Source organism: Heterodontus francisci, chromosome 3 (assembly GCF_036365525.1).
Source record: "Heterodontus francisci isolate sHetFra1 chromosome 3, sHetFra1.hap1, whole genome shotgun sequence".
Classification (NCBI taxonomy): Eukaryota; Metazoa; Chordata; class Chondrichthyes; order Heterodontiformes; family Heterodontidae; genus Heterodontus; species Heterodontus francisci.
Window position 1 is genome coordinate 173,784,915 of NC_090373.1, and position 288,358 is coordinate 174,073,272.

Here is a 288,358-nt window from a genome sequence, read left to right on the forward strand (position 1 = left end):
GATTCATTCTCCAACAATACCCAGTTTGAGACAACACAAATCCCGAAATTTGTCAACTGGCAAATTAACTAAACTGTCACACAGGTAGAAAACAGCGTCCGTCTCAGTGCCGCACCCAGAGCACAAACCTAAGCGAAGGAAGATGGGCTTTGCCCCTTCATTCTGGGTAAATCTTGTACAAAGAAGTTATTTCCTCTCTAGTTAACCCCATACAGAACAATAGGGACTGATACAGGAATTACAATGTGCTGTGGGAAAACAGATGGATATCCATGTTTCTCTCTTATCCTTTGCACTGCGGAAGATAGTCTATTGTGCTAGCTCCAAGTGCGAATCTTCTCCCTGTAGGAGGCAAAGAAAATTACTTATATTTTTATTTGATTTAACTGACTAAAATGTTGAGAAAGCGTGGCTAAAATGAGAATTACGGAAAAATCCTAATCGTGCTTTGTGTACTCATAACAAACGTGTTACAAACTTTGCACAGAATTAATTCTGGTCCCGTTGTAATAAAGGTGCTGACCCATTTATTGTAGTTGGCCTTCTTTAAACCAGAAGTGGAGGAATTTCAGAAAACGTGCATTTGTTACTGATGTCACAGAGCATAGAGGGAAGATTTCCACTATTAACTAGGCATTCGGAAATCAGAACCTCATTAATAAAGATAGGATTGTGGTTTTGTTACACTAGTACACAGGAAATGTCATCTTCTTTTCCCCTCCTCCAGCATTTTTAACTGGAAGCACAAACTTCAATCTTATATGAAGAACTGTAGAAATTTGTTTCATTATTTTTAGATTTGTTTTCGGATAAGGCTTGAAGGCCAAAATTTATTGCAATTCTCCAGTTGCCCTCAGGGTTTCATTTTAACAACATTGGCTTACTTCAGAGGGCATCTAAGAATCAACTGCATGGCGTGGGCTAGAGTGTCCCTAGGGGAGACAGGTTCATTAGTGAACTCATTGGAACAATGTGTGAGAGGTTTCCACCCCTATTTCATTTCTTAAGGAGGCTGCTCCTCGGTTTCTGGCTACATTTTAGCCCAATACTTCTGACCTTTGGCCTCCTGCTACAGAAGTGGACATGTGCAAGTCATGGACAGGCCAAGATGGCCATTCAAAGGTCCAGGGTGAGCACAGCTGTGGGGAGATTCCCTCTGGCTGCCTGCCTCTCCTCCACAGTGTAGTCTGTAACAGCATGGACTTGAAGAGACAACGTGTGCTGTCCACATGTACTGGCTTGTTCAAAACACCATGGTGCCGATTTGGCCTTTATAGACATCCAACTTTGGCCTTTCAGTCTATTCTTCTAAAGCCTTCATCTGCTTTGAACATCTCAATCCGTTCCACCTTCTCACCTCTTCTTTAAAGTTCTCATTGTCTGCGTCACCCCTACCCCCACCTCGTCCACCGACCCCCCCATTCCCACCCCCACCACCACCTCCACCTCGCCCACCGACCCCCCCCAACCCCACCTCCACCTCCAAACCAACAGCTGATTTTTCCCCTCCACCTCTGCATTGAGCGACTCTTCGTCTTAGTTGATTTCAGTCTCTATCTTAGTTCCAAATTCACTGTCCTCCTGTCCTCTCTAAATCTCTCCCTCCATACAAACTCGCTAACCAAGATTCATGGCCAACTCCTCAATCTCAACTTTTCCTCTGGTCACTCCACTCCCATCGTCACCAACTCATTCCCAAATATTGCCTTGTATTTTTCCCCACTTGTATCCTCTTACTGCACCCCGTCCCCAGTCCCCCACATTTCCTTCCCGACTTAGGCCAATGAAACCTTCACCATCTCCCATCCCAGTCAGTCTCTTTGGTACAGCTTCTATCTTCACTCCCTCAACGTCACGGGGTGCAGAGTTGAGCATATTTGGTCACAACTGGTTCAGTCATTCATTGCCAGACCTGGCTGGACCACATCAAACTCTACCCGGTCTCACTCTCTTCTGCCAAAACCGCCCTCAACTCTGGAATCATCCTGGAGAGTAAAGATAACTTGCATTTCTTTCTCCATTATCAACCATCTTCTTAAACTCCTCTCCCTGCCCCCTCCATCTTCATCTCTAACAGCAAACATGAGCAGCTCATGGGTTTCCTTGTCTCCAACTGCCTTTTCTCTCACCTCCCCTGATGTCCTCTTCAAATTCATCTGGAGCACAAGATCTATGTCCTTTCCCCTTAACCCTCATTTCCACAGAGCCAACCACTCAATTTCCCTTCCTGGCCCTGCAAGCTACCTGGGATTGTAAATGGTTGCCTCTTATCAAACATTGAGCATGTCCCTTTCAAACTCCTCTCCTCAAAAAACATACTATTGTCCATGCTCTGTCTTGACCAAACCTTGACCTTGACCATACCTTGACCTTGACCATACCTTGACCCTCATCCAACCTCTTTTTCCTCTCCAAAGTTGTTGAATGTGTTCCCCCTCCACGATCCAAGTCCATTTCTCCCACAGCTCCAAACAGGTTTCCATCTCAGCCACACCATTAAAATCACCCGAACTAAAGCTATGAATGACATTCTCTGTGACTCTGATGATGATCCATTATCTCTCTGCAACCTCATTGAACCCTTTGGAGTCTTTGACACGGTGAAACACACTCTCCTCCTTCAATTCTTTCAGAACATTCTTGGCTTTGAGGAAAGATCAGGGAAGTTGGATTAATTGGGCAGCACAATGGGCTGATGGTCTCCTTTTGTGCTGTAAGGTTCTATGATTTTCCTCTTGTGGGGTTTCCTTTATTTGATTCCACTTGTATTAGCTATTTGCAGCTTGAAGTCAATGGAGAGTAAAATTGGGCGGAGTATAAAGCAAGTATCTGATCCAGACTGTCTCATTCACATTAGGCAGTTCCCACTGTTTTCTGTACATCTGTTTCCTGTTTCTCGCATTCTCCTCAATTTTCCGCCCTCTTCTCTCTCGAAGGCACTGAGTCTTTCTGGTTCTATAGGTGGCACTTCCCACCGGTACTTTGCCGTAGGGGCCATTCTTCACATCTGAGCTAAGGCAATGCGTTTGACTCAGCTATTCAGCCACTGAAGACGTCACAGCTGAGTTCAATCTTCTCGTCAAGCAACATCAGCACAGCAATTACGAGCCCAGATAATTTAAGACTAAGTGGAGTGGTCTAGGCCGACCCACCTCACTAGCTCAGTCTTTCTGAGGCCAAGCGTAGCAACCGACTGTTAGTTGAGGTCAGATAACTCAAGCTAGCCAGGGGATTGAACCAACGTCTTACACGATCTCAATGGCCAAGTTCCATAGGGCATCTACTCTCTCTGATATTGGAATACATTTCCTATTGGTTCACTCAGCTTCACTCAATTAGCAGCACTGTCATCTAAGTCTGAAGGATAAAGCTTCAAGCCCCTCCACAGGAACTGAGCACACAACCATAGGCTGATACCTCAGTGGAGTACTGATGGAGTGCTGCCTTATTGCCAGAAATGCTATTCATTCAAACACTATGTTAAACCAAGTCACTGTCTACCTGTTCAGGTGGATAAGATAGATTCCACGGCACCATTCTAAGTAAACCAGGGGAATTCTCTCCCTGTCCCAGCTGACATCAATCCCTTAACCATAACCACCAAAAAAAAACTCTCACTGCTGTTTGTGGGACCTTGCTCCTGTACTGGCTTGCATCGCAACAGCAACAATAGTTCAGAAGCATCACATTGGCTGTGCTTTGGATGTCTTGAGGGCATGGAAGACGATATATAAATGCAAGTTCTTTCTTTCTAACTAGTGCTGAATGAAATTGATTTATACAGTGAGAGAAAACCATACGGTTCAGAAACTCAGAAAGTACAATCGTGCAGACTGTGTAGCACCTGTTGTCTTCCCCTGGCACTTCAAGTTTCAAGGTCAGAGTTCCTGAAGGAAGATTTATTGGGTTTAGCAAGGCTTTGGTGTTAAATACTATTGAATCAAAGCCCCTGTGAATATTTACCTTGCACTAACTCGACTGGTTTTTTAAACTGATCCTGATATCTGTTTATTTAAAAAAATATATTTTTTAATTAGTACTTTTCATTAACGTTCGACAGGATGCAAAGGAAAACTGACTAGCCAGGCCTGATTAACCTGATAAGCTTAAAATCTTATTCTTAGAAGCGAGGCAGGTAATGCGCTTAATCCACATTCTCTGAATCGTGAAGGTGGAGAGCAAGGGAACAGGGAATGTGCAGCACTTCAAAAGAAAAAGATACCCAAGAACCTGCCTGGTTACTGGAATGTTTTTATTATGTTCTAAAGAATGGCTGTCCAAGTCTCAAACGTCAGACCTGTCAAACTGTGAGGTTTCAGAGGACAATTGAAGCCACGTTGAACGAGAGCATCTGGAGATGACAGGAGGAGCCGTTGGGTAGTGTTGATCGTTCTTTGTCCTGATTACTTTGTGGTTTTTGCTTCAAAAGGAAAAGCAGCAATGGGGTGTGCACCGTCTCACAGCGAAATAATCCAGCACCTCGCAAAAAATACCTTGAGGCCTCTGAAGAAAGCCACGGCCCTGGCATCTGCAGACAAGACACAGGCTGAGAGCCGAACCCACTCGATCAGTGGAGGCTCAGGCAACTCCGACAGTGACTCTAACATATCTGAGGAGGGTCAGGAGAACACCAGCTGGCCAGGGAGTAAAGAGGACTGGCGCCAAGCGGAGAGGGGCCGTTGCCAGACTCTGCCTCCATCTACAGTGCCTGCTCGCATGCCCAAGCTTTACAATGAAGAGAAAAAAAGAGAAAAACTGGCGGCCGGTGTCAAGGTGGCAGTGTCAGAGGTCATCGTTTCACAGAAGTATGTGCCTCAGGAGATGCCTGTTCAGAAACAGCATACATACAGTGACAGCAACACAGCTCAGCAGCCCAAGAGAACCAGGAAACAAAAAGGTCGTCAAGCCAGCAAGCAGACAAAGAGCGCCAAGCTGAGGGCAAAGAGCCATTCCAGAGCTGAAGACGAAGAGAAAGTAGATTTTCCCACATCGCTGGTTAAAGCCCACCAGGCAGCTTATGCTTACCTTAACCCCAGCCTTTCCAAGTATGATGCAGTTCTGAGTCTAACTGAGCAGGCTGCACAGACTCAGCTAATGCTTCAACAGATGGTGAGTTTCTTGACCCTTCGCTTCGAGGAAGTCAACCAGATCCTGGAGGAAATAGCTAGCGAAGGCGAGAGGCTGGTGAAGGATGTCGGACCTCATCTCGCATGGCCTGTTGAGAAAGGAGGCCCGAAAGACCAGCCGGACCTCCTGCAACAGTTGCTGCAGTACACAGTCAACAAGATGCAGGCGACGAATGGCACAGTGATCTCACTGACAGCCACAACCCTGCAGGAAGCCTGTGGCTATCTGCAGTCCGCTGCAGACACTTTCCAAAAGAGACTAGCAGTGAAACAGCAAGTGGACGGGCGACTGCAAAGAATGATTGCTCAGTTGGAGAGCTGTGCTTGGCAGCAATCTCACCCCAAACCAGGAGACACGGCCCTTTATTCAGAGGACAGTGGTATTGGAGCAGATACTGATTCCATGAAAGAGTACTGCAACCCTGATAAATGTGCAAGGCGCTTAAGTTATGATTCTAATGCGTATCTTTTATGCAGAGATTCTCTTCCACATACTTTCCACAGGCAAACAGGCCTTTCACATGCGGCAGTTTGTACTTCAAAGTCGCATGACTGTACTCTTGATCGTCAGCTCAAAGGCATATTTCACTCGTCCCACGGGGAGAAAGCATTGTCCTCCCAGTCCTCGGTATCAGTAAGTACATTTCAATCTTCACTAATGCAGAACAGATCATTCGATTCCTTTGAGTCAGTTACGAGCACTGACTGCGAGGCCCTGGTTTGGGCCGAGTCGATGGATTTTTACTCACTGGGCGAAGAGGACGATGAGGAAAGTGACTCAGAAATAACCGCCGAGGGAATGCCGCAAAGGCCGAGGTCATCCCCTCCAGAAACCAAAGCCGTGCGTCCCGCCCCGAAAAGGATTGACGTCCCTGAGAATGAAGAAATGACCATCAAAATAAAAGATGCCATCAGCGACAAAATCCAGTTTGTCCCAATTACCTCGGGGTCTAATGTTTGGTCAGACGAAGAGAGCAAACTGTGCCCCGTGAGGCCTAGTAGCGCCAAGGGCTGCAAAACCCGAGTCCGCAAAAAGCGGCGATCGAGGTCCGCCGAGTCACTGAAGAGCAAGGCCGAGGCAGAGGACCCGACTCTTCTGGAACTTCAGAGGACGCAAAAGGATTTGAGCAGGCGGCTGGAGAAAATGCTCCAGCCCAAAGATGACAACAAGGGTGTCTCGGGGCAGCGAGAGACGGTGATGCCGAAGCTGCCGGCCAACCTACCCAGCGCAGAGCAGGCAGCGCCCACAAGCAAGCTGAAAGCCTCCCTCCACAGCAACTTCAGCATCCTGCCCAGTCAGGAGAAGGTGCTGCTCAAGAGAAACACCCCTGGGACAGGCAGCCAGGCCAAGACGAAGGCCGCCCCTTCGATAAAACATGACCCAGCCAATGCCAAGGAAAACCAGGGGCCACCCGAGCCTTGCGCTGGGAAAGGCAGCGCTGCTCAGCCGCAGCGGAACTGTGCGCAGGGACCGATGGACAACCTCAGCTGGAGAGACGACGACGCTACAGCTGGGGACCCAGGAGGGACACGGCGGATCAGCGCTCCAACATTCCCCCTGCTCCCTCCGGCGGAGACCGGGCCAGGCCCAGAGGAATTCCCACCTCCGCCGCTCGAAGTCGCGATAGATGGTGTAACAACGGAGTCTGTGCCGAGACACACGTGCGCGGAGATGGGAACGGGGGTGGCGGACGCAGGTGCATTGGTGACAGTGGGGGCCTACACCTGTGCGGGAGAAGGCACAGGAGAAGTGGCAGCAGAGGATGCTTGCGCAGTGAAGGAGGCCGCCGTTTCCAGAGTGACGGTGACACAGCGGCTCCTGGCATCACTCGACACGGCGGCCCTGCTGCCGAGTAAACACCCAGGAGGCAGAATCAACCTCAGCCTCAGGGCTGCCAGGAGCTCCCGGAGGCCAGCGGTACCTGAAGCGCAGGGGAGGAGCAGCCAGGATCACATTCACAGTGCTGAGTCCCAGCGCAGACTGAAGGCCACAGGCTGGGGTGGCCAAAACTGGCCACCATACAAAATCATCAATCTGCGCTATGCCGGCGCATCCTGCAGCTCGCCCGAAAATGGAGCAGCCCAACAGCTGCCCGAGCATGGCAGGCTGGCCTCCTCACCCAGGAGGCAGGCAGAGACCGAGGCCGAGACTGAGGCCAAGGCCGAGGCAGAGGCTGCCTCTCCTTCTACTGTTGTCAGACAGCATCGGCTATCGGCCGCTTCACCACCCAGCAGCCCCGCCACCCTCAGCAAACTAACTCCCGCCAAACTCACACCTCACTCACCCCCAAGGGAGAGGAAACATTCCGCCGGCGCCCCCTCTCCACTCAGCCACCTCCTGCAGGCAACAGGAGGCCCAGCTCCTGCTCCCACTCCCTCACCTCCTGCCGAGAGGAAGAGCTTCTCCAGCCCACCTTTGCCACCCAGAAACCTTTACCGACCGGCTGGTTACACCTCACTCTCGCCCTCTGCGGCCAGGCGATGTCCAAACCCAGTCTGGGGTCCGCAGCAGCCAAGCCCACCGGCCACTCAGGTGCAGCTGAGGCCCCTGGTCAGTCCCAGGAGGTCTGGCGCCCCCGTGCCAAGGAAAGTGCCCAGCCCCCCGGCCCACTGTCAGCTGCACAGCCCCCCTGCTCACCACCAGCCGCCCAGCCTCCCTGCTCACCGCCAGCCCCCCAGCCCCCCTGCTCACCGCCAGCTGCCAAGCTCCCCTGCTCACCGCCAGCTGCCCAGCCCCCCTGCTCACCGCCAGCCCCCCAGCCCCCCTGCTCACCGCCAGCCCCTCAGTCCCCCTGCTCACTGCCAGCCGCCCAGCCCCCCTGCTCACCGCCAGCCGCCCAGCCCCCCTGTTCACCGCCAGCTGCCCAGTCCCCCTGCTCACCGCCAGCCCCCCAGCCCCCCTGCTCACCGCCAGCTGCCCAGCCCCCCTGCTCACCGCCAGCTGCCCAGTCCCCCTACTCACCGCCAGCCCCTCAGCCCCCCAGTGCCCAGCCCCCTGCTGGTTGCTAACGCCGTTTCTCCGCCAGTAGTTCAGCGGAAAAGACCTCCCGACCATCCTGAGGTTGCCCGGGAGTCTCAGTGCCCTGGGAAATTTGGATCCAACGCTTCATCCATCTTCTGCCCGCTCTCCAACTCCATATTTGAATCCCAGCCGCCTTCTCCTCCAGTAGGCACAGTGAATGCAGCAGCTCCATTGCAAAACATCATCCTGGGAGACAACAGCCCAATGATGTCCAGGGCAGTGTGGAGGAACAGCTTCATGCTCAGGCAGCCGGGCGACAGGCAGAGAAGGTTGACCTTGAGTGGTGTCCACCCACAGCCTTTTGTTAAGAAGAATTACCTTCCGGACTTTAAAACTGGGGCTCAGAGTCTCCTGCCCACATCTGGTTCAGGTGGAAGTGAACCCACACTAAACAGCGTTGGGTAAGCATTGTATTGGCTTCAATCGGGATTGCAGTGGGCATCCTTATGGTTCAGTTTAAGCTGTGATTGCCTTCAGGACGGGCAATCATCAGCAGGTGCTAAAGAAAGAAGTTTCATTTATATAGCACCTACCATGATCTCAAGATACCCCAAAGAGCATAAGAACATAAGAAATAGGAGCAGGAGGAGACCATATGGCTGCTCAAGCCTGTTCTGCTATTCAATAAGATCATGGCTGATCTTCCACGTCAAGGCAATGATCACACTACTAGGAGTATTATATAGGCCACCAAGTAGTGAGAGAGAGAGATAGAGGAGCAAATCTGCAGGGAAATCACAGAGATGTGCAGGAACTATAGAGAGATGATATTGGGGAACTTTAATTACCCAAATATTGATTCAGATAAGTTTAGAGTTAAGGGAAAGGAAGGGGAGGAATTTCTGGATTGTGTTCAGGAGAACTTCCTTGATCAGTATGTTCTCGGCCCAACTAGAAAGGAGGCATTGCTGGATTTGGTGCTGGGAAATGAGGTGATCCAAGTGGATCAATTGTCTTTTGGGGATCACTTGGGTAAGAGTGATCATCGTATCATAAGGTTTAGATTTGTAATGCAGAAAAGCAAAAAACAATATAAGGTCGAATGGCTAGATCGGAAGACGGTTAATTTCAAAGTGATGAGAAAGGAGCTAGCCAGGGTAGAACAGAACCAAAGACTGACAGGAAGAGCTGTATCAGAACAATGGGTTATCTTTAAGGAAGAGATGCTTCAGGTACAGGCGAGGCCGAAAGGTAGGGGAACCAAAAACAGAGCTCCTTGGATGACGAGGGAGATGGAGATTATGATGAAACCAAAAAAGAGGGTGTATGATGCATGTCAGGTGAATTCTTCAAGTGAGAACCCAGACAAATACAATAATTTAAGAGGCGAGGTGAAGAGGAAAATAAGACTGGCAAAGAGAATATGATAATAGAATGGTAATGGGAACGCAAAAATCTGCTACCAGCATGTAAATAGTAAGTGGGTAGCAAGAGGTGGAGTGGGGCCTATTAGGGACAAAGAGGGTAATGTATGCTAAGAGGAACAGGACAAGGCTAGAATGCTTAATGAGTAGTTTGTATCGGTGTTTACTAAGGAAGAGGATTCTGACAAAAGATTAGTATAAGTGGAGAGTAGAGGCAATGGATAGGGTAAAAACTGAGAGGGAGGAGGTACTGGAAAGGGTGGCAATGCTTAGGGTAGATAAGTCACCTGGTCCAGATGGCGTGCATCCCAGGTTGCTAAAGGAAGTGGGGGTGGAGATAGTGGAAGGGCTTACCGTAATCTTCCAATCTTCCCTGGATACGGGAAGGTGCCAGAGGATTGAAGTGCGGCAAATGTGACACCCTTATTCAAGAAATGGTGTAAGGACAGTCCTAGCAACTATAGGTCAAGTTAGTTTAACATCAGTGGTGGGTAAGGTCTCAGAAACAATAATCAGGGAAATCAGGGGGAAAAAATCAACAGGTACTTGGAGAGGTTTGAGTTAATTAAGAAGAGCCAGCATGGATTTGTAAAAGACAGATCATGCTTGACCAATTGAATTTTTTGATGAAGTAACAGAGAATGTTGATGAAGGGAATGCGGTGAATGTTGTCTATATGGATTTTAAGAAAGCGTTTGATAAGGTACCACATAAAAGGCTGGTTAACAAAGTTGAGGCTCATGGAATAGGAGGGTCAGTGTCCAGTTGAATAAAAAAATTGGCTTAAGGGCAGAAAACAGCGAGTCGTGGTAAATAGTTGTTTTTCAAACTGGAGGATGAAAGGTCAGAGCTACGACCACTAATTTTTTGCTGTATGTAAATGACTTGGATCTCGGAATAGAGAAGAATTTCAAAATTTGCCGATGATACCAAACTTGGAGGAGTGACAAACAGTGGGGATGATACAAACTGCCTGCAACAGGACATAGATAGACTAGCAGAATGGGCAGACAAGTGGCAGATGGAATTTAATACAGACAAGGGTGAGGTGATGCATTTTGGCAGAAGGGATCGGATGAGACAATATCAACTTCATGGCGCAGTTCTAGAGAGTGTGCAGGAACAGAGGGACCTGGGGGTGCATGTGCATCGTTATTTGAACGTGGTAGGACATTTTAAGAGTGTGGTTAGTAAAGCATATGGGATCTTGGGCTTCATAAATAGAGGCATAGAATACAAAAGCAGGGAAGTGATGCTGAACCTTTTTAAATCTCTGGTTAGGCCCCAACTGGAGCATTGCATCCAGTTCTGGTCACTGCACTTTAGGAAAGATGTGAGGATCCTTGAGAGGGTGCAGAGGAGATTCACCAGAATGGTTCCAGAGATGAGGGATTTTAGCTACAAGGTTAGGTTGGAAAAGCTGGGGTTTGTTAGACATTGGACTCTTGAAGGACTACGGGGATCGAGCAGAGAAGTGGGATTGCTCCACGGAGAGCCGAGATGGACTTGATGGGTCTAACTATGACTCTAACTCCACTTTCCAGCCCAATCCCCATATCCCTCAATTCCCTATGTGACCAAATTTTCTTTACAGCCAATGAAATACTTTTTGAAGTATAGTCACCATTGTAACCAATCTGTGCACAGCAAGATCTCAGAAAGAGCAATGTGATGATGACCAAATAATCTCTGTTAGTGTTGAATTTTAGCCAGGATAGCAGGGGAAAAGTCCTGCTCTTCTGCAAAATACTGCCATGGGATCCTTTACATCCACCAGAGAGTGTAGACAGGGCATTGGTTTAATGTCATATCTGACTCCTTCAGCACTGCACTGGAGTGTCTGACTCCAAGGCGAGACAGTGATTACTGACACTCATAGGCCTCAGTGAGAAGGAATTTAAAAAAATTGGAAATCACCATGAAATATTAAAAATAATTTTTGGGTCCCACTATGTCTAGAATTTTGGGAGTAAATTCACAACCTGTTCAGAACTGGCTGCAAGAAATTCACATTCTCTGGTCTTGTTGAATGGGGCAGAGCTTTGTTAATGAGCAGCAGAGTATTGTGGTGGAGATTCCAACGATTTGGTGCAAAAGATCAAGGAAATTTGATGTCATGTAAAAAATGGTGTTTCAGGCAAATTTCCACAATCGCGTGCACTGAAAATATGCATTACACCATATTTACGGAGTTGTTTCAGCAGAATTTTTCAGAAAATTCTGAGCCCAGCCACCAGCGGAATTCTTAACCCATTACAACCCTCTACATGGTCATTTCCTTCTCCCATTTCACATGCTGCCAGTTCACTTCAATGCCAGCTTGTGGGGGTGGGGGGGGGGGGGAAACAATGGCATAGTGGTAATGTTACTGAATTAGTAATCCATAGGCCCCGACTAATGCTCCAGAGACATGAGCAGCTGGGGGAATTTAAATTTAATTGATTAATAAATCTGGAATACAAAAATAAAAGAGCTAGTCTCAGTAATAATGATCACAAAACTATTGAATTGTTGTAAAAACCTATCTGGTTCACTAATGTCCTTTAGGGAAGGAAATCTGCCGTCCTTACCTGGTCTGGCCTACATGTGACTCCAGACCCACAGCAACATGGTCGACTCTTAACCGCCCTCTGAAATGGCCTAGCAAGCCACTCAATTGTATCAAAATGCTACAGAAAAGTCCGGGAATAGAACCGCACAGATGACCTGACATTGACCTAGGCACTGGAAAAGAAAACAACACTCCTTGCAAAGTCCTCCTTACTAACATCTGGGGACTTGCACCAAAATTGGGAGAGCTGTCCCACAGTTTAGTCAACTGGATCATACCTTACAACCAGACTCTTCCATCACCCGGGTATATCCTGCCAGTGGCAGCATAGAGGTATACAGTTGGGAAGGAGTGACCCTGGGAGTCCTCAACATTGCCTTAAACCTCCTACTGATTACCACCTATCACCACTGAGCTGATGAATCAGTACTTCTCCATGCAAAACACTACTTGGAAGAAGAACTGAGAATAGCAATGGTACAGAATGTACTCTGGGTAGGGGAGTTTAATATCAATCACCAAGAGTAGCTTGGTAGCACCATTACTGGCTGAGCTGGCTGAGTTCTGAATGGCATATCTACCAGACTGGGCCTGTGGTAGATGGTGTGAGAACCAACAAGAGGGAGAAACCTTCTTGACCTCAACCTCGCCTTCACCAATCTACCTGTTGCAGATGCATTGGTCCATTACAATATTGGTAGGTGGCCACCACACAGTCCCTGTGGAGACAAAGACCCATATTTATATTGGCGATACCCTCCATCGTGTTGTTTGGCACTACCACCATGCTAAATGGGTTAGATTCAGAACAGATCTAGCAGCTCAAAACTGGGCATGAAACACTGTGAGCCATCAGCAGCAGCGGATTTCTATTCAACCACAATCTGTAACCTCATGGCCTGGCATACGCCATCCACAAAAAAAGGTCAAATCCAATCCAGCCAATTACAACCCCATCAGTCTGCTCTCAATCATCAGCAAAATGGTGGAAGGTGTCATCTACAGTGCTATCATGCGGCATTTACTCAGCAATAACCTGCTCACCAATGCTCAGTTCGGCTCCAGACCTCATTGCAGCCTTGGTCCAAACATGGACAAAAGAGCTAAATTCCAGAGGTTAGGTGAGAGTGACTGTCCTTGACATCAAAGCAGCATTTGACCAAGTGTGACATCAAGGAGCCTTAGCAAAATTGAAGTCAATGGGAATCAGGGGGATAGCTCTCCACTCGTTGTAGTCATAGTTAGCACAAAGGAAGATGGCTGTGGTTGTTGGAGGTCAATCATCTCAGTCCCAGGACATCACTGCAGGTCGTGTCCTAGGCCCAACCATCCTCTGCTACTTCATCAATGGCCTTCCTTCAATCATAAGGTCAGAAGTGGGGATGTTCGCTGATGATTGCACAATCTTCAGCACCATTCGCAACTCCTTAGATACTAAAACAGCCCGCGTCCGCATACAGCAAGACCTGGACAACATTCAAGCTTGGGATGATAAGTGGCAAGTCACAGTCGCGCCACACAAGTGCCAGGCAATGATCATCTCAAACAAGAGATAATCTAACCATCTCCGCTTGATGTTCAATGGCATTACCATTGCTGAATCTGTCACTATCAACATCCTGTGGGGTTACCATTGACCATAAACTGAACTGGACCAGCCATATAAATATTGTGACTACAGAGCAGGTTAGAGGCTAGGAATTTTGCAGCAAGTAACTCACCTCCTGACTCCCCAAAGCCTGTCCATCATCTACAAGGCACAAGTCAGGAGTGTGATGGAATACTCTCCACTTGCCTGGATGAGTGCAGCTCCAACAACATTTAAGAAACTCGGCAACATCCAGGACAAAGCAGCCTGCTTGATTGGCACCCCATCTACCACCTTCAACATTCACTCCCTGCACCACCGCACACAGCGGCAGCAGCGTGTACCGTCAACAAGATGCACTGCACCTTCCAAACCCACAACCTCTACCAACTAGAAGGACAAGGGCAGCAGATGCATGGGAACATTACCACCTGCAAGTTCCCCTCCAAGTCACACACCATCCTGACTTGGAACTATATCGCCGTTCCTTCACTGTCACTGGGTCAAAATCCTAGAACTCCCTTCCCAACAGCATTGTGCATGTAGCTACACTACATGGACTGCAGTGGGTCAAGAAGACAGCTCACCACACCTTCTCAAGGGAAATTAGGGATGGGAATAAATGCTGGGCTAACCAGCGACGCCCACATCCAATGAATGAATTTTTAAAAATTACCTTGCCATGGTTTAACATCGTAGTCCACATTATTGGTCCTTTCTAAATTGCAGTGTGTTGTATGTTGTAATTCCTTTTGATGGTTTTTATTGCATTAGCTCTCACACACTTCTAATTGGACTGAATGATTTTACCTCCAGTTTAGGCGAAGTAACAGACATGACAGTAACTGCCACTTTTGTGGTTCCATGGGCAGTCAGAGAAATGGACCAGGCTGCTCGAAAGGGAACCTTGGGGCGGGGGTTGGGGCAGTGGTGGGGGTTGGGGAGAGGCAGAAGAGGCGACAATGCGTAGATGCTAGAAATAATCATAAAAATTACTTCAAATTAGATTGGTTTTAATTGGTAGCAGTAGAACTTCAACATTGTCAAATCTTCCACAAATTTAAGTAGAGATCAGAAGGCCATTCAGCCCATTTAGTTCACCCTTTCAGTTTTCACCTGTTACAGTTCTCCAACTGCTTAGAAACAAAGAAAGACTTACAGTACTGAAGGAGGCCATTCAGCCCATCGTGTCCATGGTGACTGCCCTGTCTAATCCCACCTTCCAGCTCTTGGTCTGTAGTCTTGTGGGTCACAGCACCTCACGTGTATATCCAAGTGGTTTTTTAACATGCAGTGAGGATTTCTGCCTCTAACACCCTTTCAGGAAGTGAGTTCCAGACTCTAACCACCCACCTGGTGAAAAAACGTACTCCTCTACTCCTCTCTAATCCTTCCACCTTCCCCTTTGTTATTGACTTCTCTGCTAATAGAAGTAGGGTCATCCTATAAATTCTGTCTAGGCCCCTCATAAAAATGTTGTACACCTCAATTAAATCTTTCCTCAGTGTTCTCCTGGCCTCTAAATACTTGGGGGCTATCCCTTCCTCTCTTTTTAAACAACAGTGAACATTAGCAGTCCTCCAGCACCATGCCTGTAGCCAGAGAGGGTTGGAAAATGATGGTCAGAGCCTCTTCAACGACTGCAGAGTTTTTTCTTCTATTACTCTCAACCTATTCAGAAGATGTTTTCCAGATATCGATCATTCATTATGTGAAGAAGTGGTCCCTGATAACAGTCCAGAACTTGCCCTTTACAGGAATAGAAGTAGGCCTCCTGTGTAAAGAATCTTGGTCAGACCCCAACTGGAGTAGTGCATGCAATTTTGGGCACCACGCTTCAGGCAGGATATATTTATATAAGGATATATATAGTGATAGGGGACTCTATCGTAAGGGGTGCAGATAGGCGTTTCTGTGGCCGCAAACAAGACTCCAGGATGGTATGTTGCCTCCCTGGTGCTAGGGTCAAGGATGTCTCAGAGCGGCTGCAGGACATTCTGAAAGGGGAGGGTGAACAGCCAGAGGTCGTGGTCCATATTAGTACTAACGACATAGGCAGGAAGAGAGATGAGGTCCTGCAAAGTGAATATAGGGAGTTTGGCAGCAGGTTAAAAAGCAGGACCTCTAGGGTTGTAATCTCAGAATTACTCCCTGTGCCACGTGCTAGTGAAGGTAGGAATAGGAGGAAAAGGCAAATGAATGCGTGGCTGAAGAGCTGGTGTAGGCGGGAGGGCTTCAGCTACTTGGATCATTGAGATCTCTTCTGGTGCAGAGGTGACCTGTACAAGAGGGACGGGTTGCATCTGAACTGGAAGGGGACCAATATTCTTGTGGGGAGGTTTGCTAGTACTACTCGGGAGGGTTTAAACTAGTCTGGCAGAGGGGTGGGACCCAAAGTAGTAGTCTCTCCAATGAGATAGTTGAGGTAAATGTAGAGGTTAAAGCAAGCAAGTCCAGTAGGCAGGCCGGGCAGGGGCAGGACAGGGAGTGTGGAAGGTCTGGTAAGCTAAACTGCATTTACTTTAATGCAAGAAGCCTTAAAGATAAGGCAGATGAACTCAGAGCATGGATCGGTACATGGGATTGTGATATTATAGCTATTACGGAAACGTGGTTGAGGGATGGGCAGGACTGGCAGCTCAATGTTCCGGGGTACTGATGCTTCCGGCGTGACAGAGGTGGAGGTAGGAGAGGAGGGGGAGTTGCACTATTGATTAGGGAGGACATCACGGCAGTACTTAGAGAGGATATTCCGGGGGGAATGCCCAGCGAGGCCATATGGGTAGAACTTAGAAATAAGAAAGGGGTGATCACTTTGATGGGATTATACTATAGGCCCCCCAATAGTCAGAGGGAATTGGAGGAGCATATATGAAGGGAAATCACAGATAGGTGTAGGAATTATAGGGTTGCAATAGCAGGTGATTTTACCTTCCCTAATATTGACTGGGACTGCCTTAGTGCTAAGGGATCAGATGGGGAAGAATTTGTTAAGTGTGTCCAGGATAGTTTTCTGAAGCAGTGTGTGGATGGCCCTACTAGAGAAGATGCTACACTCGACCTCATCTTAGGAAATGAGGATGGGCAGGTGGTTTATGTGTCAGTGGGGGAGCACTTTGGGACCAGTGACCATAACTCTATTAGCTTCAAGATAGTTACAGAAAAGGATAGGACTGGTCCTCAAGTTGAAGTCCTAAATTGGGGGAAGGTTAATTTCGATGGCGTCAAACAGGAACTCTCAAAAGTTGAATGGGAGAGACTGTTTACAGGTAAAGGGACGTCTGGCAAGTGGGAGGCTTTTAAAAGTGAGATAGGAAGAGTTCAGGACCGGCATGTTCCTGTTAGATTGAAGGACAAGGCTGGCATGTTTAGGGAGCCTTGGTGGATGAGGGATAGTGAGGGTCTGGTCAGGACAAAGAAGGAGGCATATGTCAGGTATAGGCAGCTGGGATCAAGCGAGTCCCTCGAGGAGGATAAGAGATGTAGGTGTACACTTAAGAAGGAAATTAGGAGGGCGAAAAGGGGCCATGAGATTTCCCTGGCAGAAAAGATAAAGGAGAATCCTAAAAGATTCAAAAGTATATTAAGAGTAAAAGGGTAGCTAGGGAGAGAGTAGGTCCCCTTAAGGATCAGTGTTCTAATCTATGTGTACAGCCACAGGAAATGGGCAAGGTCTTAAATGAATACTTCTCATCTGTATTTACCATGGAGAAGGTCATGGAAGCTAGTGAGTTCAAGGGAGGGAACAGCGATATCCTGGAGCATACCAACATTACAAAGCAGGAGGTGTTGGAGGTTTTGAAGCGCATTAAGGTGGATAAATCACCAGGGCTTGACCAGGTGCATCCTAGGATGCTATGGGAAGCAAGGGAGGAGATTGCTGGGGCCCTGGCAGAGATTTTTGTATCATCGTTAGCCACGGGTGAGGTACCGGAGGACTGGAGGATAGCTAATGTTGTGCCTTTATTTAAGAAGGGCAGCGGGGATAAGCCAGGGAAGTACAGGCCGGTGAGCCTTACATCAGTGGTGGGAAAGTTATTGGAAGGGATTCTGAGAGATAGGATTTATATGCATTTGGAAAGGCATGGTCTGATTAGGGATAGTCAGCATGGCTTTGTGTGTGGGAAATCATGTCTCACGAATTTGATTGAGTTTTTTGAGGAGGTGGAAGTTGTCTACATCGACTTTAGCAAGGCCTTTGACAAGGTCCCACATGGTAGGCTGGTCCGGAAGATTCGAACACATAGGATCCAGGGTGAGCTAGCAAATTGGATACAAAATTGGCTTGGCGATAGGAGGCAGAGGATGGTAGTGGAGGGTTATTTTTCAGTTTGGAGGCCGGTGACCAGTGGTGTGCCACAGGGATTGGTGCTGGGCCCTCTGTTGTTTGTCATATATGTTAATGATTTGGATGTGAATGTAGGGGGCATGATTAGTAAGTTTGCAGATGACACCAAAATTGGTGGTATAGTGGACAGTGAAGAAGGTTGTCTAAGGTTACAACAGGATATAGATCAACTGGGAAAGTGGGCAAGGGATTGGCAAATGAAATTTAATGCAGACAAGTGTGAAGTGATGCATTTTGGGAAGTTAAACCAGGGCAGGACATATACAGTGAATGGCAGGGCCCTGGGGAGTGTTGTTGAGCAGAGGGACCTTGGGGGGGCAAGTACATAGTTCCCTGAAAGTGGCAACACAGGTAGACAGGGTGGTGAAGAAGATGTATGGCATGCTTGCCTTCATCGGCCGAGGCAATGAGTACAAGAGTTGGGACATCATGTTACAGTTGTACATAACGTTAGTTAGGCCGCATTTGGAGTACTGTGTGCAGTTCTGACCGCCGCACTACAGGAAAGATGTGATTAAGCTAGAGAGGGTGCAGAAAAGATTCACAAGGATGTTGTCTGGTTCAGAGGGTTTGAGTTATAAAGAGAGATTGGATATGTTGGGTTTGTTTTCCCTGGAGCGAAGGAGGCTGAGACGGGACATGATAGAGGTATATAAAATTCTGAGAGGCATAGATAGGGTAGATAGCCAGAGACCATTTCCCATGGTAGGGGTGACTAGAGGGCATAGATTTAAGGTGAGAGGGAGGAGGTTTAAAGGGGATCAATGGGGTAAATGTTTCACACAAAGAAGAGTGAGTATCTGGAATGAGCTGCCTGAGGAGGTGGTGGAGGCAGGAACACTAGCAACATTTAAGAGGCTTCTGGACAGGTACTCGAATGAGCAAGGCATAGAGGGATATGGAATTAATGCAGGCAGGTGGGAATAGTATAGATAGGCATTATGGTCGGCATGAACGCGGTGGGCCGAAAGGCCTGTTTCTATTCTGTATGACTCTATGACTCTATATTGCAGTGTAGTTTCACCAGAAGGATACCAGGGCTTTAAAGATTAAACAATAAGCTCAGTTTTACATAAACTTGCTTCATATTCCCTTGAGTTAATTCAGGTTACAAGTAAGAATTAGCTAACTCCTTATCATTCAGTCAAGGTCACTAATTGTGCCAGTTAATGTGCATCATTAAAGCAACTGTGCAGCTGAGATGCGGACAGCAATATACTGAGCCCTTTAGTGAAACTATCACTGACTGCAGGTAATTCATCTTTCTTTGGATAGTTACATAACAGCAATGGACAGCTGGGAACAACTGCAACAAGGAGCAAAGACTCAGGAGAGTTAGCCCTGCTGGTTGTTGGGTGCACAAAGAATGTGTGAAAACAGAAAAATCTGGTCTGCCAGCATCTGTGGAGAGAGAAACAGTTAATGGCTGTAAATTTGCACTCCCCCCAGAGCAGGCTGAGAGGTGGGGGGGGGAGGTGTAAACTCGGGTGGGATGGCGAGGGGCAGTGCCGTGCCCATCACCTACACACCTCTGCTAGTATTTGACCAGTGTCCGGGAGGTAGCAGGTGGTCCGCCCACCTTTAGGCCAACTGAGGCCCTTAAGTGGCTAATTAATCAGGCTGCCCATCAAAATCTGCTGGCCTCCCTGTGGCCTCGGTGGGGTGCCTTTCCGAATTGGAGAGTAACCCCAGCAGCAAGTGCCACCCCCACTGTAAGAACCCCACCCCCAACCTTGTGATCGACCAATCCCCTCCCTCTAGTTGGGGCCTTCCTGATTGGCTCCAGCGATTCCCCAACCCCACTTACCTGCACTCCAGGCCTCCTCAATGGCTGCTGCTGCTCTGGGTACTGCTGCAGTTTCAGGTCAATGACCTTTCACCAGAACGGGAATGTGTACTGAACTGGGACCAGCCACACCAGAGTTTTTCCACAGCTCAGTGCATGTTCTAAAAGGCCTGGCTCAGCCAGTGATGGATCATTCTGGGTTTGAAACTCTGTGGCAAAGTTCAGAGAGTGCCACTATCAGGGTCAGGTGCCAGAGAGAAATATAACCCTGTCATGTATGAATGCCTAAAGAAATGAAAGAGTGAAGGGCAGGAAAGAGGTAAAAAAAACTCTATACAATTGATGGCATTGAAATTGTGTAATTTTGGTAATGAAGAGTGACCCATTTGTGAAATTTCTGTTTGTTTTTTTAATAAAGGCAAAACCCCATTTATAAGATACAGCTTAATGGCCTCATTAAATGACTAATATAACTTAAAGAGACATCAGCTTCCATGATTTTGTGATACTATTTAAGTCCGATTACATTCCGATTAGTTTGATCAATAACATACGTCATTACAACTGTATTGACTGTAAAGTGCTTTGAGACATCCTGAGGTTGTGAAGGATGCTATATAAATGCAACTTCTTTCTTTATGCCAGGTCCTCTCATAACACTTTTCAATTTCTGTTAACATAATATCTGCTATTTTCTATGGGTTAAGCTCTCAACTTCTGTAAGGAATACCAAAGAAAAGTCCTGGACTGGAAAAATCTCCATATGGCCAGTCCCGAAAACCTAATCACCCAATCCCGCAAATATCTTCCCAAATCTTCCCATTATTTTTCCACACCATTTACCTCCACTGGATATCCATCCCACATCTGCATCCACCCTGTGTCTCAGGTAATTAAATCTAAACCATCCATACACCTTCCCTCTTCCACCTTCCCTGTTATTCCCCTTTCCCCTGTTCTAGAGTTTTATGGAAATCCGAACACATTTTTACAGGATGTGGTTTTGTTGGGCTCGGGTCGGGTTTCATTTGCAGACCTGAGCCGGCCTTTAGCTTAGAGGCCTCGATTTCATAAACAGAGGCATTCAGTACAAAAGCAGGGAAGCTATGCTGAACCTTTATAAAGCTCTGGTTAAGCCGCAACGAGAGTATTGCGTCCAATTCTGGTCACCACACTTTAGAAAGGATGTGAGGGTCCTTGAGAGGGTGCAGAAGAGATTTACCAGAATGGTTCCAGGGATGAGGGACTTTAGCTACAAGGTTAGTTGGAGAAGCTGGGGTTGCTCTCCTTGGAGCAAAGGAGGTTGAGGGGAGATTTGATAGACGTGTACACAATTATGACCGGTTTAGATAGGGTAGACAAAGAAAAGCTGTTCCCATTAACCGATGACACAAGGACTAGGGGACACAGATGGAAGGTTTAGGGCAAGAGATGCAGGGGGATGTGAGGAAGAACCTTTTTACACAGCGAGTGATTATGACCTGGAACTTGCTGCCTATGAGGGTGGTGAAAGCAGAGACAATGAACGATTTCAAAGGGAAATTGAATGCAAACTTGACAGAACTAAACTTGCAGGGCTACGGGGATAGAGCAGGAGAGTGGGACTGACTGGATTGCCCTACAAAGAGGTGGCATGGATTTGATGGGCTGAATGGCCTCCCTCTGTGTCGCAATTATGCTAACTCGAAGCTTGAAATGATGGATTTATCACTTCTCAAAGTAGTTGACAATGATGAACTCCTTTTGAAATATGATGACTACCATTATGTGGCTGAAGTGTTACAGAGATGAAACTTTGTGAAACCTGGGGCATGTACAGTTATATAACACACAAAAGCACTGCAGTCAATGGTGAAATATTTAAATTCAGTCTAATGGGATTGGTATTGTCATTAGCTTCTTATACTAATCCCAGTGAACTATTTTTCTTCCCTCAACAGTTTAGGTGGGAATTTTGAGAATGAAGACAATCCATGGACAAGGAATTACGTGTCCGAGCTGAGAGGGTCCAGCCGATCTATCTCCCACCCAGAACTGTGCATCATTGGTCAGGGGCTACAGTGAGCCTTACAGACTCTGTTAATAACACTGTGAGATTTCCAATGCTCCCCATCCAGGACGAACTCAGATTATCTGGTATTACAATAGCGTGACAAAGTAATCCTATCTGGTCGGTACTTAATGAGGTTGACCTATTTAAAATGATATGCACGGCATATTGGAGAAATATTCGCATTATTTATTTATTTTTCTAAATTGGTATTGGATGACTGTGTGATTTTGAGACATTGTCCTTTCACCTGTAGGAGAACTGCATTGGGAAAGAATTGAGCCCTGACAAATGGGACTAAAATCTCCTGTCTAAGATTGAAGTGATTTTCATTAGCCCCAGTCCAGCTCTGAATGATCATATGCACTCAAACGATCCTCAGCATTGTCACTGAGCGATAAATAAGCATGAGTAATGTTTGAAAGATAACGAAACATTTGTCGTGGAATTTTCCTGGCTGTTGAACGAGTCGTTAACCTTTAGTTTGTGGAAGGTTCAAATGAAATGCGATAACTTATCAGCAAGGGCAAATCCTCAATGAGAGTCACGATCCAATGTTCTTTGCAATACATCCAATTGACTTTCTCTTCAACCTGTTGTATTATTTATTAATTGAACAACGAAGGAGAATAACTAGTTCAATTGGAGAACTAGACTGATATGTTGAGCCAACCAGTCTCTCTGGTGCAGAACATGTGAAAGTTTCTCATTAATGGCCAATTAGAGTTGAAGGATCATGTGATTTTTTTTTTTGATGTTGGGGAATTCTCTATTGTGAACTTCTTTGGTTTTCACATGGTTACCAGGCTATATCTTGGAACAGTTCCACTGAAGGTGACAAAACATTGATGGGGAAAGACGCAAAATCATATTGCATGCCCAGTATCTTATGAGGGTAAATTTAAGCATGGCCTTCAGAATTTAAAAGCACTGTATTAGTTAGCTCAAGACTTCTAAATTGGCAGCACACATTTAATAGATCTGTAGGATCCTATATCAAAATTTACTTTAACAGAGCGCATGCACATTCTGCTGGATGGGAAAAACTGGAACAAATGAATGTTTTTCACCTCCAATCCACAACACAAAGTCAGTGTAAGTGAAGGCCAAGGCCCATCACACAAGATACCACTAAAAGGGTAAAGGCTAGAAATATATGACCATCAGTGATAAAATCAGATGAACATTTAACCTGCCCCCATCACACTCTGTCTTCTTTTTTAACGAAGATCTCCCTGGCATTAGATTATATACATGAAAAGGAAGAATTTGTATGGCTATCAGGAAACAGGGAGCAATGGAACTAATTGGAGAGCTCCTTCAAAGAGCTGGCTCAGGCAGAAAGGGCCAAATAGCCTCCTGCGCTGTATGATTCGATGATTGTTCCCTTTCCAAAAACAGTCAATAAAGATCAGGAATTTTGAAATTGATGGAAAACAGAAGTGGTGTCTAGATGCCCCAGTCCAGTAAGTAGCCTGAATGACTGCAGAGAAATGATGGTCACCCATTGGTCAGTACCTCAAGCGATCAATACGATTGACTCCAGAAGAGGTTGGGTAGCTAACTGTGGATTAAAGCTGGGATCTGATTCACTTCACCATGATCCTGTTTGTCCACCAGAATACGTGGAGCTGCAGAACTGGGTGGGAATATTGGAAAGACAAGCAACATGTCCAAATAATGATTAATCCTTAAAACTGCATTAAAGACTGCCTGAGAGAATTAGAAACCCAAATGTGGGATGTTCTGAATACGCAAAGCCTTTTTTTTCCCCATACCTATTTGGAAAACCATTCACGGGCGTTGTTTTATACAAAATAATTATTCCAGGTAATTTCTCTTTATCAAATGCCCTGTTTCAGGTCAAAAGGAAAGGCTTTGCTTGACTTTCAGGAATTGCCTGTAATATGCAATATGTCAAAGCCAACCAAGAAATACTGGGTACAGATTTTAAGGTGCTAAAGTGTCAGATGTGCTACTGAAATGGCCCTTAACTGCTAACTAAGCACTCAGCTGTCTTGAGAGGAGAGTATCCCAGAATGAAATGTAAAAATATCTTTTAATGTTTAAAAATAGGAATTCTCAAAATAAAATAAAGTATGAGTTGATACCAGATTAAGTACTGTACTGTGCAACAATCATTCGAAAAGAAAAATGTAGATTGTTACACACAAACAAAACAAATGATTCCCATTTGCAGTTGTCTGATGAACTTCCTTTAGTACAAATGCAACACATGGGGCTAGTTGTAACTGCGATTGTGTAAAATGGGTGAGAACGAATCGGCAGCCTGCTTTACAGCTCACAGGATTTTTTATTTCTATTGAAGTCAGCTTAGCTGAAGTTCTCCTTGTACTATTTTAATCCATTAAATAGGCCGACCAAGTCATTCAAATATCAAACAGAACACATTTCATCCAGAACTTGTTAACCAATATTCACACAGAAGAATCTCACCCCTCTGTCTTTTATGAACTCACTCCCAATCTACACAGCTTTATCTGGGTTCCTTGGGTTAAACTCAGTGCCTGCAGGCATTAGGTGAAAATTGGATGGAGTAATGAAAGACCACAGTCTTTACAGTGAGCACTGTCAGTGACCCTTCCTGAGTTCTAATAATGTGGGTATGTGACTGTGGATTTGCTCATCCAGGTGCCATATGGGGAAGAGTTTAATGATCAGATCATAGGAACACTTGTAGGGAATAAACATTATCTGATCATTATCTCATTGTTGTTTGTGGGAGCTTGTTCTGCACAAATTGCCTGCTGTGTTTCCTACATTACAACTTTGACTACACTTCAAAAGTACTTCATTGGCTGTAAAGTGCTTTGTGACATTGTGAATGGCGCTATATAAATGAAAGTCTGTCTTTCACATGATGCGCACGCAACCCAATTGCAAGGATAAGATTGAATTGAGTTTGAGATTCACAGAAGTTACAAGAAAACAAGCTATTTGGCCTCACCTGGGAAATAGATCTCATCACAGTTACCCACTCTGTTTTCACATCCCCCTTCACCCCCTGTACCTTCATCTACCTCTACAATCTCATCCAATGTACGATACGTTCTGCCTCAACCATTAATCCTGGAAGTGCCTTACAACTTTCCTGCCCTCAGTCCTATATATAATCTTGTATTTATAGTTCCTCATTCTAAACTCCTCAACTACTAGAAGCAGTCTGCTTCTATCTTCCCTGTCCCATTACTTCAGAATTTTAAACACTTTTCATATTAATCCTTAATCTGTGTTGGTCTAACAAAAAATGCCCAAACAATATTTAAAAGATTACACCTCAAACATAGATGTTTATTTACAATAACATAAGATAGCAGTGCACATAATTTTAGTCCAGAAAGCTCCAATAAATTACAACTTATTCCATAATGTCTCTCGAACAAACATGGCAGATATTACTTACATTAAACACATTTCTTTATCATTAACAATAAGTCCTGCAATGCCAGTGAAACAACCTAAGTGAAGCCAACTAGGAGGGTAAACTTTATTTCTGCAAATGTAGTAAAATCTTCTTTATGGACAGGTTTATGATTTTGTTACACACAATTTAACAGAGGACGTTTTCCTCCTTTGTGTTAGGGTGGAGAAAATAGGCCAATGTTCCTGTTCTTGATTACATAACAGAAAGTATTAAGGTAGGTTGGAATGAAGAAGGACCTTTGATCTCTTTGGGCAATCGCATAGTGTCAACCTTGTTGGTTGCATTCTCACACCCGAGTTAGAAGGTTGCCAGTTGAAGCCTCACTCTAGAGACATAATCTGAGTTGACACTTCTTGTAGTACTGAGGGACACCGCAATGTCGGAAGCATCACATCTTTCAGATGAGACATTAAACCAAGTTCCTGACCACCCACCCAGGCAGATGGAGAAGATCCTATGGTACTTCTTGAAGAAGAGCAGGGGAGTTCTCTTGGTGTCCTGGAAAAAAATTATCCCTGAAATAACACTTTCAGCAAGAGATTATCGGGTTATTCGTGGGATCTTGCTCTTTGCCTGCACTTCAATGCACGTGAGTTTTTTGGCACATCCTGAGGTTGAGAGGTGCAATATAGATGCAGTTTCTTTCTTTCTATTTGATCTCATTCTTCCAGAACATCAAACCGTCTCTGCATTACAACACCTTGTTGCAGAAGAAGACAAGCTAACAGCTCGAGTTTGGGGGATCTGGCAAAGGCACTGATAATAATGTCAATTTTATTTTGGTTTATGATAAATGCTCTTCCCAAATTTAGGTACCATATGACGTGCAAGCTCCTCTTGGCTAAGGAAACTGCATTAATAAAGTGTGTCAATGATAAAGTATTAGAAAAAATAGATATATTAAACTTTAATGAACAGCAAAATTCTGGAGCAGTCTGAAAGTTAGATTATTTTTCTACAGTTTCTATATATATATTTATACAGAAAAACTAAATCGTGATAAATATTGACAGAGATTCACAGCAGATCAGTCAGTGCCTGAAAGCAAAAGATTAGCTTTTTTTTAATTCATTGTTGAGATGTGAGCATCCCTGGCTAGTCCTGCATTTATTGCCCATCCCTAATTGCCCTTGAGAAGGTGGTGGTGAGCTGCCTTCTTGAACCGCTGCAGTCCATGTGAGGTAGGTACACCCACAGTGCTGTTAGGAAGGGGGTTCCAGGATTTTGACCCAGCGACAGTGAAGGAACGGCGATATAGTTCCAAGTCAGGATGGTGTGTGATTTGGAGGGGAACCTGCAGGTGGTGGTGTTCCCATGTGTCCGCTGCCCTTGTCCTTCTAAGTCAGGGGTTGGCAACCTTTTTACCTGAAGAGCCTTTTTAAAAACATTTGCCGGAAATAAAAACTATTGTAAAGTCTGTGAAAGGCACTATATCAAGATCTGGATCACAGTTGAACCAGATCTTGGATTAATTAATGCCACAGAATCACAGATTCTGACATGACAATGACATGAACCAGTGGAAAGTTTTCCTTTAGCTTCTAGGGTGGATTGAATTGTACATGTAGGTAAAAAAGAACAAGCCCTCTAAACTACTGTTCATTTTTCTGCTTCAAAACACATTTGTAAAATAGTCCTATAGCAGCAGAAGCATTGCTCACTAAATGTTACTGCACTGTTACAAGTTGGTAATTCTAAACGCCCAGACACAGGGCGGCACAGTGGCGCAGTGGTTAGCACCGCAGCCTCACAGCTCCAGCGACCCAGGTTTGGTTCTGGGTATTGCCTCTGCGGAGTTTGCAAATTCTCCCTGTGACTGTGTGGGTTTTCTCTGGATGCTCTGGTTTCCTCCCACATGCCCAAGACTTGTGGGTTGATAGGTAAATTGGCCATTGTTAAAAAAAAAAGTTGCCCCTAGTGTAGATAGGAGAATTGAGGGAAGGTGAGGATGTGAGAGGGAAAATGGGATTAATGTAGGATTAGTATAAATGGGTGGAAGATGGTCAGCATAGACTCAGTGGGTCAAAGGGCCTGTTTCAGTGCTGTATCTATGACTCTATAAACAGGGTCCACAAATGAGGTGTTAAAGAGCCACATGGGGCTGTGGGTTGCCAACCTCCGTTCTAGGTGGTAGAGGTCACGGGTTTGGAAAGTGCTGTTGAAGGGGGCTTGGTGAGTTACTGCAGTGCATCTTCAAGTTGACTTTGGGGTCACCAAAACCCACTTAACCTAAAACATGAACCTGTCTTTCTTTTTCATACATCAACTGACCTGTGTTTTCCTTTCTTTCTTTCATTTCTGATTTTCAGCAGTTGTGGATATTTCCTCCTCGTCCCAAAAGCATCTTTTATGGTTCTTTTGTCTGTATGTGGCTTATAGAGTTCCCCAGTGGTTCAGTAGGGTTGCCAACTCTGATTGGATGTATTCCTGGAGGTTTATCATATGAATGCCCACTTCCAACCTCCCCACCCCAACGCTCCCATCATTGGTCCCCCAACATTCTCAAGGTGGACCTCCTTCTCACACCAATTGGAAAGCAAACTGACTTTTATTCAACGATTGGATGACTCTTGACTGTCAGTTAAACAGCTTTTGTTACCCTCCCCTACCTCCACCCCCTCTCCAACTAATAAATAAAACAGTCTTCAAAGAAAATGTTTTAAAAATGGTAGTTTTTTTTTTAGAGGATCCTATCATTTTTCTCCGATTAATCGTTAATTCTGGTAGACACCAGGACAATCCTGGAGAGTTGGCAACCCCAACTTCGAGACTATCCTGATGTGATGGGCCATGTGATTAAAGCTCTTTCTCTGTAAGCTCCCGTAGCGTTTTGATAACGTGAGCCGGCTGACTCGACGCGTACTCCTGCAGGCCAGCGCCCATCTGTTGGTGCAGGCTGGTGGCCAGCTTGGCAGTCACTGCCCGCACATTCCCACTTCCGCCCTTGATCACGCCGCTTCCGGTCATGTTGCTGAGCAGGTACCAGAGCACAGGCAAAACGTACCGCTCCACAGCTTGAGGCTTCCGACGATACACCGGCAGCACGAGGACTGCAGTCAAGAGAGAAATGAGAGGGTCATCAGAGAGGGCCTTAACTGCATCACAGCCTGCAACAACTTAACTTGGAAACGGGCCTAAGAGAACTGGGCTTGTCATCAATCAGAGTGAGCAACTCAGATTTGAATATCCAGTAATGTAAGGCAAAAGCACAAGTTCAATCAGATTGGTCATTTTGGCTCTGAATATTCATGGGAGTGAGAGGAATGTCTCCCAAACTCCCACTGTAACATGGACTGGAGATTGACCACTGGAGGAACAGCTTAAACGGCTATTTTTAGCCAGGGCCCTAAGCTCTGCAAATCTGTCCTCAAATCTCTCCGCTTCTCTACCTCTCCTCCTTTAAAATGCTACTTAAAGCGTATCTTTGTTCAGTTAGTTTTGGAGTTGATCCAGTAATTCTCGTTTGCACTCCATTCAATGACTAAAAATCCATTTTAAAATAGGAAGAACATGTGATACATCAGAAATAGTGACATGAAAGCCAGATCTAAGCTTAGAGCTACCACTTAGGTTTTAATAAGTCTCACCCCTGACTCTACATCCCAAGATAATGCATCATAATCGCCTCCTGATCCACAATCTCACCTGCGAGTCGTTCAGTGATGTCCTGCATCGCCCGGCCACTGATGAACTGCACTCTGCTGGCCAAGGGCTGAAGTAGCAGCAAGTTGTCTTTACAGAGAGAGCAAAATGATGGCAATCAGTGACACAAGACACATAGATTACTGATCAATAAGTAGACAGAAAACTAGCAAAGTTAATCAGATCACCTCCATATTAGCGAGATATTGTGTGCCCAGCGTTATGGAGGAATGACTTTTTTTTTAATTCATTCGTGGGATGTGGGCATCCCTGGCCAGGCCAGCATTTATTGCCCATCCCTAATTGCCCTTGAGAAGATGGCGGTGAGCTGCCTTCTTGAACTGCTGCAGTCCATGTGGGGTAGGTACACCCACAGTGCTGTTAGGAAGGGAGTTACAGAATTTCTCGAACTCTGCATCTTCAGATGCCAGTTAAATATGTAAAGTACTGTTTGATGGGACTCCCTTCACACCTATTTGTCAAAGCTGCCCTTTCCAGCTAAATTTGTCAGGAGTGGAAGATATATCTGAGGCACAATCCATCACTGATATTTCACCTAATTAATTTTTATTTTAAAATCATATCTGCTCACCTCCTGCAGTTCTTGTATCCTTGAAGACAAAATCCCTCCAGTGGCTGACAATAGTGAGGATTGAGCGGACAGTACTTATTGGAGACAATATTAATCCAATTGGTACTAGTAACACTGTGCCTTCCACATAGCTAATGTCTAATGCACAGTTAATGTTGCTTTAAAGCTGGGATTGTTGCATCCTGGCTTGCTGTTAGATCAGTAATCTACAAACTTTTTTGAAATACATAACCAGAGAGGACAGACACAAGTTGGTTATATAGTACATAAAGGATAACGCAGAGTAAAGAATCCAAACTACACAACTTGCCGCCTCTATGTGATTTCTATATTCATTTAAGTTTCCCAGAGTGCGCGCACACACGCACAACACAACACAAATAGACAGTGGCATTCACAATTTGGGATAAATGTTTAATGAGCATCCAAATGAAGCTCGTGTCTGTACCATGCGTTTAAAATATTAAGTTCCCTATTCAAGTGTTTTACATAACATAGGGAGGCCCCGATAAATACATGGACTGATTTGACGATCGTTTACACTTGGATCGGGTGACCTCTTGATTTTGATCTGGGATCACAGACATTTTTTTCAATGGATTCATGAGTTTACATGCTGTGACGACATACACCAATGGTGCATCTGTTAACAACAGTGCTCATGGAGCCTGAGGCCTACCTATATGATCGATCAACGTATCGAGGACATGCACGGCTGCAGTATAAATGCCTGTGTTCTTCGAATTCAAGTTCTCAGTAACAACAGTGACTGTTGAATGTAGGACCCGGTGCAAGTCATCCTTCAGCACTGGGATCATGGTTGCCATAGACCGCAGTGCAAACTGATTCACTTTTTTATTGGAGTCCTGGAGCCGTGGGATGAAGGCATCAAATATCTGAAACATTAAGATGACATAAGACTGGGAATCAGAGACTACAGGACACTCTATCCAAGGCCTAATCACTAAAGAGTAATGTATTCCACATACCAATTATTCTATTAAATGCTAGTATCATCTTATCCCTAACAACCTCCTATGTGGCACTTTATCGTATTCAATAAACAAGATTAGGGCTCATGGGATTGGGAGAATATATTGGCATGGATTGAGAATTGGTTAACAGACAGAAAATGGAGAATAGGAATTTAAATGTAGGAATAAATAATTTTCGGCATGACAGGGTTTAACTAATGGAGTGCTGCAAAGATAGTGCTTGGGCCTCAGTTACTTACAATCTATATCAATGACTCAGATGAGGGGACCGAGTGTAATATATCCAAGTTTCCTAATGATACAGAGTGAGTTGTGAGAAGGAGGCAAAGAGGCTGCAAAGGGATATCGATGGGTTAAGTGATTGGACAAGAAGGTGGCAGATGGAGTATAATGTGGGGAAATGTCAAATGATCCACTTTGGTAGGAAAAATGGAAAAGTCGAATAATTTTTTAAATGAGAGACTGGGAAATATTAGTATTCAGAGGATTCAGTGTGCAGGTTCACTAATCATAGCAAGATGACTTGCAGGTAGAGAAGGCAAATGGTATGTTAGCCTTTATTGCAAGGGGGTTGCAGTATAAGAGTAAGGAAGTCTTGCTGCAATTGTACAAAGCTATGGTGAGATTACACCTGGAGTGCTATGTACAGTTTTGATCTCCTTACCTGAGAAAGGATATACTTGCCTTCGAGGGGGTGTAATGAAGATACACTAGATTGATTCCTGGGATGAGAGGATTGTCCTATGAGGAGAGATTGAGTGGAATGGGCTTATATTCTCTGGAGTTCAGAAGAATGAGAGGTGATCTTATTGAAACATAAAATTCTTGAAAGGGTAGATTCTGAGAGGCTGTTTTCCCAGCTGGAGAATCTAGAACTAAGGATCATAGTCAGAGGCCATTTAGGACTGAGATGAAGAGAAGTCTCTTATCTCAGAGGGTTGTGAATCTTTGGAATTTTCTACCCCCAGAAAGCTGTCGATAGTCATTGAGTACATTCAAGACTGAGATAGATAGAATTTAGGGCATGAAGGAAATCAAGGGATTTGAGGATAGGATGGGAAAGTGGAGTTGATGTAGAAGTTGAGCCATGATATTATTGGATGGCGGAGCAAGCTTGATGGGCCACATGGCCGACTCCTTCTCCTATTTCTTATGTTGTTATTCCTTATGCTTTCATATTCTTATTTTCTCTGAAGCAGATTAGTGAACATGTTGGGTGCTTTGATCATCATTGGCACCTCTTCACCTTCCCAGGGTGCGAGTTGCAAACTCAAAGCCTATAGGTTACTAGTCCAGTATCATAACCATTAAATGACCATGCCCTAGGACTGTTAGTATTGTGCACTTTCTGTGGGAGGAATGGGCTGCACAGGCTGAGTCAGATAGAAATGTAAGGTTGATTGAATGCACCTCCTCCCCTCCAGGTAGAAAGCATATGGGAAGAAGGGAATGGGGGACAATTATAGTGGAGCAAGGGATTTAACCTATGCCTTTCCTGCAAGAACTGAAATGTTAAACAGTGATGGCTTCTCTGCCAGGCTAAACCTGTCAGGAACAGCTACTGAGTTCCTAGGAGGAGGCTAGGCCAGCAAGATATGTTTACAACATTCTTTCTTTTTGTTTTGCCAGGAGGAGGAGTAGGAGTGCTTTTTCAGGCCCTAAAATGAAGCCTTGTGCCTCACCTGCCCCAGAGTTCATCCTCGCTGTCTCCCCTGGATGGGATACTCAGAGTTTTTACTGTGCACCAGGGACTCTCCTTCAAGGAACCCCCCCAGTGATTTCCTGCTGCCTGACTGTAAACAGCCCAGGCCAAAAATGGGCTAACCCTCCCCCGCTACCACAACCAGGAGGGACATGGAAACATAGAAACATAGAAAATAGGAGCAGGAGTAGGCCATTCGGCCCTTTGGGCCTGCTCCGCCATTCAAAAAAGATCATGGCTGATTGTCTAATTCAGTACCCTGTTCCCGCTTTCTCCCCACATCCCTTGATCCCTTGGCCACTTGTATCTCCTGCCTTCCTGCCTGGGAGTTAAAAAAAAACAAGCCTTGAGATTCTGTGCTCATCAGACCTCAGAATTCCATTTTAGCAAAGTGATCGGGTGGAAAGATTGAAGACTTGAACGTGTGCTGAATCCAAATTTCTACCCCTTTTCCTGTTTTACACTTTCTCATGTCCTTATGCTTAGAGCTTACATTCACCACGTTGGAGGTTACAAATCCCGGGTTGGTCTCACAGTGCCGCAGCAACAGTGAAATGCCGTGCGTTCTCTCCTGGAACTCTTTAGCAGACAGCAACTTGTTAAGTTGCTTCACCTGTTCCACCGATTCCATGCTGCGTATGATCGGTCGGTGGGTCATCAACCTCTGTTGCTGTGGTGTGACCAACTCCCCCCTAACAAAGAGAAAGTACAATGCACTATTACATATTTCACTCCACACTATACAATAGGACACTTTCTCCAAACCTGTGATTCACCTACTGTGAATAACAGCGTGCATTTATATAGTGCCTTTAATTTAGTAAAACGTTCTACAGCATTTCAAAGGAGCATTATTAGACAAAAATTGACACTGAGTTACATGAAGGGATATTAGGGCAGACGACCAAAAGCTTGGTCAAAGAGGAGGATTTTAAAGAGCATCTTAAAGAAGGAGAGAGAGAGACCGCGAGTCAGAGAAGTTTAGGGAGGGAATTCCAGAGCTTAGGGCCTAGGCTGTTGAAGGCATGGCCGTCAGTGGTGGGATGAAAGAAGTTGTGGATGCGCAAGAGGCCGGAATTGGAAGAATTGCAGAGTTCCAGGAGGATTGTAGGACTGGAGGAGGTCAAAGAGATAGGGAAGGGAGAGACCAGAGAGGGATTTGAGCACAAGCACCAGAATTGTAAATTTGTGGACTTGCTGGACCGAGAGCCAATGTATGTCAGTGAGCACTGGGGTGATGTGTGAACACAATTTGGCGTGTGTAAGGATAGGACAGCAGCGGAACATACAATTGGGAATTCAGGTCCAGAGATTAGCAGGCCTTGCAGGTATTCCCATGGGTTATGGACAGGATATGCTGCAGGACTCATGAATCACTGGACCCTAGTTCCTGTTCATGCATACTATTAGGTGAAGCTCCATGTTTGAATCACAAATTCATACCATGTACATTATAACTGGACTGCATTTCGCTGTACCTATGGAAGTCAGTTACTGTTCAGTGAATAACGTTTGAGTTTCCTGCCATTCATTTGGGAACCAAGGGAATGGAAGTTCGGATTAGCAGCATGTATTGCTGTGTGGGGGGTCGGGGTGGTGAATGTACTTCTGTAATCTTTGACGTTATAATTTAGGAGAAGGGAATGTGGGCCTGAATTTCTGGCAATTCATCGCATAGATAAGGGGTAGGATATACGGCATCAATTTTCAACTTGCCCCGTCGGAATTACAGATTGCTCACTGTCTAATTCTCATTTCTGTCAAGATTGGAAGCAGTCATTTATGCAGCTGACCAAACCCAGACCACTTAGAGATTTCATTTGAATCAATGGGGGTAAAATTCTGACTGTGTGATACTGTAAAATGTGTGACAGTGAGTCAGCATCTAGATTTACATCTTTCCCAATTTTATTTCCATTGACATCAATATAAATTCAAATTGGGAGAGCTGTAAGACAGGCTGCTGAATCACTATTGCCTGTTTTACATTATCGCACAAAGTCAGAATTACTCCCATTGGAAATGGCAATTGGGCAGTTTCTAGACAGGCAGGCAAACCACAAGGTCAGTTTTACACCGAGTGTGTAGATTAGCAGAACATTCTCCCCCCAATCTGATCGTGATGCATCCAAACAGTCATAGGGTAAAGATTGAGAATTCGTATGCATGAATGTGCCCCACTGTTCATTTACATACTCAAGTGAAAACTTTGGTGAAGGGGAAAAGGTCCACATAGTGCAAAGCACTTCCAAAATTGAACGCAGTAGGAGAAAAGATAAAGTCAATCAAGAAGTATTGGTCAGCTGATGTCTGCGGCTATGCGGGTTCACACTAACCATGAAAGGTCAGTCATCCAAGTCTTGAGGGTCTGGGACATGTTGTTTGGCCACTGCTTATAGTAATAAAGTGATTGAAGAGCATATGTGGACCATATAACCATGGTTACAATCTTTATTTTATATTCGTTCATGGGATGTGGGCATCGCTGGCTAGGACAGCATTTATTGCCCATTCCTAATTGCTCTTGAGAAGGTGGTGGTGAGCTGCTTTTTTAAACTGCTGCAGTCCATGTGGGATAGGTATACCCACAGTGCTGCTAGGAAGGGAGGTCCAGGATTTTGACCCAGCGACAGTGACAGAGCAGCGATATAATTCCAAATCAGGATGGTGTGTGACTTGGAGGAGAACTTGCAGGTGGTGGTGTTCCCATGCATTTGCTGCCCTTGTCCTTCCAGGTGGTAGGGCTCGTGGGTTTGGAAGGTGCTGTCTGAGGAGCCTTGGTGCGTTACTGCAGTGCATCTTTTAGATGGTACATACTGCTGTCACTGTGCGTCGGTGGTGAAGGGAATGAATGTTGAGGGTGGTGGATAGGCTGACAATCATGTGGGCTGCCTGGTCCTGGATGGTGTTGAGCTTCTTGAGTGTTGTTGGAGCTGTACCCATCCAGGCAAATGGAGAGTATTCAATCACACTCCTGACTTGTGCCTTGTAGATGGTGGATAGGATTTGGGGAGTCAGGAGATTAGTTACTCGCTGCAGGATTCTCAGCCTCTGACCTGCTGTTGTAGCCACGGTATTTATTTCAGATTTCCAGCATCCGCAGTATTTTGCTTTTATTTTAGTATTTATATGGCTACTCCAGTTCAGTTTCTGGTCAATGGTTATCCCCAGGGTGTTGATAGTGGGGGATTCAGTGATGGTAAAGCCATTGGGAGGGGAGATGGTTAGATTCTCTCTTGTTGGAGATGGTCATTGCCTGACACTTGTGTAGCGCGAATGTTACTTTCCACTTATCAGCCAAAGCCTGGATTTTTTTTTTGTGTTTATTTTATTTTATTCCATCTTAGTTTGTTCAGTTTGCCTACCCACTTTTTTTTCATGTTTGTACTTGCGGCTGTTCAATTTTCAGTCTGTTAACACCATATCTGTATTAATGCTTTGTCTTTCAACACACCATTAACATATTGTTTCCCTTTGCTCCACGACCTTCTGGTCAGCTATTCTGTGACCTTGTCCTATCTACACCTTTCCCTTTGTTATCTCTTGCCCCAACCCCGCTTTACTTGCTTATAACCTTTTACATTTCGAATATTTGCTAGTTCTGAAGAAGGGTCACTGACCTGAAACTTTAACTCTGCTTCTCTCTCCACAGATGCTGCCAGACCTGCTGAGTATTTCCAGCATTTCTTGTTTTTATTTCAGATTTCCAGCATCCGCAGTATTTTGCTTTTATTTTATTGTCCAGGTCTTGCTGCATTTCTACATGAATCGCTTCAGTATCTGAGGAGTCGTGAATGGTGCTGAACATTATGCAATCATCAGCGAACACCCCCACTTCTGACCTTATGATTGAAGGAAGGTCATTGATGAAGTAGCTGAAGATGTTTAGGCCTAGGACACTACCCTGAGGAACTCCTGCAGTGATGTCCTGGAGATCAGCTGATTGACCTCCAACGACCACAACCATCTTCCTTTGTGCTAAATATGACTCCAACCAGCAGAGAGTTTTCCCCCGATTCCCATTGACTCTAGTTTTTCTCGGGCTCCTTGATGCCATACTCAAATGCTGCCTTGATGTCAAGGGCAGTCACTCTCACCTCACCTCCGGAGTTCAGTTCTTTTGTCCATGTTTGGACCAAGGCTGTAATGAGGTCAGGAGCTGAGTGGCCTGGCGGAACCCAAACTGAGTGTCAGTGAGCAGATTATTGCTAAGCAAGTGCCGCTTGATAGCACTGTTGACGACCCCTTCCATCACTTTACTGATGATCGGGAGTAGACTGATTGGGCAGTAATTGGCCAGGTTGGATTTGTCCTGCTTTTTGTACACAGGACATACCTGGACAACTTTCTACATTGCCAGGTAGAAGCCAGTGTTGTAGCTGTACTGGAACAGCTTGGCTAGGGGCACGGCAAGATCTGGAATGTTGTCAGGGCTCATAGCCTTTGCAGTATCCAATGCCTTCAGCCGTTTCTTGATATCAGGCAAAGTGAATCAAATTGGCTGAAGACTGGCATCTGTGATGCTGGGGACTTCAGGGGGAGGCCGAGATGGATCATCCACTCGGCACTTCTGGCTGAAGATTGTTGCAAATGCAGGCTCGCAGGGCAGAATGGCCTACTCCTGCTCCTATTTTCTATGTTTCCCCAGAACCGGTCCCAATGCCCCAGAAATCTGAAGCGCTCCCTCCTGCACCATCCCTCCAGCCACACATTCATCTGGTGTATTTTCCTATTTCTACATTCACTAGCACGTGGCCTTGGAAGTAATCTGGAGATTACTACCTTTGAGGTCCTGCTTGCTAATCTCGTTCCTAACTCCCTAAATCCAGCCTGCAGGATCTCATCGCTCTTTCTTCCTACATCGTTGGTACCAATGTGGACGACGACCTATGGCTGTGCACCCTCGCCCTGCAGAATGCATTGTAGCCGCTCGGTGATATCCATAACCCTTGCACCAGGGAGACAACATACCATCCTGGAATCAGTTCTGCGATCACAGAAATGCTTATCTGTTCCCCTAACTATAGAATCTCCTATCACTATTGCTCTCTTGCCCTTTCTCCTCCCTCCCTGCATAGCTGAGCCACCCATGGTGCTCTGGTCATGACTCTCACTGTACTCTCCAGTGGAACCCTCTCTCCCATCGGTACTCAGAACAGAATACCGGTTAGAAAGTGGGATGCCCTCTGGGGATTCCTGCACTACCTGCCTTGACCTTCTTGTCTGTCTGACAGCCACCCAGTCCCTCTCTGCCTGTGCTCTCTTGAGCTCCGGCGTGACTACTCCCTGAAACATACTATCCACGTAGTTCTCTGTCTCGCGGATACGCCAGTGACTCCAGCCGCCACTCGAATCCCGAAACCCTGTTTCAATGAAGAGTGCAGGAGGCCATGCCAGGAGCAGCACCAGGCATACCTCAAAATGAGGTGTCAACCTGGTTAAGCTACAACCCAGGTCTACTTGAATGCCAAACAGTGTAAGCAACACGAGATAGACAGAGCTAAGCGATCCCGCAGCCAACGGATCAGATCTAAGCTCGGCAGTCCTGCCACATCCAGTTGTGAATGGTGGTGGGCAAATAAACAACTAACCAGAGGAGGTAGCTCTACAAATATCCCCATCCTCAATGATGGGGGAGCTCAGCACATCAGTGCAAAAGATAGAAACATAGAAAATAGGAGCAGGAGTAGGCCATTCGACCCTTCGAGCCTGCTCCGCCAATCATTACGATCATGGCTGATCATCCAACTCAGTAACCCGTTCCCACTTTCGCCCCATACCCTTTGATCCCTTTAGACCCAAGAGCTATATCTAACTCCTTCTTGAAAACATACAATATTTCGGCCTCAACTGCTTTCTGTGGTAGTGAATTCCACAGGCTCACCACTCTCTGGGTGAAGAAATTTCTCCTCATCTCAGTCCTGAAAGGTTTACCCCGTATCCTTAGACTATGACCCCCGGTTCTGGACTCTCCCACCATCGGGAACATCCTTCCTACATCTACCCTGTCAAGTCCTGTTAGAATTTTATAGGTTTCTATGAGATTCCCCCTCACTCTTCTGAACTCCAGCAAATATAATCCTAACCGACTCAATCTCTCCTCATATTCAGTCCTGCCATCCCAGAAATCAGTCTGGGAATGTGGGACCTGTACAAGCCGGATGGTCTACACCTGAACAGGACTGGGACAAATATCCTTGCAGGAAGGTTTGCTAATGCTGTTGGGGATGGTTTAAACTAGCTTGGCAGGGGGATGGGAACCTGAGCACAGTTTCAGATAGGACAATTTCAGGGCAGGGAATAGGAGGCAGAAAATTAGCGAGTGACTCTGAAAGACAGAAGAAGCAAAGGTTAAAAAGTGTGCAGCACAGGAATTTGGCAGTGTTAAAAGGTATTTATTTAAATGCAAGGAGTATAGTAAATAAAGCCGATGAGCTGAGAGCACAGATAGACATATGGCAACAAAATATCGTTGCGATAATAGAAACTTGGCTTAAGGAGGGGCAAGAATGGCAACTCAACATCCCTGGATATAGAGTTTTCAGGCGGGATAGAGAGGGAGATTAAAAAAAGGAGGAGGTGTAGCATTATTAGTTAAGGAATCAATGACAGCTTTGAGGAGGATGATATGCTAAATGAATCATCAAATAAGGCCATATGGGTGGAGCTCAGAAATAAAAAAGGGGCAGCCACACTTCTAGGCGTGTGCTATAGACCCCCAAATAGTGAGAGGGAGGTAGAAGAACAAATATGTAGACAAATTTCTGAGTGAAAAAACTATAGGGCAATAATAGTTGGGGATTTCAATTACCCTAATATCAACTGGGATACAAACAGTGTGAAGGGCACAGAGGGGACACAGTTCTTCAACTGTGTTCAAGAGAACCTTTTTAACCAGCACGTAACAAGCCCAATGAGTGGGGGCGAAATTCTAGATTTAGTCTTCAGTAATGAAGCTGGATGAAGTAACAGTGGGAAGCATTTTGGAGATAGTGACCACAATACAGTAAGTTTTAGCATAATCATGGAAAAGGACAAAGATAAAACAGGAGTAAAAATACTAAATTGGGGGAAGGCAAATTTTAAGAAACTGAGAGGTGATCTGGCAAAAGTGGACTGGATACAGCTACTTGAAGGAAAATCAGTGGCAAACCAGTGGGATGCATTCGAAAGCAAGATACTACAAGCACAGTGTAGGCATGTCCCCACAAAGATAAAGGGTGGTACTGCCAAATTTAGATTAGATTTTTTAGATTAGAGATACAGCACTGAAACAGGCCCTTCGGCCCACCGAGTCTGTGCCGAACATCAAACACCCATTTATACTAATCCTACACTAATCCCATATTCCTACCAAATATCCCCACCTATCCCTATATTTCCCTACTACCTACCTATACTAGTGACAATTTATAATGGCCAATTTACCTATTAACCTGCAAGTCTTTTGGCTTGTGGGAGGAAACCGGAGCACCCGGAGAAAACCCACGCAGACACAGGGAGAACTTGCAAACTCCACACAGGCAGTCTAGGGCTCCCTGGTTATCTAGAGGCTTACAGGGTAAGTTGAAGCAGAAAAAGAAAGCTTATGATGATCACAAAAATCTTAATACTTTAGAAAGCATAGAGGAGTTTAGAAAGTGGAGGGGTGAAGTAAAAAAGGAAATTAGAAAAGCAAAGAGAGGACATGAAAAATTATTGGCAGGTAAAATCAAGGAAAACCCAAAGATGTTTTATCAGTGCATTAAAAGCAAGAGGATAACTTAGGAAAGGGTAGGTCCTATCAGAGTTGTACATGGGAACTTATGCGTGGATGCAGAAGATGAAGGCAGGGTTCTTAATGAGTTTTTTGTCTCTGCCTTCACAAAGGAGAGGGTTGATGTAGACATTGTAGTAAAAGAGGAGTGTAAAATATTACTTTTTTTATATTTACAGATACAGCACTGAAACAGGCCCTTAGGCCCACCGAGTTTGTGCCAACCAACAACCACCCATTTTATACTAACCCTACAGTAATCCCATATTCCCTACCACCTACCTACACTAGGGGCAATTTACAATGGCCAATTTACCTATCACCTGTAAGTCTTTGGCGGTGGGAGGAAACCGGAGCACCCGGCAAAAACCCACGCGGTCACAGGGAGAACTTGCAAACTCTGCACAGACAGTACCCAGAATTGAACCCAGTTTCCTAGAGCTGTGAGGCTGTGGTGCTAACCACTGCACCGCAACAGAACTTTGGTTCTGTCTTCACAAAGGAGGACACAAATATCATACCAGAAATGTTGGGGAACACAGGGTTTAGTGAGAGAGAGGAACTGAAGGAAATCAGCATGAGTAGAGAAATGGTGTTGGGGAAATTGATGGGATTGAAGGCCGATAACTCCCCAGGGCCTGATGGTATGTTAGTCAGTTAGAGATACAGCACTGAAGCAGGCCCTTCGGCCCACTAAGTCTGTGCCGACCATCAACCACCCATTTATACTAATCCTACACTAATTCCATATTCCTACCACATCCCCACCTGTCCCTATATTTCCCGACCACCTAACTAGACTAGGGGCAATTTATAATGGCCAATTTACCCATCAACCTGCAAGTCTTTTGGCATGTGGGAGGAAACCGGAGCACCCGGAGGAAACCCACGCAGACACAGGGAGAACTTGCAAACTCCATACAGGCAGTACCCAGAATTGAATCCGGGTCGCTGGAGCTGTGAGGCTGCAGTGCTAACCACTGCGCCACTGTGCCGCCATGTACGTATCCCAGAGTACTTAAGGAAGTATTGGGCGGCTTAAAATCAATTTCTTTTAGTTTTGGTTGCAGCAGCTTTGACAGAAGCGGAGGGATGGAGCGAACTTGCAGCTGGGAGGTCAATTTCAGTGTAAGTTAAAAGTTAATTCCCTTTTGTTTTCGGAGGACCAGGGGACTGCTGGGTAAGTAAAAACTATATATTTGGGCGGTTTAAAATCAATTTCTTTTAGTTTTGGTTGCAGCAGCTTTGACAGAAGCGGAGGTACGGAGCGAACTTGCAGCTGGGAGGTCAATTTCAGTGTAAGTTAAAAGTTAATTCCCTTTTGTTTTCGGAGGACCAGGGGACTGCTGGGTAAGTAAAAACTATATATTTGGGCGGTGGCTCTACCTGAGACACAACACGTGTAGTGTCTCCCACCCACCCTCCTCCTCCTCTAACCAAAAAAAAGGACTCTGGTGTGTTGATAAGGTAAGCTTTTTATTTAAAAAGTTCTGTCCGTCGGATTGCTAAGCTAACAAGTTCTGACTTTTTTTTTTGGTTTTTCAGTAGATTTGTTGGGAATTTAGAACAGTGGGAATGGAGGTTAAGGCAGTTGTATGTTCCTCCTGCAGAATGTGGGAGGTAAGGGTCGCCAAGAGTGTCCCTGCTGACTGCATCTGCGGGAAGTGGACCCAACTCCAGCTCCTCGAGAACTGCATTAGGGAACTGGAGCTGGAGCTGGATGAACTTCAGATCATTCGGGAGGCGGAGGGGGTTATTGAGAGGAGTTATGGGGAGGTAGTCACACCTCAGGTAAAAGAAGTAGGTAGATGGGTTACTGTCAGGGGAAGGAGAGGGAACCAGCAGGCATTGCAGGGATCCCCTGTGGCCGTTTCCCTCAACAACAGGTATACTGTTTTGGATACTGTTGCGGGGGACGACTTACCAGGCGTAAGCAATGGGTTACAGGTATCTGGCACAGAGTCTGTCCCTGTTGCTCAGAAGGGAAGGGGGAAGAGGAGCAGAGCATTAGTCATTGGGGACTCCATAGTTAGGGAACAGATAGGAGGTTCTGTGGGAACGAGAGAGACTCATGGTTGGTGTGTTGCCTCCCAGGTGCCAGGGTTCGTGATGTCTCAGATCGTGTTTTTGGGATCCTTAAGGGGGAGAGGGAGCAGCCCCAAGTCGTGGTCCACATAGGCACCAACGACATAGGTAGGAAGAGAGATGGGGATTTAAGGCAGAATTTCAGGGAGCTAGGGTGGAAGCTCAGAGCGAGAACAAACAGAGTTGTTATCTCTGGGTTGTTGCCCATGCCACGTGATAGCGAAGCGAGGAATAGGGAGAGAGAGGAGTTGAACACGTGGCTGCAGGGATGGTGCAGGAGGGAGGGTTTTGGTTTCCTAGATAATTGGGGCTCTTTCTGGGGTAGGTGGGACCTCTACAAACAAGATGGTATTCACCTGAACCAGAGGGGTACCAATATCCTGGGGGGGAGATTTGCTAGTGCTCTTCGGGGGGGGGTTTAAACTAATTCAGCAGGGAAATGGGAACCTAAATTGTAGATCCAGTGTACAGGATGTTGAGAGTAGTGAGGTCAGGGATAAGGTTACAAGGACGCAAGAGGGCACTGGCAAGCAAGAACTTCGTTTAAAGTGTGTCTACTTCAACGCCAGGAGCATCCGGAATAAGGTGGGTGAGCTTGCAGCATGGGTTGGTACCTGGGATCTCGATGTAGTGGCCATTTCGGAGACATGGGTAGAGCAGGGGCAGGAATGGATGTTGCAGGTTCCGGGATTTAGATGCTTCAGTAAGAACAGAGAAGATGGTAAAATAGGAGGGGGGTGTGGCATTGTTAATCAAGGAGAGTATTACAGCGGCAGAAAGGACGTTTGAGGACTCGTCTACTGAGGTAGTATGGGCCGAGGTTAGAAACAGGAGAGGTGAGGTCACCCTGTTGGGAGTTTTCTATAGACCTCCGAATAGTTCCAGAGAAGTAGAGGAAAGGATAGCGAAGATGATTCTCGACAGGGGTGAGAGTAACAGGGTAGTTGTTATGGGGGACTTAACTTTCCAAATATTGACTGGAAATACTATAGTTCGAGTACTTTAGATGGGTCAGTTTTTGTCCAGTGTGTGCAGGAGGGTTTTCTGACACAGGATGTAGACAGGCCAACCAGGGGCGATGCCACATTGGATTTGGTACTGGGTAATGAACCCGGCCAGGTGTTAGATTTAGATGTAGGTGAGCACTTTGGTGATAGTGATAACAATTCGGTTAGGTTTACCTTAGCGATGGGCAGGGACAGGTATATACCGCAGGGCAAGAATTATAGCTGGGGGAAAGGAAATGATGATGTGATTAGGCAAGATTTAGGATGCGTAGGATGGGGAAGGAAACTGCAGGGGATGGGCACAATCGAAATGTGGAGCTTATTCAAGGAGCAGCTACTATAAGTATGTACCTGTCAGGCAGGGAGGAAGTTGTCGAGCGAGGGAGCCGTGGTTTACTAAAGAAGTTGAAGCGCTTGTCAAGAGGAAGAAGAAGGCTTATGTTAGGATGAGACGTGAAGGCTCAGTTAGGGCGCTTGAGAGTTACAAGCTAGCCAGGAAGGATCTAAAGGGAGAGCTAAGAAGAGCAAGGAGAGGACACGAGAAGTCATTGGCGGATAGGATCAAGGAGGCTTTCTATAGGTATATCAGGAATAAAAGAATGACTAGAGTTAGATTAGGGCCAATCAAGGATAGTAGTGGGAAGTTGTGTGTGGAATCAGGAGAGATAGGGGAAGCGTCAAATGAATATTTTTCGTCAGTATTTACAGCAGAGAAAGAAAATGTTGTCGAGAAGAATACTGAGATTCAGACTACTAGGCTAGATGGGATTGAGGTTCACAAGGAGGAGGTGTTAGCAATTTTGGAAAGTGTGAAAATAGATAAGTCCCCTGGGCCAGATGGGATTTATCCTAGGATTCTCTGGGAAGCCAGGGAAGAGATTGCAGAGCCTTTGTCCTTGATCTTTATGTCGTCATTGTCAACAGGAATAGTGCCGGAAGACTGGAGGATAGCAAATGTTGTCCCCTTGTTCAAGAAGGGGAGTAGAGACAGCCCTGGTAATTATAGACCTGTGAGCCTTACTTCGGTTGTGGGTAAAATGTTGGAAAAGGTTATAAGAGATATGATTTATAATCATCTTGAAAAGAATAAGTTCATTAGCGATAGTCAGCACAATTTTGTGAAGGGTAGGTCGTGCCTCACAAACCTTATTGAGTTTTTTGAGAAGGTGACCAAACAGGTGGATGAGGGTAAAGCAGTGGATGTGGTGTATATGGATTTCAGTAAGGCGTTTGATAAGGTTCCCCACGGTAGGCTATTGCAGAAAATACGGAAGTATGGGGTTGAAGGTGATTTAGAGCTTTGGATCAGAAATTGGCTAGCTGAAAGAAGACAGAGGGTGGTGGTTGATGGCAAATGTTCATCCTGGAGTTTAGTTACTAGTGGTGTACCGCAAGGATCTGTTTTGGGGCCACTGCTGTTTGTCATTTTTATAAATGACCTGGAAGAGGGTGTAGAAGGGTGGGTTAGTAAATTTGCGGATGACACGAAGGTCGGTGGAGTTGTGGATAGTGCCGAAGGATGTTGTAGGGTACAGAGGGACATAGACAGGCTGCAGAGCTGGGCTGAGAGATGGCAAATGGAGTTTAATGCGGAAAAGTGTGAGGTGATTCACTTTGGAAGGAGTAACAGGAATGCAGAGTACTGGGCTAATGGGAAGATTCTTGGTAGTGTAGATGAACAGAGAGATCTTGGTGTCCAGGTGCATAAATCCCTGAAAGTTGCTACCCAGGTTAATAGGGCTGTTAAGAAGGCATATGGTGTGTTAGCTTTTATTAGTAGGGGGATCGAGTTTCGGAGCCACGAGGTCATGCTGCAGCTGTACAAAACTCTGGTGAGACCGCACCTGGAGTATTGCGTGCAGTTCTGGTCACCTCATTATAGGAAGGATGTGGAAGCTATGGAAAGGGTGCAGAGGAGATTTACTAGGATGTTGCCTGGTATGGAGGGAAGGTCTTACGAGGAAAGGCTGAGGGACTTGAGGTTGTTTTCGTTGGAGAGGAGGAGGAGGAGAGGTGACTTAATAGAGACATATAAGATAATCAGAGGGTTAGATAGGGTGGATAGTGAGGGTCTTTTTCCTCAGATGGTGATGGCAAACACGAGGGGACATAGCTTTAAGTTGAGGGGTGATAGATATAGGACAGATGTTAGAGGTAGTTTCTTTACTCAGAGAGTAGTAGGGGTGTGGAACGCCCTGCCTGCAACAGTAGTAGACTCGCCAACTTTAAGGGCATTTAAGTGGTCATTGGATAGACATATGGATGAAAATGGAATAGTGTAGGTCAGATGGTTCGGCGCAACATCGAGGGCCGAAGGGCCTGTACTGCGCTGTAATGTTCTAATTCTAATTCTAAGTGGCCCTAGAAATGGTGGATGCATTGATGGTCATCTTCCAAGATTCTATAGACTCTGGAACAGTTCCTATAGATTGGAGGGTAGCTAATGTAACCCCATTATTTAAAAACGGAGGTAGAGAGAAAACAGGAAACTATCAGCCTGACGTCGGTAGTGGGGAAAATTCGAGAGTCCATTATCAAAGATTTTATAGCACTGCACTTAGAGAACAGTGGTAGAATTGGGCAGAGCCAGCATGGATTTACGAAAGGGAAATCATGCTGGACAAATCTACAGGAATTCTTTGAGGATGTAACTAGCCGAGTTGATGAGGGGAAGCCAGTGGATGTGGTTTATTTGGACTTCCAGAAGGCTTTCGACAAAGTCCCACATAAGAGATTAGCATATAAAATTAAAGCACATGGGATTGGGGGTAGTGTATTGTGATGGATAGAAAATTGGTTGGCAGACAGGAAACAAAGAGTAGGGATAAATGGGTCTTTTTCCGAATGGCAGGCAGTGACTAGTGGGGTACCGCAGGGATAAGTGCTAGGACCCCAGCTATTTATAATATATATTAATGATTTAGATGAGGGAACTAAATGTAATATCTCCAAATTTGCAGATGACACAAAACTGGGTAGGAGGGTGAGTTGTGAGGAGGATGCAGAGAGGCTTCAGAGTGATTTGGACAAGTTGAGTGAGTGGGCAAATGCATGGCAGATGCCGTATAATGGAGATAAATGTGAGGTTATCCTTATTGGTAGCAAAAACAGGAAGGCAGATTATTATCTGAACAGCTTTAAACTGAGAGAGGGGAATATGCAGTGAGATCTGGGTGTTTTTGTACACAAGTCGCTGAAGGTAAGCATGCAGGTGCAACAGGCAGTAAAAAAGGCAAATGGTATGTTGGCCTTCATAGTGAAAGGATTTGAGTACAGGAGCAGGGATGTCTTGCTGCAATTATACAGGGTCTTGGTGAGGCCACACCTGGAATATTGTGTGCAATTTTGGTCTCCTTATCTGAGGAAGGATGTTCTTGCTACAGAGGGAGTGCAGCAAAGGTTTACCAGACTGATTCCTGGGATGGCAGGACTGATGTATGAGGAGAGATTGAGTCGGTTAAGATTATATTCGCTGGAGTTCAGAAGAGTGAGGGGGGATCTCATAGAAATCTGTAACATTCTAACAGGACTTGACAGGGTAGATGCAGGAAGGATGTTCCCGATGGTGGGGGAGTCCAGAACCAGGGGTCATAGTCTAAGGATACAGGGTAAACCTTTCAGGACTGAGATGAGGAGAAATTTCTTCACCCAGAGAGTGGTGAGCCTGTGGAATTCGCTACCACAGAAAGCAGTTGAGGCCAAAACACTATGTTTTCAAGAAGGAGTTAGATATAGCTCTTGGGTCTAAAGGGATCAGAGGGTATGGGGTGAAAGCGGGAACAAGTTACTGAGTTGGATGATTAGCCATGATCGTAGTAATGAATGGCGTAGTAAGCTCAAGGGGCCAAATGGCCTACTCCTGCTCCTATTTTCTATGTTTCTGTGTTAGATGTGTTAAGCATAATGAGAGAGGAAGTACTAGAGGATCTGACCTTCTTGAAAGTGGATAAATCCCCAGGGCCGGATGGATTGCATCCCAGATCATTAAAGGAAGCCAGGGAGGAAATAACGGATGCGCTGAGGATCATCTTCGAATCCTCACTAGATACAGGTGAGGTACCAGATGATTGGAGGTCTGCAAACGTTGTACCATTGTTTAAAAAGAATGTGAGTGATAGGCCAAATAATTTTCGGCTGGTCAGTCTGACCTCGGTGGTGGGTAAATTGTTAGAATCTATTCTGAGGGACAGGATAAACTGCCACTTAACAAGGCATGGATTAATCAGGGACAGTCAGCATGGATTTGTTAAAGAAAGGTCCTGTCTTACTAACTTAATTGAGTTTTTTGAGGAAGTAACATGGATTGTTGAGGGTAGTGCAGTGGATGTGGTCTATATAGATTTTAGTAAGGCTTTTGCAAGGTCCCACATGGCAAACTGGTCAGTAAAATGAAAGCCCATGGGATACAGAGGAGTGTGGTGGGTTGGATCCAGAATTGGCTCAGGAACAGGAAACAAAGGGTAGTAGTCGACGGATACTTTTGCGAATGGAAAGCTGTTTCCAATGGCTTTCCACAGGGCTCACTGTTGGGTCCCTTGCTGTTTGTGGTATATATTAATGGTTTGGACTTAAATGTGGGAGGTATGATTGGGAAATTTGCTGATGACACAAAAATTGGCCGTGTAGTTGATAATGAAGAGGATAGCCACAGACTCCAGAAAGATATCAATGGTTTGGTTGAATGGGCGGAAAAGCGGCAAATGGAATTCAATCCAGAGAAGTGTGAGGTAATGCATTTGAGGAGGGCAAATAAAGCGAGGGAATACACAATAAATGGGAGGATATCGAGAGGGGTAAAAGAAGTGAGAGACCTTGGAGTGCATGTCCACAGGTCCCCGAAGGAGGCAGGACAGGTAGATAGAGTGGTGAAGAATGCTTTCCTTTATTGGCCGAGGTATAGAATATAAAAGGAGGGATGTGATACTGGAACTGTATAAAATGCTTGTTAGGCCACAGTTGGAGTATTGAATAAAGTTCTGATCACCACATCACAGAAAGGACATAATTGCTCTGGAGAGAGTGCAGAGGAGATTTACAAGAATGTTGTTAGGGCTCAAAAGTTGCAGCTATGAGGAAAGATTGTATAGGCTAGGGTTGTTTTCCTTAGAACAGAGGAGGCTGAGGGGTGACTTAATTGAGGTGTACAAAATTATGAGGGGCTTAGATAGAGTAGACAGGAAGGACCTGTTACTCCTTGCACAGGTCAATTACCAGGGGACACAGATTTAAGGTGATTGGTAGAAGGATTAGAGGGGACATGAGGAAAAGCTTTTTCACCCAGAGGGTGGTGGGTGTCTGGAATTCGCTGCCAGGAATGGTGGTGGAGGCAGAAACCCTCAATTCTTTTAAAAGGTACCTGGACATGCACCTGAAGTGCTGTAACCGGCAAGGCTCTGGACCAGGTGCTGGAAGGTGGGATTAGATTGGACGGCTAGTTTTTTGGTCAGCTGGGACACAACGGGCTGAATGGCCTCCTTCTGTGCCGTAATTTTTCCCTGGTTCTATGGTTGATCCCCCAGATTGATGGTAATAGTAGAGTGGGGGATATGCCGTGCCATTAGATTACAGATTGTGGTTGAATACAATTCTGCTGATGGCCCACAGCTCCTCATGGATGCCCACTTTGAGTTGCTAGATCTGTTCGAAATCTATCCCATTTAACATGGTGGTCATGCCACACAACACGATGGAGGGTATCCTCAATGTGAAGACATCTCCACAAGGATTGTGCGGTGGTCACTGCTGCCATGGACAGATGCATCAGCAGCAGGCAGATTGGTAAGGATGAGGTCAAGTATGTTTTTCCGTCACCACCTGCCGCAGACCCAGTCGAGTAGCTATGTCCTTGAGGACTCAGCCAGCAGCGGTGCTACCAAGCCACGCTTGGTGATGGATATTGAAGTCCCCCACTCAGAGTACATTCTGTGCCCTTGCCAACCTCAGTGCTTCTTCCAAGTGGTGTTCAACATGGAGGAGTACTGACTCATCAGATGGGGGGAGGGCAGGGTGGATGGTAGATACTAATTAGCAGGAGGTTTCCTTGCCCACATTGGACCTGATGCCATGAGACTCCATGGGGTCCAGAGTCAATGTTGAAGACTCCCAGGGCAACTCCCTCCCAACTCTGGTGGGAACTCTGCCACCAGCTCTGGTGGGTCTGTCCTGCCAGTGGGACAGGACATACTGGGGGATGGTGATGTCTGAGACATTGCAAGGTAATATTCTGTGAGCATGACTATGTCAGGCTGTGGGACAGTTCTCTAAATTTGGCACAAGCCCCCAGATGTTGGTGAGGAGGACTTTGCAGGGTTGGGTTTGCCGTTGTAGTTTCTGGTTTCTAGGTCAATGCCAGGTGGTGCGTCCGATATCATTCGTTATTTACTTTGCAGTGTTTGATACAACTTGCTCGGGCCATTTCAGAATCAACCACATTGCTGTGGGTTTGGAGTCACATGTAGGCCAGACCAGGTAAGGACAGCAGATTTCCTTCCCTAAAAGGACATTAGCAAACCAGATGGGTTTTAACAACAATTAATGAAAATTTCATGGCACTATTACTGAGGCTAGCTTTCAATTCCACATTTTTTTACTTCTGAAATTTAAATTCCATCAGCTGCTGTGGTGGGATTTGAATCCATGTCTCCAGGGCATTAGCCTAGACCTCCAGACTACCAGCTCAGTGATATTACCACTACGCACCCTGGCGCAGTGGTTAGCACTGCAGCCTCACAACTCCAGCGACTCGGGTTCAGTTCTGGGTACTGCCTGTGCGGAGTTTGCAAGTTCTCCCTGTGATCGCGTGGGTTTCCGTTGGGTGCTCCGGTTTCCTCCCACAGCCAAAGACTTGCAGGTTGATAGGTAAATTGGCCATTGTAAATTGCCCCTAGTGTAGGTAGGTGGTAGGAGAATGGTGGGGATGTGGTAGGGAATATGGGATTAATGTAGGATTAGTATCAATGGTGGTTGTTGGTCGGCACAGACTTGGTGGGCTGAAGGGCCTGTTTCAGTGTTCTATGACTCTATACGCCACTGTCTCCCACTTACGTACTCCACATTGGATTATGTAACATGAGCTTGTTAAATATCTGATTCTGCAGTTGTTACAACTGGTATGTGTTTAAAGTAATGAAAGAAATAGAACAGAAAAGCAGTCCAAAAATGCCAAGATTGGGGTTTGGAATAGCAAAGGCACATTTAAATCAATAGAAAAGAAAATGGAGTAAATATGATTTTATTATAGCAATATTTGGTCTAGGCGAAAGTTATAATTCACCTTGCAGTATTAGGTTTATTTTCCTGACAGTTTGAGGAACTGTTGACCCTTGAGCTTCTACCCTTTGGCAAGTAAGGATCTGAAGAAGCATCTCCAAGTCCCTGAATAACAGGAAAAAAAACACTCATTATATACTCAACATTTTACCATTTTTCAATTACCAAGTTAAATCATGTCTGCTGGAGATTGGAAACTATCCCTTACTGATTATACAGCTGACCAAACTTGGAATGCTGTGGGCTTTTAAATTGACTTGACGCTCACAGCTAAGAGCTGCTGACTCGAGATGCCGGAGGAAAACACACGATAGCAGTGTTTTCAGAATCATCCTTGGAGTTTAGCAGAATTGAAAACCTCTTCACATCGAGGTGTACGTTTGGTCCAAGGCAATCTTGACCATCACTCAGGTTTTTTGTCATTTCTTCACTGGGACGCTAAATGTTCTTGGATCACTCTGACAGAAAATTTGGCGTTGGGGTTGTTCTGAGAGGAAGCAAGAAACTTTCTATGCGACGAATGAGAAAATCAAGAGAGAAAATTAACCCGAGCTGCTTATACCTCAAGACAAGGATGATAGATCCTAGGAACTGATCCCCACTCTGCCTTCCCTCATTGCTGGGGAGATGCCTAATAAAGGAGATGCCTTGCTCACAAATTCCCAAACAGCAAGTTAGCAATCGTAGGAATACACAGATCAGAGAGGCTTCATTACTCAGGCTTCTTTCACACTCCTACCAAAGTCTAGATCAACATTAATGGGAACAAGGGAGTAAGCCATCTGCCTTTGCTTTACTTTCACTGCTGTAAACCAATGACCATTTACAACATCTGCTCAGTAACTATTTATTAAGATGGTAACCTGTATACTGACCATTTGTCTGGGCACTGACTGGTATTTAAATAATTCTCGAGATATGGGCACCACTGGCAAGGCCAGCATTTATTGCCCATTCCTGGTTGTTCTGAGAAGGTGGTAGTGGGTTTGCTCGAGCATTTAAGAGGGAAGGTATGAGTTAACTACATTGATGTGGCACTGGAGTCACATATAGGACAGACTAGTTAAGCACGGCAAGCTTACTTCCCTGGAAGGACATGAGTGAACCAGTTGGGTTTTTAATGACAATGCAACATCTTTATGGACACTTTTACTGATACCAGAATTTTTATTCACAGATATTTAAAAACACTAAATCCAGGCCTCTAGATTACCAATGTGAAACATAACTACTACACTGCCATATCACAGATCACAGAATAATACAGCGCAAAAGAGGCCCTTCGGCCCATCGAGTCTGCACCGATGCATTAAAACACCTGACCTGTCTACCTAATCCCATTTGCCAGCACTTGGGCCATAGCCTTGAATGTTATGACATGCCAAGTGCTCATCCAGGTACTTATTAAAGGATGTGAGGCAACCCGCCTCTACCACCCTCCCAGGCAGTGCATTCCAGACTGTCACCACACTCTGGGTAAAAAAAGTTCTTCCTCAAATCCCCCTTAAACCTCCTGTCCCTCACCTTAAACTTGTGACCGCTCGTAACTGACCCTTCAACTAAGGGGAACAGCTGCTCCCTATCCACCCTGTCCATGCCCTTCATAATCTTGTACACCTCGATCAGGTCACCCCTCAGTCTTCTCTGCTCCAGTGAAAACAACCCAAGCCTATCCAACCTCTCTTCATAGTTTAAATGTTCCATCCCAAGCAACATCCTGGTGAATCGCCTCTGCACCCCCTCCAATGCAATCACATGGCGACCAGAGTTGCACACAGTACCAGCAGTGGCCTTTGCAAAGTTCTATACAACTCCAACATAACCTCCCTGCTTCTGTAATCTATGCCTCGATTGATAGAGGCAAGTGTCCCATATGCCTTTTTCACCACCCCATTAACCTGCCCTTCTGCCTTCAGAGATCTATGGACAAACACGCCAAGGTCCCTTTGTTCCTCGGAACTTCCCAGTGTCAGGCCATTCATTGAATACTTCCGTGTCACATTACTCCTTCCAAAGTGTATCACCTCACACTTTTCAGTGTTAAATTCCATCTGCCGCTTTTCTGCCCATTTGACCATCCCGTCTATATCTTCCTGTAACCTAAGACACTCCACCTCACTGTTAACCACTCGGCCAATCTTTGTGTCATCTGTGAACTTACTGATCCTACCCCCCACATTGTCATTTATATAAACGACATAGATGACTAACAATAGGGGACCCAGCACAGATCCCTGTGGTACGCCACTGGACACTGGCTTCCAGCCATTAAAACAGCCGTCTGTCATCACTCTCTGTCTCCTACAGCTAAGCCAATTTTGAATCCACCTTATCAAGTTACCTTGTATCCCATGTGCATTTGCTTTCTTGATAAGTCTCCCATGCGGGACCTTGTTAAAGGCTTTGCTGAAATCCATGTAAACTACATCAACTACATATTCTCACTCTTGATGGCATCGACCGTCCCAGTGGCCATTCATTAAGACAATGACCTGTACAAGATCGATTGTTAAGAGGCTGACCAGTACAGTGACCATTTGTTAAGGAGCTTATGTCAAAAATCTATATTAATGCCGAAAACTGAGTTATTTGGGAACATCAATATCGTTAAGTGGATCAGAAACTGCAAAGCCATCTCCTTCTTACTCTAATCTACTACTCCCTGAGGTAGATCTTTAAGGAGGCCTTGAGATGTTAACTTAGACTGACAGACATTTTTCTTATTACCAATTTTAATCCTGATCTCAAAACACCAAAGTGAAAGTGAAGCTCAAAGTTATTGGATCAAACACAATGGGACAACACTCACCCTCTGTTTTATGGCTGTGATGATATGGTGCAGATCCTGAGATAGAAGTGAGCGTTCCATGTATCTCTCAAACTCTGGGTAGGACACCAAAATGTTCAGTGCTTTCCGACCATAAGACCTATCAGACAACAAAAAATGGACTTGACCGTTGCATGCATTGGCTGTCACCAATGGTCCCACTCAGCTGCACAACTGCACAGCAACCCAAACGTTTCCACGCAGGCCTGCACAAGTTGGCCCTGTTATATTACTGCACGTGCATGGCTGTGCAAAAAAATTTAAAGGGCCCATGCACTTGAACAAATTGCCTGCACACAACAACATTTATTTTTGATATTCGTTCATGGGATATGGGTGTCGCAGGCTAGGCCAGCATTTATTGCCCATCCCTAATTGCCCTTCAGAAGGTGGTGGTGAGCTACCTTTCTGAACTGCTGCAGTCCATGTGGGGTAGGTACACCCACAGTGCTGCTAGGAAGGGAGTTCCAGGATTTTGACCCAGCGACAGTGAAGGAACGGCGATATAGTTCCAGGTCAGGATGGTGTGTGGCTTGGAGGAGAACTTGCAGGTGGTGGTGTTCCCATGTATCTGCTGCCCTTGTCTTTCTACATGGTAGATGTCAAGGGTTTGGAAGGTGCTGTCGAAGGAGCCTTGGTGCATTGCTGCGGTGCATCTTGTAAATGGTACACACTGCTGCCACTGTGCATCAGTGGTGAAGGGAGTGAATGTTTGTGGATGGGCTGCTTTGTCCTGGATGGTGTTGAGCTTCTTCAGTGTTCTTGGAGCTGCACCCGCCAAGGCAAGTGGAGAGTATTCCATCACATTCCTGACTTGTGCCTTGTAGATGGTGGATAGGATTTGGGGTGTCAGGAGGTGAGTTACTTGTCGCAGGATTCCTAGCCTGTGACCTGCTCTTGTAGCCACGGTATTTATATGACTTCTCCAGTTCAGTTTCTGGTCAATGGTAACCCCCAGGATGTTGATAGTGGGGGATTCAGTGATCGTAATGCCATTGAATGTCAAGGGGAGATGGTTAGATTCTCTCTTGTTGGAGATGGTCATTACCTGGCACTTGTGTAGCACGAATGTTACTTGCCACTTATCAGCCCAAGCCTGGATATTGTCCAGGTCTTGCTGCATTTCTACACAGACTGCTTCAGTATCTGAGGAATCATGAATGGTGCTGAACATTGTGCAATCATCAGCGAACATCCCCACTTCTGACCTTATGATTGAAGGAAGGTCATTGATGACGTAGCTGAAAATAGTTGGGCCTAGGACACCACCCTGAGGAACTCCTGCAGTGATGTCCTGGAGCTCAGATGGTTGACCTCCAACCACCACAATCAGCTTCCTTTGCACTAGGTATGACTCCAACCAGGGAAAAGTTTTCCCCCTGATTCCCATTGAGTCCAGTTTTGCTAGGGCTCCTTGATGCCATACTCGGTCAAATGCTGCCTTGATGTCAAGGGCAGTCACTCTCACCTCACCTCTTGAGTTCAGCTCTTTTGTCCATGTTTGAACCAAGGCTGTAATGAAGTCAGGAGCTCAGTGGCTCTGACAGAGCCCAAACTGATCGTCAGTGAGCAGGTGATTGCTAAGCAAGTGCAATGCTTGATAGCACTGTCGACGATACCTTCCATCATTTTACTGATGATTGAGAGTAGGCTGATGGGGCAGTAATTGGCCAGGTTGGACTGGTCCTGCTTTTTGTGTACCGGACATACTTGAGCAATTTTCTACATTGCTGGGTAGATGCCTGTGTTGTAGCTGTACTGGAACAGCTTTGCTAGGGGCCCGGCAAGTTCTGGAGCACAGGTCTTCAGCGCTATTGCCAGAATGTTGACAGGGCATGTAGCCATTGCAGTATCCAGTGCCTTCAGTCGTTTCTTGATATCACGCGGAGTGAATCGAATTGGCTGAAGTCTGGCATCTGTGATGCTGGGGACATCAGGAGGAGGCCGAGATGGATCATCAACTTGGCACTTCTGGCTGAAGATTGTTGCAAATGCTTCAGCCTTATCTTTTGCACTGATGTGCTGGGCTCCCCCATCATTGAGGATGAGGATATTTGTGGAGCTACCTCCTCCTGTTCGTTGTTTAATTGTCCACCACCATTCACAGTTGAATGTGGCAGGACTGCAGAGTTTAGATCTGATCTGTTGGTTATGGGATCGCTTAGCTCTGTCTATCACATGCTGCTTATGCTGTTTGGCACGCAGATAGACCTGTGTTGTAGTTTCACCAGGTTGACACCTCATTTTGAGGTATGCCTGGTGCTGCTGCTGGCATGCCCTCCTGCACTCTTCATTGAAAAATATATTAGATGTTACATTAAATGACACCTCTACAAATCTAATAAAATTCACAGGAAGGGATGAGCATCTGGACCAATGCAGGTTTTGAAACATCCATCAACCCACAATCTGATTCTACCTCCCACTTTAACAGCTGCTGAAGCTCTGAGGCTCAGAGAGTCAAATCCGTCACTGTCACTGAAACTGAGCGAGATCAGACACACCCCAGGACACTGACTCTACTGTCTGGCACATCACTGCCACTGATGCTTACAGCATTGGGGGAAATTTTATTCTTCGGAGGCAGAGAGAGCACATAATCAGGTGAGATGGTGGCGGAGAGGGGCGACCCCACCACCTTCCCTCCTCCGCCAAAGTTAAGTCTCGGGCGAGAACGCCTGAGGGCAGTCTTCCCGCCAGACTGCCAATTGAGGCCCATAACTGGGTAATTAATGCCCAAGGGCCTCATCCCGCCGCAATTAGCCATGCAGCGAGCAGCCCTGTCGCCATACAGGGAGCATAACAAAAAAAAACATGCGGGTTGTTTGCCAGCTCCAGTAGGGGGAGCGGGGTCCCTCGTTAAAAGGCACAGTGCCTGAACGAGGGACCTGGCAGCAGGAAAGGGGGGCCCACTGAGAGCCACCCGCCTGACCTTGCTCCCAACCTCATTCCACCCACTCCTCTATGACCCCCAACCCATGAGACCTCTCCCACCCTGACCTACCTGTGGCCTCGGTCCAGCACCGCTCCTGGGCTTTGGGTGGGTGCTTCACTGGCAGCAGCCTCCGCCTCCGCAGTGGCGCTGCTCAGTTAAAGAGCTGCTGGCCTCTAATTGGCTGGTAGCTCGCATAGGGTAAGACTTCTATCATTGGGGTTCTGCATCCCATGGAAGGCCCACTGTCCACTTAAATGCCTAATTGGCACTGGATGCGGCGGGCCTCCCACAGGGGAGGCGACACGGGGCTCTAGGCATCGCTTTTTCCAGACGTTGAGACCCCCGTCACCCAGATAAAATTCTGGCCCATATGTCCGACAACACTGTAGTCTAGTGATTACTCTTGGCAACATTTGCAGATGAATGCTCAGGTGATATTTTTCTGTGTATTAGTCTAAAGTAACAGTAGCATATGCTGTAAATGGGTAAGGACCCTTGTTAAAATAGCAGATGGAGGAATGACACATGAGTGGTTAAGCATTAATATCATCAACAGTAATTTCTCGGATTGTGTTTTACTGGGTCACACAGTCACCTCCTGAAACTGGCCACATTCTGAGAACCGCCTTCAAAGTGGTCTTGACAATTGTTGATGAAAGAACTGGTAATAGGACAATAGCAGCATGGCTATTAAATCAATAACAAGATGTATTCGTTTGAGCAGAAACCTTAGGGAAAACTGTAAAGAGAAGATAGAAATCAGTCCATGCAGTGTGGTCTCCGTTACAGACGCAATGTTTGGATGCGATACCTGGTTCTGTGCCAAACAGCCAGGAGTCTATGAGAAAACGGGGAGGGTGGCACAGTGGTGTAGTGGTTAGCACCTCAGCCTCACAGCTCCAGTGACCCAGGTTCGGTTCTGGGCACTGCCTGTGCAGAGTTTGCAAGTTCTCCCTGTGACCGCATGGGTTTCCACCGGGTGCTCCGGTTTCCTCCCACAGCCAAAGACTTGCAGGTTGTTAGGTAAATTGGCCATTGCAAATTGCCCCTAGTGTAGGTAGGTGGTAGGAGAATGGTGGGGATGTGGTAGGGAATATGGGATTAATGTAGGATTAGTATAAATGGGTGGTTGTTGGTCAGCACAGACTCGGTGGGCCGAAGGGCCTGTTTCAGTGCTGTATCTCTAAATAAATAAAATAAGACAGGTTCTACCAAAACTGATCCTCAAAGACAATCGAGGCAATTATTTGAATCTTGGATCCTCCTTCTACCCTACAGCTGCCCCTCCCATACCCCCCCCCCCCACTTACATTACAATCCCATCTACCATCCTGGATACTCCAACATCTGCTCATACCTCGTTTCCTGATTCCCATCCTGTGAAAATTTCACCATGGTTTGCACGATCTGGTCAGTATTGTCCTTGGTCCCCGACAGCAATCTCTCAGCTCCAAGATGTTCAACAATACACAGCAGGTTTTCAGCAGTACACCTCCGGACAATGGCGTTACGGTGGCTGGATAATGAGAGACAAACAAAATAAGCAAAGCATTCGGTAAATGTGTCTTTAAATCTGAGAACAGAAGGGACGTTTGAACAGAAAATGGAAAGTGCACATCTTTCCTGATCTAACCATTGCCACTGATGGAGATTGGTTTAAAGAAATTAGGAATTTGAAATGTGAAGAAGTAATTAAAAAGTCAGCCATGTTGCTTTTGGTAAACGGTCGACTGTAAGGTGACCGAAATGGAGTGCTTACAATAGTTGAGAAATATTGATACCAGCAACTTGTTTGCTACAGTGAACAATTCAAACACAAGGTTTAGGGACCTTGTGAAGCTATAACACCAAAAACAGCTAGATGTGGGCAGTACTGTGATCCCACAACCTCAGAATCAGAGCAAAACTCTGAAGCCCCAGCACTTTCATTCTAAAATGGTGGTAGGCAATCAGATAAGTAAAGGAGGAGGAGGCTCCCTGAACATCCCCAAACTCAACCATGGTGGAAGACAACATGTGACCGCAAGAGACAAGGCTGAAATATTTGCAAGTGCCTTCAGCCAAAAGTGCCAAAGAAAGAGTTTGATTTATACAATGCCCCTCTGGCTGTGAGGTTTGCTAGCGTCACTCGGGAGGGCTTAAACAAGTGTGGCGGGGGGGTGGGAAACAGAGCAGTAGGACAGCAAGTGAAATAAATGAGGGGGAACTAGTAAATAAGGCCAGTAAGACTAAGAAGAAGAGCAGGCAGGGAGATGTTGTGGAGCACAGCGGGACTGGTGGTCTGAAGTGCATTTGTTTCAATGCGAGAAGTATAACAGGTAAGGCAGATGAACTTAGAGCTTGGATTAGTACTTGGAAATATGATGTTGTTGCTATTACAGAGACTTGGTTGAGGGAAGAACAGGATTGGCAGCTAAATGTTCCAGGATTTAGAAGCTTCAGGCGGGATAGAGGGGGATGTAAAAGGGATGGGGGAGTTGCATTACTGGTTAAGGAGAATATCACAGCTGTACTGCGGGAGGACACCTCAGAGGGGTCATGCAGCGAGGCAATATGGGTGGAGCTCAGGAATAGGAAGGGTGCAGTCACAATTTTGGGGGTTTACTACAGGCCTCCCAACAGCCAGCGGGAGGTAGAGGAGCAGATATGTAGACAGATTTTGGGAAGATGTAAAGGTAACAGGGTTGTAGTGGTGGGTGATTTTAACTTCCCCTATATTGACTGGGACTCACTTAGTGCTAGGGGCTTGGATGGGGCAGAATTTGTAAGGAGCATCCAGGAGGACTTCTTGAAACAATATGCAGATAGTCCAACTAGGGATGGGGTCATACTGGGTCTGGTATTGGGAAATGAGCCCAGCCAGGTAGTCAAAGTTTCAGCAGGGGAGCATTTCGGGAACAGTGACCATAATTCCATAAGTTTTAAGGTACTTGTGGTTAAGGATAAGAGTAGTCCTCGGGCGAAGGTGCTAAATTGGGGGAAGGCTAATTATAACAATATTAGGCAGGAACTGAAGAATTTAGATTGGGGGCGGCTGTTTGAGGGTAAATCAACATCTGACATGTGGGAGTCTTTCAAACATCAGTTGATTAGAATCCACGACCGGCATGTTCCTGTGAGGAAGAAGGATAAGTTTGGCAAGTTTCGGGAACCTTGGATAATCTAGCCAGCGGAAAAGCCCCTGGGAAGGACAGCATTACCCCTGAAATAATCAAGAGTGCCAAGCCTGCTATACTCTCAGCACTACATGAACTGCTATGCCTGTGATGGGATGAGAGAGCAGTACCCCAGGACATGCACGATGCCAATATCATCACCCTCTATAAAAACAAAGGTGACCGCGGTGACTGCAACAACTATCGTGGAATCTCCCTGCTCAGCATAGTGGGAAAAGTCTTTGCTCGAGTCGCTCTAAACAGGCTCCAGAAGCTGGCCGAGCTCGTCTACCCTGAGGCACAGTGTGGCTTTCGTGCAGAGATCGACCGTTGACATGCTGTTCTCCCTTCGTCAGATACAGGAGAAATGCCGTGAACAACAGATGCCCCTCTACATTGCTTTCATTGATCTCACCAAAGCCTTTGACCTCGTCAGCAGACGTGGTCTCTTCAGACGACTAGAAAATATTGGATGCCCACCAAAGCTACTAAGTATCATCACCTCATTCCATGAAAATATGAAAGGCCCATCCCCAATTGCCCTTCAGAAGGTGGTAGTATGAGCTGCCTTCTTGAACCACTGCAGTCCATTTGGTGCGGGTGGACCCACAGTGCTGTTAGGGGGGGATGTTCCAGGATTTTGACCCAGCAACAGTGAAGGAATGGCAATATAGTTCCAAATCAGGATGGTGTGTGGCTTGGAGGGGAACTTGCAGGTGGTGGTGTTCCCATGTGGAGCCAAGCAAATCCACTGGACATTGGCTTCTAGAACGATGAAAGAGGTTGGGTGAGATTATGCACTCTTGCCTGTGAGCCAGAAGGCTGTTGGATCCCCCACCCCAAACCCCTATTATGAATAGGGTTACTTGACAGAAGAGGATGCAGAAGAAAATCTCTGGAGGGATTGACTCTGAGATGCCTTACCCTAGAGGGACACTTCTGACCAGCCGGCCATGTAGAGGTCTTGAAGACAGACAAAGGGAAATCCACAAGTCAGGCCTATTTCTATCTTGCTGGACAAAGTAGTGTGGTAGTGAAAGGCCCACAGCAAAGAGGAATTCCCCTCACCAAATCATGCTGGCACTGAAATCAGCACAAAGAATCAGTTCATGATGCGAGTATCTGAGACCCTGCCTAAACTCCCTGCAAATGTTAACACGTTTCTAAATGCTGCTTACATACTTGCTTACTTTAAACCGCCTGCGATGAGGGCAGTCAGTGCCCGCATCGAGCTCACATTCTCCACCACAACGGCCAGTGCCTTGACTGCCTCCTCTCGGATGAACTCGTTGGAGTCGCCCGTCTTGTGAAGCAGGATTCTGGTCACCTCGTCCACCTCCTGGTCCATGTTCCTCTTCAGCTGAGAGAACAGTTCACTGACAGACAATATCGCAGAGCGGGCAACCTTGGAACGCAGGTTATTAACCTGTGGAAATCAAAATGTTTTACCGGCATACGACAAAGTTCTGCCACAACTCATTCGGCAGTTTGCCAAGACCATACTTTAAGCACTATAGAGCTACTGCAATTAAACGAACGATAAATTCACACTGTAAAGACTTACCATTGGTGAAGTTCCAATACTGCCATTTTACCACAAGTCGAATTTGGGAGCGGAGGTCCCAAAACATATGTTAGGATTCTGATTAGCATTGTCAAGGAACTAATTGCTTGCTTCAGCGGGGCGACCTGATTGGTTGGAAATTGTCAGTGCAACTCCGGGGTAGATCGGGCTCCACAAATCACAACCAGAAATTAGTCCCCTTTACTGTTTTTCATAAAGAAAACAGGTGAAATGGGTACCAATTTTGCCCCTCTATCTCAATAGATGTGGGCCTAGCATAGAAAAATGCATCTCAATCCTGGATCCATATCTATTAGAGTCACACTAGCATTTCCATCATTGACCACCTTACATTCCATGTTTGGCAGACCATTCACCACCTTAAAACATTCACTCCCTTCACCACCAATGCACTGTGGCAGTACCATGTACTACTTCCAGGATGCACTGCAGCAACTCTTCAAGGCTTCTTCGACAGCACCTCCCCAAACTTACAATTTTTTTTCCATTCGTTCTTAGAACAGAATCATAGAACGTTTACGGCACAGAAAGAGGCCACTTGATCCATAGTATCTGCGCCGGTTGATAAAAAGGAGCCACCCAGCCCAATCCCACTTTCCAGCATTTGGTCCGTAGCCCTGCAGGTTACGGCACTTCAGGTGCATATCCAGGCACCTTTTAAATCAGATGAGGTTTTCTGCCTCTACCACCCTTTCAGGCAGTGAGTTCCAAACCCCCACCACCCTCTGGGTGAAACATTTTTCATCTCCCCTCTCGTCCTTCTACCAATCACTTTAAATCTATGCCCCCTAGACACTGACCTCTCTGATAGGATAAATAGGCCCTTCACCTCCACTCTATCCAGGCCCCTCACAATTCTGTACATTTCAATCAAATGTCCCCTCAGCCTCCTCTGTTCCAAGGAGAATAAGCCCAGCCTATCCAATATTTCCTCTTGTGCAATTACATCCTTTCTGTAATGAGGTGACCAGAACTGCACACGGTACTCAAGTTGTGGCCTATCTAATGAGTTATACAGTTCCAGATTAACCTCCCCGCTCTTATATTCTATACCTCAGTTAATAAAGGAAAGAATGCCTTCTTAACCACCTTATCGACCTACCCTGCTACCTTTAGATCTGTAGACGTATACTCCAAGGTCCATCATGTCCTCTACACCTCAGTATCCTCCCAGTTATTGTGTATTCCTCTGCCTTGTTTGACCTTCACCAAATGCATCACCTCACACTTCTCCAAGTTGAATTCCAATTGCCACTTCTCTGCCCATCTGACCAGACCATCAATATCTTCCTGCAGCCTACAGCTATCCTCCTCACGGCCAATTTTTGCATCGTCTGCAAATTTCTTGATCATTCCCCTGACATTAACGTCCAAATTGTTATATATACCACAAAAAGCAGGGGACCCAGTAGTGAGCCCTGTGGAATGCCAATGTAAACAGCCTCCCAGCTGCAAAAACACCCATCAACAACTACCCTTTGTTTCCTGCCACTGAGCCAATTTTGTATCCACCTTGCCTCATTCCCTTGGATCCCATGGGATTTTATTCTTTTAACCAGTCTGGCATGTGGGACCTTGTCAAAAACCTTGCCAAAATCCATGCAGACCACATCAACTGCACTACCCTCATCTAGCTACCTTGTTACTTCCTCAAAAAATTCAATCAAGCTAATCAGACACGACCTTCCCTTAACAAATCCATGCTGACTATCCTTGATTAATCCATGCCTTTCTAAGTGGCAGTTTATCTTGTCTCAGAATTGAATCCAATAATTTTCCCACTACTGACTGACTGATATGTAATTATTTGGTCTATCGTTCACTCCCTTTTTAAACATTAGCAGTCCTCCAATCCTCCAGAACCACACCTGTATCCAATTAGGACTAGAATATGAGGGATATTGCTTCTGTTGTTTCCTCCCTGGCTTCTTTTAACAGTCTGGGGTACTTAGCATCTGGCCCTGGTGATTAATCCACTTTCAAGGATACTAATCCCTTTAAACTTCCTCTCTTCCTATATTTATCACATCTAATACTTCACACACCTCCTCCTTAACTACAATATCTGCATTGTCCCCCTCTTTTGTGAAGACAGATGAAGACAGTATTCATGAAGAACCATACCCACATTTTCTGCCTCCACACACAAGTTACCTTTTCGATCTTTTATGGGCCCTACTCTTTCCTCAGCTATCCACTTACTCCGAATCTATTGATAAAACATCTTTGGGTTCTCCTTGATTTTATTTGCCAATATTGTTTCATGCCCTCTCTTTGCTTTCCTAATTCCCTTTTTGCTTTCACCCCTCCATTTTCTGTACTCCACTCGGCTTTCTATAGTATTGAGTTCTTGGTGTCGGACATAAACTTTTTTTTTCTGCCTTATCTGAGCTGTAAGCTCCTTGACATCCATGGTGCTCTAGATTTCTCTTTTTGGGAACATGTTTACTCTGAACCCCCTGAATCTGCCCTTTGAATGCCTCCTACTGCTCTGACACTGATTTCCAGTCCACTTTTGCAAAATCACTTCTCAGTTTAGTAAAATTGGCCTTACTCCAATTGAGAACTCTAACTCCTGTTCTATCTCTGTCCTTTTCCATAATTATGTTAAAACTAACTGAATTCTTGGGATGTGAACATTTTTTTTATTTGTTCGTGGGATGTGGGCGTCGCTGGCTAAGACAGCATTTATTGCCCATCCCTAATTGCCCTTGAGAAGGTGGTGGTGAGCTGCCTTCTTGAATCGCTGCAGTCCATGTGGGGTAGGTGCACCCACAGTGCTGTTAGGAAGGGAGTTCCAGGATTTTGACCTAATGACAGTGAAGGAACAGTGGTATAGTTCCAAGTCAGGATGGTGTGTGACTTGGAGGGGAACTTGCAGGTGGTGGTGTTCCCATGCATCTGCTGCCCTTGTTCTTCTACATGATAGAGTTTGCGGGTTTGGAAGGTGCTGTCTAAGGAGCCTTGGTGCGTTGCTACAGTGCATCTTGTAGATGGAACATACTGCTGCCACAAAGCGGGCTGCTTTGTCCTGGATGGTGTCGAGCTTCCTGAGTGTTGTTGGAGCTGCACCCATCCAGGCAAGTGGAGAGTATTCCATCACACTCCTGACTTGTGCCCTGTTGATGGTGGACAGGCTTTGGGGAGTCAGGAGGTGAGTTACTCACTGCATTGCTGGAAAGGCCAGCATTTATTGCCCATCCCTAATTGCGCTGGAATTGAGCAGCTTGCTAGGCCATTGCAGCGGACAGTTAAGAATCAATCACATTGATGTGGGTCTGGAATCACATGTAGGGCAGACTGGATAAGAATGGCAGATTTACTCCCTTGAAGGACATTAGTGAGCCAGATGGGTTTTTACAACAATCTGGTAGTTTCATGATCATTATTAATGACACTAGAATTTTTTTTTTAATTCCAGATTTATTAATTAATTTTAAATTCACCCAGCTGTCATGGTGGGATTTGATCACATGTCTCCATAACATTAGTCTGGGTCTCTAGATTACTAGTCCAATAGCATTATCACTGTGCACCACCTGGAAGGGCAGCAGGTACAAGGGAACTCCAAGTTCCCCAAATCTCATACCTTTCCACCTTAGATAAAAATCAGCATTTTTTCATTATCACTGAAATCAAAATCTTGGAACTCCCCACCTAACATCACCTTTACCAGATGGACTGGAATGGTTCAAGAGGAAGGCTCACCACCAAGGACTAGGGATGGGCAATAAATGCAAGCCTTGCCAGCAGCACCCATTTCTCAAGAACAAATTTTTAAAACACAGCTCCAATAGCTATTGCAAATTTCAGGAACAAGTATCTGCTCTTCCTCATGCAATCCAACCCCCAGCTTGAGCACTGATTTCATAGATTACAAGCTAGATATGGATGAGGACAGTTTTTGGCACATCCCTGCTCATACATCCAGAGAACACTTACAGGCAGCACCACCACCACCCCACACCACTCCCATTACCACCCCCAAACCATGCATTAAATTATTCAGGGCTTTCAGCTCCACTTTCCAATCAGAAATCCATTTCATATGTTGATCCCTTTTTCTATGAAGAACTTCCTGCTTTTGTCTAGTTCGACGAATGCACCTTGCTGTCCGATTGCCATGGTTTTATTTGAAGTAAAGTTTCAGATTTACCTTTTTCTTCGTTAATAATGTGCATTTAGATAGTGCCTTTAATGTGAGGAACATCCAAAGGTGCTTCACAGCTAGCTGTAAGGAAGCCTATTCATCATCTTATCACTCTATGCTGTGACCCCTCAATCACCTCCTCTCAAGGCTACAACAAGATCAGGTCTTAGCTGCCCCCATTCCTCTGACAGATTCTCCTATTTACGTTGCACTCCATTCCTGTCCATTTCAGACCTGTTTTTACTCCCCTGTTGTCTTTCTAATGCCTTTTCACGGGTCAGAAATGTCTTTCTACATAGAACTATACAGCAGAGACAGAGGACATTCAGCCCATCATACGTGTGCCAGCTCTTTGAAAGAGCTAACCAATTAGTCCCTTGCACTTTCTCCAAGCTCTGTAATGTTTCCCCCTTCAAGTCTATATCCAATTCCTTTAGAAAGCTACTAGGGAGTCTGCGTGCACAACCCTTTCAGGAAGTGCATTCCAGATCATCACAAGGAAGAGAAATCCAATTAGTCACGTTGCCTGCTTCTTTCCTCATAACCCTACACATTTCTCCTTTTCAAATATTTAATATAGACTTGTTTCCATCAAATTAAAATCTGTCCACAGGCCATTGACAACCTCTTTGTAAAAGTAATCAGCATATTTGTACTCTTTACCTTTACCACTTGCTGTCCTCTTGTGTAAAGGGACTCTCTCACCTGCCCATACTAACACTGAGGAAAGACTGGCCTAAAAATTAATCTGCTTTTGTTTTTGCTTTCTGAGATGCTTACTGACCCATAACACTTGCATTCTTACTGTTTTAAATCGAGAAAAAATGCCTTCCTTGGCTGGGGTCTCAGAGACTAGGGACCCAGAAGTGGAGCTAGTTTCTGGGCACATCACCCACCTCCTTCGTCACTGCCAAGCAGACGGTATGAAGCCTCGTTAGAAGTAGTTCCTGGTGGGATCGAGCCAACCGGCGAACACTGGACAACCCTTTCCTCTTCATCTCCCTGAAAGGGCGAAACCCAAAATAAAAACTATAGCATTGGCCTCATCAGACCAAAGGCAATCTTTCAAATCTCACACAGTAACATGGATACAAAAACTCCATTAAGTTGAACCTTTCATCACATTACGGATATGGACTCGATGTATAAGGGTAAGCTTTGCAAGGCCCAGCCTCACACATAACCAGTGGTTTTTGGAATATTTTCTCTCCATTGATTTCAGTGGATGGAAAATTGTGGGAACCGTACTGAGAATAGTCAGAAGCTTTTTCCCAGGGTGGAAGAGTCAGTTACTAGGGGACATAGGTTTAAGGTGAGAGGGGCAAAGTTTAGAGGGGATGTGCGAGGCAAGTTCTTTACACAGAGGGTGGTGAGTGCCTGGAACTTGCTGCCGGGGGAGTGGTGGAAGCAGGTACGATAGCGACGTTTAAGAGGCATCTTGACAATTACATGAATAGGATGGGAATAGAGGGATACAGTCCCCGGAAGTGCGGAAGGTTTTAGTTTAGAAAGGCATCAAGATCGGCGCAGGCTTGGAGGGCCGAATGGCCTGTTCCTTTGCTGTACTGTTCTTTGTTCTTTGTTCTTTGGTGCTAAGTACAGAGATTCACCGTGACATAGGTCCTTAATAAACTTACTCTATTGTGTTGTTATTGACATTCCTAAGTGAAGACCAAAGTCCATAGCGCAGGACACTGCCCAGGGTTCGACAGAAGAGGGGATAAATCAAATAGCAATTTAGATAATGCCAAGCTTGGGCTTTAAAAGCATGTAGATTGTAGGAGGAATGGGGAAACTCATTAGCATTAAGGTTCTGGGAAAGATTGAGTTAGCTGAAATAAGGATGTAGGCTTTTGTAAGAGAGCTTCACACACCAAGTGGCTTAGAGCAGAAACTCTGGGATGAAGGTCAATAAATCCCGAGGATTTTTCATCCATTCATTTTAACGCCTGGAAAATCTTGTGAGTTCACAATACACATCCCTGGATGCAAAACCCTGAGGCAATAGTGCTAACTTAGAAACACTATCCCATGTCTATATGTATGGGGAATCTGCAGTCCAACACCTCCAAACTTCAAATGTGCTGCCCAGGAATTTTGGTGCTTTAATTTTAATGACTATAGAAATACAGGCGGTGTGCTCAGAATTCCAGGAGGTGAAATCCCAACTGGGAGTCGGATCACAGAATCACACCAAATAGCCATCGATTACAACTATACATTTCAAAAACTACAGTCCATTCCTCTTAACAAAGTCACCCAAACACTGAAATCAGCAGATGAACGAGAGGAGTATAGAAAGTGTAGAGTGGCACTTAAAAAGGTAATTAGAAGAGTGAAGAGGGGACATGGAAAAACACTGGCAGGCAAGATAAACGAAAATCCTAAGGCGTTTGGTAATGTATATTAAGGGCAAGAGGATAACCAGGGAAAGAGTAGGGCCCATTAAGGACCAAAGTGGCAATCTTTGTGTGGAGCCGGAGGACATAGGTGAGGTTTTAAATGATTACTTTTCATCTGTGTTCACTATGGAAAAGGACGATGTAGGTGTAGAGATCAGGGAGGGGGATTGTGATATACTTGAACATAATAGCAGTGAAAGGGAGGAAGTATTCGCTGTTTTAGTGGGCTTAAAAGTGGATAAATCCCCAGGCCCAGATGAGATGTATCCCAGGCTGTTATGTGAGGCTAGGAAAGAGATAGCAGGGGCTCTGACACAAATTTTCAAATCCTCTCTGGCCATAGGAGAGGTACCAGAGGACTGGAGGACAGTGAATGTGGTACCATTTTTCAAGAAGGGTAGCAGGGATAAACCAGGTAATTACAGGCGGGTGAGTCTAACATCAGTGATTGGGAAAATATTGGAAAAAATTCTGAGGGACAGGATTAATCTCCACTTGGAGAGGCAGGGATTAATCAGGGATAGTCAGCACGGCTTTGGCAGGGGGAGATCGTGTTTAACTAACTAGATTGAATTTTTCGAGGAGGTGACTAGATGTTTAGATGAGGATAAAGCAGTTGATGTATTATACATGGATTTCAGTAAGGCTTTTTATAAGGTCCCGCATGGGAGATTGGTTAAGAAGGTAAGAGCCCATGGGATCCAGGGTAATTTGGCAAATTGGATCCAAAATTGGCTTAGTGGTAGGAGGCAGAGAGTGATGGTAGAGGGCTGTTTTTGCGATTGGAAGCCTGTGACCACTGGTGTACCACAGGGATCGGTGCTGGGACCTTTCCTGTTTGTAGTGTACATTAATGATTTAGACATGAATATAGGAGGTATGATCAGTAAGTCCGCAGATGACACGAAAATTGATGGTGTTGTAAATAGTGAGGAGGAAAGCCTTAGATTCCAGGGAGATACAGATGGGTTGGTTTTTGTTTTATTCATTCACAGGATGTGGGCGTCGCTGGCCAGGCCAGCATTTATTGCCCATCCCTAATTGCCCTTGAGAAGGTGGTGGTGAGCTGCCTTCTTGAACCGCTGCAGACCATGTGGGGTAGGTACACCCACAGTGCTGTTAGGAAGGGAGTTCCAGGATTTTGACCCAGCGACAGTGAAGGAACGGCGATATAGTTCCAAGTCAGGATGGTGTGTGACTTGGAGGGGAACTTGCAGGTGGTGGTGTTCCCATTTATTTGCTGCCCTTGTCCTTCTAGTTGGTGCAGGCCGCGGGTTTGGAAGGTGCTGTCGAAGGAGCCTTGGTGCATTGCTGCAGTGCATCTTGTAGATGGTACACACTGCTGCTACTGTGCGTTGGTGGTGGAGGGAGTGAATGTTTGTAGATGGGCTGCCAATCAAGCGGGCTGCTTTGTCCTGGATGGTGTCGAGCTTCTTGAGTGTTGTTGGAGCTGCACCCATCCAGGCAAGTGGAGAGTATTCCATCACACTCCTGACTTGTGCCTTGTAGATTGTGGACAGGCTTTGGGGAGTCAGGAGGTGAGTTACTCGCCTCAGGATTCCTAGCCTGTGACCTGCTCTTGTAGCCACGGTATTTATATGGCTACTCCAGTTCAGTTTTCGGTCAATGGTAGCCCCTAGGATGTTGATAGTGAGGGATTCAGCGATGGTAATGCCGTTGAATTAGATTAGATTAGATTAGAGATACAGCACTGAAACAGGCCCTTCGGCCCACCGAGTCTGCGCCGAACATCAACCACCCATTTATACTAATCCTACACTAATCCCATATTCCTACCAAACATCCCCACCTATTCCTACCAAACATCCCCACCTATTCCTATATTTCCCTACCACCTACCTATACTAGTGACAATTTATAATGGCCAATTTACCTATCAACCTGCAAGTCTTTTTGGCTTGTGGGAGGAAACCGGAGCACCCGGAGAAAACCCACGCAGACACAGGGAGAACTTGCAAACTCCACACAGGCAGTACCCGGAATCGAACCCGGGTCCCTGGAGCTGTGAGGCTGCGGTGCTAACCACTGCGCCACTGTCAAGGGGAGATGATTAGATTCTCTCTTGTTGGAGATGGTCATTGCCTGGCACTTGTGTGGCACGAATGTTACTTGCCACTTATCAGCCCAAGCCTGGATATTGTCCAGGTCTTGCTGCATTTCTACACAGACTGCTTCATTATCTGAGGAGTTGCGAATGGTGCTGAACATTGTGCAATCATCAGCGAACATCTCCACTTCTGACCTTATGATTGAAGGAAGGTCATTGATGAAGCAGCTGAAGATGGTTGGTCCTAGGACACTACCCTGAGGTACTCCTGCAGTGATGTCCTGGAGCTCAGAGGATTGACCTCCAACAACCACAACCATCTTCCTTTGCACTAGGTATGACTCCAGCCAGCGGAGGGTTTTCCCCCTGATTCCCATTGACCTCAGTTTTGCTAGGGCTCCTTGATGCGATACTCGGTCAAATGCTGCCTTGATGTCAAGGGCAGTTACTCAGACCTCACCTCTTGAGTTCAGCTCTTTTGTCCATGTTTGAACCAAGGCTGTAATGAGGTCAGGAGCTGAGTGGCCCTGGCGGAACCCAAACTGAGCATCACTGAGCAGGTTGTTGCTAAACAAGTGCCGCTTGATGGCACTGTTGATGACACCTTCCATCACTTTACTGATGATTGAGAGTAGGCTAATGCGGCGGTAGTTGGCCGGGTTGGATTTGTCCTCCTTTTTGTGTACAGGACATACCTGGGCAATTTTCCACATTGCAGGTTAGATGCCAGTGTTGTAGCTGTACTGGAACAGCTTGGCTAGGGGTGCGGCAAGTTCTGGAGCACAGGTCTTCAGTACTATTGTCGGAATATTGTCAGGGCCCATAGCTTTTGCAGTATCCAGTGCCTTCAGTCGTTTCTTGATATCACGTGGAGTGAATCGAATTGGCTGAAGTTTGGCATCTGTGATGCTGGGGACTTCAGGAGGAGGCCGAGATGGATCATCAACTCGGCACTTCTGGCTGAAGATTGTTGCAAATGCTTCAGCCTTATCTTTCACACTGATGTGCTGGGCTCCCCCATCATTGAGGATGGGGATATTTGTGGAGACACCTCCTCCAGTTAGTTGTTTAATTGTCCACCACCATTCACGACTGGATGTGGCAGGACTGCAGAGCTTCGATCTGATATGTTGGTTATGGGATGCAAGTAGTCCTGGGTTGTAGCTTCACCAGGTTGACACCTCATTTTGAGGTATGCCTGGTGCTGCTCCTGGCATGCCCTCCTGCACTCTTCATTGAACCAGGGTTGGTCTCCTGGCTTGATGGTAATGGTAGAGTGGGGGATATGCCGGGCCATGAGGTTACAGATTGTGGTTGAGTACAATTCTGCTGCTGCTGATGGCCCACAGCGCCTCATGGATGCCCAGTTTTGCATTGCTAGATCCGTTCGAAATCTATCCCGTTCAGCACGGTGATAGTGCCACACAACACGATGGGCGGTATCCTCAATGTGAAGGCGGGACTTCGTCTCCACAAGGACTGTGCGGTGGTCATCCTACCAATACTGTCATGGACAGAAGCATCCGCGGCAGGCAGATTGGTGAGGACGAGGTCGAGTATGTTCTTCTCTCGTGTTGGTTCCCCATCACCTGCCGCAGACCCGGTCTAGCAGCTATGTCCTTTAGGACTCGGCCAGCTCAGTCAGTAGTGGTGCTACCGAGCCACTCATGGTGATGGACATTGAAGTCCCCCACCCAGAGTACATTTTGTGCCCTTGCCACCCTCAGTGCTTCCTCCAAGTGGTGTTCAACATGGAGGAGTACTGAGTCATCAGCTGAGGGAGGGCGGTAGGTGGTAATCAGTAGGAGGTTACCTTGCCCATATTTAACCTGATGCCATGAGACTTCATGAGGTCCGGAGTCGATGTTGAGGACTCCCAGGGCAACCCCCTCCCTACTGTATACCACTGTGCCACCACCTCTGCTGTTCGATGGGCAGAGCAGTGGCAAATGGAATTTAATCCTGAAAAGTGTAAGGTAATGCATTTTGTGAGGGCTAACAAGGCAAGGGAATATACAATGGATGCTAGGACCCTAGGAAGTACAGAGTGTCAGAGGGACCTTGGTGTACTTGTCCATAGATCAGTGAAGGCAGCAGCACAGGTAGATAAGGTGGTTAGGAAGGCATATGGGATACTTGCCTTTATTAGTCGAGGCATAGAATATAAGAGCAGAGAGGTTATGATGGAGCTGTATAAAACGCTAGCTAAGTCACAGCTGGAGTACTGTATACACTTCTGAGCACCACACTATAGGAAGGATGTGATTGCACTGGAGAGGGTGCAGAGGCGATTCACCAGGATGTTGCCTGGGCTGGAGCATTTCAGCTATGAAGAGAGACTGGATAGGCGAGGGTTGTTTTCCTTGCAGTAGAGAAGGCTGAGGGGAGATATGATTGAGGTGTACAAGATTACGAGGGGCATTGATAGGTCAGATAGGAGGAAACTTTTTCCCTTAGCGGAAGGGTCAAGAATCAGATGGCATAGATTTAAGGTAAGGGGCAGGAGGTTTCGAGGGGATTTGAGAAAATGATTTTCACCCAGTGGGTGCTTGGAATCTGGAATACACTGCCTGACGAGGTGGTGGAGGCAGGAAGCCTCACAACATTTAAGATGTATTTAGAGGAAAACGTGAAACGCCATAGCATACAGGGCTACGGGCCAAGTACAGGAATTTGGGATTAGAATAGTTAGGTGCTGGATGGCCAGCACAGACACAATGGGCCGAAGGGCCTGTTTCTGTGCTGTATAACTCTATGACTCAATTCCAATTATTTGATAATTCATATCTGTAAATATTAAATTCCCACCCTGCTGTGTTATCTATGCTGCTTAATTCAAATGACTGAACATTTCACAATTTTTGAATGCAAAAATCTATTTTGAATCAACAAGAATAGAGTGTATTTTACAACAACACAAGAAATAGGAGCAGAAGTAGACCATATGGCCCATCGAGCCTGCTCCACCATTCAATGTGATCATGGCTGATCTTAGGCCTCAACTCCACTTTCCCACCCACTCTCCATATCCCTCAATTCCCTGAGAGACCAAAAATCTATCTCTCCCAGCCTTAAATATATTCAACGATGGAGCATTCACAACCCTCTAGGGTAGAGAATTCCAAAGATCCCCAACCCTTTGAGCAAAGTAATTTCTCCTCATTTCAGTCTTAAGCTAGAGTATTGCGTCCAGTTCTAGGTGCCGCACTTTAAGAAAGATGTCAGGGCATTGGAGAGAGTACAGAAAAGATCACGAGGATAGTTCCAAGGATGGGGGACTTCAGTTATGAAAATAGATTTGAGAAGTTAGGGCTGTTTTCCTTGGAGAAGAAAATGCTGAATGATGATTTGGTAGAGGTATTCAAAATCATGAGGGAACTGGACAGAGTAGATAGAGAGAAACTGTTCCCACTTGTGAAAAGACTGAGAACGAGGGGCACAGTAAGAGAAGCAAAAGTGATTTGAGGGAAAATGTTTTCACGCAGAGAGTGGTTAAGGTCTGGAATGCACTACCTGAGACTGTGGTGGAGGCAGGTTCAACTGAAGCATTCAAAAGGGAATTCGACTGTTATATGAGAAGGAAGAATGTGCAGGGTTACGGGGAGAAAACAGGGGAATGGAACTGAGTAAATTGCTCTTTCGGAGAGCCGGTGCAGACACAATGGCCGAATGACCTCCTTCTGCACTGTAACAATTCTGTGATTCTTTGATTCTAAATCATCAGCCCCTTATCCTGAGACTGTGCCCCCATGTTTTAGATTCCCCAACAGCAGAAACAATCTCTAAGTGTCCACCCTATCCAGCCCCTTCAGAATCTTGAACGTTTCATTGAGATCGCCTCTCAATCTTCTAAACTCCAGAGAATATAGGCTTAATTTACTCAGCCTCTCATCTTAGTACAACCCCCTCATCCCAGGGACCAATTTAATGAACCTTTGCTGTACAACCTCCAATACAGGTATATCCTTTCTTAAATGTGGAGACCAAAACTGCACACAATACTCCAGATGTGGTCTCACCAAAACCCTGCACAATTGTAGCAAGACTTCCTTATTCCTGTACTCAATCCCCTTGCAATAAAGGCTAACATGCCATTTGCCTTCCTAATTGCCGTACCTGCATGCTAACTTTCTGCAATCCTTGTACAAGCACGCCCAAGTCTCTCTGAACAGCAACACAGGTTTCACACCTTTTAAAAAATATTCTGCTTTACTATTCTTATGAACAAAGTGAATAACTTCACACTTCCCTACATTATATTCCATCTACCATCTTGTTGTCCACTCACTTAACCTGCCTATAGTCCTTTGCAGCCTGTCACTCCAGAATTGGCCTTTATAGCCACTCCAGGCGCTGCTTCACAAACCACTGACCACCTCCAGGCGCGTATCCATTGTCTCTCGAGATAAGGAGGCCCAAAAAAAAAAGAAGCCCTTTGCAGCCTCTGTGTCCTTCCCACAGCTTACCTTTCCACCTACGTCTGTATCATCAAACTTAGATACATTACTCTCTGTCTCTTCATCTAAGTCATTGATATATATTGTAAATAGCTGAGGCGCCAGCATTGATCCTTGCAGCATTCCACTATACACTGCCTGCCAACTTGAAAATGTACCATTTATGCCTACCCTTTGCTTCCTGTCTGTTAACCAGTTCTTTTCTCCATGCTAATATATTACCCCCAACTCCATGAGCCCTTACCTTGCCTATTAATCTTTTATGTGGCACCTTATTGAATGCCTTTTGGAAATCCAGGTTAATTACATCTACTGGTTCCCTTTTATCTACCCTACAAGTTACATCCTCAAAAAACTCTAATAAATTTGTCAAACAGGATTTCCCTTTAGTAAAACCATGTTGAGTTGTTCTAATCATACTGTGCTTTTCTAAGTGCATTGTTAAGACTTCCTTAATAATAGATTCCAGCATTTTCCCAATGACTGATGTTAGGCTAACTGGCCTGTAGTTCCCTGTTTTCTCTCTCCCTCCTTTCTTGAAAAGCAGTGTAACATTTGCCAACTTCCAATCTGATGGGACCATTCCTGAATCTAAGGAATTTTGAAAAATCATAGCTAGCGCATCCACTATCTCTGCAGCTGTCTCTTTTAGAACCTTAGGGTGTCAGCCATCAGGTCCCAGGGATTTGTCAGATTTTAGTCACTAGAGTTTCTTCAATACTTCTTCTCTGTTGATATTAATTTCCTCACTCTTTTTAGCCTCTAGGTTACCATCTATTTCTGGTATGAAACTTGCGTCTTCTACTGTGAAGACAGACACAAAACATTTGTTCAATGCCTCTGCCATTTCTTCATTTCGCATGATAATTTCTCCTGTCTCTGCTTCTAAGCTACTCTTCCTTTGATATACCTATAAAAACTCTTACAATCAGTTTTTATGTTACTTGCTAGTTTACTCTCATATTCTATCTTTTCCTTTTTTAATCAACTTTTTGGTGGCCCTTTGCTGGTTTCTAAAACACTCCCAATCCTCAGACTTGCTACTCTTTTTTGCAACATTGTAAGCCTCATCTTTTAATATAATACTATCCTTAATTTCTTGAGTGAGTCACGGATGGGTCTTCTTTGCTGAGTTTTTGTTTTTCAGTGGAATGTATTTTTGTTGAACATTTTGAATTGTTTCTTTAAAGGTTTTCCACTGTTCATTTACCGCCATACCTTTCAGTCTATTTACCCAATTTACCTCAGCCATTCTCCCCTCATACCGACATAATTGGCTTTGTTTAAGTTTAAGATTCTTGGTTGTGATTGGAGTATGTCACTTTCAAACTTAACATGGAATTCAATAGTATTATGATCACTACTTCCCAGTGCATCTTTTACCACAACATTACTAATTAACCCTACTTTGTTACACAATCTACGATACCTTTATTCCTAGTCAATTTCACAACATATTGCTCCAAGAAACTGTCACAAAAACATTCTACATGCTCATCTTCCAGACCACTCCTGCCAATTTCATTCTCCCAGTCTATATGAAGATTATAGTCACACGTCAATTCCTCTTTCCCCCTCTGCACTGAATTCCCACTTGAACCAAATTCCCACCTTTACACTGTGACTATGTCTCACTCAGGCAAAGTCTCCTCTCCATGCACCCCTCATCCAGGCAGTGTGAAAACCTGATTGCTTTTATAGAGCCTCTGATGAGTCACTAGCTAGCTGCTACAGTAATTAACACCTATTGAACAAAATACTTGTAGCTGATTGACAGGTAACTGCTACTACCAATTAACAAGGCAATTTAACTAACTTGAAGTTTGAAATTTTTATGTTAAAGCCTGACGCTTAATCTAAATTGAACTTGAGAAAAACTTATCAGAACATACCATGTAAACCAAATTCCACCTTCACACTCCGACTACATTGCATTCCGGTGAAGTCTCCACTCTGTGCACCCCTCACTCCATGCACCCTCTGTGCATCCCTCACTCCGTGTTCACTCCATGCACCCCTCACTCCGTGCAATCTCTAAAATGTACAGGTTCTTCCTTAAGACAACTATTGGTTTGGTATCATTTGTCAGTTCAATCAGTAAAGCTCAATGGGCTGGAGATATCTGCAGTCAGCATCTGGTGGCCATTGCAGGAATGTTGGGATTGGAATAGAGTGTTAGGCTGACCTGTAGTATCAATCCTCACCTATTTGTCCTGCTTAATCTTCTACTGTGGGTGGATATGAACAACAGCGTTCCAGGAAGCATTAACCAATAATGGCATTCATCTACGTTTAGAATTTTTTTTATTCTTTCATGGAAAGTGGGTGTTATTGGCAAAGTTTCTTGACCATCCCTAATTGCCATTAACAACTGAGCAGCTTGCTAGGCCCTTTCAGAGGGCAGTTAAAAGTCAACCACATTGCTATGTGTCTAAAGTCACATGCAGGCCAGACCAGATAAAGACAGCAGATTTCCTTCCGTAAAGAACATTAGTGAACCAGATGGGTTTTTAAGACTATTGATGATCATTTCATGGCACCATTACTGAGACTAGCTTTCTATTCGAGAAGTTTTAATTAATTAACTGAATTTAAATTCCACCAGCTGCCATGGTGGGATTGGAACTCGTGTCCCCAGGGCATTAGCCTGGTCCTCTGGATTATTAGCTCAGTGGCTTTACCACGACATGACGTCACCGGGCTGGTCAGCATTTAGTTCAAACTCAGGTAGCCGTATTGACAAAAGAGCTAACTACAATAACACTTTCACCTTTTTGGGCCTTCAGATGAAAACAGATTAATGCTTTTGGTTAAATAATGAGCAAAACGACATTATACAAATGCATTATGTGTTCAGATGATATTATCACACAGCTTAATTTCAAGAACATAGGATCTACTCCGGATGTCAGCACCAGAGGTATAGATATAGTGGCCAACTGCTTGAAAATAGGTCACTGCCATAGCCAAAATTGGCATCAGAAATATGGCCCAACATTGCTTTATCTGCACTATTTATCCTCAGATGGCAAAATACAATTGCTCAGAGCTTAAGATAAGGATGCAGATCTGTAAATGATCCAAAGGGATCCCACACAAGGATTCTGAGCTCTACTGCTAGAACTAAGTCACTAAAGATATCAAATACTGACTGAATAACTGGACAATCACCAGTACAGAAAAGCTACACATGGTTATGTTCCTTTGCTTCTTTCCATCATATACCCGAGGGAGGCTCAGATGGAGCATAAACATTGGAAAGACCATTTGGGACGAATGTCCTGATTCTGTGCTGCAGACTGTAAGGGCAGGGCTTTCAAGCCCCACCAAGGTCGGAAACAGAGGTGGACGGGGCCCAAAAGTACCGGAATCGGCCAGCGTGCCAGTTTCCCAACCCCGTTCCTAACGTCAGCCACAAGGTGGGCAGCCATTTAGGCTCACTAAGAGCCTTTTAAAGGTAAGTTAAGGAGGCTGACTGGGAATCCAGTTCTCTGACTTGACGGGGAGGGGCAGTTTATCTGCCTGGAGGAGGGCACTCAGCAGCAGGCCAGGATGTCAGTTCTCCAAGCAGGCCTACAGGTGCTCCCTGCCTGCCTGAGTGGGACTTCCACACCACACCCCCCCACCCCTCCCCACCCCTCCCCACCCCTCACACAGTGGTGTCTGGCTGCTTTCTCAATTTGTTATTTAACTTTTGAAGAAGTGTTTGAAAGGATGCCTTCATGTTGACGCACTTACTTACCCTTCACTGCAACCTGGTGCTCCTCTCAAGCTGGAAAGCCTCTGACTGGCATGCCATCCTTAATTGGGCAGGGAACCTATCTCCATGCCAATTAAAGGGGCTCCTCCATAACAATCCCAATGAGTGACTGTTTTCCCCAGGGGGTGGGTTTGGGACCCGGAAACGCTCCCAACTCCTGTTTCCCACCTCAAAAGCAAAAACTTCAGTCCCATGTAACTCCGTGGAGCCAGGATTTCCTGTGTTGACAGAATCTCACCACAATTCTGGTGGAGCCCCGACCCACATTCTGCCCCATCTATTGCAGGTATACAAAGGGGAAAATCCTGCCTGGGATCTCTGATTCACTTTTGCTCATTCAACATGGAGTTCTCAGCCGTGAAATAAGAAAAATTTTAAAATTCAGGAGTGTTTCTGACCAGTCGTTGTCAGCCAGGAGTTTCAGTGCCTCGGTCAGTCCTTGCTCCTGATGGGAGAACGAGTTCATCTCCAGGAATTCCTCCACGTCCGTTTCCTCCTCTCCTTCTGGAGAATCCAGGGGGAAGCCAGGCAGCGAGTGAGCTAAGTAACAGCAGGCGGGTTAGGTAGTGTCACACCAGCCAATCTCAAAATAAATTACTTTCTATGCATAGGAAGATAGGAATTGCTAGAGAAAAAAACAGACTAATGTTCATGTAGAATAACTTCTACTGTACTGGGAGTCACATCATTAAACATTAATGGATATGCAAAATAATCATAGCAATCAATTTCTATCAATTAGATTAGAACAGACCCAGAAATGACATGAGGAAAAGAGGTTTGGAGAGAACAAAGAACAAAGAACAAAGAACAGTACAGCACAGGAACAGGCCATTCGGCCCTCCAAGCCTGCGCCGAACTTGATGCCTGCCGAAACTAAAACCTTCCGCACTTCCGGGGACCGTATCCCTCTATTCCCTTCCTATTCATGTATTTGTCAAGATGCCTCTTAAACGTCGCTATCGTACCTGCTTCCACCACCTCCCCCGGCAGCAAGTTCCAGGCACTCACCACCCTCTGTGTAAAGAACTTGCCTCGCACATCCCCACTAAACTTTGCCCCTCTCACCTTAAACCTATGTCCCCTAGTAACTGACTCTTCCACCCTGGGAAAAAGCTTCTGACTATCCACTCTGTCCATGCCGCTCATAACTTTGTAAACTTCTATCATGTCGCCCCACCACCTCCGCCGTTCCAGTGAAAACAATCCGAGTTTATCCAACCTCTCCTCATAGCTAATGCCCTCCAGACCACGCAACATCCTGGTAAACATCTTCTGTACCCTCTCCAAAGCCTCCACATCCTTCTGGTAGTGTGGCGACCAGAATTGCATGCAATATTCTAAGTGTGGCCTAACTAAAGTTCTGTACAGTTGCAGCATGACTTGCCAATTTTTATACTCTATGCCCCGACCGATGAAGGTAAGCATGCTGTATGCCTTCTTGACTACCTTATCCACATGCATTGCCACTTTCAGTGACCTGTGGACCTGTACGCCCAGATCTCTCCAACTGTCAATACACGTAAGGGTTCTGCCATTTACTGTATACTTCCCACCTGCATTAGACCTTCCAAAATGCATTACCTCACATTTGTCCGGATTAAACTCCATTTGCCATTTCTCCGCCCAAGTCTCCAACTGATCTATATCCTGCTGTATCCTCTAATATCCCCATCACTATCCGCAATTCCACCAACCTTTGTGTCGTCCGCAAACTTACTAATCAGACCAGCTACATTTTCCTCCAAATCATTTATATATACTACAAACAGCAAAAGTCCCAGCACTGATCCCTGCAGAACACCACTAGTCACATCCCTCCATTCAGAAAAGCATCCTTCCACTGCTACCCTCTGTCTTCTATGACTGAGCCAGTTCTGTATCCATCTTGCCAGCTCACCTCCGATCCCGTGTGACTTTACCTTTTGTTCCAGTCTGCCATGAGGAACCTTGTCAAAGGCTTTACTGAAGTCCATATAGATAACATCCACTGCCCTTCCTTCATCAATCATCTTCGTCACTTCCTCAAAAAACTCAATCAAATTAGTGAGACACGACCTCCCCTTCACAGAACCATGCTGCCTCTTGCTAATAAGTTTGTTTGTTTCCAAATGGGAGTAAATCCTGTCCCGAAGAATCCTCTCTAATAATTTCCCTACCACTGACGTAAGGCTCACCGGCCTATAATTTCCTGGATTATCCTTGCTACCCTTCTTAAACAAAGGAACAACATTGGCTATTCCCCAGTCCTCTGGGACCTCAGCTGTAGCCAATGAGGATGCAAAGATTTCTGTCAAGGCCCCAGCAATTTCTTCCCTTGCCTCCCTCAGTATTCTGGGGTAGATCCTATCAGGCCCTGGGGACTTATCTACCTTAATGCTTTGCAAGAAACCCAACACCTCCTCCTTTTTGATAATGAGATGACTGAGACTGTCTGCACTCCCTTCCCTAGGCTAATCATCCACCAAGTCCTTCTCTTTGGTGAATACTGATGCAAAGTACTCATTTAGTACCTCACCCATTTCCTCTGGCTCCACACATAGATTCCCTTCTCTGTCCTTGAGTGGGCCAACCCTTTCCCTGGTTACCCTCTTGGAAAGTATAGGTAAAAAGTATCACGTATTTGTCCCAAGAATGCTATACGTACCACATAGAACCACAGAATGGTTACAGCACAGGGGCTGTCTGCAAGAGCAATTTAGTGAGTCCCACTCTCCCACCCTTTCCCTGTAATCCTGCAAATTATTTTATCTTCAGGTGCTTATCTAATTCCCTTTGAAAGCCACAATTGAATCTGCCTTCACCACACTTACAGGCAGTGCATTCCAGATCAGAATCACTCACTGGCAACTTGATTGAAACATATAAGATCCTGAGGGGTCTTGACAGGGTGGATGTGGAAAGGATGTTTCCCCTTGTGGAAGAATCTAGAACTAGAGGTCAGTGTTTAAAAATAAGACTTCTAAGACAGAGATGAGGAGAAATTCTTTCTCTCAGAGGGTCGAGTGCCTTTGGAATTCTCTTCTTCAAAAGGCAGTGGAAGCAGAGTCTTTGAATATTTTTAAGGCAGAGGTAGATAGATTCTTGATGAGCAAGGGGATAGGTGGAAATGTGGAGTAATCAGTTCAGCCATGGACTTATTGAATGGTGGGACAGACTCGAAGGGTCAAGTGGCCTACTCCTGCTCCTTATTCACATGCTCGCTGTGTAAAAAAGATTTTCCTCATGTTACCTTTGGTTCTTTTGCCAATCATCTTAAATTTGTGTCCTCTGATACTCGACCCTGCCGCCAATGGAAACAGTTTAGCTCTGTCTACACTGTGCAGACCTCTCATGATTTTTAACAACTCTATCAAAATCATAGAATCATAGATTCATAGAAAGTTTAAGGCACAGAAAAAGGCCACTTGGCCCATCATGTTTGTGCTGGCCGAGAAACGATCCACCTATTCTAATCCCACCTTCCAGTATCTGGCCTGTAGCCCTGCAGATTACGGCACTTGAGGTGCATATCCAGACTCCTTTTGAATGGGTTGAGGGTTTCTGCCTCAACTACCCTATCAGGCAGTGAATTCCAGACCCCCACCACCCTCTGGGTGAAGAAGTTTTTCCTCATCTCCCCTCTAATTTTTCTACCAATCACTTTAAATCTATATCCCTAGTCACTGACCTCTCTGCTGAGGTGAATAGACCCTTCACCTCCACTCTACCCAAGCCCCTCAAAATTTTGTACATCTCAATCAGATCTCCTCTCAGCCTTCTCTGTTCCAAGGAGAACAACCCCAGCCTATCCAATCTTTTCTCATAGCTGCATTTTTCCAGTCCCTGCAACATCCTCGTAAATCTCCTCTGTACCCTCCCTCGTGCAATGACATCCTTTCTGTAATGAGGGGACCAGAACTGCACACAGTACTCAAGTTGTGGCCTAACCAATGAGTTAAACAGTTCCAGCATAACCTCCCTGCTCTTGTATTCTATACCTCGGCTAATAAAGGAAAGGATTCCATATGCCTTCTTAACTACCTTATCAACCTGTCCTGCTATCTTCAGGGATCTGTGGACATTCACTCCAAGGTTCCTCTTCACTTCCTCTATACTTCTCAGTATTTTCCCATTAATTGTGTATTCCTTTGCCTTGTTTGATCCTCCCCAAATACATCACCTCACACTTCTCCAAGTTGAAATCCATTTGCCACTTTTCTGCCCATCTGACCAGACCATCAATATCTTCCTGCAGCCTACAACTATCCTCCTCACTATCTACCACACGGCCAATCTTTGTGTCGTCTGCAAACTTCTTGATCATGCCCCCTACACTTACTTCCAAATCGTTAACATATACCACAAAAAACAGGGGACCCAGTACAGAGCCCTGCGGAACGCCACTGGAAACAGTCCTCCAGTCACTAAAACAGCCGTCAATAATTACCCTTTCAGTGGCTTCCTGCCACTGAGCCAATTTTGTATCCACCTTGCTGCATTTTCCTGGATCCCATGGGATTTTTTTTTAATCAGTCTGCCATGTGGGGCCCTGTCAAAAGCCTTGCTATAATTCATGTAGACCACATCAACTGTACTACCCTCATCTATCTTCCTTGTTACTTCTTCAAAAAATTCAATCAAGTTGGTCAAACACGATGTTCCCTTAACAAATCCATGATGACTATCCTTGATTAACCTGTCTTACGTCTCATCCGACGCATTAACAAAAAACTTTTTTTCTTCCTTTCAGGTGTTAAGGAACGCAAGCTCCAGCAGCTGATGGGGACTAATGCCCCTCCAGATCCTCCTTCCGCTTCACTTCCCTCTGACCCCACCCCTTCTGATCTGACCCCTTGCCGTGTATTCACTATACCCTCTGACCTCCCCCTCTCTGATGCTGAGCGTTCTGCACTCAGCAAAGGTCTCAGTTTTATCCCCTTACGCCCCCACCTCAATGAATTTCGCGCTCGGCATGACGTTGAGCTCTTCTTCCGTCACCTCCGCCTCCGGGCTCACTTCTTCGACCTCCCCCCGACCAGCAGACCCATTCACCCGCCTCCAGCATTCTCCCTCTACCTGGACCCCTCCCCCTGGCCTCTTACCCGCTCTTGATCTCTTCATTGAAAACTGTCGGCGAGACATTGGTCGTCTCAATTTCTCTGCCCCCCTCACTCACTCTAACCTGTCCCCCTCTGAACTTGAGGCACTCCGTTCTCTCAGGTCTAACCCCGACATGGTCATCAAACCTGCAGACAAGGGTGGTGCTGTTGTTGTATGGCGTACCGACCTCTACCTTGCAGAAGCTCAACGCCAACTCACGGACACTTCTTCCTACCTCCCTCTGGACCATGACCCCACCACCGAACATCAAGCCACCGTCCAAAGGACTGTCACTGACCTCATCTCCTCTGGAGATCTTCCCTCTACAGCTTCCAACCTCATAGTCCCGCAACCCCGGACAGCACGCTTCTACCTCCTTCCCAAAATCCACAAACGGGACTGTCCCGGCAGACCCATTGTGTCAGCCTGCTCCTGCCCCACTGAACTTATTTCTTCCTATCTAGACTCTATCTTTTCTCCGCTGGTCCAGTCTCTTCCCACCTACATCCGTGACTCTTCTGACGCCCTACGTCATTTTGACAATTTCCAGTTTCCTGGTCCCAACCGCCTCCTCTTCACTATGGACGTCCAATCGCTCTACACCTCCATCCCCCACCAGGATGGTTTGAGGACTCTCCGCTTCTTCCTGGAACAGAGGCCCAACCAGTCCCCATCCACCAACACCCTCCTCCGCCTGGCTGAACTTGTTCTCACATTGAACAACTTCTCCTTCAACTCCATGCATTTCCTTCAAGTAAAAGGTGTCGCTATGGGTACCCGCATGGGTCCTAGTTATGCCTGTCTTTTTGTGGGATATGTCGAGCATTCTTTGTTCCAGTCCTACTCAGGCCCCCTCCCCCAACCCTTTTTCTGGTACATTGATGACTGTATCGGTGCCGTTTCCTGCTCCCGCCCCGAACTAGAAAACTTTATCAACTTTGCTTCCAATTTCCACCCTTCTCTCACCTTTACATGGTCCATCTCTGACACTTCCCTTCCCTTCCTCGACTTCTCTGTCTCCATCTCTGGGGATAGGTTGTCTACCAATATCCATTATAAGCCCACTGACTCCCACAGCTACCTCGACTACACTTCTTCACACCCTACCTCCTGTAAGGACTCTATTCCATTCTCCCAGTTTCTCCGTCTCCGACGCATCTGCTCTGATGATGCTACCTTCCACGACGGTGCTTCTGATATGACCTCCTTTTTCCTCAACCGAGGATTTCCCCCCACTGTGGTTGACAGGGCCCTCAACCGTGTCCGACCCATTCCCCGCACCTCTACCCTCACCCCTTCCCCTCCCTCCCAGAACCGTGACAGGGTTCCCCTTGTCCTCACTTTTCATCCCACCAGCCTCCATATCCAAAGGATCATCCTCCGCCATTTTCGCCACCTCCAGCGTGATGCCACTACCAGTCGCATCTTCCCCTCCCTTCCCCTGTCAGCATTCCGAAGGGATCGTTCCCTCCGCGACACCCTGGTCCACTCCTCCATTACCCCCACCACCTCGTCCCCGTCCCAGGGCACCTTCCCTTGCAATCGCAGGAGGTGTAATACCTGCCCATTTACCTCCTCTCTCCTCACTATCCCAGGCCCCAAACACTCCTTTCAGGTGAAGCAGCGATTTACTTGTCCTTCTTTCAATGTAGTATACTGTATTCGCTGCTCACAGTGTGGTCTCCTCTACATTGGGGAGACCAAGCGCAGACTGGGTGACCACTTTGCGGAACATCTCCGCTCAGTCCGCAAGCAGGACCCTGAGCTTCCGGTTGCTTGCCATTTCAACACTCCCCCCTGCTCTCATGCTCACATCTCTGTCCTGGGATTGCTGCAGTGTTCCAGTGAACATCAACGCAAGCTCGAGGAACAGCATCTCATCTACCGATTAGGCACACTACAGCCTGCCGGACTGAACATTGAGTTCAATAATTTCAGAGCATGACAGCCCCCCACTTTACTTTCATTTTTAGTCATTTTTAGTTATTTTTTCTTCCTTTTTTTTTTACATTCCTTTTTACATCTTTTTTTGCATTTATTTCATTTCATCTTAGTTTGTTCAGTTTGCTTACCCACTGTTTTTTTCAGGTTGTTTTTCTTCAGGTTTGCACTTGCTGCTGTTCAATATTCAGTATATTCACACCTGATCTGTACTAATGCTTTGTCTTTCAACACATCATTAACATATTGTTTGCCTTTTCTCCGTGACCTTTTGGTCAGCTATGTGGCCTGGTCCAATCTGCCCCTTCTCCTTTGTTATCTCTTGCCCAACCCCCACCTCACGTTTATAATCTGTGACTTTTCTAATATTTGTCAGTTCCGAAGAAGGGTCACTGACCCGAAACATTAACTCTGCTTCTCTTTCCACAGATGCTGCCAGACCTGCTGAGTGAATCCAGCATTTCTTGTTTTTGTTTCTTGATTAACCTGTGCCTTTCTAAGTGATAGTTTATTGTCTCTCAGAATAGATTCCAATAATTTGCCCACCACTGAGGTCAGACTGACTGACCTGTAATTATTCAGTCTATCCTTCGCTCCCTTTTTAAACAGAGGTACAACATTAGCAGTTCTCCAATCCTCCGGCACCACACCTGTATCCAGTGAGGACTGGAAAATGATGGTCAGACCTTCTCCTATTTCCTCTCTTGCTTCTTTTAACAGCCTAGGATGCATTTCATCTGGCCCTGGTGATTTATCAACTTTCAAGGATGCTAATCCCATTAATACTTCTCTCTCTATGTTCATCACATCCAATACTTCACACTCCTCCTCCTTAACTACAATATCTTCATCGTTCCTTCCTTTGTGAAGAACAGACACGAAGTATTCATGAAGAACCACACCAATATCTTCCGCCCCTAAACATAAGTTACCTTTTTGGTCTTTTATAGGGCCTACTCTCTCCTTAGTTATCCTCTTACTCTTAATGTATTGATAAAACATCTTTGGGTTCACCTTGATTTTGTTTGCCAATATACTTTCATGCTCTCTCTTTGCTTTCCTAATTTCCCTTTTGATTTCACCCCTCCACTTTCTCTACTCCTCTCGGCTTTCTGTCGTATTGAGTTCTCGGTATCGGACATTTTTTTATAATAGTAGTCTTCTAAAGTTTTAAATTTAAAGGGTTTAGTCATGGCAGGAGAGCTTAAAGCCGTGGTTTGCTCCTCTTGCTGCATGTGGGAATCCGGGAACATTTCCAGTCCCCGGGACCAGCATGTGTGCAGGAAGTGTGTCCTGCTGCAGCTCCTGGAAGCTCGGGTTTCAGAGCTGGAATGGCGGCTGGAAACACTGTGGAGCATCTGCGAGTCTGAGAGCATTGTGGATAGCACGTATAGAGAGGTGGTCACACCGCAGCTGAAGGGACTTGAGGAAGGAAGGGAATGGGTGACCACCAGGCAGTCCAAGAGAATCAGGCAGGTAGTTCAGGAGTCCCCTGGGGTCCCGCTTGCAAATTGGTATTCCATTTTGGAGGCTGATGAGGCTGGTTCCTCCAGGGAGTGTGGACAGAGCCAAGATTCACCACAAGCAGCCTGTCTGCACAGGAACGGGGAAAGAGAGGAAGAGCAATAGTAATTGGGGATTCTATAGTCAGGGGAACAGATAGGCGCTACTGTGGCCATCAACGTGACTCCAGGATGGTGTGTTGCCTTCCTAGTGCCAGGGTCCAGGATGTCACTGAACGGCTGCAGGGCATCCTGAAGGAGGAGGGTGATAAGGCAGAGGTCATGGTACATGTTGGTACCAATGACATAGGTAGAAAGAGGGATGAGGTCTTGCATCAAGAATTCAGGGAGTTAGGCAGCAGACTAAAAGCAGGACCCCTCGGGTTGTAATCTCTGGATTACTCCCAGTGTCACGTGCTAGCGAGTATAGAAATAGGAGAATAGCACAGATGATAGCAAAATAGCATTAAATGTCATCAGCCATGCATCTGCCTCTCCCACTATGTCCTCTTGCAGTCTATTATTATCCTCTTCCAGTTCACAATACATTCAAATTTTCTGTCATCTGTAAATTTTGAAACTGTACAGGCAAGTCTAGGTCATTAATATATAAAGTAAAGCAGCGGTCCTCATACTGACCCCTGGGGAATCCACTCTATACATTCCTCCAGTCCGAAAGACAACCATTCACCATTACTCTCTGTTTCCTGTCTCAAAATACTCATACGCTGTATCCCAAATTATTATTTTCTGAATTAAATCTAACAAATTTGAATGAATCAATACTAACTGCTTCGCTATTGCTCTGGAGAGTCTGTTCCACAAATTGACCACTCACTCACTAAAATATTGTTTCCACGGATTAATTTGAATTTACACCCCTTCAAACTCAGGCCGTGTCCTCTGGTTCTACTGCTGTTGCTGCAGTGAGCCACCTTGTCATGGTTCCCATTATCTGATCTTTTTAGAATCCTAAAAATTTAATCATATCACCTCTCAACCTTCTTTTTGCTAGTGAGAACATGCCCAATCTGTGCCTTGCATACGAACAAAAGAAATATGAGCAGGAGTAGGCCATTCGGCCCCTCGAGCCTGCTGCACAATTTAATAAGATCAAGGCTGATCTGATTGTGGCCTTAACTCCACTTTCCTGCCTGTCCCCCCATAACCCTTGACTCCCTTATAGATCAAAAATCTGTCAAACTCTGCCTTGAATATATTCAATGACCCAGCTTCCACTGTTCTCTGGAAAAAAGAATTCCAAAGATTAACGACCATCAGAGAGAAGAAATTCCTCCACGTTAAAAGGGAGACCCCTTATTTTGAAATTGCACCCCTAGTTCTAGATTCCCCCATAAGGGGAAACATCCTCTCAGCATCTTCCCTGTCAAGCCCCCTCAGAATCTTATATGTTTTAAAAAGAACACCTCTCATTCTTCACAACTCCGATGAATACAGACCCAACCTGCTTAATCTTTCCCCCTAAGACAACCCCTCATCCCGGGAATCAGTCTAGTGAACCTTCTCTGAACTGCTTCCAATGCAAGTATGTCCCTCCTTAAATAAGGAGATCAAAATGGTATGCAGTATTCTAGGTGCAGTCTCACCAATGCCCTGTACAGTTGTAGCAAGACTTCCCTACTTTTAAACTCCATCCCCCTTGCAATAAATGCCAACTCTCCATTTGCCTTCCTAATTAATTCCTGTACCTGCATGCTGACCTTTTGTGATTCATGTACAAGGACAGCCAGATCCCTCTCTGCAGCATTCTGCAGTCTATCTCCATGTAAATAATATTCTGCTTTTCTCTTCTTCCTGCCAAAGTGGACAACCTCATATTTTCCAACATTATATTCCATCTGCCAAATTTTTGTCCATTCACATAACCTAGTTTACAGCAACTATATATTCCTTCAAAGCACAAAAACCCCAAAAGTAAAGGCAGTCAACCATGGTTAAAAAAGAAAGTTAAGGATTGTATTAAAAGAAAAGGCCTATAAATGTACCAGAAATACCAGTAAACTTGAGGATTGGGAGGATTTTAGAATAAGCAAAGGAGGATGAAGAAACTGATAAAGAAAGGAAGAATAGAATACAAATGTAAGCTAGCAAAAAACATAAAAACGGACTGTAAAAGCTTCTATCGGTATGTAAAAAGGAAACATTTGGCTAAAACAAATGTGGGTCCATTACAGGCAGAGTCAGGAGAATTTATAATGGGGAATAGAGAAATGGCAGAGAAGCTAAATGATTACTTTGTGTCTGTCTTCACTGAGGAAGATACAAGAAATCCCCCAGAATTAGAATTCCAAGGGATTAGGGAGAATGAGGAATTGAGGAAATTAGTATTAGTAAGAAGGTTGTATTGGAGAATTAATGGGGCTGAAGGTTGACAAGTCCCCAGGACCTGCTATTCTACATCCCAGAGTGTTGAAAGTGGTAGCAATGGAGATAGTGGATGCATTGGTGATCATCTTCCAAAATTCTATAGATTCTGGAATGGTTCCTGCAGATTGGAAATGTCACCCCACTATTTAAGAAGGGAAGGAGAGAGAAAAACAGGGAATTACAGACCTGTTAGCCTTACATCAGTATTTGGGAAAAAGCTAGAATCTATTCTAAAGGAATGTGATAAATGGACACTTGGATAATAATGATCAGATTGGGCATAGTCAACATGGAGTTATGAATGGGAAATCATGTTTGACGAACCTGTTGGAGTTTTTTGAGGATGTTACTAACAGAATTGTTAACGGGAAGTCAGTGGACATAGTATACTTGGATTTTCAGAAGGTTTTGATAAAGTCCCCCACAGGAGGTTGGTAAACAAAATTAAAGCACGTGGGATAGGGGGTAATATACTGGCATGGATTAAAGACTGGTTAACAGGTAGAAAGCAGAGAGTAGGAATAAACGGGTCATTCTCACATTGGCAGGCTGTGACTAGTGAGGTACCGCAGGGATCAGTACTTGGGCCCCAGCTGTTCACAATATATATCAATAATTTGGATGTGCGGACTAAATGTAATATTTCCAAATTCGTGGATGACACAAAACTAGGTGTGAATGTGTGTGTGAGGAAGATGCAAAGCAGCTTCAAAGGGATTTGGACAGACTTAGTGAGTGGGCAAAAACATGGCAAATGGAATATAATGTGGAAAAATGTGAGGTTATCCACTTTGGTAGGAAGAACAGATGTGCAGAGTATTTCTTAAATGGTAAAAAATTAGAAAGTGTGGATGTACAAAGGCACCTGGGTGTCCACGACAATAAGTCACTGAAAGCTAACATGCAGGTGCAGCAAGCAATTAGGAAGGCTAATGGTATGTTAGCCTTTATCGCAAGAGGATTTGAGTATAGGAGTAGTGAAGTCTTGCTTCAATTGTGTAGAACCTTGGTTAGACCGCACCTGGAGTGCTGTGTGTAGTTTTGGTCCCTTTACCTTAGGAAGGATATTATTACCAGAGAGGGAGCGCAACGAAGGTTCACCAGACTTGTTCCCGGGATAGCAGGACTGTTCTATAAAGGGAGATTGGGGAAACCGGGCCAGTATTCTCTAGAGTTCGAAGAATGAGAGGTGATCTCATTTAAATCTACATAATACTTAAAGGGATACACAGGGTCGATGCAGGTAAGATGTTTCCCCTGGTTGGAGAGTCTAGAACCAGGGGGCACAATTTCAAAATAAGGGGGAAGCCACTTAGGACTGAGATGAGGAGAAATTTATTTACTCAGACGGGTGTGAATCTTTGGAATTTTCTACCCCAGAGGGCTGTGGAAATTCAGTCATTGAGTATGTTTAAAGCAAAGGTTGACATATTTCGAAATACCAATAATATAACAGTGGCGCAGTGGTTAGCACCGCAGCCTCACAGCTCCAGCGACCTTGGTTCAATTCTGGGTACTGCCTGTGTGGAGTTTGCAAGTTCTCCCTGTGTCTGCGTGGGTTTTCTCCGGGTGCTCCGGTTTCCTCCCACAAGCCAAAAGACTTGCAGGTTGGTAGGTAAATTGGCCATTATAAATTGCCCCTAGTATAGGTTGGTGGTAGGGGAATATAGAGACAGGTGAGGATGTGGTAGGAATATGGGATTAGTGTAGGATTAGTATAAATGGGTGGTTGATGGTCGGCACAGACTCGGTGGGCCGAAGGGCCTGTTTCAGTGCTGTATCTCTAAACTAAACATATGAGGATAGTGTGGGAAAAAGGCATTGAACTGGATAAGCCATGATCTTATTGAAAGGTGGGGCAGGCTCGATGGGCTGAATGGCCTACTCCTCCTCCTACATTACTCTGTTACGATCTTTGTATCATCTGCAAATTTGGCTGCAATACCCTTGGTACCTTCATCCAAGTCATCAACATAGATCGTAAATAATTGAGGCCCAGCACTGATCCCTGGGACACTCCACTAGTTACAGTTTGCCAACCTGAAATTTCCCCCACTTATCCTGACTCTCTGTTTCCTGTTAGTTAGCCAGTCCTCTATCCATGTCAATATATTACCCCCAACACCATGAGCTCTTGCGTTTAATGTGTGAATAAATACCTTACATCAAGTGAGGGATTTTAGCTTACAGGAATGGATCATTTACGATTTTGGGGTGGGTTCTACAATGCTCGAGTGATCTACTCCACTGGTTTATCACCCAGGCAGCGGGGACAAAAATTCACACCGTCGTCCCCATCCCCACCCCTACCCCATCCCCACCCCTACCCCATAGTCTTATTAGAAGAGGAGCTGGGAGTTATCCTCCAGTCCTGCCTAAAATTATCCCTCAATCCTCACTAAAAAAGATCCACTGGTTGCTTATCTCGTTGACGTTTGTGGGAGCTTGCTGTGCACAAATTGGCTGCTGCATTTCTTAGAACACAACAGTGACTACACTTCCAAAAAGTACTTCATCAGCTGTGAAGCACTTTTGGATGTCCTGCAAGATGCAGCAAAAATGCAATCTCTTTCTTCTTTCTTTGAAAATTAGTGAAGAGGCACAAGTCAGGAGTGGGCTGGATGGGTGCAGTTCCAACAGCACTCAAGAAGCTCGACACCAACCAGGACAAAGCAGCTTGATTGGCACCCCATCCACCACCTTCAACATTCACTCCCTTCACCACCGACGCACAGTGGCAGCAACTCACCAAGGCTCCTTAGACAGCCACTTGCAAACCCGACATCTGCCGCCTAGAAAAACAAAGGACAGCAGACACATGCAAGTTCCCCTCCAAGTCACACACCATCCTGACTTGGAAATATATTGGTGTTCCTTTATCATCACTGGGTAAAATTCCTGGAACTCCCTACCTACAGTACTGTGAGTGTACCTACACCACATAAACTGCAGCGGTTTAAGAACATGGCTCACCACCACCTTCTCGAGGGCAATTAGGGATGGCCAATAAATGCTGACCTTGCCAGAGGTGCCCACATCCCATGAAATAATAAAAAAATTTGATCAGAGTGCAGCCTAATCTATTGTTTCCTCACGTATAACCCCCCCCCCCGAGGTCCCTTACCCCTCCCCCGACCTCCACATCAACTAAAACTATGAACAAAGCCAGCTGTGGTCAGACACTGCTGGTTATATTAGACCATTATCTTACCAGAGAAATGTCGAGGTACGTTGTACGTTTGAGTAATATTTGGGATGCTTGGCAGCGATGGACGATTAACACGTTTACGTAGTGAGCTGCCATCATTGAGACCAGAAGTGCTGCGGCTGATTTTGCTGAATTCCCTGCTGTTCAGCAACTCTGGAACTGCGCAAAAAACACATTGACACGGCACGTTACGGATTGTTTCAGTGCATTTCTGTAATAGCCCAACAACAACTTCCATTTATATAGCACCTTTGATGCAGTAAAACATAAAATAAAAGGTGCTTCACAGGAGTATAAATCAGAACAAATTGACACCAAACCACTCAAAGTGATCTTAGTACAGGCTACCAAACGCTTGTTCAAAGACATGGGTTTTAAGGAGTATGTTTAAGGATATGAGAGGGGCAGAGAGGTTTAGGGAGGAAATTCCAGAGCTTAGGGCCTTGACGACTGAAGTCATCATCACCAATAGGTAAGAGAAAGAAGTGGGGAATGCACAAGTGGCATTTACACAGTTAAACCACTTACAATTAATCAATACGTCAAGTGCAACTAGAATAGAGAACAAAGGTAACCATTTCCATCCCTAGACTGGGGACACTGAGGCCAACTACAACAGCCCTGTCACTGATCTCAATCTCAACTCCATTAATCCGCCTTGCTTCAGTAACCATCAATACCCTTGCTTAACAAAAATCTACTGATCTCAGTTTTGAAACTGATTTCCCTATTCTCCGTCACATTAAATTGAAAATTGTAGCCCTCGCCCTCACCTTCAGTTACTTCCAATGGGCTCACCCCATGTTGCCTCTACAACATCCTCAGTCTTACATCTCCTCCCATAGGCCGGAATTTTACAGTGGATGATGGAAGCCAGACTCCGACGTGAAAGTCGGTGGTGAACCCGCTTCCGCCTAGCCCAGGGATCCATCCCGAATTTTACGGATCCCCGGGCTTTAAGTGGCCGGAGGCGGGACTTCTACCCACTTGAGGGAGGAAGTCCCGCCTCAGTGAGCAGCTGGCCAATCAGCGGGCCAGCAGCTCTTAGTCCTAGCAGTGCCACTAGGAGCGGTGGCCACTGCTGGTACTGCAGCCCAGCCAACGCCATGGATCGAGGAAGGATGGTAAGTAGGGGCATGCCTCACCAGGGAGTTCGGTCCTTCCCTGGTGAGGCTGGAGTGGTTGTTTGGGGGGAGGGGGGTGTCTTGTGTCCTGGGGATGGGTTGGGAGGCGGGAGCGGCCCTGAATCGGGCACCCTGTGCCCGACTGCCATGCACCCCCCCACCCCCAGGGCATGGAACGGCCGGTAGCTACCACTGGGTGGCCTTTCACATCCCCAGCACACCCGCTTGCCACAGGTAAAATACCCGTGGAGGCGGGCGAGAGCCCTTAAGTGGCCATTAAGTAACCACTTAAGCGTCTCGATTGGCCTCAGGCGGATGAGCCGTTTCCCACCACCCCCACCCCCTGGCCTGACCTCCATAAACTTGTCCGGAGGCGGAAGCGGGGCAGGTAGGCCTCCTGAAGCCTGCCGCTCAATTTTACCCCACCCCCACGCCACCATCCGCCCCGCTGGGGCGGCGTAAAATTCCAGCCATACCCTCTGAACCCCTGACTCTGGCATCACTTTCTCCTTGCCCCCAAGTAGCTGTTGCATTTTGGGACTTTTGATTTGTCTGGTTTCCTGGTCTAAGTTTTTGCAGGTATACTTGCCAATCCTTCAGGACTGTCATGGAATATACAGGAATAAAAGGTTAATGTCTTGGACCCTGCTACAAGAAACCTGGGAGAAAAACCATTGAGGCATTAGAAACAATTGTAATTTCATTTTCTTGGGACACTTTTATCTATTAATTATATAAATATTCAGCATGGCAACAGAAAGCCTCTTTGACTGGACTGGAGGAGGGAGATCATGCGATGAAACCTCCAGGAATATGTCTGACTAGAGCTGGCAACCCTATTTGCAAGATCACCATATTCTGGTGTCAGAAGTCAGAAAAAGCACCTCTCTGAGCAGTCACGGGCAATGGAGATTAGCAAAGAAAGAAACACTCAGGGTGGGAGATTGGCAAACATTCACACTTTAGGAATTGAAATTTCTCATCCTGTTAGAGCTTTGTTGGAGGTAGGTTCAACAGTCCCATATCTCGGGTCGATAGCAGTTCTAATAGTAAACTCTGGACGGTGGGGGAGTCGCGACCAAACGACCGAACTTCCTTTCCCAGGAAGCCACATAAAGAATAGCGAAACATATTCTGTCAGGACAAACTACTGTGAGACGCAAGTCAGGATCTAGGCAGGAGCTTAACAATAGAGTTGGTCAGAATTCAACTAGGAGCTGATGGGAAAGAAAAATATGATTATTTAGCACGCTAACTGGGATAATGTAACATGTTATCCCTGGAATTTAGAAGATTAAGGGATGATTTGATCGCAGTTTTCAAGATATTAAGGGTAGATGGAGAGAAACTTTCCACAGGTTGGGGAGTCTAGGACTAGAGGGCATAGTCTAAAAAATTAGAGCCAGACCTTTCAGGAGTGAAATTAAGAAATATTGCTACAGGTAAAGGGCGGTAGAAGTTTGGAACTCCCTTCTGAACAGGGCAATTGATGTGTTACGACCGAGGTGGGAGGAGTGCACTGTCTTTTCTAGTTCCACTTCTCCACAGATCACAATATATAATTTTTTAAATATTTACCCAGTTACCAATCATATACTCTACTCTTCATCCCAGAATAAAATACACCAACCAGGTTTCTTTAATAAACAACAAAATTATCAGTTTATTATCAAACAAGAATTAGCCAGTGAAGAAGCAAAGCATTAACACACAGATTGAAATATGTAAGTTCCCTTTTTAAATATCCCACACACAAACACACACATTGAAAAAATACCAAAATACTCTTTGCAGATATTGTTTACAAAAGCAGGCAAGAAAAGAATACTTTAGCCAAATACTTGCTAATTATTGAAGAAAAAGGAGACAATATGGAAAGATATCAGCTGCCCCTTTTTTTGGTCTGGCATCCCAAATACATGTGGACAGCTGTCATTGGGATCTTTCTAGAGCAATTCTTTTCAGGCAACATTGAAAATCAGTTTGCCAGTTTTCAGGAGAAATGCAACATCAGTTTCTCTATTTCTTACATTCTCAGGAAGTTCTCAAAGAGATAGAATAGGGTGAACTGATGGTGGCTGCTGTTTTGGCTGGTTTTCTCCATCTGTCTTCAGAACAGTTCACACCCCCAACACACTGTCCAAAGCGAAAGCAAAAACAATATCTCAAGAGTCAAGCCTCCTGACCCCTATAAATCTTGACCGGTCACTTCTCTGTAAACATCTTTCCCAGGTCACCAAGGTTTCTGTTGTTTATTGCTTAAAGCACATGACTTCCAGCAAGGCTGTTTTTAAATAACATCTGTGTCCTTTCAATGAACTATCAACAACAAAGCAAAGTCCAGCTTCTATGAAATCTTCAGCCTTCCAATGAATCCACCTTCACAATTTAAATATAAGTCCCAAAAAACATATACTTAACAAAAAAATATAAAAGCACTTTCGTAACAGATGCTAGATCAATTGCTAACTTTAAAACTGCAATTGATAGCTCTTTCTTAACCAAAATTCTTGGGGGATATGGGGCAAAGCTGAGTATAAGGAGATAGGTCGCAGATCAGCCATGATGTCACTGAATGTTGGAATAGGCTCGAGGGGCTAAATGGCCTCATTCTGTTTCTACGTTCCTGTGTTTTAAACTTTATGGGAACCTCTATAAGAAAAGTAAATTAAATCTGGAATTTATATTCAGTTCCCTCAAGTATACCTGTAAAGGAAACCAGTTTTTCATTGACTTGACCTTACAAGTTCCACCTTCTCAAAGATTGGGGAAACACACAGAGCATCATGATATCCAGTTCATATAAGAAGGAGCTCTCATTGTTACATCCTCCAGAAATGTTATTATAATATTAGGTATTGGACAGAAGAATGGACTCCTCAATGTGAGAGACACGGGAACAGCTTACAGGAGGGAGATACGCTGAAAACTCAAAAGAATATCGAAGGTAGGCCTGAGATTTGTGAAAGCAGCAGAACCTTCAGTTACCTCGATCTTACTCTCCAAATCTTTCTCCCTAAACCCCTCCACCTCTCCCTCTGTCTGTCTCTTTCTTTCTACCTGTAAAGATCATAACAAATCAATTTTTTCAACCTCGTGAAATTTCTCCCTCATGGTGCAGTTCCTTTCATTGGTTCATTTCTAGCTTTGTTCCCATTCCTCCATTCCCTTGAAACACTTTGGAGTATTTTCCACATTGAATGCAGCATAGAAAACAACAACAACTTGTGTTTATATAGGACCTTGAATATGATGAAACATTCCAATACAATTCACAAGGACAATATCAAATAAAATTTAACACTGAGCCACAAAAGTAGATATTAGCGTACATGACCAAAAGTTTTTTTTTATTCGTTCGGGGGATGTGGGCGTCACTGGCCAGGACAGCATTTATTGCCCATCCCTAATTACCCTTGAGAAGGTGGTGGTGAGCTGCCTTCTTGGACCGCTGCAGTTCATGTGGGGTAAGTTCAACCACAGTGCTGTTAGGAAGGGAGTTCCAGGATTTTGACCCAGCGACAGTGAAGAAACGGCAATATAGTTCCAAGTCGGGATGGTGTATGACTTGGAGGGGAACATGCAGATGTTGGCGTTCCCATACATCTGCTGCCCTTGTCCTTCCAGGTGATAGAGGTCTTGGGTTTTGAAGGTGCTGCCGAAGGAGCCTCGGTGAGTTGCTGCAGTGCATCTTGTAGGTGGTAGATACTGCTGCCATTGTGTGTTGGTGGTGGAGGGAATGAATGTTGAAGGTGTTGGATGGGGTGCCAATCAAGCAGGCTGCTTTGTCCTGGATGGTGTCAAGCTTCTTGAGTGTTACTGGAGCTGCACTCATCCAGGCAAGTGGAGAATATTCCATCACACTCCTAACTACTGCCTTGTAGAAAATTGGATAGGCATTCGGGAGACAGGAGGTGAGTTACCCACTGCAGAATTCCCAGGCTCTGACCTTCCCTTGTAGCCACAGCCTTTATGTGGCTGGTCCAGTTCAGTTTCTGGTCAATGGTGACCCTCAAGATGTTGATAGTGGGGTATTCAGCAATGGTAATGCCATTGAACATCAAGGAGAGATGGTTAGGTCCTCTCTTGTTTGAGATGGTCATTGCCTGGCACTTGTGTGGTGCGAATGTTACTTGCCACGTATGAGCCCAAGTCTGGATATTGTCCAGGTCTTGCTGAATATGAACATGGGCTGCTTCAGTATCAGAGGAGTCAGGAACAGTGCTGAACATTGTGCAATCATCAGTGAACATGACCACTTCTGACCTTATGATGGAGGGAAGGTCATTGATGAAGCAGCTGAAAATGGTTGGGCCTAGGACACCACCCTGAGGAACACCTGCAGTGATGTCCTGGGACTGAGATGATTGACCTCCAACAACCATAACCATCTTCCTTTGTGCTAGATATGACTCCAACCAGCAGATTCCCATTGACTCCAGTTTTGCTTGGGCTCCTTGATGCCATATTCAGTCAAATGCTGCCTTGATGTCAAGGGCAGTCGCTCTCACCTCACCTCAAAGAGGTAGGTCAAGGAGGTAGTTTTTAAGAAGCGTCTTAAAGGAGGAAAGAAAAGTAGAAAGGCTTAGGGAGGCAATTCCAGAGCTTAGCGTCTAGACAGTTGAAGACATGGCCACCAATGATGGAGCTATGAAAATTGGGATGAGCAAGACGCCAGCGTTGGAGGACGACAGAATCTCAAATGCTTATGAGGTTGGAGGAGTTTACAGAGTTAGTGAGGGATTTGCAAGCAAGGATGCAAATTTTAAAATTGAGGCATTGGCACACCAGGAACCAATGTAATTCAGCAAGGGCAGGATAGATTATTGAATGAGACTAGGTGCGAGTTAAGATACGAGCAGCAGATGTTTGAATGAGCGCTAGTTTATGCAGGTTGCAAACTGGGAGGCCAGCCAGGAGAGCATTGGAATAGTCAATTCAAAAGATAACAAGGGCATGGAGATAGTTTCGGCAACAGATGAGCAGAGTTTAGGTTTCAGTTTAGATTCACAATATATAGCTCATATTCCCAATCCCCAATCTCCCTCTTCTCCAAACCGTATAAAATCACCCTCCAACCCCCAAATCTCTCCTCCCCTTAATCTCCATTTCCTCCCCTAACCTCTCTCCCAAATCTCCCCTTCCTACCCTAATCTCTCCCCCGCAAACTACCCCCCGCCCCATTCAATTTCCTCCCAGCCTCCGTCTGGTTACCAGGGAGAGAGCCACTGCGAGGGTTGATATCCTGCAGTCGGTCCCTTAGCTGCTGTGTCAGTTCTCTTTCTTTACGTTGCTGTCGCTGCTCCATCTCCTCCCTTCGTTTCTGTCGCATCTTCTCCTGCGCTGACTTTGAGATCATCATGTGACATACCTGTGGAAAATTAGGGGGAGAGAAAAAAATTTAATATCGAGTTACTTAGGCCAGGAGTTTCAATTCCCATGTATAAACAGGGATTTCACTGCACTTCAGTTGAAGTTACAAAGTGAGAACTCCATACCATCAACACCCATAGACAGGGTGACCAATGGAGAGAGCAGCACTGTCTTACCTGAGAGTTTAATTACATATTCAAGTGTACCTTTAAATCAGGGAAATTACAGCACATTTAGAACAGGTCTCAGGAAAAATGTTTTCATTCAGAGTAAACTGCTATGGAATAATCTGGCAATGAAGACAGAAACCATTAAAGATGTTGAAAATAGGTGGATAGGTGTCTGATTAGCAAGTTTGCAGATGACACTAAGATTGGTGGAGTAGCAGATAGTGAAGGGGACTGTCAGAGAATACAGCAGAATATAGATAGATTGGAGAGTTGGGCAGAGAAATGGCAGATGGAGTTCAATCAGGGCAAATGCGAGGTGATGCATTTTGGAAGATCCAATTCAAGAGAGAACTATACAGTAAATGGAAAAGTCCTGGGGAAAATTGATGTACAGAGAGATTTGGGTGTTCAGGTCCATTGTTTCCTGAAGGTGGCAACGCAGGTCAATGGAGTGGTCAAGAAGGCATACGGCATGCTTTCCTTCATCGGACGGGGTATTCAGTACAAGGGTTGGCAGGTCATGTTACAGTTGTATAGGACTTTGGTTCTGCCACATTTGGAATACTGCGTGCAGTTCTGGTCGCCACATTACCAAAAGGATGTGGATGCTTTGGAGAGGGTGCAGAGGAGGTTCACCAGGATGTTGCCTGGTATGGAGGGCACTAGCTATGAAGAGAGGTTGAGTAGATTAGGATTATTTTCATTAGAAAGACGGAGGTTGAGGGGGGACCTGATTGAGGTGTACAAAATCATGAGAGGTATAGACAGGTTGGATAGCAAGAAGCTTTTTCCCAGAGTGGGGGATTCAATTACTAGGGGTCACGAGTTCAAAGTGAGAGGGGAAAAGTTTAGGGGGGATATGCGTGGAAAGTTCTTTACGCAGAGGGTGGTGGGTGCATGGAACGCATTACCAGCGGAAGTGGTAGACACGGGCACGATAGCGTCTTTTAAGATGTATCTAGACAGATACATGAATGGGCAGGAAGTAAAGAGATACAGACCCTTAGAAAATAGGCATCATGTTTAGATAGAGGATCTGTATCGGCGCAGGCTTGGAGGGCCGAAGGGCCTGTTCCTGTGCTGTAATTTTCTTTGTTCTTTGTTCTTTCTTTGAAAACCCAACTTCAGCTAGAATACTGGAGGCATCAGGCTCTGTGGACCAAATAGCCTTTTGCTTTTATTTTTGATCATCTGTTTTAAAACTTCCCAACAGCAGAAACTGAATAGAATTACATAGAATATACAGCATAGAAATAGGCCATCCAGTCCAACTAACCTGTGCTGGTGTTTATACTCCTCACCAGTCTCCTCTTCAACTTCATCTCAGCCTTTCAACATATTTTCCCATTCACTTTTCTCTCATGTACTTGTCTGGTTTCCTTTTGAAAGCATCGAAGCTATTTGCCTCAACCACTTCCTATGGTAGTGAGTTCCACATTCTAACCACTCTCTGAGTAAAGACATTTCTCCTTATTTCCCTACTGAATTTATCAGAAATGATCCTGTATTCCTGGCCCCTAGTTTTGGATTCACCCACAAGTGGAGACATTCTCTCCACATCTACCCTGTTCAATCCATTCAAAATTTTAAGGAACTCGAATCAACTTTCCCCCAACTCTTCTCTTTTCTAAAGATGAAAGTCCCAACCAGTTCAATCTCTCCCAATATCTGTAATCTCTCAGTTGTGGTACTATCACTGTGAATCTAGGGCGGCACAGTAGCACAGTGGTTAGCACCGTAGCCTCACAACTCCAGCGACCTGGGTTCAATTCTGGATACTGCCTGTGTGGAGTTTGCAAGTTCCCCCTGTGTCTGTGTGGGTTTCCTCCACGTGCTCCGGTTTCCTCCCATGTGCCAAAGACTTGCAGGTTGATAGGTAAATGGGCCATTTTAAATTGCCCATGGTATAGGTGGTAGGGATGTGGTAGGAATATGGAATTAGTGTAGGGTTAGTATAAATGGGTGGTTGATGATCGGCACAGACTCGGTGGGCCGAAGGGCCTGTTTCAGTGCTGTCTCGCTAAATAAATAAAAAATAGAATCTATTCTGCAATTTCTCTTGTGCTTCTATGTCCTCTATATTGTATAGAGACCAGAATTGTACACGGTTCTCTAAGTGCGGTCTGACCAGGATCCTGTATAAGTTTGACATAACTTCACTACTTTTGAATTCTATACTGCTACAAATAATTCCCAGTGCTTTATTAGCATTGTTAATTGCTTTGCTGACCTGCAATGCTGATTTGAATGATTTGTTCACCTTTGATCTCCTACCCCGTTCAGTTCCTTATTTTCTAAGACATGACTAATGTTTCAGTTTATCTGATCCAAAATGCACTGCCTGAAATGGCGGAGGAAGCTGATTCAAAAGTAACTTTCAAAATTGGATAAATACTTGAGAAGGAAAAATTTGCAGGGCTATGGGGAAAGAGCAAGGGAGTGGAACGAATTGGATCATGTCCTTAAGAGAGCTGGCACAAGAACGATGGGCTGAATAGCCTCCTTCTGTGCTATGAGTCTAGTTTGAAGTAACAATGCCACCTTCATTCTGATTGCCAACCTACTCACCCTCTCTTCATTCTCTGTTTCCTCGTCCTCCACTGGCTCCTGTCTGCTCACATCTGGACCCAGCTCCGTACTCAGTCTGAATGAGATGACCATGGTCTGACTCTGGAGTGACCCTTCACCTTTGTCCTTCTCAGCTACTGATGGTGCGCTCTGAACTGGGCAGCGCCCTGCTGGAGTGATGGCAGAAAGAAGCAGCGGAAGGTTTAGGTTAGCTATGGAAAAGGACGAGGAACAAACCAGAGTAAAAGTATTTAATTGGAGGAGGACTATTTTCAGTGGGGTGAGAACAGATCTGTCCCGGGTAAATTGGAATCAAAGATTGTTAAGCAGAACTGTAATGGATCAACGGTCTGCCTTTAAAGAGGAGATAGTTTGGGTGCAGTTGAGGTACATTACCATGAGGGGGGAAGGTAGGGCAAACAAAGCCAGAGTTCCCTGGATGACAAAAGAGTTAAACAGTAAGATGAAGCAGAAAAAGGGTGAGTATGACAGATGTCAGGTTGATGATACAAGTGAGAACCCAGCTGAATAAGAAAGTTCAAAGGGAACTGAAAAGGAAATAAGAGAGGCAAAGAAAGAGTATGAGGAGAGAGTGGCAGCTAATATAAAAAGGAGTCCGAAAGTGTTCTGCAGGCATATAAATAGTAAAGGGGTATTAAGAGGAGAAATTGAGCCGATTAGGGACCAAAAAGGGGATTGGTGCATGGAGGCAGTGGGCATGGCTGAGGTACTAAATGAATACTTGGCCAGTTGGGAGACCAAGGTGATTGCCCAGTCTATCCAGAACAATGGGGGTGCTCCCTGATTCAATTAACTAGAATGGTTTTGTCAACATCATCAACAGCCATCGACACCTATTGACTTTGAAAGAGCCAAACCATGTCCCCCACCAAGTATGTTTCCACAGCATGAGAGAAGAACTTTGAATTTCAAAAAACCTTCCAGAAAAGTCTGTTTCAAGCAGAGGTGGTCACATGACATGACCACCTGTGTAACTCTGAGGTTTTGTGAATTGTGCTTTTGAAAGTAGACAGTAACTGAACTCTAAGGAAGGAACATCTCTCTCTACTGTCTCCTTCTCCAGCCAAGTCGCAGGGGAGCCTCAGTGGCAGTTGCTAAGCCTCAAGACTGCAGATCCTTACAGGCAACAAGGAAGATGGATAAAGCCTCTCTCCTGTATTCCAGAACCAGAAGAGTAAGCCCAAATTGTGCATGTGGCCCAGCGAGGACTTCAAGACTTTAACTTCAACTAAGGACACTGAAACTCAGTATTTGAATTCCATTTATGACAGACTTTATTTCAACTTCACAACTCTCTTTTCCCTTCTATCTATTTATGTGTGTGTGTGCACCTCTCGTATGAATGTGAGCATGGATGTCGCGTATTTTAGTAATTTTAACCAGTTTAGAGTGATAAGGTTAATAAACTTACATCTTGTTTAAACTCAAGAAAACCTGTCTGATTGGTTCATTTACAATTATAATTAGAGGAACAGTGAGCAAGTGCTCACTGAGGTGGTAAGCTCAATCACTGTGTGAAAAGAATAAACTCTGTTGCGGTAAAACCAGGGGTGAAAGGGGAGCCTGAGACCCCTTCCTCACCTGGTCGTAACATCTAACTTAATGGAATTTTTTGATGAGGTTGATGAGAGGGTAATGCGGTTGATGTGGTGTACAGGGACTTTCAAAATGCGGTTGATAAAGCGCCACATAAAAGGCTTGTTAGCAAAGTTGAAACCCATGGTCTAAAAGGGGCAGTAGCAGCATGGATACAAAATTGGCTGAGTGACAGGAAATGAAGAGTAGTGGAGAATGGTTGTTTTTCAGTCTGGAGGAAGGTATACAGTGGGGCTCCCCAGGGGCTGGTACTAGGACCATTACTTTTCTTTAAATATATTAATAACCTAGATTTGGGTGTACAGGACACAATATCTAAATTTGCAGATGACACAAAACTTGGAAGCATTGTGATCTGTCAGAAGGTTAGTGATAGACTTCAAGAGGACATAGACAGGATGGTGGAATGGGTGGACACTTGGCAGATGAAATTAAATGCAGAGAAGTGTGAATTGAAATATTTTGGTAGGAGGAATGAGGAGAGGCAATATTAAATACAGGGTACAATTCTAAAGTGGGATAGAGGGGCCTGGGGTATATGTGCACAAATCATTGAAAGTGGCAGGACAAGTTGAGAAAGCGGTTAAAAAGGCATACGGGATCCTGGACTTTATAAATAGATGCGTACATACAAAGGCAAGGAAGTTATGATGAGCCTTTATAAAACATTGGTTCGGTCTCAACTGGAGTATTGTGTCCAATTCCGGGCACCACACTTTAGGAAGAATATGAAGGCTTTAGAGAAGGTGCAGCAAAGATTTACAAGAATGGTTCCAGGGGTGAGACTTCAGTTACTTGGATAGATTGGAGAAGCTGGTGTTGTTCTCCTTCGAGCAGGGGTCGGCAACGTGTCCGTACACAGACACCAGTGTCCGTGAACAAACGTTTTGGGGTCCGTGACTGGTAATTTCAGGAATGAGAAAGTTCCCATTGACTTCTCCTTTCCAGACAAGTCTGACTTTAAAAAAATTCACAGTTGACAGTTATTGCAGATGACAGGAGCAGGAACAGTGGCTTCTGAACTCAGGACAAGTCCGGCGGGTTCCAATTTTGTTTTAAAAAGCCCACCAAAAACCCCAAACTTGTCCTGAATTCGGAAGCTGCTGTTCCCACTCCTGTCAGCTGTGAAACTGTCAGTTGTGATTTTTTTTTTTAACTGCCAGTCACAAACCAACTCTGGGGAGAGTTCCCACTCTCTGTAACTGTCACAGAGAGAGTGAGGGAGGGAGAGGGAGAGGGAGGGAGGGGGAGAGAGGGTAGAGAGAGGGAGGGGAAAGAGAGAGAGGGGAGAGGGGTAGAGGGATGGACACAGGGGAGAGAGAGGAAAGAGAAAGAGAGGGATTAGAGATAGACAAAGGGAGAGCGAGAGCAAGAGGGGAGAGAAAGAGAGCAGGATTACTCCTGACAGATGACATCAATCCGGATTCTCTGCATCAAGTGTGTGAACAGACAGTGACTACTTGTGCAAGCCAAAACAATGCCAGGTATTCACTAAATAGGGAGAAATGTGTTTTAAATCGGACTGTTTTTTGATGGCATTAGGTTGGCTGTACACTTTATATACAGACTAATTACCCCCATGTCCATGGCTGAGTCACCTTAGACAGTCCATCTGTAGGGTGATAGGGGAGGGGGGGTGGCAAAGAACAGAATTTAGCTTATCAATGAGGAGTGCTCTTTAACCCTATCAATCCTGGAATGGCCACAAACAAACAATTTGGATAATTCTACAAGTAGAGTTCTTCTTTGAAACTTGTTAACACATTAAATGCAAAGCAATTATTTTCATTAAAAAGAAAATTAAATCGCATTCATTATCACAGCAACTGTTCATCTTTAGATTCCTGACCGGAGCAGTCTGCCTTAAATTGGTTGGGCTATTGACATGTTATCAGGTACTGATTGTTCAGGGAACATCTCATCTCAAATTGGTATGAAACGTTGGCATTTAGTAATGACAAAATGCTCAAATCCTATCATTATAAATTTTGAGTGTGTGGCAGCAGCTTTGACCCCACTGCCTCATGCTGTAATGAGTCTCAGATACAGCACTCCATACCTCAAGTTCCAAGGCCAGGATTTTAAGATTGGGGTGAACCATCAGCATTGACTTAATTATCATAATTTAGTAAGGATTTAATAAGTATTTATTTATTTTATATTAATTAACTCATTAGTGCTAGAAATGTCAGTTAGAGGGGTGAAGTGCTTCACCTGTGAGATGTGGGAAGTCCGTGACGCTTCCAGCGTTCCGGGCGACTACATCTGCAGGAAGTGTACCCAGTTGCAGCTCCTCACAGACCGCATAGATCGGTTGGAGCGGCAACTGGATGCACTTAGGAGCATGCAGGTGGCGGAAAGCGTCATAGACAGGAGTTTTAGAGAAGTGGTTACACCCAAGGTGCAGGCAGATAGATGGGTGACCGCTAGAAGGGGCAGGCAGTCAGTGCAGGAATCTCCTGTGGCTATCCCCCTCTCCAACAAGTATACCGTTTTGGATACTGTTGGGGGGGATGGCCTATCAGGGGAAAACAGCAGCAGCCAGAGCAGTGGCACCACGGCTGGCACTGTTGTTCAGCAGGGAGATACAAAGCGCAGAAGAGCAATAGTTATAGGGGACTCTATAGTCAGGGGCACAGATAGGCACTTCTGTGGACGTGAAAGAGACTCCAGGAAGGTATGTTGCCTCCCTGGTGCCAGGGTCAAGAATGTCTCTGAACGGACAGGGGCATTCTGAAGGGGGAGGGTGAACAGCCAGAGGTTGTGGTACACATCGGTACCAATGACATAGGCAGGAAGAGTGATGAGGTCCTGCAGGGGGAGTTTAGGGAGTTAGGTAGTAAGTTAAAAAACAGGACCTCGAGGGTTGTGATCTCTGGATTACTCCCTGTGCCACGTGCCAGTGAGGCTAGAAATAGGAAGATAGTGCAGCTAAACACGTGGCTGAGCAGCTGGTGTAGAAGGGAGGGTTTCAGATATCTGGACCATTGGGCTGTCTTCAGGGACAGATGGGACCTGTACAAGAAGGACGGGTTGCATCTAAACTGGAAGGGCACTAATATCCTGTCTGCAAGGTTTGCTAGCGTCACTCAGGAGGGTTTAAACCAGTGTGGGAGGAGGGTGGGAACCAGAGCAGTAGGACAGCTAGTGAAATAAATGAGGAGGACATAGCAAATAAGGCCAGTAGGACTAAGAGGAAGAGGAGGCAGGGAGATGTTGCTGAGCACAGCGGGACTGGGGGTCTGAAGTGCATTTGTTTCAATGCGAGAAGTATAACAGGTAAGGCAGATGAACTTAGAGCTTCGATTAGTACTTGGAAATATGATGTTGTTGCTATTACAGAGACTTGGTTGAGGGAAGGGCAGGATTGGCAGCTAAATGTTCCAGGCTTTAGAAGCTTCAGGCGGGATAGAGGGGGATGCAAAAGGGGTGGGGGAATTGCATTACTGGTTAAGGAGAATATCACAGCTGTACTGCGGGAGGACACCTCGGAGGGGTCATGCAGTGAGGCGATATGGGTGGAGCTCAAGAATAGGAAGTGTGCAGTCACGATGTTGGGGGTTTACTACAGGCCTCCCAACAGCCAGTGGGAGGTAGAGGAGCAGATATGTAGACAGATTTTGGAAAGATGTAAAGGTAATAGGGTTGTAGTGGTGGGTGATTTTAATTTCCCCAATATTGACTGGGGCTCACTTAGTGCTAGGGGCTTGGATGGGGCAGAATTTGTGAGGAACATCCAGGAGGGCTTCTTGAAACAGTATGTAGATAGTCCAACTAGGGATGGGGCCATTCTGGACCTGGTATTGGGGAATGAGCCCGGCCAGGTGGTCCAAGTTTCAGTGGGGGAGCATTTCGGGAGCAGTGACCATAATTCCATAAGTTTTAAGGTACTTGTGGATAAGGATAAGAGTAATCCTCGGGTGAAGGTGCTAAATTGGGGGAAGGCTAATTATAACAATATTAGGCAGGAACTGAAGAATTTAGATTGGGGGCGGCTGTTTGAGGGTAAATCGATATCTGACATGTGGGAGTCTTTCAAACATCAGCTGATTAGAATCCAGGACCAGCATGTTCCTGTGTGGAAGAAAGACAAGTTTGGCAAGTTTCGGGAAGCTTGGATAAGACGGGATATTGTGAGCCTAGTCAAAAAGAAAAAGGAAGCATTTGTAAGGGCTGGAAGGCGAGGAACAGATGAAGCACTTGAGGAATATAAAGACAGTAGGAAGGAACTTAAGCAAGGAGTTAGGAGGGCTAAAAGCAGTCATGAAAAGTCATTGGCAAACAGGATTAAGGAAAATCCCAAGGCTTTTTATACATATATAAAGAGCAAGAGGGTAACTAGGGAAAGAGTTGGCCCTCTCAATGACAGAGAAGGGAATCTATGTGTGGAGCCGGAGGAAATGGGCGAGGTGCTAAATGAGTACTTTGCATCAGTATTCACCAAAGAGAAGGACTTGGTGGATGATGAGCCTAGGGAAGGGAGTGCAGATAGTCTCAGTCATCTCATTATCAAAAAGGAGGAGGTGTTGGGTGTCTTGCAAAGCATTAAGGTAGATAAGTCCCCAGGGCCTGATGGGATCTACCCCAGAATACTGAGGGAGGCAAGGGAAGAAATTGCTGGGGCCTTGACAGAAATCTTTGCATCCTCATTGGCTTCAGGTGAGGTCCCAGAGGACTGGAGAATAGCCAATGTTGTGCCTTTGTTTAAGAAGGGTGGCAAGGATAATCCAGGAAATTATAGGCCGGTGAGCCTTACGTCAGTGGTAGGGAAACTATTAGAGAGGATTCTTCGGGACAGGATTTACTCCCATTTGGAAACAAACAAAGTTATTAGCAAGAGACAGCATGGTTTTGTGAAGGGGAGGTCGTGTCTTACAAATTTGATTGAGTTTTTTGAGGAAGTGACGAAGATGATTGATGAAGGAAGGGCAGTGGATGTGGTCTATATGGACTTTAGTAAAGCCTTTGACAAGGTCCCTATGGCAGACTGGTACAAAAGGTGAAGTCACACGGGATCAGAGGTGAGCTGGCAAGATGGATACAGAACTGGCTGGGTCATAGAAGACAGAGGGTATCAGGGGATGGGTGTTTTTCTGAATGGAGGGATGTGAATAGTGGTGTTCCGCAGGGATCAGTGCTGGGACCTTTGCTGTTTGTAGTATATGTAAATGATTTGGAGGAAAATGTAGCTGGTCTGATTAGTAAGTTTGCGGACGACACAAAGGTTGGTGGAGTTGCGGATAATGATGAGGATTGTCAGAGGATACAGCAGGATATAGATCGGCTGGAGACTTGGGCGGAGAAATGGCAGATGGAGTTTAATCCGGACAAATGTGAGGTAATGCATTTTGGAAGGTCTAATGTAGGTGGGAGGTATACAGTAAATGGCAGAACCCTTAGGAGTATTGACAGGCAGAGAGATCTGGGCGTACAGGTCCACAGGTCACTGAAAGTGGCAACGCAGGTGGATAAGGTAGTCAAGAAGGCATACGGCATGCTTGCCTTCATCGGTCGGGGCATAGAGTATAAAAATTGGCAAGTCATGCTGCAGCTGTACAGAATTTTAGTTAGGCCACACTTAGAATATTGCGTGCAATTCTGGTCGCCACACTACCAGAAGGATGTGGAGGCTTTGGAGAGGGTACAGAAGAGGTTTACCAGGATGTTGCCTGGTCTGGAGGGCACTAGCTATGAGGAGAGGTTGGATAAACTCGGATTGTTTTCACTGGAACGACGGAGGTGGAGGGGCGACATGATAGAGGTTTACAAAGTTATAAACGGCATGGACAGAGTGGATAGTCAGAAGCTTTTTCCCAGGGTGGAAGAGTCAGTTACTAGGGGACATAGGTTTAAGGTGCGAGGGGCAAAGTTTAGAGGGGATGTGCGAGGCAAGTTTTTACACAGAGGGTGGTGAGTGCCTGGAACTTGCTGCCAGGGGAGGTGGTGGAAGCAGATACGATAGCGACATTTAAGAGGCATCTTGACAAATACATGAATAGGAAGGGAATAGAGGGATACGGTCCCCGGAAGTGCAGAAGGTGTTAGTTTAGGCAGGCATCAAGATCGGCGCAGGCTTGGAGGGCCGAATGGCTTGTTCCTGTGCTGTACTGTTCTTTGTTATTTGTTCTTTGTTCTTTGTTCTTTGACTGTCATTTCCACTCTAAAATTGATCACAACTTCAGGATGTCAGCCATGTGCAGATTAGTGCAGAAATGCTGATGGTGCAGCCTGTTATTGAGATCTCCAATGCAGACTGCACTGTGAACAACCCCACACCCAGAGCTGGCAATCACTGAAATCAGTGAGGATTTCAACTTTCACCCGCCTACGTTACTAATTGAAACCCCTTAAAAAGTTACAGCTTGTTCAATCAGGGTTTTTAACAGCGATACGATTATTAAAATTTGCTGAACAACTGAACTGGCCCTAAAAAAAAATTTTTATAAATGTGGAGTAGTGTTAAATGAATAATCAGTAGGTTTTTTCATAATTTTTTTAAAAAGTTTTTTCAGGATATTTTACCTTCTACCTTCACCCCATCTTTAATTTGCTCTATATAAAACATTTTTAATGTGATTTTATTTTGGTGCTTTTTGTTTCCCGTTTGTGTGTCTGTGAAAATCCTTTAATGTGATTGGCTGCTTGGACAGCCTGATGACATCACTGCTGCTCCACACTGGGAATTCCCAGTAAAGAACACCGCAATCAGTTGCAGTACCACCGCACGGCGATAGAGGTGAAATTCCTGCCACAGAGATCGCTAGATCTCTCAGCGAGACTTACTTCATGGTCAGCAGCAAGCGTCCTGGTTTCACCGCTGACCACAAACTCCAGGCCACTGTTATCAGTGGTTTCTCCCTCTGAGCAAGTTGGGATTTCACATCAATTTTCAAGGAGCCATCACAAACACAAGGGTTACATATTCCACAACTGGGTTACTAAAACCTTGCACTGGTTTTACACCACTGACCACCTCCAGGCGCTTACCCATTGTCTCTCGAGATAAGGAGGCCAAAGAGAGGGTTATACCAATCCAAGCGACTTGACAAGCATGAAAGGAGCATTCTGACACACAGTCTTCTGATGTGATTGGCAGGTCTACTGCCATTATTGCTAAGGTTTGCCCCATGGAAATATCGAGCCCTGCCGCCATTTTGATTGGTGGCCATGAAAGGGTGGAAAAACATTGTGTTAAGAAGAAAATATTTCCGCTGGTTTGGTATGATTTCCTCCTGGGTGTTAAGCATCGTCTTGGTGCAGCTCGGAAAAGAAAGCCCAATAGGGAAATTCACCCAGCTTTTCAATGGAAGGACTATCTGCCAGATTTATTCCCAGCATTCCAACTTTCCTGCCAGTTGTTCCTTTCATGTCCCGCTCAAACAACGTGTAATGCCCAGACAGTAAAGATGGAGATCTACCCTGATCCATTCTCCCACAGCCTGGTTGCCCATATGTACAGCTCACCTGTGCTCTGGTGGGTTTTAGTTTGAGGAGAGCTTGTGTCCTCTCGCGATGCCTTTCTTTCAGTTATAGGGGCAGATTTCACTCGGTTCCTGCTATTCTTAGTCTCTTTCAGTTCTGTGGCGCAGTCATCTTTAATGGCAGCTGTAATTAAAACAATACTTCTCTTCCTAAACCATTATCTTGAAGGGATCAATTCTGACAAGTTTATTAAGCTGCAATATTTGAGCATTGTGCGTCATAATAATAGGACGGGACAGGTCGGGGGTACTCTGATATCTCAGCAGAAATGTGCAATGGTATGGAACTTGATACACAAAACCCTTCATGCAGCCAGTCTTCTGTCTCAACTGTGTCATCATAACTTACTACAGACTAGCTGATCATCTGTGGCATTGCTCATGGTGATAGAGGTCTGGTTGGGATGTTTAGCTGTAAGGTGGCAGGCTATTTAAGCTGGCTTGTCCATTGAAAACCATTGTCACGAAAGTGTTCTCAATGCTGCCATTCGGGCATAATTGTAAATCTTTGGACTGCTGCCCTCGGGAGGTTATCAACATCTAAAAATCAGGATGCATGTGTGCTAGACATAAGTCTTTGCGATGCATAGATTGATTGATTGGTTATGCTTGAGTGATAGACAGCACTCCTTTGATTGGTTATGCCTCAGTTGAGAAATAGCCCACTTCTCATTCCCGATGATATAGGGCTGTTTCCGCAATGAGCAGCAGATCCAGAAAGCCGGATATCCATCCTAGTGGCAAATCACAATTCTATCCCATGGTGGCTGGGAAGACATGGAGGAGCCGATAACGTATGTTTGCCTACTTTCCTTCTTAGAGTCTTCACTGAGGCAGCAGTCCCAGGGGGAGTGAAACAAGAGTAAATGTATCTTTGGAATTCAGTCGATGAATATATTCAAGGCTGAAATTGATAGATTTTGGAAAATATTAGAATGAAGGGATATGGGGATAGGGTGAGAAGTGGAGTTGAGGTGGAAGATTCGTCATGATTTTATTGAATGGGAGCGTAGACTCAAGAGGGCGTATGACATCATCCTGTTCCTATTCCTCATGTTCTTGTGTGGAAGTGTAATGAAGAAAGGGAATCCTACCTGGAGGCTGTGGCTCCTGCTCTTCAGGACTTGAGCTTGGACCCTGAGTGAATGGGTCCCTCTCCAAAGGGGTCCTAACAGGAAGGAAAGACAAGAGTTTTACTCTAATGCATGTGTAAGTGTAAAAGTGCAAAAGAGGTGCAAGTATGCTCACTCTCAAAATGAACAGAATAAAAATTTATGTAAAACGAAAAAGGGATATTTAGCAAAAAACAAAACAAAATGATGAGGAAGTAAGGAAAGAGAGATAGGGAGAGGGAGAGTGAGAGTGAGAAGACATTGCTGGACCCGGAGTGATTAATACTGACATTGGGGCAGTGGGGGAGGGGGGGGATGCAGTGGGGGAGGGTGGTGACTTCAACCTGCAACAGCTTTCAGGTGGATGCATGGGTCGAGGTGAGTGTCAACCCCAGTCTCCTCTCTCCCAATCCCCCCACTCCCACGCCGCCTGCTTAACCTGGGAGAGAAACTGTTTCCCTTGGCAGAAGGGTCGAGATCCAGAGGACACAGATTTAAAAGATTAGCATCAAAATCAAAGGCTACATGAGGAGAACCTTTTTTTTCACATGGCGAATGGTTATGATCTGGAATGAGAGTGTGATGGAGGCCGATTCAACCGTGGCTTTCAAAAGGGAACTGGATAAGTCCCTGAAGCGAAACAATTTGCTGGGCTACAGGGAAAGGACAGGGGGAGTAGGACGCGCTGAGTTGCTCTTCCCTTGGGCCGTAAATCAACACTCGCTCCGGCCCCTCCCACCCCTGCTGCTTTGACTGATCAGAGCAGCTGCAACCATGTGCCCATTAAAATTACATCTGGGTCCAAATGTCATCAAGTTTCCATTGTCTGATGCTATAAAGTACAGGATTAATGAAACAACATCAACTGTAATTCCAGGCAGTCTCACTCAGAGAGGCCATGTCACTGCCTGGAGTGTGCAGTGGGAATATTTGAATTGTGGCTGTGAAGAGTCAGAGGAGCGGGTGCTGTACATTGTATCTGGTCCTGCTATGCCCAATCCTAGAACGATGGCTGGCTGCGAATTGTAGCAAAGTGTTCCTTTTCCCAATACGTGATTGGAAAAGGGTCAATGAGAGAAATGATTCTGGTCTGTTTGAAGTCAGCACATTGGGATTACAGCTGAACTTTAGAGTGGGGGAAGGATTACCTCACAGAATAGATGGAGGAACAGGAAACCCTGAATAAATGAGTATATAGACAGGTGGTCCTCAGTCCCTTACATTGTGATGTGGAGCGTTTGCTGCACAGGTCTGGAAGGCAGTGGCTGGATGCTGCTCCCGACTGAACTTGGCAACTTAAAAGACGACTGAGATAAACTGGCGCACAGTAATTTCCGCTTCTTCTCAGCGCTGCTACGCAGTTGTTGAAGGGAGATCTGAATCTAGAAAATAAACAGAGAACAATGGATCCCCAAACCACTGGAATGAAATCTAATCGAGGGGTTCAGATGGTTTATATATAGAATAATGGATACCCGGGAGTGATTACAGACTGGAATCTAATCGAGGGGTTCAGATGGTTTATATGTAGAATAATGGATACCCGGGAGTGATTACAGACAAGAATCTAATCAAGGGGTTCAGATGGTTTATATATAAAATAACGGATACCCGGGAGTGATTACAGACTGGAATCTAATCGAGGGGTTCAGATGGTTTATATATAGAATAATGGATACCCGGGAGTGATTACAGACTGGAATCTAATCAAGGGCTTCAGATGGTTTATAAATAGAATAATGGATACCCGGGAGTGATTACAGACTGGAATCTAATCGAGGGGTTCAGATGGTTTATATGTAGAATAACGGATACCCGGGAGTGATTACAGACTGGACTCTAATCGAGGGGTTCAGATGGTTTATATGTAGAATAACGGATACCCGGGAGTGATTACAGACTGGAATCTGATCGAGGGGTTCAGATGATATATATTTATAGAATAATGGATACCCGGGAGTGATTAGAGACAGGAATCTGATCGAGGGGTTCAGATGGTTTAGATATAGAATAATGGATACCTGGGAGTGATTACAGACTGGAATCTGATCGAGGGGTTCTGATGGTTTATATATAGAATAACGGATACCCGGGAGTGATTACAGACTGGAATCTGATCGAGGGGTTCAGATGATATATATTTATAGAATAATGGATACCCGGGAGTGATTAGAGACAGGAATCTGATCGAGGGGTTCAGATGGTTTATAGATAGAATAACGGATACCCGGGAGTGATTACAGACTGGAATCTAATCGAGGGATTCAGATGGTTTATATATAGAATAACGGATACCCGGGAGTGATTACAGACTGGAATCTAATCGAGGGGTTCAGATGGTTTATATATAGAATAACGGATACCCGGGAGTGATCACAGACTGGAATCTAATTGACGGGTTCAGATGGTTTATATATAGAATAACGGATACCCGGGAGGGATCACACACTGGAATCTAATCGAGGGGTTCAGGTGGTTTATATATAGAATAACGGATACCCGGGAGTGATCACAGACTGGAATCTAATCGAGGCGTTCAGATGGTTTATATATTGAGTAATGGATACCCGGGAGGGATCACAGACTGGAATCTAATCGAGGGGTTCTGGTGGTTTATATATAGAATAACGGATACCCAGGAGTGATTGCAGACTGGAATCTAATCGAGGGGTTCAGATGGTTTATATATAGAATAATGGAATCCCGGGAGTGATTACAGACTGGAATCTAATCGAGGGGTTCAGGTGGTTTATATATAGAATAACGGATACCCGGGAGTGATTACAGACTGGAATCTGATCGAGGGGTTCAGATGGTTTATATATAGAATAACGGATACCCGGGAGTGATTACAGACTGGAATCTAATCGAGGGGTTCAGGTGGTTTATACATAGAATAATGGATACCCGGGAGTGATTACAGACTGGAATCTAATCGAGGGGTTCAGATGGTTTATATATAGAATAATGGATCCCCGGGAGTGATTACAGACTGGAATCTAATCGAGGGGTTCAGATGGTTTATATATAGAATAACGGATACCCGGGAGTGATTACAGACTGGAATCTGATCGAGGGGTTCAGATGGTTTATATATAGAATAACGGATACCCGGGAGTGATTACAGACTGGAATCTAATCGAGGGGTTCAGGTGGTTTATACATAGAATAATGGATACCCGGGAGTGATTACAGACTGGAATCTAATCGAGGGGTTCAGATGGTTTATATATAGAATAATGGATCCCCGGGAGTGATTACAGACTGGAATCTGATCGAGGGGTTCAGATGGTTTATATATAGAATAACGGATACCCGGGAGTGATTGCAGACTGGAATCTAATCGAGGGGTTCAGATGGTTTATATATAGAATAATGGATCCCCGGGAGTGATTACAGACTGGAATCTGATCGAGGGGTTCAGATGGTTTATATATAGAATAACGGATACCCGGGAGTGATTACAGACTGGAATCTAATCGAGGGGTTCAGATGGTTTATATATAGAATAACGGATACCCGGGAGTGATTACAGACTGGAATCTAATCGAGGGGTTCAGATGGTTTATATATAGAATAATGGATACCCGGGAGTGATTACAGACTGGAATCTAATCGAGGGGTTCAGATGGTTTATATATAGAATAATGGATACCCGGGAGTGATTGCAGACTGGAATCTAATCGAGGGGTTCAGATGGTTTATATATAGAATAATGGATACCCGGGAGTGATTACAGACTGGAATCTAATCGAGGGGTTCAGATGGTTTATATATAGAATAATGGATACCCGGGAGTGATTACAGACTGGAATCTAATTGACGGGTTCAGGTGGTTTATATATAGAATAATGGATACCTGGGAGTGATTACAGACTGGAATCTAATCGAGGGGTTCAGATGGTTTATATATAGAATAATGGATACCCGGGAGTGATTACAGACTGGAATCTAATTGACGGGTTCAGGTGGTTTATATATAGAATAACGGATACCCGGGAGTGATCAAAGACTGGAATCTAATTGACGGGTTCAGATGGTTTATATATAGAATAACGGATACCCGGGAGTGATTACAGACTGGAATCTTATCAAGAGACTCAGATGGTTTATATATAGAATAACGGATACCCGGGAGTGATTACAGACTGGAATCTAATCGAGGGGTTCAGATGGTTTATATATAGAATAACGGATACCCGGGAGTGATCACAGACTGGAATCTAATTGACGGGTTCAGATGGTTTATATATAGAATAACGGATACCCGGGAGGGATCACACACTGGAATCTAATCGAGGGGTTCAGATGGTTTATATATAGAATAACGGATACCCGGGAGGGATCACACACTGGAATCTAATCGAGGGGTTCAGGTGGTTTATATATAGAATAACGGATACCCGGGAGTGATGCAGACTGGAATCTAATCGAGGGGTTCAGATGGTTTATATATAGAATAATGGATACCCGGGAGTGATGCAGACTGGAATCTAATCGAGGGGTTCAGATGGTTTATATATAGAATAATGGATACCCGGGAGTGATTACAGACTGGAATCTAATCGAGGGGTTCAGGTGGTTTATATATAGAATAACGGATACCCAGGAGTGATTACAGACTGGAATCTAATCGAGGGGTTCAGATGGTTTATATATAGAATAACAGATACACGGGAATGATTACAGACTGGAATCTGATCGAGGGGTTCCGATGGTTTATATATAGAATAATGGATACCCCGGAGTGATCACAGACTGGAATCTAATCGAGGAGTTCAGCTGATTCATATTTATAGAATAATGGATACCCGGGAGTGATTAGAGACACGAATCTGATCGAGCGGTTCAGATGGTTTAGATATAGAATAATGGATACCTGGGAGTGATTGAAGACTGGAATCTAATCAAGGGGTTCAGATGGTTTATATATAGAATAACGGATACCCGGGAGTGATTACAGACTGGAATCTAATCGAGGGGTTCAGATGATATATATTTATAGAATAATGGATACCCGGGAGTGATTCGAGACAGGAATCTGATCGAGGGGTTCAGATGGTTTATATATAGAATAACGGATACCCGGGAGTGATTACAGACTGGAATCTGATCGAGGGGTTCAGATGATATATATTTATAGAATAATGGATACCCGGGAGTGATTAGAGACAGGAATCTGATCGAGGGGTTCAGATGGTTTATATATAGAATAACGGATACCCGGGAATGATTACAGACTGGAATCTAATCGAGGGGTTCAGATGATATATATTTATAGAATAATGGATACCCGGGAGTGATTAGAGACAGGAATCTGATCGAGGGGTTCAGATGGTTTATATATAGAATAACGGATACCCGGGAGTGATTACAGACTGGAATCTGATCGAGGGGTTCTGATGGTTTATATATAGAATAACGGATACCCGGGAGTGATTACAGACTGGAATCTGATCGAGGGGTTCAGATGATATATATTTATAGAATAATGGATACCCGGGAGTGATTAGAGACAGGAATCTGATCGAGGGGTTCAGATGGTTTATATATAGAATAACGGATACCCGGGAGTGATTACAGACTGGAATCTAATTGACGGGTTCAGATGGTTTATATTTAGAATAACGTATACCTGGGAGTGATTACAGACTGGAATCTAATCGAGGGGTTCAGATGGTTTATATATAGAATAACGGATACCCGGGAGTGATTACAGACTGGAATCTAATTGACGGGTTCAGATGGTTTATATATAGAATAACGGACACCCGGGAGTGATTACAGACTGGAATCTAATCGAGGGGTTCAGATGGTTTATATATAGAATAACGGATACCCGGGAGTGATCACAGACTGGAATCTAATCGAGGGGTTCAGATGGTTTATATATAGAATAACGGATACCCGGGAGTGATTACAGACTGGAATCTAATCGAGGGGTTCAGATGGTTTATATATAGAATAACGGATACCCGGGAGTGATTACAGATGGAATCTAATCGAGGGGTTCAGATGGTTTATATATAGAATAACGGATACCCGGGAGTGATTACAGACTGGAATCTAATAGAGGGGTTCAGATGGTTTATATATAGAATAACGGATACCCGGGAGTGATTACAGACTGGAATCTAATTGACGGGTTCAGATGGTTTATATATAGAATAACGGATACCCGGGAGGGATCACACACTGGAATCTAATCGAGGGGTTCAGATGGTTTATATATAGAATAATGGATACCCGGGAGTGATTACAGACTGGAATCTAATCGAGGGGTTCAGATGGTTTATATATAGAATAATGGAATCCCGGGAGTGATTACAGACTGGAATCTAATCGAGGGGTTCAGATGGTTTATATATAGAATAATGGATACCCGGGAGTGATTACAGACTGGAATCTAATCGAGGGGTTCAGATGGTTTATATATAGAATAATGGAATCCCGGGAGTGATTACAGACTGGAATCTAATCGAGGGGTTCAGATGGTTTATATATAGAATAACGGATACCCGGGAGGGATCACACACTGGAATCTAATCGAGGGGTTCAGGTGGTTTATATATAGAATAACGGATACCCAGGAGGGATCACACACTGGAATCTAATCGAGTGGTTCAGATGGTTTATATATAGAATAACGGATACCCGGGAGTGATTACAGACTGGAATCTAATCGAGGGGTTCAGATGGTTTATATATAGAATAATGGATACCCGGGAGTGATTACAGACTGGAATCTAATCGAGGGGTTCAGATGGTTTATATATAGAATAATGGAATCCCGGGAGTGATTACAGACTGGAATCTAATCGAGGGGTTCAGATGATATATATTTATAGAATAATGGATACCCGGGAGTGATTCGAGACAGGAATCTGATCGAGGGGTTCAGATGGTTTATATATAGAATAACGGATACCCGGGAGTGATTACAGACTGGAATCTGATCGAGGGGTTCAGATGATATATATTTATAGAATAATGGATACCCGGGAGTGATTAGAGACAGGAATCTGATCGAGGGGTTCAGATGGTTTATATATAGAATAACGGATACCCGGGAGTGATTACAGACTGGAATCTGATCGAGGGGTTCAGATGATATATATTTATAGAATAATGGATACCCGGGAGTGATTAGAGACAGGAATCTGATCGAGGGGTTCAGATGGTTTATATATAGAATAACGGATACCCGGGAGTGATTACAGACTGGAATCTGATCGAGGGGTTCTGATGGTTTATATATAGAATAACGGATACCCGGGAGTGATTACAGACTGGAATCTGATCGAGGGGTTCAGATGATATATATTTATAGAATAATGGATACCCGGGAGTGATTAGAGACAGGAATCTGATCGAGGGGTTCAGATGGTTTATATATAGAATAACGGATACCCGGGAGTGATTACAGACTGGAATCTAATTGACGGGTTCAGATGGTTTATATTTAGAATAACGTATACCTGGGAGTGATTACAGACTGGAATCTAATCGAGGGGTTCAGATGGTTTATATATAGAATAACGGATACCCGGGAGTGATTACAGACTGGAATCTAATTGACGGGTTCAGATGGTTTATATATAGAATAACGGACACCCGGGAGTGATTACAGACTGGAATCTAATCGAGGGGTTCAGATGGTTTATATATAGAATAACGGATACCCGGGAGTGATCACAGACTGGAATCTAATCGAGGGGTTCAGATGGTTTATATATAGAATAACGGATACCCGGGAGTGATTACAGACTGGAATCTAATCGAGGGGTTCAGATGGTTTATATATAGAATAACGGATACCCGGGAGTGATTACAGATGGAATCTAATCGAGGGGTTCAGATGGTTTATATATAGAATAACGGATACCCGGGAGTGATTACAGACTGGAATCTAATAGAGGGGTTCAGATGGTTTATATATAGAATAACGGATACCCGGGAGTGATTACAGACTGGAATCTAATTGACGGGTTCAGATGGTTTATATATAGAATAACGGATACCCGGGAGGGATCACACACTGGAATCTAATCGAGGGGTTCAGATGGTTTATATATAGAATAATGGATACCCGGGAGTGATTACAGACTGGAATCTAATCGAGGGGTTCAGATGGTTTATATATAGAATAATGGAATCCCGGGAGTGATTACAGACTGGAATCTAATCGAGGGGTTCAGATGGTTTATATATAGAATAATGGATACCCGGGAGTGATTACAGACTGGAATCTAATCGAGGGGTTCAGATGGTTTATATATAGAATAATGGAATCCCGGGAGTGATTACAGACTGGAATCTAATCGAGGGGTTCAGATGGTTTATATATAGAATAACGGATACCCGGGAGGGATCACACACTGGAATCTAATCGAGGGGTTCAGGTGGTTTATATATAGAATAACGGATACCCGGGAGGGATCACACACTGGAATCTAATCGAGTGGTTCAGATGGTTTATATATAGAATAACGGATACCCGGGAGTGATTACAGACTGGAATCTAATCGAGGGGTTCAGATGGTTTATATATAGAATAATGGATACCCGGGAGTGATTACAGACTGGAATCTAATCGAGGGGTTCAGATGGTTTATATATAGAATAATGGAATCCCGGGAGTGATTACAGACTGGAATCTAATCGAGGGGTTCAGATGGTTTATATATAGAATAATGGAATCCCGGGAGTGATTACAGACTGGAATCTAATCGAGGGGTTCAGATGGTTTATATATAGAATAATGGAATCCCGGGAGTGATTACAGACTGGAATCTAATCGAGGGGTTCAGATGGTTTATATATAGAATAATGGAATCCCGGGAGTGATTACAGACTGGAATCTAATCGAGGGGTTCAGATGGTTTATATATAGAATAATGGAATCCCGGGAGTGATTACAGACTGGAATCTAATCGAGGGGTTCAGATGGTTTATATATAGAATAATGGAATCCCGGGAGTGATTACAGACTGGAATCTAATCGAGGGGTTCAGATGGTTTATATATAGAATAATGGAATCCCGGGAGTGATTACAGACTGGAATCTAATCGAGGGGTTCAGATGGATTATATATAGAATAATGGAATCCCGGGAGTGATTACAGACTGGAATCTGATCGAGCGGTTCAGATGGTTTAGATATAGAATAATGGATACCTGGGAGTGATTGAAGACTGGAATCTAATCGAGGGGTTCAGATGGTTTATATATAGAATAATGGATACCTGGGAGTGATTACAGACTGGAATCTGATCGAGGGGTTCAGATGGTTTATATATAGAATAACGGATACCCGGGAGTGATTACAGACTGGACTCTAATCGAGGGGTTCTGATGGTTTATATATAGAATAACGGATACCCGGGAGTGATTACAGACTGGAATCTGATCGAGGGGTTCAGATGATATATATTTATAGAATAATGGATACCCGGGAGTGATTAGAGACAGGAATCTGATCGAGGGGTTCAGATGGTTTATATATAGAATAACGGATACCCGGGAGTGATTACAGACTGGAATCTAATTGACGGGTTCAGATGGTTTATATTTAGAATAACGTATACCTGGGAGTGATTACAGACTGGAATCTAATCGAGGGGTTCAGATGGTTTATATATAGAATAACGGATACCCGGGAGTGATTACAGACTGGAATCTAATTGACGGGTTCAGATGGTTTATATTTAGAATAACGTATAACCGGGAGTGATTACAGACTGGAATCTAATCGAGGCGTTCAGATGGTTTATATATAGAATAACGGACACCCGGGAGTGATTACAGACTGGAATCTAATCGAGGGGTTCAGATGGTTTATATATAGAGTAACGGATACCCGGGAGTGATCACAGACTGGAATCTAATCGAGGGGTTCAGATGGTTTATATATAGAATAACGGATACCCGGGAGTGATTACAGACTGGAATCTAATCGAGGGGTTCAGATGGTTTATATATAGAATAACGGATACCCGGGAGTGATTACAGATGGAATCTAATCGAGGGGTTCAGATGGTTTATATATAGAATAACGGATACCCGGGAGTGATTACAGACTGGAATCTAATAGAGGGGTTCAGATGGTTTATATATAGAATAACGGATACCCGGGAGTGATTACAGACTGGAATCTAATTGACGGGTTCAGATGGTTTATATATAGAATAACGGATACCCGGGAGGGATCACACACTGGAATCTAATCGAGGGGTTCAGATGGTTTATATATAGAATAATGGATACCCGGGAGTGATTACAGACTGGAATCTAATCGAGGGGTTCAGATGGTTTATATATAGAATAATGGAATCCCGGGAGTGATTACAGACTGGAATCTAATCGAGGGGTTCAGATGGTTTATATATAGAATAATGGATACCCGGGAGTGATTACAGACTGGAATCTAATCGAGGGGTTCAGATGGTTTATATATAGAATAATGGAATCCCGGGAGTGATTACAGACTGGAATCTAATCGAGGGGTTCAGATGGTTTATATATAGAATAACGGATACCCGGGAGGGATCACACACTGGAATCTAATCGAGGGGTTCAGGTGGTTTATATATAGAATAACGGATACCCGGGAGGGATCACACACTGGAATCTAATCGAGTGGTTCAGATGGTTTATATATAGAATAACGGATACCCGGGAGTGATTACAGACTGGAATCTAATCGAGGGGTTCAGATGGTTTATATATAGAATAATGGATACCCGGGAGTGATTACAGACTGGAATCTAATCGAGGGGTTCAGATGGTTTATATATAGAATAATGGAATCCCGGGAGTGATTACAGACTGGAATCTAATCGAGGGGTTCAGATGGTTTATATATAGAATAATGGAATCCCGGGAGTGATTACAGACTGGAATCTAATCGAGGGGTTCAGATGGTTTATATATAGAATAATGGATACCCGGGAGTGATTACAGACTGGAATCTAATCGAGGGGTTCAGATGGTTTATATATAGAATAACGGATACCCGGGAGTGATTACAGACTGGAATCTAATCGAGGGGTTCAGATGGTTTATATATAGAATAATGGATACCCGGGAGTGATTACAGACTGGAATCTAATCGAGGGGTTCAGATGGTTTATATATAGAATAATGGAATCCCGGGAGTGATTACAGACTGGAATCTAATCGAGGGGTTCAGATGGTTTATATATAGAATAATGGAATCCCGGGAGTGATTACAGACTGGAATCTAATCGAGGGGTTCAGATGGTTTATATATAGAATAATGGATACCCGGGAGTGATTACAGACTGGAATCTAATCGAGGGGTTCAGATGGTTTATATATAGAATAATGGAATCCCGGGAGTGATTACAGACTGGAATCTAATCGAGGGGTTCAGATGGTTTATATATAGAATAATGGAATCCCGGGAGTGATTACAGACTGGAATCTAATCGAGGGGTTCAGATGGTTTATATATAGAATAATGGAATCCCGGGAGTGATTACAGACTGGAATCTAATCGAGGGGTTCAGATGGTTTATATATAGAATAATGGATACCCAGGAGGAATTACAGACTGGAATCTAATCGAGGGGTTCAGATGGTTTATATATAGATTAATGGATACCCGGGAGTGATTACAGACTGGAATCTAATCGAGGGGTTCAGATGGTTTATATATAGAATAATGGAGACCCGGGAGTGATTACAGACTGGAATCTAATCGAGGGGTTCAGATGGTTTATATATAGAATAATGGAATCCCGGGAGTGATTACAGACTGGAATCTAATCGAGGGGTTCAGATGGTTTATATATAGAATAATGGAATCCCGGGAGTGATTACAGACTGGAATCTAATTGACGGGTTCAGATGGTTTATATATAGAATAATGGAATCCCGGGAGTGATTACAGACTGGAATCTTATCAAGAGACTCAGATGGTTTATATATAGAATAATGGATACCCGGGAGGGATCACACACTGGAATCTAATCGAGGGGTTCAGGTGGTTTATATATAGAATAACGGATACCCAGGAGGAATTACAGACTGGAATCTAATCGAGGGGTTCAGATGGTTTATATATAGAATAATGGAATCCCGGGAGTGATTACAGACTGGAATCTAATCGAGGGGTTCAGATGGTTTATATATAGAATAATGGAATCCCGGGAGTGATTACAGACTGGAATCTAATCGAGGGGTTCAGATGGTTTATATATAGAATAATGGAATCCCGGGAGTGATTACAGACTGGAATCTAATCGAGGGGTTCAGATGGTTTATATATAGAATAATGGAATCCCGGGAGTGATTACAGACTGGAATCTAATCGAGGGGTTCAGATGGTTTATATATAGAATAATGGAATCCCGGGAGTGATTACAGACTGGAATCTTATCAAGAGACTCAGATGGTTTATATATAGAATAATGGATACCCAGGAGTGATTAGACTGGAATCTAATCGAGGGCTTCTGGTGGTTTATATATAGAATAATGGATACCCGGGAGTGAACACAGACTGGAATCTAATCGAGGAGTTCAGCTGATTCATATTTATAGAATAACGGATACCCGGCAGTGATTACAGACAAGAATCTAATCAAGGGCTTCAGATGGTTTATAAATAGAATAATGGATACCCGGGAGTGATTACAGACTGGAATCTAATCGAGGAGTTCAGCTGATTCATATTTATAGAATAACGGATACCCGGCAGTGATTACAGACAAGAATCTAATCAAGGGCTTCAGATGGTTTATAAATAGAATAATGGATACCCGGGAGTGATTACAGACAAGAATCTAATCAAGGGCTTCAGATGGTTTATATGTAGAATAATGGATACCCGGGAGTGATTACAGACTGGAATCTAATCGAGGGGTTCAGATGGTTTATATGTAGAATAACGGATACCCGGGAGTGATTACAGACTGGAATCTAATCGAGGGGTTCAGGTGGTTTATATATAGAATAACAGATACCCGGGAGTGATTACAGACTGGAATCTAATCGAGGGGTTCAGATGGTTTATATATAGAATAATGGATACCCGGGAGTGATTACAGACTGGAATCTAATCGAGGGGTTCAGATGGTTTATATATAGAATAATGGATACCCGGGAGTGATTACAGACTGGAATCTAATCGAGGGGTTCAGATGGTTTATATATAGAATAACGGATACCCGGGAGTGATTACAGACTGGAATCTAATCGAGGGGTTCAGATGGTTTATATATAGAATAATGGAATCCCGGGAGTGATTACAGACTGGAATCTAATCGAGGGGTTCAGATGGTTTATATATAGAATAATGGATACCCGGGAGTGATTACAGACTGGAATCTAATCGAGGGGTTCAGATGGTTTATATATAGAATAATGGAATCCCGGGAGTGATTACAGACTGGAATCTAATCGAGGGGTTCAGATGGTTTATATATAGAATAATGGAATCCCGGGAGTGATTACAGACTGGAATCTAATCGAGGGGTTCAGATGGTTTATATATAGAATAATGGAATCCCGGGAGTGATTACAGACTGGAATCTAATCGAGGGGTTCAGATGGTTTATATATAGAATAATGGATACCCAGGAGGAATTACAGACTGGAATCTAATCGAGGGGTTCAGATGGTTTATATATAGATTAATGGATACCCGGGAGTGATTACAGACTGGAATCTAATCGAGGGGTTCAGATGGTTTATATATAGAATAATGGAGACCCGGGAGTGATTACAGACTGGAATCTAATCGAGGGGTTCAGATGGTTTATATATAGAATAATGGAATCCCGGGAGTGATTACAGACTGGAATCTAATCGAGGGGTTCAGATGGTTTATATATAGAATAATGGAATCCCGGGAGTGATTACAGACTGGAATCTAATTGACGGGTTCAGATGGTTTATATATAGAATAATGGAATCCCGGGAGTGATTACAGACTGGAATCTTATCAAGAGACTCAGATGGTTTATATATAGAATAATGGATACCCGGGAGGGATCACACACTGGAATCTAATCGAGGGGTTCAGGTGGTTTATATATAGAATAACGGATACCCAGGAGGAATTACAGACTGGAATCTAATCGAGGGGTTCAGATGGTTTATATATAGAATAATGGAATCCCGGGAGTGATTACAGACTGGAATCTAATCGAGGGGTTCAGATGGTTTATATATAGAATAATGGAATCCCGGGAGTGATTACAGACTGGAATCTAATCGAGGGGTTCAGATGGTTTATATATAGAATAATGGAATCCCGGGAGTGATTACAGACTGGAATCTAATCGAGGGGTTCAGATGGTTTATATATAGAATAATGGAATCCCGGGAGTGATTACAGACTGGAATCTAATCGAGGGGTTCAGATGGTTTATATATAGAATAATGGAATCCCGGGAGTGATTACAGACTGGAATCTTATCAAGAGACTCAGATGGTTTATATATAGAATAATGGATACCCAGGAGTGATTAGACTGGAATCTAATCGAGGGCTTCTGGTGGTTTATATATAGAATAATGGATACCCGGGAGTGAACACAGACTGGAATCTAATCGAGGAGTTCAGCTGATTCATATTTATAGAATAACGGATACCCGGCAGTGATTACAGACAAGAATCTAATCAAGGGCTTCAGATGGTTTATAAATAGAATAATGGATACCCGGGAGTGATTACAGACTGGAATCTAATCGAGGAGTTCAGCTGATTCATATTTATAGAATAACGGATACCCGGCAGTGATTACAGACAAGAATCTAATCAAGGGCTTCAGATGGTTTATAAATAGAATAATGGATACCCGGGAGTGATTACAGACAAGAATCTAATCAAGGGCTTCAGATGGTTTATATGTAGAATAATGGATACCCGGGAGTGATTACAGACTGGAATCTAATCGAGGGGTTCAGATGGTTTATATGTAGAATAACGGATACCCGGGAGTGATTACAGACTGGAATCTAATCGAGGGGTTCAGGTGGTTTATATATAGAATAACAGATACCCGGGAGTGATTACAGACTGGAATCTAATCGAGGGGTTCAGATGGTTTATATATAGAATAATGGATACCCGGGAGTGATTACAGACTGGAATCTAATCGAGGGGTTCAGATGGTTTATATATAGAATAATGGATACCCGGGAGTGATTACAGACTGGAATCTAATCGAGGGGTTCAGATGGTTTATATATAGAATAACGGATACCCGGGAGTGATTACAGACTGGAATCTAATCGAGGGGTTCAGATGGTTTATATATAGAATAATGGAATCCCGGGAGTGATTACAGACTGGAATCTAATCGAGGGGTTCAGTTCGTTTATATATAGAATAACGGATACCCGGGAGTCAACACAGACTGGAATCTAATCGAGGAGTTCAAATGATTCATATTTATAGAATAATGGATACCCGGGAGTGATTACAGACTGGAATCTGATCGAGGGGTTCAGATGATATATATTTATAGAATAATGGATACCCGGGAGTGATTAGAGACAGGAATCTGATCGAGGGGTTCAGATGGTTTATATATAGAATAACGGATACCCGGGAGTGATTACAGACTGGAATCTAATTGACGGGTTCAGATGGTTTATATTTAGAATAACGTATACCTGGGAGTGATTACAGACTGGAATCTAATCGAGGGGTTCAGATGGTTTATATATAGAATAACGGATACCCGGGAGTGATTACAGACTGGAATCTAATTGACGGGTTCAGATGGTTTATATTTAGAATAACGTATACCCGGGAGTGATTACAGACTGGAATCTAATCGAGGCGTTCAGATGGTTTATATATAGAATAACGGACACCCGGGAATGATTACAGACTGGAATCTAATCGAGGGGTTCAGATGGTTTATATATAGAATAACGGATACCCGGGAGGGATCACACACTGGAATCTAATCGAGTGGTTCAGATGGTTTATATATAGAATAACGGATACCCGGGAGTGATTACAGACTGGAATCTAATCGAGGGGTTCAGATGGTTTATATATAGAATAATGGATACCCGGGAGTGATTACAGACTGGAATCTAATCGAGGGGTTCAGATGGTTTATATATAGAATAATGGAATCCCGGGAGTGATTACAGACTGGAATCTAATCGAGGGGTTCAGATGGTTTATATATAGAATAATGGAATCCCGGGAGTGATTACAGACTGGAATCTAATCGAGGGGTTCAGATGGTTTATATATAGAATAATGGATACCCGGGAGTGATTACAGACTGGAATCTAATCGACGGGTTCAGATGGTTTATATATAGAATAACGGATACCCGGGAGTGATTACAGACTGGAATCTAATCGAGGGGTTCAGATGGTTTATATATAGAATAATGGATACCCGGGAGTGATTACAGACTGGAATCTAATCGAGGGGTTCAGATGGTTTATATATAGAATAATGGAATCCCGGGAGTGATTACAGACTGGAATCTAATCGAGGGGTTCAGATGGTTTATATATAGAATAATGGAATCCCGGGAGTGATTACAGACTGGAATCTAATCGAGGGGTTCAGATGGTTTATATATAGAATAATGGATACCCGGGAGTGATTACAGACTGGAATCTAATCGAGGGGTTCAGATGGTTTATATATAGAATAATGGAATCCCGGGAGTGATTACAGACTGGAATCTAATCGAGGGGTTCAGATGGTTTATATATAGAATAATGGAATCCCGGGAGTGATTACAGACTGGAATCTAATCGAGGGGTTCAGATGGTTTATATATAGAATAATGGAATCCCGGGAGTGATTACAGACTGGAATCTAATCGAGGGGTTCAGATGGTTTATATATAGAATAATGGATACCCAGGAGGAATTACAGACTGGAATCTAATCGAGGGGTTCAGATGGTTTATATATAGATTAATGGATACCCGGGAGTGATTACAGACTGGAATCTAATCGAGGGGTTCAGATGGTTTATATATAGAATAATGGAGACCCGGGAGTGATTACAGACTGGAATCTAATCGAGGGGTTCAGATGGTTTATATATAGAATAATGGAATCCCGGGAGTGATTACAGACTGGAATCTAATCGAGGGGTTCAGATGGTTTATATATAGAATAATGGAATCCCGGGAGTGATTACAGACTGGAATCTAATTGACGGGTTCAGATGGTTTATATATAGAATAATGGAATCCCGGGAGTGATTACAGACTGGAATCTTATCAAGAGACTCAGATGGTTTATATATAGAATAATGGATACCCGGGAGGGATCACACACTGGAATCTAATCGAGGGGTTCAGGTGGTTTATATATAGAATAACGGATACCCAGGAGGAATTACAGACTGGAATCTAATCGAGGGGTTCAGATGGTTTATATATAGAATAATGGAATCCCGGGAGTGATTACAGACTGGAATCTAATCGAGGGGTTCAGATGGTTTATATATAGAATAATGGAATCCCGGGAGTGATTACAGACTGGAATCTAATCGAGGGGTTCAGATGGTTTATATATAGAATAATGGAATCCCGGGAGTGATTACAGACTGGAATCTAATCGAGGGGTTCAGATGGTTTATATATAGAATAATGGAATCCCGGGAGTGATTACAGACTGGAATCTAATCGAGGGGTTCAGATGGTTTATATATAGAATAATGGAATCCCGGGAGTGATTACAGACTGGAATCTTATCAAGAGACTCAGATGGTTTATATATAGAATAATGGATACCCAGGAGTGATTAGACTGGAATCTAATCGAGGGCTTCTGGTGGTTTATATATAGAATAATGGATACCCGGGAGTGAACACAGACTGGAATCTAATCGAGGAGTTCAGCTGATTCATATTTATAGAATAACGGATACCCGGCAGTGATTACAGACAAGAATCTAATCAAGGGCTTCAGATGGTTTATAAATAGAATAATGGATACCCGGGAGTGATTACAGACTGGAATCTAATCGAGGAGTTCAGCTGATTCATATTTATAGAATAACGGATACCCGGCAGTGATTACAGACAAGAATCTAATCAAGGGCTTCAGATGGTTTATAAATAGAATAATGGATACCCGGGAGTGATTACAGACAAGAATCTAATCAAGGGCTTCAGATGGTTTATATGTAGAATAATGGATACCCGGGAGTGATTACAGACTGGAATCTAATCGAGGGGTTCAGATGGTTTATATGTAGAATAACGGATACCCGGGAGTGATTACAGACTGGAATCTAATCGAGGGGTTCAGGTGGTTTATATATAGAATAACAGATACCCGGGAGTGATTACAGACTGGAATCTAATCGAGGGGTTCAGATGGTTTATATATAGAATAATGGATACCCGGGAGTGATTACAGACTGGAATCTAATCGAGGGGTTCAGATGGTTTATATATAGAATAATGGATACCCGGGAGTGATTACAGACTGGAATCTAATCGAGGGGTTCAGATGGTTTATATATAGAATAACGGATACCCGGGAGTGATTACAGACTGGAATCTAATCGAGGGGTTCAGATGGTTTATATATAGAATAATGGAATCCCGGGAGTGATTACAGACTGGAATCTAATCGAGGGGTTCAGTTCGTTTATATATAGAATAACGGATACCCGGGAGTCAACACAGACTGGAATCTAATCGAGGAGTTCAAATGATTCATATTTATAGAATAATGGATACCCGGGAGTGATTACAGACTGGAATCTGATCGAGGGGTTCAGATGATATATATTTATAGAATAATGGATACCCGGGAGTGATTAGAGACAGGAATCTGATCGAGGGGTTCAGATGGTTTATATATAGAATAACGGATACCCGGGAGTGATTACAGACTGGAATCTAATTGACGGGTTCAGATGGTTTATATTTAGAATAACGTATACCTGGGAGTGATTACAGACTGGAATCTAATCGAGGGGTTCAGATGGTTTATATATAGAATAACGGATACCCGGGAGTGATTACAGACTGGAATCTAATTGACGGGTTCAGATGGTTTATATTTAGAATAACGTATACCCAGGAGTGATTACAGACTGGAATCTAATCGAGGCGTTCAGATGGTTTATATATAGAATAACGGACACCCGGGAATGATTACAGACTGGAATCTAATCGAGGGGTTCAGATGGTTTATATATAGAATAACGGATACCCGGGAGTGATCACAGACTGGAATCTAATCGAGGGGTTCAGATGGTTTATATATAGAATAACGGATACCCGGGAGTGATTACAGACTGGAATCTAATCGAGGGGTTCAGATGGTTTATATATAGAATAACGGATACCCGGGAGTGATTACAGATGGAATCTAATCGAGGGGTTCAGATGGTTTATATATAGAATAACGGATACCCGGGAGTGATTACAGACTGGAATCTTATCAAGAGACTCAGATGGTTTATATATAGAATAACGGATACCCGGGAGTGATTACAGACTGGAATCTAATAGAGGGGTTCAGATGGTTTATATATAGAATAACGGATACCCGGGAGTGATCACAGACTGGAATCTAATAGAGGGGTTCAGATGGTTTATATATAGAATAACGGATACCCGGGAGTGATCACAGACTGGAATCTAATAGAGGGGTTCAGATGGTTTATATATAGAATAATGGATACCCGGGAGTGATTACAGACTGGAATCTTATCAAGAGACTCAGATGGTTTATATATAGAATAACGGATACCCGGGAGTGATTACAGACTGGAATCTAATAGAGGGGTTCAGATGGTTTATATATAGAATAACGGATACCCGGGAGTGATCACAGACTGGAATCTAATAGAGGGGTTCAGATGGTTTATATATAGAATAATGGATACCCGGGAGTGATTACAGACTGGAATCTAATCGAGGGGTTCAGATGGTTTATATATAGAATAACGGATACCCGGGAGTGATTACAGACTGGAATCTAATAGAGGGGTTCAGATGGTTTATATATAGAATAACGGATACCCGGGAGTGATCACAGACTGGAATCTAATAGAGGGGTTCAGATGGTTTATATATAGAATAATGGATACCCGGGAGTGATTACAGACTGGAATCTAATCGAGGGGTTCAGATGGTTTATATATAGAATAACGGATACCCGGGAGTGATTACAGATGGAATCTAATCGAGGGGTTCAGATGGTTTATATATAGAATAACGGATACCCAGGAGGAATTACAGACTGGAATCTTATCAAGAGACTCAGATGGTTTATATATAGAATAACGGATACCCGGGAGTGATCACAGACTGGAATCTAATAGAGGGGTTCAGATGGTTTATATATAGAATAATGGATACCCGGGAGTGATTACAGACTGGAATCTAATCGAGGGGTTCAGATGGTTTATATATAGAATAACGGATACCCGGGAGGAATTACAGACTGGAATCTTATCAAGAGACTCAGATGGTTTATATATAGAATAACGGATACCCGGGAGTGATTACAGACTGGAATCTAATAGAGGGGTTCAGATGGTTTATATATAGAATAACGGATACCCGGGAGTGATCACAGACTGGAATCTAATTGACGGGTTCAGATGGTTTATATATAGAATAACGGATACCCGGGAGGGATCACACACTGGAATCTAATCGAGGGGTTCAGGTGGTTTATATATAGAATAACGGATACCCGGGAGGAATTACAGACTGGAATCTTATCAAGAGACTCAGATGGTTTATATATAGAATAATGGATACCCGGGAGTGATTACAGACTGGAATCTAATCGAGGGGTTCAGATGGTTTATATATAGAATAATGGAATCCCGGGAGTGATTACAGACTGGAATCTAATCGAGGGGTTCAGGTGGTTTATATATAGAATAATGGATACCCGGGAGTGAACACAGACTGGAATCTAATCGAGGAGTTCAGCTGATTCATATTTATAGAATAATGGATACCCGGCAGTGATTACAGACACGAATCTAATCAAGGGCTTCAGATGGTTTATAAATAGAATAATGGATACCCGGGAGTGATTACAGACTGGAATCTAATCGAGGAGTTCAGCTGATTCATATTTATAGAATAACGGATACCCGGCAGTGATTACAGACAAGAATCTAATCAAGGGCTTCAGATGGTTTATAAATAGAATAATGGATACCCGGGAGTGATTACAGACAAGAATCTAATCAAGGGCTTCAGATGGTTTATATGTAGAATAATGGATACCCGGGAGTGATTACAGACTGGAATCTAATCGAGGGGTTCAGATGGTTTATATGTAGAATAACGGATACCCGGGAGTGATTACAGACTGGAATCTAATCGAGGGGTTCAGGTGGTTTATATATAGAATAACAGATACCCGGGAGTGATTACAGACTGGAATCTAATCGAGGGGTTCAGATGGTTTATATATAGAATAATGGATACCCGGGAGTGATTACAGACTGGAATCTAATCGAGGGGTTCAGATGGTTTATATATAGAATAATGGATACCCGGGAGTGATTACAGACTGGAATCTAATCAAGGGGTTCAGATGGTTTATATATAGAATAACGGATACCCGGGAGTGATTACAGACTGGAATCTAATCGAGGGGTTCAGATGGTTTATATATAGAATAATGGAATCCCGGGAGTGATTACAGACTGGAATCTAATCGAGGGGTTCAGTTCGTTTATATATAGAATAACGGATACCCGGGAGTCAACACAGACTGGAATCTAATCGAGGAGTTCAAATGATTCATATTTATAGAATAATGGATACCCGGGAGTGAACACAGACTGGAATCTAATCGAGGGGTTCAGATGATTTATATATAGAATAATGGATACCCGGGAGTGATTGCAGACTGGAATCTAATCGAGGGGTTCAGATGGTTTATATATAGAATAACGGATACCCGGGAGTGATTACAGACTGGAATCTAATCGCGGGGTTCAGATGTAGAATACTGAATACCTGAGGTTTTCATACACAGAAGATTGGCGCAAACAGAAAAATTAGTGCACTAGTCCTTTTATTTGTTTAATTTTAGTGTATGTCAAAGTATTTAACAAGTGCTGCTATCCAGTGTTAAACTTGTTGATCTTCCACACTAGTGTCAGGGTAGGATCACTAAATTCTGTGCATCAACATCAATTAATGGCTTTACTTCAGGCTGAATAGCTGACACTACAGACAGCATAATAGTTCTCTCAGGCTTTGGGACTGCCCTTGGGCCTGAGGTTGCAGTCAGCAGTGATAAATATTACCAATTTCTTCTGATAAACTGCAGAGAAAAACATTGAGCAAACATTTCTCTGGGGTTCACCATTGAGCAGAAACTTAACTAGACCAGCCACATAAATACTGGGGCTACAAGAGCAGGTATTCAGCAGTGTGTGACTCAACCCCTGACCTTCCCAAAGCCTGTCCACTTTCTACAAGGCACAATTCAGGAGTGTGATGGAATACTCTCCACTTGCCTGGATGGATGCAGCTCCAACAACACTCAAGATGCTCGACACCATCCAGGACAAAACAACCAACTCCACGACCTTAAACATTCACTTCCTCCACCACCGATGCACAGTGGCAGCTGTGTGTGCATATACAAGATGCATTGCAGTAACTCACCACGCCTCCTTCAACAGCACCTTCCAAACCCACCACCTCTAACACTGAGAACAAGGGCAGCAGACATATGGGAACACCACCACCTACATGTTCCCCTCCAAGCCACACACGATCCTGACTTGGAACTATATCGCCGTTCTTTCACTGTCGCTGGGTCAAAATCCTGGAACTTCCTTCCTAACAGCACTGTGGGTGTACTCCACAAGGACTGCAGCGGGTCAAGAAGGCAGCTCCCCACCACCTTCTCAAGGGCAATTAGGGATGGGCAATAAATCCTGGCCTTGCCAGTGATGCCCACATCCCATGAACAAAAAAAAATATACTTAATATTGCCCATTTCACCCATCTAATTTGGTCATCAATGGTGTGTTGGATGGCATCAAAAGAGACATCCTGAGGCATTTCTGAATAGAAATTATTGCAGCCCTTGACACAGATGGCACCGTGTTGGGGCTCTGCCCGCCATGAACAATGGGCTCATCAGTGGACTTCAGTGGTAGATACCCATTTGTTCAGTATCATGGTTTTGCTCAAGAGCAGGTATTGACTGGAAAATACAGGCAGCACCTTTCCTGCTTGGTACCAGGAGTCCTGCTGGATGCCAGCATCTGCCTGGATGTAGTCCTTCAGGACCACACTGAAGGTCTAAAGGGACTTCCTCATCTATCTTCATTGATCACAGAGTCCCAACGTACTTTAAGCTTGTGACATATATGATGTGTTCAACTATTTGTCCTTTGTGGGTCAAAACGTCTGAGCATGTAACTGAAGGACATATAACGGCCCATGTGTAAAATCCAGGGCTAAGTTTTAAAGTGGGATTGTGGCAACATATGGAAAACCATTGCAAAAGGGACAGTTGCAGGCTATACCCACCTGTTACTGTATACCTGGAAAGGGAACTGCCCTCACCGTGCACACATTCCTATGGTAATTGTTAAGCCTGGTAGACAGCAATGGATACTTAGAACATCAAACAGCTGGCACGTTGCGAGTTGTCCAGTGCAGATCCTTCCACCTGAGACTTGGGACGACAGCTGACGGAAGGAGTCAGGTATATGGGAGCACCAGCTCATATATCCCAGGGTTCAGTACCTACCAGTATTCCAGTGAGGCAAACAGCTGCTGCCAAAGCTTCATACTTTCAACCGGCTGAATCATCGTTCAATGAGCTAGCTATGCAAGTCCATGCTATGGTCAGGAGGATGGTGACAACGCACTCACATGGTGAGTTGTGGTGTCACTGTACCAATCATAGGGAGTTTCCCTTAATTCATTCTCGGGATGTGGGTGTCTCTGGCAAAGCTGGTATCCTTATTTGCCCTGAGAATGTGGTGGTGGGCCGCCTTCGTTAACCTCCGTGTGAAGCAGTTGATCCAACTGAGAGGCTCCTCAGTTATTTACTGACCAACTAGTGACTATTCAAGGTAAGCAGTGTCCTTTTAGAATCTTAACAGCTTCAAGGTGACAGGCCTGATGAAGGAATATTGGAACCAACTGAACCCTCTGTGGTAAATTTGAAATCTGATACCAGAGACAGGTAGTCCCACAATCTTCCAGGGCACTGTTAAGTGATTGACCAACGAGTCTTCCTTAATAATGGATCAGGAGAGGTTAGACCAGCCGCTGGGGATTGGGATTCTTTCCACCCGGCTCCAGATATTCCAGCAGGTAAGAGGGCTACTGCCTTAGGATGGCCCTGTTGGACGTGCAACTGATCTCTAAACAAACCGTTCCTATAAAATATAAACTAGAAATACACAGCAATTCAGTGAACATCCGTAATGAGAAAAGACCGGTTATTGATAAGACGTAACTAAAGACTGGCTCATCAGACTTTTTAGTAAGGCTGAAAAATTAGAAAAAAAGAGGGGGAAGGGAGTGGGGACAGAATCAACTGATACTCCGATCATGGAAAGGGAGTTCATGAGCTGAAGTCCTGAAAAATGCATAATAGAATCATGTTAGGTGATAGATTGTCAGTGAGGTCACGGAAAGACAGTGAAAGGCTAAAAGAATGTGCAAATAGTGGAGGGAGAAAAAACACAGGAGAGTCTCACACAAAGAAAAATGAGGAAAAATAAAGAAAGAGATGGGAAAATGGGAAATAGACTCAAGCTGCAAGTGTGGCAGTTCTGGAACGACTTCAGAAAATGCTAGAAAAACATGGCGGGTTGAGAAGAGGATAAAACTGTTCAACATCATCGGATGAATTTTTGGGCTCTGTCAAGGGCGTGAACAGAGGAAGACAGGGTATGAAAATACTGGCACCAGCTGGCACACCAGTTTCCCAACCCCATTCCTGGCGCAGGGGGGTTCAGGGCTGGCAGAGCTACCGAGCCAATGAGGTGGGTAGCCAATTAGGCTCATTGAGAGGAGGCCGACTGGATTTTCCAGTCGGTCTGCAGTTTCTCAAAGTAACGGGGGAGGGGGGGGTGCTGGTAGTTTAACTGCCTAGAGACGGGTACCCAGTGGTAGGCCAAGGTGCCAACACTCCAGGTAGGCCTCCAGGCCCTCCCTGCCTGCCTGAGTGTGGGTGCAGACAAAGGCTGCTCTATAGAGGAATTTCCCACCACCCCACAGTGGTGGCCTGGCTGCTGGATCTGGTTTCAATTTAAGGTTTTAAAAAAGTTAGTGCAACGGGGCCTTCATTGGCCCTCAGCTTCGAGAGCCAACCCACTGCCCTTAATTGAACAGGGACCCTGTTTCCATGCCAATTAAAGGGCGCCTGCGTCAAAATCCCAAAACGTGACCATTGCCCCCAGGGGTGGGTTCAGGACCCAGAAACAGTTCTGACTCCTATTTTCCACCCCCAGAGGGAAAGTCCAGCCTTGTGCTCAGAACATGTGTGCTGACAAACAGTTTCCACTTAATCCTATCAACTTCACCTCATGAACTTTCCTTGGATTACTAAACAGTGGCCTATCTGTGGTTCTTGCACAAAACTGGGGCTGGGTTTAATTTCCATTACCTCCTCAGGAACTGTGGCAGGTTCAGCATATCCCTCTCCAGCTTCTGAGCGTGGACATCCTGGCAACTCGTCAGCAGAAGCCTCTTTGTTCTTGTCGTTAGGGAGCAGATCCTGATCATGGGCACCATTGGTTTGCGAACTGGCCCTCCTCTCGATGGGTGGGATGGGCCTGGTGGCTTTCAGGAGTCGCTGTGAGGCAGATCGAGCGAGAGTCGGCTTCAACGGAAGTACGGCCTCAAATGGGCCTAGCAGAGAGAATTGCATGTCAAGACTTGTCATTCTAAATTATGTTCATTAGCAGCTTCCAATGGAAGGATGTAGGTCTCACACCTGTGCAGTTCTGGACTAGATAGTCCAGTTTTTTAAATGGTCCCTTTTGGAAATTTCTAACATGTAAACCAGATGAAAACAAAATTTATTTTTAAAATTTGAAGTTCATTTTACCCTCTGTCTCTCCTAAGGTGAAGCCATTAATTATTAAGATTTTCAATGGGCTGAAGTTAGCTGGGATGATGATGTCCTGTTGACATCGCACACCATTATTAATGTTGAAAGCGGCCAGCAAATTTATGGTGGCTCCTGGTTAACCAATGCCTCGATTGTAAAATCCTCATCTTTGTTTTCAAATGCCTCCATGGCCTCGCTCCTTCCTATCTCTGTAATCCCCTTCAGCCTCAAAGCCCTATGATTTTTCTGTGCTGCTCTAATTCTGGCCATTTTTTTAATTCTTTCATGGGATGTGGACATCACTGTCAAGGCCAGCATTTGTTGCCAATCCCTAATTGCCCTTGACAACTGAGTGACTTGCCAGGCCATTCCAGAGGGCAGTTAAGAGTCAACCACATTGCTGTGGGTCTGGAGTCACATGTAGGCCAGACCAGGTAAGGACAGCAGATTTCCTTCCTTAAAGGACATTCGTGAACCAGATGGGTTTTTACAACAATTGATGATAGTTTCATGGCACCATTACTGAAACTAGCTTTCAATTCCAGACTTCTAGTAATGAATTGAATTTAAATTCCACCAGTTGCCATGATGGAATTTGATCCCGTGTCCCCAGGGCATTAGCCTTGGCCTCTGGATTACCAGCTCACTGATATTACCACTACGCTATCGTCTCCCCTAATGTGAGCATCGCCAATTTAAATCGCTCCACCATTGATGACTGTGCCTTCAGTTTCCTGGAACCTCAGCTCTGGAATTCCCTCCCTGAGCCCCTCTACATCTCTTTTGTCCTTTAAGACACTCATTAAAATCTACCTCTCTGACCAAACTTTTGGTCATGTGCCCTAATATCGTCTAATGTGGTTCAGTGTCAAATTTTGTTTGTTAACAGTCTTGTGAAGTGTTTTGGGATGTTTTATTATGGTAAAGACACAATAGAAATGCAAGTTGTTGATTAAGAGATACAATGTGAACAGAGAACCTCCAGAACTTTCCACATAGCCCTACAAATCTTTCCTTTTCAAGTAGACATTCAATTCACTTTTGCAAGTAATTAATGAATCTGCTTCCACCATCGTTTCAGGCAGTGAATGCCAGATCACAAAAACTCACTGCGTAAAAACAATCCTCCTCATCTCCCTTCTAATTCTTTTACTGATTTATTTTTAAAAAGGCACTGAGACAATAATGGGAGGGAGGAGGGGAGTGGGACTAGTTTGACAGCTCCTTCAAAGAACTGGTACAGGCATGATGGGCTGAATGGCCTCTTTCCATGCTGTAAGTCTATGATTCTAAGCTGAGAGCAACACAGGCAAGGTCACATTTACTGCCCATCCCTAATTCCCTTGAGAAGGTGAGATTGGGCCTTTTCATTTTCATTGAATATATCCAACTCAATAGCTTGTTAGGTCCATTCACGAGGCATTGAGGCAGACATTTAATGTGGACTAGAGTCATATGTGAACAGACCGTGTAGGGGTGATAGGTGGGTACTTCCATGAGGGACATGAGTGAACTAGTTGAGTTTTTAAAACAATCTAGTCGCTTTCATTAGTTTTTTTTTTCTGGCTCTGACCTCCAAATTACCTTATTTATTAAACTCAATCTTCATAATGTACCATGGTGGAAATTAAAGTCACAGCATCCAGTGCAGGATCCTGGAACTTCCTCATTAAATTTCTCTCTTCCACGTGATTCAGTACGTTAATTGGCTCCCCCTATTTAGCTCCTGCTGTAACAGCCCAGGTTCTGCCACAGATTGACCCCCCACCCCCACAGGGCACGTCACCGACTTCTGACCAGGAATGCATCACACAGGACACCAGGGAGAGCTCCCTTGCTCTTTGAAAAAGTCCGAGCTTTTACATCCACCTGTGAGGGCAGGCAAGACATCAGTTTAATGTCTCACCCAAAAGACAGCACCTCTGAGAGTGCAGCACCCCCTCAGAACTGCACGCAGTGTCAGCTGAGATTCAGCACTTGAGTATCTGGATTGGGACTTGAACCCACAACCTTCAAACATCAAAAAGCAAGAGATACTACACACTGAGCTACAATTACACTAACCTGCAGCCACCCGATATGTAGTCCCATACACCAGCACTGGAATATGAAATGTTTGACTGGAAACCATCTCCGATGACTTCAGCCACCCACAGTTGCCAATGTGGCCTCGGGCCAGGGCTGACAGTTGCTGGAGCGTTACAGTCCTGAGATGAATTAGCGTCACGCTTTACTGAGGTGATTGTGTTGCTTTTCCATAAAGGTTATTGTGTAGCGAACAAAGGAAATCAAAAGAAAACCGAGCGCCAGCTTTATGACCCAATTGTATTCGGGGGGCCTGCCCTGGAAAGTAGTGTTTGGAAGCTGAAGGTTCAGAATTTTCCACCCATTGAATGAACAGGGAAGCAAAATGATCACTCTCTGTTGGAACTAACTGCTTTATACAGCTAAGCAGGGAGGGAGGGAGGCCAGCATGGCTGTTACCAGGCCTCCTGCCCCTCTCCCAACCTCCCCTCACTTAGCTTCAGCAGGACATACCTCAGGACCGATCTACATGGCACGGTTCGGATAAGGAACTCTTCCTTTTAAGTCTGTATATCCACAAACATGCTACATAGTTACATGGCACACACAGAGGTTAGTTGGTGAAGAAAGATAGAGATGAGCAGCTGGTGATAGATTCGGAGCTCCAGCTCAGAAAATGAAAGAAAAAGGTAATCTGCATTGATAGAAATCTTCTCAGGGCATCAAAAAAGCACTTTACAACCAAAGAAGTAGTTTTGTAGGAAACACAACAGCCAACTTTCATACGGTAAACTCCTGCAAACAGCAGTGATTGTCCTCCTCCCTTTTAAAAACAAAAAGATTACTTTTTATTCTGTTAATTTGCACTACCTGAAGTGTAGCAATGGATCGTTTTTTCATTCGTTCATGAGATGTGAGTATCGCTGGCAAGGCCAGCATTTGTTGCCCGTCCCTAATTGCCTAAGAAGATGCTTGTTGGGTTTAGTTATATTTGTATTAGTAATGTTGTAGGGCATTCTAGATAAAGTCTTAGACTCGGGTTAACTAACAACTCTTTATTATTTACAGTTACTATATACACTCTCCGCAAGCCACCTAAGCTAGCATCCTTCGTGCTGCTATGCCTTCTTCTTCTCAAGCCTATCTCATGTGATTGTTACATCATTACTCAAACAGTGGTTGGGGGGGGGCGGCGATGGTCTCTCACTGTCTTTGGTATTAACCCTTTACATCCTTAAACTACATCTCCCCCCCAAGTCTTTATCCAACATTTTTTCTATTATGACTTCTCTTCTACTCTCTCTCCTCCCAAGTCTCTCATTTTACAAATTCAGTCTCATGGGAGGTTTGACAACTCTCCCTGATCTGGTTGTAATCTGTCTGGGGCGATCAGTAGTCTTTGTAGGAAGTCTGAATTGCTGACTTGGTTTGTCGTTTCTACGGGCTGTAGCATTCCGTACAGTTTGGGTTTGTTCCTCTTCATCCGGATCTTGCAGATGGATTACTGGCTGTTGCTTTTGTGGAATAGGAATGATATTCCTTCGATTCCTTTGTATGCTCGTATAACATACAATCGCTGATAGTCCTCATATTTATAGATTACTGTACCTTCTCATTCCAGGTCACGTATCCAGACTTTTTGACCATTGTTTAATTTGGATAAGCTTCTCACTCAAAATCTTTTATTATAATTCCGGGTTTGTTTCCGTCTGTAGGAGTTTTCTCTTTCTTGAACTTTCTCGTGGTCTTGATTCTTCAATCCAGGAATTAATTGTTGAGGCAATACTGGAAGCTGTGTTCTTAACTTTTTTCCCCTTAGTAATTCTGCAGGTAATCATCCGCACAAATTAGAGGTCAGATAGGAAGATCTTCATTATTCTTGAGTAAAGATTTTATGGTTCTCACACCTCGTTCTGCCCCGTCATTGGACTGTGGATACCTCAGTGAGCTCACGGCAAACTAGGTAAAACATTCATTCATGAACTGTGGTCCGTTGTCTGATATTAGTTCATCCGAATCCCATGTTTCACAAAGATGTCCATAAGGATTTTGATAACTACCTCGGTGGTCATAGAATGTAATCGTTGGACTTCTATCCACCTGGAAAAGTAGTCGATACTGATGATATATGACTTCCCACCAAACATGAATAAATCCATGTCTAGGCTTTGTCGAGGTCTAGATGGAAATTGGGTAGTTAGCAATGGTTTGTGCTGTTCTGGCCTCTGTATCACGCATGTCTGACAGTTGTTGATCATGGTCCGATATCCATAGATATCCCAGGCCACCATACTGAAGCTCTGCACTTGGTTATACCCAAATGGCCTTGGTGTAATCGATCTAAGATATCAGATCTCATTGAAGTAGGAATAACAATTCTGTTGTTGTAAACTAATAAGTCATCAATTACGGTAAAGTATTTCCTATACTCATGGAACGTCTTCATTGTTCTCCTGGACATTCTTGTAGCCACCCATGTATAATATTGTCTAATGAAAATACACTCTTCCTCATTCTTCTGTGCTTGTTGTATTTCTCACAACTTCTCTGTACTTGCTGGTCAACTTTGTATTGTGTGTTGCCAGTATGACTCTATGTCACCTACAAAATTCACGTCTTCCTGTGATGGATGATCTACAGTTGCCCTTGATAACACATCGGCTGAAGATTGGAAGGAATTGTTTACCTTTGTGAGCTCGACTTCAGCTACCTTCTCAATCAACTGCAGTTCCAAGCATGCGTTCCTGCTCAGTAAAGAAAATTCTTGATTGTGTAAGACATATAAGGTCTCTACCAGTTATCTTCCTTTATGCTGAAGAGTTGCTTGGAGTTTACCTTTTACTCGCTGTTGTGTCCCGCCTGGACCATGCAACTGTATATCCGTCGGTTGCAGGTAATGTCTCTTCACCTAAGGAAGGCTCTTGGTCCGACAATACCTTGATGCTGGACCCTGTATCAAGCTTAAAATTCGTGAGGTGTCCATTCACGTAGATGTCTACTGCCCAGAAATCTTGGTTTGGATCACTGGTTTTTCCTAAGAAATCTCCTGTTTCTTTCTCTTGTGGGTACTGCTGTACTTGATTCACTGCTTTTTGCATGAAGGTCATCTGCTTTGTACCTTTAAGTGAAGAAATTCTGCTGTGGCACATCTTTCCATAGTGTCCAGTTTTTTTCACAATTAAAACACTCTGCTTTACTTGTTGGGCACTGCTCTCGTCTGTGGGCTTGCTTGGCTCCACAACGTTGTCAAAGTTTTCCTATTTCATGTCTCTCCTCACCTGTATATTTTTTCTGTTCCTCAAAGTGTTCCCCTGGCTTTGGCTTAACCAGTTGGATGGGCATTGGACTCTTACTCATCCATGGCTTGCCTTCAGCTCGTAGGATGCCCCTACTCTGTTTGCGAACTTCAGCCTGTCTAACAATTTGAATGGCCTTTTCCAGTGAAAAGTCTTCCTTGGATTCCTTGCAACAGGTCTGACAAGGGATTCATCTGCTATGCTGATGACCAGACGGTCTGTGATTAGTTCTTTCTTTAATTCGCTGTATTCGCTGCCTTCTGCCAATCTATACAGGCCATTAATAAAAGAGTCGACAGATTCGCCAATCATCTGCGCCCGCTTATCAAATTTGCCACTTTCCAAGATTTTATTGGTAGAGATTTATCAAAGGCTTAGACTACCTCTTCAAATTTATCAGTAGCCTCGTTGATCCCGTATTGGACAATTATGTTGTCCGCAATCGCACCTACTGAATATAGGAGGGTGTTCACTTGCATGGAGTTGCGAAGCTATTCTAAACCTTAGGAACCTTTTTCTCCATAATAGCCAAGTTTGAATCTCATTGGGTCCTTCTTGATTCTGGAAACTCTCAGACTTTTCAGGGTGTTTCACTTTCTTTAAGAAATTCACTGTTTTTTTCAGGCTTGTTTACCCTAATGGAGATGTCCCAGCTGTTTTTGAGAGTTCCCTGCTGTTTTAATAGGCTTTTGAGAAATGCAGTTTGTTTGCTTTCTTTTCAGGCGTGCTTGCCTTAATGGAGGTATGGAGGTGTTCCTGCTGTTTTTTTTTTGGGGGGGGGGGGTCCCGTGCTTCTCAGGAGTTCCCGCACTTTTTAGTGGATTCCCACTCTCCGCCTTCGCATTCAGCCGAGTGAAGGATTGGGTTTTTCCCTGTTTTTTTAAATTTTCTGAGCACAATGCCTTTAGAAAGGTACTATAAGCTTTTCAAAGGCTTTTAATGCGATCCTCAACCATCAGCATCGCAACTAACCCAATCACTAGATTCTACTTGCAGGCCACCATGCTTCTGTTCTGTGGTGCAGCCTGTATTTCCGTGCTCTGAGCTTTGCAGAGCTCTTCACAGCCTCTCCTGCAGGTAAGTAGCTTTCTTACTGTACCGGGCCATTATTTATCTTTAAATTTTCCTTTGTTCACCTGGTGCTTCTTCTGAAGGTAAGAAGATCTTCAAATTATCCTGGTCACTTTCACCACTGTTTTACCGTTGCTTTACCATTGTTTCACTGTTGTCACCATGTTGAGTTTAGTTGTATTTGTATTAGTAGCATTGTAGGGTGTTCTAGAGAAAGTCTTAGACTCCGATTAAGGTCAACTAACCTTATTTATTTACAGTTACTATATAGCCTCTCCACAAGCCATCCTTCGTGCTGCTATACATTCTTCTTCTCAAGCCTATCTCAAGTGACTGTTACACTGTCGCTTGTACAGTGGGAGGGGTCTCTCTCACTGTCTTCGGTATTAAGCCTTTACATCTTTATACTTAGGTGCTGCCTTCTTGAACCACTACAGTCCATATGATGTAAGTACACCCACAGAGCTGCTAGCGAGGAAGTTCCAGAATTTTGACCCTGTGACAGTGAAGGAATGGCGATATAGTTCCAAGTCAGAATGGTCTGTGACTTGGAGGGGAATCTGCAGGTGGTAGTGTTCCCATATGTCTGTTGCCCTTGTCCTTCTAGGTTGTACAGGTCACGGGTTTGGAAGGTGCTGTCGAAGGAGCATGGGCAAGTTGCTGCAGTGCATCTTGTAGATGGTACACACTGCTGCCACTGTGCGTCGGTGGTGCAAGGTGTGAAAGTTTTAGGTGGGTGGACGGGGTGCCAATCAAGCAGGCTGCATTGTCCTGGATGGTGTCGAGCTTCTTGAGTGTTGCAGGAGCTGCACCCATCCAGGCAAGTGAAGAGTATTCCATCACACTCCTGACTTGTGCCTTGCAGATGGTGGACAGACTTTGGGGAGTCAGGAGGTGAGTTACTCACTGCAGAATTCCCAGCCTCTGACCTAGAAACAAGACTTCAATATCGATAGATATATTCTGGGGATAAGTTGAGCTGGACTGATGAAACTGAGAATTGGTGTAGTGGTATTGTCACTGGACTAATAACCACAGGCCCAGGCTAATGTCCTGGGGGCATGGGTTCAAATCCCACTGTGGTAGTGGGTGGAATTTAAATTTAATTAATAAACTCAATTAATTAAAAAAATATGGAATTGAACACTAATCTCAGTAACAGTGCCATGAAACTATCATTGATTGTTGTAAAAAACCCATCTGGTTCACTATTAGGGAAGGAAATCTGTTGTCCTTGCCTGGTCTGGCCTACCTGTGATTCCAGATACACAGCAATGTGGTTGACTCTTAACTGCCCTCTGAAATAGTCTAGCAAGCCACTCAGTTGTCAAGGGCAATTAGGGATGGGCAACAAATGCTGGTCTTGCCAGCGACATCCACATCCCATGAAAGAATAAAAAAATGTTGGACGTTCTGTGGAAAGGGAGCTTGTGCTGCACAGGGCCTAAGCTAACAGCAGTAAACAGGGAGATCCAAAATGGATGTTGAAGACAAAATGTCTCCCTACTGTTGTTTATTTTTCTCTCCCTCATTAAACAAAAGTAACTTTGGAAGCCCGAGAAGTTGGAGGATAATTCATACAATAGAGCCACTTCTTGCAGTGAAACACAGGCTCCATTGTTTAACAGGATGTGATGCTCCAGCAAGTACTAACAGTTGGCCATGAGCCAAACTGAAGTGCATTGTGAGCTTTTACAATTATAAGGCAACTATTTTGCGCCTTGCGTTGATGTTGTGAGGGTGCAATCAAAGGGATGGAGGGAAAGACGATAAGGTACAGAGATGGAACGGGGAAGAAGAGGAGAGATAAAATGAGAGCGACAAAAAGGAAAGAGAGATAGGAAAGAGAATGAGAGAGGAGGAGGAAAGAGAGGATGTGGGAAAGTAAGACAACAAAGGAGAGGGAAAAGAGAGTGAGGGAAATTGAGAGAGGAAATGAGGAGAAAGGAGGAGGAAAGAGAAAAGAAATGAGGAAAAAGAGAGAGAGAAAAATGAGAAAGGGGAAGTGAGGAAAGAGAGGGTTAAAAACAGCCGCTGAGAAAGAGGAAGATTGAAGCAAGAGATCGAATGTGGCAGTGAGCAAAGAGGGAAAGAAAAACAGAGAGGACAGAGAGTGAGCAAGAAAAACAAGAGCCAGTGACAGTGAGGAAAGAGAGAATAAAGAGTCAGGACAGAGAGAATGTGAGGAAATAGAGAGAGAGTGCCAGTGAGAAAAAAAGAGAGGAAATGAAAGAGGGTGAGAATAGAAAGCATAAAGAAAGAGAGACAGAGTGATGGAGTAGAGAAAGAAAAACAGAGTGGGTGAGGAGAGGGTGATATTGAGCAAAGAGAGGGAGAGAGCAAAACAGAGGAGGAAGGAGAGACAGTGAGCAGAGAGAGAGAGGGAGACAGAAAACCAAAGGGAGCGCGACAGAGAAAGAGCAAGGAAGGATAGAAAGAGTAAGGAAAAAGAATGTAGGAAAAAAGATAGATTGAGGGAAGAGAGAAGCAGACCAGGGGAGTGAGGAAAGACAGAAAGAGGAAGCAGACAGATAGAGAGAGCACATAGAGGAAAGAGAGAACTGAAACTTTTCCAGATGCTATTGAACTTACTCTTTTGTGGCAGGATTTCCGACATTCGTCGTTTGAGTTTGTTTTTAAGTTGAAGTGTGTCGAGGGAAGGATGACCACTCTCTGTTTCTGTCTCAGCCCAGTCCAGCTTCACACTGTAGCCATGAATATGAGATGCAGCCTGCGATCTACTGCCATCAAACAAGTGGTAGAAATGATTACTGTCCAAAACCCAGCCACCTGTAGACTGCTGACTTCCCTTGGTGCTCTTTATAAAACAGGTTTTCTTCAGGGGCAAGTTCAGACTGGACTGAAGAATGGCTGCAGAAAACAAGAGGGTTAGTGGAGTTCTCAGCACGCCCTGCTCTTAAAGAGCAAAAGTCCCATCAGTAAACATTCAAAACAATTCCAATCAGATTTCATAAGGAAAGCAACATGCTGGAAACGCTTGGCAGGTCAGGCAGCGTCTGTGGATAGAGGAAAACGTCATCAACCTGAAACATTAACTCTGTCTTTCTCTCTCTCAGAGGAATTCAAAATCTTGAAGGGTTTTGATAGATTAAAAAAAGGAGCAATTGTTTCCACTGGTGAGATGGGTAGCAACCAGAGGACTAAAGTTTATGGTAATTGCCAAACAACCAGAAGCAGTGATAAGAAGAAAAATGTTACACTGCCTGAAAGGATGGTGGAAGCAGATTCAATAGTATCTTTCAAAAAGAAATTGGATAAATCGTTGAAGGGGAGAAAATGATAGGACTAAAGGGAAAGAGCAGGGGGCAGTGAGACTAATTGGATTGCTCTTTCAAAGAGCCAGCACAGGCACGATGGCCAAAAAGCCTTCTTCAGTGCGGTATGATGTAATGAGGAAAACTGCCTTGGAGAGGTTACTGGTCCTTTACAGCTTCTAGGAAATGATTTAATTTGTGCGACGCGAGCCTATCACCATAAATGAAGCTAAATGCACTCCATGTCCCCACTGATTGTGTCAAACTCACTGGCCTAGAAATTGAACTGCGTAGCGCCCGTTTTTCAAATGCTACACGGCAACCTAAGGACCCAAAATGGTGTCTATAATGGGCATGCCATCTTGGTGCACGATGTAGTGCTCGCGAGCAGAACGCACGCTGGCAGAACGTAAATGAGGCAGAAAGTTAATTAGATGGAGGTTCTGCCTCTTTGAAAGCACTATTCATGTCATCCCACACCCCAGCTTTATCCCCACACCTTGAAAGTTAGTCCTCTCCGAGTACATGTCCAAATGCCTTTTGAAATTTCCTGTGGAATCTGCTTCCACAGAGGGTCGTGAGGCAGCACTCATCCTATTTCAACTTCACTGAGTAGTAATGTATGTGGCACCTTCATTCCAGTGACCAAGCTGAGATATGTCAGCTGCTGCAGCCTCAAACCAGGGTATGGACAGTACTGCCAAGATCACCATCACCCTCAATCTTTAACCCACAGACTCCTTTCAGCCCGATGCTTATGCTCTCATTGCCATTCTCATTCTGAGTGATGTGCTATAAAAATGCGACCTAATTCGATTGAGGCTATTCTTATAAATAAGCACTGCTCCTTGTATTTTAAGGGGCTTCCAGGCCGTGCCACTTCCACGGATCCTAAATCTCCTTTCTGGCATTTCCCGCATCGATCTTGATAGCTATTCAACAGGTGCAGCAGCGCAGCAGTGGGGCCTACCCACAGGTGAAGGCCTGCTTCCGTAGTTTAACTGGAATGTTAATAGGGTTGCCAACTCTCCAGGATTCTCCTGGAGTCTCCAGAAATTAAAAATTAGTCTTCTGGAAACTGCGATGAGCAAACCTTTTGTCTTTTAATGATAAAAAAAATATTGTAAATGGGGTAAAAGAGCTGTTTGACTTGGTGGGGTGTGATGGTTGGAGGCCAGAGGTCATGTGACAAAACCTCCAGGAATATGGCCAATTCGAGATGGCAACCCTAAATGTAGGCCATGGGCAGCTCCAGCAGTGATTTGGTTGGCTGGGGTGAAGCATCAGACTCTGCAAGGCAACTTATGACCATAGAAGCTGTTGAGGTGGAACCCCCAGTTGAGATGGCAACTGGATTGGTGTTGTCAAGGTAACAAGCTTTGGGGTCAAAAATCCTTATTTCCTCCAGCAAACTCCCACCTGAACTCCAAAGGGGACCAATGAGCAGCTAACACTATCATCCCCGTCCTCTGAAATGCAGTAAATTTCACCGAGGTTCCCGACCTCCTGGAACAGGCGGGTGCGCTACATTAGCCTGTAGCCCACAGTGACATGCAAAGTGAGGACCCTCCCCACTCTGTGAGCTCCCTGGCAGGGTCAGTGCCTGAGGCCCTGAAGGGTCACACCCAGCCCAGTGGGCTGTATCCCTGCAGATTGTGACGCCCTTTCATTTTTGCTGCCATGCCACAGAGCTTCAACAGGCCATTCTGCCCCTTCAGCCTGTTCTGCCATTCAATGAGATCAGAGTTAACCAGCGACCTATCTTCATCCACCCACCTTGGTTTCATATCCCTAAATACCCTCACCAAACAAAACCTATCACAGGAACATTGGAAATAGGAGCAGGAGTAGACCATTTGGCCCCTCGACCTTGCTCCACCATTCAACTAGAATATGGCTGATCTGCTTCCTTAGTGCCATTTTCCTGCACTATCCCTATATCCCTTGATTTCTTTAATATCTAGAAATCTATCAATTTCTGTCTTGAATATACTCAATGACTGAGCCTCTACCGTCTTCTGGGGTAGAGAATACCACAGATTCACCACCCTCTGAGTGAAGAAATTCCTCCTCACCTCAGTCCTAAATGGCCTACCTCATATTCAGAGATTGTGTCCCCTGGTTCTAGAGCCCCCAGCCATCTACCCTGTCGAGCCCTCAAAGAATTTGGTATGTTTGAATGAGATCACCTCTAATTCTTCTAAACTCTAGAAAATACAGGCCCAACCTCCTTAATCTTTCCTCATAGGACAATCCTGCCATCCCAGGAATTTGTCTGGTGAACCTTCATTGCAGTCCCTCTATGGCAAGTATATCCTTCCTTAGGTAAGGAGAGCAAAACTGTACACAATACTCCAGGTGTGTTCTCACCAAGGCTTTATACAATTGCAGCAAGACTTCTTTTCTCCTGTACTCAAATCCTCTTGCAATAAAGGCCAACATACCATTTGCCTTCCCAATTGTTTGTTCCTGTACCTGTATGTTAGCTTTCAGTGACTCATGAACAAGGACAACCAGGTCCCTTTGGAGATCAACACTTCCCAATCTCTCACCATTTAAGAAATACTCTGCATTTCTGTTTTTCCTACCAAAGTGGATCACTTCATATTTTTCCACATTATATTCCATTTGCCATGTAGTAGGGGAAGCGGTGGTGTAGTGGTATTGTCACTGGACTAGTAACCCAGAGACCCAGGGTATTTCTCTGGGGACATGGGTTCAAATCCCACCACAGCAGAAGATGGGATTTGAATTCAATTAATAAATCTGGAATTAAAAAGCTAGTCTAATGATGGCCATGAAACCATTGTCGATTGTTGTAAAAACTAATGCCCTTTAGGGAAGGAAATCTGCTGTCCTTACCTGGTCTGGCCTACATGTGACTCCAGATCCACAGCAATGTGGTTAACTCTTACATGCCCTCTGAAATGGCCTAGCAAGCCACTCAGTTGTACCTAACCGCTACAAAGTCAATAGCAATGTGGGTGTACCTACCCCACATGGACTGCGGTGGTTCAAGAAGACAGCTCAGAACCTTCTCAAAGGCAATTAGGGATGGGCAATAAATGCTGGCCTGGCCAGTGACACCCACATCCCATGAATGAATAAAAAAAAAATGTTCTTGCCCACTCACTTAGCCTGTCTAAACCTTCTTGAAGCATTTTACTTACAACTCACATTGCCACCTAGTTTTGTGTCGTCAGCAAACTTGGAAATATTACATTTGGTCCCCACATCCAAATCATTGTTATAGATTGTGAATAGCTGGGGCCCAAGCACTGATCCTTGAGGTACTCCACTAGTCACAGCCTGCCAATCTGAGAATGACCCATTTATTCCTACTCTCCATTTTCTGTTCATTAACCAATTCTCAATCCATGCCAATATATTCCCCCCATTCCCATGTGCTCTAATTTTGTTTACTAACCTGTTGTATGGGACCTTATTGAAAGCCTTCTGAAACTCCAAATACACCACACACTGGTTCCCCTTTATCTATTCTGCTACTCAAAAAACTCCAACAGGTTTGCCAAACATGATTTCCCTTTCATAAATCTATGTTGGTTCTGCCCAATCCTAACCATTATTTTCTAAGTGTCCATTTATCACATCCTTTAGAATAGAGACTAGCATTTTCTCTACTACTGATGTCAGGCTAACAGGTCTGTAGTTCCCGTTTTCTCTTTTCCCCCTTTTCTTAAATAGTGGGATTACATTTGAGCCATAGAGTCACAGAGTCATAGAGTATTACAGCACAGAAACAGGCCCTTCAGCCCATCATGTCTATGCTGGCCAACAAGCACCTATCTATTCTAATTCCATTTTCCAGCACTTGGCCCGTAGCCTTGTCTGCTATGGCATTTCAAGTGCTCATCTAAATACTTCTTAAATGTTGTGAGGGTTCCTGCCTCTACCACCCCTTCAAGCAGTATATTCCAGATTCCAACCACCCTCTGGGTGAAAACATATTTCCTCAAATCCCCTCTAAACCTCCTGCCCCTTACCGTAAATCGATGCCCCCTGGTTATTGACACCTCCGCTAAGGGAAAATGTTTCTTCCTATCTACCCTATCTATGCCCTTCATAATTTTGTATACCTCAATCATGTCCCCTCTCAGCCTTCTCGGCTCTAAGGAAAACAACCCTAGCCTATTCAGTCTCTCTTCATAGCTGAAAGGCTCCAGCCCAGGCAACATCCTGGTGAATCTCCTCTGCACCCTCTCCAGTGCAATCACATCCTTCCTATAGTGTGGTGCCCAGAACTGTACACAGTACTCCAGCTGTGGTCTAAATAGCATTTTATACAGCCCTATCATAACCTCCCTGCTCTTATATTCTATGCCTTGGCTAATAGAGACAAGTATCCCATATGCCTTCCTAACCACCTTATCTACCTGTGCTGCTGCCTTCAATGATCTATGGACAAGTACACCAAGGTCACTCTGACCCTCTGTACTTCCTAGGATCCTACCATCCATTGTATATTCGCTTGCCTTGTTAGTCCTCCCAAAATATATCACCTCACACTTCTCAGGATTAAATACCATTTGCTACTGCTCTGCCCATCTTACCAGCCCATCTATATCATCCTGTAATCTAAGGCTTTCCTCCTCACTATTTATGACACCACCAATTTACGTTTCATCTGTGAACCTACTGATCGTACCTCTTAGATTCACGTCTAAATCATTAATGTACACTATAAACAGAAAGGGCCCCAGTACTAATCCCTGTGGTACACCACTGGTCACTGGCTTCCAATTGCAAAAGCAACCCTCGACCAACACTCTCTGCCTCCTGCCACTAAGAGAATTTTGGATCCAATTTGCCAAATTGCCCTGGATCCCATGGGCTCTTACCTTCTTCACCAATCTCCCATGCAGGACCTTATCTAAAGCCTTACTGAAGTCCATGTAGACTACATCAACTCCTTTATCCTCATCTGCACATCTAGTTACCTCCTCGAAAAATTCAATCAAATTTGTTCGACATGATCTCCCCCTGACAAAGCCATGCTGACTATCCCTGATTAATCCCTGCCTCTCCAAGTGGAGATTAATCCTGTCCCTCAGAATTTTTTCCAATAGTTTCCCTACCACTGATGTTAGATTCACTGGCCTGTAATTACCTGGTTTATCCCTACGACCCTTGTTGAATAATGGTACCACATTCACTGTCCTCTAGTCCTCTGGTACCTCTCGTGTGGCCAGAGCGGATTTGAAAATTTTTGTCAGAGCCCCTGAAATCTCCTCCCTTGCCTCACATAGCAGCCTGGGATGCATCTCATCTGGGCCAGTGGATTTATCCACTTTTAAGACCGCAAAAACCGCTAATACCTCCTCCCTTTCAATGCTACTTTGTTCAAGTATATCACAATCCTCCTTCCTGATCTCTACATCTACATCGTCCTTCTCCATAGTGAACACAGATGAAAAGTAATCATTTAAAACCTCACCTACGTCCTCCGGCTCCTCACTCAGATTGCCACTTTGGTCTCTAATGGGCCCTACTCCTTCCCTGGTTATCCTCTTGCCCTTAATATACTTATAATATGCCTTGGGATTTTCCTTTATCTTGCCCGCCAGTGTTTTTTTCATGCCCCTCTTTGCTCTCCTAATTACTTTTTCAAGTACCCCCCTACACTTTCTATACTCCTCTAGGGCCTCTGCTGTTTTCAGCACTCTGAATCTGCCATAAGCCTCATTTTGTTTCCTTATCCAATCCTCTATATCCATTGACATCCAGGGTTCCCTGGACCTGTTGGTCCTACCCTTCACCTTTATGGGAACATGTTGGCCCTCAACTCTCACTATTTCCTTTTTGAATGACTCCCACTGGTCTGATGTAAACTTTCCTACAAGTAGCTGCTCCCAGTCCACTTTGGCCAGATCCTGTTTTATCATATGTGCTACCTTCCAATCTGCAGGAACCGATCCAGAATCTGTAGAATTTTAGAAAATGAGTACCAATGCATCCAATATCTCTACAGCCACCTCTTTCAACATTCCGGGATGTAGATCATCAGTCCCAGGTGATTTACCGGCTTTCAATCCCCTCATTTCTCCAGTACTATTTTTTAACTAATACTAATTTCTTTCAGTTCCCCATTCTCACTGGTCCCTTGGTTTCCTTGTATTTCTGGGAGATTTTTCGTATCTTTCTCCATGAAGACAGACACAAAGTATTTGATTAGTTTCTCTGCCATTTCCGTACTCCACATTATAAATTCTCCTGTCTCTGCCTGTAATGGGCCCACATTTGTCTTTGCTAATGTTTTCCTTTTTACATACCTATAGAAGCTTTTACAATCTATTTTTATGTCTCTTGCTAGTTTACTTTCGTATTCTATTTTCTCTTTCTTAGTCAGTTTCTTGGTCCTCCTCTGCTGAATTCTGAAATGCTCCCAATTCTCAGGCTCACTACTTTTTTGGCAACTTTATAAGCCTCTTCCTTTGATCTAATACAATCTTTGACTTTTTTTGTTAGCCACAGTTGGATCACTTTTTTTGTTGAGTTTTGTGTCTCAAAGGAATGTATATTTGTTGTAAACCATGTATCAATTCTTTAAATGCTAGCCATTGACTGTCTACCATCATACCTTTTAATGCAGTTCCCAATTTACCACAGCCAAGTTGCCCTTCATATCTTTGTAGTTTCCTTTGTTTAGATTTAAGACCCTAGTTTCAGATTGAACGACGTTACTTTCAAACTTAATGTAAAATTATATCATATTATGGTCACTCTTCCCTAAAGGCTCCATTACAATGAGATTATTAATTAGCCCTTTCTCACTGCACAGTACTAGATCTATAATAGCCCATTCTCAATGTCAGATTTTAAATTATTTCTTGATCAAGCTATCATATGCCCTGAGAGCTAGTAACTCATCAAAATAGCATGAAATGGGGCTCAGAAATGTTTATGCTCACCAAGATGGGGGTCAAAACTACTAGCCAACTGCGACACTTTCCTATTTCAGGCACCCAGAGTCACCACTGAGCACTCATGGGTCAGGTTTACTTCAGCTTAGATGCAGAGTAAAGCTCCCTTTACCCGGCCCCCATAATATGCATTGACCTCAGCCCTGGTAGTTTCAACCTGCTGCGCCAGGTTGATATTTTCCAATTATCAGACAAGCCCATTCCTGCAGTCAATCTCTGCCGACACTTGCTTTGCACAGGACTCTTACAGCCAGTAGAGTGTATTGCAAATCTGGAACTTAAACGGTAGTGGAAATCTGGAACTCTGTCCCTCAAAAAGGCTATAATTGCAGGGACTATCAGAGCTTTCAAGACTGTGATCGACTGACTTTTGTAAGGTGAAGGTATCAAGAGATAAGGAGCAAAGGTAGGTTAAGTGCAGATCAGCTCATGGTCTAACTGAATGGTGGAACAGACTTGAAGGGCTAATGGCTGACTCCTCTTCCTAATGTTCCTGCGTTCCAGACAGAGGAGACCATTGCCCCAAAGGCCGATTTAAACCCGGGTGACAAGGTGAAGGAGAGTTTCTAACCCACAGCACTAAACAGTCCCACACACATACAGATCTTTACCTTTCCCCTTGGACATCCAGCCTCCTGTCCGTAAATGGAGATCGGAATCCACACTGTTGCTGCGAATGGGTTTGAATGCTGCCTTGTTATTCCGTATGGTCCCACAGTACACAGCCATTGGTGGCCTGTACTTGCCTGATTTGTGGTGAGAATATAATAGTGAAATTTAGTCATTGCAAATGATAAAAGCAACATCTTATACACGTTATTATGGAAAGTCGATGCTGTAATATGACCAGGATATGGCGCGATACGTCTGTCAGGTTCTTTTTATTCATTCTCGGGATATGGGTGCCGCTGGCAAGGCCCATCCTTAACTACCCCTAAGAAGGTGGTGGTGGGTCTTGCCCTTGCACTGCTACAGTCTGTACAGTGCTGGCGTTAGATAGGGAGTTCCAGGAAATTGAGCCGGTGACTATGATAAACAGTGATGTATGTCCTAGCCAGGGTGGTGTGTGACTTGGAGAGGAAAATGAAGGTGATGGTGCTCCCATAACATTGAAAAGAAAGACAGACTTGCATTTGTAAAGCACTTTTCACAATTGCAGGACATCCCAAAGCGCTTTACAGCTAATTAAGTACTTTTGAAGTGTAGTCACTGTTGTAATGTAGAAAATACAGCAGCCAATTTACGCACAGCAAGATCCCACAATCAGCAATGTGAGAAAGGCCAGATAATCTGTTTTTTGTGATATTGGTTGAGGCATCACTATTGGCCAGGACACCAGGGATCACTCCCCTGCTCTTCTTCAAAATAGTGGCATGGGATCGTTTATATCCACCCGAGAGACAGACAGGGTCTTGGTTTAATGTCTCATCTGAAAGACAGCACCTCCGACAGTGCAGCACTCCCTCAGTACTGCACTGGAGATTTTTTTTGTGCTCAAGTCTCTGGAGTGGGTCTTGAACTCATAACTTTCTGACTCAGCTACTGTTGTGGTGGAGGTTTCAAGAGAGTGAAGTGTAACTTGTCTCCTAACCTGTTTAATGTATATAATCTGTCCTCTTTATCATTTCAAAAACCTCAATCAAATCGTTCCAAATCCTGTCTTCTTCTACAATAAAAAGACACAACTCTCTAAGCCGACCTGATAGCTAAGGTCATTTCAGCTAGTTTTCAACTTAGGGGCTTCTCTTTACCTTTTGCAGGGCCTTTATATCATGATTCTCTGAGGCATTGCCAAGATCTTGTACAAGGACACTGTTATACCGAATCATCCTAACAATATATCTTAATACTCTATTTATTGTTGGTTTAGCCTTTCAACACTCGGTGTGGACCTTTACAGACCCATATGCTCTAGCACCTAGGTCTCTCTACCCTCCTCCAACAGACTTCAATTCAGAGCCCAGCTTGGTATACACATGCTTGGCATTAGCTCAACCCAGAGGATTAATCTCCACTTGGAGAGGCAGGGATTAATCTGGGATCGTCAGCATGGCTTTGTCAGGGAGAGATCGTGTCTGACTAATTTGATTGAATTTTTTGAGGCGGTGACGAAATGTGTAGATGAGGGTAAAGCAGTTGATGTAGTCTATATGGACTTCAGTAAGGCTTTAGATAAGGTCCCGTATGGGAGATTGGTTAAGAAGGTAAAAGCCCATGGGATCCAGGGCAATTTGGCAAATTGGATCCAAAATTGGCTTAGTGGCAGGAGGTAGAGGGTGATGGTCGAGGGTTGTTTTTGTGATTGGAAGCCTGTGAGCAGAGGTGTACCGCAGGGATCAGTGCTGGGACACTTGCTGTTTGTAGTGTACATTAATGATTTAGACGTGAATATAGGAGGTATGATCAGTAAGTTCGCAGATGACATGAAAATTGATGGGGTCGTAAATAGTGAGGAGGAAAGCCTTAGATTACAGGACGATATAGATGGGCTGACACGATGGGCGGAGCAGTGGCAAATGGAATTTAATCCTGAGAAGTGTGAGGTGATGCATTTTGGGAGGACTAACAAGGCAAGGGATTATACAATGGATGGTAGGACCCTAGGAAGTACAGAGGGTCAGAGGGACCTTGGTGCACTTGTCCATAGATCATTGAAGGCAGCAGCACAGGTAGATAAGGTGGTTAGGAAAGCGTATGGGATACTTGCCTTTATTAGCCGAGGCATAGAATATAAGAGCAGGGAGGTTATGATGGAGCTGTATAAAACGCTAGTTAGGCCACAGCTGGAGTACTGTGTACAGTTCTGGGCACCATACAATAGGAAGGATGTGATTGCACTGGAGAGGGTGCTCGATGGCTGGCACAGACACGATGGGCCGAAGTGCCTGTTTCTGTGCTGTATAACTCTATGACTCTATGACATGTATTTATCTACAGTAAAGGTCATCTTCCAGATGAAAACCCATCTCCTCTTCACATCTGGATTGAATTGTTGTTCCCTTTTCTCGTCCAATATTCTAACACCTGCATAAATCTTTGTGTCATCTGTGAAGTTGCAGACAGTACCCCAATGCTTTCATCCGGATCATAGAGTCATAGAGTTATACAGCACAGAAACAGCTCCTTTGGCCTATCATGTCTGTGCCAGCCATCAAGCACTTAACTATTCTAATCCCATTTTCCAGCACTTGGCCTGTAGCTTTGTATGCTATGGCATTTCAAATGTTCATCGAAATACTTCTTAAATGTTGTGAGGGTTCCTGCCTCTACCACCCCTTCAGGCAGTGTGTTCCAGATTCCAACCACCCTCTGGGTGGAAAAAATTTTCCTCAAATCCCCTCTAAATCTCCTGCCCCTTACCTTAAATCTATGCCCCCTGGTTATTCACCCCTCCGCTAAGGGAAAAAGTTTCTTCCTATCTACCCTATCTATGCCCCTCAATTTTGTATACCTCAATCTGGTCCCCCCTCAGCCTTCTCTGCTCTAAGGAAAACAACCCTAGCCTACGCTCTCTCTGCATAGCTGAAATGCTCCAGCCCAGGCAACATCCTGGCGAATCTCCTTTGCACCCTCTCCAGTGCAATCACATCCTTCCTATAGTGTGGCGATCAGAACTGTAGAGGTAATGAAGAGTGAGTCACCCAGCTGTTTCCTCCTGTAGTACCCAGCCTCCCAACCCCCCTCGGTGAGTTCCTACTCCTAGTGGTGGAGGTGTTGGAGAGGCCACTGGCCAGAAGGCAGACACTGCCTCACAAAGCAACAGAGTCTGGATGATTTGCATGTCCCAGGCCACCCCCGGCAGCCTGGTTCCAGAGTGCTAATGGTGGAGGCTTAGGAATGGATGATCTATACTCCTGGGATTTATAACCACCCTCTTAAGATGGGTAATCTACCCTCTTGGGAGCAGTCAGCCTACCCTCTTGGCATGCAGATGGCGAGGAGTGTAGGCAAACAAGGAACTGTCAGAATAAATTAACAGCCAGTTTGATAATGTGGGGCACACATGAACAGGGTTGCTGTACTCCTGCCTGCTGACAGCTCTTACCTTCTGCAAAGTCTTCGCTCATGTCTGTGACCCGTTTGATGCCACCTTTCTCAAAAGGCTGGTGGGTGTTCTTAATCCAACTGTGCCACTGGTCTGGGCTCGAGCTGTCCACAATATTTTCAGAAGGCTAGGGACAAAAGAGTGGCATACAATGAGAAGTTGCTTTACAAACGTATGGAAATGATGGAGAGGAGAAGACCAACTCAGAGCCGTGATATCTTCTGGGAGAGGCAAACAATAGAAGTCAATGAAGGGATGGGCAGTGGGGGGAATTAATATTACTAAATTAATAGTACTAGCTGGAGACCAGGTTGGCCCTGCTCCATGTTGCCGGATTCCTGGCTCTTGCATGAGGTGATCTCCACCCCGTCCTGAAACATGTCCAACTCTCCCTCAGAAACATAGTGAAGAACAACATCGTCCTTAATCTTACTCCTTTTCTTTCTGTGGGGCCCCCTCCCCTGTTGCGACAATACAGATCTATAGGTACCAGTCCCTAGTGGCCATTCCTCATGTGTGAGTCTACTTTGTGAGAGGGGGCAGGCTAATATGACCCCATTGATCAGCATGGCACAGCCCTATCCAGCCTTCACCCTTCCACTTATTCTGAGGAGTTTTAGGGATAAGGCAGCGAAAATAAGCAAAGGTTCCCTTGCAGAAAGGGATGGAGTGGCAGGGAAGTTACTGATCGTGACCAGAGCCTGAATTTTACCGCAGACACCAGAACCGCCTCAGCAATTTTATCACAGGCAACCTCCTAATAAATTCACAGGCCCCAGAGTCAGAGGGGAGACTCCTCTGGGGAGATTGTTGGAACTGCGGGGTCTGCCTTCCCTCCCCACAGCCCCATCATTGTGCCATCGATCCTCGCCCCTGGACTGCCACAGGGAGACTGCCTCCATATAACTGGCAGCCTTCCCACACAGCGGGGGATGATGACCCAACTGTCAACAAAATGCCAATGGCACTGTAAAATGGCCGCTAAAAGGGTCTTTAATTATGGTAATTGGCTGCCGCCTCCTCTGAGCAGATTACCTCTCCACTTCCGGTCCCGCCACTTGGAAAATATCCCGGCAGCGGGACCATGTTGGAGAGCCAATCGGACCCCGCACCCCCTCCTTCTTCTCGCCTGCCTCCCCGGGACTGGTAAAATCCTGCCCCAGAAATGCGCATCTTCGCTCAATTTCTCTTCCGTAACCTTAAGGCTTCTGAACCAATTGCAGTTGTCTGTTGGCTGTGGTTCAGTGACTAAGCTCTCACTTTTTAACCCAAAGATTGTGGGTTCAAATCCCACTCCAGAGGCTTACGAATAATATAATCCCAAAGTTCAGTGCAGTGTTGAGGGAGATGTTAACCCAAGACCCTGTCTACTCTCTCAGGTAATTATAGAAGATCTAATGTCACTATTCAGAGTAAAGCAGTGGTGTCCTGACCAATGTTCACCCCTCAACCAACATTATTAAAAACAGATTATCTGATTGTCATTACATTGCTGACTGTGGGGACTTGCTGTATGCAAATTGGCTGCTGTATTTCCTACATTATAACAGTGACTGCACTTCAAAGGTATTTAATTGATTGTAATGTGTGTTGGTGCTTCCTGAGGTTGAGGAGTTTATTTTAACTGTAGGGCTCAAGACTACATAATATATTGCCACATATATCCAACAGAGGGAGATATTCAGCTCTCTAGATAAAGTGGGGAGAAATTGTACCCAGAGTCAGCCTCATTCTGATGGTCATCTTTGTTGGCGTCTGCACCAAGCTGTGTGTAGACCCCCGGTACACAAACACCAAGTGTCACTATGTGCTGCAGTTCTATCTGTTGCAAAGGATTGGTATGGCCACATTGCCGTGGAACGCTCCATTCATTTGGACCGTGCCATACCACTTGTCCCTCGTGGAAAAATTTGTACAGAAAAGCACGTTTGACCACAAGTCCATCAGGCAGTGGTCTGCATTTAACATCCTCAAGGCCCTGCAGGAAAAGGTGGTGGATTCCCTCAGATGGTTCTCCGAGCAGACTGTCAAACTCATTTGGCAGAATGCCTCATCGCCAGAATTTTCAAACAAGCACCAAGACATAGCTTGGCTGGCAGTGAGAAGGCCCCTTCCCATTAAATCCCTGCTGCACGCCCGGAGTCTCACACCTTCGCACGCTGCCCTTGAGGTGGCTGCAAGGGGGACAAAACCATCAGCCACCTCCTTCTGGAATGTGCCTTCACAAAGCATGTCTGCAAACAGGTGCAGTGGCCTTTGTCGACGTTCGTCCCAAGCGGCTCTGTAACGCAGGAATCAATGCTCTATAGTTTACTCCCAGGGTCACACACCGACATAAACATCAACTGTTGCTGGAGGACCATCAACTCAGTGAAAGGAGCACTTTGGCCTGCCTGAAACTTGCTGGTCTTCCAGTACAAAGAGCTGTTGATGACTGAGTTGCAGACTGGCACATTCAGAGATCCAGGACTACGTGCTGAGGGACGCACTAAAGCTTGGGACAGTTGCCGCAAAGGCTCAATGGTCAAAGGCTACTGTGTAAGGTCCTCCCGCCATAGTAGACCGAGAGGCTGCAACCCGTCTAAAACCCCTCGGGCAGAATGCACCAGAAAATGTCAAACATCAATGTAAATGTACATTGCAAATATAACCAGAAATGGCAAGTGTAGTGAGGCACCTCATGTACTGTATTGAAAGAAACTGATCTGAATTGCACTTTATGTCATGTCAAATTTGAACTGTTATGTAGCCATGGTAGGCTGATGGAGAAAGTGAAGTCGCATGGGGTCCAGGGTGTACTAGCTAGATGGATAAAGAACTGGCTGGGCAACAGGAGACAGAGAGTAGTAGTAGAAGGGAGTTACTCAAAATGGAGACGTGTGACCAGTGGTGTTCCACAGGGATCCGTGCTGGGACCACTGTTGTTTGTGATATACATAAATGATTTGGAGGAAAGTATAGGTGGTCTGATTAGCAAGTTTGCAGACGACACTAAGATTGGTGGAGTAGCAGATAGTGAAGGGGACTGTCAGAGAATACAGCAGAATATAGATAGATTGGAGAGTTGGGCAGAGAAATGGCAGATGGAGTTCAATCTGGGCAAATGCGAGGTGATGCATTTTGGAAGATCCAATTCAAGAGTGAACTATACAATAAATGGAAAAGTCCTGGGGAAAATTGATGTACAGAGAGATTTGGGTGTTCAGGTCCATTGTTCCCTGAAGGTGGCAATGCAGGTCAATAGAGTGGTCAAGAAGGCATACGGCATGCTTTCCTTCATCGGACGGGGTGTTGAGTACAAGAGTTGACAGGTCATGTTACAGTTGTATAGGACTTTGGTTCGGCCACATTTGGAATACTGTGTGCAGTTCTGGTCGCCACATTACCAAAAGGATGTAGATGCTTTGGAGAGGGTGCAGAGGAGGTTCACCAGGATGTTGCCTGGTATGGAGGGCGCTAGCTATGAAGAGAGGTTGAGTAGATTAGGATTATTTTCATTAGAAAGACGGAGGTTGAGGGGGGACCTGATTGAGGTGTACAAAATCATGAGAGGTATAGACAGGGTGGATAGCAAGAAACTTTTTCCCCAGAGTGGGGGATTCAATTACTAGGGGTCACGAGTTCAAAGTGAGAGGGGAAAAGTTTAGGGGGGATATGCGTGGAAAGTTCTTTACGCAGAGGGTGGTGGGTGCCTGGAATGCGTTGCCAGCGGAGGTGGTAGACGCGGGCACGATAGCGTCTTTTAAGATGTATCTAGACAGATACATGAATGGGCAGGAAGCAAGGAGATACAGACCCTCAGAAAATAGGCGACAGGTTTAGATAGAGGATCTGGATCAGTGCAGGCTTGGAGGGCCGAAGGGCCTGTTCCTATGCTGTAATTTTCTTTGTTCTTTGTTCTTCTTTGTTGTATTTTTACAATGAATAAAATATATTTTTGGGAAAAAAAACAGAGGGAAAGTGTCATCATTTGTCTAGTTCCTAGCTGTGATACATGGTCAGAAAGTACAGAAATGAAATTAAGCCACTTTCTGATAGAGACAGTTCAATTTATTTTTTTATTTATTTAGAGATACAGCACTGAAACAGGCCCTTCAGCCCACCGAGTCTGTGCCAACCATCAGCCACCCATTTATACTAACCCTACATTCATCCCATATTCTTACCACATTCCCACAGTTCCCCTACCAATACGAGGGACAATTTATAATGGCCAATTTACCTATCAACCTGCAAGTCTTCGGCTGTGGGAGGAAACCGGAGCACCCGGTAGAAACCCACGCTGTCACAGGGAGAACTTGCAAACTCCTCACAGGCAGTACCCAGAACCAAACCCGGGTCGCTGGAGCTGTGAGACTGCGGTGCTAACCACTGCACCACTGTGCTGCCCAATATAATGTTGTTTTAAAGGTGTAAAGTATGAGGCTCTTGTGTCCATTAAAGAGATACAGACCCTTAGAAAATAGGCGACATGTTTAGATAGAGGATCTGGATCGGCGTAGGCTTGGAGGGCCGAAGGGCCTGTTCCTGTGCTGTAATTTTCTTTGTTCTTTGTTCTTTGTTCTATCTCCCACCTGAATTCCTAAATTCAATTAGATTGTATTCTATATCAACTATGTAGAGCTAAACTATCCCTCCTCGTCCTTCTCGACCTAAGGCACACATTTAGAGGAGTTGTTCGAGGTGAAGGACTATTGGAAGTCCAGTGAGTTGGGATTTCCAGCTGCCACAGTGCCCTGGGGTTGACCCTGCCCCAAGTCATGTAGATAGGCTCACTTCCACAGTACAGGCGGATAGGCCCAAACCTGTAGAAACTCAATAGAACTCTAACAGGCACGGCCCGAGATCTAGGAATGGATAAAGATAAAAAGGCAAGCTATTTATTCTGCTCAATGTTTCTGAAGGAACAAAGGGCCATGAGTTCAAAAGGACATCAATTTATGCAAAGAACGATTTATTTTGTTTCGGGGCAGATTTGGAGCCCTCTCAGTGTCCAGTATGGGACTCAGCAAGCAGGAGTTCTGCTGGTCTATCGGAGAGTACGACAATCAGGATTTCCAGGGTAGCCAGGAAACACATCACCCTCCACCCCTTCCAACATGCCCACCAAGATGGCTGCAGCAGACTCAGTCACATGAGTTCCCCTCCTCCCACAGCCGATTGAAATTTCAGGTGGAATCAACTTGGGACAGAGATCCAGCAGAGCCAGGTTCCATCCCAAATTTATGCTTCCACCCTAGGGGTGATTCACTTTCTTTGTGTATTCCTACTCAGGAATTTTGGTTCCCCGCTGGTGAAAAACATTCAAGATCATGGGGCAAAACTGCAGGACTAGAGAGTAGGTGGCTTTGATGTGGAGCCAGCAGCAATGCAGGCAGATTGAGACAAAACAGTCCTTCAATGTACTTGATTTATTATTGATTCCTGTAATTTGCTGCATGGTGTTGCTGCTGGTCGGGATCAGGTGAATCACTCAGGTGTAGTTTATGTAAAAGCAATACTCCAGAGCTGTGCATGTTCTCCCCTTCCAAACAGTCATTCTGCAACAGTTTCAAGGCCCATAAACACAGCCTGGTCAGGACAAGTCATCAGCTGTTGTTGAAGGGGAGAAATGGGTGTCGGCACGAGCACTGTCACATGTGCTGCTGTTGTGGTGCAGCCAAGTTTCAGGCCCTGAAAGCAGCAATCAGCAGCTCAGCTGCACCCACTTTTGACCACAAATGAAAAAATAAAGAACTATGCAGAACAAACTTGGCAGCTCACTGATCTCCAAGGGCCGAGTCACCAGATCACTGTTACTGTAAACCATGAAAAGTGTCCAGTACTTTTACTGAAATGGAAAAATAGCCATTTGATAACTCATTGCTGCTGCGTGGGTGACTGTGTGTGTATAGATAATACTTGCAAGTGTGCACATGGATATATGTCTTTGTGTTTGAATGACTGTACTTGAGTGTGTCTCTCTGTATTGGTGCATGTGTGCGCAAGTTTGTGAGTGATTGTTACAAAAGTCCACAACAAAAAGTGTACGCACAAGTGTGCACATGTCTGTGTGAATGCAAGGGTGTGCAACCCTGTGAACCTGTGCACATGTACAAAAGTGTATATTTGCGTATGACTGTGGACAAGTATGGTGTGCATGCAATGAATGCCACTATGTGTGCATCTGTGTATATGGGTTCAAACTTATCTGTATCTCTGTGAGGGTGTTTATGTGTCTATCTGTGTGGTTCTGTATCAATCCGACATTATCATAGAGACTACATTCCTTAATTGGCTGTAAAGTGTTTTGGGGAATCCTGAAAATGTGAAAGGCACTATATAAATGCAAGCTCTTTTTTTCTTTTTCTTTATGCACATGTATCTGACCTCTGCATATGTTCACCTGTGTGTGCAAATCTGTGAGTGTGCGTGCACCAGTGTGAATTTGAATATGTATTTATGTGTGAATATGTATGAGTACCTGTCTGGATGTGTGCAAGTGTTTATATATGTCTGCACATTGGTGCATCTGTGCATTTCTGTGTTTGTGCGTTTCTGTGTTTGCCCTGCTCTTTCGAACCTTCTACCTCAACCCACCTCGCGCCCCTTTCTTGAACAGCCTCGAAAACACCTCCTCAACAATTAGATCATCTCCTCCACTGTAACCTTCCTGGACTCAGTATGCTCTGCTCCACAACATTTTCTGTACATGAGGCACACCTTATAAATGTGAGTTATTGTAGTTTGTGCGTGTTCGTGTATCGTGTGTACGGTAGGATTTACATCGGTATCAGTTGTGGCTCAGTTGGTAGCATTCTCACCTCTGAGTCAGAAGGTTGTGGGTTTCATGTCCTACTCTAGGCTGTCGTTCTAGTGCAGCACTGAAGGAGTGCTGTATGGTTGGAGTTGGTGTCTTTCAGATGAGATGTTAAAGCAAGACCCCATCTGCTTATTTAAGTGGATGTAAAAGATCCCATGGCACTATTTCAAGGAAGAGAGTTGTCCTGGTCAATATTCCTCAATTGACATCACTAAAAATAAACTATGTTATCTGGTCATTACTGCATTGATGTTTGTGAGAGTTTGCTGTGTGTAAATTGGCTACTAGGTTTCCTACATTATAAATTACATTCCTACATTCCAAAAATACTTCATTGGTTGTAAAGCATTTTGGAACATCCTGAGCTCATGAAAGGAGTTATATAAATGCAAGTTTTCCTTTCATACCTGTACATTTGTGTAAGTGTGTGTGTATTTGTACAGGTCTTTCATGATAGTTAAACATTTTAATCAGGCTTCAGGTAATAACTTGGTAGCACCTAGCATACAGACTGTAATCATTACCTTTCACTAGTGTTTGCTTCTGCCCTGTGGTGTAATAATTCCTTTAGCTGAGTTAATGAGGCATAAATCTTGTGGAAGTGCACTTTCGGGAAATACTGACTGAATGCTTGAATTTTGACCTGTGCTGCCGGCAGGAAAAGCTTTGTTCCAACAGGGGGATTGTAAAATTTACCCCATAGTATAGGAAGTCACATGGCCTCCTATCCCACCATCAGCATGGGAACAAGGCACCTGTGGGGCATTTGTCAATCAGAGCACATGGGCGGCACAGTGGCGCAGTGGTTAGCACCGCAGCCTCACAGCTCCAGGGACCCGGGTTCGATTCTGGGTACTGCCTGTGCGGAGTTTGCAAGTTCTCCCGGTGTCTGCGTGGGTTTTCGCCCACATCCAAAGACTTACAGGTTGATAGGTAAATTGGCCATTGTAAATTGCCCCTAGTGTAGGGAGGTGATAGGGAATATGGGATTACTGTAGGGTTAGTATAAATGGGCGGTTGATGGTCGGCACAGACTCGGTGGGCCGAAGGGCCTGTTTCAGTGCTGTATCTCTAAATAAATAAATAAAGCATAGGCCTCCCATAGAGCCAGCAGGCCTTTGAAAGGCCCACTGTACTCCTCAGCCCCAGACAGCCAATCCTCATGGACACCTGGAGAAGGCTTTTGGCCCTAGATCTACCCCCCTGACAGCTTTGGCATGATGGGGAAGCCACCACTATGCTGCCACTCAGGCCTCGGGTAAAAATAGCAGTCAGGCCCTGATGACATCATCGAAGCCTGATTTCATATTTAAAGAAGGAGCCCACCAGCTCCAAGCAGGCGTCCTTGCCACTTGCAATTTAAAAATGCTGACCAGATTGGGGCATGAAAGCCCGTGGGTAATTCCTCCACTTCATTTTAACCACCCCCATACTCCTTTTCTGCTGGACAAGGTGGGTTAATAATCTGAACCCACAATAAGACAGTTAAGATTTTGGGAGCAAAGGCTGCAGTGAAGGCTGTCTACCTGAACTATTAATCTGTCTTAAAATAAAAACAAAATACTGCAGATGCTGGAAATACAAAGTTAGTTTCACTTCTTTTTTTATTTTTTATTTAGAGATACAGCACTGAAACAGGCCCTTCGGCCCACCGAGTCTGTGCTGACCATCAACCACCCATTTATACTAATCCTACACTAATCCCATATTCCTACCACATCCCCACCTGTCCCTATATTCCCCTACCACCTACCTATACTAGGGGCAATTTATAATGGCCAATTTACCTACCAACCTGCAAGTCTTTGGCATGTGGGAGGAAACCGGAGCACCCGGAGAAAACCCACGCAGACACAGGGAGAACTTGCAAACTCCACACAGGCAGCACCCAGAATTGAACCCGGGTCGCTGGAGCTGTGAGGCTGCGATGCTAACCACTGCGCCACTGTGCCGCCCTTCACTTTGTATTTTTTATTTTTATTTCATTTTATTTTAGTTTGTTTCATCATTACACTTTTTTTACTATGTGCCTGTCCACTTTTTTCATGTTTTGCTTTTGGCTAGGGCTTTCATTATTCTGTTATTTAACACCCGCTCTGCACTAACACTTTGTTTTGCACCACAGCATTAACACAAACTTTGTCTTTGCCCCATGACCTCCTTGTCAGTTATTCTCTGCGACCCTCTGTCCTATCAACACCTTCCCATTTGTTCTCTTTTGCCCCACCCCATTTTATTTGCTTAAAACCGATTACATTTCTAACCTTTGCCAGTTCTGACAAAAGGTCACTGACCTGAAACGTTAACTCTGCTTCTCTCTCCACAGATGCTGCCAGACCTGCTGAGTATTTCCAGCACTTTTTGGTATTAATCTGTCTTTTTCCTCTCAGATGCTGACTGACCTCCTGTGTATTTTCTGTTTGCCTTCAAATTGTGATGGTTTGGGATGTGGTCTTGCTGCACTTGTACAGTTGTTAGGCTCCTACTGGGACTGGGGTTTTCAGACCAGCGTATGTCACACCCTTAGCTTTCACTTTCCATATTCAAACTCTTCAGTTTTGAGAGTAGGTGAGTGGGAGGTGACCTTTTCCTACATTACAACAGTGACTACTCTTCAAAAGTACTTCATTAGTTGTAAAGTGCTTTCGAACATTCTGGGAGCATGGAAGACACAATATAACACAGAGGGTCATAGAATAGAATTACAATACAGAAGGAGGCCATTCGGCCCATCATGTCTGTGCTGGCTCTCTGAAGGAACAATTCACCTAGTGCCATTCCCCTGCCTTTTCCCTGTAGCCCTGCACATTCTTCCTTTTCAGATAATAATCTAATTCCCACTTGTAATGCGGTTGATGTGATGTACATGGACATCCAAAAGGCATTTGATAAAGTGCCACATAATAGGCTCCAGCAAAGTTGAAGCCCATGGAATAAAAGGGAAAGTGGCAGCATGGTTACTAAGTTGGCTGAGTGACAGGAAACAGAGAGTAGTGTTGAACGGTTGTTTTTGGACTGGAGGAATGTATATCGTGGGGTTCCCCAGGAGCTGGTACTAGGGTCACTGTTTTGCTTGATAGAGATTATCGACCTACACTTGGGTGTGCAGGACACAATTTCAAAATTTGCAAATGACACAAAACTTGGAAGCATTGTGAACTGGGAGGAGGATAGCAATAAATTTCAAGAGGACATAGGTTGGTGGAATGGGCGGATACGTGGCAGATGAACATTAATGCAGAGAAATGTGAAGTGATGCATTTGATAGGAAGTACGAGGAAAGACAATACAAAATAAAGGCTGCAATTCCAAAGGGGCTGCAGGAGCAGAGGGACCTGGGGGTATATGTTATCAAATCGTTGAAGGTGGGATGGCAGGTTGAGAAAGTGGTTAGAAAGGCATATGGCTTGATAAAGAGTCACAGAGTAAAAAGTAAGGAAGTTATGGTGAACCATTATAAAACATTGGTTTAGCCTCAGTAGGAGTATTGTGCACAATTCTGGGCACCACACTTTCAGAAAAATGTTAAGGCATCACAGAGGGTCCAGAAAAGATTCACAAGAATGGTTCCCGGATGAGCGACTTCAGTTACGTCGATCAATTGGAGAAGCTGGGGTTATTCTCCTTAGAGGACTGTAAGTTGAGAAGAGATTTAATAGAGGTGTTCAAAATCATGAGGGGTCCAGACAGAGTAGATAGAGAGAAACTTTTCTCATTGGCAGAAGGATCAAAGACCAGGGGACACTGATTTAAGGTGACTGGCAAAAGAACCAAAGGTGACATGAGGGAAAACTTTTTTTACGCAGCAAATGGTTAGGATCTGGAATGCTCTGCCTGAGAGTGTGGTGGAGGCAGGTTCAAACATGGATGTCAAAAGGAATTGGATAAGCACTTGAAGAGAAAAAATTTGCAGGGCTACAGGGAAAGGGTGGGGAAGTGGGACTAGCTGAGTTGCTTTTGCAGAGAACCGACACAGACACAATGGGCTAAATGGCCTCCTTCTGTGCTATAACCATTCTGTAATTCTATTCTGTAAACGCAAATCTACATTTTTTTCATAAGGTATCAGTGGAATAGAAAGGTTAATCCAGAGCACTATTTGAAGTTAAACTATGACTATGGGGAATAAAAACAAAAAGTGCTGGAAAGACTCAGCAGGTCAGGCAGCATTTGTAGAGAGAGAAATAGAGTTAACGTTTCAGGTCTGTGACTATGGGGACACTGGTACAAACCAGTAAAAGAAAGGTACTGGACTGTCGTTAGAAAGTACTTGTTCACACTAAGTGATCAATACTGGAATGGCCTCCTGCAAAGGTAGAAGACAAGATCTCTGCAGTCATTTAAGAGGTATGTGAATACTGTAATGGAGACATTAGAACATTACAGCGCAGTACAGGCCCTTCGGCCCTCGATGTTGCGCCGACCTGTGAAACCATCTGACCTACACTATTCCATTTTCATCCATATGTCTATCCAATGACCACTTAAATGCCCTTAAAGTTGGCGAGTCTACTACTGTTGCAGGCAGGACGTTCCACGCCCCTACTACTCTCTGAGTAAAGAAACTACCTCTAACATCTGTCCTATATCTATCACCCCTCAACTTAAAGCTATGTCCCCTCGTGTTTGCCATCACCATCTGAGGAAAAAGACTCTCACTATCCACCCTATCTAACCCTCTGATTATCTTATATGTCTCTATTAAGTCACCTCTCCTCCTCCTTCTCTCCAACGAAAACAACCTCAAGTCCCTCAGCCTTTCCTCGTAAGACCTTCCCTCCATACCAGGCAACATCCTAGTAAATCTCCTCTGCACCCTTTCCATAGTTTCCACATCCTTCCTATAATGCGGTGACCAGAACTGCACGCAATACTCCAGGTGCAGTCTCACCAGAGCTTTGTACAGCTGCAGCATGACCTCGTGGCTCCGAAACTCGATCCCCCTACTAATAAAAGCTAACACACCATATGCCTTCTTAACAGCCCTATTATGAGAGGATGAGCTCAAACTGTATGATGAGCTGTAACGATGTGAATAAGCTGGAATAATGACCCGGGTGGCCTTACCTCCCAAGGTTGGACAAAGTGCCGGATAGGTTTGCAGGAGAGGCAGTTTATTTCTTTCCAGAATGCATCACAGGTCACTTCACGCTTACACAACCCGTTGAATAAGTGACGCATCAGTCAGTACGATACTCCCAGCAGCAGATTGGCTAGTCTAGGAGTTAACATGATACTTCCACATCTAGGGATGAATGTCTCCTCCCTCTCTGCTGACAGTAAAGGCTGGATTTTGACCTTAGCTGGCCAACCCAATGATGAAGAGGTGGGCGTGATTTTGAGGCCCCAGCCTGGACCGATGAGCTGAGAGGTGACCAGCAGGCATTTTGCAGGATTAAGTCTGGCCAATATAAAGTCCCTCCGCAGCTGACAGCAAGGTAAGTGCATGGGAGGGGGAGTCCTGATCGCAGAGGGGCTGGTCTCCCAGGATGGCAGGGGTCCAGATTGCTCTTGTGGGTCCTACAAAAGTACACCTGCCCCTACTGGCCTCACAAAAATAACTTCAAACCTGAGCCCTGAGCCTCTGTGGATCTACTGCTGGTGGAATGTATCAGAGAGGACACAGCACATGCTGCTACCTGTTCTCTCCGAAAATGGCAATCCAGGTTCTATACAAATGCGAAATACTGTGGATGCTGAAATAAAAATAGAAAATGCTGGAAATACTCAGCAAGTCAGGGAGCATCTGCGGAGAGAAAAACAGAGTTAACGTTTCAGGTCATCGACACAAAACTGGTTCTGACGAAGGGTCATCGACCTGAAACATTAACCCTGTTTCTCTCTCCACAGTTGCTGCTAGGCCTGCTGAGTATTTCCAGGACTTTCTGTTTTTAACCAAGGTCCTATGCTCGACTCTGATTTGCATATTAAAAGGGGCCTACCGCCTGAAACAGACAGGCACTTGATCACCCAGCACAAAGGTGCCTTTCAAAATGACTACACCACCATTTTAATCATGTAATCACCATATTTACACCAGTCAGGCCAGGTTAATATTGGCCGCTAAGGGTAGAGTTATTTCCAAATGGCAGATACAGGGAACAAGCTGAAGGTGGTAATATAATCATCATAATAATACCTACAAGGCACAAGTCAGGAGTGTGATGGAATACTCTCCACTTGCCTGGATGGGTGCAGCTCCAACAACACTCAAGGAGCTCGACACCATCCAGGACAAAGTAGCCCGCTTGATTGGCACCCCATCCACCACCTTCAACAGTCACTCCCTTCACCACCGACGCACAGGGGCAGCAGTGTATACCGTCTACAAGATGCACTGCAGCAACTCACCAAGGTTCCTTCGACAGCACCTCCCAAACCTGTGACCTCTACCACCTAGAAGGACAAGGGCAGCAGATGCATGGGAACAGCACCACCTGCAAGTTCCCCTCCAGGCCACACACCATCCTGACTTGGAACTATAATCGCCGTTCCTTCACTGTCACGAGGTCAAAATCCTGGAACTCCCTTCCTAACAGCACTGTGGGTGTACTTACACTCCAAGGACTGTAACGGTTCAAGAAGTCAGCTCACCACCACCTTCACAAGAGCAATTAGGGATGGGTAATAAATGCTGTCCTAGCCAGTGACACCCACATCCCATGTACAAATACATAATCTTCAGGTTCACATTTATAGCTCTAACCTGTCATATGTTAGGAGATTTGTATCATGCACTCTCAGGTTTCCATTTACCTTGGTGTACAATACTGTTTGAATGTAACTAGAAATGGATTGTGCACTGGAATGCAGACCTCCTGCTGAACAGATTAGAGTTCTGGAATTTGTCTCATTGCTCCCTGTGGCGCACAATAGGGAAACTGTTCACTACTCGACTGAACCTGATGTTTACAGACATTTCAGTGTTTCTTTGATGATCAAATGCTGATAAGGTTCATAATCAGACCAAATACACTCCCAGGCTGCTCTGTGCCACCACCTCTTCACTCAGAGATAAGATGCACGAGCTCAGGTGGGCCGACTGGCCTTTCCCATCCATATGCATCTTGGGATCTTCCTAGGACCAGATCCTAGCTTGAGAAATCCGTCAGCAAAATGGAGGCGGCAGCTGTCAGCTCCAGAAGGCAAGTGCTTTTTTACAGCACTCCTTGTGGGCCAGGGGGTTGCAGGGGTCCTCACCCACCCCGCCCAGACCATCACAGAGCCTTCGGCCACCACTCTGCCAATCGTGGCCTCTCTCTCTACCTGATCAGCAAACTTCCTCCCCACCGCCCTCGAACCCTGATCTCTTGCTCCCTCCCAATTGCCAGGGGGCGTGCCCAGTGGTCCCTGGTTGCAGCCTCCTCCCATTGGTTTTCCCGTCATCAGCCAGCCAGCCTGTCCATTTGGCCGGTTCATGGGCCAGAAAACAGTAGAAAGCGATTCGAATGAGTTCCTGCTATTCAATTCAGCAGGACCTCTGTGTCCCCAGCTTTCCTGCAGCTTACCAAAAGCAAAATACTGCAGATGCAGAAAATCTGAAAAAAAAAACAGAAAATGCTGGAAATACTCAGCAGGTCTGGCAACATCTGTGGAGAGAGAAATAGAGTTAATGTTTCAGATCTGTGACCTTTCATCAAAACTGGCAAAAGTTAGAAATGCTACAGGTTTTGAGCAAGTGAAAGTTGAAGAAGAATAAAAGGGAAGGGCTGTAATAGGGTGGAGAGATTGAAAGACACAAATGGTACAAAGCCAAAGGGAGTGGTAATGGGACAAGTAAAGAAACAAAAGATGTGTCTCGACGAGGTATAAATGACAGGAGAGCAGCCATCCGAACACAAAGTAAAGGGAGTAAGAAAGAAAAACGGGGTGAGGGAAAAAAACGAACCAGCAAAAGAAAACATTAAAAAAGAAAAAGATTAGGGCAGAGGTTATGACCTAAAATTATTGAACTCAATGTTGAGTCCAAAAGGCTGTAAAGTGCCCAGTTGAAATATGAGGTGCTGTTCCTCAAGCTTGCATTGAGCTTCATTGCAACACTGTAGCACTAGTTAGAACTATATATCTGAACCTGAAGATTATGTATTCATTCATGGGATGTGGGCGTCACTGGCCAGGCCAGCATTTATTACCCATCCCTAACTGCCCTTGAGAAGGTGGCGGTGATCTGCCTTCTTGAACCGCTGCAGAAAGGTCAGAGTGGGAGCAAGGTGGAGAATTGAAATGACAAGCTACAGGAAGCTCATGGTCGTGGTTGTGCACAGAATGGAGGTGTTCTGCAAAGCGGTCACCCAGTCTGCATTTAGTCTCCCCAGTGTAGAGGAGACCACATTGCGACCAGCAAATACAGTATTCTAAATTGAAAGACATCCAAGTAAATCGCTGTTTCACTCGGAAGGAGTATTTGGGGCCCCATACGGTGAGAAGGGAGGAGGTAAAAGGGCAGGTGTTACATCTCCTGCGCTTGCATGGAAAGGTGCGATAGGAAAGGGAGGAGGTGTTGGGGGGTGACAAGAGGAGTGGACCAGGGTGTCACAGAGGGAACAGTGTCTTCGGAATACTGAAAGGGGAGGGGAAGATGTGTTTGGTGGTGGCATCACGATGGAGGTGGTAGAAATGACAGAGGATGATCCGTTGAATATGGAGGCTGGTGGGGTGGAAGGTGAGGACAAGGGGAACTTGATCATTGTTCTGGAAGGGAGGGGAAGTGATGGGAGCAGAAGGGCCCTCCTCAACCATGAATCTTGGGAGGGAATCCTTGGTTGAGGAAATAGGAAGTCATATTGGAAGGGCTAGTATGGAAGGTTGTATCGGCTGAACAGATATGGTGGAGCTGGAGAAGCTGGGAGAATGGAATCGAATCCTTGCAGAAAGTGGGATGTGAGGAAGTGTAGTCCAGGTAGCTGTGGGAGTCCATGGGCTTATAGTGAATATTGTTGATAGTCTATCACCAGAAATGGAGACAGGGAAGTCGAGGAAAGGAAGGGAGGAGACAGGGGTAGATCACATGAACAAGGTTTGAGAAGGGTGGAAATTAATCTTTTCCAGTTCAGGGCAAGAGCAGGAAGCGGCACCGATACAGTCATCAATATACCAGAAGAAGAGGTGAGGGAGAGGGCCTGAGTAGGACTGGAATGTGCCACATATTCCACGAAAACGCATGCATAGCTAGGACCCAGGCAAGCACCTATGGCAAAACATTTTATTTGGAGGAAGTGACTGGGGTTGAAGAACAAGTTGTTTAAGGTGTGAACAGGTTCAGCCAGGAGGAGGAGGAGGGTGGTGGTGGATGGGGACTGGTTGGGTTCTGTTCAAGGAAGAAGCAGAGAGCCCGCAAACCATCCTGGTGGGGGATGGAGGTGTAGAGGAATTGGACACCATGGTGAATAGGAGAAGGTGAATCCAGGAAACTGGAAACTGTTGAAGTGACAGAAGGCATCGGAAGAGTCACGAATGTAGGTATCAGACAAAAGGCTGATCACAGCGGAGTGATCAGACAAAAGGCAGATCACAGCGGAGTTATCAGACAAAAGGCAGATCACAGCGGAGTGATCAGACAAAAGGCAGATCACAGCGGAGTTATCAGACAAAAGGCAGATCACAGCGGAGTGATCAGACAAAAGGCAGATCACAGCGGAGTTATCAGACAAAAGGCTGATCACAGCGGAGTTATCAGACAAAAGGCAGATCACAGCGGAGTTATCAGACACAAGACAGATCACAGCAGAGTTATCACACAAAAGGCTGATCACAGCGGAGTTATCAGACACAAGACAGATCACAGCAGAGTTATCAGACAAAAGGCAGATCACAGCAGAGTTATCAGACAAAAGACAGATCACAGCAGAGTTATCAGACAAAAGAGGGATCACAGCAGAGTTATCAGACAAAAGGCTGATCACAGCGGAGTTATCAGACACAAGACAGATCACAGCAGAGTTATCAGACAAAAGGCAGATCACAGCAGAGGTATCAGACAAAAGACAGATCACAGCGGAGATATCGGACAAAAGACAGATCACAGCGGAGTTATCAGACACAAGACAGATCACAGCAGAGTTATCAGACAAAAGACAGATCACAGCAGAGTTATCAGACAAAAGGTAGATCACAGCAGAGTTATCAGACAAAAGGCAGATCACAGCGGAGTTATCAGACAAAAGGTAGAGCACAGCAGAGTTATCAGACAAAAGGCTGATCACAGCGGAGTTATCAGACAAAAGGCAGATCACAGCGGAGTTATCAGACACAAGACAGATCACAGCAGAGTTATCAGACAAAAGGCTGATCACAGCGGAGTTATCAGACACAAGACAGATCACAGCAGAGTTATCAGACAAAAGGTAGATCAAAGCAGAGTTATCAGACAAAAGGTAGATCACAGCAGAGTTATCAGACACAAGAAAGATCACAGCGGAGTTATCAGACAAAAGACAGATCACAGCAGAGTTATCAGACACAAGACACATCACAGCAGAGTTATCAGACACAAGGCAGATCACAGCGGAGTTATCAAACACAAGACAGATCACAGCAGAGTTATCAGACAAAAGACAGATCACAGCAGAGTTATCAGACAAAAGGTAGATCACAGCAGAGTTATCAGACACAAGACAGATCACAGCGGAGTTATCAGACAAAAGGTAGATCACAGCAGAGTTATCAGACACAAGACAGATCACAGCAGAGTTATCAGACAAAAGATAGATCACAGCAGAGTTATCAGACACAAGACAGATCACAGCAGAGTTATCAGACAAAAGGTAGATCACAGCAGAGTTATCAGACAAAAGGTAGATCACAGCAGAGTTATCAGACAAAAGGTAGATCACAGCAGAGTTACCAGACACAAGACAGATCACAGCAGAGTTATCAGACAAAAGGTAGATCACAGCAGAGTTATCAGACAAAAGGTAGATCACAGCAGAGTTATCAGACACAAGACAGATCGCAGCGGAGTTATCAGACAAAAGACAGATCACAGCAGAGTTATCAGACACAAGACAGATCACAGCAGAGTTATCAGACACAAGACAGATCACAGCAGAGTTATCAGACACAAGACAGAGCACAGCGGAGTTATCAAACACAAGACAGATCACAGCAGATTTATCAGACAAAAGACAGATCACAGCGGAGATATCAGACACAAGACAGATCACAGCAGAGTTATCAGACAAAAGACAGATCAAAGCGGAGTTATCAGACAAAAGGTAGATCACAGCAGAGTTATCAGACAAAAGGTAGATCACAGCGGAGTTATCAGACAAAAGGTAGATCACAGCAGAGTTATCAGACACAAGACAGATCACAGCGGAGTTATCAGACAAAAGACAGATCACAGCACAGTTATCAGACACAAGGCACAACACAGTGGAGTTATCAGACAAAAGGCAGATCACAGCGGAGTTATCAGACACAAGACAGATCACAGCGGAGTTATCAGACACAAGGCACAACACAGTGGAGTTATCAGACACAAGGCACAACACAGCGGAGTTATCAGACACAAGACAGAACACAGCAGAGTTATCAGACACAAGACAGATCACAGCAGAGTTATCAGACACAAGACAGATCACAGCAGAGTTAGCAGACACAAGACAGATCACAGCAGAGTTATCAGACACAAGGCAGATCACAGTGGAGTTATCAGACAAAAGACAGATCACAGCAGAGTTATCAGACAAAAGACAGATCACAGCAGAGTTATCAGACACAAGGCACAACACAGTGGAGTTATCAGACACAAGACAGATCACAGCAGAGTTATCAGACACAAGGCACAACACAGCGGAGTTATCAGACAAAAGACAGATCACAGCAGAGTTATCAGACACAAGGCACAACACAGTGGAGTTATCAGACACAAGACAGATCACAGCAGAGTTATCAGACAAAAGACAGATCACAGCAGAGTTATCAGACAAAAGACAGATCACAGCAGAGTTATCAGACACAAGGCACAACACAGTGGAGTTATCAGACACAAGACAGATCACAGCAGAGTTATCAGACACAAGGCACAACACAGCGGAGTTATCAGACAAAAGACAGATCACAGCAGAGTTATCAGACACAAGGCACAACACAGTGGAGTTATCAGACACAAGACAGATCACAGCAGAGTTATCAGACACAAGGCACAACACAGTGGAGTTATCAGACAAAAGGTAGATCACAGCAGAGTTATCAGACAAAAGACAGATCACAGCAGAGTTATCAGACACAAGGCACAACACAGCGGAGTTATCAGACAAAAGACAGATCACAGCAGAGTTATCAGACACAAGGCACAACACAGTGGAGTTATCAGACACAAGACAGATCACAGCAGAGTTATCAGACACAAGGCACAACACAGTGGAGTTATCAGACAAAAGGTAGATCACAGCAGAGTTATCAGACAAAAGACAGATCACAGCAGAGTTATCAGACACAAGGCAGATCAAAGCAGAGTTATCAGACAAAAGACAGATCACAGCAGAGTTATCAGACACAAGGCACAACACAGCGGAGTTATCAGACACAAGGCAGATCACAGCAGAGTTATCAGACAAAAGACAGATCACAGCAGAGTTATCAGACACAAGGCACAACACAGTGGAGTTATCAGACACAAGGCAGATCACAGCAGAGTTATCAGACACAAGGCACAACACAGCGGAGTTATCAGACAAAAGACAGATCACAGCAGAGTTATCAGACACAAGACACATCACAGCAGAGTTATCAGACACAAGGCAGATCACAGCAGAGTTATCAGACAAAAGACAGATCACAGCAGAGTTATCAGACACAAGACACATCACAGCAGAGTTATCAGACACAAGGCAGATCACAGCAGAGTTATCAGACAAAAGACAGATCACAGCAGAGTTATCAGACACAAGGCACAACACAGTGGAGTTATCAGACACAAGACAGATCACAGCAGAGTTATCAGACACAAGGCACAACACAGCGGAGTTATCAGACACAAGACAGATCACAGCAGAGTTATCAGACACAAGGCACAACACAGTGGAGTTATTAGACAAAAGGTAGATCACAGCAGAGTTATCAGACAAAAGACAGATCACAGCAGAGTTATCAGACACAAGGCACAACACAGCGGAGTTATCAGACAAAACACAGATCACAGCAGAGTTATCAGACACAAGGCACAACACAGTGGAGTTATCAGACACAAGACAGATCACAGCAGAGTTATCAGACACAAGGCACAACACAGTGGAGTTATCAGACAAAAGGTAGATCACAGCAGAGTTATCAGACAAAAGACAGATCAAAGCAGAGTTATCAGACAAAAGACAGATCACAGCAGAGTTATCAGACACAAGGCACAACACAGCGGAGTTATCAGACACAAGGCAGATCACAGCAGAGTTATCAGACAAAAGACAGATCACAGCAGAGTTATCAGACACAAGGCACAACACAGCGGAGTTATCAGACACAAGGCAGATCACAGCAGAGTTATCAGACAAAAGACAGATCACAGCAGAGTTATCAGACACAAGGCACAACACAGCGGAGTTATCAGACACAAGACAGATCACAGCAGAGTTATCAGACACAAGGCACAAAACAGTGGAGTTATCAGACACAAGGCAGATCACAGCAGAGTTATCAGACACAAGACAGATCACAGCAGAGTTATCAGACACAAGGCACAACACAGCGGAGTTATCAGACACAAGGCAGATCACAGCAGAGTTATCAGACAAAAGACAGATCACAGCAGAGTTATCAGACACAAGGCAGATCAAAGCAGAGTTATCAGACAAAAGACAGATCACAGCAGAGTTATCAGACACAAGGCACAACACAGCGGAGTTATCAGACACAAGGCAGATCACATCAGAGTTATCAGACAAAAGACAGATCACAGCAGAGTTATCAGAGACAAGGCACAACACAGCGGAGTTATCAGACACAAGGCAGATCACAGCAGAGTTATCAGACAAAAGACAGATCACAGCAGAGTTATCAGACACAAGGCACAACACAGCGGAGTTATCAGACACAAGACAGATCACAGCAGAGTTATCAGACACAAGGCACAAAACAGTGGAGTTATCAGACACAAGGCAGATCACAGCAGAGTTATCAGACACAAGACAGATCACAGCAGAGTTATCAGACACAAGGCACAACACAGCGGAGTTATCAGACAAAAGACAGATCACAGCAGAGTTATCAGACACAAGACACATCACAGCAGAGTTATCAGGCACAAGACAGATCACAGCGGAGTTATCAGACACAAGACAGATCACAGCAGAGTAATCGGACAAAAGGTAGATCACAGCAGAGTTATCAGACACAACACAGATCACAGCAGAGTTATCAGACAAAAGGTAGATCACAGCAGAGTTATCAGACACAACACAGATCACAGCAGAGTTATCAGACAAAAGGTAGATCACAGCAGAGTTATCAGACAAAAGACAGATCACAGCAGAGTTATCAGACACAAGACAGATCACAGCAGAGTTATCAGACAAAAGGTAGATCACAGCAGAGTTATCAGACACAAGACAGATCACAGCAGAGTTATCAGACAAAAGGTAGATCAAAGCAGAGTTATCAGACAAAAGGTAGATCACAGCAGAGTTACCAGACACAAGACAGATCACAGCAGAGTTATCAGACAAAAGGTAGATCACAGCAGAGTTATCAGACAAAAGGTAGATCACAGCAGAGTTATCAGACACAAGACAGATCGCAGCGGAGTTATCAGACAAAAGACAGATCACAGCAGAGTTATCAGACACAAGACAGATCACAGCAGAGTTATCAGACACAAGACAGATCACAGCAGAGTTATCAGACACAAGACAGAGCACAGCGGAGTTATCAAACACAAGACAGATCACAGCAGATTTATCAGACAAAAGACAGATCACAGCGGAGATATCAGACACAAGACAGATCACAGCAGAGTTATCAGACAAAAGACAGATCAAAGCGGAGTTATCAGACAAAAGGTAGATCACAGCAGAGTTATCAGACAAAAGGTAGATCACAGCGGAGTTATCAGACAAAAGGTAGATCACAGCAGAGTTATCAGACACAAGACAGATCACAGCGGAGTTATCAGACAAAAGACAGATCACAGCACAGTTATCAGACACAAGGCACAACACAGTGGAGTTATCAGACAAAAGGCAGATCACAGCGGAGTTATCAGACACAAGACAGATCACAGCGGAGTTATCAGACACAAGGCACAACACAGTGGAGTTATCAGACACAAGGCACAACACAGCGGAGTTATCAGACACAAGACAGATCACAGCAGAGTTATCAGACACAAGACAGATCACAGCAGAGTTATCAGACACAAGGCAGATCACAGTGGAGTTATCAGACAAAAGACAGATCACAGCAGAGTTATCAGACAAAAGACAGATCACAGCAGAGTTATCAGACACAAGGCACAACACAGTGGAGTTATCAGACAAAAGGTAGATCACAGCAGAGTTATCAGACACAAGACAGATCACAGCAGAGTTATCAGACAAAAGGTAGATCAAAGCAGAGTTATCAGACAAAAGGTAGATCACAGCAGAGTTACCAGACACAAGACAGATCACAGCAGAGTTATCAGACAAAAGGTAGATCACAGCAGAGTTATCAGACAAAAGGTAGATCACAGCAGAGTTATCAGACACAAGACAGATCGCAGCGGAGTTATCAGACAAAAGACAGATCACAGCAGAGTTATCAGACACAAGACAGATCACAGCAGAGTTATCAGACACAAGACAGATCACAGCAGAGTTATCAGACACAAGACAGAGCACAGCGGAGTTATCAAACACAAGACAGATCACAGCAGATTTATCAGACAAAAGACAGATCACAGCGGAGATATCAGACACAAGACAGATCACAGCAGAGTTATCAGACAAAAGACAGATCAAAGCGGAGTTATCAGACAAAAGGTAGATCACAGCAGAGTTATCAGACAAAAGGTAGATCACAGCGGAGTTATCAGACAAAAGGTAGATCACAGCAGAGTTATCAGACACAAGACAGATCACAGCGGAGTTATCAGACAAAAGACAGATCACAGCACAGTTATCAGACACAAGGCACAACACAGTGGAGTTATCAGACAAAAGGCAGATCACAGCGGAGTTATCAGACACAAGACAGATCACAGCGGAGTTATCAGACACAAGGCACAACACAGTGGAGTTATCAGACACAAGGCACAACACAGCGGAGTTATCAGACACAAGACAGATCACAGCAGAGTTATCAGACACAAGACAGATCACAGCAGAGTTATCAGACACAAGGCAGATCACAGTGGAGTTATCAGACAAAAGACAGATCACAGCAGAGTTATCAGACAAAAGACAGATCACAGCAGAGTTATCAGACACAAGGCACAACACAGTGGAGTTATCAGACACAAGACAGATCACAGCAGAGTTATCAGACAAAAGACAGATCACAGCAGAGTTATCAGACAAAAGACAGATCACAGCAGAGTTATCAGACACAAGGCACAACACAGTGGAGTTATCAGACACAAGACAGATCACAGCAGAGTTATCAGACACAAGGCACAACACAGCGGAGTTATCAGACAAAAGACAGATCACAGCAGAGTTATCAGACACAAGGCACAACACAGTGGAGTTATCAGACACAAGACAGATCACAGCAGAGTTATCAGACACAAGGCACAACACAGTGGAGTTATCAGACAAAAGGTAGATCACAGCAGAGTTATCAGACAAAAGACAGATCACAGCAGAGTTATCAGACACAAGGCACAACACAGCGGAGTTATCAGACAAAAGACAGATCACAGCAGAGTTATCAGACACAAGGCACAACACAGTGGAGTTATCAGACACAAGACAGATCACAGCAGAGTTATCAGACACAAGGCACAACACAGTGGAGTTATCAGACACAAGACAGATCACAGCAGAGTTATCAGACACAGGGCACAACACAGTGGAGTTATCAGACAAAAGGTAGATCACAGCAGAGTTATCAGACAAAAGACAGATCACAGCAGAGTTATCAGACACAAGGCAGATCAAAGCAGAGTTATCAGACAAAAGACAGATCACAGCAGAGTTATCAGACACAAGGCAGATCACAGCAGAGATATCAGACAAAAGACAGATCACAGCAGAGTTATCAGACACAAGGCACAACACAGTGGAGTTATCAGACACAAGGCAGATCACAGCAGAGTTATCAGACACAAGACAGATCACAGCAGAGTTATCAGACACAAGGCACAACACAGCGGAGTTATCAGACAAAAGACAGATCACAGCAGAGTTATCAGACACAAGACACATCACAGCAGAGTTATCAGACACAAGGCTGATCACAGCAGAGTTATCAGACAAAAGACAGATCACAGCAGAGTTATCAGACACAAGGCAGATCACAGCAGAGTTATCAGACAAAAGACAGATCACAGCAGAGTTATCAGACACAAGGCACAACACAGCGGAGTTATCAGACACAAGGCAGATCACAGCAGAGTTATCAGACACAAGGCACAACACAGTGGAGTTATCAGACACAAGGCAGATCACAGCAGAGTTATCAGACAAAAGATAGATCACAGCAGAGTTATCAGACACAAGGCACAACACAGCGGAGTTATCAGACACAAGGCAGATCACAGCAGAGTTATCAGACACAAGACAGATCACAGCAGAGTTATCAGACACAAGGCACAACACAGCGGAGTTATCAGACAAAAGACAGATCACAGCAGAGTTATCAGACAAAAGACAGATCACAGCAGAGTTATCAGACACAAGACACATCACAGCAGAGTTATCAGACACAAGGCTGATCACAGCAGCGTTATCAGACAAAAGACAGATCACAGCAGAGTTATCAGACACAAGGCAGATCACAGCAGAGTTATCAGACAAAAGACAGATCACAGCAGAGTTATCAGACACAAGGCACAACACAGCGGAGTTATCAGACACAAGGCAGATCACAGCAGAGTTATCAGACACAAGGCAGATCACAGCAGAGTTATCAGACAAAAGACAGATCACAGCAGAGTTATCAGACACAAGGCACAACACAGCGGAGTTATCAGACACAAGGCACAACACAGTGGAGTTATCAGACACAAGGCAGATCACAGCAGAGTTATCAGATAAAAGACAGATCACAGCAGAGTTATCAGACACAAGGCACAACACAGCGGAGTTAACAGTAAAAAGACAGATCACAGCAGAGTTATCAGACAAAAGACAGATCACAGCAGAGTTATCAGACACAAGGCACAACACAGCGGAGTTATCAGACACAAGGCAGATCACAGCAGAGTTATCAGACACAAGGCACAACACAGTGGAGTTATCAGACAAAAGGTAGATCACAGCAGAGTTATCAGACACAACACAGATCACAGCAGAGTTATCAGACACAAGGCAGATCACAGCGGAGTTATCAAACACAAGACAGATCACAGCAGAGTTATCAGACAAAAGACAGATCACAGCAGAGTTATCAGACACAAGACAGATCACAGCAGAGTTATCAGACACAAGACAGATCACAGCGGAGTTATCAGACAAAAGACAGATCACAGCAGAGTTATCAGACAAAAGGTAGATCACAGCAGAGTTATCAGACACAAGACAGATCACAGCAGAGTTATCAGACAAAAGGTAGATCACAGCAGAGTTATCAGACACAAGACAGATCACAGCAGAGTTATCAGACAAAAGGTAGATCACAGCAGAGTTATCAGACACAAGACAGATCACAGCAGAGTTATCAGACAAAAGGTAGATCACAGCAGAGTTATCAGACAAAAGGTAGATCACAGCAGAGTTATCAGACACAAGACAGATCACAGCAGAGTTATCAGACAAAAGGTAGATCACAGCAGAGTTATCAGACAAAAGGTAGATCACAGCAGAGTTACCAGACACAAGACAGATCACAGCAGAGTTATCAGACAAAAGGTAGATCACAGCAGAGTTATCAGACAAAAGGTAGATCACAGCAGAGTTATCAGACACAAGACAGATCACAGCGGAGTTATCAGACAAAAGACAGATCACAGCAGAGTTATCAGACACAAGACAGATCACAGCAGAGTTATCAGACACAAGACAGAACACAGCGGAGTTATCAAACACTAGACAGATCACAGCAGATTTATCAGACAAAAGACAGATCACAGTGGAGTTATCAGACAAAAGGTAGATCACAGCAGAGTTATCAGACACAAGACAGATCACAGCGGAGTTATCAGACAAAAGACAGATCACAGCAGAGTTATCAGACACAAGACAGATCACAGCAGAGTTATCAGACACAAGACAGAACACAGCGGAGTTATCAAACAGTAGACAGATCACAGCAGATTTATCAGACAAAAGACAGATCACAGTGGAGTTATCAGACACAAGACAGATCACAGCAGAGTTATCAGAGAAAAGACAGATCACAGCGGAGTTATCAGACAAAAGGTAGATCACAGCAGAGTTATCAGACAAAAGGTAGATCACAGCGGAGTTATCAGACAAAAGGTAGATCACAGCAGAGTTATCAGACACAAGGCACAACACAGTGGAGTTATCAGACAAAAGGCAGATCACAGCGGAGTTATCAGACACAAGACAGATCACAGCGGAGTTATCAGACACAAGGCACAACACAGTGGAGTTATCAGACACAAGGCACAACACAGCGGAGTTATCAGACAAAAGACAGATCACAGCAGAGTTATCAGACACAAGGCACAACACAGTGGAGTTATCAGACACAAGACAGATCACAGCAGAGTTATCAGACACAAGGCACAACACAGTGGAGTTATCAGACAAAAGGTAGATCACAGCAGAGTTATCAGACAAAAGACAGATCACAGCAGAGTTATCAGACACAAGGCACAACACAGCGGAGTTATCAGACAAAAGACAGATCACAGCAGAGTTATCAGACACAAGGCACAACACAGTGGAGTTATCAGACACAAGACAGATCACAGCAGAGTTATCAGACACAAGGCACAACACAGTGGAGTTATCAGACAAAAGGTAGATCACAGCAGAGTTATCAGACAAAAGACAGATCACAGCAGAGTTATCAGACACAAGGCAGATCAAAGCAGAGTTATCAGACAAAAGACAGATCACAGCAGAGTTATCAGACACAAAGCACAACACAGCGGAGTTATCAGACACAAGGCAGATCACAGCAGAGTTATCAGACAAAAGACAGATCACAGCAGAGTTATCAGACACAAGGCACAACACAGTGGAGTTATCAGACACAAGGCAGATCACAGCAGAGTTATCAGACACAAGACAGATCACAGCAGAGTTATCAGACACAAGGCACAACACAGCGGAGTTATCAGACAAAAGACAGATCACAGCAGTGTTATCAGACACAAGACACATCACAGCAGAGTTATCAGACACAAGGCTGATCACAGCAGAGTTATCAGACAAAAGACAGATCACAGCAGAGTTATCAGACACAAGGCAGATCACAGCAGAGTTATCAGACAAAAGACAGATCACAGCAGAGTTATCAGACAGAAGGCACAACACAGCGGAGTTATCAGACACAAGGCAGATCACAGCAGAGTTATCAGACACAAGGCACAACACAGTGGAGTTATCAGACACAAGGCACAACACAGTGGAGTTATCAGACACAAGGCAGATCACAGCAGAGTTATCAGACACAAGGCACATCACAGTGGAGTTATCAGACACAAGGCAGATCACAGCAGAGTTATCAGACAAAAGACAGATCACAGCAGAGTTATCAGTCACAAGGCACAACACAGTGGAGTTATCAGACACAAGGCAGATCACAGCAGAGTTATCAGACACAAGGCAGATCACAGCAGAGTTATCAGACACAAGGCACAACACAGTGGAGTTATCAGACACAAGGCAGATCACAGCAGAGTTATCAGACAAAAGACAGATCACAGCAGAGTTATCAGTCACAAGGCACAACACAGCGGAGTTATCAGACACAAGGCAGATCACAGCAGAGTTATCAGACACAAGACAGATCACAGCAGAGTTATCAGACAAAAGACAGATCACAGCAGAGTTATCAGACACAAGGCACTACACAGTGGAGTTATCAGACACAAGACAGATCACAGCAGAGTTATCAGACACAAGGCACAACACAGTGGAGTTATCAGACAAAAGGTAGATCACAGCAGAGTTATCAGACAAAAGACAGATCACAGCAGAGTTATCAGACACAAGGCAGATCAAAGCAGAGTTATCAGACAAAAGACAGATCACAGCAGAGTTATCAGACACAAGGCACAACACAGCGGAGTTATCAGACACAAGGCAGATCACAGCAGAGTTATCAGACAAAAGACAAATCACAGCAGAGTTATCAGACACAAGGCACAACACAGTGGAGTTATCAGACACAAGGCAGATCACAGCAGAGTTATCAGACACAAGGCACAACACAGCGGAGTTATCAGACAAAAGACAGATCACAGCAGAGTTATCAGACACAAGACACATCACAGCAGAGTTATCAGACACAAGGCTGATCACAGCAGAGTTATCAGACAAAAGACAGATCACAGCAGAGTTATCAGACACAAGGCAGATCACAGCAGAGTTATCAGACAAAAGACAGATCACAGAAGAGTTATCAGACACAAGGCACAACACAGCGGAGTTATCAGACACAAGGCACAACACAGTGGAGTTATCAGACACAAGGCAGATCACAGCAGAGTTATCAGACAAAAGATAGATCACAGCAGAGTTATCAGACACAAGGCACAACACAGCGGAGTTATCAGACACAAGGCAGATCACAGCAGAGTTATCAGACACAAGACAGATCACAGCAGAGTTATCAGACACAAGGCACAACACAGCGGAGTTATCAGACACAAGGCAGATCACAGCAGAGTTATCAGACACAAGACAGATCACAGCAGAGTTATCAGACACAAGGCAGATCAAAGCAGAGTTATCAGACACAAGGCACAACACAGCGGAGTTATCAGACACAAGGCAGATCACAGCAGAGTTATCAGACACAAGACAGATCACAGCAGAGTTATCAGACACAAGGCACAACACAGCGGAGTTATCAGACAAAAGACAGATCACAGCAGAGTTATCAGACAAAAGACAGATCACAGCAGAGTTATCAGACACAAGACAGATCACAGTGGAGTTATCAGACACAAGGCACAACACAGCGGAGTTATCAGACAAAAGACAGATCACAGCAGAGTTATCAGACAAAAGACAGATCACAGCAGAGTTATCAGACACAAGACACATCACAGCAGAGTTATCAGACACAAGGCTGATCACAGCAGAGTTATCAGACAAAAGACAGATCACAGCAGAGTTATCAGACACAAGGCAGATCACAGCAGAGTTATCAGACAAAAGACAGATCACAGCAGAGTTATCAGACACAAGGCACAACACAGCGGAGTTATCAGACACAAGGCAGATCACAGCAGAGTTATCAGACACAAGGCACAACACAGTGGAGTTATCAGACACAAGGCAGATCACAGCAGAGTTATCAGATAAAAGACAGATCACAGCAGAGTTATCAGACACAAGGCACAACACAGCGGAGTTATCAGACAAAAGACAGATCACAGCAGAGTTATCAGACAAAAGACAGATCACAGCAGAGTTATCAGACACAAGGCACAACACAGCGGAGTTATCAGACACAAGGCAGATCACAGCAGAGTTATCAGACACAAGGCACAACACAGTGGAGTTATCAGACAAAAGGTAGATCACAGCAGAGTTATCAGACACAACACAGATCACAGCAGAGTTATCAGACACAAGGCAGATCACAGCGGAGTTATCAAACACAAGACAGATCACAGCAGAGTTATCAGACAAAAGACAGATCACAGCAGAGTTATCAGACACAAGACAGATCACAGCAGAGTTATCAGACACAAGACAGATCACAGCGGAGTTATCAGACAAAAGACAGATCACAGCAGAGTTATCAGACAAAAGGTAGATCACAGCAGAGTTATCAGACACAAGACAGATCACAGCAGAGTTATCAGACAAAAGGTAGATCACAGCAGAGTTATCAGACACAAGACAGATCACAGCAGAGTTATCAGACAAAAGGTAGATCACAGCAGAGTTATCAGACACAAGACAGATCACAGCAGAGTTATCAGACAAAAGGTAGATCACAGCAGAGTTATCAGACAAAAGGTAGATCACAGCAGAGTTATCAGACACAAGACAGATCACAGCAGAGTTATCAGACAAAAGGTAGATCACAGCAGAGTTATCAGACAAAAGGTAGATCACAGCAGAGTTATCAGACACAAGACAGATCACAGCGGAGTTATCAGACACAAGGCACAACACAGCGGAGTTATCAGACACAAGGCAGATCACAGCAGAGTTATCAGACACAAGGCACAACACAGTGGAGTTATCAGACACAAGGCAGATCACAGCAGAGTTATCAGATAAAAGACAGATCACAGCAGAGTTATCAGACACAAGGCACAACACAGCGGAGTTATCAGACAAAAGACAGATCACAGCAGAGTTATCAGACAAAAGACAGATCACAGCAGAGTTATCAGACACAAGGCACAACACAGCGGAGTTATCAGACACAAGGCAGATCACAGCAGAGTTATCAGACACAAGGCACAACACAGTGGAGTTATCAGACAAAAGGTAGATCACAGCAGAGTTATCAGACACAACACAGATCACAGCAGAGTTATCAGACACAAGGCAGATCACAGCGGAGTTATCAAACACAAGACAGATCACAGCAGAGTTATCAGACAAAAGACAGATCACAGCAGAGTTATCAGACACAAGACAGATCACAGCAGAGTTATCAGACACAAGACAGATCACAGCGGAGTTATCAGACAAAAGACAGATCACAGCAGAGTTATCAGACAAAAGGTAGATCACAGCAGAGTTATCAGACACAAGACAGATCACAGCAGAGTTATCAGACAAAAGGTAGATCACAGCAGAGTTATCAGACACAAGACAGATCACAGCAGAGTTATCAGACAAAAGGTAGATCACAGCAGAGTTATCAGACACAAGACAGATCACAGCAGAGTTATCAGACAAAAGGTAGATCACAGCAGAGTTATCAGACAAAAGGTAGATCACAGCAGAGTTATCAGACACAAGACAGATCACAGCAGAGTTATCAGACAAAAGGTAGATCACAGCAGAGTTATCAGACAAAAGGTAGATCACAGCAGAGTTATCAGACACAAGACAGATCACAGCGGAGTTATCAGACAAAAGACAGATCACAGCAGAGTTATCAGACACAAGACAGATCACAGCAGAGTTATCAGACACAAGACAGATCACAGCAGAGTTATCAGACACAAGACAGAACACAGCGGAGTTATCAAACACTAGACAGATCACAGCAGATTTATCAGACAAAAGACAGATCACAGCGGAGTTATCAGACACAAGACAGATCACAGCAGAGTTATCAGACAAAAGACAGATCACAGCGGAGTTATCAGACAAAAGGTAAATCACAGCAGAGTTATCAGACAAAAGGTAGATCACAGCGGAGTTATCAGACAAAAGGTAGATCACAGCAGAGTTATCAGACACAAGGCACAACACAGTGGAGTTATCAGACAAAAGGCAGATCACAGCGGAGTTATCAGACACAAGACAGATCACAGCGGAGTTATCAGACACAAGGCACAACACAGTGGAGTTATCAGACACAAGGCACAACACAGCGGTGTTATCAGACAAAAGACAGATCACAGCAGAGTTATCAGACACAAGGCACAACACAGTGGAGTTATCAGACACAAGACAGATCACAGCAGAGTTATCAGACACAAGGCACAACACAGTAGAGTTATCAGACAAAAGGTAGATCACAGCAGAGTTATCAGACAAAAGACAGATCACAGCAGAGTTATCAGACACAAGGCACAACACAGCGGAGTTATCAGACAAAAGACAGATCACAGCAGAGTTATCAGACACAAGGCACAACACAGTGGAGTTATCAGACACAAGACAGATCACAGCAGAGTTATCAGACACAAGGCACAACACAGTGGAGTTATCAGACAAAAGGTAGATCACAGCAGAGTTATCAGACAAAAGACAGATCACAGCAGAGTTATCAGACACAAGGCACAACACAGTAGAGTTATCAGACAAAAGGTAGATCACAGCAGAGTTATCAGACAAAAGACAGATCACAGCAGAGTTATCAGACACAAGGCACAACACAGCGGAGTTATCAGACAAAAGACAGATCACAGCAGAGTTATCAGACACAAGGCACAACACAGTGGAGTTATCAGACACAAGACAGATCACAGCAGAGTTATCAGACACAAGGCACAACACAGTGGAGTTATCAGACAAAAGGTAGATCACAGCAGAGTTATCAGACAAAAGACAGATCACAGCAGAGTTATCAGACACAAGGCAGATCAAAGCAGAGTTATCAGACAAAAGACAGATCACAGCAGAGTTATCAGACACAAGGCACAACACAGCGGAGTTATCAGACACAAGGCAGATCACAGCAGAGTTATCAGACAAAAGACAGATCGCAGCAGAGTTATCAGACACAAGGCAGAACACAGTGGAGTTATCAGACACAAGGCAGATCACAGCAGAGTTATCAGACACAAGACAGATCACAGCAGAGTTATCAGACACAAGGCACAACACAGCGGAGTTATCAGACAAAAGACAGATCACAGCAGTGTTATCAGACACAAGACACATCACAGCAGAGTTATCAGACACAAGGCTGATCACAGCAGAGTTATCAGACAAAAGACAGATCACAGCAGAGTTATCAGACACAAGGCAGATCACAGCAGAGTTATCAGACAAAAGACAGATCACAGCAGAGTTATCAGACACAAGGCACAACACAGCGGAGTTATCAGACACAAGGCAGATCACAGCAGAGTTATCAGACACAAGGCACAACACAGTGGAGTTATCAGACACAAGGCAGATCACAGCAGAGTTATCAGACAAAAGACAGATCACAGCAGAGTTATCAGACACAAGGCACAACACAGCGGAGTTATCAGACACAAGGCAGATCACAGCAGAGTTATCAGACACAAGACAGATCACAGCAGAGTTATCAGACACAAGGCACAACACAGCGGAGTTATCAGACAAAAGACAGATCACAGCAGAGTTATCAGACAAAAGACAGATCACAGCAGAGTTATCAGACACAAGACACATCACAGCAGAGTTATCAGACACAAGGCTGATCACAGCAGAGTTATCAGACAAAAGACAGATCACAGCAGAGTTATCAGACACAAGGCAGATCACAGCAGAGTTATCAGACAAAAGACAGATCACAGCAGAGTTATCAGACACAAGGCACAACACAGCGGAGTTATCAGACACAAGGCAGATCACAGCAGAGTTATCAGACACAAGGCACAACACAGTGGAGTTATCAGACACAAGGCAGATCACAGCAGAGTTATCAGACACAAGGCACAACACAGTGGAGTTATCAGACACAAGGCAGATCACAGCAGAGTTATCAGACACAAGGCATAACACAGCGGAGTTATCAGACACAAGGCAGATCACAGCAGAGTTATCAGACACAAGACAGATCACAGCAGAGTTATCAGACACAAGGCACAACACAGCGGAGTTATCAGACAAAAGACAGATCACAGCAGAGTTATCAGACAAAAGACAGATCACAGCAGAGTTATCAGACACAAGGCACAACACAGCGGAGTTATCAGACACAAGGCAGATCACAGCAGAGTTATCAGACACAAGGCACAACACAGTGGAGTTATCAGACAAAAGGTAGATCACAGCAGAGTTATCAGACACAACACAGATCACAGCAGAGTTATCAGACACAAGGCAGATCACAGCGGAGTTATCAAACACAAGACAGATCACAGCAGAGTTATCAGACAAAAGACAGATCACAGCAGAGTTATCAGACACAAGACAGATCACAGCAGAGTTATCAGACACAAGACAGATCACAGCGGAGTTCTCAGACAAAAGACAGATCACAGCAGAGTTATCAGACAAAAGGTAGATCACAGCAGAGTTATCAGACACAAGACAGATCACAGCAGAGTTATCAGACAAAAGGTAGATCACAGCAGAGTTATCAGACACAAGACAGATCACAGCAGAGTTATCAGACAAAAGGTAGATCACAGCAGAGTTATCAGACACAAGACAGATCACAGCAGAGTTATCAGACAAAAGGTAGATCACAGCAGAGTTATCAGACAAAAGGTAGATCACAGCAGAGTTATCAGACACAAGACAGATCACAGCAGAGTTATCAGACAAAAGGTAGATCACAGCAGAGTTATCAGACAAAAGGTAGATCACAGCAGAGTTACCAGACACAAGACAGATCACAGCAGAGTTATCAGACAAAAGGTAGATCACAGCAGAGTTATCAGACAAAAGGTAGATCACAGCAGAGTTATCAGACACAAGACAGATCACAGCGGAGTTATCAGACAAAAGACAGATCACAGCAGAGTTATCAGACACAAGACAGATCACAGCAGAGTTATCAGACCCAAGACAGATCACAGCAGAGTTATCAAACACTAGACAGATCACAGCAGATTTATCAGAAAAAAGACAGATCACAGCGGAGTTATCAGACACAAGACAGATCACAGCAGAGTTATCAGACAAAAGACAGATCACAGCGGAGTTATCAGACAAAAGGTAGATCACAGCAGAGTTATCAGACAAAAGGTAGATCACAGCGGAGTTATCAGACAAAAGGTAGATCACAGCAGAGTTATCAGACACAAGGCACAACACAGTGGAGTTATCAGACAAAAGGCAGATCACAGCGGAGTTATCAGACACAAGACAGATCACAGCGGAGTTATCAGACACAAGGCACAACACAGTGGAGTTATCAGACACAAGGCACAACACAGCGGAGTTATCAGACACAAGACAGATCACAGCAGAGTTATCAGACACAAGGCAGATCACAGCGGAGTTGTCAGACAAAAGACAGATCACAGCAGAGTTATCAGACAAAAGGTAGATCACAGTGGAGTTATCAGACAAAAGACAGATCACAGCGGAGTTATCAGACACAAGGCAGATCACAGCGGAGTTATCAGACAAAAGACAGATCACAGCAGAGTTATCAGACACAAGGCACAACACAGCGGAGTTATCAGACAAAAGACAGATCACAGCAGAGTTATCAGACACAAGGCACAACACAGTGGAGTTATCAGACACAAGGCAGATCACAGCAGAGTTATCAGACACAAGACAGATCACAGCAGAGTTATCAGACACAAGGCACAACACAGCGGAGTTATCAGAGAAAAGACAGATCACAGCAGAGTTATCAGACACAAGACACATCACAGCAGAGTTATCAGACACAAGGCTGATCACAGCAGAGTTATCAGACAAAAGACAGATCACAGCAGAGTTATCAGACACAAGGCAGATCACAGCAGAGTTATCAGACAAAAGACAGATCACAGCAGAGTTATCAGACACAAGGCACAACACAGCGGAGTTATCAGACACAAGGCAGATCACAGCAGAGTTATCAGACAAAAGACAGATCACAGCAGAGTTATCAGACACAAGGCACAACACAGCGGAGTTATCAGACACAAGGCAGATCACAGCAGAGTTATCAGACACAAGACGGATCACAGCAGAGTTATCAGACACAAGGCACAACACAGCGGAGTTATCAGACAAAAGACAGATCACAGCAGAGTTATCAGACAAAAGACAGATCACAGCAGAGTTATCAGACACAAGGCACAACACAGTGGAGTTATCAGACACAAGGCAGATCACAGCAGAGTTATCAGACAAAAGACAGATCACAGCAGAGTTATCAGACACAAGGCACAACACAGCGGAGTTATCAGACACAAGGCAGATCACAGCAGAGTTATCAGACACAAGACGGATCACAGCAGAGTTATCAGACACAAGGCACAACACAGCGGAGTTATCAGACAAAAGACAGATCACAGCAGAGTTATCAGACAAAAGACAGATCACAGCAGAGTTATCAGACACAAGGCACAACACAGCGGAGTTATCAGACACAAGGCAGATCACAGCAGAGTTATCAGACACAAGACAGATCACAGCAGAGTTATCAGACACAAGGCACAACACAGTGGAGTTATCAGACACAAGGCAGATCACAGCAGAGTTATCAGACAAAAGACGGATCACAGCGGAGTTATCAGACACAAGCAGATCACAGCAGAGTTATCAGACAAAAGACAGATCACAGCGGAGTTATCAGACAAAAGGTAGATCACAGCAGAGTTATCAGACAAAAGGTAGATCACAGCGGAGTTATCAGACAAAAGGTAGATCACAGCAGAGTTATCAGACACAAGACAGATCACAGCAGAGTTATAAGACAAAAGACAGATCACAGCAGAGTTATCAGACACAAGGCACAACACAGTGGAGTTATCAGACAAAAGGCAGATCACAGCGGAGTTATCAGACACAAGAGAGATCACAGCGGAGTTATCAGACACAAGGCACAACACAGTGGAGTTATCAGACACAAGGCACAACACAGCGGAGTTATCAGACACAAGACAGATCACAGCAGAGTTATCAGACAAAAGACAGATCACAGCAGAGTTATCAGACAAAAGGCAGATCACAGCAGAGTTATCAGACACAAGGCACAACACAGCGGAGTTATCAGACACAAGACAGATCACAGCAGAGTTATCAGACAAAAGACAGATCACAGCAGAGTTATCAGACAAAAGATAGATCACAGCGGAGTTATCAGACAAAAGGCAGATCACAGCGGAGTTATCAGACAAAAGGCAGATCACAGCGGAGTTATCAGACACAAGGCAGATCACAGCAGAGTTATCAGACAAAAGATAGATCACAGCGGAGATATCAGACACAAAGCACAACACAGCAGAGTTATCAGACAGAAGGCAGATCACAGCAGAGTTATCAGACAAAAGATAGATCACAGCGGAGATATCAGACACAAAGCACAACACAGCGGAGTTATCAGACAAATGATAGATCACAGCGGAGTTATCAGACAAAAGATAGATCACAGCGGAGTTATCAGACAAAAGGCAGATCACAGCGGAGTTATCAGACAAAAGGTAGATCACAGCAGAGTTATCAGACAAAAGGTAGATCACAGCAGAGTTATCAGACAAAAGGTATTTCACAGCAGAGTTATCAGACACAAGACAGATCACAGCAGAGTTATCAGACAAAAGGTAGATCACAGCAGAGTTATCAGACACAAGACAGATCACAGCGGAGTTATCAGACAAAAGACAGATCACAGCAGAGTTATCAGACACAAGACAGATCACAGCAGAGTGATCAGACAAAAGGTAGATCACAGCAGAGTTATCAGACACAAGACAGATCACAGCAGAGTTATCAGACACAAGACAGATCACAGCAGAGTTATTAAACACAAGACAGATCACAGCAGATTTATCAGACAAAAGACAGATCACAGCGGAGTTATCAGACAAAAGACAGATCACAGCGGAGTTATCAGACAAAAGGTATATCACAGCAGAGTTATCAGACAAAAGGTAGATCACAGCAGAGTTATCAGACACAAGACAGATCACAGCGGAGTTATCAGACAAAAGACAGATCACAGCAGAGTTATCAGACACAAGGCACAACACAGTGGAGTTATCAGACAAAAGACAGATCACAGCGGAGTTATCAGACAAAAGGTAGATCACAGCAGAGTTATCAGACAAAAGGTAGATCACAGCGGAGTTATCAGACAAAAGGTAGATCACAGCAGAGTTATCAGACACAAGACAGATCACAGCGGAGTTATCAGACAAAAGACAGATCACAGCAGAGTTATCAGACACAAGGCACAACACAGTGGAGTTATCAGACAAAAGGCAGATCACACTGGAGTTATCAGACAAAAGACAGATCACAGCGGAGTTATCAGACACAAGGCAGATCACAGCGGAGTTATCAGACAAAAGACAGATCACAGCAGAGTTATCAGACACAAGACAGATCACAGCAGAGTTATCAGACACAAGGCACAACACAGTGGAGTTATCAGACAAAAGGCAGATCACAGCAGAGTTATTAGACACAAGACAGATCACAGCGGAGTTATCAGACACAAGGCACAACACAGTGGAGTTATCAGACAAAAGGCAGATCACAGCGGAGTTATCAGACACAAGACAGATCACAGCAGAGTTATCAGACACAAGACAGATCACAGCAGAGTTATCAGACAAAAGACAGATCACAGCAGAGTTATCAGACACAAGGCAGATCACAGCGGAGTTATCAGACAAAAGGCAGATCACAGCAGAGTTATCAGACACAAGGCACAACACAGTGGAGTTATCAGACACAAGACAGATCACAGCAGAGTTATCAGAAAAAAGACAGATCACAGCAGAGTTATCAGACACAAGGCACTACACAGCGGAGTTATCAGACAAAAGACAGATCACAGCAGAGTTATCAGACACAAGGCACAACACAGTGGAGTTATCAGACACAAGACAGATCACAGCAGAGTTATCAGACACAAGGCACAACACAGTGGAGTTATCAGACAAAAGGTAGATCACAGCAGAGTTATCAGACAAAAGACAGATCACAGCAGAGTTATCAGACACAAGGCAGATCACAGCAGAGTTATCAGACAAAAGACAGATCACAGCAGAGTTATCAGACACAAGGCACAACACAGCGGAGTTATCAGACACAAGGCAGATCACAGCAGAGTTATCAGACAAAAGACAGATCACAGCAGAGTTATCAGACACAAGGCACAACACAGCGGAGATTTCAGACACAAGGCAGATCACAGCAGAGTTATCAGACAAAAGACAGATCACAGCAGAGTTATCAGACACAAGGCACAACACAGTGGAGTTATCAGACACAAGACAGATCACAGCAGAGTTATCAGACACAAGGCACAACACAGCGGAGTTATCAGACAAAAGACAGATCACAGCAGAGTTATCAGACACAAGACACATCACAGCAGAGTTATCAGACACAAGGCACAACACAGCAGAGTTATCAGACAAAAGGTAGATCACAGCAGAGTTATCAGACACAAGACAGATCACAGCAGAGTTATCAGACAAAAGGTAGATCACAGCAGAGTTATCAGACACAAGACAGATCACAGCAGAGTTATCAGACAAAAGGTAGATCACAGCAGAGTTATCAGACACAAGACAGATCACAGCAGAGTTATCAGACACAAGGCACAACACAGCGGAGTTATCAGACAAAAGACAGATCACAGCAGAGTTATCAGACACAAGACACATCACAGCAGAGTTATCAGACACAAGGCTGATCACAGCAGAGTTATCAGACAAAAGACAGATCACAGCAGAGTTATCAGACACAAGGCAGATCACAGCAGAGTTATCAGACAAAAGACAGATCACAGCAGAGTTATCAGACACAAGGCACAACACAGCGGAGTTATCAGACACAAGGCAGATCACAGCAGAGTTATCAGACACAAGGCACAACACAGTGGAGTTATCAGACACAAGGCAGATCACAGCAGAGTTATCAGACAAAAGACAGATCACAGCAGAGTTATCAGACACAAGGCACAACACAGCGGAGTTATCAGACACAAGGCAGATCACAGCAGAGTTATCAGACACAAGACGGATCACAGCAGAGTTATCAGACACAAGGCACAACACAGCGGAGTTATCAGACAAAAGACAGATCACAGCAGAGTTATCAGACAAAAGACAGATCACAGCAGAGTTATCAGACACAAGGCACAACACAGCGGAGTTATCAGACACAAGGCAGATCACAGCAGAGTTATCAGACACAAGACAGATCACAGCAGAGTTATCAGACACAAGGCACAACACAGTGGAGTTATCAGACACAAGGCAGATCACAGCAGAGTTATCAGACAAAAGACGGATCACAGCGGAGTTATCAGACACAAGCAGATCACAGCAGAGTTATCAGACAAAAGACAGATCACAGCGGAGTTATCAGACAAAAGGTAGATCACAGCAGAGTTATCAGACAAAAGGTAGATCACAGCGGAGTTATCAGACAAAAGGTAGATCACAGCAGAGTTATCAGACACAAGACAGATCACAGCAGAGTTATAAGACAAAAGACAGATCACAGCAGAGTTATCAGACACAAGGCACAACACAGTGGAGTTATCAGACAAAAGGCAGATCACAGCGGAGTTATCAGACACAAGAGAGATCACAGCGGAGTTATCAGACACAAGGCACAACACAGTGGAGTTATCAGACACAAGGCACAACACAGCGGAGTTATCAGACACAAGACAGATCACAGCAGAGTTATCAGACAAAAGACAGATCACAGCAGAGTTATCAGACAAAAGGCAGATCACAGCAGAGTTATCAGACACAAGGCACAACACAGCGGAGTTATCAGACACAAGACAGATCACAGCAGAGTTATCAGACAAAAGACAGATCACAGCAGAGTTATCAGACAAAAGATAGATCACAGCGGAGTTATCAGACAAAAGGCAGATCACAGCGGAGTTATCAGACAAAAGGCAGATCACAGCGGAGTTATCAGACACAAGGCAGATCACAGCAGAGTTATCAGACAAAAGATAGATCACAGCGGAGATATCAGACACAAAGCACAACACAGCAGAGTTATCAGACAGAAGGCAGATCACAGCAGAGTTATCAGACAAAAGATAGATCACAGCGGAGATATCAGACACAAAGCACAACACAGCGGAGTTATCAGACAAATGATAGATCACAGCGGAGTTATCAGACAAAAGATAGATCACAGCGGAGTTATCAGACAAAAGGCAGATCACAGCGGAGTTATCAGACAAAAGGTAGATCACAGCAGAGTTATCAGACAAAAGGTAGATCACAGCAGAGTTATCAGACAAAAGGTATTTCACAGCAGAGTTATCAGACACAAGACAGATCACAGCAGAGTTATCAGACAAAAGGTAGATCACAGCAGAGTTATCAGACACAAGACAGATCACAGCGGAGTTATCAGACAAAAGACAGATCACAGCAGAGTTATCAGACACAAGACAGATCACAGCAGAGTGATCAGACAAAAGGTAGATCACAGCAGAGTTATCAGACACAAGACAGATCACAGCAGAGTTATCAGACACAAGACAGATCACAGCAGAGTTATTAAACACAAGACAGATCACAGCAGATTTATCAGACAAAAGACAGATCACAGCGGAGTTATCAGACAAAAGACAGATCACAGCGGAGTTATCAGACAAAAGGTATATCACAGCAGAGTTATCAGACAAAAGGTAGATCACAGCAGAGTTATCAGACACAAGACAGATCACAGCGGAGTTATCAGACAAAAGACAGATCACAGCAGAGTTATCAGACACAAGGCACAACACAGTGGAGTTATCAGACAAAAGACAGATCACAGCGGAGTTATCAGACAAAAGGTAGATCACAGCAGAGTTATCAGACAAAAGGTAGATCACAGCGGAGTTATCAGACAAAAGGTAGATCACAGCAGAGTTATCAGACACAAGACAGATCACAGCGGAGTTATCAGACAAAAGACAGATCACAGCAGAGTTATCAGACACAAGGCACAACACAGTGGAGTTATCAGACAAAAGGCTGATCACACTGGAGTTATCAGACAAAAGACAGATCACAGCGGAGTTATCAGACACAAGGCAGATCACAGCGGAGTTATCAGACAAAAGACAGATCACAGCAGAGTTATCAGACACAAGACAGATCACAGCAGAGTTATCAGACACAAGGCACAACACAGTGGAGTTATCAGACAAAAGGCAGATCACAGCAGAGTTATCAGACACAAGACAGATCACAGCGGAGTTATCAGACACAAGGCACAACACAGTGGAGTTATCAGACAAAAGGCAGATCACAGCGGAGTTATCAGACACAAGACAGATCACAGCAGAGTTATCAGACACAAGACAGATCACAGCAGAGTTATCAGACAAAAGACAGATCACAGCAGAGTTATCAGACACAAGGCAGATCACAGCGGAGTTATCAGACAAAAGGCAGATCACAGCAGAGTTATCAGACACAAGGCACAACACAGTGGAGTTATCAGACACAAGACAGATCACAGCAGAGTTATCAGAAAAAAGACAGATCACAGCAGAGTTATCAGACACAAGGCACTACACAGCGGAGTTATCAGACAAAAGACAGATCACAGCAGAGTTATCAGACACAAGGCACAACACAGTGGAGTTATCAGACACAAGACAGATCACAGCAGAGTTATCAGACACAAGGCACAACACAGTGGAGTTATCAGACAAAAGGTAGATCACAGCAGAGTTATCAGACAAAAGACAGATCACAGCAGAGTTATCAGACACAAGGCAGATCACAGCAGAGTTATCAGACAAAAGACAGATCACAGCAGAGTTATCAGACACAAGGCACAACACAGCGGAGTTATCAGACACAAGGCAGATCACAGCAGAGTTATCAGACAAAAGACAGATCACAGCAGAGTTATCAGACACAAGGCACAACACAGCGGAGATTTCAGACACAAGGCAGATCACAGCAGAGTTATCAGACAAAAGACAGATCACAGCAGAGTTATCAGACACAAGGCACAACACAGTGGAGTTATCAGACACAAGACAGATCACAGCAGAGTTATCAGACACAAGGCACAACACAGCGGAGTTATCAGACAAAAGACAGATCACAGCAGATTTATCAGACACAAGACACATCACAGCAGAGTTATCAGACACAAGGCACAACACAGCAGAGTTATCAGACAAAAGGTAGATCACAGCAGAGTTATCAGACACAAGACAGATCACAGCAGAGTTATCAGACAAAAGGTAGATCACAGCAGAGTTATCAGACACAAGACAGATCACAGCAGAGTTATCAGACAAAAGGTAGATCACAGCAGAGTTATCAGACACAAGACAGATCACAGCAGAGTTATCAGACACAAGGCACAACACAGCGGAGTTATCAGACAAAAGACAGATCACAGCAGAGTTATCAGACAAAAGACAGATCACAGCAGAGTTATCAGACACAAGACACATCACAGCAGAGTTATCAGACACAAGGCTGATCACAGCAGAGTTATCAGACAAAAGACAGATCACAGCAGAGTTATCAGACACAAGGCAGATCACAGCAGAGTTATCAGACAAAAGACAGATCACAGCAGAGTTATCAGACACAAGGCACAACACAGCGGAGTTATCAGACACAAGGCAGATCACAGCAGAGTTATCAGACACAAGGCACAACACAGTGGAGTTATCAGACACAAGGCAGATCACAGCAGAGTTATCAGACACAAGGCACAACACAGTGGAGTTATCAGACACAAGGCAGATCACAGCAGAGTTATCAGACACAAGGCATAACACAGCGGAGTTATCAGACACAAGGCAGATCACAGCAGAGTTATCAGACACAAGACAGATCACAGCAGAGTTATCAGACACAAGGCACAACACAGCGGAGTTATCAGACAAAAGACAGATCACAGCAGAGTTATCAGACAAAAGACAGATCACAGCAGAGTTATCAGACACAAGGCACAACACAGCGGAGTTATCAGACACAAGGCAGATCACAGCAGAGTTATCAGACACAAGGCACAACACAGTGGAGTTATCAGACAAAAGGTAGATCACAGCAGAGTTATCAGACACAACACAGATCACAGCAGAGTTATCAGACACAAGGCAGATCACAGCGGAGTTATCAAACACAAGACAGATCACAGCAGAGTTATCAGACAAAAGACAGATCACAGCAGAGTTATCAGACACAAGACAGATCACAGCAGAGTTATCAGACACAAGACAGATCACAGCGGAGTTCTCAGACAAAAGACAGATCACAGCAGAGTTATCAGACAAAAGGTAGATCACAGCAGAGTTATCAGACACAAGACAGATCACAGCAGAGTTATCAGACAAAAGGTAGATCACAGCAGAGTTATCAGACACAAGACAGATCACAGCAGAGTTATCAGACAAAAGGTAGATCACAGCAGAGTTATCAGACACAAGACAGATCACAGCAGAGTTATCAGACAAAAGGTAGATCACAGCAGAGTTATCAGACAAAAGGTAGATCACAGCAGAGTTATCAGACACAAGACAGATCACAGCAGAGTTATCAGACAAAAGGTAGATCACAGCAGAGTTATCAGACAAAAGGTAGATCACAGCAGAGTTACCAGACACAAGACAGATCACAGCAGAGTTATCAGACAAAAGGTAGATCACAGCAGAGTTATCAGACAAAAGGTAGATCACAGCAGAGTTATCAGACACAAGACAGATCACAGCGGAGTTATCAGACAAAAGACAGATCACAGCAGAGTTATCAGACACAAGACAGATCACAGCAGAGTTATCAGACCCAAGACAGATCACAGCAGAGTTATCAAACACTAGACAGATCACAGCAGATTTATCAGACAAAAGACAGATCACAGCGGAGTTATCAGACACAAGACAGATCACAGCAGAGTTATCAGACAAAAGACAGATCACAGCGGAGTTATCAGACAAAAGGTAGATCACAGCAGAGTTATCAGACAAAAGGTAGATCACAGCGGAGTTATCAGACAAAAGGTAGATCACAGCAGAGTTATCAGACACAAGGCACAACACAGTGGAGTTATCAGACAAAAGGCAGATCACAGCGGAGTTATCAGACACAAGACAGATCACAGCGGAGTTATCAGACACAAGGCACAACACAGTGGAGTTATCAGACACAAGGCACAACACAGCGGAGTTATCAGACACAAGACAGATCACAGCAGAGTTATCAGACACAAGGCAGATCACAGCGGACTTGTCAGACAAAAGACAGATCACAGCAGAGTTATCAGACAAAAGGTAGATCACAGTGGAGTTATCAGACAAAAGACAGATCACAGCGGAGTTATCAGACACAAGGCAGATCACAGCGGAGTTATCAGACAAAAGACAGATCACAGCAGAGTTATCAGACACAAGGCACAACACAGTGGAGTTATCAGACACAAGGCAGATCACAGCAGCGTTATCAGACACAAGGCAGATCACAGCGGAGTTATCAGACAAAAGACAGATCACAGCAGAGTTATCAGACACAAGGCACAACACAGTGGAGTTATCAGACAAAAGGCAGATCACAGCGGAGTTATCAGACACAAGACAGATCACAGCGGAGTTATCAGACACAAGGCACAACACAGTGGAGTTATCAGACAAAAGGCAGATCACAGCGAAGTTATCAGACACAAGACAGATCACAGCAGAGTTATCAGACAAAAGACAGATCACAGCAGAGTTATCAGACACAAGGCAGATCACAGCAGAGTTATCAGACAAAAGACAGATCACAGCAGAGTTATCAGACAAAAGACAGATCACAGCAGAGTTATCAGACACAAGGCAGATCACAGCAGAGTTATCAGACAAAAGACAGATCACAGCACAGTTATCAGACAAAAGACAGATCACAGCAGAGTTATCAGACACAAGGCACAACACAGTGGAGTTATCTGACAAAAGACAGATCACAGCAGAGTTATCAGACAAAAGACAGATCACAGCAGAGTTATCAGACACAAGGCACAACACAGTGGAGTTATCAGACACAAGACAGATCACAGCAGAGTTATCAGACACAAGGCACAACACAGCGGAGTTATCAGACAAAAGACAGATCACATCAGAGTTATCAGACACAAGGCACAACACAGTGGAGTTATCAGACACAAGACAGATCACAGCAGCGTTATCAGACAAAAGACAGATCACAGCAGAGTTATCAGACAAAAGACAGATCACAGCAGAGTTATCAGACACAAGGCACAACACAGTGGAGTTATCAGACACAAGACAGATCACAGCAGAGTTATCAGACACAAGGCACAACACAGCGGAGTTATCAGACAAAAGACAGATCACAGCAGAGTTATCAGACACAAGGCACAACACAGTGGAGTTATCAGACACAGGACAGATCACAGCAGAGTTATCAGACACAAGGCACAACACAGTGGAGTTATCAGACAAAAGGTAGATCACAGCAGAGTTATCAGACAAAAGACAGATCACAGCAGAGTTATCAGACACAAGGCACAACACAGCGGAGTTATCAGACAAAAGACAGATCACAGCAGAGTTATCAGACACAAGGCACAACACAGTGGAGTTATCAGACACAAGACAGATCACAGCAGAGTTATCAGACACAAGGCACAACACAGTGGAGTTATCAGACAAAAGGTAGATCACAGCAGAGTTATCAGACAAAAGACAGATCACAGCAGAGTTATCAGACACAAGGCAGATCAAAGCAGAGTTATCAGACAAAAGACAGATCACAGCAGAGTTATCAGACACAAGGCACAACACAGCGGAGTTATCAGACAAAAGACAGATCACAGCAGAGTTATCAGACACAAGGCACAACACAGTGGAGTTATCAGACACAAGGCAGATCACAGCAGAGTTATCAGACACAAGACAGATCACAGCAGAGTTATCAGACACAAGGCACAACACAGCGGAGTTATCAGACAAAAGACAGATCACAGCAGAGTTATCAGACACAAGACACATCACAGCAGAGTTATCAGACACAAGGCTGATCACAGCAGAGTTATCAGACAAAAGACAGATCACAGCAGAGTTATCAGACACAAGGCAGATCACAGCAGAGTTATCAGACAAAAGACAGATCACAGCAGAGTTATCAGACACAAGGCACAACACAGCGGAGTTATCAGACACAAGGCAGATCACAGCAGAGTTATCAGACACAAGGCACAACACAGTGGAGTTATCAGACACAAGGCAGATCACAGCAGAGTTATCAGACAAAAGACAGATCACAGCAGAGTTATCAGACACAAGGCACAACACAGCGGAGTTATCAGACACAAGGCAGATCACAGCAGAGTTATCAGACACAAGACGGATCACAGCAGAGTTATCAGACACAAGGCACAACACAGCGGAGTTATCAGACAAAAGACAGATCACAGCAGAGTTATCAGACACAAGGCACAACACAGCGGAGTTATCAGACACAAGGCAGATCACAGCAGAGTTATCAGACACAAGACAGATCACAGCAGAGTTATCAGACACAAGGCACAACACAGTGGAGTTATCAGACACAAGGCAGATCACAGCAGAGTTATCAGACAAAAGACGGATCACAGCGGAGTTATCAGACACAAGCAGATCACAGCAGAGTTATCAGACAAAAGACAGATCACAGCAGAGTTATCAGACAAAAGGTAGATCACAGCAGAGTTATCAGACAAAAGGTAGATCACAGCGGAGTTATCAGACAAAAGGTAGATCACAGCAGAGTTATCAGACACAAGACAGATCACAGCAGAGTTATAAGACAAAAGACAGATCACAGCAGAGTTATCAGACACAAGGCACAACACAGTGGAGTTATCAGACAAGAGGCAGATCACAGCGGAGTTATCAGACACAAGAGAGATCACAGCGGAGTTATCAGACACAAGGCACAACACAGTGGAGTTATCAGACACAAGGCACAACACAGCGGAGTTATCAGACACAAGACAGATCACAGCAGAGTTATCAGACAAAAGACAGATCACAGCAGAGTTATCAGACAAAAGGCAGATCACAGCAGAGTTATCAGACACAAGGCACAACACAGCGGAGTTATCAGACACAAGACAGATCACAGCAGAGTTATCAGACAAAAGACAGATCACAGCAGAGTTATCAGACAAAAGATAGATCACAGCGGAGTTATCAGACAAAAGGCAGATCACAGCGGAGTTATCAGACAAAAGGCAGATCACAGCGGAGTTATCAGACACAAGGCAGATCACAGCAGAGTTATCAGACAAAAGATAGATCACAGCGGAGATATCAGACACAAAGCACAACACAGCAGAGTTATCAGACAGAAGGCAGATCACAGCAGAGTTATCAGACAAAAGATAGATCACAGCGGAGATATCAGACACAAAGCACAACACAGCGGAGTTATCAGACAAAAGATAGATCACAGCGGAGTTATCAGACAAAAGATAGATCACAGCGGAGTTATCAGACAAAAGGCAGATCACAGCGGAGTTATCAGACAAAAGGTAGATCACAGCAGAGTTATCAGACAAAAGGTAGATCACAGCAGAGTTATCAGACAAAAGGTATTTCACAGCAGAGTTATCAGACACAAGACAGATCACAGCAGAGTTATCAGACAAAAGGTAGATCACAGCAGAGTTATCAGACACAAGACAGATCACAGCGGAGTTATCAGACAAAAGACAGATCACAGCAGAGTTATCAGACACAAGACAGATCACAGCAGAGTGATCAGACAAAAGGTAGATCACAGCAGAGTTATCAGACACAAGACAGATCACAGCAGAGTTATCAGACACAAGACAGATCACAGCGGAGTTATTAAACACAAGACAGATCACAGCAGATTTATCAGACAAAAGACAGATCACAGCGGAGTTATCAGACAAAAGACAGATCACAGCGGAGTTATCAGACAAAAGGTAGATCACAGCAGAGTTATCAGACAAAAGGTAGATCACAGCAGAGTTATCAGACACAAGACAGATCACAGCGGAGTTATCAGACAAAAGACAGATCACAGCAGAGTTATCAGACACAAGGCACAACACAGTGGAGTTATCAGACAAAAGACAGATCACAGCGGAGTTATCAGACAAAAGGTAGATCACAGCAGAGTTATCAGACAAAAGGTAGATCACAGCGGAGTTATCAGACAAAAGGTAGATCACAGCAGAGTTATCAGACACAAGACAGATCACAGCGGAGTTATCAGACAAAAGACAGATCACAGCAGAGTTATCAGACACAAGGCACAACACAGTGGAGTTATCAGACAAAAGGCAGATCACACTGGAGTTATCAGACAAAAGACAGATCACAGCGGAGTTATCAGACACAAGGCAGATCACAGCGGAGTTATCAGACAAAAGACAGATCACAGCAGAGTTATCAGACACAAGACAGATCACAGCAGAGTTATCAGACACAAGGCACAACACAGTGGAGTTATCAGACAAAAGGCAGATCACAGCAGAGTTATCAGACACAAGACAGATCACAGCGGAGTTATCAGACACAAGGCACAACACAGTGGAGTTATCAGACAAAAGGCAGATCACAGCGGAGTTATCAGACACAAGACAGATCACAGCAGAGTTATCAGACACAAGACAGATCACAGCAGAGTTATCAGACAAAAGACAGATCACAGCAGAGTTATCAGACACAAGGCAGATCACAGCGGAGTTATCAGACAAAAGGCAGATCACAGCAGAGTTATCAGACACAAGGCACAACACAGTGGAGTTATCAGACACAAGACAGATCACAGCAGAGTTATCAGAAAAAAGACAGATCACAGCAGAGTTATCAGACACAAGGCACTACACAGCGGAGTTATCAGACAAAAGACAGATCACAGCAGAGTTATCAGACACAAGGCACAACACAGTGGAGTTATCAGACACAAGACAGATCACAGCAGAGTTATCAGACACAAGGCACAACACAGTGGAGTTATCAGACAAAAGGTAGATCACAGCAGAGTTATCAGACAAAAGACAGATCACAGCAGAGTTATCAGACACAAGGCAGATCACAGCAGAGTTATCAGACAAAAGACAGATCACAGCAGAGTTATCAGACACAAGGCACAACACAGCGGAGTTATCAGACACAAGGCAGATCACAGCAGAGTTATCAGACAAAAGACAGATCACAGCAGAGTTATCAGACACAAGGCACAACACAGCGGAGATTTCAGACACAAGGCAGATCACAGCAGAGTTATCAGACAAAAGACAGATCACAGCAGAGTTATCAGACACAAGGCACAACACAGTGGAGTTATCAGACACAAGACAGATCACAGCAGAGTTATCAGACACAAGGCACAACACAGCGGAGTTATCAGACAAAAGACAGATCACAGCAGAGTTATCAGACACAAGACACATCACAGCAGAGTTATCAGACACAAGGCTGATCACAGCAGAGTTATCAGACAAAAGACTGATCACAGCAGAGTTATCAGACACAAGGCACAACACAGCGGAGTTATCAGACACAAGGCAGATCACAGCAGAGTTATCAGACACAAGGCAGATCACAGCAGAGTTATCAGACAAAAGATAGATCACAGCGGAGATATCAGACACAAAGCACAACACAGCAGAGTTATCAGACAGAAGGCAGATCACAGCAGAGTTATCAGACAAAAGATAGATCACAGCGGAGATATCAGACACAAAGCACAACACAGCGGAGTTATCAGACAAAAGATAGATCACAGCGGAGTTATCAGACAAAAGATAGATCACAGCGGAGTTATCAGACAAAAGGCAGATCACAGCGGAGTTATCAGACAAAAGGTAGATCACAGCGGAGTTATCAGACAAAAGGTAGATCACAGCAGAGTTATCAGACACAAGGCACAACACAGTGGAGTTATCAGACGCAAGACAGATCACAGCAGATTTATCAGACACAAGGCACAACACAGTGGAGTTATCAGACAAAAGGTAGATCACAGCAGAGTTATCAGACAAAAGACAGATCACAGCAGAGTTATCAGACACAAGGCAGATCACAGCAGAGTTATCAGACAAAAGGCAGATCACAGCAGAGTTAACAGACACAAGGCACAACACAGCGGAGTTATCAGACACAAGGCAGATCACAGCAGAGTTATCAGACAAAAGACAGATCACAGCAGAGTTATCAGACACAAGGCACAACACAGCGGAGTTATCAGACACAAGGCAGATCACAGCAGAGTTATCAGACACAAGACAGATCACAGCAGAGTTATCAGACACAAGGCACAACACAGCGGAGTTATCAGACACAAGACAGATCACAGCAGAGTTATCAGACACAAGGCACAACACAGTGGAGTTATCAGACACAAGACAGATCACAGCAGAGTTATCAGACACAAGGCACAACACAGCGGAGTTATCAGACAAAAGACAGATCACAGCAGAGTTATCAGACACAAGACACATCACAGCAGAGTTATCAGACACAAGGCTGATCACAGCAGAGTTATCAGACAAAAGACAGATCACAGCAGAGTTATCAGACACAAGGCAGATCACAGCAGAGTTATCAGACAAAAGACAGATCACAGCAGAGTTATCAGACACAAGGCACAACACAGCGGAGTTATCAGACACAAGGCAGATCACAGCAGAGTTATCAGACACAAGGCAGATCACAGCAGAGTTATCAGACAAAAGATAGATCACAGCGGAGATATCAGACACAAAGCACAACACAGCAGAGTTATCAGACAGAAGGCAGATCACAGCAGAGTTATCAGACAAAAGATAGATCACAGCGGAGATATCAGACACAAAGCACAACACAGCGGAGTTATCAGACAAAAGATAGATCACAGCGGAGTTATCAGACAAAAGATAGATCACAGCGGAGTTATCAGACAAAAGGCAGATCACAGCGGAGTTATCAGACAAAAGGTAGATCACAGCGGATTTATCAGACAAAAGGTAGATCACAGCAGAGTTATCAGACACAAGACAGATCACAGCAGAGTTATCAGACAAAAGGTAGATCACAGCAGAGTTATCAGACACAAGACAGATCACAGCAGAGTTATCAGACACAAGACAGATCACAGCAGAGTTATCAGACAAAAGGTAGATCACAGCAGAGTTATCAGACACAAGACAGATCACAGCAGAGTTATCAGACACAAGACAGATCACAGCAGAGTTATCAGACACAAGGCAGATCACAGCGGAGTTGTCAGACAAAAGACAGATCACAGCAGAGTTATCAGACAAAAGGTAGATCACAGTGGAGTTATCAGACAAAAGACAGATCACAGCGGAGTTATCAGACACAAGGCAGATCACAGCGGAGTTATCAGACAAAAGACAGATCACAGCAGAGTTATCAGACACAAGGCACAACACAGTGGAGTTATCAGACACAAGGCAGATCACAGCAGCGTTATCAGACACAAGGCAGATCACAGCGGAGTTATCAGACAAAAGACAGATCACAGCAGAGTTATCAGACACAAGGCACAACACAGTGGAGTTATCAGACAAAAGGCAGATCACAGCGGAGTTATCAGACACAAGACAGATCACAGCGGAGTTATCAGACACAAGGCACAACACAGTGGAGTTATCAGACAAAAGGCAGATCACAGCGAAGTTATCAGACACAAGACAGATCACAGCAGAGTTATCAGACAAAAGACAGATCACAGCAGAGTTATCAGACACAAGGCAGATCACAGCAGAGTTATCAGACAAAAGACAGATCACAGCAGAGTTATCAGACAAAAGACAGATCACAGCAGAGTTATCAGACACAAGGCAGATCACAGCAGAGTTATCAGACAAAAGACAGATCACAGCACAGTTATCAGACAAAAGACAGATCACAGCAGAGTTATCAGACACAAGGCACAACACAGTGGAGTTATCTGACAAAAGACAGATCACAGCAGAGTTATCAGACAAAAGACAGATCACAGCAGAGTTATCAGACACAAGGCACAACACAGTGGAGTTATCAGACACAAGACAGATCACAGCAGAGTTATCAGACACAAGGCACAACACAGCGGAGTTATCAGACAAAAGACAGATCACATCAGAGTTATCAGACACAAGGCACAACACAGTGGAGTTATCAGACACAAGACAGATCACAGCAGCGTTATCAGACAAAAGGCAGATCACAGCAGAGTTATCAGACAAAAGACAGATCACAGCAGAGTTATCAGACACAAGGCACAACACAGTGGAGTTATCAGACACAAGACAGATCACAGCAGAGTTATCAGACACAAGGCACAACACAGCGGAGTTATCAGACAAAAGACAGATCACAGCAGAGTTATCAGACACAAGGCACAACACAGTGGAGTTATCAGACACAGGACAGATCACAGCAGAGTTATCAGACACAAGGCACAACACAGTGGAGTTATCAGACAAAAGGTAGATCACAGCAGAGTTATCAGACAAAAGACAGATCACAGCAGAGTTATCAGACACAAGGCACAACACAGCGGAGTTATCAGACAAAAGACAGATCACAGCAGAGTTATCAGACACAAGGCACAACACAGTGGAGTTATCAGACACAAGACAGATCACAGCAGAGTTATCAGACACAAGGCACAACACAGTGGAGTTATCAGACAAAAGGTAGATCACAGCAGAGTTATCAGACAAAAGACAGATCACAGCAGAGTTATCAGACACAAGGCAGATCAAAGCAGAGTTATCAGACAAAAGACAGATCACAGCAGAGTTATCAGACACAAGGCACAACACAGCGGAGTTATCAGACAAAAGACAGATCACAGCAGAGTTATCAGACACAAGGCACAACACAGTGGAGTTATCAGACACAAGGCAGATCACAGCAGAGTTATCAGACACAAGACAGATCACAGCAGAGTTATCAGACACAAGGCACAACACAGCGGAGTTATCAGACAAAAGACAGATCACAGCAGAGTTATCAGACACAAGACACATCACAGCAGAGTTATCAGACACAAGGCTGATCACAGCAGAGTTATCAGACAAAAGACAGATCACAGCAGAGTTATCAGACACAAGGCAGATCACAGCAGAGTTATCAGACAAAAGACAGATCACAGCAGAGTTATCAGACACAAGGCACAACACAGCGGAGTTATCAGACACAAGGCAGATCACAGCAGAGTTATCAGACACAAGGCACAACACAGTGGAGTTATCAGACACAAGGCAGATCACAGCAGAGTTATCAGACAAAAGACAGATCACAGCAGAGTTATCAGACACAAGGCACAACACAGCGGAGTTATCAGACACAAGGCAGATCACAGCAGAGTTATCAGACACAAGACGGATCACAGCAGAGTTATCAGACACAAGGCACAACACAGCGGAGTTATCAGACAAAAGACAGATCACAGCAGAGTTATCAGACAAAAGACAGATCACAGCAGAGTTATCAGACACAAGGCACAACACAGCGGAGTTATCAGACACAAGGCAGATCACAGCAGAGTTATCAGACACAAGACAGATCACAGCAGAGTTATCAGACACAAGGCACAACACAGTGGAGTTATCAGACACAAGGCAGATCACAGCAGAGTTATCAGACAAAAGACGGATCACAGCGGAGTTATCAGACACAAGCAGATCACAGCAGAGTTATCAGACAAAAGACAGATCACAGCAGAGTTATCAGACAAAAGGTAGATCACAGCAGAGTTATCAGACAAAAGGTAGATCACAGCGGAGTTATCAGACAAAAGGTAGATCACAGCAGAGTTATCAGACACAAGACAGATCACAGCAGAGTTATAAGACAAAAGACAGATCACAGCAGAGTTATCAGACACAAGGCACAACACAGTGGAGTTATCAGACAAAAGGCAGATCACAGCGGAGTTATCAGACACAAGAGAGATCACAGCGGAGTTATCAGACACAAGGCACAACACAGTGGAGTTATCAGACACAAGGCACAACACAGCGGAGTTATCAGACACAAGACAGATCACAGCAGAGTTATCAGACAAAAGACAGATCACAGCAGAGTTATCAGACAAAAGGCAGATCACAGCAGAGTTATCAGACACAAGGCACAACACAGCGGAGTTATCAGACACAAGACAGATCACAGCAGAGTTATCAGACAAAAGACAGATCACAGCAGAGTTATCAGACAAAAGATAGATCACAGCGGAGTTATCAGACAAAAGGCAGATCACAGCGGAGTTATCAGACAAAAGGCAGATCACAGCGGAGTTATCAGACACAAGGCAGATCACAGCAGAGTTATCAGACAAAAGATAGATCACAGCGGAGATATCAGACACAAAGCACAACACAGCAGAGTTATCAGACAGAAGGCAGATCACAGCAGAGTTATCAGACAAAAGATAGATCACAGCGGAGATATCAGACACAAAGCACAACACAGCGGAGTTATCAGACAAAAGATAGATCACAGCGGAGTTATCAGACAAAAGATAGATCACAGCGGAGTTATCAGACAAAAGGCAGATCACAGCGGAGTTATCAGACAAAAGGTAGATCACAGCAGAGTTATCAGACAAAAGGTAGATCACAGCAGAGTTATCAGCCAAAAGGTATTTCACAGCAGAGTTATCAGACACAAGACAGATCACAGCAGAGTTATCAGACAAAAGGTAGATCACAGCAGAGTTATCAGACACAAGACAGATCACAGCGGAGTTATCAGACAAAAGACAGATCACAGCAGAGTTATCAGACACAAGACAGATCACAGCAGAGTGATCAGACAAAAGGTAGATCACAGCAGAGTTATCAGACACAAGACAGATCACAGCAGAGTTATCAGACACAAGACAGATCACAGCGGAGTTATTAAACACAAGACAGATCACAGCAGATTTATCAGACAAAAGACAGATCACAGCGGAGTTATCAGACAAAAGACAGATCACAGCGGAGTTATCAGACAAAAGGTAGATCACAGCAGAGTTATCAGACAAAAGGTAGATCACAGCAGAGTTATCAGACACAAGACAGATCACAGCGGAGTTATCAGACAAAAGACAGATCACAGCAGAGTTATCAGACACAAGGCACAACACAGTGGAGTTATCAGACAAAAGACAGATCACAGCGGAGTTATCAGACAAAAGGTAGATCACAGCAGAGTTATCAGACAAAAGGTAGATCACAGCGGAGTTATCAGACAAAAGGTAGATCACAGCAGAGTTATCAGACACAAGACAGATCACAGCGGAGTTATCAGACAAAAGACAGATCACAGCAGAGTTATCAGACACAAGGCACAACACAGTGGAGTTATCAGACAAAAGGCAGATCACACTGGAGTTATCAGACAAAAGACAGATCACAGCGGAGTTATCAGACACAAGGCAGATCACAGCGGAGTTATCAGACAAAAGACAGATCACAGCAGAGTTATCAGACACAAGACAGATCACAGCAGAGTTATCAGACACAAGGCACAACACAGTGGAGTTATCAGACAAAAGGCAGATCACAGCAGAGTTATCAGACACAAGACAGATCACAGCGGAGTTATCAGACACAAGGCACAACACAGTGGAGTTATCAGACAAAAGGCAGATCACAGCGGAGTTATCAGACACAAGACAGATCACAGCAGAGTTATCAGACACAAGACAGATCACAGCAGAGTTATCAGACAAAAGACAGATCACAGCAGAGTTATCAGACACAAGGCAGATCACAGCGGAGTTATCAGACAAAAGGCAGATCACAGCAGAGTTATCAGACACAAGGCACAACACAGTGGAGTTATCAGACACAAGACAGATCACAGCAGAGTTATCAGAAAAAAGACAGATCACAGCAGAGTTATCAGACACAAGGCACTACACAGCGGAGTTATCAGACAAAAGACAGATCACAGCAGAGTTATCAGACACAAGGCACAACACAGTGGAGTTATCAGACACAAGACAGATCACAGCAGAGTTATCAGACACAAGGCACAACACAGTGGAGTTATCAGACAAAAGGTAGATCACAGCAGAGTTATCAGACAAAAGACAGATCACAGCAGAGTTATCAGACACAAGGCAGATCACAGCAGAGTTATCAGACAAAAGACAGATCACAGCAGAGTTATCAGACACAAGGCACAACACAGCGGAGTTATCAGACACAAGGCAGATCACAGCAGAGTTATCAGACAAAAGACAGATCACAGCAGAGTTATCAGACACAAGGCACAACACAGCGGAGATTTCAGACACAAGGCAGATCACAGCAGAGTTATCAGACAAAAGACAGATCACAGCAGAGTTATCAGACACAAGGCACAACACAGTGGAGTTATCAGACACAAGACAGATCACAGCAGAGTTATCAGACACAAGGCACAACACAGCGGAGTTATCAGACAAAAGACAGATCACAGCAGAGTTATCAGACACAAGACACATCACAGCAGAGTTATCAGACACAAGGCTGATCACAGCAGAGTTATCAGACAAAAGACTGATCACAGCAGAGTTATCAGACACAAGGCACAACACAGCGGAGTTATCAGACACAAGGCAGATCACAGCAGAGTTATCAGACACAAGGCAGATCACAGCAGAGTTATCAGACAAAAGATAGATCACAGCGGAGATATCAGACACAAAGCACAACACAGCAGAGTTATCAGACAGAAGGCAGATCACAGCAGAGTTATCAGACAAAAGATAGATCACAGCGGAGATATCAGACACAAAGCACAACACAGCGGAGTTATCAGACAAAAGATAGATCACAGCGGAGTTATCAGACAAAAGATAGATCACAGCGGAGTTATGAGACAAAAGGCAGATCACAGCGGAGTTATCAGACAAAAGGTAGATCACAGCGGAGTTATCAGACAAAAGGTAGATCACAGCAGAGTTATCAGACACAAGGCACAACACAGTGGAGTTATCAGACGCAAGACAGATCACAGCAGATTTATCAGACACAAGGCACAACACAGTGGAGTTATCAGACAAAAGGTAGATCACAGCAGAGTTATCAGACAAAAGACAGATCACAGCAGAGTTATCAGACACAAGGCAGATCACAGCAGAGTTATCAGACAAAAGGCAGATCACAGCAGAGTTAACAGACACAAGGCACAACACAGCGGAGTTATCAGACACAAGGCAGATCACAGCAGAGTTATCAGACAAAAGACAGATCACAGCAGAGTTATCAGACACAAGGCACAACACAGCGGAGTTATCAGACACAAGGCAGATCACAGCAGAGTTATCAGACACAAGACAGATCACAGCAGAGTTATCAGACACAAGGCACAACACAGCGGAGTTATCAGACACAAGACAGATCACAGCAGAGTTATCAGACACAAGGCACAACACAGTGGAGTTATCAGACACAAGACAGATCACAGCAGAGTTATCAGACACAAGGCACAACACAGCGGAGTTATCAGACAAAAGACAGATCACAGCAGAGTTATCAGACACAAGACACATCACAGCAGAGTTATCAGACACAAGGCTGATCACAGCAGAGTTATCAGACAAAAGACAGATCACAGCAGAGTTATCAGACACAAGGCAGATCACAGCAGAGTTATCAGACAAAAGACAGATCACAGCAGAGTTATCAGACACAAGGCACAACACAGCGGAGTTATCAGACACAAGGCAGATCACAGCAGAGTTATCAGACACAAGGCAGATCACAGCAGAGTTATCAGACAAAAGATAGATCACAGCGGAGATATCAGACACAAAGCACAACACAGCAGAGTTATCAGACAGAAGGCAGATCACAGCAGAGTTATCAGACAAAAGATAGATCACAGCGGAGATATCAGACACAAAGCACAACACAGCGGAGTTATCAGACAAAAGATAGATCACAGCGGAGTTATCAGACAAAAGATAGATCACAGCGGAGTTATCAGACAAAAGGCAGATCACAGCGGAGTTATCAGACAAAAGGTAGATCACAGCGGAGTTATCAGACAAAAGGTAGATCACAGCAGAGTTATCAGACACAAGACAGATCACAGCAGAGTTATCAGACAAAAGGTAGATCACAGCAGAGTTATCAGACACAAGACAGATCACAGCAGAGTTATCAGACACAAGACAGATCACAGCAGAGTTATCAGACAAAAGGTAGATCACAGCAGAGTTATCAGACAAAAGGTAGATCACAGCAGAGTTATCAGACACAAGACAGATCACAGCGGAGTTATCAGACACAAGGCACAACACAGTGGAGTTATCAGACAAAAGGCAGATCACAGCAGAGTTATCAGACACAAGACAGATCACAGCAGAGTTATCAGACAAAAGACAGATCACAGCAGAGTTATCAGACACAAGGCAGATCACAGTGGAGTTATCAGACAAAAGGCAGATCACCGCGGAGTTATCAGACAAAAGACAGATCACAGCAGAGTTATCAGACAAAAGACAGATCACAGCAGAGTTATCAGACAAAAGACAGATCACAGCAGAGTTATCAGACACAAGGCACAACACAGCGGAGTTATCAGACACAAGGCACAACACAGTGGAGTTATGAGACACAAGACAGATCACAGCAGAGTTATCAGACACAAGGCACAACACAGCGGAGTTATCAGACAAAAGACAGATCACAGCAGAGTTATCAGACACAAGGCACAACACAGTGGAGTTATCAGACACAAGACAGATCACAGCAGAGTTATCAGACAAAAGACAGATCACAGCAGAGTTATCAGACAAAAGACAGATCACAGCAGAGTTATCAGACACAAGGCACAACACAGTGGAGTTATGAGACACAAGACAGATCACAGCAGAGTTATCAGACACAAGGCACAACACAGCGGAGTTATCAGACAAAAGACAGATCACAGCAGAGTTATCAGACACAAGGCACAACACAGTGGAGTTCTCAGACACAAGACAGATCACAGCAGAGTTATCAGACACAAGGCACAACACAGTGGAGTTATCAGACACAAGACAGATCACAGCAGAGTTATCAGACAAAAGACAGATCACAGCAGAGTTATCAGACACAAGGCACAACACAGTGGAGTTATCAGACAAGAGGCAGATCACAGCGGAGTTATCAGACACAAGGCAGATCACAGCGGAGTTATCAGACACAAGACAGATCACAGCAGATTTATCAGACACAAGGCACAACACAGCGGAGTTATCAGACACAAGACAGATCACAGCAGAGTTATCAGACACAAGGCAGATCACAGCAGAGTTATCAGACAAAAGACAGATCACAGCGGAGTTATCAGACAAAAGACAGATCACAGCAGAGTTATCAGACACAAGGCACAACACAGCGGAGTTATCAGACACAAGGCACAACACAGTGGAGTTATCAGACACAAGACAGATCACAGCAGAGTTATCAGACACAAGGCACAACACAGCAGAGTTATCAGACAAAAGACAGATCACAGCAGAGTTATCAGACACAAGGCACAACACAGTGGAGTTATCAGACACAAGACAGATCACAGCAGAGTTATCAGACACAAGGCACAACACAGTGGAGTTATCAGACACAAGACAGATCACAGCAGAGTTATCAGACACAAGGCACAACACAGCGGAGTTATCAGACAAAAGACAGATCACAGCAGAGTTATCAGACACAAGGCACAACACAGTGGAGTTATCAGACAAAAGACAGATCACAGCAGAGTTATCAGACAAAAGACAGATCACAGCAGAGTTATCAGACAAAAGACAGATCACAGCAGAGTTATCAGACACAAGGCACAACACAGCGGAGTTATCAGACAAAAGACAGATCACAGCAGAGTTATCAGACACAAGGCACAACACTGTGGAGTTATCAGACACAAGACAGATCACAGCAGAGTTATCAGACACAAGGCACAACACAGCGGAGTTATCAGACAAAAGACAGATCACAGCAGAGTTATCAGACACAAGGCACAACACAGCGGAGTTATCAGACAAAAGACAGATCACAGCAGAGTTATCAGACACAAGGCACAACACAGTGGAGTTATCAGACACAAGACAGATCACAGCAGAGTTATCAGACACAAGGCACAACACAGTGGAGTTATCAGACACAAGACAGATCACAGCAGAGTTATCAGACACAAGGCACAACACAGCGGAGTTATCAGACAAAAGACAGATCACAGCAGAGTTATCAGACACAAGGCACAACACAGTGGAGTTATCAGACAAAAGACAGATCACAGCAGAGTTATCAGACAAAAGACAGATCACAGCAGAGTTATCAGACACAAGGCACAACACAGCGGAGTTATCAGACAAAAGACAGATCACAGCAGAGTTATCAGACACAAGGCACAACACTGTGGAGTTATCAGACACAAGACAGATCACAGCAGAGTTATCAGACACAAGGCACAACACAGCGGAGTTATCAGACAAAAGACAGATCACAGCAGAGTTATCAGACACAAGGCACAACACAGCGGAGTTATCAGACAAAAGACAGATCACAGCAGAGTTATCAGACACAAGGCACAACACTGTGGAGTTATCAGACACAAGACAGATCACAGCAGAGTTATCAGACACAAGGCACAACACTGTGGAGTTATGAGACACAAGACAGATCACAGCAGAGTTATCAGACACAAGGCACAACACAGCGGAGTTATCAGACAAAAGACAGATCACAGCAGAGTTATCAGACACAAGGCACAACACTGTGGAGTTATCAGACACAAGACAGATCACAGCAGAGTTATCAGACACAAGGCTTAAAACAGTGGAGTTATCAGACAAAAGGTAGATCACAGCAGAGTTATCAGACAAAAGACAGATCACAGCAGAGTTATCAGACACAAGGCACAACACAGTGGAGTTATCAGACAAGAGGCAGATCACAGCGGAGTTATCAGACACAAGACAGATCACAGCAGAGTTATCAGACACAAGGCACAACACAGCGGAGTTATCAGACACAAGACAGATCACAGCAGAGTTATCAGACAAAAGACAGATCACAGCGGAGTTATCAGACAAAAGACAGATCACAGCAGAGTTATCAGACAAAAGACAGATCACAGCGGAGTTATCAGACAAAAGGTAGATCTCAGCCGAGTTATCAAACAAAAGATAGATCACAGCGGAGTTATCAGACAAAAGACAGATCACAGCAGAGTTATCAGACACAAGGCACAACACAGTGGAGTTATCAGACACAAGACAGATCACAGCAGAGTTATCAGACACAAGGCACAACACAGTGGAGTTATCAGACACAAGACAGATCACAGCAGAGTTATCAGACACAAGGCACAACACAGTGGAGTTATCAGACACAAGACAGATCACAGCAGAGTTATCAGACACAAGGCACAACACAGTGGAGTTATCAGACAAAAGGTAGATCACAGCAGAGTTATCAGACAAAAGACAGATCACAGCAGAGTTATCAGACACAAGGCACAACACAGTGGAGTTATCAGACAAGAGGCAGATCACAGCGGAGTTATCAGACACAAGACAGATCACAGCAGAGTTATCAGACACAAGGCACAACACAGCGGAGTTATCAGACACAAGACAGATCACAGCAGAGTTATCAGACACAAGGCAGATCACAGCAGAGTTATCAGACAAAAGACAGATCACAGCGGAGTTATCAGACAAAAGACAGATCACAGCAGAGTTATCAGACACAAGGCACAACACAGTGGAGTTATCAGACACAAGACAGATCACAGCAGAGTTATCAGACAAAAGACAGATCACAGCAGAGTTATCAGACAAAAGACAGATCACAGCAGAGTTATCAGACAAAAGGTAGATCACAGCAGAGTTATCAGACACAAGGCACAACACAGTGGAGTTATGAGACACAAGACAGATCACAGCAGAGTTATCAGACACAAGGCACAACACTGTGGAGTTATCAGACACAAGACAGATCACAGCAGAGTTATCAGACACAAGGCACAACACAGTGGAGTTATCAGACAAAAGGTAGATCACAGCAGAGTTATCAGACAAAAGACAGATCACAGCAGAGTTATCAGACACAAGGCACAACACAGTGGAGTTATCAGACAAGAGGCAGATCACAGCGGAGTTATCAGACACAAGACAGATCACAGCAGAGTTATCAGACACAAGGCACAACACAGCGGAGTTATCAGACACAAGACAGATCACAGCAGAGTTATCAGACAAAAGACAGATCACAGCGGAGTTATCAGACAAAAGACAGATCACAGCAGAGTTATCAGACAAAAGATAGATCTCAGCGGAGTTTTCAAACAAAAGATAGATCACAGCGGAGTTATCAGACAAAAGGTAGATCTCAGCCGAGTTATCAAACAAAAGATAGATCACAGCGGAGTTATCAGACACAAGGCACAACACAGTGGAGTTATGAGACACAAGACAGATCTCAGCAGAGTTATCAGACACAAGGCACAACACAGCGGAGTTATCAGACAAAAGACAGATCACAGCAGAGTTATCAGACACAAGGCACAACACAGTGGAGTTATCAGACACAAGACAGATCACAGCAGAGTTATCAGACACAAGGCACAACACAGCGGAGTTATCAGACACAAGACAGATCACAGCAGAGTTATCAGACAAAAGACAGATCACAGCAGAGTTATCAGACACAAGGCACAACACAGTGGAGTTATGAGACACAAGACAGATCACAGCAGAGTTATCAGACACAAGGCACAACACAGCGGAGTTATCAGACAAAAGACAGATCACAGCAGAGTTATCAGACACAAGGCACAACACAGTGGAGTTATGAGACACAAGACAGATCACAGCAGAGTTATCAGACACAAGGCACAACACAGCGGAGTTATCAGACAAAAGACAGATCACAGCAGAGTTATCAGACACAAGGCACAACACAGTGGAGTTATCAGACACAAGACAGATCACAGCAGAGTTATCAGACACAAGGCACAACACAGCAGAGTTATCAGACAAAAGACAGATCACAGCAGAGTTATCAGACACAAGGCACAACACAGTGGAGTTATCAGACAAGAGGCAGATCACAGCGGAGTTATCAGACTCAAGACAGATCACAGCAGAGTTATCAGACACAAGGCACAACACAGCGGAGTTATCAGACACAAGACAGATCACAGCAGAGTTATCAGACACAAGGCAGATCTCAGCAGAGTTATCAGACAAAAGACAGATCACAGCGGAGTTATCAGACAAAAGACAGATCACAGCAGAGTTATCAGACACAAGGCACAACACAGCGGAGTTATCAGACACAAGGCACAACACAGTGGAGTTATCAGACACAAGACAGATCACAGCAGAGTTATCAGACACAAGGCACAACACAGCGGAGTTATCAGACAAAAGACAGATCACAGCAGAGTTATCAGACACAAGGCACAACACAGTGGAGTTATGAGACACAAGACAGATCACAGCAGAGTTATCAGACACAAGGCACAACACAGTGGAGTTATCAGACAAAAGGTAGATCACAGCAGAGTTATCAGACAAAAGACAGATCACAGCAGAGTTATCAGACACAAGGCACAACACAGTGGAGTTATCAGACAAGAGGCAGATCACAGCGGAGTTATCAGACACAAGACAGATCACAGCAGAGTTATCAGACACAAGGCACAACACAGCGGAGTTATCAGACACAAGACAGATCACAGCAGAGTTATCAGACAAAAGACAGATCACAGCGGAGTTATCAGACAAAAGATAGATCACAGCGGAGTTATCAGACAAAAGGTAGATCTCAGCGGAGTTTTCAAACAAAAGATAGATCACAGCGGAGTTATCAGACAAAAGATAGATCACAGCGGAGTTATCAGACAAAAGGTAGATCTCAGCGGAGTTTTCAAACAAAAGATAGATCACAGCGGAGTTATCAGACAAAAGGTAGATCTCAGCCGAGTTATCAAACAAAAGATAGATCACAGCAGAGTTATCAGACACAAGGCACAACACAGTGGAGTTATGAGACACAAGACAGATCACAGCAGAGTTATCAGACACAAGGCACAACACAGCGGAGTTATCAGACACAAGACAGATCACAGCAGAGTTATCAGACAAAAGACAGATCACAGCGGAGTTATCAGACAAAAGACAGATCACAGCAGAGTTATCAGACAAAAGATAGATCACAGCGGAGTTATCAGACAAAAGGTAGATCTCAGCGGAGTTTTCAAACAAAAGATAGATCACAGCGGAGTTATCAGACAAAAGGTAGATCTCAGCCGAGTTATCAAACAAAAGATAGATCACAGCAGAGTTATCAGACACAAGGCACAACACAGTGGAGTTATGAGACACAAGACAGATCACAGCAGAGTTATCAGACACAAGGCACAACACAGCGGAGTTATCAGACACAAGACAGATCACAGCAGAGTTATCAGACACAAGGCACAACACAGCGGAGTTATCAGACACAAGACAGATCACAGCAGAGTTATCAGACACAAGGCACAACACAGTGGAGTTATCAGACAAAAGGTAGATCACAGCAGAGTTATCAGACACAAGGCACAACACAGTGGAGTTATGAGACACAAGACAGATCACAGCAGAGTTATCAGACACAAGGCACAACACAGCGGAGTTATCAGACAAAAGACAGATCACAGCAGAGTTATCAGACACAAGGCACAACACAGTGGAGTTATCAGACACAAGACAGATCACAGCAGAGTTATCAGACACAAGGCACAACACAGTGGAGTTATCAGACAAAAGGTAGATCACAGCAGAGTTATCAGACAAAAGACAGATCACAGCAGAGTTATCAGACACAAGGCACAACACAGTGGAGTTATCAGACAAGAGGCAGATCACAGCGGAGTTATCAGACTCAAGACAGATCACAGCAGAGTTATCAGACACAAGGCACAACACAGCGGAGTTATCAGACACAAGACAGATCACAGCAGAGTTATCAGACACAAGGCAGATCTCAGCAGAGTTATCAGACAAAAGACAGATCACAGCGGAGTTATCAGACAAAAGACAGATCACAGCAGAGTTATCAGACACAAGGCACAACACAGCGGAGTTATCAGACACAAGGCACAACACAGTGGAGTTATCAGACACAAGACAGATCACAGCAGAGTTATCAGACACAAGGCACAACACAGTGGAGTTATGAGACACAAGACAGATCACAGCAGAGTTATCAGACACAAGGCACAACACAGTGGAGTTATCAGACAAAAGGTAGATCACAGCAGAGTTATCAGACAAAAGACAGATCACAGCAGAGTTATCAGACACAAGGCACAACACAGTGGAGTTATCAGACAAGAGGCAGATCACAGCGGAGTTATCAGACACAAGACAGATCACAGCAGAGTTATCAGACACAAGGCACAACACAGCGGAGTTATCAGACACAAGACAGATCACAGCAGAGTTATCAGACAAAAGACAGATCACAGCGGAGTTATCAGACAAAAGACAGATCACAGCAGAGTTATCAGACAAAAGATAGATCACAGCGGAGTTATCAGACAAAAGGTAGATCTCAGCGGAGTTTTCAAACAAAAGATAGATCACAGCGGAGTTATCAGACAAAAGGTAGATCTCAGCCGAGTTATCAAACAAAAGATAGATCACAGCAGAGTTATCAGACACCAGGCACAACACAGTGGAGTTATGAGACACAAGACAGATCACAGCAGAGTTATCAGACACAAGGCACAACACAGCGGAGTTATCAGACACAAGACAGATCACAGCAGAGTTATCAGACACAAGGCACAACACAGTGGAGTTATCAGACAAAAGGTAGATCACAGCAGAGTTATCAGACAAAAGACAGATCACAGCAGAGTTATCAGACACAAGGCACAACACAGTGGAGTTATCAGACAAGAGGCAGATCACAGCGGAGTTATCAGACACAAGACAGATCACAGCAGAGTTATCAGACACAAGGCACAACACAGCGGAGTTATCAGACACAAGACAGATCACAGCAGAGTTATCAGACACAAGGCAGATCACAGCAGAGTTATCAGACAAAAGACAGATCACAGCGGAGTTATCAGACAAAAGACAGATCACAGCAGAGTTATCAGACACAAGGCACAACACAGCGGAGTTATCAGACAAAAGACAGATCACAGCAGAGTTATCAGACACAAGGCACAACACAGTGGAGTTATCAGACACAAGACAGATCACAGCAGAGTTATCAGACACAAGGCACAACACAGTGGAGTTATCAGACACAAGACAGATCACAGCAGAGTTATCAGACAAAAGACAGATCACAGCAGAGTTATCAGACAAAAGACAGATCACAGCAGAGTTATCAGACACAAGGCACAACACAGCGGAGTTATCAGACAAAAGACAGATCACAGCAGAGTTATCAGACACAAGGCACAACACAGTGGAGTTATCAGACACAAGACAGATCACAGCAGAGTTATCAGACACAAGACAGATCACAGCAGAGTTATCAGACAAAAGACAGATCACAGCAGAGTTATCAGACACAAGGCACAACACAGCGGAGTTATCAGACAAAAGACAGATCACAGCAGAGTTATCAGACACAAGGCACAACACAGTGGAGTTATGAGACACAAGACAGATCACAGCAGAGTTATCAGACACAAGGCACAACACAGCGGAGTTATCAGACAAAAGACAGATCACAGCAGAGTTATCAGACACAAGGCACAACACAGTGGAGTTATCAGACACAAGACAGATCACAGCAGAGTTATCAGACACAAGGCACAACACAGTGGAGTTATCAGACAAAAGGTAGATCACAGCAGAGTTATCAGACAAAAGACAGATCACAGCAGAGTTATCAGACACAAGGCACAACACAGTGGAGTTATCAGACAAGAGGCAGATCACAGCGGAGTTATCAGACACAAGACAGATCACAGCAGAGTTATCAGACACAAGGCACAACACAGCGGAGTTATCAGACACAAGACAGATCACAGCAGAGTTATCAGACAAAAGACAGATCACAGCGGAGTTATCAGACAAAAGACAGATCACAGCAGAGTTATCAGACAAAAGATAGATCACAGCGGAGTTATCGGACAAAAGGTAGATCTCAGCGGAGTTTTCAAACAAAAGATAGATCACAGCGGAGTTATCAGACAAAAGATACATCACAGCGGAGTTATCAGACAAAAGGCTGATCACAGCGGAGTTATCAGACAAAAGGCAGATCACAGCGGAGTTATCAGACAAAAGGCAGATCACAGCGGAGTTATCAGACAAAAGGCAGATCACAGCGGAGTAATCAGACAAAAGGTAGATCTCAGCGGAGTTATCAGACAAAAGGCAGATCACAGCGGAGTTATCAGACAAAAGGCAGATCACAGCGGAGTAATCAGACAAAAGGTAGATCTCAGCGGAGTTATCAAACAAAAGATAGATCACAGCGGAGTTATCGGACAAAAGATAGATCATAGCGGAGTTATCAGACAAAAGGTAGATCACAGCGGAGTTATCAGACAAAAGATACATCACAGCGGAGTTATCAGACAAAAGGCTGATCACAGCGGAGTTATCAGACAAAAGGCAGATCACAGCGGAGTTATCAGACAAAAGGCACATCACAGCGGAGTAATCAGACAAAAGGTAGATCACAGCGGAGTTATCAGACAAAAGATACATCACAGCGGTGTTATCAGACAAAAGGCTGATCACAGCGGAGTTATCAAACAAAAGATAGTTCACAGCGGAGTTATCAGACAAAAGGTAGATCTCAGCGGAGTTATCAAACAAAAGATAGTTCACAGCGGAGTTATCAGACAAAAGGCAGATCACAGCGGAGTTATCAGACAAAAGGCAGATCACAGCGGAGTAATCAGACAAAAGGTAGATCACAGCGGAGTTATCAAACAAAAGATAGTTCACAGCGGAGTTATCAGACAAAAGGTAGATCTCAGCGGAGTTATCAAACAAAAGATAGTTCACAGCAGAGTTATCAGACAAAAGGCAGATCACAGCGGAGTTATCAGACAAAAGGCAGATCACAGCGGAGTAATCAGACAAAAGGTAGATCACAGCGGAGTTATCAAACAAAAGATAGTTCACAGCGGAGTTATCAGACACAAGACAGATCACAGCAGAGTTATCAGACACAAGGCACAACACAGTGGAGTTATCAGACAAAAGGTAGATCACAGCAGAGTTATCAGACAAAAGACAGATCACAGCAGAGTTATCAGACACAAGGCACAACACAGTGGAGTTATCAGACAAGAGGCAGATCACAGCGGAGTTATCAGACTCAAGACAGATCACAGCAGAGTTATCAGACACAAGGCACAACACAGTGGAGTTATCAGACACAAGACAGATCACAGCAGAGTTATCAGACAAAAGACAGATCACAGCAGAGTTATCAGACACAAGGCACAACACAGCGGAGTTATCAGACAAAAGACAGATCACAGCAGAGTTATCAGACACAAGGCACAACACAGTGGAGTTATGAGACACAAGACAGATCACAGCAGAGTTATCAGACACAAGGCACAACACAGCGGAGTTATCAGACACAAGACAGATCACAGCAGAGTTATCAGACAAAAGACAGATCATAGCAGAGTTATCAGACACAAGGCACAACACAGCGGAGTTATCAGACAAAAGACAGATCACAGCAGAGTTACCAGACACAAGGCACAACACAGTGGAGTTATGAGACACAAGACAGATCACAGCAGAGTTATCAGACACAAGGCACAACACAGCGGAGTTATCAGACAAAAGACAGATCACAGCAGAGTTATCAGACACAAGGCACAACACAGTGGAGTTATCAGACACAAGACAGATCACAGCAGAGTTATCAGACACAAGGCACAACACAGTGGAGTTATCAGACAAAAGGTAGATCACAGCAGAGTTATCAGACAAAAGACAGATCACAGCAGAGTTATCAGACACAAGGCACAACACAGTGGAGTTATCAGACAAGAGGCAGATCACAGCGGAGTTATCAGACACAAGACAGATCACAGCAGAGTTATCAGACACAAGGCATAACACAGCGGAGTTATCAGACAAAAGACAGATCACAGCAGAGTTATCAGACAAAAGACAGATCACAGCGGAGTTATCAGACAAAAGACAGATCACAGCAGAGTTATCAGACAAAAGATAGATCACAGCGGAGTTATCAGACAAAAGGTAGATCTCAGCGGAGTTTTCAAACAAAAGATAGATCACAGCGGAGTTATCAGACAAAAGATACATCACAGCGGAGTTATCAGACAAAAGGCTGATCACAGCGGAGTTATCAGACAAAAGGCAGATCACAGCGGAGTTATCAGACAAAAGGCAGATCACAGCGGAGTAATCAGACAAAAGGTAGATCTCAGCGGAGTTATCAGACAAAAGCAGATCACAGCGGAGTTATCAGACAAAAGGTAGATCTCAGCGGAGTTATCAAACAAAAGATAGATCACAGCGGAGTTATCAGACAAAAGATAGATCATAGCGGAGTTATCAGACAAAAGGTAGATCACAGCGGAGTTATCAGACAAAAGATACATCACAGCGGAGTTATCAGACAAAAGGCTGATCACAGCGGAGTTATCAGACAAAAGGCAGATCACAGCGGAGTAATCAGACAAAAGGTAGATCACAGCGGAGTTATCAGACAAAAGATACATCACAGCGGAGTTATCAGACAAAAGGCTGATCACAGCGGAGTTATCAAACAAAAGATAGTTCACAGCGGAGTTATCAGACAAAAGGTAGATCTCAGCGGAGTTATCAAACAAAAGATAGTTCACAGCGGAGTTATCAGACAAAAGGCAGATCACAGCGGAGTTATCAGACAAAAGGCAGATCACAGCGGAGTAATCAGACAAAAGGTAGATCACAGCGGAGTTATCAGACAAAAGGCAGATCACAGCGGAGTAATCAGACAAAAGGTAGATCTCAGCGGAGTTATCAAACAAAAGATAGTTCACAGCGGAGTTATCAGACAAAAGGCAGATCACAGCGGAGTTATCAGACAAAAGGCAGATCACAGCGGAGTAATCAGACAAAAGGTAGATCACAGCGGAGTTATCAAACAAAAGATAGTTCACAGCGGAGTTATCAGACAAAAGGTAGATCTCAGCGGAGTTATCAAACAAAAGATAGTTCACAGCAGAGTTATCAGACAAAAGGCAGATCACAGCGGAGTTATCAGACAAAAGGCAGATCACAGCGGAGTAATCAGACAAAAGGTAGATCACAGCGGAGTTATCAAACAAAAGATAGTTCACAGCGGAGTTATCAGACAAAAGGTAGATCTCAGCGGAGTTATCAAACAAAAGATAGTTCACAGCGGAGTTATCAGACAAAAGGCAGATCACAGCGGAGTTATCAGACAAAAGGCAGATCACAGCGGAGTAATCAGACAAAAGGTAGATCTCAGCGGAGTTATCAAACAAAAGATAGTTCACAGCGGAGTTATCTGACAAAAGGCAGATCACAGCGGAGTTATCAGACAAAAGGCAGATCACAGCGGAGTAATCAGACAAAAGGTAGATCTCAGCGGAGTTATCAGACAAAAGGTAGATCTCAGCGGAGTTATCAAACAAAAGATAGATCACAGCGGAGTTATCAGACAAAAGGTAGATCTCAGCGGAGTTATCAAACAAAAGATAGATCACAGCGGAGTTATCAGACAAAAGGTAGATCTCAGCGGAGTTATCAAACAAAAGGCAGATCTCAGCGGAGTAATCAGACAAAAGGTAGATCTCAGCGGAGTTATCAAACAAAAGATAGATCACAGCGGAGTTATCAGACAAAAGGCAGATCACAGCGGAGTAATCAGACAAAAGGTAGATCACAGCAGAGTTATCAAACAAAAGATAGATCACAGCGGAGTTATCAGACAAAAGATAGATCACAGCAGAGTTATCAGACAAAAGGCAGATCACAGCGGAGTTATCAGACAAAAGGCACAACACAGCGGAGTTATCAGACAGAATTTGACAGCGAACCACGTAAGGAGACATTAGGGCGTGTTGACGAAGTGTGTTCCAGAGCCTAGGGCTGCATCACCTGAGGGCATGGTCACCAGAATCAGGTGGCAGCACTTTTTCTAACAACGTACTGGACCACCATCTCAAAGCGCTGCACATGATGAATTCCTGTCAAAGTCTTCGAAAGATAGGTTCGAAATGCCATGAGTCCTAGAGCCACGGGGATCAGATGGGGGCACAGTTGGCAGTGTTGGGGGGAGAAGGTATATAGATAGTTCAGATTCCACTACTTGGTGTAGAGTGTCGGGAGGCACCGAGGCAGAACGTATGAAAAATTTCAAGGAGAAACTCAATAGGTTAATGGGGGAGTAGGCGATTGTGGGGTATTAGTTTTATGATGGACTGCAGAGTCTTTTCCAGTCCTGTCATGTCCAATGTTCCTAAGTGCGCTGACTGTTATGTGAACAAACACAGCTGTCATTCTGTGGCAGCAACATCCCGCAAACAGCAATGGGTTAAATGACTGGTTCATCTATATTTGATGATACTGTTGAGGGAAGAATGTTGAACAGGCCATCAGGAGAAGTCAAGGAACAAAGAACAAAGAACAGTACAGCACAGGAACAGGCCATTCGGCCCTCCAAGCCTGCGCTGATCTTGATGCCTGCCTAAACTAAAACCTTCTGCACTTCCGGGGTCCGTATCTCTCTATTCCCATCCTATTCATGTATTTGTCAAGATGCCTCTTAAATGTCTCTATGGTACCTGCTTCCACCACCTCCCCCGGCAACAGGTTCCAGGCACTCACCACCCTCTGTGTAAAGAACTTGCCTCGCACATCCCCTCTAAACTTTGCCCCTCTCACCTTAAACCTGTGTCCCCCAGTAACTGACCCTTACACCCTGGAAAAAAGACTCTGACTATCCACTCTATCCATGCCGCTCATAACTTTGTAAACCTCTATCATGTCGCCCCTCCACCTCCGTTGTTCCAGTGAAAACAATCCGAGTTTATCCAACCTCTCCTCATAGCTAATGCCCTCCAGACCAGGCAACATCCTGGTAAACCATTTCTGTGCCCTCTCTAAAGCCTCCACATCCTTCTGGTAGTGTGGCGACCAGAATTGCACGCAATATTCTAAGTGTGGCCTAACTAAAGTTCTGTGCAGCTGCAGCATGACTTGCCAATTTTTATACTCTATGCCCCGACCGACGAAGGCAAGCATGCCGTATGCCTTCTTGACTACCTTATCCACCTGCGTTGCCACTTTCAGTGACCTGTGGACCTGTACGCCCAGATCTCTCTGCCTGTCAATACTCCTAAGGGTTCTGCCATTTACTGTATACTTCCCACCTGCATTCGACCTTCCAAAATGCATTACCTCACATTTGTCCGGATTAAACTCCATCTGCCATTTCTCCGTCCAAGTCTCCAATCGATCTATATCCTGCTGGATCCTCTGACAATCCTCATCACGATCCACAACTCCACCAACCTTTGTGTCATCCGCAAACTTACTAATCAGACCAGCTACAATTTCCTCCAAATCATTTATATAAACTACAAACAGCAAAGGTCCCAGCACTGATCCCTGCGGAACACCACTAGTCACATCCCTCCATTCAGAAAAGCACCCTTCCACTGCTACCCTCTGTCTTCTATGACAGAGCCAGTTCTGTATCCATCTTGCCAGCTCACCTCTGATCCCGTGTGACGTCACCTTTTGTACCAGTCTGCCATGAGGGACCTTGTCAAAGGCTTTACTGAAGTCCATATAGATAACATCCACTGCCCTTCCCTCATCAATCATCTCTGTCACTTCCTCAAAAAACTCAGTCAAATTAGTGAGACACAACCTCCCCTTCACAAAATCATGCTGCCTCTCGCTAATAAGTTTGTTTGTTTCCAAATGGGAGTAAATCCTGTCCCGAAGAATCCGCTCTAACAATTTCCCTAACACTGACGTAAGGCTCACCAGCCTATAATTTCCTGGATTATCCTTGCTACCCTTCTTAAACAAAGGAACAACATTGGCTATTCTCCAGTCCTCTGAGACCTCACCTGTAGCCAATACAAAGATTTCTGTCAAGGCCCCAGCAATTTCTTCCCTTGCCTCCCTCAGTATTCTGGGGTAGATCCCATCAGGCCCTGGGGACCTATCTACCTTAATGCTTTGCAAGACACCCAACACCTTCTCCTTTTTGATAATGAGATGACCCAGACTATCTACACTCCCTTCCCTAGACTCATCATCCACCAAGTCCTTCTCTTTGGTGAATACTGATGCAAAGTATTCATTTAGTACCTCGCCCATTTCCTCTGGCTCCACACATAGATTCCCTTCTCTGTCCTTGAGTGGGCCAACCCTTTCCCTCGTTACCTTCTTGCTCTTTATATACGTATAAAAAGCCTTGGGATTTTCCTTAATCCTGTTTGCCAATGACTTTTCATGACCCCTTTTAGCCCTCCTAACTCCTTGCTTAAGTTCCTTCCTACTGTCTTTATATTCCTCAAGGGATTCGTCTGTTCCTAGCCTTCCAGCCCTTACGAATGCTTCCTTTTTCTTTTTGACTAGGCTCACAATACCCCGCATTATCCAAGGTTCCCGAAACTTGCCAAACTTATCCGCTTCCTCACAGGAACATGCTGGTCCTGGATTCTAATCAACTGACGTTTGAAAGACTCCCACATGTCAGATGTTGATTTACCCTCAAACAGCCGCCCCCAATCTAAATTCTTCAGTTCCTGCCTAATATTGTTATCATTAGCCTTCCCCCAATTTAGCACCTTCACCCAAGGACTATTCTTATCCTTATCCACAAGTACCTTAAAACTTACGGAATTATGGTCACTGTTCCCGAAATGCGCCCCTACTGAAACTTCGACCACCTGGCCGGGCTCATTCCCCAATACCAGGTCCAGTACGGCCCCATCCCGAGTTGGACTATCTACATATTGTTTCAAGAAGCCCTCCTGGATGCTCCTTACAAATTCTGCCCCATCTAAGCCCCTAGCACTAAATGAGTCCCAGTCAATATAGGGGAAGTTAAAATCACCCACCACTACAACCCTGTTACCTTTACATCTTTCCAAAATCTGTCTACATATCTGCTCCTCTACTTCCCGCTGGCTGTTGGGAGGCCTGTAGAAAACCCCCAACATCATGACTGCATCCTTCCTATTCCTGAGCTCCACCCATATTGCCTCGCTGCATGACCCTCTGAGGTGTCCTCCCGCAGTACAGCTGTGATATTCTCCTTAACCAGTAATGCAACTCCCCCATCCCTTTTACATCCCCCTCTATCCTGCCTGAAGCTTCTAAAGCCTGGAACATTTCACTGCCAATCCTGTCCTTCCCTCAACCAAGTCTCTGTAATAGCAACAACATCATAGTTCCAAGTACTAATCCAAGCTCTAAGTTCACCTGCCTTACCTGTTATACTTCTCGCATTGAAACAAATGCACTTCAGACCACCAGTCCTGCTGTGCTCCGCAACATCTCCCTGCCTGCTCTTCCTCTCAGTCTTACTGGCCTTCTTTACTAGTTCCCCCTCATTTATTTCACTTGCTGTCCTACTGCTCTGGTCCCCACCCCCCTGCCACACTAGTTTAAACCCTCCCGAGTGACGCTAACAAACGTCGCAGCCGGGATATTTGTGCCCCTCCAGTTTAGATGCAACCCGTCCTTCTTGTACAGGTCTCATCTGTCCCTGAAGAGATCCCAATGGACCAGGTATCTGAAACCCTCCCTTCTACACCAGCTGTTCAGCCATGTGTTTTGCTGCACTATCTTCCAATTTCTAGCCTCACTGGCACGTGGCACAGGAAGTAATCCCGAGATTACAACCCTCGAGTCATTCCTCTTGCTCCAATTAGTACCATAGGACCTGTTCAACAAACTCACCAGAACATCAAATGGGCCTTTGGTTGCAGGTCTGATCTGAAGGATAATAACTCGGACAATGATGCACTCCTCCCACTTTAGTGATCAAGTGAACTGTCAGCCTAGACTCTAACTACAACTTACTCATCCAGAGGCAAGAGAATTATCCATTCTGCTGAGATGAGAAAGAGAAATTTATTTTATACATTTAAACAATTTAAACATCAGCATGCGATAGACAGAGCAAAGAGATCCCCCAAACAATGGATCAGATCTAAGTTCTGCAGTCCTGCCACATCCAGTCGTGAATGGTGGTGGACAATCAAACAACTAACAGGAGGAGGAGGCTCCACAAATATCCCCATCCTCAATGCTGGGCGAGTCTAGCACATCAGTGCGAAAGACAAAGATGAAGCATTTGCATCTATCTCCAGCCAGAAGTGCCGAGTGGATGATCCATCTCGGCCTCCTCCTGAGGTCCCCAGCATCACAGATGCCAGACTTCAGCCAATTCGATTCACTCCACATAATATCAAGAAATGGCTGAATGCACTGGACACAACAAAGCTATGGGTCCTGATAACATCCCAGCTGTAGTACTGAAGACTTGTGCTCCCCCTAGCCAAGCTGTTACAGTACAGCTACAACACTGGCATCTACCCGGCAATGTGGAAAATTGCCCAGGTATGTCCTGTCCAGAAAAGGCAGGACAAATCCAACCCAGCCAATGACCACCCTATCAGTCTGCTCTTGATCATCAGCAAAGTGATGGAAGGTGCCGTCACCAGTGCTGTCAAGCACCACATAAACAGCAATAACCTGCTCACTGATGCTCTGTTTGGTTCCATCAGGGCCACTCAGCTCCAGACCTCATTACAGTCTGGGCCCAAACATCGAAAAAATAAATGAATTCCAGAGGTGAGGTGAGAGTGACTGCCCTTGACATCAAGGCAGCATTTGACCGTGTATGGCATCAAAGAGCCCGAGCACAATTAAAACCAATGGGAAATGGGGAAAAACGCTCTTCTGGTTGGAGTTATAGCTAGCACAAAGACAAATGGTTGTGGTTGTTGGAGGTCAATCATCTCAGTCCCAGGACATCACTGCAGGAGTTCCTCAGGCTAGTGTCCTAGGCCCAATCAACTTCAGCCGCTTCATCAATGACCTTCCCTCCATCATAAGGTCAGAAGTGGGAATGTTCACTGATGATTGGAAAATGTTCAGCAGCATTCGTGATTCCTCAGATACTGAAGCCGTCCGTGCCCACATGCAGCTCTGATAAGTGGCAAATAACATTCGCGCCACACAAGTGCCAGACAATAACCATCTCAAACAAGACAGAATCTAACCATCTCCCCTTGATGTTCAACGGCATTACGATCGCTGAATCCCCCACTATCACCATAATGGGGATTTACCACTGACCAGAAACTTAACTGGACCAGCCACATAAACACAATGGCTGTAAAAATCTGGGAATGCTGTGGTGATTGACTCACCTCCCGACTCCCCAGGGCCTGTCCACTATCTAAAAGGCACTAGTCAGGAGTGTGATGGAATAATCTCCACTTGTATGGATGGGTGTAGCTCCAAAAACATTCAAGAGGCTCGACACCCTCCAGCACAAAGCAGCCTGTTTGATGGGTACCCCATTCACCACCTTCAACATTTACTCCCTCCACCATCGACGCACAGTGGCAGCAGTGTGTAACATCTACAAGATGTACTGCAGCAACTCACCTTCGATAGCACCTTCCAAACCCGCAACCTCCATCACCTAGAAGGACAAGGGCAGTACATGCATGGAAACACCACCACCTGCAAGTTCCCCTCTCTGCCACACACCATCCTGACTTGGAACTATATCGCCGTTCCTTCACTGTCACTGGGTCAAAATCCTGGAACTCCTTTCCTAACAGCACTGTGGATGTACCTACACCACACGGACTGCAGCGGTTCAAGATGGTAGCTCACCATCACCTTCTCAAGGATCATTGGGGATGGACAATAATTGCTAGCTGAGAATGAACAGAAAAAAAATCTTCTGAGGTGCAAAAGTGCTTGATAGCCAATGAAGTATTTTGAAGAGTAGTCATTGTTGTAATGCAGAAAACATGGCAGCCAATTTGCATCTGGCATGGTCCGACAAACAAGTGCAGATCAACTGTTTTAGTGAGATTTCTTGAGGGATAAATATTGGCCAAGACACTGGAAAGATCTCCCTGCTCTTCATCGAAACAGAGCTATGGGATCTTTAACATCCACCTGAGAGGGCACAGGGCCTCACTTTTGCATCGCATCCGAAAGAGGGAAAAAGGAATTGCCTGCTGAAATGACCAAAGGGACACCGTAGACAAGTAACCAGTAAAGTTTCACAGCCTCTGTGCTGTAGCTCACAGGACTCAAGAACCAATTATTCCCACAATCAATTCATTACCCTAAAACGCTTCATTCACACTGACCTCTATGACTCCCCGCGCCACGATCATTTGTTCTCGATCTTTGCAAACTTCACTCCCCTCATGTTCCTCTTTCATCTTGTTTCAAACACGCCAGAAGGAGCAGAATTCAGCAGCTTCACACCAAACTCAATCTCTCGCCACATGCCAGTTGTGTGTGGGTGAAAAGAACCCTTTGTAAAATGCAGCCAGATTATCAGTAAAGGTAAACAGGAACAGGCACAGAACAAACAACGTTGCATAGCAACCATGAATCAAAGTAGGCTCTCAGAATGCAGCAAGGATTAGGTATGAGAGGACAACAGATCATATAATTATTAAACAACGATAGTTAACTGAGTGTGTGCATGACGACTAATGGAGCAGCCTTTGTTCGGCTGTCACCAGGTTACTTTCCAGTGCTCTGTATGTAGACAATCATTGACCAGAATAATCCAAATATTTTATGAATGAATCATTGCCCTCTAGGATTCAGGTGTCAACCAGTAGTCAAACATATCTAGGGGGCTGGGCTGCATGTCTGCGTGCATGTACAAGAGAATCTGGGCTGTGCCAGAGAGAGAGAATCTGGTCTGTGTGTCTGTGAGAGAATCTGGTCTGAGTGTCTGTGAGAGAATCAGGTCTGTGTGTCTCTGCAAGCATCTGGTCTATGTGTCTATGCGAGAATCTGGTCTGCGTGTCTGTGAGAGAATCAGGTCTGTGTGTCTCTGCAAGCATCTGGTCTATGTGTCTATGCGAGAATCTGGTCTGTGTGTCTCGGCGAGAATCTGGTCTATGTGTCTGAGAGAGAATCGGGGCTGGGTGTCTCTGACAGAATCAGGTCTGTGTGTCTCTGCAAGAATCTGGTCAGTGTGTCTCTGCGAGAATCCAGTCGGTGTGTCTATGCGAGAATCTGGTCTGTGTGTTTCGGCGAGAATCAGGACTGTGTGTCTGAGAGAGAATCGGGGCTGGGTGTCTCTGAGAGAATCTGGTCTGTGAGTCTCTGAGAGGATCTGGTCTCTTTGTCTCTGAGAGGATCTGGTCTCTTTGTCTCTGAGAGAATCTGCTCTGTGTGTCTGCGACAGAATCTGGTCTGTGTGTCTCTGAGAGAATCTGGTCTGTGCGTCTCTGACAGAATCTGGTCTGTGCGTCTGTGAGAATATCTCGTCTGTGTGTCTGTGAAAGAATCTCGTCTGTGTGTCTGTCAAAGAATCTGGTCTGTGTGACTGTGACAGATTCTGGTCTATGTGTCTGTGAGAGAATCTGGTGTGAGTGTCTGTGAGAGAAACTGGTCCGTGTGTCTGTGAGAGAATCTGGTCTGTGTGTCTCTGAGAGAATCTGGTCTGTGTGTCTGTGAGAGAATCTGGTCGGAGTGTCTGTGAGAGAATCTGGTCCGTGTGTCTGTGAGAGGATCTGGGCTGCGTGTCTTTGAGAGAATCTGGTCTCTGTGTCTCTGAGAGAATCTGGTCCGTGTGTCTCTGAGAGAATCTGGTCTCTGTGGCTGTGAGAGAATGTGGTACGGTGTCTCTGAGAGAATCTGTTCCGTGTGTCTCTGAGAGAATCTGGTCTGACTGTCTGTGAGAGAAAGTGGTCCGTGTGTCTGTGAGTGAATCTGGTCTGTGTTTCTCTGAGAGAATCTGGTGTGTGTGTCTGTGAGAGAATCTGGTCTGTGTGTCTGTGAGAGAATCTGCTCTGAGTATCTGTGAGAGAATCTGGTCTGTGTGTCTCTGAGAGAATCTGTTCTGTGTGTCTCTGAGAGAATCTGGTCTGTGTGTCTCTGAGAGAATCTGTTCTGTGTGTCTCTGAGAGAATCTGGTCTGTGTGTCTCTGAGAGAATCTGGTCTGTGTGTCTCTGAGAGACTCTGGTCTGTGTGGCTCTGAGAGAATCTGGTCAGTGTGTCTGTGAGAGAATCTGGTCCGTGTGTCTCTGAGAGAATCTGTTCCGTGTGCCACTGCAAGAATCTGGTCCGTGTGTCAATGAGAGAATCTGGTCTGTGTGTCTCTGACTGAATCTGGTCTGTGTGTCCGTGAGAGAATCTGGGCTGTGTGTCTCTGCGAGAATCCGGTCTGTGTGTCTGTGAGAGAATCTGGTCCGTGTGTCTGTGAGAGAATCTGGTCTGACTGTCTGTGAGAGAATCTGGTCCGTGTGTCTCTGAGGGAATATGGTCTGTGTGTCTCTGACTGAATCTGGTCTGTGTGTCTGTGAGAGAATCTGGTCTGTGTGTCTCTGCGAGAATCTGGTCCGTGTGTCTGTGAGAGAATCTGGTCTGACTGTCTGTGAGAGAAACTGGTCCGTGTGTCTGTGAGAGAATCTGGTCTGTGTGTCTCTGAGAGAATCTGGTCTGTGTGTCTTTGAGACAATCTGGTCCGTGGGTCTGTGAGAGAATCTGCTCTGAGTGTCTGTGAGAGAATCTGGTCTGTGTGTCTCTGAGAGAATCTGGTCTGTGTGTCTCTGAGCGACTCTGGTCTGTGTGACTGTGAGAGAATCTGGTCCGTGTGTCTGTGAGAGAATCTGGTCCGTGTGTCTCTGAGACAATCTGGTATGTGTTTCTGAAAGAATCTGGTCTGTGTGTTTGTGAGAGATTCTGGGCTGTGTGGCTCTGAGAGAATCTGGTCTGTGTGTTTGTGAGAGATTCTGGGCTGTGTGGCTCTGAGAGAATCTGGTCTGTGTGTCTGTGAGAGAATCTGGTCTGTGTCTGTGAGAGAATCTGGTCTGTGTGTCTGTGAGAGAATCTGGTCTGTGTCTCTGAGACAATCTGGACTGAGTGTCTGTGAGAGATTTTGGGCTGTGCGTCTCTGAGAGAATCTGGTCTGTGTGTCTCTGAGAGAATCTGGACTGAGTGTCTGTGAGAGATTTTGGGCTGTGCGTCTCTGAGAGAATCTGGTCCGTGTGTCTGTGAGAGAATCTGGTCCGTGTGTCTCTGAGAGAATCTGGTCCGTGTGTCTCTGAGAGAATCTGGTTCGTGTGACTCTGAGAGAATCTGGTATGTGTTTCTGAAAGAATCTGGTCTGTGTGTCTCTGAGAGAATCTGGTCTGTGTGTCTGTGAGAGAATCTGGTCTGTGTCTGTGAAAGAATCTGGTCTGTGTGTCTCTGAGAGAATCTGGACTGAGTGTCTCTGAGCGACTCTGGTCTGTGTGTCTGTGAGAGAATCTGGTCCGTGTGTCTCTGTGAGAATCCGTTCCGTGTGTCACTGCAAGAATCTGGGCTGTGTGTCTGTGAGAGAATCTGGTCTGTGTCTGTGAGAGATTCTGGCCTGTGTGTCCGTGAGAGATTCTGGTCTGTGTGTCCGCGAGAGATTCTGGGCTGTGTGTCCGTGAGAGAATCTGGTCAGTGTGTTTGTGAGAGATTCTGGGCTGTGTGGCTCTGAGATAATCTGGTCTGTGTGTTTGTGAGAGTTTCTGGATTGTGTGTCTGTGAGAGCTTCTGGGCTGTGTGTCTCTGAGAGAATCTTGTCTCTGTGGCTCTGAGAGAATCTGGTCTGTGTGTCTGTGAGAGAATCTGGTCTGTGTGTCTCTGCGAGAATCTGGTCTGTGTGTCTGTGAGAGAATCTGGTCTGTGTGTCTGTGAGAGAATCTGGTCCGTGTGTCTGTGAGAGACTCTGGTCTGACTGTCTGTGAGAGAAACTGGTCCGTGTGTCTGTGAGAGAAACTGGTCCGTGTGTCTGTGAGAGAATCTGGTCTGTGTGTCTGTGAGAGAATCTGGTCCATGTGTCTGTGAGAGAATCTGGTCTGACTGTCTGTGAGAGAAACTGGTCCGTGTGTCTGTGAGAGAATCTGGTCTGTGTATCTCTGAGAGAATCTGGTCTGTGTGTCTCTGACTGAATCTGGTCTGTGTGTCGGTGAGAGAATCTGGTCTGTGTGTCTCTGCGAGAACCTGCTCTGTGTGTCTGTGAGAGAATCTGGTCCGTGTGTCTGTGAGAGAATCTGGTCTGACTGTCTGTGAGAGAAACTGGTACGTGTGTCTGTGAGAGAAACTGGTCCGTGTGTCTGTGAGAGAATCTGGTCTGTGTGTCTGTGAGAGAATCTGGTCTGAGTGTCTGTGAGAGAATCAGGTCTGTGTGTCTCTGCAAGCATCTGGTCTATGTGTCTATGCGAGAATCTGGTCTGTGTGTCTCGGCGAGAATCTGGTCTATGTGTCTGAGAGAGAATCGGGGCTGGGTGTCTCTGACAGAATCAGGTCTGTGTGTCTCTGCAAGAATCTGGTCAGTGTGTCTCTGCGAGAATCCAGTCGGTGTGTCTATGCGAGAATCTGGTCTGTGTGTTTCGGCGAGAATCAGGACTGTGTGTCTGAGAGAGAATCGGGGCTGGGTGTCTCTGAGAGAATCTGGTCTGTGAGTCTCTGAGAGGATCTGGTCTCTTTGTCTCTGAGAGGATCTGGTCTCTTTGTCTCTGAGAGAATCTGCTCTGTGTGTCTGCGACAGAATCTGGTCTGTGTGTCTCTGAGAGAATCTGGTCTGTGCGTCTCTGACAGAATCTGGTCTGTGCGTCTGTGAGAATATCTCGTCTGTGTGTCTGTGAAAGAATCTCGTCTGTGTGTCTGTCAAAGAATCTGGTCTGTGTGACTGTGACAGATTCTGGTCTATGTGTCTGTGAGAGAATCTGGTGTGAGTGTCTGTGAGAGAAACTGGTCCGTGTGTCTGTGAGAGAATCTGGTCTGTGTGTCTCTGAGAGAATCTGGTCTGTGTGTCTGTGAGAGAATCTGGTCCGTGTGTCTGTGAGAGAATCTGGTCCGTGTGTCTCTGAGAGAATCTGGTCCGTGTGTCTCTGAGAGAATCTGGTCTGTGTGGCTGTGAGAGAATGTGGTCCGTGTGTCTCTGAGAGAATCTGGTCCGTGTGTCTCTGAGAGAATCTGGTCTGACTGTCTGTGAGAGAAAGTGGTCCGTGTGTCTGTGAGTGAATCTGGTCTGTGTGTCTCTGCGAGAATCTGGTCCGTGTGTCTCTGAGAGAATCTGGTCCGTGTGTCTCTGAGAGAATCTGGTCTGACTGTCTGTGAGAGAAAGTGGTCCGTGTGTCTGTGAGTGAATCTGGTCTGTGTTTCTCTGAGAGAATCTGGTCCGTGTGTCTCTGAGAGAATCTGGTCCGTGTGTCTCTGAGAGAATCTGGTCTGACTGTCTGTGAGAGAAAGTGGTCCGTGTGTCTGTGAGTGAATCTGGTCTGTGTTTCTCTGAGAGAATCTGGTGTGTGTGTCTGTGAGAGACTCTGGTCTGTGTGGCTCTGAGAGAATCTGGTCTGTGTGTCTCTGAGAGACTCTGGTCTGTGTGGCTCTGAGAGAATCTGGTCTGTGTGTCTGTGAGAGAATCTGGTCCGTGTGTCTCAGAGAGAATCTGTTCCGTGTGTCACTGCAAGAATCTGGTCCGTGTGTCAATGAGAGAATCTGGTCTGTGTGTCTCTGACTGAATCTGGTCTGTGTGTCCGTGAGAGAATCTGGGCTGTGTGTCTCTGCGAGAATCCGGTCTGTGTGTCTGTGAGAGAATCTGGTCCGTGTGTCTGTGAGAGAATCTGGTCTGACTGTCTGTGAGAGAATCTGGTCCGTGTGTCTCTGAGGGAATATGGTCTGTGTGTCTCTGACTGAATCTGGTCTGTGTGTCTGTGAGAGAATCTGGTCTGTGTGTCTCTGCGAGAATCTGGTCCGTGTGTCTGTGAGAGAATCTGGTCTGACTGTCTGTGAGAGAAACTGGTCCGTGTGTCTGTGAGAGAATCTGGTCTGTGTGTCTCTGAGAGAATCTGGTCTGTGTGTCTTTGAGACAATCTGGTCCGTGGGTCTGTGAGAGAATCTGCTCTGAGTGTCTGTGAGAGAATCTGGTCTGTGTGTCTCTGAGAGAATCTGGTCTGTGTGTCTCTGAGAGAATCTGGTCTGTGTGTCTCTGAGCGACTCTGGTCTGTGTGACTGTGAGAGAATCTGGTCCGTGTGTCTGTGAGAGAATCTGGTCCGTGTGTCTCTGAGAGAATCTGGTATGTGTTTCTGAAAGAATCTGGTCTGTGTGTTTGTGAGAGATTCTGGGCTGTGTGGCTCTGAGAGAATCTGGTCTGTGTGTTTGTGAGAGATTCTGGGCTGTGTGGCTCTGAGAGAATATGGTCTGTGTGTCTGTGAGAGAATCTGGTCTGTGTCTGTGAGAGAATCTGGTCTGTGTGTCTGTGAGAGAATCTGGTCTGTGTCTCTGAGACAATCTGGACTGAGTGTCTGTGAGAGATTTTGGGCTGTGCGTCTCTGAGAGAATCTGGTCCGTGTGTCTGTGAGAGAATCTGGTCCGTGTGTCTCTGAGAGAATCTGGTTCGTGTGACTCTGAGAGAATCTGGTATGTGTTTCTGAAAGAATCTGGTCTGTGTGTCTCTGAGAGAATCTGGTCTGTGTGTCTGTGAGAGAATCTGGTCTGTGTCTGTGAGAGAATCTGGTCTGTGTGTCTCTGAGAGAATCTGGACTGAGTGTCTCTGAGCGACTCTGGTCTGTGTGTCTGTGAGAGAATCTGGTCCGTGTGTCTCTGTGAGAATCCGTTCCGTGTGTCACTGCAAGAATCTGGGCTGTGTGTCTGTGAGAGAATCTGGTCTGTGTCTGTGAGAGATTCTGGCCTGTGTGTCCGTGAGAGATTCTGGTCTGTGTGTCCGTGAGAGATTCTGGGCTGTGTGTCCGTGAGAGAATCTGGTCAGTGTGTTTGTGAGAGATTCTGGTCTGTGTGTCTCTGAGAGAATCTGGTCCGTGTGTCTCTGAGAGAATCTGGTCTGACTGTCTGTGAGAGAAAGTGGTCCGTGTGTCTGTGAGTGAATCTGGTCTGTGTTTCTCTGAGAGAATCTGGTCCGTGTGTCTCTGAGAGAATCTGGTCCGTGTGTCTCTGAGAGAATCTGGTCTGACTGTCTGTGAGAGAAAGTGGTCCGTGTGTCTGTGAGTGAATCTGGTCTGTGTTTCTCTGAGAGAATCTGGTGTGTGTGTCTGTGAGAGACTCTGGTCTGTGTGGCTCTGAGAGAATCTGGTCTGTGTGTCTCTGAGAGACTCTGGTCTGTGTGGCTCTGAGAGAATCTGGTCTGTGTGTCTGTGAGAGAATCTGGTCCGTGTGTCTCAGAGAGAATCTGTTCCGTGTGTCACTGCAAGAATCTGGTCCGTGTGTCAATGAGAGAATCTGGTCTGTGTGTCTCTGACTGAATCTGGTCTGTGTGTCCGTGAGAGAATCTGGGCTGTGTGTCTCTGCGAGAATCCGGTCTGTGTGTCTGTGAGAGAATCTGGTCCGTGTGTCTGTGAGAGAATCTGGTCTGACTGTCTGTGAGAGAATCTGGTCCGTGTGTCTCTGAGGGAATATGGTCTGTGTGTCTCTGACTGAATCTGGTCTGTGTGTCTGTGAGAGAATCTGGTCTGTGTGTCTCTGCGAGAATCTGGTCCGTGTGTCTGTGAGAGAATCTGGTCTGACTGTCTGTGAGAGAAACTGGTCCGTGTGTCTGTGAGAGAATCTGGTCTGTGTGTCTCTGAGAGAATCTGGTCTGTGTGTCTTTGAGACAATCTGGTCCGTGGGTCTGTGAGAGAATCTGCTCTGAGTGTCTGTGAGAGAATCTGGTCTGTGTGTCTCTGAGAGAATCTGGTCTGTGTGTCTCTGAGAGAATCTGGTCTGTGTGTCTCTGAGCGACTCTGGTCTGTGTGACTGTGAGAGAATCTGGTCCGTGTGTCTGTGAGAGAATCTGGTCCGTGTGTCTCTGAGAGAATCTGGTATGTGTTTCTGAAAGAATCTGGTCTGTGTGTTTGTGAGAGATTCTGGGCTGTGTGGCTCTGAGAGAATCTGGTCTGTGTGTTTGTGAGAGATTCTGGGCTGTGTGGCTCTGAGAGAATATGGTCTGTGTGTCTATGAGAGAATCTGGTCTGTGTCTGTGAGAGAATCTGGTCTGTGTGTCTGTGAGAGAATCTGGTCTGTGTCTCTGAGACAATCTGGACTGAGTGTCTGTGAGAGATTTTGGGCTGTGCGTCTCTGAGAGAATCTGGTCCGTGTGTCTGTGAGAGAATCTGGTCCGTGTGTCTCTGAGAGAATCTGGTTCGTGTGACTCTGAGAGAATCTGGTATGTGTTTCTGAAAGAATCTGGTCTGTGTGTCTCTGAGAGAATCTGGTCTGTGTGTCTGTGAGAGAATCTGGTCTGTGTCTGTGAGAGAATCTGGTCTGTGTGTCTCTGAGAGAATCTGGACTGAGTGTCTCTGAGCGACTCTGGTCTGTGTGTCTGTGAGAGAATCTGGTCCGTGTGTCTCTGTGAGAATCCGTTCCGTGTGTCACTGCAAGAATCTGGGCTGTGTGTCTGTGAGAGAATCTGGTCTGTGTCTGTGAGAGATTCTGGCCTGTGTGTCCGTGAGAGATTCTGGTCTGTGTGTCCGTGAGAGATTCTGGGCTGTGTGTCCGTGAGAGAATCTGGTCAGTGTGTTTGTGAGAGATTCTGGTCTGTGTGTCCGTGAGAGATTCTGGGCTGTGTGGCTCTGAGAGAATCTGGTCTGTGTGTTTGTGAGAGATTCTGGACTGTGTGGCTCTGAGAGAATCTGGTCTGTGTGTTTGTGAGAGATTCTGGGCTGTGTGGCTCTGAGAGAATCTGGTCTGTGTGTTTGTGAGAGATTCTGGGCTGTGTGGCTCTGAGAGAATCTGGTCAGTGTGTTTGTGAGAGATTCTGGGCTGTGTGGCTATGAGAGAATCTGGTCTGTGTGTTTGTGAGAGTTTCTGGATTGTGTGTCTGTGAGAGCTTCTGGGCTGTGTGTCTCTGAGAGAATCTTGTCTCTGTGGCTCTGAGAGAATCTGGTCTGTGTGTCTGTGAGAGAATCTGGTCTGTGTGTCTCTGCGAGAATCTGGTCTGTGTGTCTGTGAGAGAATCTGGTCTGTGTGTCTGTGAGAGAATCTGGTCCGTGTGTCTGTGAGAGACTCTGGTCTGACTGTCTGTGAGAGAAACTGGTCAGTGTGTCTGTGAGAGAAACTGGTCCGTGTGTCTGTGAGAGAATCTGGTCTGTGTGTCTGTGAGAGAATCTGGTCCATGTGTCTGTGAGAGAATCTGGTCTGACTGTCTGTGAGAGAAACTGGTCCGTGTGTCTGTGAGAGAATCTGGTCTGTGTATCTCTGAGAGAATCTGGTCTGTGTGTCTCTGACTGAATCTGGTCTGTGTGTCTGTGAGAGAATCTGGTCTGTGTGTCTCTGCGAGAACCTGGTCTGTGTGTCTGTGAGAGAATCTGGTCCGTGTGTCTGTGAGAGAATCTGGTCTGAGTGTCTGTGAGAGAAACTGGTCCGTGTGTCTGTGAGAGAAACTGGTCCGTGTGTCTGTGAGAGAAACTGGTCCGTGTGTCTGTGAGAGAATCTGGTCTGTGTGTCTGTGAGAGAATCTGGTCCATGTGTCTGTGAGAGACTCTGGTCTGACTGTCTGTGAGAGAAACTGGTCCGTGTGTCTGTGAGAGAAACTGGTCCGTGTGTCTGTGAGAGAATCTGGTCTGTGTGTCTGTGAGAGAATCTGGTCCATGTGTCTGTGAGAGAATCTGGTCTGACTGTCTGTGAGAGAAACTGGTCCGTGTGTCTGTGAGAGAATCTGGTCTGTGTATCTCTGAGAGAATCTGGTCTGTGTGTCTCTGACTGAATCTGGTCTGTGTGTCGGTGAGAGAATCTGGTCTGTGTGTCTCTGCGAGAACCTGCTCTGTGTGTCTGTGAGAGAATCTGGTCCGTGTGTCTGTGAGAGAATCTGGTCTGACTGTCTGTGAGAGAAACTGGTACGTGTGTCTGTGAGAGAAACTGGTCCGTGTGTCTGTGAGAGAATCTGGTCTGTGTGTCTGTGAGAGAATCTGGTCTGAGTGTCTGTGAGAGAATCAGGTCTGTGTGTCTCTGCAAGCATCTGGTCTATGTGTCTATGCGAGAATCTGGTCTGTGTGTCTCGGCGAGAATCTGGTCTATGTGTCTGAGAGAGAATCGGGGCTGGGTGTCTCTGACAGAATCAGGTCTGTGTGTCTCTGCAAGAATCTGGTCAGTGTGTCTCTGCGAGAATCCAGTCGGTGTGTCTATGCGAGAATCTGGTCTGTGTGTTTCGGCGAGAATCAGGACTGTGTGTCTGAGAGAGAATCGGGGCTGGGTGTCTCTGAGAGAATCTGGTCTGTGAGTCTCTGAGAGGATCTGGTCTCTTTGTCTCTGAGAGGATCTGGTCTCTTTGTCTCTGAGAGAATCTGCTCTGTGTGTCTGCGACAGAATCTGGTCTGTGTGTCTCTGAGAGAATCTGGTCTGTGCGTCTCTGACAGAATCTGGTCTGTGCGTCTGTGAGAATATCTCGTCTGTGTGTCTGTGAAAGAATCTCGTCTGTGTGTCTGTCAAAGAATCTGGTCTGTGTGACTGTGACAGATTCTGGTCTATGTGTCTGTGAGAGAATCTGGTGTGAGTGTCTGTGAGAGAAACTGGTCCGTGTGTCTGTGAGAGAATCTGGTCTGTGTGTCTCTGAGAGAATCTGGTCTGTGTGTCTGTGAGAGAATCTGGTCCGTGTGTCTGTGAGAGAATCTGGTCCGTGTGTCTGTGAGAGGATCTGGGCTGCGTGTCTTTGAGAGAATCTGGTCTCTGTGTCTCTGAGAGAATCTGGTCCGTGTGTCTCTGAGAGAATCTGGTCTGTGTGGCTGTGAGAGAATGTGGTCCGTGTGTCTCTGAGAGAATCTGGTCCGTGTGTCTCTGAGAGAATCTGGTCTGACTGTCTGTGAGAGAAAGTGGTCCGTGTGTCTGTGAGTGAATCTGGTCTGTGTGTCTCTGCGAGAATCTGGTCCGTGTGTCTCTGAGAGAATCTGGTCCGTGTGTCTCTGAGAGAATCTGGTCTGACTGTCTGTGAGAGAAAGTGGTCCGTGTGTCTGTGAGTGAATCTGGTCTGTGTTTCTCTGAGAGAATCTGGTCCGTGTGTCTCTGAGAGAATCTGGTCCGTGTGTCTCTGAGAGAATCTGGTCTGACTGTCTGTGAGAGAAAGTGGTCCGTGTGTCTGTGAGTGAATCTGGTCTGTGTTTCTCTGAGAGAATCTGGTGTGTGTGTCTGTGAGAGACTCTGGTCTGTGTGGCTCTGAGAGAATCTGGTCTGTGTGTCTCTGAGAGACTCTGGTCTGTGTGGCTCTGAGAGAATCTGGTCTGTGTGTCTGTGAGAGAATCTGGTCCGTGTGTCTCAGAGAGAATCTGTTCCGTGTGTCACTGCAAGAATCTGGTCCGTGTGTCAATGAGAGAATCTGGTCTGTGTGTCTCTGACTGAATCTGGTCTGTGTGTCCGTGAGAGAATCTGGGCTGTGTGTCTCTGCGAGAATCCGGTCTGTGTGTCTGTGAGAGAATCTGGTCCGTGTGTCTGTGAGAGAATCTGGTCTGACTGTCTGTGAGAGAATCTGGTCCGTGTGTCTCTGAGGGAATATGGTCTGTGTGTCTCTGACTGAATCTGGTCTGTGTGTCTGTGAGAGAATCTGGTCTGTGTGTCTCTGCGAGAATCTGGTCCGTGTGTCTGTGAGAGAATCTGGTCTGACTGTCTGTGAGAGAAACTGGTCCGTGTGTCTGTGAGAGAATCTGGTCTGTGTGTCTCTGAGAGAATCTGGTCTGTGTGTCTTTGAGACAATCTGGTCCGTGGGTCTGTGAGAGAATCTGCTCTGAGTGTCTGTGAGAGAATCTGGTCTGTGTGTCTCTGAGAGAATCTGGTCTGTGTGTCTCTGAGAGAATCTGGTCTGTGTGTCTCTGAGCGACTCTGGTCTGTGTGACTGTGAGAGAATCTGGTCCGTGTGTCTGTGAGAGAATCTGGTCCGTGTGTCTCTGAGAGAATCTGGTATGTGTTTCTGAAAGAATCTGGTCTGTGTGTTTGTGAGAGATTCTGGGCTGTGTGGCTCTGAGAGAATCTGGTCTGTGTGTTTGTGAGAGATTCTGGGCTGTGTGGCTCTGAGAGAATATGGTCTGTGTGTCTATGAGAGAATCTGGTCTGTGTCTGTGAGAGAATCTGGTCTGTGTGTCTGTGAGAGAATCTGGTCTGTGTCTCTGAGACAATCTGGACTGAGTGTCTGTGAGAGATTTTGGGCTGTGCGTCTCTGAGAGAATCTGGTCCGTGTGTCTGTGAGAGAATCTGGTCCGTGTGTCTCTGAGAGAATCTGGTCCGTGTGTCTCTGAGAGAATCTGGTTCGTGTGACTCTGAGAGAATCTGGTATGTGTTTCTGAAAGAATCTGGTCTGTGTGTCTCTGAGAGAATCTGGTCTGTGTGTCTGTGAGAGAATCTGGTCTGTGTCTGTGAGAGAATCTGGTCTGTGTGTCTCTGAGAGAATCTGGACTGAGTGTCTCTGAGCGACTCTGGTCTGTGTGTCTGTGAGAGAATCTGGTCCGTGTGTCTCTGTGAGAATCCGTTCCGTGTGTCACTGCAAGAATCTGGGCTGTGTGTCTGTGAGAGAATCTGGTCTGTGTCTGTGAGAGATTCTGGCCTGTGTGTCCGTGAGAGATTCTGGTCTGTGTGTCCGTGAGAGATTCTGGGCTGTGTGTCCGTGAGAGAATCTGGTCAGTGTGTTTGTGAGAGATTCTGGTCTGTGTGTCCGTGAGAGATTCTGGGCTGTGTGGCTCTGAGAGAATCTGGTCTGTGTGTTTGTGAGAGATTCTGGACTGTGTGGCTCTGAGAGAATCTGGTCTGTGTGTTTGTGAGAGATTCTGGGCTGTGTGGCTCTGAGAGAATCTGGTCTGTGTGTTTGTGAGAGATTCTGGGCTGTGTGGCTCTGAGAGAATCTGGTCAGTGTGTTTGTGAGAGATTCTGGGCTGTGTGGCTATGAGAGAATCTGGTCTGTGTGTTTGTGAGAGTTTCTGGATTGTGTGTCTGTGAGAGCTTCTGGGCTGTGTGTCTCTGAGAGAATCTTGTCTCTGTGGCTCTGAGAGAATCTGGTCTGTGTGTCTGTGAGAGAATCTGGTCTGTGTGTCTCTGCGAGAATCTGGTCTGTGTGTCTGTGAGAGAATCTGGTCTGTGTGTCTGTGAGAGAATCTGGTCCGTGTGTCTGTGAGAGACTCTGGTCTGACTGTCTGTGAGAGAAACTGGTCAGTGTGTCTGTGAGAGAAACTGGTCCGTGTGTCTGTGAGAGAATCTGGTCTGTGTGTCTGTGAGAGAATCTGGTCCATGTGTCTGTGAGAGAATCTGGTCTGACTGTCTGTGAGAGAAACTGGTCCGTGTGTCTGTGAGAGAATCTGGTCTGTGTATCTCTGAGAGAATCTGGTCTGTGTGTCTCTGACTGAATCTGGTCTGTGTGTCTGTGAGAGAATCTGGTCTGTGTGTCTCTGCGAGAACCTGGTCTGTGTGTCTGTGAGAGAATCTGGTCCGTGTGTCTGTGAGAGAATCTGGTCTGAGTGTCTGTGAGAGAAACTGGTCCGTGTGTCTGTGAGAGAAACTGGTCCGTGTGTCTGTGAGAGAAACTGGTCCGTGTGTCTGTGAGAGAATCTGGTCTGTGTGTCTGTGAGAGAATCTGGTCCATGTGTCTGTGAGAGAATCTGGTCTGACTGTCTGTGAGAGAAACTGGTCCGTGTGTCTGTGAGAGAATCTGGTCTGTGTATCTCTGAGAGAATCTGGTCTGTGTGTCTCTGACTGAATCTGGTCTGTGTGTCTGTGAGAGAATCTGGTCTGTGTGTCTCTGCGAGAACCTGGTCTGTGTGTCTGTGAGAGAATCTGGTCCGTGTGTCCGTGAGAGAATCTGGTCTGACTGTCTGTGAGAGAAACTGGTCCGTGTGTCTGTGAGAGAATCTGGTCTGTGTGTCTCTGAGAGAATCTGGTCAGTGTGTCTGCGACAGAATCTGGTCTGTGTGTCTCTGAGAGAATCTGGTCTGTGCATCTCTGACAGAATCTGGTCTGTGCGTCTGTGAGAGAATCTCGTCTGTGTGTCTGTGAAAGAATCTCGTCTGTGTGTCTGTCAAAGAATCTGGTCTGTGTGACTGTGACAGATTCTGGTCTATGTGTCTGTGAGAGAATCTGGTGTGAGTGTCTGTGAGAGAAACTGGTCCGTGTGTCTGTGAGAGAATCTGGTCTGTGTGTCTCTGAGAGAATCTGGTCTGTGTGTCTCTGAGAGACTCTGGTCTGTGTGGCTCTGAGAGAATCTGGTCTGTGTGTCTGTGAGAGAATCTGGTCCGTGTGTCTCTGAGAGAATCTGTTCCGTGTGTCACTGCAAGAATCTGGTCCGTGTGTCACTGAGAGAATCTGGTCTGTGTGTCTCTGACTGAATCTGGTCTGTGTGTCCGTGAGAGAATCTGGGCTGTGTGTCTCTGCGAGAATCCGGTCTGTGTGTCTGTGAGAGAATCTGGTCCGTGTGTCTGTGAGAGAATCTGGTCTGACTGTCTGTGAGAGAATCTGGTCCGTGTGTCTCTGAGGGAATATGGTCTGTGTGTCTCTGACTGAATCTGGTCTGTGTGTCTGTGAGAGAATCTGGTCTGTGTGTCTCTGCGAGAATCTGGTCCGTGTGTCTGTGAGAGAATCTGGTCTGACTGTCTGTGAGAGAAACTGGTCCGTGTGTCTGTGAGAGAATCTGGTCTGTGTGTCTCTGAGAGAATCTGGTCTGTGTGCCTTTGAGACAATCTGGTCCGTGGGTCTGTGAGAGAATCTGCTCTGAGTGTCTGTGAGAGAATCTGGTCTGTGTGTCTCTGAGAGAATCTGGTCTGTGTGTCTCTGAGCGACTCTGGTCTGTGTGACTGTGAGAGAATCTGGTCCGTGTGTCTGTGAGAGAATCTGGTCCGTGTGTCTGTGAGAGAATCTGGTATGTGTTTCTGAAAGAATCTGGTCTGTGTGTTTGTGAGAGATTCTGGGCTGTGTGGCTCTGAGAGAATCTGGTCTGTGTGTTTGTGAGAGATTCTGGGCTGTGTGGCTCTGAGAGAATCTGGTCTGTGTGTCTGTGAGAGAATCTGGTCTGTGTCGGTGAGAGAATCTGGTCTGTGTGTCTATGAGAGAATCTGGTCTGTGTCTCTGAGACAATCTGGACTGAGTGTCTGTGAGAGATTTTGGGCTGTGCGTCTCTGAGAGAATCTGGTCTGTGTGTCTCAGAGAGAATCTGGACTGAGTGTCTGTGAGAGATTTTGGGCTGTGCGTCTCTGAGAGAATCTGGTCCGTGTGTCTGTGAGAGAATCTGGTCCGTGTGTCTCTGAAAGAATCTGGTCTGTGTGTCTCTGAGAGAATCTGGTTCGTGTGACTCTGAGAGAATCTGGTATGTGTTTCTGAAAGAATCTGGTCTGTGTGTCTCTGAGAGAATCTGGTCTGTGTGTCTGTGAGAGAATCTGGTCTGTGTCTGTGAGAGATTCTGGTCTGTGTGTCCGTGAGAGATTCTGGGCTGTGTGGCTCTGAGAGAATCTGGTCTGTGTGTTTGTGAGAGATTCTGGGCTGTGTGGCTCTGAGAGAATCTGGTCTGTGTGTTTGTGAGAGATTCTGGGCTGTGTGGCTCTGAGAGAATCTGGTCTGTGTGTTTGTGAGAGATTCTGGGCTGTGTGGCTCTGAGAGAATCTGGTCAGTGTGTTTGTGAGAGATTCTGGGCTGTGTGGCTCTGAGAGAATCTGGTCTGTGTGTTTGTGAGAGTTTCTGGATTGTGTGTCTGTGAGAACTTCTGGGCTGAGTGTCTGTGAGAGAATCTTGTCTCTGTGGCTCTGAGAGAATCTGGTCTGTGTGTCTGTGAGAGAATCTGGTCAGTGTGTCTCTGAGAGAATCTGGTCTGCGTGTCTGTGAGAGAATCTGGTCTGTGTGTCTGTGAGAGAATCTGGTCCGTGTGTCTGTGAGAGATTCTGGTCTGACTGTCTGTGAGAGAAACTGGTCCGTGTGTCTGTGAGAGAAACTGGTCCGTGTGTCTGTGAGAGAATCTGGTCTGTGTGTCTGTGAGAGAATCTGGTCCGTGTGTCTGTGAGAGAATCTGGTCTGTGTATCTCTGAGAGAATCTGGTCTGTGTGTCCGTGAGAGAATCTGGTCTGTGTGTCTCTGCGAGAATCCGGTCTGTGTGTCTGTGAGAGAATCTGGTCCGTGTGTCTGTGAGAGAATCTGGTCTGACTGTCTGTGAGAGAATCTGGTCTGTGTGTCTCTGAGGGAATATGGTCTGTGTGTCTCTGACTGAATCTGGTCTGTGTGTCTGTGAGAGAATCTGGTCTGTGTGTCTCTGCGAGAATCTGGTCCGTGTGTCTGTGAGAGAATCTGGTCTGACTGTCTGTGAGAGAAACTGGTCCGTGTGTCTGTGAGAGAATCTGGTCTGTGTGTCTCTGAGAGAATCTGGTCTGTGTGCCTTTGAGACAATCTGGTCCGTGGGTCTGTGAGAGAATCTGCTCTGAGTGTCTGTGAGAGAATCTGGTCTGTGTGTCTCTGAGAGAATCTGGTCTGTGTCTGTGAGAGAATCTGGTCTGTGTGTCTGTGAGAGAATCTGGTCTGTGTCTCTGAGACAATCTGGACTGAGTGTCTGTGAGAGATTTTGGGCTGTGCGTCTCTGAGAGAATCTGGTCTGTGTGTCTCTGAGAGAATCTGGACTGAGTGTCTGTGAGAGATTTTGGGCTGTGCGTCTCTGAGAGAATCTGGTCCGTGTGTCTGTGAGAGAATCTGGTCCTTGTGTCTGTGAGAGAATCTGGTCCGTGTGTCTCTGAGAGAATCTGGTTCGTGTGACTCTGAGAGAATCTGGTAGGTGTTTCTGAAAGAATCTGGTCTGTGTGTCTCTGAGAGAATCTGGTCTGTGTGTCTGTGAGAGAATCTGGTCTGTGTCTGTGAGAGATTCTGGTCTGTGTGTCCGTGAGAGATTCTGGGCTGTGTGGCTCTGAGAGAATCTGGTCTGTGTGTTTGTGAGAGATTCTGGGCTGTGTGGCTCTGAGAGAATCTGGTCTGTGTGTTTGTGAGAGATTCTGGGCTGTGTGGCTCTGAGAGAATCTGGTCTGTGTGTTTGTGAGAGATTCTGGGCTGTGTGGCTCTGAGAGAATCTGGTCAGTGTGTTTGTGAGAGATTCTGGGCTGTGTGGCTCTGAGAGAATCTGGTCTGTGTGTTAGTGAGAGTTTCTGGATTGTGTGTCTGTGAGAACTTCTGGGCTGTGTATCTCTGAGAGAATCTTGTCTCTGTGGCTCTGAGAGAATCTGGTCTGTGTGTCTGTGAGAGAATCTGGTCTGTGTGTCTCTGCGAGAATCTGGTCTGTGTGTCTGTGAGAGAATCTGGTCTGTGTGTCTGTGAGAGAATCTGGTCCGTGTGTCTGTGAGAGACTCTGGTCTGACTGTCTGTGAGAGAAACTGGTACGTGTGTCTGTGAGAGAAACTGGTCCGTGTGTCTGTGAGAGAATCTGGTCTGTGTGTCTGTGAGAGAATCTGGTCCATGTGTCTGTGAGAGAATCTGGTCTGACTGTCTGTGAGAGAAAGTGGTCCGTGTGTCTGTGAGAGAATCTGGTCTGTGTATCTCTGAGAGAATCTGGTCTGTGTGTCTCTGACTGAATCTGGTCTGTGTGTCTGTGAGAGAATCTGGTCTGTGTGTCTCTGCGAGAACCTGGTCTGTGTGTCTGTGAGAGAATCTGGTCCGTGTGTCTGTGAGAGAATCTGGTCTGACTGTCTGTGAGAGAAACTGGTCCGTGTGTCTGTGAGAGAATCTGGTCTGTGTGTCTCTGAGAGAATCTGGTCAGTGTGTCTGCGACAGAATCTGGTCTGTGTGTCTCTGAGAGAGTCTGGTCTGTGCGTCTCTGACAGAATCTGGTCTGTGCGTCTGTGAGAGAATCTCGTCTGTGTGTCTGTGAAAGAATCTCGTCTGTGTGTCTGTCAAAGAATCTGGTCTGTGTGACTGTGACAGATTCTGGTCTATGTGTCTGTGAGAGAATCTGGTGTGAGTGTCTGTGAGAGAAACTGGTCCGTGTGTCTGTGAGAGAATCTGGTCTGTGTGTCTCTGAGAGAATCTGGTCTGTGTGTCTGTGAGAGAATCTGGTCGGAGTGTCTGTTAGAGAATCTGGTCCGTGTGTCTGTGAGAGGATCTGGGCTGCGTGTCTTTGAGAGAATCTGGTCTCTGTGTCTCTGAGAGAATCTGGTCCGTGTGTCTCTGAGAGAATCTGGGCTGTGTGGCTGTGAGAGAATGTGGTCCGGTGTCTCTGAGAGAATCTGTTCCGTGTGGCTCTGCGAGAATCTGGTCCGTGTGTCTCTGAGAGAATCTGGTCCGTGTGTCTCTGAGAGAATCTGGTCTGACTGTCTGTGAGAGAAAGTGGTCCGTGTGTCTGTGAGTGAATCTGGTCTGTGTTTCTCTGAGAGAATCTGGTGTGTGTGTCTGTGAGAGAATCTGGTCTGTGTGTCTGTGAGAGAATCTGCTCTGAGTATCTGTGAGAGAATCTGGTCGGTGTGTCTCTGAGAGAATCTGTTCTGTGTGTCTCTGAGAGAATCTGGTCTGTGTGTCTCTGAGAGAATCTGGTCCGTGTGTCTCTGTGAGAATCCGTTCCGTGTGTCACTGCAAGAATCTGGGCTGTGTGTCTGTGAGAGAATCTGGTCTGTGTCTGTGAGAGATTCTGGCATGTGTGTCCGTGAGAGATTCTGGTCTGTGTGTCGGTGAGAGATTCTGGGCTGTGTGTCCGTGAGAGAATCTGGTCTGTGTGTTTGTGAGAGATTCTGGGCTGTGTGGCTCTGAGAGAATCTGGTCTGTGTGTTTGTGAGAGATTCTGGGCTGTGTGGCTCTGAGAGAATCTGGTCTGTGTGTTTGTGAGAGATTCTGGGCTGTGTGGCTCTGAGAGAATCTGGTCTGTGTGTTTGTGAGAGATTCTGGGCTGTGTGGCTCTGAGAGAATCTGGTCTGTGTGTTTGTGAGAGATTCTGGGCTGTGTGGCTCTGAGAGAATCTGGTCTGTGTGTTTGTGAGAGATTCTGGGCTGTGTGGCTCTGAGAGAATCTGGGCTGTGTGTTTGTGAGAGAATCTTGTCTCTGTGGCTCTGAGAGAATCTGGTCTGTGTGTCTGAGAGAATCTGGTCTGTGTGTCTCTGCGAGAATCTGGTCTGTGTGTCTGTGAGAGAATCTGGTCCGTGTGTCTGTGAGAGAATCTGGTCTGACTGTCTGTGAGAGAAACTGGTCCGTGTGTCTGTGAGAGAATCTGGTCTGTGTGTCTGTGAGAGAATCTGGTCCATGTGTCTGTGAGAGAAACTGGTCCGTGTGTCTGTGAGAGAATCTGGTCTGTGTGTCTGTGAGAGAATCTGGTCTGTGTGTCTGTGAGAGAATCTGGTCTGACTGTCTGTGAGAGAATCTGGTCTGACAGTCTGTGAGAGAAACTGGTCCGTGTGTCTGTGAGAGAAACTGGTCCGTGTGTCTGTGAGAGAGTCTGGTCTGTGTGTCTGTGAGAGAATCTGGTCCGTGTGTCTGTGAGAGAATCTGGTCCGTGTGTCTGTGAGAGAATCTGGTCTGACTGTCTGTGAGAGAAACTGGTCCGTGTGTCTGTGAGAGAAACTGGTCCGTGTGTCTGTGAGAGAAACTGGTCTGTGTGTCTGTGAGAGAATCTGGCGCGTGTGTCTGTGAGAGAAACTGGTCCGTGTGTCTGTGAGAGAATCTGTTCTGTGTGTCTGTGAGAGAATCTGCTCTGAGTGTCTGTGAGAGAATCTGATCTGTGTGTCTCTGAGAGAATCTGGTCTGCGTGTCTGTGAGAGAAACTGGTCCGTGTGTCTGTGAGAGAGTCTGGTCTGTGTGTCTGTGAGAGAATCTGGTCCATGTGTCTGTGAGAGAATCTGGTCTGACTGTCTGTGAGAGAAACTGGTCCGTGTGTCTGTGAGAGAAACTGGTCCATGTGTCTGTGAGAGACTCTGGTCTGACTGACTGTGAGAGAAACTGGTCCGTGTGTCTGTGAGAGAAACTGGTCCGTGTGTCTGTGAGAGATTCTGGTCTGTGTGTCCGTGAGAGATTCTGGGCTGTGTGGCTCTGAGAGAATCTGGTCTGTGTGTTTGTGAGAGATTCTGGGCTGTGTGGCTCTGAGAGAATCTGGTCTGTGTGTTTGTGAGAGATTCTGGGCTGTGTGGCTATGAGAGAATCTGGTCTGTGTGTTTGTGAGAGATTCTGGGCTGTGTGGCTCTCAGAGAATCTGGTCTGTGTGTTTGTGAGAGATTCTGGGTTGTGTGGCTCTGAGAGAATCTGGTCTGTGTGTTTGTGAGAGTTTCTGGATTGTGTGTCTGTGAGAGCTTCTGAGCTGTGTGTCTCTGAGAGAATCTTGTCTCTGTGGCTCTGAGAGAATCTGGTCTGTGTGTCTGTGAGAGAATCTGGTCTGTGTGTCTCTGCGAGAATCTGGTCTGTGTGTCTGTGAGAGAATCTGGTCTGTGTGTCTGTGAGAGAATCTGGTCCGTGTGTCTGTGAGAGACTCTGGTCTGACTGTCTGTGAGAGAAACTGGTGCGTGTGTCTGTGAGAGAAACTGGTCCGTGTGTCTGTGAGAGAATCTGGTCTGTGTGTCTGTGAGAGAATCTGGTCCATGTGTCTGTGAGAGAATCTAGTCTGACTGTCTGTGAGAGAAACTGGTCCGTGTGTCTGTGAGAGAATCTGGTCTGTGTATCTCTGAGAGAATCTGGTCTGTGTGTCTCTGACTGAATCTGGTCTGTGTGTCTGTGAGAGAATCTGGTCTGTGTGTCTCTGCGAGAACCTGGTCTGTGTGTCTGTGAGAGAATCTGGTCCGTGTGTCTGTGAGAGAATCTGGTCTGACTGTCTGTGAGAGAAACTGGTCCTTGTGTCTGTGAGAGAATCTGGTCTGTGTGTCTCTGAGAGAATCTGGTCTCTGTGTCTTTGAGACAATCTGGTCCGTGGGTCTGTGAGAGAATCTGCTCTGAGTGTCTGTGAGAGAATCTGGTCTGTGTGTCTCTGAGAGAATCTGGTCTGTGTGTCTCTGAGCGACTCTGGTCTGTGTGACTCTGAGAGAATCTGGTCCGTGTGTCTCTGAGAGAATCTGGTCCGTGTGTCTTTGAGAATCTGGTCCGTGTGACTCTGAGAGAATCTGGTATGTGTTTCTGAAGGAATCTGGTCTGTGTGTCTCTGAGAGAATCTGGTCTGTGTGTCTGTGAGAGAATCTGGTCTGTGTCTGTGAGAGAATCGGGTCTGTGTGTCTGTGAGAGAATCTGGTCTGTGTCTCTGAGACAATCTGGACTGAGTGTCTGTGAGAGATTTTGGTCTGTGCGTCTCTGAGAGAATCTGGTCTGTGTGTCTCTGAGAGAATCTGGTCTGTGTGTCTTTGAGACAATCTGGTCCGTGGGTCTGTGAGAGAATCTACTCTGAGTGTCTGTGAGAGAATCTGGTCTGTGTGTCTCTGAGAGAATCTGGACTGAGTGTCTGTGAGAGATTTTGGGCTGTGCGTCTCTGAGAGAATCTGGTCCGTGTGTCTGTGAGAGAATCTGGTCCGTGTGTCTCTGAGAGAATCTGGTCCGTGTGACTCTGAGAGAATCTGGTATGTGTTTCTGAAAGAATCTGGTCTGTGTGTCTCTGAGAGAATCTGGTCTTTATGTCTGTGAGAGAATCTGGTCTGTGTCTGTGAGTGAATCTGGTCTGTGTGTCTCTGAGAGAATCTGGACTGTGTGTCTCTGAGCGACTCTGGTCTGTGTGTCTGTGAGAGAATCTGGTCCGTGTGTCTCTGTGAGAATCCGTTCCGTGTGTCACTGCAAGAATCTGGGCTGTGTGTCTGTGAGAGAATCTGGTCTGTGTCTGTGAGAGATTCTGGCATGTGTGTCCGTGAGAGATTCTGGTCTGTGTGTCGGTGAGAGATTCTGGGCTGTGTGTCCGTGAGAGAATCTGGTCTGTGTGTTTGTGAGAGATTCTGGTCTGTGTGTCCGTGAGAGATTCTGGGCTGTGTGTCCGTGAGAGATTCTGGGCTGTGTGGCTCTGAGAGAATCTGGTCTGTGTGTTTGTGAGAGATTCTGGGCTGTGTGGCTCTGAGAGAATCTGGTCTGTGTGTTTGTGAGAGATTCTGGGCTGTGTGGGTCTGAGCGAATCTGGTCTGTGTGTTTGTGTGAGATTCTGGGCTGTGTGGCTCTGAGAGAATCTGGTCTGTGTGTTTGTGAGAGATTCTGGGCTGTGTGGCTCTGAGAGAATCTGGTCTGTGTGTTTGTGAGAGTTTCTGGAATGTGTGTCTGTGAGAGAATCTGGGCTGTGTGTCTCTGAGAGAATCTTGTCTCTGTGGCTCTGAGAGAATCTGGTCTGTGTGTCTGTGAGAGAATCTGGTCTGTGTGTCTCTGCGAGAATCTGGTCTGTGTGTCTGTGAGAGAATCTGGTCCGTGTGTCTGTGAGAGAATCTGGTCTGACTGTCTGTGAGAGAATCTGGTCCGTGTGTCTGTGAGAGAATCTGGTCTGTGTGTCTGTGAGAGAATCTGGTCCGTGTGTCTGTGAGAGAAACTGGTCCGTGTGTCTGTGAGAGAATCTGGTCTGTGTGTCTGTGAGAGAATCTGGTCTGTGTGTCTGTGAGAGAATCTGGTCCGTGTGTCTGTGAGAGAATCTGGTCCGTGTGTCTGTGAGAGAAACTGGTCCGTGTGTCTGTGAGAGAAACTGGTCCGTGTGTCTGTGAGAGAGTCTGGTCTGTGTGTCTGTGAGAGAATCTGGTCCTTGTGTCTGTGAGAGAATCTGGTCTGACTGTCTGTGAGAGAAACTGGTCCGTGTGTCTGTGAGAGAAACTGGTCCATGTGTCTGTGAGAGAAACTGGTCTGTGTGTCTGTGAGAGAATCTGGCCCGTGTGTCTGTGAGAGAAACTGGTCCGTGTGTCTGTGAGAGAATCTGTTCTGTGTGTCTGTGAGAGAATCTGCTCTGAGTGTCTGTGAGAGAATCTGATCTGTGTGTCTCTGAGAGAATCTGGTCTGTGTGTCTCTCAGCGACTCTGGTCTGTGTGACTGTGAGACAATCTGGTCCGTGTGTCTGTGAGAGAATCTGGTCCGTGTGTCTCTGAGAGAATCTGGTATGTGTTTCTGAAAGAATCTGGTCTGTGTGTTTGTGAGAAATTCTGGGCTGTGTGGCTCTGAGAGAATCTGGTCTGTGTGTTTGTGAGAGATTTTGGGCTGTGCGTCTCTGAGAGAATCTGGTCTGTGTGTCTCTGAGAGAATCTGGACTGAGTGTCTGTGAGAGGTTTTGGGCTGTGCGTCTCTGAGAGAATCTGGTCCGTGTGTCTGTGAGAGAATCTGGTCCGTGTGTCACTGAGAGAATCTGGTCCGTGTGACTCTGAGAGAACCTGGTATGTGTTTCTGAAAGAATCTGGTCTGTGTGTCTCTGATAGAATCTGGTCTGTGTGTCTGTGAGAGAATCTGGTCTGTGTCTGTGAGAGAATCTGGTCTGTGTGTCTCCGAGAGAATCTGGTCTGTGTGTCTCCGAGAGAATCTGGTCTGTGTCTGTGAGAGATTCTGGCATGTGTGTCCGTGAGAGATTCTGGTCTGTGTGTCCGTGAGAGATTCTGGGCCGTGTGTCCGTGAGAGAATCTGGTCTGTGTGTTTGTGAGAGAATCTGGTCTGTGTGTTTGTGAGAGATTCTGGTCTGTGTGTCCGTGAGAGATTCTGTGCTGTGTGTCCGTGAGAGATTCTGTGCTGTGTGTCCGTGAGAGATTCTGGGCTGTGTGGCTCTGAGAGAATCTGGACTGAGTGTCTGTGAGAGATTTTGGGCTGTGCGTCTCTGAGAGAATCTGGTCCGTGTGTCTGTGAGAGAATCTGGTCCGTGTGTCTCTGAGAGAATCTGGTCTGTATGTCTGTGAGAGAATCTGGTCTGTGTCTGTGAGTGAATCTGGTCTGTGTGTCTCTGAGAGAATCTGGACTGTGTGTCTCTGAGCGACTCTGGTCTGTGTGTCTCTGACTGAATATGGTCTGTGTGCCTGTGAGAGAATCTGGTCTGTGTCTGTGAGAGATTCTGGCATGTGTGTCCGTGAGAGATTCTGGGCTGTGTGTCCGTGAGAGATTCTGGGCTGTGTGGCTCTGAGAGAATCTGGTCTGTGTGTTTGTGAGAGATTCTGGGCTGTGTGGCTCTGAGAGAATCTGGTCTGTGTGTTTGTGAGAGATTCTGGGCTGTGTGGCTCTGAGAGAATCTGGTCTGTGTGTTTGTGAGAGATTCTGGGCTGTGTGTTTGTGAGAGAATCTGGTCTGTGTGTTTGTGAGAGAATCTGGTCTGTGTGTTTGTGAGAGAATCTGGTCTGTGTGTTTGTGAGAGATTCTGGTCTGTGTGTCTCTGAGCGAATCTGGACTGTGTGGCTGTGAGAGCTTCTGGGCTGTGTGTCTGTGAGAGATTCTGGTCTGTGTGTCACTGCAAGAATCTGGGCTGTGTGTCTGTGAGAGAATCTGGTCTGTGTCTGTGAGAGATTCTGGCATGTGTCTCTGAGAGAATCTGGTCCGAGAGTCTCTGCGAGAATCTGTTCTGTGTGTCTCTGACTGAATATGGTCTGTGTGCCTGTGAGAGAATCTGGTCTGTGTCTGTGAGAGATTCTGGCATGTGTGTCCGTGAGAGATTCTGGGCTGTGTGTCCGTGAGAGATTCTGGGCTGTGTGGCTCTGAGAGAATCTGGTCTGTGTGTTTGTGAGAGATTCTGGGCTGTGTGGCTGAGAGAGAATCTGGTCTGTGTGTTTGTGAGAGATTCTGGGCTGTGTGGCTCTGAGAGAATCTGGTCTGTGTGTTTGTGAGAGATTCTGGGCTGTGTGGCTCTGAGAGAATCTGGTCTGTGTGTTTGTGAGAGATTCTGGGCTGTGTGGCTCTGAGAGAATCTGGTCTGTGTGTTTGTGAGAGTTTCTGGACTGTGTGTCTGTGAGAGAATCTGGGCTGTGTGTCTCTGAGAGAATCTTGTCTCTGTGTCTCTGCGAGAATCTGGTCTGTGTGTCTGTGAGAGAATCTGGTCTGTGTGTCTCTGCGAGAATCTGGTCTGTGTGTCTGTGAGAGAATCTGGTCCGTGTGTCTGTGAGAGAATCTGGTCTGTGTGTCTGTGAGAGAATCTGGTCCGTGTGTCTGTGAGAGAAACTGGTCCGTGTGTCTGTGAGAGAAACTGGTCCGTGTGTCTGTGAGAGAGTCTGGTCTGTGTGTCTGTGAGAGAATCTGGTCCGTGTGTCTGTGAGAGAATCTGGTCTGACTCTCTGTGAGAGAAACTGGTCCGTGTGTCTGTGAGAGAAACTGGTCCGTGTGTCTGTGAGAGAATCTGGTCTTTGTATCTGTGAGAGAATCTGGCCCGTGTGTCTGTGAGAGAATCTGTTCTGAGTGTCTATGAGAGAATCTGATCTGTGTGTCTCTGAGAGAATCAGGTCTGTGTGTCTCTGAGCGACTATGGTCTGTGTGTCTGTGAGAGAATCTGGTCCGTGTGTCTGTGAGAGAATCTGGTCTGTGTGTCTGTTAGAGGATCTAGTCCGTGTGTCTCTGAGAGAATCTGGTCTGTGTGTCTGTGAGAGGATCTGGGCTGTGTGTCTTTGAGAGGATCTGGTCTGTGTGTCTGTGAGAGAATCTGGTCCGTGTGTCACTGCAAGAGTCTGGTCTGTGTGTCTGTGAGAGAATCTGGTCTGTGTGTCTGTTAGAGGATCTAGTCCGTGTGTCTTTGAGAGAATCTGGTCTGTGTGTCTGTTAGACGATCTAGTCTGTGTGTCTCTGAGAGAATCTGGTCCGTGTGTCTGTGAGAGAATCTGGTCTGTGTCTCTGAGAGAATCTGGACAGAGTGTCTGTGAGAGATTTTGGGCTGTGCGTCTCTGAGAGAATCTGGTCTGTGTTTCTCTGAGAGAATCTGGACTGTGAGGCTGTGAGAGCTTCTGGGCTGTTTGTCTGTGAGAGATTCTGGTCTGTGTGTCCGTGAGAGATTCTGGGCTGTGTGTCCGTGAGAGATTCTGGGCTGTGTGGCTCTGAGAGAATCTGGTCTGTGTGTTTGTGAGAGATTCTGGGCTGTGTGTCTGTGAGAGATTCAGGGCTGTGGGTCTGTGAGAGTTTCTGGACTGTGTGTCTGTGAGAGAATCTGGTTTGTGCGTCTGTGAGAGAATCTGGGCTGTGTGTCTCTGAGAGAATCTTGTCTCTGTGGCTCTGAGAGAATCTGGTCTGTGTGTCTGTGAGAGAATCTGGTCCGTGTGTCTCTGAGAGAATCTGTTCCGTGTGTCACTGCAAGAATCTGGTCCGTGTGTCTCTGAGAGAATATGGTCTGTGTGTCTCTGACTGAATCTGGTCTGTGTGTCTGTGAGAGAATCTGGGCTATGTGTCTCTGCGAGAATCTGGTCTGTGTGTCTGTGAGAGAATCTGGTCCGTGTGTCTGTGAGAGAATCTGGTCTGACTGTCTGTGAGAGAAACTGGTCCGTGTGTCTGTGAGAGAATCTGGTCTGTGTGTCTCTGCGAGAATCTGGTCTGTGTGTCTCTGAGCGACTCTGGTCTGTGTGTCTGTGAGAGAATCTGGTCTGACTGTCTGTGAGAGAAACTGGTCTGTGTGTCTGTGAGAGAATCTGGTCTGTGTGTCTGCGAGAATCTGGTCTGTGTGTCTTTGAGAGAATCTGGTCTGTGTGTCTGTGAGAGAATCTGGTCTGTGTCTGTGAGAGAATCTGGTCTGTGTGTCTCCGAGAGAATCTGGTCTGTGTGTCTCCGAGAGAATCTGGTCCGTGTGTCTGTGAGAGAATCTGGCATGTGTGTCCGTGAGAGATTCTGGTCTGTGTGTCCGTGAGAGATTCTGGGCCGTGTGTCCGTGAGAGAATCTGGTCTGTGTGTTTGTGAGAGAATCTGGTCTGTGTGTTTGTGAGAGATTCTGGTCTGTGTGTCCGTGAGAGATTCTGTGCTGTGTGTCCGTGAGAGATTCTGGGCTGTGTGGCTCTGAGAGAATCTGGACTGAGTGTCTGTGAGAGATTTTGGGCTGTGCGTCTCTGAGAGAATCTGGTCCGTGTGTCTGTGAGAGAATCTGGTCCGTGTGTCTCTGAGAGAATCTGGTCTGTATGTCTGTGAGAGAATCTGGTCTGTGTCTGTGAGTGAATCTGGTCTGTGTGTCTCTGAGAGAATCTGGACTGTGTGTCTCTGAACGACTCTGGTCTGTGTGTCTCTGACTGAATATGGTCTGTGTGCCTGTGAGAGAATCTGGTCTGTGTCTGTGAGAGATTCTGGCATGTGTGTCCGTGAGAGATTCTGGACTGTGTGTCCGTGAGAGATTCTGGGCTGTGTGGCTCTGAGAGAATCTGGTCTGTGTGTTTGTGAGAGATTCTGGGCTGTGTGGCTCTGAGAGAATCTGGTCTGTGTGTTTGTGAGAGATTCTGGGCTGTGTGGCTCTGAGAGAATCTGGTCTGTGTGTTTGTGAGAGATTCTGGGCTGTGTGGCTCTGAGAGAATCTGGTCTGTGTGTTTGTGAGAGATTCTGGGCTGTGTGTTTGTGAGAGAATCTGGTCTGTGTGTTTGTGAGAGAATCTGGTCTGTGTGTTTGTGAGAGATTCTGGTCTGTGTGTCTCTGAGCGAATCTGGACTGTGTGGCTGTGAGAGCTTCTGGGCTGTGTGTCTGTGAGAGATTCTGGTCTGTGTGTCACTGCAAGAATCTGGGCTGTGTGTCTGTGAGAGAATCTGGTCTGTGTCTGTGAGAGATTCTGGCATGTGTCTCTGAGAGAATCTGGTCCGAGAGTCTCTGCGAGAATCTGTTCTGTGTGTCTCTGACTGAATATGGTCTGTGTGCCTGTGAGAGAATCTGGTCTGTGTCTGTGAGAGATTCTGGCATGTGTGTCCGTGAGAGATTCTGGGCTGTGTGTCCGTGAGAGATTCTGGGCTGTGTGGCTCTGAGAGAATCTGGTCTGTGTGTTTGTGAGAGATTCTGGGCTGTGTGGCTCTGAGAGAATCTGGTCTGTGTGTTTGTGAGAGATTCTGGGCTGTGTGGCTCTGAGAGAATCTGGTCTGTGTGTTTGTGAGAGATTCTGGGCTGTGTGGCTCTGAGAGAATCTGGTCTGTGTGTTTGTGAGAGATTCTGGGCTGTGTGGCTCTGAGAGAATCTGGTCTGTGTGTTTGTGAGAGTTTCTGGACTGTGTCTGTGAGAGAATCTGGGCTGTGTGTCTCTGAGAGAATCTTGTCTCTGTGTCTCTGCGAGAATCTGGTCTGTGTGTCTGTGAGAGAATCTGGTCTGTGTGTCTCTGCGAGAATCTGGTCTGTGTGTCTGTGAGAGAATCTGGTCCGTGTGTCTGTGAGAGAATCTGGTCTGTGTGTCTGTGAGAGAATCTGGTCCGTGTGTCTGTGAGAGAAACTGGTCCGTGTGTCTGTGAGAGAAACTGGTCCGTGTGTCTGTGAGAGAGTCTGGTCTGTGTGTCTGTGAGAGAATCTGGTCCGTGTGTCTGTGAGAGAATCTGGTCTGACTCTCTGTGAGAGAAACTGGTCCGTGTGTCTGTGAGAGAAACTGGTCCGTGTGTCTGTGAGAGAATCTGGTCTTTGTATCTGTGAGAGAATCTGGCCCGTGTGTCTGTGAGAGAATCTGTTCTGAGTGTCTATGAGAGAATCTGATCTGTGTGTCTCTGAGAGAATCAGGTCTGTGTGTCTCTGAGCGACTATGGTCTGTGTGTCTGTGAGAGAATCTGGTCCGTGTGTCTGTGAGAGAATCTGGTCTGTGTGTCTGTTAGAGGATCTAGTCCATGTGTCTCTGAGAGAATCTGGTCTGTGTGTCTGTGAGAGGATCTGGGCTGTGTGTCTTTGAGAGGATCTGGTCTGTGTGTCTGTGAGAGAATCTGGTCCGTGTGTCACTGCAAGAGTCTGGTCTGTGTGTCTGTGAGAGAATCTGGTCTGTGTGTCTGTTAGAGGATCTAGTCCGTGTGTCTTTGAGAGAATCTGGTCTGTGTGTCTGTTAGACGATCTAGTCTGTGTGTCTCTGAGAGAATCTGGTCCGTGTGTCTGTGAGAGAATCTGGTCTGTGTCTCTGAGAGAATCTGGACAGAGTGTCTGTGAGAGATTTTGGGCTGTGCGTCTCTGAGAGAATCTGGTCTGTGTTTCTCTGAGAGAATCTGGACTGTGAGGCTGTGAGAGCTTCTGGGCTGTTTGTCTGTGAGAGATTCTGGTCTGTGTGTCCGTGAGAGATTCTGGGCTGTGTGTCCGTGAGAGATTCTGGGCTGTGTGGCTCTGAGAGAATCTGGTCTGTGTGTTTGTGAGAGATTCTGGGCTGTGTGTCTGTGAGAGATTCAGGGCTGTGGGTCTGTGAGAGTTTCTGGACTGTGTGTCTGTGAGAGAATCTGGTTTGTGCGTCTGTGAGAGAATCTGGGCTGTGTGTCTCTGAGAGAATCTTGTCTCTGTGGCTCTGAGAGAATCTGGTCTGTGTGTCTGTGAGAGAATCTGGTCCGTGTGTCTCTGAGAGAATCTGTTCCGTGTGTCACTGCAAGAATCTGGTCCGTGTGTCTCTGAGAGAATATGGTCTGTGTGTCTCTGACTGAATCTGGTCTGTGTGTCTGTGAGAGAATCTGGGCTATGTGTCTCTGCGAGAATCTGGTCTGTGTGTCTGTGAGAGAATCTGGTCCGTGTGTCTGTGAGAGAATCTGGTCTGACTGTCTGTGAGAGAAACTGGTCCGTGTGTCTGTGAGAGAATCTGGTCTGTGTGTCTCTGCGAGAATCTGGTCTGTGTGTCTCTGAGCGACTCTGGTCTGTGTGTCTGTGAGAGAATCTGGTCTGACTGTCTGTGAGAGAAACTGGTCCGTGTGTCTGTGAGAGAATCTGGTCTGTGTGTCTGCGAGAATCTGGTCTGTGTGTCTTTGAGAGATTCTGGTCGGTGGGTCTGTGAGAGAATCTGGTCTGTGTGTCTCTGAGAGAATCTGGTCCGCGTGTCTGTGAGAGAATCTGGTCCGTGTGTCTCTGAGAGAATCTGGTCCATGTGACTCTGAGAGAATCTGGTATGTGTTTCTGAAAGAATCTGGTCTGTGTGTCTGTGAGAGAATCTGGTCTGTGTCTGTGAGAGAATCTGGACTGAGTGTCGTGAGAGAATCTGGTCTGTGTGTCTCTGAGAAAATCTGGACTGTGTGTCTCTGAGAGAATCTGGACTGTGTGGCTGTGAGAGCTTCTGGGCTGTGTGTCTGTGAGAGATTCTGGTCTGTGTGTCCGTGAGAGAATCTGGTCCGTGTGTCTCTGAGAGAATCTGTTCCGTGTGTCACTGCAAGAATCTGGTCCGTGTGTCTCTGAGAGAATCTGGTCTGTGTGTCTATGACTGAATCTGGTCTGTGTGTCTGTGAGAGAATCTGGGCTGTGTGTCTCTGCGAGAATCTGGTCTGTGTGTCTGTGAGAGAATCTGGTCTGACTGTCTGTGAGATAATCTGGTCCGTGTGTTTGTGAGAGAATCTGGTCTGACTGTCTGTGAGAGAAACTGGTCCGTGTGTCTGTGAGAGAATCTGGTCTGTGTGTCTGTGAGAGAATCTGGTCCGTGTGTCTGTGAGAGAATCTGCTCTGAGTGTCTGTGAGAGAATCTGATCTGTGTGTCTCTGAGAGAATCTGGTCTTTGTGTCTGTGAGAGAATCTGGTCCGTGTGTCTGTGAGAGAATCTGTTCTGAGTGTCTATGAGAGAATCTGATCTGTGTGTCTCTGAGAGAATCAGGTCTGTGTGTCTCTGAGCGACTATGGTCTGTGTGTCTGTGAGAGAATCTGGTCCGTGTGTCTGTGAGAGAATCTGGTCTGTGTGTCTGTTAGAGGATCTAGTCCGTGTGTCTCTGAGAGAATCTGGTCTGTGTGTCTGTGAGAGCTTCTGGGCTGTGTGTCACTGCAAGAATCTGGTCTGTGTGTCTGTGAGAGAAGCTGGTCTGTGTGTCTGTTAGAGGATCTGGTCTGTGTGTCTGTTAGAGGATCTAGTCCGTGTGTCTCTGAGAGAATCTGGTCTGTGTGTCTGTGAGAGCTTCTGGGCTGAGTGTCACTGCAAGAATCTGGGCTGTATGTCTTTGAGAGGATCTGGTCTGTGTGTCTGTGAGAGAATCTGGTCCGTGTGTCACTGCAAGAATCTGGTCTGTGTGTCTGTGAGAGAATCTGGTCTGTGTGTCTGTTAGAGGATCTAGTCCGTGTGTCTTTGAGAGAATCTGGTCTGTGTGTCTGTTGGACGATCTAGTCTGTGTGTTTCTGAGAGAATCTGGTCCGTGTGTCTGTGAGAGAATCTGGTCTGTGTCTCTGAGAGAATCTGGACAGAGTGTCTGTGAGAGATTTTGGGCTGTGCGTCTCTGAGAGAATCTGGTCTGTGTTTCTCTGAGAGAATCTGGACTGTGAGGCTGTGAGAGCTTCTGGGCTGTTTGTCTGTGAGAGATTCTGGTCTGTGTGTCCGTGAGAGATTCTGGGCTGTGTGTCCGTGAGAGATTCTGGGCTGTGTGGCTCTGAGAGAATCTGGTCTGTGTGTTTGTGAGAGATTCTGGGCTGTGTGTCTGTGAGAGATTCAGTGCTGTGGGTCTGTGAGAGTTTCTGGACTGTGTGTCTGTGAGAGAATCTGGTTTGTGCGTCTGTGAGAGAATCTGGGCTGTGTGTCTCTGAGAGAATCTTGTCTCTGTGGCTCTGAGAGAATCTGGTCTGTGTGTCTGTGAGAGAATCTGGTCCGTGTGTCTCTGAGAGAATCTGTTCCATGTGTCACTGCAAGAATCTGGTCCGTGTGTCTCTGAGAGAATATGGTCTGTGTGTCTCTGACTGAATCTGGTCTGTGTGTCTGTGAGAGAATCTGGGCTATGTGTCTCTGCGAGAATCTGGTCTGTGTGTCTGTGAGAGAATCTGGTCCGTGTGTCTGTGAGAGAATCTGGTCTGACTGTCTGTGAGAGAAACTGGTCCGTGTGTCTGTGAGAGAATCTGGTCTGTGTGTCTCTGCGAGAATCTGGTCTCTGTGTCTCTGAGCGACTCTGGTCTGTGTGTCTGTGAGAGAATCTGGTCTGACTGTCTGTGAGAGAAACTGGTCCGTGTGTCTGTGAGAGAATCTGGTATGTGTGTCTGCGAGAATCTGGTCTGTGTGTCTTTGAGAGAATCTGGTCGGTGGGTCTGTGAGAGAATCTGGTCTGTGTGTCTCTGAGAGAATCTGGTCTGTGTGTCTCTGAGAGAATCTGGTCCGCGTGTCTGTGAGAGAATCTGGTCCGTGTGTCTCTGAGAGAATCTGGTCCATGTGACTCTGAGAGAATCTGGTATGTGTTTCTGAAAGAATCTGGTCTGTGTGTCTGTGAGAGAATCTGGTCTGTGTCTCTGAGAGAATCTGGACTGAGTGTCTGTGAGAGAATCTCGTCTGTGTGTCTCTGAGAGAATCTGGACTGTGTGTCTCTGAGAGAATCTGGACTGTGTGGCTGTGAGAGCTTCTGGGCTGTGTGTCTGTGAGAGATTCTGGTCTGTGTGTCCGTGAGAGAATCTGGTCCGTGTGTCTCTGAGAGAATCTGTTCCGTGTGTCACTGCAAGAATCTGGTCCGTGTGTCTCTGAGAGAATCTGGTCTGTGTGTCTATGACTGAATCTGGTCTGTGTGTCTGTGAGAGAATCTGGGCTGTGTGTCTCTGCGAGAATCTGGTCTGTGTGTCTGTGAGAGAATCTGGTCTGACTGTCTGTGAGAGAATCTGGTCCGTGTGTTTGTGAGAGAATCTGGTCTGACTGTCTGTGAGAGAAACTGGTCCGTGTGTCTGTGAGAGAATGTGGTCTGTGTGTCTGTGAGAGAATCTTGTCCGTGTGTCTGTGAGAGAATCTGCTCTGAGTGTCTGTGAGAGAATCTGATCTGTGTGTCTCTGAGAGAATCTGGTCTGTGTGTCTCTGAGAGAATCTGGTCTGTGTGTCTCTGAGCGACTCTGGTCTGTGTGTCTGTGAGAGAATCTGGTCCGTGTGTCTCTGAGAGAATCTGTTCCGTGTGTCTGTGAGAGAATCTGGGCTGTGTGTCTCTGCGAGAATCTGGTCTGTGTGTCTGTGAGAGAATCTGGTCAGTGTGTCTGTGAGAGAATCTGGTCTGTGTCTCTGAGAGAATCTGGACTGAGTGTCTGTGAGAGATTTTGGGCTGTGTGTCTCTGAGAGAATCTGGTCTGTGTGTCTCTGAGAGAATCTGGACTGAGTGTCTGTGAGAGATTTTGGGCTGTGTGTCTGTGAGAGATTTTGGGCTGTTTGTCTGTGAGAGATTCTGGTCTGTGTGTCCGTGAGAGATTCTGGGCTGTGTGTCCGTGAGAGATTCTGGGCTGTGTGGCTCTGAGAGAATCTGGTCTGTGTGTTTGCGAGAGATTCTGGGCTGTGTGTCTGTGAGAGTTTCTGGACTGTGTGTCTGTGAGAAAATCTGGTTTGTGCGTCTGTGAGAGAATCTGGGCTGTGTGTCTCTGAGAGAATCTTGTCTCTGTGGCTCTGAGAGAATCTGGTCTGTGTGTCTGTGAGAGAATCTGGTCCGTGTGCCTCTGAGAGAATCTGTTCCGTGTGTCACTGCAAGAATCTGGTCCGTGTGTCACTGAGAGAATCTGGTCTGCGTGTCTGTGAGAGAATCTGGTCCGTGTGTCTCTGCGAGAATCTGGTCTGTGTGTCTCTGACTGAATATGGTCTGTGTGCCTGTTAGAGAATCTGGTCTGTGTGTCTGTGAGAGAATCTGTTCTGTGTGTCTGTGAGAGGAACTGGTCTGTGTTTCTGAGAGAATCTGGGCTGTGTGTCTCTGCGAGAATCTGGTCTGTGTGTCTCTGACTGAATATGGTCTGTGTGCCTGTGTGAGAATCTGTTCTGTGTGTCTTTGAGAGATTCTGGTCTCTGTGTCTCTGAAAGAATCTGGTCTGTGTGTCTCTGAGAGAATCTGTTCCGTGTGTCACTGCAAGAATCTGATCCGTGTGTCTCTGAGAGAATATGGTCTGCGTGTCTCTGACTGAATCTGGTCTGTGTGTCTGTGAGAGAATCTGGGCTGTGTGTCTCTGCGAGAATCTGGTCTGTGTGTCTATGAGAGAATCTGGTCCCTGTGTCTGTGAGAGAATCTGGTCTGACTGTCTGTTAGAGAAACTGGTCCGTGTGTCTGTGAGAGAATCTGGTCTGTGTGTCTCTGAGAGAATCTGGTCTGTGTGTCTTTGAGAGAATCTGGTCCGTGGGTCTGTGAGAGAATCTGGTCTGTGTGTCTCTGAGAGAATCTGGTCTGTGTGTCTGTGAGAGAATCTGGTCCGCGTGTCTCTGAGAGAATCTGGTCCGTGTGACTCTGAGAGAATCTGGTATGTGTTTCTGAAAGAATCTGGTCTGTGTGTCTCTGAGAGAATCTGGTCTGTGTGTCTGTGAGAGAATCTGTTCAGTGTCTGTGAGAGAATCTGGCCAGTGTGTCTGTGAGAGAATCTGGTCTGTGTCTCTGAGAGAATCTGGACTGAGTGTCTGTGAGAGATTTTGGGCTGTGCGTCTCTGGGAGAATCTGGTCAGTGTGTCTCTGAGAGAATCTAGACTGTGTGTCTCTGAGAGAATCTGGACTGTGTGGCTGTGAGAGCTTCTGGGCTGTGTGTCTGTGAGAGCTTCTGGTCTGTGTGTCCGTGAGAGATTCTGGGCTGTGTGTCCTTGAGAGATTCTGGGCTGTGTGGCTCTGAGAGAATCTGGTCTGTGTGTTTGTGCGAGATTCTGCGCTGTGTCTCTGTGAGAGATTCAGGGCTGTGGGTCTGTGAGAGTTTCTGGACTGTGTGTCTGTGAGAGAATCTGGTTTGCACGTCTGTGAGAGAATCTGGGCTGTGTGTCTCTGAGAGAATCTGTTCCGTGTGTCTCTGAGAGAATCCGTTCCGTGTGTCTCTGAGAGAATCCGTTCCGTGTGTCACTGCAAGAATCTGGTCCGTGTGTCTATGAGAGAATCTGGTCTGACTGTCATTGAGAGAAACTGGTCCGTGTGTCTGTGAGAGAATCTGGTCTGTGTGTCTGTGAGAGAATCTGGTCCGTGTCTGTGAGAGAATCTGCTCTGAGTGTCTGTGAGAGAATCTGATCTGTGTGTCTCTGAGAGAATCTGGTCTGTGTGTCTCTGAGAGAATCTGGTCTGTGTCTCTCTGAGAGAATCTGGTCTGTGTGTCTCTGAGCGACTCTGGTCTGTGTGTCTGTGAGAGAATCTGTTCCGTGTGTCTCTGAGAGAATCTGTTCCGTGTGTCACTGCAAGAATCTGGTCCGTGTGTCTGTGAGAGAATCTGGTCTGACTGTCATTGAGAGAAACTGGTCCGTGTGTCTGTGAGAGACTCTGGTCTGACTGTCATTGAGAGAAACTGGTCCGTGTGTCTGTGAGAGACTCTGGTCTGACTGTCATTGAGAGAAACTGGTCCGTGTGTCTGTGAGAGAATCTGGTCTGTGTGTCTGTGAGAGAATCTGGTCCGTGTCTGTGAGAGAATCTGCTCTGAGTGTCTGTGAGAGAATCTGATCTGTGTGTCTCTGAGAGAATCTGGTCTGTGTGTCTCTGAGAGAATCTGGTCTGTGTGTCTCTGAGCGACTCTGGTCTGTGTGTCTGTGAGAGAATCTGTTCCGTGTGTCTCTGAGAGAATCTGTTCCGTGTGTCACTGCAAGAATCTGGTCCGTGTGTCTGTGAGAGAATCTGGTCTGTGTGTCTCTGAGAGAATCGGGTCTGTGTGTCTCTGAGCGACTCTGGTCTGTGTGACTGTGAGAGAATCTGGTCCGTGTGTCTCTGAGAGAATCTGGTCCGTGTGTCTTTGAGAATCTGGTCCGTGTGACTCTGAGAGAATCTGGTATGTGTTTCTGAAAGAATCTGGTCTGTGTGTCTCTGAGAGAATCTGGTCTGTGTGTCTGTGAGAGAATCTGGTCTGTGTCTGTGAGAGAATCTGGTCTGTGTGTCTGTGAGAGAATCTGGTCTGTGTCTCTGAGACAATCTGGACTGAGTGTCAGTGAGAGATTTTGGTCTGTGCGTCTGAGAGAACCTGGTCTGTGTGTCTCTGAGAGAATCTGGTCTGTGTGTCTTTGAGACAATCTGGTCCGTGGGTCTGTGAGAGAATCTACTCTGAGTGTCTGTGAGAGAATCTGGTCTGTGTGTCTCTGAGAGAATCTGGACTGAGTGTCTGTGAGAGATTTTGGGCTGTGCGTCTCTGAGAGAAACTGGTCCGTGTGTCTGTGAGAGAATCTGGTATGTTTCTGAAAGAATCTGGTCTGTGTGTCTCTGAGAGAATCTGGTCTTTATGTCTGTGAGAGAATCTGGTCTGTGTCTGTGAGTGAATCTGGTCTGTGTGTCTCTGAGAGAATCTGGACTGTGTGTCTCTGAGCGACTCTGGTCTGTGTGTCTGTGAGAGAATCTGGTCCGTGTGTCTCTGTGAGAATCCGTTCCGTGTGTCACTGCAAGAATCTGGGCTGTGTGTCTGTGAGAGAATCTGGTCTGTGTCTGTGAGAGATTCTGGCATGTGTGTCCGTGAGAGATTCTGGTCTGTGTGTCGGTGAGAGATTCTGGGCTGTGTGTCCGTGAGAGAATCTGGTCTGTGTGTTTGTGAGAGATTCTGGTCGGTGTGTCCGTGAGAGATTCTGGGCTGTGTGTCCGTGAGAGATTCTGGGCTGTGTGGCTCTGAGAGAATCTGGTCTGTGTGTTTGTGAGAGATTCTGGGCTGTGTGGCTCTGAGAGAATCTGGTCTGTGTGTTTGTGAGAGATTCTGGGCTGTGTGGGTCTGAGAGAATCTGGTCTGTGTGTTTGTGAGAGATTCTGGGCTGTGTGGCTCTGAGAGAATCTGGTCTGTGTGTTTGTGAGAGATGCTGGGCTGTGTGGCTCTGAGAGAATCTGGTCTGTGTGTTTGTGAGAGTTTCTGGACTGTGTGTCTGTGAGAGAATCTGGGCTGTGTGTCTCTGAGAGAATCTTGTCTCTGTGGCTCTGAGAGAATCTGGTCTGTGTGTCTGTGAGAGAATCTGGTCTGTGTGTCTCTGCGAGAATCTGGTCTGTGTGTCTGTGAGAGAATCTGGTCCGTGTGTCTGTGAGAGAATCTGGTCTGACTGTCTGTGAGAGAATCTGGTCCGTGTGTCTGTGAGAGAATCTGGTCTGTGTGTCTGTGAGAGAATCTGGTCCGTGTGTCTGTGAGAGAAACTGGTCCGTGTGTCTGTGAGAGAATCTGGTCTGTGTGTCTGTGAGAGAATCTGGTCTGTGTGTCTGTGAGAGAATCTGGTCCGTGTGTCTGTGAGAGAATCTGGTCTGTGTCTCTGAGACAATCTGGACTGAGTGTCAGTGAGAGATTTTGGTCTGTGCGTCTGAGAGAACCTGGTCTGTGTGTCTCTGAGAGAATCTGGTCTGTGTGTCTTTGAGACAATCTGGTCCGTGGGTCTGTGAGAGAATCTACTCTGAGTGTCTGTGAGAGAATCTGGTCTGTGTGTCTCTGAGAGAATCTGGACTGAGTGTCTGTGAGAGATTTTGGGCTGTGCGTCTCTGAGAGAAACTGGTCCGTGTGTCTGTGAGAGAATCTGGTATGTTTCTGAAAGAATCTGGTCTGTGTGTCTCTGAGAGAATCTGGTCTTTATGTCTGTGAGAGAATCTGGTCTGTGTCTGTGAGTGAATCTGGTCTGTGTGTCTCTGAGAGAATCTGGACTGTGTGTCTCTGAGCGACTCTGGTCTGTGTGTCTGTGAGAGAATCTGGTCCGTGTGTCTCTGTGAGAATCCGTTCCGTGTGTCACTGCAAGAATCTGGGCTGTGTGTCTGTGAGAGAATCTGGTCTGTGTCTGTGAGAGATTCTGGCATGTGTGTCCGTGAGAGATTCTGGTCTGTGTGTCGGTGAGAGATTCTGGGCTGTGTGTCCGTGAGAGAATCTGGTCTGTGTGTTTGTGAGAGATTCTGGTCGGTGTGTCCGTGAGAGATTCTGGGCTGTGTGTCCGTGAGAGATTCTGGGCTGTGTGGCTCTGAGAGAATCTGGTCTGTGTGTTTGTGAGAGATTCTGGGCTGTGTGGCTCTGAGAGAATCTGGTCTGTGTGTTTGTGAGAGATTCTGGGCTGTGTGGGTCTGAGAGAATCTGGTCTGTGTGTTTGTGAGAGATTCTGGGCTGTGTGGCTCTGAGAGAATCTGGTCTGTGTGTTTGTGAGAGATGCTGGGCTGTGTGGCTCTGAGAGAATCTGGTCTGTGTGTTTGTGAGAGTTTCTGGACTGTGTGTCTGTGAGAGAATCTGGGCTGTGTGTCTCTGAGAGAATCTTGTCTCTGTGGCTCTGAGAGAATCTAGTCTGAGTGTCTGTGAGAGAATCTGGTCTGTGTGTCTCTGCGAGAATCTGGTCTGTGTGTCTGTGAGAGAATCTGGTCCGTGTGTCTGTGAGAGAATCTGGTCTGACTGTCTGTGAGAGAATCTGGTCCGTGTGTCTGTGAGAGAATCTGGTCTGTGTGTCTGTGAGAGAATCTGGTCCGTGTGTCTGTGAGAGAAACTGGTCCGTGTGTCTGTGAGAGAATCTGGTCTGTGTGTCTGTGAGAGAATCTGGTCTGTGTGTCTGTGAGAGAATCTGGTCCGTGTGTCTGTGAGAGAATCTGGTCCGTGTGTCTGTGAGAGAAACTGGTCCGTGTGTCTGTGAGAGAAACTGGTCCGTGTGTCTGTGAGAGAATCTGGTCCGTGTGTCTGTGAGAGAATCTGGTCTGACTGTCTGTGAGAGAAACTGGTCCGTGTGTCTGTGAGAGAAACTGGTCCATGTGTCTGTGAGAGAAACTGGTCTGTGTGTCTGTGAGAGAATCTGGCCCGTGTGTCTGTGAGAGAAACTGGTCCGTGTGTCTGTGAGAGAATCTGTTCTGTGTGTCTGTGAGAGAATCTGCTCTGAGTGTCTGTGAGAGAATCCGATCTGTGTGTCTCTGAGAGAATCTGGTCTGTGTGTCTCTGAGCGACTCTGGTCTGTGTGACTGTGAGAGAATCTGGTCCGTGTGTCTGTGAGAGAATCTGGTCCGTGTGTCTCTGAGAGAATCTGGTATGTGTTTCTGAAAGAATCTGGTCTGTGTGTTTGTGAGAGATTCTGGGCTGTGTGGCTCTGAGAGAATCTGGTCTGTGTGTTTGTGAGAGATTCTGGGCTGTGTGGCTCTGAGAGAATCTGGTCTGTGTGTCTGTGAGAGAATCTGGTCTGTATCTGTGAGAGAATCTGGTCTGTGTGTCTGTGAGAGAATCTGGTCTGTGTCTCCAAGACAATCTGGACTGAGTGTCTGTGAGAGATTTTGGGCTGTGCGCCTCTGAGAGAATCTGGTCTGTGTGTCTCTGAGAGAATCTGGACTGAGTGTCTGTGAGAGGTTTTGGCTGTGCGTCTCTGAGAGAATCTGGTCCGTGTGTCTGTGAGAGAATCTGGTCCGTGTGTCTCTGAGAGAATCTGGTCCGTGTGACTCTGAGAGAATCTGGTATGTGTTTCTGAAAGAATCTGGTCTGTGTGTCTCTGAGAGAATCTGGTCTGTGTGTCTGTGAGAGAATCTGGTCTGTGTCTGTGAGAGAATCTGGTCTGTGTGTCTGTGAGAGAATCTGGTCTGTGTGTCTCCGAGAGAATCTGGTCTGTGTGTCTCCGAGAGAATCTGGTCTGTGTCTGTGAGAGATTCTGGCATGTGTGTCCGTGAGAGATTCTGGTCTGTGTGTCCGTGAGAGATTCTGGGCCGTGTGTCCGTGAGAGAATCTGGTCTGTGTGTTTGTGAGAGAATCTGGTCTGTGTGTTTGTGAGAGATTCTGGTCTGTGTGTCCGTGAGAGATTCTGGTCTGTGTGTCCGTGAGAGATTCTGTGCTGTGTGTCCGTGAGAGATTCTGGGCTGTGTGGCTCTGAGAGAATCTGGACTGAGTGTCTGTGAGAGATTTTGGGCTGTGCGTCTCTGAGAGAATCTGGTCCGTGTGTCTGTGAGAGAATCTGGTCCGTGTGTCTCTGAGAGAATCTGGTCTGTGTCTGTGAGTGAATCTGGTCTGTGTGTCTCTGAGAGAATCTGGACTGTGTGTCTCTGAGAGAATCTGGACTGTGTGTCTCTGAGCGACTCTGGTCTGTGTGTCTGTGAGAGAATCTGGTCCGTGTGTCTCTGTGAGAATCCGTTCCGTGTGTCACTGCAAGAATCTGGGCTGTGTGTCTGTGAGAGAATCTGGTCTGTGTCTGTGAGAGATTCTGGCATGTGTCTTTGAGAGAATCTGGTCCGAGAGTCTCTGCGATAATCTGTTCTGTGTGTCTCTGACTGAATATGGTCTGTGTGCCTGTGAGAGAATCTGGTCTGTGTCTGTGAGAGATTCTGGCATGTGTGTCCGTGAGAGATTCTGGTCTGTGTGTCCGTGAGAGATTCTGGGCTGTGTGTCCGTGAGAGAATCTGGTCTGTGTGTTTGTGAGAGATTCTGGTCTGTGTGTCCGTGAGAGATTCTGGGCTGTGTGTCCGTGAGAGATTCTGGGCTGTGTGGCTCTGAGAGAAGCTGGTCTGTGTGTTTGTGAGAGATTCTGGGCTGTGTGGCTCTGAGAGAATCTGGTCTGTGTGTTTGTGAGAGATTCTGGGCTGTGTGGCTCTGAGAGAATCTGGTCTGTGTGTTTGTGAGAGATTCTGGGCTGTGTGGCTCTGAGAGAATCTGGTCTGTGTGTTTGTGAGAGATTCTGGGCTGTGTGGCTCTGAGAGAATCTGGTCTGTGTGTTTGTGAGAGTTTCTGGACTGTGTGTCTGTGAGAGAATCTGGGCTGTGTGTCTCTGAGAGAATCTTGTCTCTGTGTCTCTGCGAGAATCTGGTCTGTGTGTCTGTGAGAGAATCTGGTCTGTGTGTCTCTGCGAGAATCTGGTCTGTGTGTCTGTGAGAGAATCTGGTCCGTGTGTCTGTGAGAGAATCTGGTCTGTGTGTCTGTGAGAGAATCTGGTCCGTGTGTCTGTGAGAGAAACTGGTCCGTGTGTCTGTGAGAGAGTCTGGTCTGTGTGTCTGCGAGAGAATCTGGTCCGTGTGTCTGTGAGAGAATCTGGTCTGACTCTCTGTGAGAGAAACTGGTCCGTGTGTCTGTGAGAGAATCTGGTCTTTGTGTCTGTGAGAGAATCTGGCCCGTGTGTCTCTGAGAGAATCTGGTCTGTGTGTCTGTGAGAGAATCTGTTCTGTGTGTCTGTGAGAGAATCTGTTCTGAGTGTCTATGAGAGAATCTGATCTGTGTGTCTCTGAGAGAATCAGGTCTGTGTGTCTCTTAGCGACTATGGTCTGTGTGTCTGTGAGAGAATCTGGTCCGTGTGTCTGTGAGAGAATCTGGTCTGTGTGTCTGTTAGAGGATCTGGGCTGTGTGTCTGTGAGAGGATCTGGGCTGTGTGTCTTTCAGAGGATCTGGTCTGTGTGTCTGTGAGAGAATCTGGTCCGTGTGTCTCTGAGAGAATCTGTTCCGTGTGTCACTGCAAGAATCTGGTCTGTGTGTCTGTGAGAGAATCTGGTCTGTGTGTCTGTTAGAGGATCTAGTCCGTGTGTCTTTGAGAGAATCTGGTCTGTGTGTCTGTTAGACGATCTAGTCTGTGTGTCTCTGAGAGAATCTGGTCCGTGTGTCTGTGAGAGAATCTGGTCTGTGTCTCTGAGAGAATCTGGACAGAGTGTCTGTGAGAGATTTTGGGCTGTGCGTCTCTGAGAGAATCTGGTCTGTGTTTCTCTGAGAGAATCTGGACTGTGAGGCTGTGAGAGCTTCTGGGCTGTTTGTCTGTGAGAGATTCTGGTCTGTGTGTCCGTGAGAGATTCTGGGCTGTGTGTCCGTGAGAGATTCTGGGCTGTGTGGCTCTGAGAGAATCTGGTCTGTGTGTTTGTGAGAGATTCTGGGCTGTGTGTCTGTGAGAGATTCAGGGCTGTGTTTCTGTGAGAGTTTCTGGACTGTGTGTCTGTGAGAGAATCTGGTTTGTGCGTCTGTGAGAGAATCTGGGCTGTGGGTCTCTGAGAGAATCTTGTCTCTGTGGCTCTGAGAGAATCTGGTCTGTGTGTCTGTGAGAGAATCTGGTCCGTGTGTCTCTGAGAGAATCTGTTCCGTGTGTCACTGCAAGAATCTGGTCCGTGTGTCTCTGAGAGAATATGGTCTGCGTGTCTCTGACTGAATCTGGTCTGTGTGTCTGTGAGAGAATCTGGGCTGTGTGTCTCTGCGAGAATCTGGTCTGTGTGTCTGTGAGCGAATCTGGTCCGTGTGTCTGTGAGAGAATCTGGTCTGACTGTCTGTGAGAGAAACTGGTCCGTGTGTCTGTGAGAGAATCTGATCTGTGTGTCTCTGCGAGAATCTGGTCTGTGTGTCTTTGAGAGAATCTGGTCCGTGGGTCTGTGAGAGAATCTGCTCTGAGTGTCTGTGAGAGAATCTGGTCTGTGTGTCTGTGAGAGAATCTGGTCCGTGTGTCTCTGAGAGAATCTGGTCTGACTGTCTGTGAGAGAAACTGGTCCGTGGGTCTGTGAGAGAATCTGCTCTGAGTGTCTGTGACAGAATCTGGTCTGTGTGGCTGTGAGAGAATCTGGTCCGTGTGTCTCTGAGAGAATCTGGTCCGTGTGACTCTGAGAGAATCTGGTCTGTGTGTCTGTGAGAGAATCTGGTCTGAGTCTGTGAGAGAATCTGGTCCGTGTGTCTGTGAGAGAATCTGGTCTGTGTCTCTGAGAGAATCTGGACTGAGTGTTTGTGAGAGATTTTGGGCTGTGCGTCTCTGAGAGAATCTGGACTGTGTGTCTCTGAGAGAATCTGGACTGTGTGGCTGGGAGAGCTTCTGGGCTCTGTGTCTGTGAGAGATTCTGGTCTGTGTGTCCGTGAGAGATTCTGGGCTGTGTGTCCTTGAGAGATTCTGGGCTGTGTGGCTCTGAGAGAATCTGGTCTGTGTGTTTGTGAGAGATTCTGGACTCTGTGATTCTGCGAGAATCTGGTCTGTGAGTCTGTGAGAGAATCTGGTCTGACTGTCTGTGAGAGAAACTGGTCCGTGTGTCTGTGAGAGAATCTGGTCTGTGTGTCTGTGAGAGAATCTGGTCAGTGTGTCTGTGAGAGAATCTGGTCTGAGTGTCTGTGAGAGAATCTGATCTGTGTGTCTCTGAGAGAATCTGATCTGTGTGTCTCTGAGAGAATCTGGTCTGTGTGTCTGTGAGAGAATCTGGTCCGTGTGTCTCTGAGAGAATCTGTTCCGTGTGTCACTGCAAGAATCTGGTCCGTGTGTCTGTGAGAGAATCTGGGCTGTGTGTCTCTGCGAGAATCTGGTCTGTGTGTCTGTGAGAGAATCTGGTCCGTGTGTCTGTGAGAGAATCTGGTCTGACTGTCTGTGAGAGAAACTGGTCCGTGTGTCTGTGAGAGAATCTGGTCTGTGTGTCTGTGAGAGAATCTGGTCCGTGTGTCTGTGAGAGAATCTGATCTGTGTGTCTGTGAGAGAATCTGATCTGTGTGTCTCTGAGAGAATCTGGTCTGTGGGCCTCTGAGAGAATCTGGTCTGTGTGTCTCTGAGAGAATCTGGTCTGTGTGTCTCCGAGAGAATCTGGTCTGTGTCTGTGAGAGATTCTGGCATGTGTGTCCGTGAGAGATTCTGGTCTGTGTGTCCGTGAGAGATTCTGGGCCGTGTGTCCGTGAGAGAATCTGGTCTGTGTGTTTGTGAGAGAATCTGGTCTGTGTGTTTGTGAGAGATTCTGGTCTGTGTGTCCGTGAGAGATTCTGTGCTGTGTGTCCGTGGGAGATTCTGGGCTGTGTGGCTCTGAGAGAATCTGGACTGAGTGTCTGTGAGAGATTTTGGGCTGTGCGTCTCTGAGAGAATCTGGTCCGTGTGTCTGTGAGAGAATCTGGTCCGTGTGTCTCTGAGAGAATCTGGTCTGTATGTCTGTGAGAGAATCTGGTCTGTGTCTGTGAGTGAATCTGGTCTGTGTGTCTCTGAGAGAATCTGGACTGTGTGTCTCTGAGCGACTCTGGTCTGTGTGTCTGTGAGAGAATCTGGTCCGTGTGTCTCTGTGAGAATCCGTTCCGTGTGTCACTGCAAGAATCTGGGCTGTGTGTCTGTGAGAGAATCTGGTCTGTGTCTGTGAGAGATTCTGGCATGTGTCTTTGAGAGAATCTGGTCCGAGAGTCTCTGCGATAATCTGTTCTGTGTGTCTCTGACTGAATATGGTCTGTGTGCCTGTGAGAGAATCTGGTCTGTGTCTGTGAGAGATTCTGGCATGTGTGTCCGTGAGAGATTCTGGTCTGTGTGTCCGTGAGAGATTCTGGGCTGTGTGTCCGTGAGAGAATCTGGTCTGTGTGTTTGTGAGAGATTCTGGTCTGTGTGTCCGTGTGAGATTCTGGGCTGTGTGTCCGTGAGAGATTCTGGGCTGTGTGGCTCTGAGAGAAGCTGGTCTGTGTGTTTGTGAGAGATTCTGGGCTGTGTGGCTCTGAGAGAATCTGGTCTGTGTGTTTGTGAGAGATTCTGGGCTGTGTGGCTCTGAGAGAATCTGGTCTGTGTGTTTGTGAGAGATTCTGGGCTGTGTGGCTCTGAGAGAATCTGGTCTGTGTGTTTGTGAGAGATTCCGGGCTGTGTGGCTCTGAGAGAATCTGGTCTGTGTGTTTGTGAGAGTTTCTGGACTGTGTGTCTGTGAGAGAATCTGGGCTGTGTGTCTCTGAGAGAATCTTGTCTCTGTGTCTCTGCGAGAATCTGGTCTGTGTGTCTGTGAGAGAATCTGGTCTGTGTGTCTCTGCGAGAATCTGGTCTGTGTGTCTGTGAGAGAATCTGGTCCGTGTGTCTGTGAGAGAATCTGGTCTGTGTGTCTGTGAGAGAATCTGGTCCGTGTGTCTGTGAGAGAAACTGGTCCGTGTGTCTGTGAGAGAGTCTGGTCTGTGTGTCTGCGAGAGAATCTGGTCCGTGTGTCTGTGAGAGAATCTGGTCTGACTCTCTGTGAGAGAAACTGGTCCGTGTGTCTGTGAGAGAATCTGGTCTTTGTGTCTGTGAGAGAATCTGGCCCATGTGTCTCTGAGAGAATCTGGTCTGTGTGTCTGTGAGAGAATCTGTTCTGTGTGTCTGTGAGAGAATCTGTTCTGAGTGTCTATGAGAGAATCTGATCTGTGTGTCTCTGAGAGAATCAGGTCTGTGTGTCTCTTAGCGACTATGGTCTGTGTGTCTGTGAGAGAATCTGGTCCGTGTGTCTGTGAGAGAATCTGGTCTGTGTGTCTGTTAGAGGATCTGGGCTGTGTGTCTGTGAGAGGATCTGGGCTGTGTGTCTTTCAGAGGATCTGGTCTGTGTGTCTGTGAGAGAATCTGGTCCGTGTGTCTCTGAGAGAATCTGTTCCGTGTGTCACTGCAAGAATCTGGTCTGTGTGTCTGTGAGAGAATCTGGTCTGTGTGTCTGTTAGAGGATCTAGTCCGTGTGTCTTTGAGAGAATCTGGTCTGTGTGTCTGTTAGACGATCTAGTCTGTGTGTCTCTGAGAGAATCTGGTCCGTGTGTCTGTGAGAGAATCTGGTCTGTGTCTCTGAGAGAATCTGGACAGAGTGTCTGTGAGAGATTTTGGGCTGTGCGTCTCTGAGAGAATCTGGTCTGTGTTTCTCTGAGAGAATCTGGACTGTGAGGCTGTGAGAGCTTCTGGGCTGTTTGTCTGTGAGAGATTCTGGTCTGTGTGTCCGTGAGAGATTCTGGGCTGTGTGTCCGTGAGAGATTCTGGGCTGTGTGGCTCTGAGAGAATCTGGTCTGTGTGTTTGTGAGAGATTCTGGGCTGTGTGTCTGTGAGAGATTCAGGGCTGTGTTTCTGTGAGAGTTTCTGGACTGTGTGTCTGTGAGAGAATCTGGTTTGTGCGTCTGTGAGAGAATCTGGGCTGTGGGTCTCTGAGAGAATCTTGTCTCTGTGGCTCTGAGAGAATCTGGTCTGTGTGTCTGTGAGAGAATCTGGTCCGTGTGTCTCTGAGAGAATCTGTTCCGTGTGTCACTGCAAGAATCTGGTCCGTGTGTCTCTGAGAGAATATGGTCTGCGTGTCTCTGACTGAATCTGGTCTGTGTGTCTGTGAGAGAATCTGGGCTGTGTGTCTCTGCGAGAATCTGGTCTGTGTGTCTGTGAGCGAATCTGGTCTGTGTGTCTGTGAGAGAATCTGGTCTGACTGTCTGTGAGAGAAATTGGTCCGTGTGTCTGTGAGAGAATCTGATCTGTGTGTCTCTGCGAGAATCTGGTCTGTGTGTCTTTGAGAGAATCTGGTCCGTGGGTCTGTGAGAGAATCTGCTCTGAGTGTCTGTGAGAGAATCTGGTCTGTGTGTCTGTGAGAGAATCTGGTCCGTGTGTCTCTGAGAGAATCTGGTCTGACTGTCTGTGAGAGAAACTGGTCCGTGGGTCTGTGAGAGAATCTGCTCTGAGTGTCTGTGAGAGAATCTGGTCTGTGTGGCTGTGAGAGAATCTGGTCCGTGTGTCTCTGAGAGAATCTGGTCCGTGTGACTCTGAGAGAATCTGGTCTGTGTGTCTGTGAGAGAATCTGGTCTGAGTCTGTGAGAGAATCTGGTCCGTGTGTCTGTGAGAGAATCTGGTCTGTGTCTCTGAGAGAATCTGGACTGAGTGTTTGTGAGAGATTTTGGGCTGTGCGTCTCTGAGAGAATCTAGTCTGTGTGTCTCTGAGAGAATCTGGACTGTGTGTCTCTGAGAGAATCTGGACTGTGTGTCTGTGAGAGCTTCTGGGCTCTGTGTCTGTGAGAGATTCTGGTCTGTGTGTCCGTGAGAGATTCTGGGCTGTGTGTCCTTGAGAGATTCTGGGCTGTGTGGCTCTGAGAGAATCTGGTCTGTGTGTTTGTGAGAGATTCTGGACTCTGTGATTCTGCGAGAATCTGGTCTGTGAGTCTCTGAGAGAATCTGGTCTGACTGTCTGTGAGAGAAACTGGTCCGTGTGTCTGTGAGAGAATCTGGTCTGTGTGTCTGTGAGAGAATCTGGTCAGTGTGTCTGTGAGAGAATCTGGTCTGAGTGTCTGTGAGAGAATCTGATCTGTGTGTCTCTGAGAGAATCTGATCTGTGTGTCTCTGAGAGAATCTGGTCTGTGTGTCTCTGAGAGAATCTGGTCCGTGTGTCTCTGAGAGAATCTGTTCCGTGTGTCACTGCAAGAATCTGGTCCGTGTGTCTGTGAGAGAATCTGGGCTGTGTGTCTCTGCGAGAATCTGGTCTGTGTGTCTGTGAGAGAATCTGGTCCGTGTGTCTGTGAGAGAATCTGGTCTGACTGTCTGTGAGAGAAACTGGTCCGTGTGTCTGTGAGAGAATCTGGTCTGTGTGTCTGTGAGAGAATCTGGTCCGTGTGTCTGTGAGAGAATCTGATCTGTGTGTCTGTGAGAGAATCTGATCTGTGTGTCTCTGAGAGAATCTGGTCTGTGGGACTCTGAGAGAATCTGGTCTGTGTGTCTCTGAGAGAATCTGGTCTGTGTGTCTCCGAGAGAATCTGGTCTGTGTCTGTGAGAGATTCTGGCATGTGTGTCCGTGAGAGATTCTGGTCTGTGTGTCCGTGAGAGATTCTGGTCTTTGTGTCTGTGAGAGAATCTGGCCCGTGTGTCTCTGAGAGAATCTGGTCTGTGTGTCTGTGAGAGAATCTGGTCTTTGTGTCTGTGAGAGAATCTGGCCCGTGTGTCTCTGAGAGAATCTGGTCTGTGTGTCTGTGAGAGAATCTGTTCTGTGTGTCTGTGAGAGAATCTGTTCTGAGTGTCTATGAGAGAATCTGATCTGTGTGTCTCTGAGAGAATCAGGTCTGTGTGTCTCTTAGCGACTATGGTCTGTGTGTCTGTGAGAGAATCTGGTCCGTGTGTCTGTGAGAGAATCTGGTCTGTGTGTCTGTTAGAGGATCTGGGCTGTGTGTCTGTGAGAGGATCTGGGCTGTGTGTCTTTGAGAGGATCTGGTCTGTGTGTCTGTGAGAGAATCTGGTCCGTGTGTCTCTGAGAGAATCTGGTCTGTGGGCCTCTGAGAGAATCTGGTCTGTGTGTCTCTGAGAGAATCTGGTCTGTGTGTCTCCGAGAGAATCTGGTCTGTGTCTGTGAGAGATTCTGGCATGTGTGTCCGTGAGAGATTCTGGTCTGTGTGTCCGTGAGAGATTCTGGGCCGTGTGTCCGTGAGAGAATCTGGTCTGTGTGTTTGTGAGAGAATCTGGTCTGTGTGTTTGTGAGAGATTCTGGTCTGTGTCTCCGTGAGAGATTCTGTGCTGTGTGTCCGTGAGAGATTCTGGGCTGTGTGGCTCTGAGAGAATCTGGACTGAGTGTCTGTGAGAGATTTTGGGCTGTGCGTCTCTGAGAGAATCTGGTCCGTGTGTCTGTGAGAGAATCTGGTCCGTGTGTCTCTGAGAGAATCTGGTCTGTATGTCTGTGAGAGAATCTGGTCTGTGTCTGTGAGTGAATCTGGTCTGTGTGTCTCTGAGAGAATCTGGACTGTGTGTCTCTGAGCGACTCTGGTCTGTGTGTCTGTGAGAGAATCTGGTCCGTGTGTCTCTGTGAGAATCCGTTCCGTGTGTCACTGCAAGAATCTGGGCTGTGTGTCTGTGAGAGAATCTGGTCTGTGTCTGTGAGAGATTCTGGCATGTGTCTTTGAGAGAATCTGGTCCGAGAGTCTCTGCGATAATCTGTTCTGTGTGTCTCTGACTGAATATGGTCTGTGTGCCTGTGAGAGAATCTGGTCTGTGTCTGTGAGAGATTCTGGCATGTGTGTCCGTGAGAGATTCTGGTCTGTGTGTCCGTGAGAGATTCTGGGCTGTGTGTCCGTGAGAGAATCTGGTCTGTGTGTTTGTGAGAGATTCTGGTCTGTGTGTCCGTGAGAGATTCTGGGCTGTGTGTCCGTGAGAGATTCTGGGCTGTGTGGCTCTGAGAGAATCTGGTCTGTGTGTTTGTGAGAGATTCTGGGCTGTGTGGCTCTGAGAGAATCTGGTCTGTGTGTTTGTGAGAGATTCTGGGCTGTGTGGCTCTGAGAGAATCTGGTCTGTGTGATTGTGAGAGATTCTGGGCTGTGTGGCTCTGAGAGAATCTGGTCTGTGTGTTTGTGAGAGATTCTGGGCTGTGTGGCTCTGAGAGAATCTGGTCTGTGTGTTTGTGAGAGTTTCTGGACTGTGTGTCTGTGAGAGAATCTGGGCTGTGTGTCTCTGAGAGAATCTTGTCTCTGTGTCTCTGCGAGAATCTGGTCTGTGTGTCTGTGAGAGAATCTGGTCTGTGTGTCTCTGCGAGAATCTGGTCTGTGTGTCTGTGAGGGAATCTGGTCCGTGTGTCTGTGAGAGAATCTGGTCTGTGTGTCTGTGAGAGAATCTGGTCAGTGTGTCTGTGAGAGAAACTGGTCCGTGTGTCTGTGAGAGAATCTGGTCTGTGTGTCTGCGAGAGAATCTGGTCCGTGTGTCTGTGAGAGAATCTGGTCTGACTCTCTGTGAGAGAAACTGGTCCGTGTGTCTGTGAGAGAATCTGGTCTTTGTGTCTGTGAGAGAATCTGGCCCGTGTGTCTCTGAGAGAATCTGGTCTGTGTGTCTGTGAGAGAATCTGTTCTGTGTGTCTGTGAGAGAATCTGTTCTGAGTGTCTATGAGAGAATCTGATCTGTGTGTCTCTGAGAGAATCAGGTCTGTGTGTCTCTTAGCGACTATGGTCTGTGTGTCTGTGAGAGAATCTGGTCCGTGTGTCTGTGAGAGAATCTGGTCTGTGTGTCTGTTAGAGGATCTGGGCTGTGTGTCTGTGAGAGGATCTGGGCTGTGTGTCTTTGAGAGGATCTGGTCTGTGTGTCTGTGAGAGAATCTGGTCCGTGTGTCTCTGAGAGAATCTGTTCCGTGTGTCACTGCAAGAATCTGGTCTGTGTGTCTGTGAGAGAATCTGGTCTGTGTGTCTGTTAGAGGATCTAGTCCGTGTGTCTTTGAGAGAATCTGGTCTGTGTGTCTGTTAGACGATCTAGTCTGTGTGTCTCTGAGAGAATCTGGTCCGTGTGTCTGTGAGAGAATCTGGTCTGTGTCTCTGAGAGAATCTGGACAGAGTGTCTGTGAGAGATTTTGGGCTGTGCGTCTCTGAGAGAATCTGGTCTGTGTTTCTCTGAGAGAATCTGGACTGTGAGGCTGTGAGAGCTTCTGGGCTGTTTGTCTGTGAGAGATTCTGGTCTGTGTGTCCGTGAGAGATTCTGGGCTGTGTGTCCGTGAGAGATTCTGGGCTGTGTGGGTCTGAGAGAATCTGGTCTGTGTGTTTGTGAGAGATTCTGGGCTGTGTGTCTGTGAGAGATTCAGGGCTGTGTTTCTGTGAGAGTTTCTGGACTGTGTGTCTGTGAGAGAATCTGGTTTGTGCGTCTGTGAGAGAATCTGGGCTGTGGGTCTCTGAGAGAATCTTGTCTCTGTGGCTCTGAGAGAATCTGGTCTGTGTGTCTGTGAGAGAATCTGGTCCGTGTGTCTCTGAGAGAATCTGTTCCGTGTGTCACTGCAAGAATCTGGTCCGTGTGTCTCTGAGAGAATATGGTCTGCGTGTCTCTGACTGAATCTGGTCTGTGTGTCTGTGAGAGAATCTGGGCTGTGTGTCTCTGCGAGAATCTGGTCTGTGTGTCTGTGAGCGAATCTGGTCCGTGTGTCTGTGAGAGAATCTGGTCTGACTGTCTGTGAGAGAAACTGGTCCGTGTGTCTGTGAGAGAATCTGGTCTGTGTGTCTCTGCGAGAATCTGGTCTGTGTGTCTTTGAGAGAATCTGGTCAGTGGGTCTGTGAGAGAATCTGCTCTGAGTGTCTGTGAGAGAATCTGGTCTGTGTGTCTGTGAGAGAATCTGGTCCGTGTGTCTCTGAGAGAATCTGGTCTGACTGTCTGTGAGAGAAACTGGTCCGTGGGTCTGTGAGAGAATCTGCTCTGAGTGTCTGTGAGAGAATCTGGTCTGTGTGGCTGTGAGAGAATCTGGTCCGTGTGTCTCTGAGAGAATCTGGTCCGTGTGACTCTGAGTGAATCTGGTCTGTGTGTCTGTGAGAGAATCTGGTCTGAGTCTGTGAGAGAATCTGGTCCGTGTGTCTGTGAGAGAATCTGGTCTGTGTCTCTGAGAGAATCTGGACTGAGTGTTTGTGAGAGATTTTGGGCTGTGCGTCTCTGAGAGAATCTAGTCTGTGTGTCTCTGAGAGAATCTGGACTGTGTGTCTCTGAGAGAATCTGGACTGTGTGGCTGGGAGAGCTTCTGGGCTCTGTGTCTGTGAGAGATTCTGGTCTGTGTGTCCGTGAGAGATTCTGGGCTGTGTGTCCTTGAGAGATTCTGGGCTGTGTGGCTCTGAGAGAATCTGGTCTGTGTGTTTGTGAGAGATTCTGGACTCTGTGATTCTGCGAGAATCTGGTCTGTGAGTCTGTGAGAGAATCTGGTCTGACTGTCTGTGAGAGAAACTGGTCCGTGTGTCTGTGAGAGAATCTGGTCTGTGTGTCTGTGAGAGAATCTGGTCAGTGTGTCTGTGAGAGAATCTGGTCTGAGTGTCTGTGAGAGAATCTGATCTGTGTGTCTCTGAGAGAATCTGGTCTGTGTGTCTCTGAGAGAATCTGGTCTGTGTGTCTCTGAGCGACTCTGGTCTGTGTGTCTGTGAGAGAATCTGGTCCGTGTGTCTCTGAGAGAATCTGTTCCGTGTGTCACTGCAAGAATCTGGTCCGTGTGTCTGTGAGAGAATCTGGGCTGTGTGTCTCTGCGAGAATCTGGTCTGTGTGTCTGTGAGAGAATCTGGTCCGTGTGTCTGTGAGAGAATCTGGTCTGACTGTCTGTGAGAGAAACTGGTCCGTGTGTCTGTGAGAGAATCTGGTCTGTGTGTCTGTGAGAGAATCTGGTCCGTGTGTCTGTGAGAGAATCTGATCTGTGTGTCTGTGAGAGAATCTGATCTGTGTGTCTCTGAGAGAATCTGGTCTGTGGGCCTCTGAGAGAATCTGGTCTGTGTGTCTCTGAGCGACTCTGGTCTGTGTGTCTGTGAGAGAATCTGGTCTGACTGTCTGTGAGAGAAACTGGTCCGTGTGTCTGTGAGAGAATCTGGTCTGTGTGTCTGCGAGAATCTGGTCTGTGTGTCTTTGAGAGAATCTGGTCGGTGGGTCTGTGAGAGAATCTGGTCTGTGTGTCCCTGAGAGAATCTGGTCTGTGTGTCTCTGAGAGAATCTGGTCCGTGTGTCTGTGAGAGAATCTGGTCCATGTGTCTCTGAGAGAATCTGGTCCATGTGACTCTGAGAGAATCTGGTATGTGTTTCTGAAAGAATCTGGTCTGTGTGTCTGTGAGAGAATCTGGTCTGTGTCTCTGAGAGAATCTGGACTGAGTGTCTGTGAGAGAATCTGGTCTGTGTGTCTCTGAGAGAATCTGGACTGTGTGTCTCTGAGAGAATCTGGACTGTGTGGCTGTGAGAGCTTCTGGGCTGTGTGTCTGTGAGAGATTCTGGTCTGTGTGTCCGTGAGAGAATCTGGTCCGTGTGTCTCTGAGAGAATCTGTTCCGTGTGTCACTGCAAGAATCTGGTCCGTGTGTCTCTGAGAGAATCTGGTCTGTGTGTCTATGACTGAATCTGGTCTGTGTGTCTGTGAGAGAATCTGGGCTGTGTGTCTCTGCGAGAATCTGGTCTGTGTGTCTGTGAGAGAATCTGGTCTGACTGTCTGTGAGAGAATCTGGTCCGTGTGTTTGTGAGAGAATCTGGTCTGACTGTCTGTGAGAGAAACTGGTCCGTGTGTCTGTGAGAGAATCTGGTCTGTGTGTCTGTGAGAGAATCTGGTCCGTGTGTCTGTGAGAGAATCTGCTCTGAGTGTCTGTGAGAGAATCTTATCTGTGTGTCTCTGAGAGAATCTGGTCTGTGTGTCTCTGAGAGAATCTGGTCTGTGTGTCTCTGAGCGACTCTGGTCTGTGTGTCTGTGAGAGAATCTGGTCCGTGTGTCTCTGAGAGAATCTGTTCCGTGTGTCTGTGAGAGAATCTGGTCTGTGTCTCTGAGAGAATCTGGACTGAGTGTCTGTGAGAGATTTTGGGCTGTGTGTCTCTGAGAGAATCTGGTCTGTGTCTCTGAGAGAATCTGGACTGTGTGGCTGTGAGAGCTTCTGGGCTGTTTGTCTGTGACAGATTCTGGTCTGTGTGTCCGTGAGAGATTCTGGGCTGTGTGTCTTTGAGAGAATCTGGACTGTGTGGCTGTGAGAGCTTCT

General features: G+C 45.5%; 2 protein-coding genes across 6 annotated transcripts; one reads left to right on the forward strand and one right to left on the reverse strand.

The window, feature by feature from the left end:
* Nucleotides 1–4,440: 4,440 nt before the first annotated feature.
* Nucleotides 4,441–21,849, forward strand: LOC137367158 (photoreceptor cilium actin regulator-like). The gene is made up of 2 exons (XM_068028595.1): nucleotides 4,441–8,549; nucleotides 21,726–21,849. Exons 1-2 carry the CDS (start codon nucleotides 4,441–4,443, stop codon nucleotides 21,847–21,849), a joined length of 4,233 nt encoding a protein of 1,410 aa, XP_067884696.1.
* A 3,285-nt stretch (nucleotides 21,850–25,134) lies between these two features.
* On the reverse strand, nucleotides 25,135–236,099 carry LOC137364492 (TOG array regulator of axonemal microtubules protein 2-like). Of its 5 annotated transcripts, none has more exons than XM_068027681.1 (21): nucleotides 235,772–236,099; nucleotides 157,933–158,059; nucleotides 154,499–154,633; nucleotides 146,264–146,542; nucleotides 136,833–137,077; nucleotides 112,455–112,615; nucleotides 111,216–111,289; nucleotides 110,105–110,245; nucleotides 101,024–101,193; nucleotides 98,127–98,283; nucleotides 91,792–91,947; nucleotides 78,066–78,207; nucleotides 65,877–65,982; nucleotides 60,436–60,671; nucleotides 57,448–57,606; nucleotides 53,138–53,255; nucleotides 50,333–50,433; nucleotides 32,705–32,903; nucleotides 30,194–30,410; nucleotides 28,926–29,012; nucleotides 25,135–28,330 (listed from the first exon to the last, which is right to left on the reverse strand). In XM_068027681.1, the coding sequence occupies exons 1-21, from the start codon at nucleotides 235,844–235,846 to the stop codon at nucleotides 28,077–28,079; spliced, it is 3,339 nt and encodes a 1,112-aa protein (XP_067883782.1). In that variant the 5' UTR covers nucleotides 235,847–236,099; the 3' UTR covers nucleotides 25,135–28,076. The 5 variants fall into 5 exon arrangements, with proteins under 5 accessions (XP_067883782.1, XP_067883781.1, XP_067883780.1 ...); XM_068027680.1 differs by lacking the exon at nucleotides 235,772–236,099 and adding an exon at nucleotides 169,802–169,938 and having other exon boundaries at nucleotides 101,024–101,190; XM_068027679.1 differs by lacking the exon at nucleotides 235,772–236,099 and adding an exon at nucleotides 169,802–169,938.
* Nucleotides 236,100–288,358: the final 52,259 nt, after the last annotated feature.

Excerpts from the sequence above, each read along its gene's own strand:
- LOC137367158 (XM_068028595.1), top strand. The coding sequence starts at position 4,441 with ATGGGGTGTGCACCGTCTCACAGCGAAATAATCCAGCACCTCGCAAAA. Across the intron at positions 8,550-21,725 it reads CCCACACTAAACAGCGTTGG|TTTAGGTGGGAATTTTGAGA; the intron begins GTAAGCATTGTA and ends TTCCCTCAACAG.
- LOC137364492 (XM_068027679.1), bottom strand. The coding sequence starts at position 169,915 with ATGCGTCACTTATTCAACGGGTTGTGTAAGCGTGAAGTGACCTGTGAT. Across the intron at positions 158,060-169,801 it reads ACTTTGTCCAACCTTGGGAG|CCTTCTGAAAATATTGTGGA; the intron begins GTAAGGCCACCC and ends TTTTGTCCCTAG. Across the intron at positions 112,616-136,832 it reads CTGCCACAGTTCCTGAGGAG|ATTCAGATCTCCCTTCAACA; the intron begins GTAATGGAAATT and ends TTTATTTTCTAG.